The sequence below is a fragment of the Phocoena phocoena genome, chromosome 10, assembly GCF_963924675.1.
Source record: "Phocoena phocoena chromosome 10, mPhoPho1.1, whole genome shotgun sequence".
Lineage (NCBI taxonomy): Eukaryota > Metazoa > Chordata > Mammalia > Artiodactyla > Phocoenidae > Phocoena > Phocoena phocoena.
In genome coordinates, this window is record NC_089228.1 from 4514395 (window position 1) to 4791340 (window position 276946).

Genomic DNA, 276946 nt, shown 5'->3' on the forward strand with positions numbered 1-276946 from the left:
AAAAGTGGTTTAAATATGAAACCTGATTTAAACATGGTGATTCGAAACGTTGATTTCTGACCAATCTGCAAAAACTGAAGATCAAGAAAGGAATCACATGTGGCTAAAACATATTTTTTTTTAAAACCGCATTTTAAAGTAGAAAAAAACCACCATCCCAAAACTCTAGATCTCAGCAAAACTTGTAAAGAGACTTCATCAAATTCAACCTCTTTTGTTTCCTGGCCAGGAGGAGCCCAGTGTCTGAGAATATTCGTTTTGCTAATCGGTAGAACCTGAGGTCAGCCAGACCTCAGGAGAGTCTCACTCTCCCCATCCCCCATCTCCCACGGTGGGGAGGGGCCCTAAGGCTGTCTGAGCCCTCCCAGCTGCAGTGTTAGAGGGTTTCTGGAGGGGCCTAGCCTGGGGTGACAGCTCTAACCCTTGCCCTGTCTCCCCCAAACCATGCCCTGTCCCAGGGAGCCACCCCCAACTCTCCTTCCTCCCCCCCACCCCCACCCTCCAACTGCGTTCAGCTTCTCATTCCAGTTATTCGATGCCTGCTGTATACCAGGATGTCCAGAACAGAACTCGCAGGTCCCCGAAAACCTGTCCCCCATCTTCTCTCCCCCACAAATGTGCCCACCCCCATACCTACCCAGACACCAAAACAAGTGCCCGGGGAACATCCTGGAGCCCCTCCTGCTCCCCATAGGCTTCTCTGCCTCCATCCCCAGGGCACAGTCTCCTCCCCCTTTCCGACCCTCTCCTCCATTACCTTCAGTACAAGGGCCAACACACCTGACCTGGCCTTGGAGGCCCAGTCTGATCAGCCCCTGCCCCCATCACCGCGTTTCCCCCAACTCTGCCCTAGCCAGCGGGAAGTTGGCGCAGCTCCCAAGCACTCCACCAGCACTCTCCCCTCCAGGCCATAGCCTGTGCCATGCTGTTCCCTAGGCCTGGGCGGCCGTGGCCACCCAAGCAGCTTTCATTCATCCTTCAAGGCCTAAACATCACCGAGATTTGGACCCCAGCCAAACTGAGCAACTCTCCCTGTGCTTCCCAGGCAGATGGGACCCCTCACTTCCTCCAGAGGAGTCTTTGCAAGTACTCAGAACACTTCCCCTGCCCCAGCCCTCCTTCGCCTGGGTGAGGCTTATCCCTCCTTCAGAGTCACCTCATCTAGGAAGCCTTCCTTGACCTCCCAGAGGGGGTTAGGCGACTCCTCTGGGCTCCCACAGCCCTCTGGGTCCCCACCACTAAAGCACATGCCCCATTATCAAATGGCATCTATAACGAGGCAAGCTCGCCTACCAGACTGGGAGCACCTGGAAGGAATGAAATGGGTCTGTTTGCCTCAGTGGACCCCATATCCAGAGAATCCTTGAGGTGTTGTTTGTTGATTGAAAATTGGGACGCAGCCCTAAATCCAAAGCCCAGTCAAGCGTGGAACGCTTGCTTCGTTGTTGCTCCGGCCCCTTCAACTAGCCACCCTGCAGCTGCAGCTGGGCTGCCAGCCCTCGGCCACAGCAAATGGGCTCCAGCTGGGGAGGCGCCCCTCTACTCTCTTCCCTGGCCCCCGCTACCACTGGCATCAGCTCTTCTGCCCCTGGGGTGGGTTCAGGGGCCAGACTGAGAGAGGAGGAGCAGGGTCGGGGAAGAAGGGTTCAGGACACCCAGGGAACGGGCTCGCGCGGATGAGGGAGGAGCCGCTCCCTTTGCTTACCTGGCTTTTCAGACCCAGATGACCTGGACGACCCCAGTGTGGAGGTCAAGGAGGTGTCACTGGAGGCGAGGCTCCCAGGAGCCATTTCACAGGCAGATGCAGATGGCCCCCTACCCAGGCGTGAGGCCCCCAGGCCTGCCTGCTCGCCTTACATACCAGCAGGCCCGGCCCCACCACTCCAATTAGCCCCTGATTGGGCTGGAGGCTCTGAGCCGCTGATTGGGCAGGAAAGCTGAGAGGGGGCCCTGCAGCCCTGCCTTGTGTGCCGATGCCTCAGCCGGGCCACCTGCTCCTTTGTGAGCTTGGGTGTATCGCTTGACTTCTCTGGGTCTCAGCCCCCATCGCAAAATGATGGGGGCTGAGATGCTTGATCCCTCCCGCGCCCTCTGCTCAGCAGAACCTGGAATGCTGATGGGGAACTGGGCACACCTGGGCTGTGGAGGTAGCTGCTGAAGCCCTCCAATCCCACTGCCCCAGTGTCCACTCCTGTTCCCAGGCCACTGCTGGCCTTGGTGCCTCAGGAAGTAGCAGTTGGGGGCCGACCAGTGGGTTTACCTGGAACAGACACCCCAGGTCAACCTGTGGCCTCCTTTTGTTTTGTTTTATAAGAAAGAATTTTTAAGGGATGAATGAGCAATTTTTAAATTACTTCCCAAAAGTCTCCATAAATAAGGACAATGTCCTCTGGGAAAATAAACAAAGAATATTGATTTATCAGAAAGCCTGATAAGCACAGGAAAATATCTTCGACTTCTTTGACACTCAGGAAATTTTAAATTGAAACAATGATGAGATACTCTTTTCTCATCACATTGATAAAAATTGAAGACAAAGCGTTGACAAGGATGCAGGGAACCAGGCCCTCATTGCCTCTTCCAGGGGCATAAATTGGGTGCAGCCTACTTGGAAAAGGTATTCCCTTGAGCCCAGCACTCCACTTCTCTCTCCTAGGAGTGCATTAGTCGGAAAAGAAATAATTGCTGCATTATTTGGAAAAGGAAAAAAAAAAAGAAGTTCCAAATGAATCACTCAGGCTCTGGCTGAATTACACCCTTACTGCAGAATACTCTGTGCCATTTAAAATGACGAGATGGATTAAAACAAGGATGAGGTGGTATTTCACACCCAGTAGAATGACAAATATTTAAATGCCCATCAATACTGCGTGTCTAGGATGTGAAGAAAGGCACAGCTGTCGGGAAGGTAAGTTGGTGGCCACATAGAAAGAATTGAGTAACGTCTAATACAACTAAGATGGATTCGTGCCACACCCCATCCATGTCATTCTGGATATAAATCTGAGAGGAACTCTTACACTGATACACTGCAATCTTAGCAAAAATTCAAAACAACCTAAATGTCCGCCAAGGGGAGATTGGACAAATAAACTGTGATCTGTTCACACGGTGGACTAGTACACAGCAGTGAAAATGAAATAAAACAGAAAGTATCTGTGGAATATGTCCCCACTTCTGAGAAGACAGAACTCGTGTGTGTGCGTGTGTGTGCGTGTGTGTGTAAGTGAAGCCACAGAAGAAGGTCTGAAAGGGTTCATTCCAAGGTAATAGCAGTGGTTATCTCTGAGGAGGGTGTAGGATTTGAAGGGGACAGGTTTAGAACAGATTTGCAGTTTTCTCTCTGTAGTCCTATTGTTGGGATTTTTCCAGGGGACTCTCCATCACCAGAGGTCTGGATTGAGGGAGGCAAAGTGTTCTAAAGTGAAACTGGGTATCACTGCCCTGCCTAGCACCCTTCATAGCTCCCCACTGCCATGGGTAGAAGCTTGACCTCTGTCTTATGGAGCCTCCTTCCCCCGGAAACCCACAGTCCAACCACAATGAGGCTCTTGGAACTGGTTAGGTGTTGAGAGCTGGGTTTTGCCCTTTGTGTTTCCTCTGTGCGTGTATCTGTTAGATTGATGTCACAATGGCCCCAGTTTTTCACCCCTGTCCATATCCATGCCCATTTGCTGTATAAGTTTGCAGCTCCTCCTACATGCCTTGAATCTGAGCTCGCCTTATGACTTGCTTTGACCAACCCTGCATGGTGGAAATGATGTCCAGTTCCAGTCCCATGTGAACAAGGCTTCTGGATGCTGAGCATCCCATGGCCCAGTCTCCCCTGTCACCCAGCCCACAGCTGGCCCACTAGCCAGCCCTCCAGCTGACCACAGATGCTTGAATGAGCCCAGCAGAGATCAGCCAAGATTGGTCCAGATCACCTGGCTGATCCACAGAGTCACAAGCAGCAATACATGGTGTGTTGTTTGAAGCATGAGATTTGGGGGTTGTTTGTCACACGGCATAAGCTAGCTGATACACTCTTCCTAGAAGGTCCTCCTTTATCATCTCCACCTACCTTGTCTGGACCATTTCTCACTCATCCTTTTGGCCTCAGTGTAGACATCACTTCCTCGGAAAAGCCTTCCCTGACACCCTAGGATGTTTGGGGCCCCCCCTTGTGTTGCCAGCAGCCCCTCAACTTGCTCTGTGGGAGCCTCTAGCACCCCAAGTTAAAACACTGCCTTACCTGTCTCCTTGAGCTCTGAGAGGGAGTGGGGGTGGGCAGGGCTGTGTCTGTCTTGTTCCTGGTAGTGTTCCCTGGTGCCCAGCACAGCACCTGGCACGCAGTAGGTTCTCAGCACCCATTGCTGTGGAAGCCCCAGTGCCAGAACCCAGCTTGGCTGAGTGGAGGGAGGCCTGAAAACCGTCTGCAAGAACCATCTAGAGCAGGAGATGAAATGAGGCAAAGAGGCGCATGGAAGCTGGTGCCAATGGGGGCAGCAATTTTGATCACATTTCCAAGAACTGAGAAGTAGAGAAAGACTCAGTGATACAAACATTCCCACGAGCTTCATCTGAAACCCTGCTCCAGGGCTGTGCCAGGACAGAGTTTTGCATTTGCAGGGAAGAAGTTCTAAAATGTGCTGCGTGATCTAAAAATTCTTCTAGAGGATTGCCTTTTCACAGGGAAATGGTAATTGTGAGGATCAGGTTTCTGGAGAGAGGACAGGTTCCTTGGTGTACTCATGAGACGCGTTTACTGAGGCCTGTACGAAATATAAGTTTTGCCAAAAACTTTTGTTGCCATCTTGTAACGTTGAATGAGGTCCTCCTATGTGTGAACTTACAGTCCTGCAGGTTTCAGTTCTAAACTCTTTGAAGCAGTACCCGTTTTGTGTTAACTCTAACCCCTGTAGCGTGAGGACATCTGTGACTTTAGGTCAATAAATGCATAGAGGGCAGGGTAGAAAGAGCTGCCATGTTCAATGTCCACATATTTTATATTCACTGTTATATTTATACGTGAAAAAGCTAAAGTTCAGAGAGGACCTGCATCAGGTCTCCCTAAGTCCAGACCCTGGGCTACAACCTGGAAGCTCTCTGCTTTAGTTAAGAAACCATCCCTGACTCCAAAATAACAGTGGCTTCAACATGAAACCAGGAGACTGTTCTCTCATGAAACCCCTCAAGTCTCGGTTGTGCAGGGCTGGTGAGGCAGCATGGGAGACCCAGGCTCCTTCTTTCTTGATGCTCTGCCATTATCTGCCCACAGATTCTACCTCATGATCCAAGAAGCTGTTGCAGTGCTGGTCATCATGACCACATTCTAGCCACCAGGAAGGAAAGAAGAGCGGACATGGTGGACACCTCCATTCTCTGAAATGCACAACCCAGAGGCTGCACATATCACTTCTGATTATAGTCCTTTGGCTAGACCTTAATGTCACCTAAATGCCATCGCAGATGCAGGGGAAGCTGGGAGATGCAGTCTTGTGCTGGGTGGCGAGATGCCTAGCTAGAACTTGGACTGATAATACTAAAAGAAAGAAAGGGAATGAATACTGGGGGCAGTTAGCACTTGCTTCCCCCTTTCCTGAGACACCTCCATTATTTTAACCTCTCTATACATCTATCTCTCACTATAACAGGAGCTGCTCCTTTGAACTTGGTTCATGTCTCTGGGAAGGGAACTCACATTTATTGAATGCCTATTATGCACCTCATCTCTTGTATCAATAATCTCAGTCCTTTTAGACAATTCTACCAACTGGGATGATTGATTCTCCCCTTTAAAGCTGAGGGGCCTGAGCCCTAGTGAGGTTCAAGGATTTGGCCTGAGGTCACACAGCTGGGAAGGGCACCCACTGTCTCCCAGGGGCACTTTGGGGTATGTGGAACACATGTCTCTACTAGAGGGCAAGGGGCAGGCTGTCATCAGGCCCTGCTGCCTTGGGGTGGAGGTTCACGCGCTCTCCTCCCAGAGGCAAAATCAGAGGTGAGAGAGCTCTGTGGCCCTGATGCTGGCCAGGTCACAGCCCAGAGACTTGCTCCCTCCAATCCATCTCTGAGTCCCCCAGCACGTCCTGGCCTAGGGTCAGCTTCCTTAGATTGGGTTGAGTGAAGATACGATTGTACACAACAGGCACTCCATAAACCTGCTGGCTTCCTGGATCCTGGACATGAGCTGGGTAACACCCTCTCCCCAGCCTCAGTCAGCAGCTCTTTGCCTTTATTTATGGCGGGTTCCCCATCAGTGGCTGTCAAATCAATTATAAATTAAGGAAGTAAGGAGGCTTTTCTCTCTATCAGGAAAAGCCAGCGAATGTTCTGGTTTTAGAGTAAATTTCTTCTCTGGATGTGAGGCTGAATCCTCAGAATAAGTTGACTGGGGTGTGGGAGTGAGAGGACAGGGCTGCCTGCAAGGCAGACGAGCTGAAATGCTACTGTCTCTCCCGCTGCCGTGCCTGGCCCGACTCGGCCTCTGAAATGGGGGCCCCGTAGGAATCTTCTGTGCGGGTCCCCGCTGTGGGGGGAGGCTGGACTAGCTGGGCGTCACCGACATAGAGTCCCTCCCCTCTGGCCCGCTGTTGGTTCTGGCCACGCTGTCTCTGGCCCTCCTCCTCTAGAAACAAGCCCCTGAGGTTTTCTTTGGGCTCCTTCCTGTCCCCGCCCTCAGACCATTTGGTTTCTGTGGGGTTAACTCTACCTTTGGCTGCAGAGGCAAGCAGGTAACCCAGGTCTGGCCAGTCAGAGGATGAATCCCCATCCCAGCCTGATCATAGGCTTAGGGGCTAGCAGGTGACCCAGGCCTGGCCGACGAGAGCCCTACCTGGGAACTGTGCTGGAACAGATGAGAAAGGGAAGACCACTTTCTGTAGGCCTTGCAGAGCCTGGAACTGCTGGTGGCCTTTATGCCACCTCTTGAGAACAGTCAGCCTTGCATGAAGCCAACACAGAGGAAAGTGCAGCCAGAGCGGAGACGTACAAGCCAGATTAACATCATCCGAGCACCTGCATCCAGCTGTGCCTGATGCCCTGAGAGTGTCATTTCTGGGAGCCAATAATTTTTCCCTTTAGCTTCAGTGCTATTGAGTGGGATTTCCTGTCACTTGCAGCCAAAGCAATCCTGACCGACATCACCTAGGGAGACAGAGTTAAGAGGGGCAACAATAGAGACCCCAGCCATTACCCGCTCCAGTCCCTCCATGGCACTGGAGATCTTCCTTCTCAGGCTCCTGCCGCCCTTTCCTACCTTGGAGGATGAGGGTAATTTGGGAGCTACATCTCCATCCCATTCCCCTTGGAGATGAGGTCCCTGGTAGGGCCAGCTCTGAGCCAAGGCTCCGGTAATGCCAAAAGTCTCCCACTGTCTGCTGTGTCCAGGAAGCAGGTTGGCTGCATACTGAAAGCTCATCAGATCCCATCAAGGTCAGCTTTAAGATTCCTTTTTGCACATAAGGAGGCTCAGAAAGGTGACAAAACTTGCTTGCAGTTTCACGGGTCACCTGGATCTCTGTGACTCCAAAGTTGGGGACTTTTCTCATTCCTGGGCCTGCTCCCCCCACCTCGTACTCCCAGGGGGCTCTGACGGTTGCCCAAACCAGGCAACCCAGGGTCAAGGGTCAGGTGGACGCCGCCCTGTTCCAATCCGTCCTGCAGATAAAGAGCTTGAGAGTGACACAAACCACCACCATCAACACCAGGTATAGGACCTGAGCTTTTAATACCCCAATTTGCCTTCGTCTCCAGGCAGAGCTGGGGAGAGGTAGAGCTTCCAGCTTTGGTTACGCGGAGGAGCAGGGGCAGTTGCTGAAGCAGCTCAGTTTCGATGCCCCAGCGTCCCAGCCAGTTTCACAGCAAGGACTCTCCACAGTGCAGAATGGACTGGAGCCGCGGAAGGCTCGCCCAGCAAGGGAGCTGAAATCTGAGACCTGTGGACATCCCCAGGGAAGGTGGGCCCAGCCAGATTTCCCATTCTTTGTTTCTAAGCTCTCTGAGACAAGGGTGACATTGGGGACCCAGCTCCCCATTAAATGTGGGCAGGTAAGCATGGCTTCTAGAAGCTCCATACTGGCCCAGAGATGCTGCAGCCTGAGTGCTGGGGAGGAGAACAAGTGGTTTCCGGAAGCTGAGAGAAAGGCCTGTCTCTCCATGGGCCACACTGAAAAGGGGTGGCCCTAGTCCCGGGGCTCCATGCTGGAGGTGAGATCCCCGGGCCTCGGTCCCACACTCTGAACCCCCGCTGTTTTTTCAGTCCTGATGACTGCGTTGTGCATTTCCTTGACTGTCCCTCCCGTGGCCCAACACCCAGCCCTGGTCTGGCCTTGACGTCTGGCTCATTTTTATAAACCTGCTGAGGCTGGTTGCTCAGGGCCTTGCCCAATCTCAAAATGGTCACTATCAAGAGGAGACGATCATAGCATGAATTAATTACATTCCTTGATATTATTTATAATGTTAACTACAGCCCGTACAGCTCCTTACCATTTACAAAGTGCTCACACACACATACACACACGCACACGCACACACACAATCTCAGCTGTGTGGGGGATTTGGAATTTCCACTTTATGGGGCAAGAAAGTGAGGCCCAAGGAGGAAAACAACTGCTCAAGGGCATCAGACAAGGGTGAGCTGCTGCTGCTAACATGGTTTTGAGAGGATAGATATGCTCTCCTTGCCCATTCATCTCTCCATTCATGTCTCCATTCATTCCTTCCTTCAGCCATCTAGCATTTATTAAGCACCTACTATGTGCCCACTCTGTGCTACACACTTATCCCTAAGCTGGGACACTTTTCCAGAGCAAGAGTTCTCATGTGCCTGAGAGATGAGTTTGGGGGGAAAGGGGGATACAGATCCCACCAGCCCCTGGGAAATCAGCAGGACTCCAGACTGGGCCGTCCCTGCCAAGTGAGGAGCCTCATTTTTCTCTCATTAATTCTCTTTTTGTTGGTTTGTTTAAACTCAGGGAGCCTGTGTGACCTGGTTCCGACAGGCACGGCTCCTGATGGGGTGGCTGGGGTGGGGGGCAGGGGCTGGGAGACTCCTACAGTTGGCCACAGAGTCCTTAGGCAGGCGCCACCTGGCTGGTCTCTGTCTTGGAGGCAGTGGTGGAGGCCTCATCGTCACCCAGTGGGTTCCTGCCACAGCACAGGGTGGTGAGCATGCAGTTCCGGAACTGGAAGAAAGGGCATGAGTCAGTGTCAGGGTCCCCCAAAATGTGGGTGGCAACCGGCATGGTCGGTGAGATTTGCCTCCACCCCCGTCCCGCTTCTGGCCTTCCCAGCCTCTACTCCCCTCTCAAATGGCTCCCTGGAGGAACTTACTAAGCCTTCACGACCCCACCCGGAAATGCCAGGACCAAACCTCAGGGGGCTTTGTCACTGGTGATGCTCCATGATGCCCTCTGTGTGCCAAGGGCTATCTGTAAATTATCTCATTTAACCCAAGAGTTTAGGAATTCACCCTTCCTATGGATGAAGAAACTGACGCCCAAAGAAGGGAAGTGACTTGCCCAAGGTCACACACCTAGAAAATAGCAGAGCTGGGATTTGAACTCAGTATGTCTGACTCCATGTTTTCCCCACTGGATCAAGGGATCTGCAGAGGAACCACTGGTCTGTGTTAAAGGACCACTTTATCCTTTCATTCCTTGGAACAAGACTTTTTAGCTCCCTGTCCAGCTGTGTGGAAACTGTCACCTATTCCCAGGCTTGGGACTTTGACCGTTTGACCTTTAAAGCAGGCCTCCGAAACCATCTGGATGGGTGCTTCTCGTTCTTGAGCCAGCATCAGAGCCACCTGGAGGGCTTGCTAGAAATGCAGGTTCCTGGGCCCACCCTGAGCCTCTAATCAGAAGGTCTGGGGATTGGCCCAGGAGTCTGAATTTCTCCCAGATGACTCTGACACCCCGGGGAAGACCAACTCCCTGACCATTTTGCAGGTGGAAAGACTGAGGGCCCAGTCAAGAATGTGGCTCATCCTCCTGTGGCCTTGGGGGACCTGGACCCTCCCGCCTCACCAGCAGGCACCTGCTTGTTCATCATGATGTAGATGACGGGGTTGTAGATGGAGGAACTCTTGGCAAAGAACGACGGGACGGTCATGAAGATGGGGCCAAAGTTGGAGCCCTGGTGGGTGAAAATGTAGAACGCCACGCTGGCATAGGGCACCCAGCAGATCAGGAAAGCAACGACCATGATGATGACCATGCGAGTGACCTCCTTCTCGGCCTTCTGCGTGGTGGCCGACTCCTGCTGTTGGGCAGCTGCCTGCGGGGAAACAGGGCCTGGTGTTCAGACTGAAGCTCCTCTGGGACGGGGGCTGGGCTCAGCCCAGTCAATGTGCGTGTCCCCAGCACCCAGCATAGGACCATACCTCCTTGACTGTGAAGACCAGCTGCCCGTAGCAGAAGAATATGATGACCAGGGGGATGGTGAAGTGGACCACGAACATGTAGATGACGAAGGACTCATTGTTGACCTCTGGCGAGGGCGTGTAGTAGTCAATCCCGCACGAGCACTGCATTCCCTCCGGGATGTACCTGAGGACCGGTGGGGGGATGGGGCGGGAGGGGCAAAGGGAGACCCACATGTGAGGGACTTGGGAACAGGCCCAGCTGACCAGAGTCCCCTGCCACCGCCTACTGTAGGGCTGGTCTCACTCTGGGCCTCACTTTCCCTCTCTGTAAAATGGGGATAATAAACCTCTCCTTGGTTGTGTGACTGAGGATCACATTGACTGAGGTAAGTGATTCAAATGTACCTGTGGAAACAGTGTTGTTTCACTGTTCGTTCAGCGCCGTGTTATCCCGGGACCACAGTCTCTCCAAGTCTCTCATTCCAGAGGCACCCCCCCAACGCCGTGCCCACCACCGCACCGCTCTGCCCACCCCACCCCCCGGCCTGCCACTCTCCAGCAGCCGGAGGCCAGGCCTCGGGCCACACAGGGCACAGGTTGGCGGGGAGAAGGGAAAAGCCCTGTCAAGCTCTGTATTTGAGGCTCCCAGGTCTTTCGAGGCCAAAGAGGGGCACACAGGGTAACTAAGGGATCTTTGCACTTTCTGGAAACAAGAGGCCCCAGTGCATCTGGTTAGGATGTTTGGGTGATTTCAGACGATGGTGACACTGGACCGACCTCGGAAAACCCAGCGTCTGTTAGCTGTGCCTACCAGGATGTAACCGGGCCAGACTGGAGAAGACAGGGAAGGAGACCAGAGTTTTTTGTCCCTTGCTGAATTGCTCAAATTCAGCACGGGGCAAAGAACACTGGCCCCAGGAAGACTGAGAGAGGAGGAAAGTGGAGAGAGATGGGAGTTTCCTGGAAGCAGAGGGACACGAGGCCGCCTACAGAGTCACTAGTCCAATGTCCAGAACCACTGTCCACCGCAACCCCAGCTCATCTCAGCCCATTTGGAGATAACGGCCTAGAATCTGGACAGAACTGCTTCCCAGAGGCTACAACGTCACACCTGCACGAGGAAGGCTCTGCCTCCGCAGGTGCTGAGGCCTAAGGTCAGAGGAACTGCTCAACAGGGCACTGGACCAAAGAGGATTGGAATCTGGCCCTGGCTTAGCTGCGGATTAGGGGCACAGCCAAGGTGAAGGGTTGGGGCGTCTTGGAGTCCCCTCGACATGGGGACCAGCCCCATAGCAGTGTCAGGGGCTGACCCTCTCCTCCCTGCCCTAAACCTCAACCCCATGACAGCTGCCAGCTTGGGACCTGGAACCAGACAGCCCCCCTGGCTGGAGGACCCTACAAAGAGCCCTGGAGACCCTTCCTTCCCTTCCACTCGGTGCTGTTACCTGGACCAGCCGACGAGGGGGGGCGCGGCACAGGCCATTGCCATGATCCAGGTGAGGGCGAGGCCCATGATGGCATGGTTCTCCCCGAAGCGGAAGTTGCTCATGGGCTTACACACCACCACGTACCTCTCGATGGCCAGGACCACCAAGGACCACAGGGCAATTTCACCTGCAAGGTAGCCAGCTGTCAGTCAACATGCCACGTGGCTGGACCTGTCTAAGGAGGGGGAGCTCCCCTGAGGGATGCGGTGAGGGCGGCCAGGAAAGCACCTGGGGGCGGGCCTGGAGCAAGGCCTTAGGGTGCGGAGGGCCTGGACATTGAAGAGCGGGTGCAGGGCAGAGGGGCCAATATGCCGCGCAGAGTAACTCCCAGGAAGGTTAGTTCAGCTCAAGAGCTCTGGGTTCTTGAGGGACATAGAAATCGGGTCATGGGGTCATGGCTGGACTGGGAGCCCTGTAGGGAGCTTTTATAGAAAAATGTGTCCTTCATGGGGCAACAGGCAGAGTTCCTGTCAAAAGATGTTGCAGAGGCAGCAGAAGCCTGGAGTTGGGAAGCCTTCCCTCCCTCCTGGGCAGCGGCCTCTCCCCTCCAGGGAAATGTAATAACATGAGTTATGTGGGACCCTCTCCTAGGAGCCAAGGAACTGCATAATGTTTTGCTCAGAGAAAGGAGGAGGAAATAATGATGTGATTCAGACATCTGCCCTGCACATCACCCCAGAAACTCAGAAGGGAGGGTGGCCATAGGAATTATCAACCAAACTAGGACATTTCTGAGTGAAAGGGAACACTAGTGAGTATTCCAGGACCATAGTTGTAGCAGAGACGTGTCCGCTTGTGTGTGGCACCCTTCTGGCCTGAGACTGTGTGATTGTGGTCACTGAAGGTGACAAACACCCAGTGATGGCCAGAGCCCCAGGAATGGGGCGGAGGCAGCAGCCTGGACACAGGTGGGAGAGAGAAGACAGGAGGCAGAGCGTCCCTGTGGCTGGTGCTAGGCTCTCCCTGTCACCCTGGCTTTGTAATAATGACCTCTCGTGTCTCCTGCTTGCCTGAGAGGCCATGTGTCCCCAAGGAACGTTCCTCGATCTGAGCCAGGAGACCTAGGCCCTGGTCACTGCCCTGCCGTATCCCTAAGTCACTCTTCCCCTCTGCACACTGCAGTTTTCTCATCTGCTAAATGGGATCTATTCTCTGCAGCGAATCAGTTTTTCAGTTAAAGAAAGTATTTTAAACTATGGTTCAGAGCTACACAGATCACCTCACAGGTCTAACGTCTCCCTGTAAATGGACTCATCAACGCAGAAAGCATTCAAGCATGGCAGAGAGGCTGGAGGTGGGCTGGGAGGGAGTCAGCTAGATGTTGGAGAAGGACCGAGCCCATCGCCCAGTACAGGCAGTCCAGTGACTAGAGGACTCAGAGCCCTCCTCCCTCCCCAGGCTGGGAGCCCTGAACACAGGGATCTGTCTTGTCCAGCTCTATCCCCAGTGCCCGGCGTGCGTCTGACCCAGCACAGCTGCTGCGAGGGAAGCAGAATATGTCCTGAAGGGCCTCAGAGACATGGGCTTGAAACACAGCCCCGCCAGACACTTGATGTGACCCCAGCAAGGCCCTTGACTTCTCTCATCTGCTTCCTTGCTGGAAAGCAAGACAATGACCCCACTCCAAGTGAGATCAACAGTGTTCAGTGCCCACCCTCGACAAACGGCAGCCTAGCTCATCATCACTAAAGTGTTTGTTGATTAAGTGAGGGCTTTGGATAATGGCCTCTCAGCCACCATCCCCAAGGCATAGGCTGTCCCCAGACACCGGCCCCCTCACGCCGCAAGCTCCTGGCTCCTGTAGCCCCCGTCACCCGCACCCCAGCTCATACCGCCCAGGGTGGCAAAGAAGCCCTCCAGATTGCATCCCGTGGGCCCGAAGACGAAGTACGCGTGCAGAGAGGTGTAGAGGGTGGTGGTGAAGCCACCAAGGACCATGAAGAGGTCGGCCACGGCCAGGTTGAGCAGGATGTAGTTGAGAGGCGTGCGCAGCTTCTTGTGCTGGACCGTGACGTAGAGCGTGAGGAAGTTGATGGGGAAGCCGAGCACGATCAGCAGGAACATGTAGGCGGCCAGCACGGAGAACTGCCACGGCTCAGCCAGGTAGTACTGCGGGTACTCGAAGGGGCTGCGCACCACGCCTGTCTTGTTAGAGAAAGGCACGTAGAAGTTCAGGCCCTCCGTCCCGTTCATGGCTGCGGCCCTTGTGGCTGCCCTGCGGCAGCTCCAACCGGAGGATGCTGCTGAGGCCTGAGCTCAGCCACGCAGGGCTCCGGCTGGATGACTCCAGGCTCTGAAACCCGCCCCCCCCCCCCAGGCCCTTATAAAGTGACCTCCCCTCCCTAAGCTCCTGGCTGAATCAGCACCTGCGAGATTGGGGGCGTTATTAATCATATTAATCCTCACTGCTGCAACTGGGGGCCTAATTGGCTTCCAAGAGGGGCCAAGGTGACTCCAGGTAGAAGGCTTCTGTCCGGGAAGGGAGGTGCTGGGGACCCTGGGAAAGGGCAGGAGGCCCGCCCCCAACTCTCCTGTCCCCGAGGAATCTCTGTCATCTCAGCTGATGGCCTTGGCCTGACATTGGGACCTCTGACTCCATACCCCCACTTCCCTCTGGCTTAGTGCAAGCAAACTTCGTCTTCCTCCCAAATGGACCATGAGCTCCCAGAGGGCAGAGGTGCCGGTTATTCTCTCATCCCCTCACTCAGCCCCTCACCCATTCCTTCCCCACCTAAGTCACCTCCTGGCTCATCCAGTAACCGCATACTGAGAGTAGCCCATCTGTCAGGTTGTGAGCTTCGCAAGGGCAGGGCACACCCCATGGCAGACAGAAGCCCGGCATCACCCAGGAGCTCAAAAAGCATTTGTTACATTGAATTGGAATTCACTCGCTCACTCGTTCCACAATCATTTATGTGCAGGCCACTGGGGAGCCGAAGCTTGAGGAAGGAGGAGCTTACAGGCTGAGGAAGACTCCCTTGTGGGAAGAACAGCTCCTGGCCCAGGGAGGAAGCCTGCCTACCTGCAGAGATGTCCAAGGAGATAATGTTTTGAGGGAGGGGGGACACTGTGCCAGGTTGCCAAGTGGGGAAGACAGCGTAGACTGAAGACAAAGGCTGGGCAGAGGCCTGAGGCCCACGTGGGATGTGGCCAGCTCTGGTGGGGCTTAGTGCTGGGGGCTTTATCCAGGGGTAGGGGGCAGTGCCTTGGGCAGATCTCGGCAACAGAAAGGTGGCTCAAAAGCCCTCAAAGATGGATTGAAGGGAGCGAGGATGGAGGAGGGTACCAAGCGGGGGTGGGGGGTTGACCGAAGCAGGGAGGGGACAGAGGCCCTCGGGGCTCCGGAAGGAAGGCCCTTGACTGCAGGAGGTGAGCTGTGCCAAACACGTGTCAGGCACCAGATCCCTGCAATGAGCGAGGAAGGCGTGGTCCTGGGCACCCCCGCGTGAAGGGGAGGTGGACCCCGGAAACAGGACTGGGTGGACACTGCAGCACACAGGACGCAGCCCGGGATGTCTGGTCAGGCTGGGTTGGGACCGTGGGCCTTGGATGCCAGGTGATAGGCAATGCCATGAGGGTGGGTCCCAGGACAGCGGGATGAGCTCTGGGGGAAAACGAGGGCCCCCATGTACAGCAGGATGGTGAGGAAATCCCCCAAGAGTGAACTGGGAGCCTGGCCTTCAGGTGCTCATTCACCACGGGCCAGCCACAAATTTTTTTTTGCGGTACGCGGGCCTCTCACTGTTGTGGCCGCTCCCGCTGCGGAGCACAGCCTCCAGACGCGCAGGCTCAGCGACCATGGCTCACAGGCCCAGCTGCTCCACGGCATGTGGGATCTTCCTGGACTGGGGCACGAACCCGTGTCCCCTGCATCGGCAGGCAGACTCTCAACCACTGCACCACCAGGGAAGCCCCCAGCCACAAATTTTTATCCAGCACCTACTGTGATCCACACAAGGTGCTCAGTTCTGGGGGACAGAGTGGACAAGAAGGACCAAGGCCCTGCCTGCAGGAAGTGTCTTTCTGTGAGAGCAAGGAGGGCCCCACAAACAAATAATGAAACCAGTAACAACAGGGTAAGTTCAGATGGCAACTTACTCCCAGAGCACGGTTGTCTAGAGCAGCCCAGGAAGGCCTCTCTGAGAACTCAAGGGTGGAAGGAGTTCTGTGGGGGTAGAGATGCTCAGGGAGAGAGAACAGCAAGTGCAAAGTCCCTGAGTCTGGGAATACAAGGCCGGCCAGGGAAGTGTACCAGTCTTCAAGACTTCCATCACTTAAGTTCCCTCATGCTAGTTTCTCTTCCCACCTGGGTTTCCTACACCTGTCTGCTTAGAAATGTGCCCCCTTCCCTCCAGCCCACCTGGGGCTCCAGACCCCTGAGGCCCTGGGCAGGGTCAGGACTCTCGCACAGAAGCCTGATGAAATGTGTGCTGGTGAATGAGCCAGGGGCAGGCGTGGCGGGTGGGTGGGGCGTGGTCCCTCAAAGTGCAAGGCGCTTGGCCCAGTGATTAGGCCTGTCGTTAATGAGGTCAAGGTGAAGAGTTTCTGACGCGGCCCTTGGTAGCCAGACAGAAGGAGAGACAGTGGACACCCTGGGTCAACACCAGCCCACACAGCCCTGCCCAGGCCGGGGTGATCCCTCGACCCTCGACCTCAGGACCTTGCTTGTTACCTCCTAGTGCTTATGACAATCTGGAAGCTTTTAATTCCTATTCTGTTCATGTGTCTTTTGTCCATCTCCTAGGCTGTAACGTTTGAGTCCCTCGGGGTAGGCTGGGGCCTGTCCTGCTCACCACAGGGCCCCAGAGCCCAGCTCCACACACAGCAGGAGCATGTAAATCATTTTCCCTAAAACTGAACGAGCTGAGATTTCTGTTTGGTTCACTGAAGTATTCCCTGGGGTCTAGCACATAATAGGTGCTCAAGAAATATTTGTGGACTGAGGGGATGGATCTAGGTTACATCAGGAAGTGCTTCCCTTCTCTAAGACTCAGGTTCACCCTCTGTAGGAAAGTCTAATAATCCCACACTCACAGGATGAGGAGATGGGGGGTTAAAGGCCATCCCTGATGTGATGGAGCTCTGTTCTGTAACGCATGATAAAAAACTAAAAAAAAAAAAACAAAAAGAAAACTTTTTGTTCAGAGGAACAGGCTCATGGAGCGAGCAGGAAGGTCATTAAAAGACACCTACTCTGACCCCCTCCTTGCCGCATTTTGCAGGTGGGGAGACCAAGGCCCCTAGTTGGCAGGGAGTCACCCAGGTCATATGACAAACCTGCCTGGCCACATCTCCCTCCTGCCCCAAAGACGGCTCTCAGGAAGAGCTTCCCTTCATAACTCACACCACGCTGCCAATGACAAAAGAGGGCTGCGCTGGGGTGCTGGAAAAGGCCTGACTGAGTTGGTCAAGCCTGGGCAGCAGTGGTGGAGGCGGCACTGGGTTCAAGCCTGTGGCTCTCGGTCGCCAAGAGAGCCCCGGAAGACCCGCTTCCCCTCTCAGTTTGCTGGGGCTAGAAAACTCTGGGGATCCACGCCCACCTGCATGGTAAACCTGACCCGCTTTCCCCACCAGGGAAAGCGCTCACAGACCTTCAGGCCTGACGATACAGGTCTCACGGTCCTCCCTCGCTGGACTGAGGCTCTGCGGCCACAGCGCCAGGTGTAGCCCAGCCCTCCCCACTTCCCTGTGCCTCAGTTTCCTGTAGGTGATCAGTGAGCATTACTGAAAGCGTTATCCTCTTCTGAACCTCGTTCAATCCACAGCCATGGAGAGCCCCCGCCAGCTCTAAATGTCTGGGCACCCACCCATCACACGTTCATTTCCTATTCGGTAGTCATCACTGTTAGCAACGGTCTTATGTGTCTCCTGACCGACGGCCCATCTCTCTCTAGAAGGCAGAGCCAGCTTGGCCTGTTCTTGGCTACACCTGAGCTCGCAGCCCAGAGTAGGTGCTCAGTAAAGATTTGCCCAGTGAAGGAACATCTGCTCCCAGCCCCGTGAGGAGGCCTCAGTCCCCTCTGACCACTGGGGGAAATGATGTTCCTCGGCAGAGCCGGAACGGAGGCCAGGCGGCTAGCCCTCCAGCCTGAGCTCTTTTGTCCCCTGTGTCAGGAGGTTTAGAGAGCGGCTCAGAGCACACGAGGGCCAAGTCCGGGTGTGGGCAACCTTCTGAGCCGTTGCCCCTCTTGGCCAGGCTGAGAACAAGCTGCGAGGAGCCGTGAGGGGTGGCGCCGGGGCCACCGGGGTTGGTCGTCTCTGCTTCCCCGGGCCAGCCCCTCTGGCACGCCAGGGGTAGGGCTCCTGCTTGGCCACGCAGGATTAGGGCTTAGGGGACAGCGCGCAAATAGCTCGTAAGCCTCTGCGTGGAGGTGCTGCTTGGTCAGCAGCACCCCCCACCGCCTCCCCTCACTGGCTTAGCCCCACAGGCTGCGTCACCACAGCTGAGTGACGCCTTAGACTGAGCTGAGAATGTCAAGGGGGGAGAGGGAAGGAGAGGCCGACTCTCCTCTCCTTCCGGCCTCCTCTCCTCCCGCCCCACTTCCTTCCTCCTTCTTCCTTCCCTCCCACTGCAACATTTGGCCTGAGCTGGGTGCTGGGGACACTGAGATGAATCCTAGACAGTCCCCGTCCTCAAGGAGCTCCCAGGCTTAGGAGGCAGCAGACAAAGGGAAAACTAATAACCATGAGAGGTGGGAATATGCTCCAGCCCCAGTGCTGTGGGGGCCCAGAGGAGTGAGATTTGGACCAGGAAGTGGGGAAGCTCCCCAGCCTAGGCAGGGGGACAGCTGGGTCCAGGTCCAAGGAGGGAAGGGCCGGCTGGCGTAGAGGCGCTGGGGCCGCGGGATGGGATGGCAGGGGAGGCAGGAGGGCCTACGAGTCCAGGGGGCCAGCTGGCGGCCAGCAGGGGCCACTAAAGTTACAAGCAGGGGAGGGGCGTGGCCAGGTTCCATTCTAGGAGATGTTCTGGAGTCTGGCTGGAGGAGTATCAGGGTGTACTTGGGCAAGTGCTGGGCCCAGGGTGACAGCCCTGCGCAGTGGTGGCCTCTCTGCTGGGGCTCCTACCTGCCCTGAGGTCAGGGCTGACACAAGTGGAAGGTCATCTGGTATCTGCCACTGGCAGCAACCTTGGAGAAGGGGCACCTGCCCACCTGTTCGACAGCCACGAGGGGCTCCCAGCTTCGGCAGCCTTGCTGGGGGTAGGTGCAGACACCAGTGGGCTGAGGCCGGGCCAGAGCCAGGGCCACCTAAGGTCTGGCCTGGGGCTCTTTCTGGGCCACCCAATCCCTGCTTCCGTACCTCCTCCTTCCAGAACTGGGAACAGTGCTGATGACCTGGAGCCAAGAGGTCAGGATCAAGTCGCAGCCTGAACCACTTCCAAGCTGCACAGCCTCTGGCAGCCGCTCCCCTCCCCGGGCCTCAGTCTCCTCTTAGTGAGACAGGCATCTCGAGACCCCCGTGGTGCCTGCCTCACTGTGGCATGGGAGGGGCTGTCAGGGTCATCTGACACAGACTGAGGCTGGAACCTCAGTGTCAGAGCTGGAGGGGCCTCTTGTACAGATGGGAAAACAGCCTTGGAGAGAGGGCTGGACCTGGCAAAGGCCTTGTCCAGGTCGGAACAGGAGAGCAGCAGGACACAGTGCTCACGCACAAAGGCTGTGCCTGCCTGTGACTCTGTCTCGACTCAGTAAATATTTGATGAATGAAAGAAAAGAGAATGTCACTGAGCCTCAGTCTCAGCATCTGTACAATGGACATCCTTGAAGACGGCAGAGGGTTACAGAAGGTGATGCATGGAAAGTGCTCGGCACCATGTCTGGCGCTCAGTCAGGGCCAGACTTCACGGGAGCCCCGACCCAGGCCTCTGGAGCTCAGCTCCCGTGGCAGCAGAACCTGGTACAGCACACCCTCACCTCTGCGTCGTTCGGCTGAGAGGATGCACGCTGGAGTCTCAGGCTGGGCCCCTCCCCTGCCTCTAGCCTCCATCTTATCTGTCACTGTGATTGGCGCCTGTTAGGTGGCGGGGGGCTGTTTTTCCCTCTCCTTTCTCCCAGCCATATGCAAGTGCTCTCAGTTCAAGTAATGCGCTAATGGAAACCCTAACACATTAATAAATGTTTAGCGAGAGAGAGAGCATGCATGATCGTACGTAATTAGACACTCAACGGAGGAGTTCTGTTGGCACAACTCTCTGGCTCCCTTTCTGTATTTTCCTCCATCATCCCCTAAGAGAGATGCAGAGGGAGGCAGGGAGGAGAGGGTGGGGCAGGGGTCCAGCTCTGGACTCACCACTGGGTGGCCTCTGCAGCTGCTCCCTTCTCCAGGCCTCAGGGTCTTCATCCCTCCAATGGGGACATTTGTCCCGCTCTGCCCACTTCACAGATGCCCTGTAAAGTATCAATATCTAATCACCAGGGTGGTTTTCCACACATTCCCTGGCAGCCCAGTTCCCTTCTTCCTGCCGTCAGGACTTTGTATAAAGCACTGGACTGCTCGCTGCCTCCTGGGCAGGTAGAGCGGAGGGCGAAGGGAGAGGCCTCAGGACAGGACAGGGGCTTCGCAGCCAGGGTCCCCAGCACCTCCACTAGCCCCCATGCCAGCAGAACGGAAATCACCCCCCTCCGTCACTGAGCCAGCCTATGAGAACTGAGCCAGCCTATGAAGCACGGCTGGCACAGAAAAGGTCCCCAATAAATGTCAGCTCCCCTCCCCAGCTTCTCATCGGCCCTCGAGCTGCCGAATCGGACACTTGCTGGTGCTCAGGAGAAGGTACCTTCCTGGAACCTCAAACGAAACCCACCCGCTCCAGGTCAGCTTGGGGGGCTAGGGGATGGTGGGGAGGAGGGGGGCCTGGCCCCAGCTGGGAAGTAGAGGGTCGACTCCAGAGCCCCCGGGAGCAGCAGCCCTCTTTGCCACCTTCTTTAGAGCCAGATATCTTATCTTCTCGTTGATATGGAGCCCCGTTAAAACCAAAATAAATAAATATTTTAAAAAACCCGTTCCCCTACCATTCCCATATTGCCATTTCAATTAGATTAAATTTTAAGAGCACACAAATGTAATGTTCCTCTCAGATCAAATTAGAAACAGGTGCACTTTTGCATAAGGAAACTAAGTTGCAGACAATACGAAGATTTGTGAAAATGCAGGCACGGATGATGAAAATAAGTAGCCCTTTTATTTGTAATTATTGAGGCAATCTGTTCGCAAAGTGTACATGTTAATGGTCTGACAGATCTGTGGACTCCAGCAGGCTGCCGTGAACAACTCAAGAGCCGTTCTGAAAGTAACAGATTTTTTTTTCTTAGAAAATATATGTACATTCTCTTCTCCCTCTCCTGGCAGTATTTACAAGGCATGAAATGCCATAAATAGGAATTCTGTGGTTACACAAGGCCCCTCCCTAGAGTTCAAACTTGATCTGGGCAGAAGACACATTCTGACAGTTTAACTCTTCCTTCGATAGCCCAGCTGCCTGCAAGGCGGCTGGGAGGGGGGCAGGTGGTCCCGAGGCTGCGGGTCAAGGGCTGGGGTCGTCGATGCGCCTCCGGCAGTAGGGGCAGCAGGTGTGCTGAAGCACCAGCAGCTCGTAGTCCTCTGAGTGGAACATCTGAGGAGAGACAGCCGGGACCCCAGGCCGCTCAGCAGCCCCAAGCTTGGTGGGGACCACTGACCTTCCAAGGGCAGGTGGCTTGGCAGTGAGTCGGGACTAGAAACACCACATCCAGGCCACCTTTATCTGAGGACTGGGAGGGAGGGGGAGAAGGCCTGAGGCCCCTTTTTTTCCTAAATGAAGTTCAAAGGTGCATCACATTTGCCCAGCCCTCCTGGTTTGAGGGCAGGTACAGAAAGCACAGGGTCAGGGGCAAGTCCACTCCAGACAGCCCATGGAATGCATGTGAGAGTGGGGAGGGCCTAAGGATGGCCGAGTCTTTCTCCCAACTCGGAGCCCTGGCCTTGGCCTTGGCCGCTGAGGGACACCTGTGCTCCTCCAAGATGCCTGGCCTCCCTACGGGGACATCTGGGAAATGGAAAAGCAGTGGAGACGAGAAACTGGGAACCACACGTGAGCTGCAGGCAGCAGGCAAGGTACCTGGAAGCAGGAGGGGCACATGGTGATGGAGGCGTCGGGCAGGAGGGAGCGGAAGTACTGCCACCGCAGGGGCGGGGGCCAGCGCTTGATGAGCACGTCCCGTCGGCTCATGGAGCGCAGCACCGAGCGGTTCACCACCACGGGCACAAACTCCAAGCCACCTTGCTGTAGGGCAGGCGGGGAGAGGGGCACCAGGGCCCTCACTCAGCCACGGGGACATGTTTACGTGGATTATGATCCCACAGAGGACCCCAGACACTTCCCCCACCAGGTCCCTTAATAGAACCTGGCCAGGCCACCTCTGTGAAGGCACCTCCTCTCCCCCGAGTGGCCCCGACAGGGAGTGTGCGCAGGAAAGGGACCCAAGACCGCCCTCCCAGCAGGCCTCATGGGCCTCAGCAGCCCGTCACTCAGAGGGGCGCCCTCACCTCGAAGCTCAGCTTGGCTGTGAAGGGGTCATCGTCTCCCATGGAGTCCAGGGTCTCGTCCAGCCTCAGAGTCTGGGAAGCTGCAGGAGCTAGTCAAGGACGGGACCTGAGGCCGAGGGACAGGCCCCACCCTCCACCCGATGCGTTGAGACCCACGGGAGCTCCCTCCAGGCCTCGAGTGGCACTCTCCCTACCAGCCGTGGGGAAGTGTGGCAAGGTCTGTGGAGTGGCTTGCCAGATGGAGGGACGGAGGGAATGTGGGCCAGGGTGACGCCGCGGTCACACGAGGCCGGGGCCACACCCAGAGCACAGGTGGGGAAGGAGGAGACAAGGGGCTCTGACGGGCCTCTGCTGCCCCCTCAGACCAGGCACGGCTCACGGAGACTGGCGAGAAGCGCCGTGTGAGCGGAGGCCTGTGGGCCTGCTGGTGTGGGAGCAGCAACGATGGGCCTGGCTGGAAACCACGGCCGGCAAACCCGCCAGCTCCTGGAGAAACACTCAGCAGCTGCCGGGTGGTCTGCAGGCACCTGAGGTGGCCTCGCAGATCCTGTTTCAGGGAGAAGGCGGAGAGCGCCTGCGGATCCCAGGGAGCGCCCCTCTGCCAGGTTGGCTGGGTCCGATGAGGAAGGGCCCCCCAGGGGAAGGGGGGCTGCTGGTGCTGAGTCAGGTGCGGGACGTGGCCCCGCACAGCAGCTACGACCCAGCCTAAGCATCTGATGTGAGTGTGTAGAGGGGGGGCGTGAGTGCAGATACGGTTCCCGTCTCCGTCCTTCAGTAAACAACTGCCTGGGTGTTCCTCAATCCTGCTCCTCCAAACGTGGTCCACAGACCAGCGGCATCGGCCTCGTCTGAAAGCTTGTAGAAACACCGGCTCCCAGCCCGCCGAGACCTGCCCACCCAGCTGCTGTGTGCTCACAAGGCCCACCGTGTGCACGCCGTGGCTCGGCTGGGACCATGACTGCGGTCCTGGCCACAGGGACACCTGTCGTGTGGCCTGTGGCCCGAGCTGTTCCAGGGAGGGCGTGCCCCGGGGTTTATGCTGACACACTGGGAGGAGCGCCGGGGGTCGCAGGGCTGATGGGATGCAGGCTGGGCACTGCTGGTGGGGACAGGGCAGGTGCGGCCTAAGAATGAAGCTACCAGAGGATAGCAGGCCCCAGAGGACAGGAGGCAGGCTCCCGTCAGCGCTGAGCAAGCATCTGGGTGAGGCTGAGCACCCGTCCACGCTAGGTTTCTCTACACCCTTTTGTTGCTTGGCCTGTCCAAGTTGTGTTTCTGTCCCTTGTCCATAAAAGTGACCTGACCAGAAGAGCTGGGCCACCGATCCAGGCGTCATATGCCGCGTTGGCTGCTCATCAGCCCCACAGCCAGAAGCAGGGGAGCGCCTTTCAGGAGCCAGGGGTGGGTGGGAGGCCCTCCTGGGTGGAAGGCCAAGGTGGCATCTACACTTCCACGTGCCACTTCTGGCCTGTGGGCATGTGCTGTCCCCTCCTGCACCGCTGCACCCTGGCCAGCGCTCTGCCCATTTCTGGCCCTGTGCCTGCTCCCACATGGTCCTCTGCATCACACAGGGTGGCCTGCCCTGCCCTAGCCTTACCCCCCAAGGCCCCTGCCTCCTGGCGTGCTCCCAGGCCGACGCTCAGCCGACACACACACAGGGTCTGGCCAGCACCCAGGATACTGTTGCTTGCGATCTCTTGCCATTTATTCTCACGCTTGTGTCTTGGCGCCTCCAGGTCAATTAGGGAGACGGCTTCTTCATCAGTAATCCCCTCCTCCAGGTAGAATTCAACCAGGTGCAGCACCTCTGCAGGCACAGGGAGGGGGAGGGGCTGGGGCTGGAATGCTCTCACCAGGCAGCGCGAGGGGGTGGAAGGGTCCCAGAGCTCCTTCCCCACCCAGCACAGGCCTCTCTGAAAGCTGGCAGGTACAGCATTGCTGCCTGCCACACATCTGGGGTAAGCAAGCATGTGTGCGTGTACGTGTGTGTGCGTGCAGGCATGCGTGAGTACGCTAGGGTGAGCACCGGGGGCCTTTACCCCTGCTCTGTCCCCCTAGGAGCCAGAGGGACTCCTCTCCAACGGAAGAAGAGAAGCGTCTCTGCACAGCTACTGGGAAAGGGCTTTTGACCCTCGTCAACATGGAAGGAGCTGGGGCTTGAGAGCCACATCAGCCTCGCAGACGGAGTGCCTGACTAGCGGCGCCTCTTCCCAGGCATTTTCAGCAGGCAGCGCTGCACACTGGGCTCTGAGGGGTGGGTGCTTCAGGTCGGGGCAGCACTGGGGTCCTGCCTCTGGGAACCCGGAGTGGCTGTGTGTGTCAGGCAGGGTGGGGGTCTCACGGTCCCCGATTTCCAAAGGAGGACACAGGTGCCCCACCCACGTGCCGGCCGCCCCAACCGCACACGGCACTCACCGTAAGAAGAGGCTGAGAAGACGAAGGGCTGGCGGCAATTGATGCAAACGTTGCCCAGGTTGTTTAGCAGCGGGTTGTTGGTGGAGCAGCGGTAGCACAAGGGCACCAGCTCCTACAAAATGCCAGCACCACAAAGGCCCGAGGGCCCAGCAGGGCTGGGGTGGGGTCCAGCCCCGTCTCCTCCCCTGGTTTCAGCTCCCTGGGGCCTGGCAGCTGAGAGGAAAGGCCACCTGGGTAGGTGGGAAGGGGGAACTGGAGAGGGCGCAGCGCACAGGCTTTGAGCTGTGGCAAAGCAGCATAAGGGCCTACAGGGACCACAGCGGCGCTGGACACCCCCTTCCCAGGCAGGGCTCAGCAGCGCGGTTCTCCTGGCAGGAATGACAACCACCGCGGCCCCCGTTTACCAGCCAGTCCCTGTGCTCCATGGACTGCACTAAGCACATTACCCACGCTGGCTCACTTCTCACAGCCTCTCGTGGGAAAGCTATCAGGCGCATCCCCATTTCATAGAGCTGGAAACCGAGGAAATGGGAGAACTGGGATTTGAACCTAGATCTGTCTGATGCCAAGTCTCCGCTCTGTGCTTGAAGGAGGGGACTGTGAAAGAGACAGCGGCTGGTTGGGTTGGAGGAAGGCGGGCTGGGGCACTGACTGAGCTGCAGACACTCGGAGTAGACTTGCTGGCAAGTGACAAGCCGGTTCCAGAAGGGGTGGGCTAGGGGAGGGGCTCCTAGGCTGAGGTGAAGGCAGGGCCGACCTGGGCACTGGGGTGGAGCAGACCTGGAGCCTCGGGAGAGCTAGGAAGCAAGGGAGGGCAGGGCTGTGGCGGAGAAGAGAGGACACAGAGAGGGAAGAGGGGGAGAGTTGGCAAGCCAGGGCTTGGGCGACAGAGGGGAGGGAGGGAGCGCAAAGCCCCAGGAGCACGGCAGCCATCTACAAATGAACCCAGGTCGAACTAGGAGGTGTCAGGAGAAGCCTCCTGCCCGAGGGGGCCGCGCCCTCACCTCGCTGTCCTGGAAGGGCTTGGAGCGGATGGTCAGGCTGCCCAGCTCGATGGACTTCTGGAACCTGGCGGGGGTCTGCAGGCCCTGCAGTTTGTCATAGGCGTGCCGGGCCAGCTTGTAGGCACCCAGTGCTTTGCTCTGTTTGGCTAGAGTGAAGAGCGTGTTCCTGCCGATGACGACGTTAAGGACAGTAGAGGCCACTCCAGGCCCGGGAGTTGGCACTGCCCACCTCTGGAGCGAGCTCCGTGCTGGAACGCAGCTCGTGCTGGTGCCAGGAGAGCACGGGAAGGAGTCTGAGCACTGCCTCGCTCATTCGTGGGATGTAAGTATATTTCTCGGGTATCAAGGCCCAGAGATTTTTCCAGAGATAGAGACAGTGTAGTTTCCATTAATATTTTAATCTTGCTTGGGGTTTCTGGGCCTGCTGACGGCTCATTCTGTACCCTGCCTAAGCCAAAACGGCTCCCTCGGCCTCACCCAGCCTGCCAGCCAGGCCCTAGGATGCCTGGCACCAAGTACCGCCCTGCTCCAGCCCCGCCAACGGAGCCTGGTCCCCGACCGCCTGGAGGCCGGCCCCCGGTGCAGACACTCCTCTGTCTGCACTTCACCAAGGCCATGGCGAGCTCTGAGCGCAGCCTCCCTTGCTCCAAGGCCCTCCTTGGAACTCCTAGGCTTTGTGCTCCATCTCAGGTCACCTCAAAGGCCGGCTGTGCCCAGGCCTGGCCTGCCCTTCCTCCCCTCCCCCCACCTATGAATGCCCTTCCCCACTTCTCCCTAACACGCCTCAGTTAAATGAGGCCCAGGCCCAACCTCCTCCCCACTCTCCTTCCCCACACCCCCAGCGTGGCCCCGCCCACCCCAGCAGTCACGTGGAGGCCAGTTTCCTTGTCTGTGTCTCCACCATGCCTGATCAGAGCCAGGCGCTGTGTCGGGAGCTGTTTCCACATCCCCAGTGGACAGCAAGGGTGAAGCTCAGGGCAAGGGTTCGGTCAAACTCTGCTGACTTGAACAGAATTTGCAGCAAAGGCCGGGTGTAGGTCCCGAGAGCCCCTTGGTCTGTGGCAGCTTCCCCTGAAATGTAAATGACGGGCCTGAAACCCTTTAGAGAAGCTAGTTCTCACCTCTGAACCCTCGACTGGGAGGGTTTTTTACTCAAGGAAAGAAGGCAGGGTTGGGTGGGGCTGGGAAGGGGCTTAGAGATAGTGGTGTTTATAAGAGGACATGGGTTTATTGCGACTTTTATCACTTTGAGGACCTTCAGGATTTGGGGTCATTTCCTGGTCGTTTCTGGCAGTACAGGCCCTCAGGCCCCACCTCAGCTCACGGCCCCTCTGTGGCCCTTACCAGACAGAGAAGGAGAGGCCGGCTCACAGGGAGGCCCTCAGGCCGCTGCCCCTCCAGCCTGGCTCGCACGCAGGGGGCTTTCAGCTCCTCCCTCCCCCCACCTCACTTCCCTCCAAGCCCTTCCAGGCGCTGGGTGCTCCCCTGGAACATGTACTCCACGTCTTCCCTGGTTACCTCAGCCTACAGGATGGCTGTCACCTCCTCTAGGCAGCCTTCGCCAACCTTGGCCCCGGCCTTAGCTGCATTCCACCCTGGGACACAGCACACGCCCCACTGAACCAGGCCCTGACACTTGTCACCTCCCCCATTTGATGGCAGTTTGTCGCCTACTGCCTGGTCCGGCACCGGGGATGCAGCAGGTGCTCTGTCCGCCCGCGCTGAATAAACGCTCCCCCCCCACTCCCCAGGGAAGTGCCCAATATTCCAAGCCCCGAAGGCCTGGCGTTTCCTTCACTTTAGTCACACCCTCATCTGTGGGTTCCGGGAGGGCCTGGACAGTGTGTTGGCCAGAGGCCTGCTGCTGGGCCCAGCCCAGAGAGCCCTGAAAACTAATCCTCCCTTGACGCTCCCTCGGTCTCCCTGGCTGAGCCTCTCGTCCAGCCGAACAGCAGCGGCAGGGCGAGCTCTCTCCCCTCCGCGAGGCAGCTGGAGAGAGGGAAACTTCTGCCAGCAAAGTGCTCTGGCCATTAGACAAGAGGGGCGGGACAGAGGGTGGGGTGAGAGAAAGGATACACTTTAGAGATGCCCAGGGGAGTGTCCTTGGTCAGGCTGTGCAGCAGGAACCTGGAGATGTTGAAGAGCGTTTCGGGAAGGTGGAAACTGAACGGCTCCTCCTGCCGTGAGGAAAGCAAACAGGATCGAATTTCTCAGCCGACCTGCTGCTGGGCCGGGCGAGAGGCAGACACCAGTAACTCCAAGCGACTTCAACAGAACAGCAGACCCACCCAGTGGGCACCTACTGTGTGCCAGGCGCCTGCAGCCACTGCCTCCGGTGGTCCCCAACCCAACCCCGTGAGGGAAGCATTGTCATCCTCACTGTGCTGACGAGAAAACCGAGGCCTCGAGAGATGATCTGCCCAAGTCACCAGCAAGAAAGGAGTGGAGCTGGGATTCGAACCCAGGTCTGATCCCAAAGCCCAACAATGTCTTTCTCCCAAGCTCACTGCCTCTGGGCTCAGTAAAGATTCCACTTCCCTGAGCTCAAGCTGTCTCCAAGTAGCTCTAAAAGAGGAGACCTTTATGCGGTTTAAGACATGACCTCCATATAAGCACGTCTTTAAGCGGAGGCAATTAACCCTTTGTAGGATGAAATCGCAGGCCTCTTCTCTGCTGTACAGCAGCAGCCTGACTGTGCGACGCCCACAGGTGTGCCAGGCGCTGGGGCTCCCAGCTGCATCCCTCCGCCCCCAGAGCCCGGCACAGGCCCTGACAGACAGGCACTCAAGACATGCTGAGTTGAATGAACAGGTCTTCTGCACCCAGAGGCTGCCAGAAGCTCAACACAGTAGAGCAGAGGGAACTTTCTATCAGGAGGAGTCTATAAAAGGTTAAGAAAACCCTGTTTCGAAGGAATATGGCACGCGGCTTTAGATGACAAGATGAAAGCAAGCCAGCTACCCACCCCCACCCCCTACCAGTGAGCACCTAATGGTAATAAAACTGACATTTCCTGAAGGGTCTTGTTAGGCCACAGTCATCACTGAGCCACCAGGACTTAGGCCCTCAGTTTGTGAGGGTCTTAGGTCTCAGTTTGTGAGGACTCACTTTACACTACTTCTTTGGTCCAGAACCCAGCATTCTCTTTAGTTCTCACTTAAATTTCTATAGCTTCTGTTAGTTCCAAGAACCCAAGAAAACCTGAGAGTGCATCCTTTTCTGGGTGACAGCCAGGGAGAAGCCTGCCTCTGGTTATACTGCACTAGATGTGGAAGCTAAGAAATGTCCCAGAAAGAGGAGGGAGTGTGTGTGTGTGTGTGGGGGGGGGGTCCTCGGGATTCGCACCTCTCCTCTGGGAAGGACGCCATTATCTCAGAAAAGGTCTGATGCTTCCCTTTCCAGCCTGCTCTGAATCAGAGCTGCTCTGCCGGGCCCTGATGCCAAACCCTAAAACACCATACCCACCTCCGGGCCTTTGCTCCCGCTGTGACCTCTGCCAGGAATGCCCTTCCTCGTCCTCTTCACTTGCCCCATTCTTACTTATCTCCCACCTCTTGGCTTGGGGGCCACCTCTCCGAGGAAGTCCTCTAAGCGTCTCCTTTGCGGGAACTGCACTGCAGTCGCCTGTTACTAGACTATGAGCTCCTGGGGGGCAGGGACAATGTCTCCTTCAGCACTGTGCCCGAGGTCTTGGCACAGGGCGTGTCACACAGCGGGCATGTGTTCAATGAAGGAAGGGCCCAGTGAAGAAGCCTGAGCTGGGATGAAGAGCCAGGCCCTGCAAGTGGGTGTGAAGCTGCCACAAGCTCACAGCTGCATCAGGTCCTGGGGCAGAGCTCAGCTGTTCCAGAGAGGAGACCGCCAGGCCCCTGCCTCCAGGGGCCAAGGGCGATGAAGAGCAGGGAGAGACGGAGCTGGGTCCCAAAGTGGCTCAGGCAAATTGAGACCGGGCTGGGTGCTGACTTCCACCCTGAGTTTGGGGTCTTTAATTTGGAGGGCTTCTTTCCAGGTAAGCACCTGATAGAGATAAGGGGCCCCAAAAAGACTGTAGGGAAGATGAGGTCCCTCGAGACCACTGGGCCTGGTGCGGGGAAGAGGTGAGATGCAGGGCTAATGGCTCAGGCAGGGAACCTCCCCTCCCCACAAGAGTCATTCTTGCCAGACTTCCCCCAGAGGCAGAGAACGTGCCAGGAGCTCAGCACAAATGAGGGGAAAGAGGCACCAAGGGTGGAAGGCAGGGCCTTTGAGACACCCAAAGGCAACTGCTCAGCCTGCGGGGAGTAGGCCAATGGAAAACTGGTTTGAGGCCTCCGCACAGGGCAGTGGTAAGAGCTGAGACTCGTGCAGGGTCACTCTTCCAAGTGCTTCCCAATATTAACTCACTGAATCCTCACAACAACGCCATCAGGTAGGTACTGTTATTCCTCCTTTTACAGAGAAGGAAGCTGAAGCACAGAGGAAAGTAAACGACTTGCCCAAGGTCACACAGTAGAGCTGGGGCGTGAGGCCAGGGGTCTGCCTTCCCTAAATTAGTGGGGTGGGGGGCTAAAAGCACAGGCTCAAAGTCAGCCTGCCTGGGTTCAAGTCCTGGCTCTGCTACTTACTAGCTGTGGGATCTCTCTGTCCAGTGCCTCAGTTTCTTCATCTGTAAGATGGGGATGACAGCACTTATCTCACTGCATGGTTGAAAGGCTGACACAATAAAGCCCTCAGCACATTGCCTCGTATGTAGCAAGTGCTCAGTAAAGGTCGTCTATTGATATTACCCTCTGGCTTACGAGCACAGGATAAGCTCACGTTGTTGAGTGATCGAAGGTACACAAAATAGGGAGGCTGATAACAATCTGTCACCTGTTCCCTACTGTCAGGAGGCAGATTTAAAATGGCTTAATCAGAAGGATCCAGGAGTAACTAAAAAGAACTATTTGGGTCTCTGGAGATCAAGGCAACACTCTTCTTTATAGAGAAGGAAACTGAGGGTCAGAGAGGAGAAGTAAATTGCTCAGGGTCACATAGCAGGTCAGTGGCAGGGCCAGGGAAGAGACCTCAGGCCTTTGGTTAGAGCTAGACCTTCACCCACCTAGAAGAGAGGGCCCCAGGCAACGCCCCCCACCGATCACTTAGAGAGACAGCACTTTGAGTGGCTGATCCAGAGTCTGCCCGAGTCATCCAAACCTGAAGCAAGCAACCAGAAGGGCCCACTCCAGCTCTGGCTTGCTAATTCTGAAGCCCACATGCTGCACCTCCAACAAGTAACCAATCAAGGAAAATCAAAGTTCCAAACTGTCTCCCAGGAGGAGACAAGGATTTCTCAGCAGGTCATCATGCCCTGGGTTTACCCTCCATCCAGAGGTCTGCTGCTCTGTTAAGACGTACCCAGGGCTCCCAGCTCAGCCGGGACTGGTGCCCCCGCCAGGACTCATCTCCCGGCCACCTTACCGTGTACCGCTGAATGGCGTGGTAGCCGTGGTACAGCTCAGCCAAGTGCTGGAAGTGGTGGAACTTGCCGAGCATCACGTCCTTCTGGGCAGGGTCTGCAGGGCACAGCGGGAGGGGAGCAGGGCAGGAGGGAGAGGGCGTGTCAGACTGTGCAGGTTCTCCCCCGACACCAGACCTGAGCCAGGGAGATGGGAAAGGCGCTCTGCACAGGAGCTGCACTATCCTGAGGCAGCTAACGTCTCGGCAGGGCAGAGCACACGGCAGGACTTCTCTCAGGGTCATTCCCTGGGGGAGGGCCAGCTGTGTGAGAGGGCGATCACTGGCATCCAGACAAGCCAGAGCCACCTGGCAGGGAGGGTGGACAGACGTCAAGTTCATTCACGCTCACCTCATGGCTCTTCCCTCTGTGTCCTTGCGTATCAAATCACAAACCACTGGCCAGAACAAAAAGTGCCACCTTCTGCTAGAGCTTGACAGTTTTCAAACTATAACCATGGTTCTGGGAGGCTCACAGCAGCCTTTTGAAGGAAGCAGAGCGGGATGACCCCCACGCTACAGATGGGGCTGCAGTGCTGAGGAAGGACTGTGACTTGTTACAAGTCGCCTAGCTGCTCCAATGCCAGTGTCCTTCCCACTCCTGCAGGCTGGCCTCGGCCCAGTGGAGAGCATCTCCCTGCCCCATCTGCTTCCAGAACTCCCTCAGTGCATCATGGGAAGTCTTGTGAAAGAAAGCAACATCGAAACTATCTTCCTGCCTGGGATGAGCGAGAATCTGGAGTGTGTTACTGTAAACGGATCTCTTTTTCACCTTTTCATTTAGTTCAACATTTTGAAACCACGGCTCAACCAGGTCCAGTTACGGGTTCCCAGGTAGCAGGGAAAAGATATGTTCTGAATTAGCAACACAGGGCAAAGCCCAGGGCTTTAATTAAAACCTCGCAGCTCTTCCGATGTTTATCTTGGTGCCAGAGTGGGGCCGGGAAAACAAGCGGCCCTGCTGATGTTTACTTACCTTGAGCTATATCGAGGCACTGCATGGACAGCATCCAGTAATAATAGGCAGCGTCATTAAATCTGCTCTCGACCACGGCATTGTGTGTGAGCTGCTCCAGCACCCTGACTGCTTCCCCCTGCCGCCCGGCCTTGTGGAACGCTGCAGGGGCACAAAAGCACACACCATGGGGGGAGTTGGGTGGAATTCTGCAGGGCTTGCAAGGGGCTGCTGCAGAAGTAGGACCCTTGTCGGAGCATCTGCAGCACCGCGCTGCGGGGATGCGCCTCTCAGGCCAGAGGCTATAAATAACCAAGGCTACATCCTGAAAAAAAGTACAGAGAGATATACGCCTTTTTGGCTGGGAAAAGGCAACCCGCTTTGGCAAGGCATGGCAGACAGAGAAAGCTGAGGGGCCAAACTGCAGGGCAAAGTCCGAGGACAGAAGCACTGCTCACCGTCAGTGAGGTTCTGCCCCCTGCCCTGTTCCAGGACAAAGCCTAGTGACTCCCCAGGTGACACTAACAGGACCTGGCACTCTAATGGCCTTGGTGGTTTTACAGAGTGCTTTTGTTGATGATTCCCTCACAACAGAATCTGTGAATCTGTTGGATCGTCACAACAGGCCTAGGAAGACGCTTTTGAATGCACTCGCAAGGTGGAGGTAAAGTGGCACACCCAAGGTCACAGAACTGAGCCCGACTCAAGCGCTTGGTCAGTCTCCAACTGAGTGCTTTTTGATGACAACCTTGGAAAATCTGGCTTGGTTCTAGCAACCAAACATTTGTGAAAACAAGCAAAAATTTCTCACATCCACTTAACAGAAATTTCTTGAGTCCCTACTGTGTGGCCAGACCCTCGGGATGTTGGGGGCAGCTGGGGAAGCACTTCTAGCTGTGACGCTTGCCCACATGTCGGTGGCTCAGATGATCCAAATCCTCTGCGTTAGGGAAGGAAAAGGTCTGGCCTTTGTTCCATTCTCATCTCCAATCTCTTGTCTGAGTACCAAGTTACTATGGCGATGGATTCTTGGAAGGACAGACCAGACAGATGGATAGGTTGATGTGTTTTGCCCAAACATGCACATACTTCAGCAACTGGGTGCTCTGGAAATGCTGAAGCAATGGAGAACGGGCTGTCCTTCAACGGGGCCTTTCAGCTGAGGAGCTTCCACAGGGAGCCACTCCGAAATGTGTCCGGAGGTGGCAACTGTTCCCACAGAGAAGTGCAAATGGGATGCTATGGAACATGACACATCCAACTTCAATTAGAATACTTCCTAGAAAAGCAGTGAACCCTAGTTGGGAGAATCAGCCTCCCCAGTCTGACAGATCCTGGTCCAATTCTGGCTTTGCCACTCTGTGGCTTTGGGACTTTGCAGGGCACAGTTAGCCTCTGCGTCTCTGTAGGCTACTGCCGAGGTGCAAGGGTATGTGGTTAAGCACCCAGTCAGTGTCTGACACACAGAAGGCCACCACATTTAAAAATTATTATTACCATTTAAAGCTCTAGACTTCCTCTCACTCCTGTGCCCAGCCGTTTTACCACTGGGTATGCTGAGGAGCAGAGGACACGCCGTTTCCCTGAGCCAGAAGCAGAACCCAAGTTTCTCTTCCGGGTGAGGAAAGTGGCAGGTGGGACCATTCTGGCCATTCTGCGGCCACTCTCCTTCCGTCCTCCCCCACCCTGCCTCAAATTCCCTCTCTGCCACCTCCTAGCTGTGGGACTTCAGACAAATCCCTTTACCTCTTCCAACCTCAGTTTTCTCACCTACAAAACGGTACCTACATCACAGGGCTGCTGTGAGGAATAAACAGGAAGATACACTGGAGCTCACGGTGCTTTGCTCAGGGAGGAGACAGGACCTGCTGAAGGTCCTGAGGCATGTGAGTGGTGGTCCCGGGTGCATCCCACGCAGAGCCCGTGTTCCTCCCACGGCTCCATGGCCTTTCAGCACCAAGCACATCACACCCGCCGAGGAAGTTGTCTATCTTGGGGCCCACGGCAGGAGGCCTGGGCAGCCTACCTGACGCGTGTGTCTTGGCAGTGCTTTCTCCTGCCCCTTGTGCAAGGTGCCAGTCTATGTGGCCTACCTTTCTGGGCTTCCTCAAAACGATCGTTCTCTGCTAGCCACTGAGCGTAGGGCACGTAGATGTCATCCTTAAACTCGGGATGCTTCTCACCCAAGGCGAAGGCCTAGAGGAAGGAGCAAATGGCTTCTTAATCCAGCAGCCCCCGCGGCCCCCATGAAAACACGGGTGCTTGGCTGAAGCCATCAGGGATGTCATATTTTGCCAGCCTGACAACTCGGAGGAGGAGAGTGCCTCCCCACCTCACCACCCCCAGAAACGCAAAAACAAATCAGCTCTTTGAAAACAAAAGGCAATTAACAGCAATATGCAAGCAACTGGATTCAGTAACAACACAGTCTGTTTCTGAACCACAGAAGTGGCACAGAATCGGAAACATTTTATTTTGAGGCTTTGCGTGGGCTCCTGTCGCGCTGCAAACAGATTTCTTTTAATTGCAGGCGACACCTAAGGAAACATAATTGACATTATCATCATTGCTGCTTATTAGCTGTCAAAGATGACCGTGGTCGTGGTGCTGCATGGGACCCGGTGACTGCTTCATCTAAGCCTCAGAACCACCTGTCAGACCGGGAGAACCGGAAATGAGTCACGGGGGAAAATATGTGTCAACGGGGAGAAAGTCTGCCTCATGCACAGCCAAGATGCTCTAATTTATGCTGCTTGAGAAATCTGATAAATGTATCTTGAGAAGCCATTATTGCCTCTGTCCCTGGCTCCACCTTTTCTCATCAGTGACCCTGTCACCTCACCAAATGGAGCCAATTAGCGGGGAGACAAGAGTCAGACAGCTCTTACCAGCAAAGGCCTTGCAGGGGCTCTGCAGACCAGACCACAGTGGGTGGGTGGGGAGGATGAGGACGGTGCGCACAGCTCTTGTCCCCTCGAGGATGAATTTTAATCCAGGGCACAGGGAGCCAGTCAGCTGGAGGGCGGGACTTAAGCCACAGAGGGGCAGCACACCAGCTGCTCCACCAGCCCCACCACAGCCATCTCTCCCGCTGGCCTGGCTAATTCTCTGACCGACCCTCACGACAGAGGAGTCGGGGGGAGGGGGCCGGGAAGAGGAGGAGAAGCTGGCCCCTGAAATGGCTCCGGCCGTTTCAGGGAAAGTACAGGTGGCATCTTCTGCCAAAATGCCAGCCAGCAGGTTTTAAATGTCACACAGGTGTGCCTCCCTGTCTGCGATGCTTCAGCCCGTGGTGCTGGTCAGAGGCAGCTCGGACCAACAGCAGGCAGTGGGGGCTGTCGCATTAACTCCCACATCCTTGGGGTCCATCACTGGGCTGGCACACAGCCAGCAGGCCATAAAGATTTTCCGAATGAATGAACGAATAAGTGAACAAACAGAAAGCGAGTACGGAGAGGCCCTCCAGGATACCCTGGCTCAGAGAATTCACAGGTGAGTCTCGTGACTGCCAGGCCAATGTTCACGCCCACAAGGAGGACAGCTGCTCTCCACCCAAACCCCCCAAATCCCCATGTCCCGGGGCTCAGGGAGGGCCCCCTACGCCCACCTCATCCCAGCGCTGGGTGTCCACATGCAGGTGAACCAAGGACTTCAGGTCACCAATCTTCAGGTAGGTCTCGGCAGCATAGCCAGGGTTATCCAGCTTCTTGAAGTAGTGGGCGCACATCAGCAGGGGCTCCCGCTCGGCCTTGTCCAGCTTACGGGCAATGTCGATGAGCCTGGAGCGGCGAGAGCACAGGGAGGAGATGGACTCCCAGGAAGGGAGCCCGGTGGAAGGAAGCGAGCGTCTGCGTCTTCCCAGGGCAGGCTCGGTGTTGATTCGTGCTGACGTCCCCAGGCCTCCGTATGGCGCCATGGCCCCTGGTGCTTGATGGGAGGTTATTAATTGAGTGAATACTTAATCCAGAAACGCTGCTTGGTAAAGGACACCATCTCCCCCACCCCCTGCGCCTTTCACAGGAGTTACGAACCTATCCAGCAAGCTTTGGGGAGAGAAATCAACGTTTACTCATCACCTACGGGCATCAAGCTCAGCGCCATGAGCTTTCGCATGTGTGATCTCACTGAATCTTCACCGCCCTAAGGGGGTGGTACTGCTATTCCCATTTAACACATGAGGAGACTAGAGGCTAGGGTGAAAGGTGAAGCAACCTGCCCAAGACTCTGCAGCCAGGAAGTGGCAGAGTGCCCTTTCCAGCACCATTTGAGGAATTCTCACAGGAAAGTAGAAGCAGAGGTGGGAGATGTCTTCTGGGACAGGACCTCTCAAGGAAGAGGCATGTGCGGTTCTGCTCTGAGCTCTGGAAGGAAGGCCTGCAGGGAATCTTGACTGTGCCTCTCCTCCTGGCCAAAGTGCTGAACAGGCTGAGGGGCCATGGGGACACTGGTTCACCACTTTTCCCCAGTGGTGGCCACAGCCCTGCCACTGCTCGTGGGCACATGAGGCTGCGTGGAAAGTGCTCGTTCCCTCTGGTCAGGCCGGGTTTTGAGTAAAACCAGCTCTCCCAAGGGAAAGGGGTTCTACCCAGCTCGCTCTTTGTGAGAAGCAGCTGTAGCAAAGCCCTGTCTCAGAGACAGGTGAGCTCAGGGAGGCCTGTCAATCTGTACTTAGAATAATAATGGCATCTAAAAATAACACTTCTCAGCAAAGAAAGGACACGTGTTTAGGGAAAGGTGGCACAGGCAACCCCTTGGCACCTCCGCCCCCGCCCCGCCCGTTAACCCTAATGTCCCTGGAGGAGAAGCACCTTTTACAGCCAGGCCTAGAAGAAGGACAGAACATGCTTAATGTCTCCTTTCTGCACCAGTTAAGTATCCCCCGGGCAGCCTGATTCATATAAGCTGCAAATGAAAGTGACAGGCAAAGCCAGAGGATTGAGCGGGGGACCTAAAGCTGCCTGGCTCTCTCCTGTACCACACCTTTCATGAACAGAATAACTGGGGGGGCAAAATCTGCACCTCTATCTTCAAGAAACGTTATCCTTGGACAAGAGAAAGATGGGGTAGTAGGTCACCCACCCAGGTCCCTTTGTGAGGGACCACACCAACCACATGACTTAGCCATCAACCAGCCCCTCCCCCTCCCAGGTCCCGGGCCACTGCTACCTGTTTCTAGAACACCCAACAGCTTTCAGGGCTTAGACTGAGCCAAACTCAGGAGCCACTCCCTCACCTCTTCTCCTGTGCCAGCTGTAGCAGCCTATACGTGTGTACATGTGCGAGCACAAAGCCCACTCTCCCTGACGGTGGGAGGAGAAAGCCCTCTGCCTGAAGGTCTGATGCTCTAAGAGTCCTAAGACCAAATCCATGCTCTGTCTGGCAGCTCCACCCCAAGCCCCTGTTGCTTCTGTTCTCTGCCTTGAGTGAAATCACTGACCACCAGGCCCAGAGCTCAGAATCAGCTCTGCCGGCCCTGCCCCGACGCACCCTGCCTTGGGTCCTGTCAGTTCACCTCCTCCACGTCTCTCTCGTTCTCTCAGCTGCCGCACTGGCCACTTACCTGGTCCTCCTCTAGTTTTCCCTCCATCCCCCACCTGCTGCCTGAGTGGGCTTCCGAGAGCACAGCCCCGACCAGGGGTCCTCACCACCTACTGACAAATCTAAACGCCTCAGTTTGGCTGGCCCCGGAGGCCCTCCCGGTGAGGCCAGCCCCGATGCCCCTGCCGCAGCCTGCATCCTCCACCCTCACCTGGACCCTTCATGTGACCAACGCCAACTTGTCCTGCTTGGGCAGTTCTTCCACCTGCACGATCTTCCCTTCCTACCATCTCTACCTCCTGAAATTCGTCAAATGACCTTCGTGCAAAGACTACCTCTCAGGAGAAGACATCCAGGGCTCCTCCCGTGAGAATTCACGTCTCCTTCCCTAACATGCTTAGGACTTTTCTTGTTCTTTCCAGGGCCTACCATCATACTGCTTATGGGCACTGAGATCAGTCTGTAGCTCTGCTCCACAAATTCCCAGCTACCTGGCCTTATACGATCACTTGGTCCCTGAAACTTGGTTTCCTCCTTTGAAGGTGGGCATGGAAACACCAACGCGGAGGGTGTGGGGGAGAACCGAAGGCCGGCTCGTAGGGAGGGCTCAGGGAATGGTAGCCCCGGGGCCTGGGTGGCTCCTCCCTCAGTCCCCACCACCCTTTCCCCAGGGCCTTGCTGAGCTTCCCAAAGGCAGCGACTGCCTCGTTCAGTCTCTGTGTCTCCCAAAAACCAAGTCACCATCACCTTCGGATCAGATACTTAGAGAAACACTAGTTTTTTCCTTGTCAGTCAAAACCAAGAGCTGACATGACATGACATGCTGCCAAATGCCTCTTGGGGCAGGGACTGAAAACCTACGTGTCAACCCAGCCGTGGTCGCCGCTGATCTCTATGGCCTTGCCATGCTCGCCTGCCGAGATGTACATCTCCACGGCAGCTTTGGGCTCGTTGATATTTCGAGCCCAGTCGGCCTGTTTGGTGATTAGCATCTTTGTTTCTTTGGGGTCTCCAGATCCAAGGAAATCCTGAGGAAGCACAACAAACAAAACCATTCCGGATTAGAACTTCCTGCTGCCAGCATTACGTCAGGCTGCTGAAGGCTGCAGCAAGGAAGGGCCCCATTTGGCTGCAGCAGGCAGTCAGGATGCAGGCATGAGCCCGTACCCTCGGGGCGGACTGCAGGGCAGGCCCAAGTGCTGGGGAGGAGGGCTCGCAGGCCGCCCCACAGGTGCTCCTGGGGGTACGAGGTCAGTGTCAAGGACTATGGCCCTCAATGTTTCTTGCCCTTCCCACTAATGGACGTTTGTTCTTCAGCTAAACAACACTTTCCCGAATCTCTGGAGTACTGCACACAACCCCGCAGTGTGGGAGGTTTATGATCAGAGTACTTTGTTTCTCTCTCATATAGAGTTTGATGTATGTGTAACTATTCCTTTATAGTGACTTTACACAATTTCAAACAGTCAGACCAAAAATCTTTATTCAGAGTGTAAGTATGATACCACACGCCTCAGAGTGAGGCTGAGTATGTGGTCCCCTGAACTTAAAGGAGGCAAGATGGTTTACAGAGTTCTACGACGGCCCCTCAGCCATCACCACACTGCAAGTCTCACTGGCATCCGTTTTCTGACTCTGTTCATGTTCTGCTGCCTGAACTCAGGGCGTTGCCCCCTCGGCTTTGCCCCAGCTGTTTGCCTGGGGCCGACAGGGAGCACGAGTGGTTTTGGTTAATTACTTCTCAACAGGATAGTACCAGACCCTGTCCTGAGATCAGGTCTGCAGGGGTGGGGACAGCAGGAGGCCGTGGGGGATCTGAGGCAGGGGGAAGGGGCTGGGAGAGAATCCATGAAGGATTCCTTCCACCGCAACAGGGGCCTCTGAGGGGCCGTGCCCAGCTTCCCCAGGTTGGCCTTAGAATTCGCAAGAAACAGTCTCAGAAAATCACCTCTTTTCAGGATACAGTTACCCAAAATATGTGTTGAGGGTTGCCATAGTTGAGGCAGCTTTAGGTGCTGACAATTTGAAAGGTGGGGCTTTTCAAAAAGGGAAATTGAGAGTGCTTTGAGCCCAGCTCTGCACTCCTCCTAAGAAGCAGTTTGTCTCAGGAATAATGTACCCTGCAGAGGCTGTGCTGTGTCAAGCTCACAAAGCATAAGAAAGCACTCCTTTCTCCACTGTACATTCCTGCCTCTTTTATCAAAGATAAGGTGACCATATGTGCGTGGGTTTATCTCTGGGCTTTCTATCCTGTTCCACTGATCTATATTTCTGTTTTTGTGCCAGTACCATACTGTCTTGATTACTGTAGCTTTGTAGTATAGTCTGAAGTCAGGGAGCCTGATTCCTCCAGCTCCATTTTTCATTCTCAAGATTGCTTTGGCTATTCGGGGTCTTTTGTGTTTCCATACAAATTGTGAACTTTTTTGTTCTAGTTCTGTGAAAAATGCCAGTGGTAGTTTGATAGGGAGTGCATTGAATCTGTAGATTGCTTTGGGTAGTAGAGTCATTTTCACAATGTAGAGCAGAGAAAGGACAGCCTCTTCAATAAGTGGTGCTAGGACAACTGGACAGGTACATGTAAAAGTATGAGATTAGAACACTCCCTAACACCATACACAAAAATAAGCTCAAAATGGATTAAAGACCTAAATGTAAGGCCAGAAACTATCAAACTCTTAGAGGAAAACATAGGCAGAACACTCCATGACATAAATCACTGCAAGATTCTTTTTGACCCACCTTCTAGAGAAATAGAAATAAAAACAAAAATAAACAAATGGGACCTAATGAAACTTCAAAGCTTTTGCACAGCAAAGGAAACCATAAACAAGACCAAAAGACAGTCCTCGGAATGGCAGAAAATATTTGCAAATGAAGCAACTGACAAAGGATTAATCTCCAAATTTTACAAGCAGCTCATGCAGCTCAACAACAAGAAAACAAACAACCCAATCCAAAAATGGGCAGAAGACCTAAATAGACGTTTCTCCAAAGAAGATATACAGATTGCCAACAAACACATGAAAGAATGCTCTACATCATTAATCATTAGAGAAATGCAAATCAAAACTACGATGAGATATCATCTCACACTGGTCAGAATGGCCATCATCAAAAAGCTAGAAACAATAAATGCTAGAGAGGGTGTGGAGAAAAGGGAACACTCTTGCACTGCTGGTGGGAATGTAAATTGATACAGCCACTGTGGAGAACAGTATGGAGGTTCCTTAAAAAACTACAAATAGAACTACCATATGACCCAGCAATCCCACTACTGGGCATATACCCTGAGAAAACCATAATTCAAAAACAGTCATGTACCAAAATGTTCACTGCAGCTCTATTTACAATAGCCAGGAGATGGAAGCAACCTAAGTGTCCATCATCGGATGAATGGATAAAGAAGATGTGGCACATATATACAATGGAATATTACTCAGCCATAAAAAGAAACGAAATTGAGTTATTTGTAGTGAGTTGGATGGACCTAGAGTGTGTCATACAGAGTGAAGTAAGTCAGAAAGAGAAAGACAAATACCGTATGCTAACACATATATATGGAATCTAAGAAAAAAAAAAAGTCATGAAGAACCTAGGGGTAAGACGGAATTAAAGACACAGACCTACTAGAGAATGGACTTGAAGATATGGGGAGGGAGAAGGGTAAGCTGTGACAAAGTGAGAGAGTGGCACGGGCAAATAATACACTACCAAACGTAAAATAGCTAGCTAGTGGGAAGCAGCCGCATAGCACAGGGAGATCAGCTCGGTGCTTTGTGACCACCTAGAGGGGTGGGATAGGGAGGGTGGGAGGGAGGGAGATGCAAGAGGGAAGAGATATGGGAACATTATATGTATAACTGATTCACTTTGTTATAAAGCAGAAACTAACACACCATTGTAAAGCAATTATACTCCAATAAAGATGTTTAAAAAAAAAAAAAAGCACTCCTTTCCCCTGATTAGCACTCACTTGTCAGAAAAGTACAGTCAATGTATGCTAAAAACCCACTTGAACAATTAGCATTCTCTCTTTTCTTCCATTTGCTTTCAGGGTAATTGGGTAGCCCCTAAAATAACATATTAGACTGGCCTAAGACAAGCGATTCTTTTCAGGAGAGGAAGGAGCATCGTGACCCTGATGCTGAGGCAGCTTTTGGTGCTGACAATTTGAAAGGTGGGGCTTTTCAATAAAAGACAGGCCCGCCTCGCTGGCTTGGGGAGCTCTGCAGTGCACACAGGTGAAGGGGCTGGAAGGCAGCCGCTGACTACCTGCAGATGCCTGGTTTGGGCTGTTACAGTCCCAGCCTTTACTCTTGGCAGCTACAACGTGTCCTCTTTATGCCAACACAAAGCCGGAAACTCTTCTTTAACCTGGTTGGCTAAATGAGGTTAGCAGCCGGGGAAAACAGGCATCGTGAGGGAACAGGAATGTCCTTCAAAGGGAGTGCTCAGTGGACTCCGGGTGTCTCACTCACTCTGTAGTGAGAAGGGTCAGAGGCTAAGAGCAAGCCATAAATTTGGGTCGTCAGTGTGGAGACCAGGCAGGGACACAGCTCCTGGGCTTGAAAGAGTCTCCTCCAGCCCCATGCTCCAGCTCCTGGAGCTCGGACCTAATAGAAGTTAAGTCTAAATGGTGCTTCAAGGCTCAGCAAACTGGGTTTCCAAAGGTTCTCTGGTCCCGTGAAGCTAATTTACACATTATCTGGGGCCACGGCAAAGACTCTGTCCTGGAGTGGACAGAAAGAGGCTGTGCTGAGTGATGAATGAGACTAAACTGTGTTCTCATGCTTGGTGATTTTGATAAGGATATACTACATAAGAGTTAAGAGCATTATAATTCCCTTTATCTCCATATAAACATGTCACTTCCCCGGAAAGCATACAATTTATTTGTACGTGGGAACGTAATTTAAAAATTTTCTGAAAACCAGATTGAATCTTGGGAAGCAATTTTCAAGTAAAGACAAACATGCCATGTTAATAAGCACTGTGCCTTCCCCCACCCCCCGACATAATGTGTACATACACATTTTCTCAAATTCAGACTGTCGGGGGTCGGGGGGCGGGGAATGAAATGGAAGCAACCTACTTGGATCCTACTTGGAATTGTGATCAAAACCTGAAACCGGAAACAACCCCCAGCGTATTTACCTTCATGGAGAGGCAGACCAGACGGACTGCGTAAATGGGCTGCCTTTCTGGGTGGAAGAGCGTAGGCGCACAAAGCCCACTGGAAGTGTGAGGAGAGGCTTCAGTGCAGGGCAGGGTGGGGCTGGCGGGGGCCGGTCTGAAGGACGGCCATGCTGTGGTCACGCCTGGCTCCACTCACTCTCCCAGCCTTTCTACAGCTCAGCCTTTGTAAAGGGCTTCCTCGTGGGTTCATTTCTGCAATTCTCAGAACTGAGCTCAGCTGGACTAGGCGACCCTCCAAGAAGGAAATGGAGGTTGGCAAAGTGCAGAGCCTCCCCCAGGTCACCCACAGGGAGGCTGGGACTCACGCCCACTCTCTGGGCACCACGGCAAGGTGCTGTCTCCTACGCCACAGCTGCCATCCAGGACTTTGCAGAGGACCCGGGAAGCGCTGTTGATCCAGAAGAACAACCAAGCCTAGCTGTTCCTAAAGCCTGAATTCTACCCTCAGGGATTCGATCCTTTAGTTCAAGGTTTTATCCTTGGTTTAAATGTTGTCACCCCCAGAAAGAGACACCCTGATTTAGGTGTTCTCAGTGTGAACGCACTGTTAAATTGTGTGTGTGTGTGTGCGTGTGCGTGTGTGTGGTGTGTGGTGTGTGTGGTGGGGTTTGGGGGAGGATAGAAAAGTTGAAGAGGGCAAAAAGGGGGCTACCTGAAGCACCCAGATCTGAGGGTTGGCGTGAAGGAGCCACCAAGGAAGAGACAGACTGGAGCCCAGGTGCTTGGCCAGGTACTGATGACCAGCAACTCCCGGGCCGCATCACAGGGACCCACGGATGGTAGAAGATAAAAGAGCATGTAGCCATCTCCAGGAACAGAAAAGCAGGGGAAAAAATGGGGAGAATTTTCCATCTTGAACTCCTTAGCTAATTACCATTAACAGCCTCTAATTGGTTGTAGCTGATGACTCACTGAACATTCTGAAGCCTCTCTGAGGTTACCTGGAGACAGGATAACAAAGGCACCTCCATGGAAGGAAGATCCTGGCTGTTCCAGGCACCCACCCTCTTTTCACCCGCGCGCTAGGTGAACCTGCATGTGTCCTGGTGGTCTACGGTCCTCAGTGGGACTCAGTCTCACACAAGCCACCAGGAGCTGCTCCAGGAAGACTGCCCTCACCTACCTTTAAAGGCCCAGACCTGTTGGGGACTAACCTTAACAGGGGCCCTCCAAATGCAAGAGGATATCTCCCCCAACCCCAGGCAAGCAATGGGGGCACAGTGTGCTCACAGCAGCGGGCAAGGCCTCTGTCACAGCACCTTTGAGGCCCAGTGCGAAGCCCAGCACCAAGCAGAGCAGGCACTTAGGAAACCGTGGCTGGAGTGAACCATGCTGGCCTATGTGGCAACAACGGCAGAACCAGCTCATGCCTGAGGACACAGGCTCTCAGTGGCTTCTGACAAAGGTTTGAGAGACTTTGTGGGAAACAGAACCCCGAACCCTTAACAAAGGGACTATGCTGGTTAGGACTCACCGTCCATCCAGTTCTGTCACTGACAAAGCTCTGAATCGTTACACTCTGTCCCTTTTGACATCAGCCTGAAAGGTCAGTTGTAGGTCAGCTTTAACCAGTGGCCTCCGATGGTTCCTCATTTATCAATGTGCCTACAGCTGTTCTGAGGCCACAGCTACCGTCTGTCCGCACCACCTCTGGGGTAGACAGCCTGGAAGCCGCAGGGTCGGGACGGCAGTGGGCAGGCCGTGGACGGGTTACCTTGGCGTACTCGAACATGCGGAGGTCTGTGTACATGTCGAGCGCGAGGTTCTCGTGCCCGCTCCTCTTGTACAGTCTGGCGGCCTCGTGGAACTTCCCCTGGTAGGAAAACACATCTGCCAGAAACAGGTCATTGTTGGTCTCTCCCCGCTTCTTCCTCTCCTGGAAAAATTAGAAGCACAGGAAACGGCCTCTGCAGCCATGGCAGGAAGCAGCCTTTACAAAAGTTAGATGTTGCTATTTCAGGTTAAGCCCCTGGGCCTTCCTACTGGAACCTACGCTTGGCTCCTGGGCTGTTGTGTCTCTCACCTAGGTTTCTGGTGGGAATGCTTGACAACAAAAGCAGATTTTTTTTTTTTCCAGATGAGTGAAGATCAAAAGAGATGCAAACTTTTGTTTGTTTAATGGAAATTCCTCACAGCTGCTTCCTTAAATATTCTTCCAAGGAAACAACTGCATAGTGAGGATGGTGTGTACCGCCCACTCGTAGGGGGCCCCCAAGCTCTAAGAGCTCCGAGATCCCCAGGCCTGGTTTGGCCGAGTTGTTACTCATGATAATGGTGGACAAGGACAAAGTTTAGGGTTTCTTTCCAAGAAAAAGACCAACAAAACAGGATAGAGAATCTTACTACGTCCCTGTCTCTAAAGAGAAGGCGAGCAACGCCGTGTGTTGAGAACCCACTAGGCGCCGGCTACTCCTCACCCAAGTGTCACACTGCGGGAAGCCGGGACTCGGGAGAGGGGCAGGTCACGATCACACAGAGCTGGCGTTTGGACTCTGTCTGACTCCAGATGCTCTCTGTTCCACGTAATACACCCTTCGGAAACTCGTGATGGCCCCCAACAATACACCTGTGCGCGCACGCAACACACACACACACACACACACACACACACACACACACACACACACAGGTAGCAGTGCTGAGAATGAGAAGTAACTGGCACTCTCCCCTCCCTCCTGTGTTAGGGAACAGTCAATAGTCTACAGCTCAAGTATTTGTAAACACTCAATAGCACCCAATCTCTCATCCCCAGCAGTCTCTTTTTGCTTGTTTTCCAGCAAGTGTATCACAGTGGAGGAAGATGAAACATTGAATCAAACTCCTAGGCAAGGACTTCCCTGGTGGCACAGTGGTTGGGAGTCCGCCTGCCAATGCAGGGGACACGGGTTCAACCCCTGGTCCGGGAGGATCCCACATGCTGCGGAGCAGCAAGGCCCGGGCGCCACAGCTATGGAGCCTGTGCTCTGCAGCCCACGAGCCACAGCTACTGAGCCCACATGCCACAACTAAAGCCCACGCACGCCTAGAGCCTGCGCTCCACAACAAGAGGAGCCCCCACTCGCTGCAACTAGAGAAAGCCTGCACGCAGCAACGAAGACCCAACACAGCCAAAATTAAAAATTAATTAATTAAAAAAAAAACAACTCCTAGGCAAGCTGGTGAAAGTTATAACAGCTGTAGGCAATATGCTTCCCCCCTGACAGAAATAATTTTTAACCCCCCCCCAAAAAAACCCCCAAACTACACATAGTTTAGGCTAATCTGCCAAATAAACTAACTCCTAATAGTAGGAAATGAATTAAAATCTTGCAGTGAGATAAAGAAATAGGTTTCACAAGGCGTGGAATTTAAGCCAAATCTGTTCCAGGCCCCAGAACCCCACCATGATCAGTACAAAGGATTCCACACACTCAGTGTGTCAGAGCCACATGGACAGATGCCGTTCCTCCTGCTATCAGCACAGTTGCAGCTCACCCATCCAAAAGAAGTGCAGTAAGGAACCCCAGTTCTCTGGAGCAATGCTGAATGCCTAGAAGCAAGCAACTAAGGCCTCAGAGCAAACAAAATGGATCTGCACTCAAAGGCACTTTGCTCTTTTTCAAGAGGCAATTCTTACAAGTTTACTTTGCCCAGCTCACAGCACACCGGAAGAGACAGTACACGGGATCTCAGTAAGACGTGATAAGTGGCCAGAGTTGGTCCTCACAGAGGTCGGTTACTTTTACACAGAGAAAAATTATGTTCCATGGCCTCATGTTAAGACCCCTAGATCCAGACCAGCTGATCTACAAATGTGGCCCCTAGTAGTAAGTGGTACTGGGCATCATGGGTAGGTGGCTCTGAAGAAACCCTTCACCGCGCAGGTGAGGACTGAACAGAAGACAGAGATGCTCCTTGTGACTGTGCTGGGGGAGGGAGACGGTGTGCAGAGCAAGCGCCAGGAGCAACTTCCGAAAGGGCAACACGGCCCAGAGGAAAGACAGCGGGAGCTTGGAAAACAAAACTGGCTTAAATTCCAACCCATCTTTTTGCCCTGGGGACGTGACACAGCCTTTCTGGGCCTTAGTTTCCTTATTTATCAATAGAGGTAAGAATAGCAGCTGCCTCATCAAGTCGCTGTGAGGATTTAAAATCGTGTACACATCAATCACGCGTGCGGCATGGAGCAGGCACTCAACAAACGGCAACTATTACTAGGCCAAGCAGGCTGTGAGCTCCCGCAGGCCTCTTCCACTCAGCTCTCTGCCCACTGGGCTCAGCCACACGGCTTGGCCCACGACAGGTGTTTATTATGCTGAACGGAATCGAAGGGAGGAGACATTTGCTGATCTCCTCACTGCTTCCATATGTGAATTCAAGTGTATCTCACATTCCCAGAGCCTCACAATAAATCTGTTCAGAAGAAGAAATATCTAAACCTTTTTACGGACAGACAGCCTGAAGATGCACAGGAATGAAAAATATTTTCTCCCATCACCCAGCAAATGGTGCAGCTAGAACCAGCCTCTTTAGGCCCCCATCCGCCTCTGGGTGTGGCTGACGAGGTCCAGGCCGGGACTGGTGGGCTGCGGGGAGGGCTCAGAGCTCCGCAGGCGCCAGCTGGGTCACACGCCTCCCTCCCCAGGGCCCATCCCTGCAGGTGGGTGCAGACCATGTGCATCTGGGAAATGCCTCCTACACTGGCACATTGTTGGAGCCCTAGAGGGGGGTAGCAAGCTAAGAGCCACTGCGAGGATGAAATCCGGTTACTGAGAACTGTTTAATCCTCCCAGCAACCCTGTGAGGCAGGTCTCATCCCATTTCACAGACAAGAGACCGAATCTCTGAGAGATTGGGGACCCACCTGCCTCACCCAGCTAACAAGTGACAGACTGTACTCCCGGCTCCCACGTGCTGGCTCCCCCCACGTGGCACTCTGCCCCCCCAGAGCAAGGCTGTGGCCCGGACGCCCAGACACCAGTGGGCTCTGTCCACGTGTCCTCAAGACCCTCGCCTGCTGGAAGAGCCGCCTGCAAACCACAGACAGCGCATCTGCACTTCCCTGAGAATCAAGAACGCTTCATCTTTTACCTCAATGCTGTTGATGAGTTCTAAATACCGGAGGTCTTGTACTCTGGTGAAGGCCTACAGGGGAAGAAATGAAAGAATAAAATCAGCTGCCTTCTGGGCTTCAAAAGTGCGTGATTGGCTGGGGGTGGGAGTCAAGCTTTAGAAAGTGAGCCAGTAAGGAGGGAAAGAAACAAGCACTGATGAATCACCGTGTGTACTGGGAGGGTCCTGCCACCCAGGGAAGCGTGGCTTTAGCCCTGGGATTAGTCCATATGAGGAACAGCAAAGAAGCCCTGGCGGCATCACTCACTTTGGGACGAGGTAAACAAAACTCGGATACTGCAGTTAGTGACGCGGCTGGCTTGGAGGAATCTCTATGCGAAAGGGAAGACCAGGCTGGCCTGAGCCTCTGAGGCAGCAGCACAGGAGTGGGAGTGGGGGGACGTGCTGATGGAGGAGAGGCCGCGCGTCCACCTCAGTGACCAGGATGGAGCACAGGAGACAGCCTTGCTTCCCGGTCAGGGCACAAACACAGGGCCTGTGGTGCCGGCACAGGGGGAGGAGAAGAGGGGAAAGCTGAGAAGGAACAAAGATGGCTTCGGGAAGGAAGGGGGAGGTAGGGAATGAATCACTCCAAGTCTCTGGAAGGCAAACTCTAATGTAAATCCTAAAAGTGGAGCTCTTGCGTTGGACTCGCAGTAAAGCCAGAGATTTTAACCCATGGGCTACTAGAAACTTCTAGGCAGCCTTCTGCAAGCAAACTGATGTTAGCTAAGCCCCTTGTGCTGCTTTCAGATTCTGCAAGGGTTTTAGAGGAACATAACCCACCCTGTCAGGCGGATCTTCATGTGGCTTTGCTGCCAGCATCTCCTCCCATTTAATTCCTCCCAGGCGGGCTTCTCTACAGCGTCCCCTATGAAATGGGCTGACACATGCCTGGAGGAGGCAGCAGGTCCAGGAGCCTTCGAATTTAAAATGCAGAACAACAACCCTGGCCGACTGCTCTCTCTGCTGAGCTGCATGACATCCTCCACCTAAAAAGCCAGGAGATTAGCAGGTCATCCGGCCTCTGGCTGCCTCACAGACGACCAAAATGTGACTTTATCTCGTCATCCTGCAGGGCCAGGCATCCTATCAGGGGCTGGGGACCCAGAGACGAACATGACTTGGCCCTTGTCCCCCCTCTGTGATTCAGGGCCCATATTTTAAAAGGGGAGGCAGGCAGATTAAACAGATCATGAACTCTCCCTGAGCCAAGAGCTATACAATTCCAAACTAGATGCCCTGGAGAACACAGATTCACTGGAAACGGGCAGGGGCAGGAGGCTGGAGGCTGGACTAAGCAAAGCATCACAGGGTAGGAACCTGACAGATGGGACCTGAAGAGGGGTGCCTTGAAAGGGTCAGGCAGGCATCACATAAGCAAAGGGATGAGGGCTCAAGGCACCCATTTTCCACACAGGAGGGCTTACAAGCTATCGTCTAGATCTGGGCTTCCTGAAAGCAACATGAGGGGGAAGCCTGGGGTGTCTGGCAAGGTGGCAGAGGAAAGAAGGAGCATTCTAGGTCTCAGTCCTGGCTCTGAGACCTTCCAGCTGGGGGGCCCTGAACCTAACCCTTGCCCGCCTCCAGGCTGCCAACAACTTCCTTATGTAAAGGGGCAAGCTAGCGAGGTCCTCTCCACGGCCTTCCTAGTTCTGCTCTGCTAGGATTTGAGGACTTGTCACCGTGAGAAACGTGAGTTTCTTCAGCCCTGACACATTCTGCAGAGTGAGGGGTGCCCTGGTCGGAGCGGTCTGAGTCACAAGGCCCGTGGATAACCTCAAGCAGAGGGAAGTGTGGGAACAGGGCCGCATCTGCAGTTCTGCTTGGGGCTGCCTTCCCAGGTGTGAAGCAGCTCTCCTCCGCCATCTAGTGGAGGCACTGGCCTATCGCCGGGAACCACCCTCCACCCCCGTGTGCCTGAGACTTGGGCAAAGCAGAAAAAGAAAGGCTGGGGAATGGGAATTTGGATAAAATGATCAAGTTCTAGTCTATGGTTAAAGTCTGTGGGCTTCACACAATAATCTCTATTCTCAGGGAGCGTTTGGAGGATACAGGGTGGGGAGAAGGGGTTCCAGTTTGGTTTGCGTCAAACGTTTCGAACGTTTGCTGAGCGCCTAATGGTCTATGGCACCGTGCTTGGCGGTGTTGGCTGACGCTAGGATGAGACTGATGCTTAGCTGCTGGGTGTAAGGAACTGACAATCTCTCTGGAAGACTTCTAATTTCATTCCAGGCTAAAACCAAACAAACAAAACACATTCTAGGAATCCTTTGTCATTCTTCATCTCTCCTGGCATTTCTGGGTGGGGCAGGAGAGGGAAGCTCCCTCGATGGACTTGCTTCCTCCCTCCTATGAATTCTTAAGAATTCCTAATAGCCCTCCTCTATTACCACTTTTCTTATGCTAACTAGATCTAAAACTATGATACAGATAATTGTCGTATCACGGTGATTTTGCTTGCTGTAATAATGGTTGGCATTTGTACAACCACTGCCAGTTTTAGAATCCCTCTTACAACGTGGGGGTTACGCCTAATGACACTGTCACGCAAGCCTGTCGGTCCCGTTTTCACCGTCCTGCTGTAGGAGTGGGAGGGCTGAAGCTCCAAGAGAAGCGGCTGGCTGGGGTCATCCAGCCTGTGCAGGCACAGCTGGGCCTCAACCAGGCTGCTGAGTCCCGGCCTGGTCCCCATCCACTCTCTTTTCAGGCCTAGAAGTCCCACCCTAGCACAGGGCAGGCACCACACATTTCTGCAACCACTTGCCCACCAGCCAGGAGTATGGGCTAAATGAGGGCCTGGCTAATTGACTGTGGGGAAGAAAAAGAGGGGAGGGAGGAGTAGGGTAGAGGGGTTTGGAAGCCACTCATTTCCCCACCTCAGGCTCCAGACGAAAACCCATCTCAGAGATGGAGCTGGGCTTTTTCTAATGTGGGGAAAGGGGGCAAATGTTTTCAACCATTTCTGTAGTTTTAATAGACTAGGCCAGGAAACAACACCACAAATCAAGGCCATGAATCATGCATGCCATGAAGGTATGTGTGGAGTGACACTGCCGTCAGAATCAGAGAACTTGACCATTTCTTCCCATGTACTTAGCGGAGTGCCAAGAAAAACAGCATTGTGTAATAAGTGGCCCTAATACCAGTAAGTGCTTATACCAATGATAAAAGCCACCGGTGACTGAGCGCTGACAATGTGCAGGCTTTGCTGTGAGCTGTGCATGGATGGTCGCTCATAAGGCTGACAGCTACAGTCTATCAGATGCCCCTTCTTCTGTGTTAGGCTTTACAGGCATTATCCATTAGATCCTTATAACTCCATGAGGATGGGGCCTGTCATCACCCTAATTTTACGGATGAGCAACCTCAGAAAGGCTGTTACCTGCTGAGGCTCACGGAGGTGGCTGTGCTGGGATCCCAGCCCAGGTCAGTCTAACCCCAGAGCCCATGACAGTAGGCATCTGCCTCCTCAAGGGAGCCTGCAAGGACCAAATTCCAGCTCACGCTGACTGACGCTTACCTTCTTTGCTGTTTCAAACTCCAATCCTTCTAAAGCTTCCATGGCCAGCTCGCGCCAGTCAGTGTCTGTCACGCCCAAGCAAGCAATCTGGTAGGCTTCTCGGAACATCTTCCTATCCAGGTACTGGTACATCGGAGCAGACTGGAGGATTTCATCAAAAGGAAAGAAGACTGCTTTCAGAGCAATGGAACAGTTAGATGCACACAAAGCCCGATTCCACGTGTGTGCACCAACTTAATGACGAATGTCACAGAGCAAGGCCACAATGACCCATCAGCACCCTGCTCAGCCTCACCCCGGCCCACCCGATGCCCTTCCATTCGGCCACCCCTTTCACAGCCATCGTATTGAACCACCGTATTTAGCAGCACAAACTTCCACCCGCCTCCCCTCCACCACCACCGGCTTTCCCCACCTCCAGGGTGGCCGGGTCACAAGATGTCACCCTTGCCTGGAATGCCTTTGCCCCTCCTCGCCCTCTGCAAAGTACCTAATTGGCTTTAAAGGCCCTGTTAAAATGTCACCTCTTCTGTAAAGTCTTCACTGACCCCTCAAGAGGTTTTATTTTTATTTTATTTTATTTTAATATTTGTTCATTTATCTGGTTACGCTGGGTCTTAGCTGCAGGCTCCTTAGTCGTGGCTCGCAGACTCCTTAGTTGCAGCTTGCCAGCTCCTTAGTTGTGGTAGGTGGGCTCCTTGGTTGTGGCATGCGAACTCTTGGTTGCAGCATGCATGTGGGATCTAGTTCCTTGACCAGGGATTGAACCCGGGCCCCCTGCATTGGGAGCATGGAGTCTTAACCAGTGTGCCACCAGGGAAGTCACTCCGGCTGTATTTTGATAAAGGTCTGTCCCCATAAGGCTGTGCACAACCTGAGGGTGGCGGCGGGGTCGTACTTAACTCCCTCAGCAGGCCCTCAGTCCACGTCTGCTGAAGGAATGAACAACGTTACTGAGGAAGGGGCCTGGGATGGCCTCTTACGAAGAGGGCGGAAAAACCTGCTTCTCCCAAGAAAGGCTGCCATCTCCTAGTGCCCTGGCCCTGGGAACCTTCCTACCATCCCTCCAACCAGACAGGGCTGCCTCACCATGACACCTGTGAACAGTTCTTAATAACTTTTTTTAGGTTTACTAAGTGCTTTTGGATCGGTCCCAACAGCCCTGTGTAGTAGGTATTACTGCCCCCTGATTACTGTCCGGAGACTGAGAGGGCAACTGACCTGCTAAGGACACAGAAGTGGCACATGGAAGCCCTGGAGCTGGACTGGGGGCACGCTGTCCAGGTTCCGTGCTCCTCCCTGCCACGTGTGTGTGTGTGTGTGTGTGTGTGTTCTTTCGCACACAAGAACAGGTGTGAGCTGGGTCCGGGTGTCCTCAACAACGAAAGGCCAGTCAGCGTGCTAAAGGGACTGCACCCCTCCTTCTGGCTTCCTGGGCAGTGGAACTGATCCGCCAGTGCCTCTGCGCTAACGGTTCCCAAATGTGGAGCTGGAAGAGCTGCTGTCTCTGTCTGGGGCCTGTATCTTTGAAATTCCCGACCCCATTTTTTAGCTTTAGAGTTGAAGGAAACTTGTTTCTTTTTAAGCTATTCTCCCCTCTGACAGCAAGACTGCTTCTCAATGCTCACCTTTTCTGCCCTGCCCCCCATCTCCCCTCCCTTCAAGGGGGCAGCAGGGCATGAAGCGGGGAGCAGTTGAGCTAGAACCCCGGCCTGGCTCAGCCATATCCTAGCTGTGGGGTTTGGGGTAAACTCATTAGCCTCTGTTACGATGCCCTGCCCAGTCCACTGGCTACCAGCGCCTTGAAAGTGGGAAGGTGCCGGGCGAAAGCGAGCCTGCTCCCTCCCCACTGTGCTTTCTCAGCACAGAAACACACCTGCTGCTCCTCTTTGTCTTTCCAGACCTTTCTGGGCTCAGATCAACTGTCACCACCTCATGGAAGCTTTCTCAAACTCCCCAAGAACAAGGAGCTTTCCTTTCTAAACTCCTTTGGTGAACAACCTCTGCTCCAATTTAGTTGTTCTGTAGGGTTTGCTATTTAAAGATTGATAATTACAATAATAGGAATTGGGCCAGACAAAACCTGAAGGATGGGTGCGTTTAGCTCCACTGCAAGGAAAAGTGAGGCCCAAAGAGTAAAAGGAGCGGCTCAAGGTCACAGCTGGTTGAGACGGCAGAGTCAGAACTCAAACCCACTGCTCCTTCCCCTCGACTGCCCCCAAGGCTGAGCCCCGTAAGGGTGGTTCGGGGACTCAGACAAGCACAGGAGAAGCCAGCCCAGGACAAATGGTTAACACTCGGGCTTGCCTGGGAGGCACCATCTGAGAACGGGAGTTTTAAAAATATACTGAGGGAACAAATGCCCTCTGAGCTCTACTTGATCTCATTGTTGCATTCCAAGCATGAAGTCACCACCGCCCTGAGAAGCCCCACCAGGGTTCGCCGCCCTACTTGGCAGCCCTGACTAACCAATTCTTGCACAAGATGATGTAAATTTCGAAAGGAAACCAGAAATCCCCAGAGTGGGTCTGTTTTCTCCCTCCTCTCTGGGCCAAAGCCACAGGATGGCTGGAGGCAGAGGCGACAGATAAACAGCCTCTGTCTCGAGGCTGCCTTTCCGAACCCTTGGCAGTAGTGACCTGCTGCATCAGCAGGACGGCCTTCGTGCAGCCAAGGGGGCTCTGGCTGCTGAATCTGAAGGACTTGGCTTCAGAGGAAGCTCCGCGCTGCCCTGCTGGCTCCTCTTGGCGGCCAAAGCCAGGGAGCAGCAGCAAACTGCATTTATCTTCGAGGTCACGATGGCAGTCTTGGAGGAAAACTGTCACTCAGCACGGCCTGTCTGGCACGGTGGAGGAGGACTGTGTTTCTGGTGGCTGTGGAGCCAGTGCTCGGGATGGGGAGCCCCGCGAGGAAACAGTCCAGCAGGGGCGGTTCTTGCCCCTCCTCCTGCCCTGCTTCCACCCACCTCTCTCCCTTCTTTCTCTGGCTTTCTTTTTTTCTCTCTCCTTTTCCTCAGATCTTAATTCTACTACCATTTATTGAATAACTGTTCTGTGTCAGGCACTATTAATTCCCGAAGCAATAAGTAACAAGGGTATCATCAGCTTTGACGGAGAAGCGGACCCCAGCCCCAGCCTTTACAAGAAGCCAAGGCAGGGGGCGCGAGTGAAGGTGAGGTGTCTGGAGGGGGCGCAGACGGATGGAGCCCAGCTGAAGGGCAATCTGGAGACACGTCTACAAATCTTTCATATAGACATGACCTCTGACCCAGCAATTTCACTCCTAGGAATTTATACCAAGGAGCTATACTGGGATTGGTGCAAAGACTTAGCTAGAAAGATGCCCACTATCTACAATAGGGAAAAAGCTGTAAACAGCATGACTGACCATCGAACAATAGGCGCTGGTTGAGTAAGTTGTGGACATCATGTGACAGGACAAAAAGCAATCATTAAAAACAATGGAGGCAGCAGGAAGGGGGTGTGGTTATAACAGAAGGGCAACCTAACACCAGGGACCTCGTGGGCTGATGGCGGAGGTACCACTCACATACACAGGTGATAAGTCTGTACTGTGGTTACAAACTGTTACCAGCGGGAACACCTCGGCAAGTTGTACAAAGGATCTCTGTATGATTTCTTACAATTACATGTGAATCTACAATCACCTCAGTATTTTTAAATGCTAGAGAAGCACATTTACTAATGTGGAGCCATGTTTCCAGTAGATTGCTGAGTGAAAAAGCCAGAGTGCTAGTTGATGGCCAATAATTCATACAAAGTGATGGGTCTGCAGTATGTAAATGTCAGGTTAATTAGAAGATTATAATCCACATTCAGTAAAGTAAGTACAGTAAACCTGAAGTTTCATCTATAGGAGCAACACTTACAGACAAAAGTCACAAAACAGTATTTACAGTATGGTTCCACTTTTGTTTAAAAATGTTTATATAAAATCATATACTCATAATTGCGTATCACACATCTATTATATGTACATATAGAAACGGTCTGGGTGCATATATTCTACAATCTTTAACAGTGATTCTTGGGCTTCCCTAGTGGCACAGTGGTTAAGAATCTGCCTGCCAATGCAGGGGACATGGGTTCGAGCCCTGGTCTGGGAAGATCCCACATGCCGCAGAGCAACTAAGCCCGTGTGCCACAACTACTGAGCCTGTGCTCTAGAGCCCACGAGCCACAACTACTGAGCCTGCAAGCTACAACTACTGAGCCCGTGAGCCACAACTACGGAAGTCTGTGCGCCTAGAGCCCGTGCTCCGCAACAAGAGAAGCCACCACACTGGGAAGCCCACGCACCGCAACGAACAGTAATGAAGAGTAGCCCCCGCTCACCACAACTAGAGAAAGGCCATGCACAGCAACAAAGACCCAACATAGCCAAAAATAAATAAATAAAATAAATTTATTTAAAAAAAAAAAAAGAGTGATTCTTGGGAATTTCCTGGTAGTCCAGTGATCAGGACTTACTGCTTTCACTGCCAGGGGCCCGGTTTCAATCCCTGGTCGGGGAACTAAGATCCCACAAGCCTCAACGTACAGAGTGATTCTCTCGCGAGGATGGGAAATTGAGGGCTAGCCTCTCCTTGGCACTTGTCTCTATTTTAAAACAGCTCTACAGAGGGCGCGATTCCCTTGGGGAGAAGACAGGAAGCTGGGGCCGCTGGGGTTAGGCCAGCCCCAACTTGGGTCGTCAATCTCTGCCCTCCTGTCTGTTTCTGCCCTCCCCACTACTCCGTGGCTCTGGACTCCAGCTCCCCCCAACCCCCCACATCTGTTCTGGCCTCCTCCTGGTTTGAGGGACGGGTGCAGACAGTCCCACGCTCCCTTTCTGGCTCAACAGACCTCGGCTCCCACGCCCCGTCCCACCCATATTCTCTCTCACACGCACACACCACCCCCTCACATGCCATGCGGACGCCCTGCTGGACTCCCAGCTGGACTCCCAGCTTTGCCAGCTTGTTCCACTCTGTCCCACGCACGGCTCTCAGTAAAACATGCTGTCTGCTGCCAGACAACCTTGCATACCCCTCCCCGCCCCTCCCAGGAAAGGAGGATCAGAAAGAAATGGAGGCTCAGTGAGGTTGAGCTGTTTGCCCAAAGACACGCAGGTTGCAAAGGGTGGAGATGGGGTTCAGGTTCAAGTCCAGAGTGCCTTCCATGCTGTCACGGCTGCCACTCTAGTCTCTCTCCCCTCTCTCCTCCCCAGTCCCTCCCAGGCACCACGAGGAGCCTGGCTTTCCTGGTCTCATCTGCCCTGCCCCGGCTAAGAGTTGACAGGCTCCCGGGTTACCTGTGGCACCTCCACGGCCGACATAGAAAAGGCGTGGAGGCAGAAGATCCTGGAGCCGTTGTAGCCGACCACGAAGCCCTGCAGCTTCTGCTGGTGCACGGGGAAGGTGCTGGCCTTGATGTTGAGGTAGCCGCCTCCAGAGAAGCACAGCATGTCCTCACACTGGGTATTCCAGGCCACACTGTTGGCGTTCGGCTCCTGAGGAACAGGGATGGTGAGGGTGACAGCCCCGGGCGTGGACACCATTCCTATACTCAGACAAGGACTCCTTTTAAAGCCTGAATCACACTAAGTTGCCAACAGTGGGGTGTAGGGAACTGGGGGAGAAGGGGATCGGACATAATGGACAGGACACAGAGGCAAGCTCCTCTTTGCACTATGTGTGTAGGAATTTTTTAATAAGCAAGCATTATTTTTGAAAAAAATATTATTATCCCCAAGTATTAATAATTACATAGTAAGTGAGAAAATCAGCAAGGTGGGTTCTAGTTCTATTAAAGAATGAATATACAAAGCTAGTCATGGAAGAAGGTTTAAAAGGGTATATTCCAAAGAATTAACAGGGATTGTTTGAGGGTGGGTGGAATTGTGGGTAATTTTTATTTTCTACATTTTCTGTTTGTCTGAAATTTTCTTTTAGTCCATGAACATCTATTGTTTTTTATAATAAGAAAAAGAACAGTGAGTTATTTTTAAAATTAGAAAATAATATATTCTCTCTGCATTGACAATTCACACACGTAAAAACTACAGTCTCCCTGGGAGGCACCCCTCCCCCTCACTTCCCCTCCAGAGTTTTCTGCTCAGCTCTGGGGCCCCAGGGACCAGCAGATGTTCATACCTATCTGCCTGCCTAGAATCTGATACAATGCCTGAATCGTTTATAATGAGCATGGATTACTTTTATAATGAGAAAAAAACAATATAGCTGTTTTTGCTTGCAGGGGGCTGGGGCAGCTGAGAGGAGAAAAAAAGATAGCTGGGAATGTTTGTGTCTCCTGGCAAGATTGGAGAATTACCTTCCCTGGCTGCCTGCAGAACCCTCAGTGGGGACCGGGAAGGACACACACCCTTCCACTCCTTCAAGGCTCAGGCGCAGATTCACAACTGGGGGCCTGCTAACCTACCTCCAGGGGATGGGTGTTCAGTCTGGAGAGAAGAGACGTAACACCGAGGGCCCTATTCTGTGCCAGGCACTGAGCTAGGTTCTACGGTACCTTATTGAGCCCAGCAGCAATTCTGTGAGGGGGCAAGTACTAGTTGCATGTTAGACGTAAGGAGAAATTGAGGCTCAGAGAGCTTCACTACCTTGCTTGAGATCACACAGTAAGTGATGAAGGCGGGACTGGAGGCAGGTCTGTCTGAAGGCACAGCCTGTGCTCTTTCTTTCCTTGAAACCACTCTGCCTCCCGGTGATGGGGGCGAGTTGCTATGGGGGAGTTGCCTTGGGCTAGTGGTAGCCAGGTGTCCCCCTCCAAACGACTGAGGCCGCCCCCCCTGCTGTGCTGATTCTGCTGCCGAGGACAAGGAGGAGCCCTGATAAAGGGTCCTCAATCTGCCATGACACAGGGACACCTGCAGTGGCTGAGGAAGCCAGTCAGGGGAGGCTTTAGCTCTGGAGGGACCCGCCTCAGGCAAATGGCCCTGACCGCTTACAAAGCCCTAAAGAGGCAAAGAGCAGCACCGAGTCCAGCAGAAAGCCAGTGGACGCTGGGCACGGAGCCTGTGGGTGGCTCTTCTCCGGGGACACCCCTCCTCCAGCCACAGGACCAAGCAGTGGGTAAGCAACCACTGTCCCCCGCACACTCCACCTCCTGTTGGCTCTTACAGTATCCTTGGGAAACAGCAGAGGAAGGGCTGCCCCCATCCCTTCCCTTCTTTCAGATGACAAAACCGGTCCTGTTTCCTGACCGTGTCTCAGGGCACTCGCAGACACAGGCAGGCCTCCAGCCGGTGAGCAGCAGACTTTTTCAAAAGAATCATCTTCACATTAGCCCACCTACTGAGAGCCCACCTATGAGCCCCACTTAGACTGATTATTACTCATTTACTGCTCACAGTAACCTCACAAGAAAGGTGTAACTTGCCCACCTTACCTGTGAGGAAACCGAAGTCCACGAGGCTCGCCCAGCTCCCGCCGCTCGCGTGCGAGGTGCAGGCTGGGCCCGGCCTCTTGGACTCTGTGCTGCTGTGTGGTCCCCACACGCTACACCTCACTGCTCTCCCCGAAGGCCCGCCTGGGAGCCAGAGTGAGCCCTTCCTGCAGGGACTGGGAAGCCAGGGGAGGGTCTCTAGGCAAGGACCTCGTCCTGGGCACTCCTGGGGGTCACCTGAAATAGCAACTCCTTGGTGTGGATGTCATACACCAGGCACGTGTCGTTTTCATCCACCACGGCCAACTTGTTGCGGGAGGCGCTCATGTCCAGGCAGCGCACAGCTGTGGCCTGCTTTAGCAGGACGATGGCAAAGAGACTGTCCACAAAGATCTTCAGGATCTGGCAAAATTTCAGAGGAAAACTGTGAGTCCCCAAGGCAACAACACCCTGGAGCACCACCAGGCCGTTGGAACCCGTGTGCTCTACAAGAACAACTCCCACTAACTTCACCAGAGGCTCTGTGTGGAGAAAAGGACCCATCAAAAGAAAGAGAACGGGGCTTTCTCCATAGGAGACCGGGAGTGTGGTCCGTCAGAGGTCGCCAAGGTAATGACAGTCCCCAAGACACAACCGACTCACTTGAGTGTCTGCTTGACTGGGGACTATTAACAACACCACCCAAACCGCAGGGTTAGGAGACAGCATCTAACAAGAGCTGAGTCACAAACTACCACGGGAAGAGGCGCCTGTAAACACTAACAAGACATCTGGTGTAGCCACAGCAAGATGACGATGATGATGCTGGTGGTGGGGATGATGAGAATTTTGATGATGGAGTTGATGATGTACATAGCTATCAGTTATTGACCATTTTTAACAGCCCTGTGAAACATGTGGTATTCTCTTCATTTGTAAAACCTGAGCCTCAGAGAGGTGAAGTGACCTGCCTAGGGTCACACAGCTAGTGAGTAGCTACAGATGAACATGACCCCAGGTCCACCTGCCCACAAAGCCTATGCTCTCCAGTCTCGCACTGGAAGTGATAGCCGACAGAGAGAAGGAAGCTGGCTTTCCTTCCCCGTGGTGTTGCTACACTGTGGCCCCTGCCAATCTCAACTTCCATGACTTCCGTCCCCAGGAAAGGCCTGACAAGGCTCAGCCACAAGCCATCTGCTAGACAGCTTGACTCTCAGGCTAATGCAGTTATATTTTTCCTTTCAAATTTCCATGTAACCCACTTAGAACTTTCTTCTTCTGAGCAAAGAACACACACACACACACACACACACACACACACACACACACACACACACATATCTGCTTAACATTTTGTAACCTAGATTTTCCACATCTATTTGAGCAAAGGGTCCATTTATCTTTTTATCTTAAACATCGAGTAACAGCGTGAGGACTAGTACCCTCTGGGATACAAGCTAGAACACATGCCTTGATCCATTCATTGCTCTAACCGGGACCTGACCTAAGGAACGAGCTCTGCCTTCCTCTCTAGCAAGGCACTGAAACTGAATCTCTAACAAGTCTCCCACTTTCTGGGTGACCTTAAACCCACTAACCCACTCTACGGCAGCCCAGAGGCTGCAGGGCCGACTCTGTCAGAACTCGGCATGCTATGAGTCGGAGCATCTTTGGCCTGAAGCTGTCCTCATAAAATGGAACTCTGGGATGCCCTCCAATGTGCCTGGGGTGGGGGGTGGGGTGAGGCAGGGGAGCCCTGCTCCTGCCCCAGGGAACCCACCTCAGGGTCATAACCAGTCTGGTCACCAGTGTCCGCCTGCAGATAATCAGCCTGATGGGAGACGTGAGGGAGCACTCACCTGTCCGTTCTTCAGGCCGACTAACAGACCCTCCCTTCCTGGGGGGCCGCCGATCACCTTGATGTAGCGAATGAGAGACTCCATCTGCCACTCCCGCTCCTTCACTCCGCTGAAGGACAGGCACTGCAGCCGCTTCTCCTAGAAAGCAAGTGCAGCTCTGCGTGATATTCAACAGAATAAGCATGCCCAGCCCTCCCAAGGAGGTCTGCCTGCACCTAAGGGATGAAAAACACCTACACGCTCAGTACTTACTGAACCCCATCTAGACCCCCTGCCTGGCACCACTACCCCTGCACACAAGTTTTCCCCACGAAGCCCAGCTCAGCCTCAGTTCTTGAGCAGACCTCCAGGCGGCCACAGCCAGAGGCAGCAACCAAAAGCACAGCTTTTTGCCACATCTATCCTATAACCTGTGGTACCCCTAAACTGCCTGAAGTTCTAGATTTTTAGAGAGATTTTAATAGTATTTTACATCCAGTGATTCCTAAAGGATTTCTTCCATTTTATCACTTCCAACAGGCCTAGTTTCTTGAAACCAAATCCACCTCTACTTCCAAGAAAGATGCTGGGCTGGCCTTCTCTTGAAGTCTTTCCAAACCCGCCTGGCATTGACCTAGACATTTCTAGGAAGCTCTAAGTTGAGAAATGTTTTTCTGTGAAAAAAGTTCTCAGAAGTAAAATTTCCTTTACGACTGTGAGTTGATACAATTTTTTTTGTTGTTTAACTGAAAGTTATCACAAATTTTTAGGTGTATATGTTTACCAAAAAATATTGATCTTCCTTTTGTGGGATATCAATGTATGCTTTAGGTCATTAAAATATATATACAACCCCAGTTTAAAAAAGTGCTTTGCAATACAAAAAAGTATTTTCCAGTTTATGGCCCATGACTTTCTGGTAGAGTGTGACTCATCTAGATGCCAATAAAATGAAAGCAATGAATAGCCACTGAGCTTGATGGAAAGGGCCCTGCTTCCCAGTGACCAATTTTAAAGCCGTGAGCTGGGTACCCCACTCTTGGAGGAAGCATGAAGTGGATGCGGCCCCACCCTCCCAGCCGCCGCTGCCCACCTGGCAGAGGATGATGTGGTCGGCACACACCACCAGGAGGTTACATTCGAATTTCCTAACAATCTTCTCCTTCACCCGGTACCGCATGTCCAACGAGTCATCTGAATACAACTCGTAGATGAGGATTTTCTCGGGCAGCTGGATAGCTAATCGATTTTTGTAGATGGCAATTTTCTTGACAAGCTCTTTGCATTTAATCCGAACTGTTAAAGAGGAAAAAACAAACAAACAAAAACCCAGCTCTACCAAGAGGCTGGTAAGTAAGGTAGAAGGCAGAGAAATTAAAAGCCACCATTTAGTTACTGCTATTGGCAATTAAAGGAGACACTCTCATCAAAATATCTTTACAGAGTGTCTAATATGTACAATCAGCTCTGCTAAACTGAGATCCAAAATTGTATACAATGTTTGTGGTCCAAAGCTTACAACTGGCTATGGAAAGTAAAATTCTTTGTGCTACCATCACTTGCTGAATATAAATCTAATTCCTCTGCATGGCACTAATGGCCCCTGATGATCAGGAGCCCGTCTGGGTAACGGCCTACACCTCTGGCCACTTCCCACCCACCACCCTTGACAACAGGGAACCAAAGGTAGTTTCTGGTACACACTAGGGTCTCACACTCTTGCTACAGACCAGGTGGAGAAAATGTCCTCAGGAAGGAAACCGGGGAGCTACCCAAGTAGCTACACCCTCACCATCATAGCTGGAATCTTCAACCAGAGGTGCTGCTCCCAGATGAGGACCAGAGGATGCCACCTGAATCTGCAGGACAACCGTCGATCTGGATCCCTACCCACAGGCCCCCAGCAGTGTGCTGTGGCCAGCACATCTGGATACGAACGCACTTGAAGTCAGTGCATTTAACCAGCATGGCCACTTGGGTGGACAGAGGAGGAGACTGACTACACTAGGCCTGGAACCCTGATCTTCTGACCAAGCCTGTGCAGCCCACTGCGGGCTTATCTCGGGGAGAAGGACCCGCCAGGAGGCGAGTGGACACGGAGCTGACAGAGCAGCACCCCCGAAGGGACTGTGACCAGAGAGGATACAGGTCCACAGAGACCCATGCAGGTCAGCCCCAACCCCCAGCTCTAACTTGTGATACGTTACCCTCCTTAGCCAGGGAGCCCACGTTCCCCTCAGTATTATCTGCGAAATTTTCTGAGTCTGTGCTTTTTTCTTTTTTTTTTTTGTTTTGGAGAGAGGGTTTATTGCTTTCAAAGACATCTACATCCTCTCCACACCCCACCACAAAAAAAAAAGCAAGAGCTGGTGGTCCAGTGTGTTTCCAAAAGACCAAGGAGAAACATTTCCTACCACTTCATTTGCCCTGTCAGGAGCCCTCTCAACCTGCCCCTCTTCCCAGTGTCTGGAGGGCAGAGGGGCCATACCTGCCTTTTACCTTTCTGCTCGGTGATCAGGTGCTGCACGATGACATCAGTCATGCTATCCCTGTAGGCATATCGGTCCTTGTAGAGTCCGTGGACTGTGCTGAAAATAAGCTGGTAGAAGGAAATGGTGCCATCCTGGCAGCCTACCACCTGAAGAGAAAGACAGTGTCAATTCCCAGCTCTCTGTGGAGAAAGCATCGACCCTCCCGCTTGTCAGGAACGAGCGTCAATGATCTGACTGGCTAAACATGGCTGATGTTCAGTGACTACTCTGGCAATGGCCCATCAAATGAACTCCCCCTTCTTACCACATAGTTGGAATCGGGTTTCACTTTACACGTCCACACCCAGGAGTTCTGCTCCCCAACAGTCCCGAGGCGCACTCCATCCTTGGTGAAAAGGGATACTTGCTTGTCTGACCCCCCCAGCAAAATGTACTCCCCTTTAGTAAAGTAGCTGAGGCAGCAGGGGTCAAAGTTCAGTGACCGATCCTTCCCAATCTGAGGAAAGAGAACACACCAAGGGAAATCTACTTCTGAATTCATAATAATCACAACACAATCAAGGGCTTTTCCCTCCAACTTTTAGAGGGAGCTGGGAAGATTGGGGAGAGCTGGCCAGCATTCTCCCGTGTGTGACTGATTCCATCATGAACGCAGGCCAGTCCTCTGGAGCACTCTACCTCTCCCCTCGACACAGCCAAATCCTCCAGTGTCTTCCCCAGTCCCACCCAGCTGCTCCAGGGGTGTGTCTTAGCTCCTCAGCCAATCTGCACCCGAGATGGTCTTTCTCCCATAGGCCTTCCTCCGCACATAGCCTTTACTAGGGTTCAGGATTCCCCTCAGCTTCTTCTCTTTTTCCTTTTCTTTCCTCCCTCCCTCCCTTCTTTCCTTCCTTTTTTTGTATTTCACAAGACTAAGTCCATTCAATTTTCTAGAAACTGTCCTTTATTCTGAAACTACACTCATCCTAACTTCTCTTTATAACAACCTTATTGAGGAATTTCACATACCATACAATTCACCCACTTAAAGTGTACAATTCATCGGCTTTTAATATATTTGGAGTTGTGCAACCATCATCACTAATTCTGGAACATTTCCAATACCCCAGAAAGAAACCCTGTACCTGTTAGCAGTCAATCCCTATTCCCTCCTCTTTCCATCCCCAGGCAACCACTAATCTACTTCGTGTCTATAGATTTGCCTATTTTGGACATTTCATATAAATGGAATCATAAAATATGTGACCTTTCGTGACTGGTTCACCCTTGTTGTAGTATGTATCAGTACCTCTTTCCTTTCCATTGCTGGATAATATTCCATTGTATGGATATTCCCCATTTTATTTATCCATTCATCAGTTGATGGACATTTGGGTTCTCCCTATTTTTGGCTATTATGAATAATGCTGATACGAATATTTGTGTACAAATTTTTGTGTAGACATATGTTTTCATCTTTCTTAGGTACGCATACCTAGGAGTAGAATTGCTGGGTCATACAGTAACTTCATGTTTAACGTTTTAGGAACTACCAGACTTTTTTAAAGTGGCTGGTTGTACCATTTTACATTTATATCAGTAGTAAATAAGGGTTCCAATTTCTCCATCCTACTGGGTGTGAACTGGTGTCTCATTGTGAATTTGACTTGCATTTCCCTGGTAGCTAATGATGTTGAACATCTTTTCATGTGCTTACTGGCCACAAGTATATCTTGCTTGAAGAAACGTCTACTCAGATCCCTTTCCCATTTTTTAATTAGGTTGTCTTACTATTGAGTTGTAGGAGTTTTTTACATATTCTAGATGCAAGTCCCTTATCAGATAAGCAATTTGTAAAAATTCTCTCCCACTCTGTGCACTGTTTTTTCACTTCTGATGGCGCCCCCTCTGCTTTCAGAATGAAGGTCAAGCTCCTGAGCTCTGTTCCCAAGATCCTTCTCTCAGCCAAAATGAATTTCTTCTAGCTTCCTGAGTGGCCCATGCTCTTTCAATCCTCCATGATGACATGACAGGTGCCATTCTCCACACCACCCCAGCCCTGGCCCAGAGTGCCCTTTCCCTCTTCTTCTCTGCCAGGTGTCATCTCCTCCAGGAAGCATCCCCCAGTCTCCCTGCTCACCCAAGGCCTAATTAAGACCCATCTCCCTGTGCTGGCCTCTCCCACAGCATTTCTCTCACTGCTCTGTAATTGCACATTTAACCTGACGTCTCCCCACTAAAGCCCACGCTCCTCACTGTCACCCCGGTCCTCTGCTGCCCCTGAGTGTGCCTTCTGTGACAAAAGACTATTTTTTATTATCATTATTAAACTAATAATCACTTTATTATAGAAATAACTCTAAAATCCTTGTTTCTCAAGTTTTGTTCAACTTACAAATATTTGTTCAACTTACAAATATTTTCCTATTTATAAACCTAGTAAAAACAAGCAACCAGGGCTTCCCTGGTGGCGCAGTGGTTAGGAATCCACCTGCCGATGCTGGGGACACGGATTCGAGCCCTGCTCCGGGAGGATCCCACATGCCGCAGAGCAGCTAAGCCCGTGCGCCACAACTGCTGAGCCTGCGCTCTGGAGCCTGCGAGCCACAACTGCTGTGCCCACGTGCCACAACTACTGAAGCCCGCATGCCTGGAGCCCGTGCTCTGCAACGGGGGAAGCCACCACAATGAGAAGCCCACGCACCACAACGAAGAGTAGCCCCCACTCGCCACAACTAGAGAAAAGCCCATGCCCAGCAACAAAGACCCAAAGCAGCCAAAAATAAAAATAAATAAATAAAATTTAAAAATAAGCAACCAACTGAAAAGGAGTCTTTCATTAAACTTTATGGAATTCAATTTTCAACAGACCATAAAATCCCTTAGTCTCATTTACAACTTAGTTAATTTCCTTAAACTAATTTAAACTGCAATTATTAACTTAATATATTCAATTGTCCTTTTTAAGAATTTCAAATGCCTAATAATCAAAAGTTCCCCTCGTACTTACATATGATAGTAGCTCTAATGAGAAAACTAAAAAATCGCATGAGTCATGGCACTGAAGGCGTGCAGCTTCTGGTGATGCTCACTAGTTGCCACTGGACCAACTCTCCTACAGGTAACAACTGTAAACTCTGGACCAACTATAAACTACAACCACCTGGAGGCAGTGGAGAGCAACCAGAAGCAGAAAGAGACGTAAGACACAAATGCATCTGGAAGAAGGGAATGGCATTAGGTGAGTTTCTCATTTTTTTAATGGCTTTTTGCCTGAGGGCAGGCACTGTCAGTGACCTGATGGATGAGCACAGAACTTGGAGCGACCACAGCCGCTTGCAATTGAGGTAGGAAAACCCAGAAAAGAGACAGATGCAGAGGGGGAGCCCCAATCCCGCACATACACTGCTGAATATCTGGAGCCCCTTGAACTAGACACGCCACATGTGGGGCAGATGCCAAGCAGCCTAGCAAAGGCTGAAGAGGTGAACAGACACTCCAGCTGCTGCCCACACAGGAAAGGTACAATTTAAGTGTTGAGTCCAGCAAAGTTAACTACCTGCTTAAGGAAAAAAAAAACAAACAAACTACACAATAATCTTAAGAGGAACATGACAGATGTTCCCTATGCTGTATCATTCACAATGTTCAGAATATAACCCAAAATTCCAAAAAGCAGATAAGTGTGAACCATATTCAAGAGAAAAGACAACCAATAGAGACTGACCCCAAGATGATTCAGAATTTAGAATTAGCAGATGAGAATTTAAAAATAGCTATTTTAGGGCTTCCATGGTGGTGCAGTGGTTGAGAGTCTGCCTGCCGACTTGAGAGTCCCCTGTCTGCAGGGGACACGGGTTTGTGCCCCAGTCCAGAAAGATCCCACATGCCGTGGAGCGGCTGGGCCTGTGAGCCATGGCCGCTGAGCCTGCACGTCCGGAGCCGGTGCTCTGCAACGGGAGCAGCCACAACAGTGAAAGGCCTGCATACCGCAAAAAAAAAAAAAAAAAAAAAAAAGAATACATAAATAATAAAAAAATAAAAGTAACTATTTTAGGGAATTCCCTGGCGGTCCAGTAGTGAGGGCTCCGAGCTTCCACTGTAGGAGGAGGCACGGGTTCGATCCCTGGTCAGGGAACAAATAGCCCGCATACCATGTGGCACAGCCAAAAAAAAAAAGAAAAAAAAAAGCCATTCTAACTATGGTCAAGAATATAAAGGAAAATATACTTGTAATGAATGAACAAATACAAAAGAAGAGCTAAATAGAAATTCTAGAGCTGAAAAATACAATAACTGAAACAAAAATTCACTGGATGGGCTTAAGAGAAATATTACAGACGACAGAAGAGTCAGTGAAGTTGAAGACTGAGAAACAGAAATCCTCCAATCTCAAGATCAGAGGGGAAAAAAAAGATTTAAAAAATGAACAGGGCCTCTGTGACCTGGAGAACAATATCAAAAGGTCTAACATGTATAACTGGAGTCCCAGAAGGACAGGGGAGAATGGGGAAGAAAAGTTATTTGAAGAAACAATAACCAAAAAATTTTCTATATTTGGTGAAATAATAAAGACATAGATGTATAGAATCAAGAAGCTCAGTGACCTCCCCCACAATCCCAAGCCAGAAAATATAATAAATCTCTTTAACATTCCAATATTGCTTAGGTACTTAATAAAAATTTCTTTTATCTTTCAATTTAAAATTGGAAGAATAAGGGAGTTCGCTTCCACTGCCACAGGCCTGGGTTCAATCCCTGCTCGGGGAACTAAGATCCTGCAAGCTGTGCAGTATGGCCAAAAAAAACCTGGAAGAATAAAACTGATTACCAGATTATGTCTTTTAAATGGTCATCATAAGACAAATCTGATAGAGATTCTAATAGGGATTCTAGTACCAGTCTGCCTGGGTTCCAATCCAGGCTTGACCACTAACTAAACTGTGTGTCTTTGGGTAATTACTGAACCTCTCTGTGCCTCAATTTTCTTAGATGTAAAGCGGTGATAATAGTGTCTACCTCATAGAGTTGTTATAAAGATTAAAAGAATTAACGTTATAAAGAGTTGATACAATGCCTGAAACTCAGTAAATGTTAGCTATTGTCATTCTTAAGCCAGATCCCCTTAAACATTACAAACACTTAAAATGCCAAAAGTACACATTATACCTAAGCCTAACACAAAAGTATAGATTTGATCTACTTCATCACTGTATATTTAATTCTAAATCTTCCCAGATTTAGAAGACACTTAGCCACTGAGGAAACAATTTTACTGTCCCAAACAAGTTATCTCAGCAGAGTGAGGTTGCTTATCATTCAAAAACTCAGGGCCACAACATGAGCTCTGGAGCTGCATACATGCAAGATATCTCCCATGGCCTGGGCCCCACGTTGAGCTCTTCTTTGTGGTCACTATAGCAACGAGACCCCATTCCTTTCCTGTGTAGTGTGGATTTTTGTTCCCATGAACTTCCAATACCCACACCCGATGTCCACTACACAGTAGATATGCAATAAATATTTGTTGAATGATGATGTACACACATTAAGTGGAGGAATAGATAGGGCCAGGGCTAGATGCAAGATGATAAAAATGAGGGTTTGGGGAAATCAGCCATGGGAAACTGAGAAAACACTCCTTATTTTTTCTTTACTTAATTATAAAAGAAATGACCAACAGTAAGATGAGGTAGAAGAAACGGCCCCAAAGGTAGGCTACACATACCTGATACCTTTCCCTTCTAGCATGACATTTTTTGAGGAGTAAGGATGTTGTTCAACAAAGGCTCCATTGAACAGGCTGTAATTCTCACCTGCTTGTATGTGGTTCAAGCCACCCCCACTACCTTCGCTCTAATCCTCAGTGTCTTCTGCCTACTAACAGATTTTCCTACTACCAGGCTCTCTCTACCTTAATCCACCATCCACAGAAACAAGGAAATCTTCTGAAATGGGAATCTGACCACGTCACTCCCTCCCTGGATCTATGGCTCCTGAATACTTACAGTAGATGATGTTCAAACTCCTTATTCTCACTAGTCAGGTCCTTTACAGTCATGTCCCCATCTTCCTTTCTAGCTCCATCTTTGTCCACAAGTCTGGGGATCCAGTCACCCTGAACAAATCACTGTCGCCTGAACTGTCACATATTCTCATTCTTCCCTGCCTTTGCAGATGCTATTCCTCTGCCTGAAACGCCATTCCCACTGTCCTCTGCCTAGCGAGCTCCTGCTTGTCCTGCTCAAAGCTCACCTCTACAAAATCTCCAGTCTCCACCAAGCAGTGCTGCCATCTTTTTTTGTGTCCCTATAGCTGTCTATCTGTACAATTCTCTCTCATGCCATGGATCGCACTGCACGGGGACTGCTGGCTATCCCCACCAGCCTGTGAGCTCTCGCAGAGCAGAGGCAATGACTTACACAGCGCTATGTCAGCAGCTCCTAATAGGTGAAGGGCTGGCCTAGTGGCTGCTCATAACTGTTCACAAGGTGAATAAGTCAAATACAGGAAGGTAGGGTCATGACTAGAACCAAGACCTTACAGACCAAGCTGCGTTTCAATCCCAGGTGCCATCATTTACTAGCAGTGCGAGACCTTGGACATGATATTTATTTCACTGCTCTAAGTATTATCTACTCATTTCTGAAAAGTTGATCAAAGTACCTACTTCAAAAGGTTTTGTAAGAATTAAATGAGATAAAGTATGCATAGCACTGAGCACCGAAGCTGGTATCATAGTAAATGCTCAATAAACAGGACCTAACAAAAATAATGTACAATTATTATTAATACAATCTCCAAACATGAAAATACACTAAAACAGGCATGACCGAAACTGTTTCTCCCATCGGGCTTGTATAGAGTTACATACCTGTTTTCCACTCAGCTGATAGAAGGAAAGTTTCTGTCCCCAATCAGCTACAGCCAGGATGTCATTATGTTCCTCTCTAATCAACAGAAGACAAAAAAGGTTACGTGGGGCCATGGCCTGCTCAGGAGTGTAGCCCTCATCAGCATCTACATCTCAGTGTAGCCTGACAGTTTAACAAACAACAGGAAAGAGAAAGCCCTGGCCAGGCTGCCAGATTGCCAAATGTTGGACAAGAGTACAGAGGCCAAAAGTTGTAATGTGGGCCTACCCATCAATCAGTCCAATGGGAAGGGACCAGGTGAGATTCAGCCCTCCCGGTATCTGTTATTTCACTGAATGCCCCACCACTCAGGTGCTCGTGGTGCCAAGACACTGCCACAATGAAGAGGTGAAACCTCTCATTTCAGTTTCCTAGGAGCAAAGCTAAGAAACAGCAAGGTTGCAGACCCAAGAGTGCTTCTCTCTTACACACTATAAAACATGGGGAGATGGTGAAGAGGTATGTCTTCTGCACTGGGAAGGCATGGATCGTCTGATTTTTTTAATGGACAGAGGGGAACTTGGCTTGCCTCTCCTCAAGAGGGAAATTAACACCTAAAACTAGGTTCTCTTACAGTTGGGGTTTTTGCACAGGTGAAAAGGTTGACTGGATCTAATTCAAAAAAAAAAAGACCAACAACTGTCTTTGAAACTGAGTGCCTATCAGGATCAGTGTCTAGGAACTGGGGCTGTAGGACCAGCACAGGAGAAACCTCCTCAGCTAAGGCTGGGGATCAGGCTACTCAGGAATCGAGTTCAAGAGAGAGACATTCCCAGCCCTTGAGTCCTGGTCTTAACCCACCTAATATTGCCTCCTCTTTCTTTACTAATTCCAGCTTTTTGAGCCCAGGGCCTTGCGGTCGTCTGGCAGCACCATGAGATATGCAGGCAAAGCATGGTGCAGCCCTACCTGCAAAACCCAGCCAAGAGCGGCAAAATAGCACTAATTCGTAACTAAGGGAAAAAAGACAAAGATGGAGAGGGATGGAGCGGACCCACAGGTGAACTCTGTGTGAATGGCACTGAAATCCAAACACATCCAGAGGCCCAGGCTACAGTGAGCCCTCTTGGGGAGAACACATACAGCTCTGGGTCGGGTTCAGCCCCACGAGCTGGATGGGTGGTTTTCAACCTTCTTTTCCCCTTTTTTCCCCTGGCAGTGGGACTCCTTACCAAAACAAACACTTGTGCTAACAATTAAAGGGTCTGCTCTGGCTGAAGCACAGATAGGGACCTGAAACCCACCCTTTCCTCCCTTCCTTGTCCCCCACCTCCCACCTTCTTTTTCCAAGGAACCCCAGGCACCACAGAACACAGTTTGAAAAGTCCTAAGCTCGATCACTTTTGCCCAATCAGAATATCCTGGCTCCCACACTCCAGCCTGCAGTGTTTTCCCTACAGGTAACCTCGACTGAAAAGAAGGAAGGACAGCTGGACAGCGAGGATTTGGTGTGAGGACTGCGGGTAAGATGGGGGCCTCCTCTCTGATACGTGTCCTAGCAAATACAAGGTGAGGTGCGGCGTGGAAACAGGCTAAGAAAGTGTCCAGTAAGAGAAGAAGCGTTCACTGAACTCTTGGGCGGCCATGCCAAGGGCACACGAGGCAGGCACTAAAAATCATGTTTCTCAAAGGACCGCTAATGTTACCGGAAAAAGTGCACTCTATGATGTTAAGTGGAAAAAAAGGAAGTACGATATGATTTGGTTCATTACATGAACACACTAAAAGCCTGAGAGGAAATACACTAAAATGCTAACAGTGGTTTCCTCAGGGGATGGGGTTTTATAGAAAAGTCAAACTTTCTCCCTTAGACTTTTCAGTATTTCCTCAAGTCTCTCAAAGAAGAATTTTATAACTCACAAGTTTTGAGAGAGTGTCCCCCTTGCTGGAGGAGCTTTAACCAGCAACACCCCCGCCCCCGGTCCCTTTTAGAAAGGAGCTTCGGAGCAGCACCTGCCCCAGCAGGTCTACGCTGGGGGCTGGACCCTTCCAAGGAGGGTTCTCGCTCCTCGGGACACACTCACAAGTTGTCGTCCCTGGGACTGTCGTCCTCTTCCTCTGGCTCTTCCTCCTCTGCCTCACTACCCTGACTACTGTACACTGCTGACTTCAGAGTGGAAGGGATTTCCTGAAAATATCTGTTGACAATGACTTCCTCGGCATCCTCGTTCTCTCTGTTCATCCAGAAACACTCCCATCGGCTGCAGACAGTAAGTGGTTGTTCACAATCACGTTGCCTAGAACTACACTAAAGCTGTAATTTCAAAACCTGTCAAGGAGCCCCTGAACCCCACCCGGAAGAGGACAGCAACCAGGTACACTGGGTGTCCTGCTTCTCATGAATTAAAAATGGTACCCTGAAGCCACAAAGTCATCTGTGGCCACAAAAATCAAACAGCAGGAACTCTGGGGTAGGCTAATGGCCTCTGAAGGCATTAGACATACATGGTACAGCCCTGGGCTGGACAAAATTATTCATGAAGAAGCATAATAATCTGATGTAAGAAAAGCAGTGAAATTAAACTACCTTCTAAATCAAGTAGGCACCACCTGTAAAATGACATTGGGCTGGTAAACATTAAGTTCTGTACCTTCAGAGGACTCTGTGGGGGATATTGGTGGTTTAATAATATCACAGAATTATACAAAGAGGATGTAAAGCTATTAGTCCACCATCAAAGTCACATGAGCGCAGTAAGGAAAACGTGTGTAAGGTTAGAGAAGGTAGCTGCCAAATGTTTGTGGAACTATAGGCTTTGGGGACATTTATACTTAATTTTGATTTTTTTTTTGACAAGGGCAGCAAAATAGGCTCATGAAAAAGTAAAAAAGGCTCATGAAAAAGCACATCTTCTGCTCAGACTTGGAGGGAAGAACTGAAAGGCGGAAAAGACCAAAATAAAGCCACAGCAGAGAGGTGAGCTCTCGATTCCTAAGGAAATGGCTCTCCTGTGTCACATGCGTACATACTCTCTCTCCCTCTCTCTCTCACGCACACACACACTGAGCTGGTCTAGATAGCTCATCTGCTCAGCTAAATTTCTGGGATTCATTCCAAAACTCAAGATGGGCTCTTTAAAAATTCCATTCACATGGAATAGGTTCCAAAACAGATCAGTCAAATGGGGTGAGAAGCCTCTGAATCATGGAGCCCTCAGGGGGAAAGAACTCAGCCCGCTGAGGAAGGCCTTCTCCACAGGGTTTCCGTCCTAGGAGGAGGACAGCTGTGCGGTCACCTTGAAGGGCTCCAGCAGATGGACCACAGCGGGGAGAGGGAGCCCCCTGGCCGCTCAATCTTCACCTTCTCCTCCCCGTTTCTGTTCCGTATGCTGATGACCCCGCTGAACATCCCCAGAGCCAGGTACTGACCGTCATTTGTCCAGCTGTTCAAACAACCAACAACGGGCATGGGGAGGGGAAAGGAACACAGAGAAAGTCAAAGTTGCGAGGATGATACCTTGGTTGAAACAACCTGATGAGGCAGCAATGGCTGGGCTCATCCTGACCCTGATGTAAAAGTCAGAGGGCCAAACTGAGAGTCCCATCTCTTCCTGGAGTGGAGGGTGAGATGTGAAGGCGGGAGCACCTTCTTGGTGCCCATAGTCTCTGTCTGCACTGCCACGACGGCCCTCAGCTTTGCCTGCATTGCGGGGTCAGCCTCCATTCCCCGCTCGCCATTTCAACCTCCCCCCACTTCCAGTGCACCTGAAGAACAGAATCTGCGTCTTGGTTGTTGCTAGCCTCTAGAACAGGTGCCTAACAAATGCTGAATGGAAAGAAAGGCTACACTCAGAAGCTGCGCGGCAAGCAGCCACCATTTGAGAGCGTCTACCGTGTGCAGGCACCGCGCTGCTTGCTTTAAACTCATTAGCTCGTGTGCATTTCACAGCAGCCCCATCAAGTCAGCATCTTAATCCCCATTTGTCAAATAAGGAACCTCCTGAGGTCACAGAGCCTGTCAGCCACTGAATGTGGATTCGAATCCAGATCTAATATCAAAGCCCGAGCTTTCTCCAGCGCATGTGCTGCCTGGACCAGGACAGCCTCAGGTCCCCAGAGCCTCCACTGAGCACAGCTTGATGCTGGGGAGGCCTGCTGCTGGACAACTGCACAAAAGCAACCTGCAGTTCTCTTTTGCTTGCCGATCAAAAGCACAGGTTCTTCCCATCAAGGAGACCACGAGAAAAGAAAAGAGGAAACATGGGGCCCAAACCAACTAGGTAGCACAAGACCTTCTCTACTGTGTGAACTAACCAGACTTTGAGAGTCTGTTTGCAGAGCGGGGAACAAAAAACGATCTTCAGAGCTGCCCTTAACTTACCTGCAGCAGGTGATCTTGCTGCTAGATTTGTGCTTAGAGACAGACTTCTGTTCAGGAGACCATAAGCCTTCAACACAAAATAACATAAAAGAAGAGAGGTTGGTTGGAACATTACCCAGCAACAAAAAGGAACAAACTATTGGTACACACTACAATTTAGATGGATCTCCAGGGTTTTATGCCGAGTTTAAAAAGCCACTCTCAAAAGGTCATATGCTATATGATTCCATCTTATATAAAGATGGGGAACAGATGAATGGTTACCAGGTACAAGGGGTTAGTGCTAACAGGAGATGGGGGAGATGAGGGTAAAGGAGTATCTTTGTGGTGATGGTAATCTACACAGGGGATGAAATGACAGAACTATATACACACATTGTGCCAGGCCCCACCTCCTGATTTTGATACCGTACAACAGTTACATAAGATGTATCCATTGGGGAAACAGGAAGAAGGGTACATAAGAACTCTCAACTATCTTTGCAACTTACTGTGAATCTATAATTATTTCAAAAGAAAAAAGAGAGGAAGATATATGGGTGAATTGATAGCCAACTTTTCAGGAGTTTAAGCCAAAGAAATGGCAACTTCACTGTTCATAATCATTACACTGCAAGCAGAGTACAACTTAGCATTCAAAGTAATGAATGACGCCTTCTGAAAATCCAGTCTCTCCTGACCCTATCTGGGCTGTGCCATGTCCCTGGCACACTGGTCACCTTCGGCTTGCTCCCTCCTGCCAGTGACTCAGTGGCCCACAACAGGTATAGGTCTGGGCAACAAAAGCAAATTCTACTCTTTGCCTGAGCCATGAAGCACAGCCAAGGAGGTAATCCTAGGGCAGAAACGCATTTACACAGCAAGGCGCAACATCAAACAATGTGCTTCCCCTCTCCCCTGCCCAGAATGCCTCCTCCAGCATTTCAGCCTATGCACACCTTACCTGTGGTCCACCGAGGCCCCCTCAGAGCCTCCTGCTGGAGGAAACCACACCCTCCAGGCCCCTGGCAGCACTGATCAGAGCAGACTCTAGATGCAATCACACGGCCTAGGTCCAAGCCCTGGGTCCATCCCTTACCCGCTAGGTGACCTCAAGTGAGTCACTGGACCACTCTAAGCTCAAGTTCTGTTCCTCAGTGGAGTGGGGATGAGAATAATACCTGACCTCAGACCTCAGAGGTCGTCACAGAGCTCACACAGGAATTTGTTTCAACTCTCAGCACAGTGCCTAGCATATCACAAACATTCAACAAATATTATTCCTTAATAATATATTTTTACAAATTCTTCCTCCCTACCTGCCCCCAACCACAAGCTCTTTGAGGGCAGGAATTCTATTTTGTCTTTTTCACCCCAAAAGTAAGCACCCAGACCAATGCCTCACATGGAGAAAATGCTAAATTTTTAATGAATGACAGTCCCTTCCCCTTTTATTTATACAACACGCTTTCAATTACATCCTCTCTTTGGAACCTCAGAACTCTATCAGTGGATGGACTGGGGGATGCATTCATCTTAGATCAGGAGGGAAACTGAAAGGGATTAGATCTCTCGCTCCTTGACTTCAACAATGGCTGTTCTGTTGTAACCACTATCTCTTAGCAAGGAAGACGGAACTTATGAGCTGTAAGCAAGAATCGACCTTGAAAGGAGAACATGCAAGCCTCTGTTCGCGTTCCTGCCTCTTCGCTGACGTCTCACTGCTTCTCCTCTGAGCCAGGACCACACCAGTGCCGTGTGTGGGGTGGGTGAACTCCTCGGGGCATTCAGCCCCTCAGGAAGGACAGCCACAGCCACTGAACAACTAATGGGGACACGCCGCACAAGAAGCACAGCGAAGCTTTCCACACATACACGGACGCTGGGGGACCCGGAAGTGGGGACAACTGAACTGTCCCTGCCAGGGTGGGGCGGGGAAGGCTTCCCAGAGGTGGCAACACCAACTTAACGCCTGTGCTCTCCCATCCCTCTCACCATCTCCCTCCCAGGGCCCTTCCTGCTGTCTCCCAGACTTCTTACCAGACTCAGTGCCATCACTCACTCTCCTGGTTTCTACACAATTTAAAGAACAAGTGCCAGCCTCCCTTCAGCCATTGAAGGGAGGTAGAACGGCATTAACTCTCTCAGGACAAAACCACCATATTCTGGATAGATTTCAGCACTGTTTGCCAATTTTCAGTTATTCCCAGACAAGGCACTGGGAATCAGAACCTACCAAAGTCACTGGAGGAACAGGACGCCAGCTGGTGGGTAACAGGGTTGTAGGAGACACACTGGATAGAATCATTGTGCCTGGGAAGTAAACAAATGTAGATGATTATGCAGCAAACCACAAATGCTTCAGTGGCTACAGCTCAAGATTTTAACGATGGGTCCACAGCCTCTCTGACTCCACACCGGGAACTCTGATGCAAGTGACCAATTAAAAGCACAGGGATGAGTTCTCCCCTCCTGGGCTACCCCCAACCCACTATTTTCCTCTCTCAAACATTACCCACCCATCAGACTGGCCTAGCTTAAATGCCACCTCGTCCAAGACTAGCATGCTGCACACCTCTGGTGTGCCATCTAGTAAGAGAATGACGTAAACCACCTTGCCTAGCACCAGGTGCATAAGAAGTGCCATATTAATGGCCCTAACACTTATTGCTTTGTGGAGGCCTGGAAATACATTCATTAATACAGGATGGAGGTACAATGAAAATACTAGACCAATATCTGGAAACATCTGAGATAACAATGAAAGCTGAGTGAGTCACGTACCACACGGGGCATCTCAGCCTGAGTTGTTTTTTGTTTTTTTGTTTTTTTTGCGGTACGCGGGCCTCTCACTGTTGTGGCCTCTCCCATTGCGGAGCACAGGCTCCGGACGCGCAGGCTCAGCGGCCATGGTTCAAGGGCCTAGCCGCTCCACAGCATGTGGGATCTTCCCGGACCGGGGCACGAACCCGTGTCCCCTGCATCGGCAGGCGGACTCTCAACCACTGCGCCACCAGGGAAGCCCTGTTTTTTGTTTTTAATTAATTAATTAATTTTGATTTTTGGCTGTACTGGGTCTTCGTTGCTGCATACGGGCTTCCTCTAGTTGCAGTGAGTGGGGGCTACTCTTTGTTGCGGTGCGCGGGCTTCTCATCGCAGTGGCTTCTCTTGCTGTGGAGCACGGGCTCTAGGCACACAGGCTTCACTAGTTGTGGCACGCGGGCTCAGCAGTTGTGGCTCATGGGCTCTGGAGTGCAGGCTCAGTAGCTGTGGCACACGGGCTTAGTTGCTCTGCGGCACGTGGGATCTTCCCGGACCAGGGCTCAAACCCATGTCCCCTGCATTGGCAGGTGGATTCTTAACCACTGTGCCACCAGGGAAGTCCCTCAACCTGAGTTTTATTCCTCCACTTCTGGGTAATACTTTACTTACAACCTCATTCATTCATTCATTCATTCAAATATTGATCTGTTGATTTGTACATCGGTGTTCACAGCAGCATTATTCTGAATAGCCAAGAGGTGGAAGTAACCCAAATGTCCGTCAATAACAGATGAATGGATAAACAAAATATGCTCTGTACATACACCAGAATATTATTCAGCATTAAAATGTAAGGGAGTTCTGACACAGGAACCTTGAGGACATTACGCTCAGTGAAATAAACCAGTTACAAAAGGACAAACACCATAGGATTCCACTTATATACGGTACCCAGAGTAGTCAAATTCATAGAGACAGAAAGTAGAATGGTGGTGCCTAGGGCTGGGGGACGGGGAATGGAAGTGGCTGCTTAATGGGTGTGGAGCTTCAGTTTTGCAAGATGAAAAATAGTCCTGGAGACTGGCTGCACGACAACATGGATGTACTTAGCACTACCGAATCATACACTTAAAAATGCTTAGGATGATATGTTATGTGTATTTTACCACAATTAAAAAGAAAAACGGGCTTCCCTGGTGACGCAGTGGTTGAGAATCTGCCTGCCAATGCAGGGGACACGGGTTCGAGCCCTGGTCTGGGAAGATCCCACATGCCGCGGAGCAACTAGGCCCGTGAGCCACAATTACTGAGCCTGCGTGTCTGGAGCCTGTACTCCGCAACAAGAGAGGCTGCGATAGTGAGAGGCCGCGATAGTGAGAGGCCCATGCACCGCGATGAAGAGTGGCCCCCACTTGCCGCAACTAGAGAAAGCTCTCGCACAGAAACAAAGACGCAACACAGCCATAAATAAATAAATAATTTAAAAAAAAAAAAAGAAAGAAAAACGATCATTTGTTGAGTACCTACTACAGGCCAGGCATTGCAGTAGGCACCAGTGACACAGCATGAGCAAAACAGACGCAGTGTCTGCCCTCATGGAGCTTACAGGCTGATGGGAGGTATCAATCAGCCACCAGAATAAGTGTAAAACTACAGCTGTTAGGGACTTCCCTGGCTGTCCAGTGGTTAAGACTCCATGCTCCCACTGCTCGGGGCACAGGTTCAGTCCCTGGTTGGGGAACTAAGATCCCACATGCCACACGTTATGGCCAAACGAAAGAAGAAAAACTACAGCTGTGAGAAGCACCATGAAGGAGACCCAATCAAGGCTCCAGGGGCAGGAAAGTCTTCACAGAAGAAGCAACATCTGAGATGTGCAGAGTGAGTAGGGGTTAACCAGGCGGAGGGATGGGGAAGAAGAGGAGGAGAGCCTCTGCACTGAGAGGGGCCTGGAGCACACTGACCCCAAGTCTCAGGGTGTCAACCGTGGCTGGATGTGAGGCTCTTGAAAAAGGACAGGTCGGGGTGGGGTGGAATGTGCGATATCAGATTAACTAAACTGAGCTACACGAAAACACCTAGCCCAGTGCTGGCTAAGCCAGCAGTGCTCAAGAACTGTTCCCTCACTTACTCATTCCCCAACCCTCCCAGCGCACAACCCCACAACTTCACTTGAAGTTCAACTGCAGAGAAAAAAGTCCTCCCTGATAGCTTTGCTAAGGGCCTTTTGCTACAGTAGCTCAGTAAGAGGCAAACTAATAATACCGTAAACCTAAACGGTTACTTACGTGTACTTCAGAATGCCTTCCAATTTTGACGTCCAGATAATAACGCTTTTGTCAGCTGATCCAGAAGCAAAGCGCTTGCCTAAAAGTGTTTTTAAAAAGAATAAATTTTCACATTCATTTAGGCTAGCATTTTGCAGAGTATTTCTTAGAAAACGACTTCCTTAAGGTCCCTAGTATGTGTCAGTTGCTTCTCTACCCCTTCTTCTTATCTGTACTGAGTGGCAGTACTTTGGAGTCAGGAAGTTTGAGCTCATATCCTGCTCTGCCTGGCACTAACAAAGATGTACTGAGGGCCTATCACATGCCAGCATCATGTTCTGTGCTCAGAATCAAGTAGTGATTAAAACATACATGCGGTCCACCTTCATAGAGTTTGTCTGGTGGGAAAAGTAGGCATTAAATTAAATTAATCCAATTCAAATACGACGTAGTGAGAAAAAAAAGCAGGCCCTATAAAAGAGAATACCTGAGGACCCAATTTTGGTGAGGGAGGTTTCTGTGAGAATGGTATCTTTCATTGAGACCTAAAGGTTGAGCAAAGCTTAGCCAGGTGCAACGAGAGGAGAGAGACCCATCCATATGGGTCAAACAGATGTGCAAAGGCCCTGAGGCAGGAAAAACCTGCATGTGTGAGGAGCTGAGAGGCAGCCAGCATGGAACATCAAGGGCAAAGGGTGAGGTGGGTGGGGGAGGGATCTCTAGGGGCTTCGAGGCCACAGTAAGATCCTGCTCTCTATCCCAAAGAAAGACTTTAAGCAAAAGAGTGACAGATGAGATTTTCATTTTCACACTGCTTGGGCCATGTGACACTGCTGCAAATACTAAATAATAGAAGCTGCTCTTATTTATTATTTCTGTCACTGCTCCCTTACACTGGCAGGCAGCAGGTGAGGAAGAGTGTGGACTAAGGGCTCAGAGTCGGAGCTGGAATCCCCAGTGACGTCACCCACCAGCTGCAGGACCAGGAACAAGCTACTGAACATCTCTAGGCCTTCATTTCCTCATGTGAAAAGTGGACGCAACAACAGTATTTACCTCACAGTTGTTGTGAAGATTAAATGAGATTAAAGTGCTTAGGTCTGTGCCTGGCCTAGAATGAATGCTAAACAAAAGTAGCTATTATTATTATTTCCTTACATTGCCTTGTATTGCTTTCCTTGAAGAAAAACTAGCTCTTAATACACCTTTGTATCATAGTTGCTCATTAAATACTTATTCAATTTTAGGGGGAAATCGGAAACAAGCAAAATCATCATTTTTTAAAGAGCAAAACCAAATTCAGTGTATCCTCACTTCTAGATCCAAGGGGAAAAGACTTCCTTATCATTACATGAGTGTCACGAGGGGCAGCATGATACACCAGAAAGAACAAGGGCTCTGCAGTCAGAGGATCCAGGTCAGGCCCAGCTCTGCCACCGTCACCCGTAATCGCTCCAAGCCTGTTTTCTGATCCGTGAGAGGAGCTGCGATCCCTTCCCTGCCTCCTTCAGAGGGCTGCTGGGAGATCAAACGTGAAGATGTGTGTGGCAGGACTATGCAAAACGCGGACAAATGCCCCTGATGGCAGGTCTCACTCTACGATCCTCAAGGGCCTTGATGGTGCTGCAGGCCAAAGACGCCCTAGGCTTATAGACTCTGAGGCCTCACAGGTCTCCCCACGGTACTACTCTGAACTTAAACTCAAACACGCACATAAAAAAATATGACTACCGTGGCATAGGGCTCCTGACTACCAGGCAAGAACTAGCGTTGTCTTTGCCACTACCTCATTGTATGACCTCAGCCAGTCGTGTGACTTCTCTAAATCTTTATGTAGGTGTAACATGAAGAGATTGGGCTAGATCAGACTAACACTGTGTGCCCCAAATTGTGTGTATACATGAAGTAGGTGCATTTTTCTAGAGAGGGGTCTGTAGCTTTCATGAGATTCTCAAAGAGGTCTGTCATCTAAAAGAAATTAAAAACCTGGAGCCTGAATGATGTCCATGGTTCATTTAAGCACTGTACCATCGATTCTGCGACTTCTCGGCAGTGGTCACAGAGGGCCACCTCTAATCCTATATCCACTTGACACGTGAGGAAATCGAGACTCGGACAGGGTCAATAACCACCTCAGACTCACAGAGCTTTTCGGGTTGGAGCTGTCTCATCCCAAAGTCCATGTTCTTCCCATTGATGCTATGCTGTGCGTAGCACGGATTTACTTTTAACTCTCAATGTCAGTTTCACGCAGCCGATGTGACCACCACCTCTCCTCTTTCTCACCCCACCTGGTGCCCTAACGCCAATGACTCTTCAACCCCACTAGAACCTCCCTCACCCCTTGTGGTCCTCTCACCCCTCATTACTCAGCAACAAGGTTGCTCACCCCTCATTACTCAAGGTCAATGTATATAATCATTCCTTTGCATACATCCTCTGCCCTTGCCCTCTCACCGCATCTTCAGAGGTGCTTGTAAACCTACCACTCTGGTTAAATCCAACTCTCCACCTCCTCTGTCCCTGTATCTGTGCAGCTCAAAGTGACGGAGAAAAAGACACAATCGCACCACTGATCTCACTTTCAATTCATGATCACCAGCTTTGGGTGGGCCCTTCATGTAGCTAGGGTCTCACTATACCTCCCGGGGCCATTCACTCAGCCCCTCAACTAGGTGGTGTTGTACTCTTTTTTCTTTTTCCTCAACTCTCGGACACCTCCTTCCCCATCCTCACTCTCAGATGTTGCTGCTTCCTATCTCACTGAAAAAACGGAAGAGAATTCTGTTAGACTCCTACTACGACATGCCCCCGCTGCCAGCACTTGCAGTGACATCCTCCACTTCCCACCATGCTCACCTCTGCCCTGGATCCCCTCTCCTCTTCCCACTCAGCAGCTCTGTTCCAGCAATTCCGCCCCCACCTCTACCGCGTCAACTTTCCTCAAACTCAACACGTGTGAAACTGAACTCCGGATCTCCTGCTGTAAGTTTCTCGGCCTGCAGCCTTCCCCATCTCAGTGGAGGGCAACTCCATCCTTTCAGTCATTCAGGTGAAAAACCATGGAGTCACCCCCGACTCCTTTCTTCACGCCCCACATTCTGTCAGGCAATCCTACTGGCTCCACCTTCCAACTGTATCGACTCTGACCACTGCTCCCCACTTTCTCTGCTCCTACAGGGGTCTGAGCTGCCATCACCAGTGGCTGACGCTTCTTCACTCGTCTTTCTGCCCAACCCTCAGCCCTTGCAGGCTGTTTGGCGTACAGCATCTGGAGGGATCCTTTTAAAATATAAATCCAATTAGATTTCTCCTCTGCTCAGAACTCTTTAGTGGTTCCCTGTTTTCAGTGAGAATCAAAGCCAAAGTTCTACAACAGCCAACAGAATCCAGCCAGCCCACACCTGCTACCTCTCTACCCTCTTCCCCTATTGCTCCCCACCGATTCTCTCTGTCCCAGCCCCAGAAAGGCACACCCCACCTGAGGGCCTCTGCAATGGCTCTTCCCTCTGTGAGGAGCTCTCTTTCCCCAGATGCTCAGTCGTTATTTCCCTGCCTCCCCACCTTCAAGTCTTTGCTTGCCTGTCCCCATCTCAATGAGCCACCATGACTACCCTGTTCAACACTGTACCCAATGCCCTGCCCACACAGCACTCTCAATCCCCCTTATTCTGTTCTACTTTTTATTCTTCCTAACACTACCTTCCGCCGTACTGTTCAATTTACTTATTTGCCTTCCCTCATACTCTCTCTCCTTCCCCCACAACCCCCGCCACATAGATAAAAGCCCCATAAGGGCAGGACTCTTTGTTTTGCTCTCTGAAGTATCTCAAGCAGCTAGAACAACGCCTGACACACAGATGGGCCTCAATAAATACTTGAATGACTGAATTGAATTGAATGACTGAACTGAAGTCTAAGAGACTATCTATCTTCCGAAACTGCAAGCTGTACTTGAGCTCACTCAACACGACGAAGGCGCAGCCAAGGAGAGAAATGAGCGGCTGTGAGGCCATTACAGACACTAAATCCAGAGCAGCCTCTTACCATCCTTCGCATATGCCACACAGTACACAGTATCTTTGTGTCCCTTTAGGGGCTGAAGTAAGGTGCCATCAGACGTGTCGTAAACCTGGCAAAAAAGAGACAAAAGTACAGATTACCCGCGTGGCATCCAGTAGTCAGAATCCCTGCAGGTTGCTGCTCCTATTTTTGTTGTCAAAACAACACATTTGTCAATATTCTAAATTTGCACCAAGTAAAAACTGAACCAAGAAACCAGAAAGAATGTGACTTAAAGTTGGGAAACCCAAGAAGGAGAGGCTCTGATTCTGCCCATTACATGGCCGGAAATGTGCCATTAATGCTCGAGAAACAAAACTTCACTCCGTGAAACTTCTCTACACAGTTCACCCCCCTTGCATGTATTTGGATATATGACCAAACAAGCTAGGCCCTCCCTAATAGAGCCAGCACAAAGAGCCCAGCTAGAGCATGATTAAATGCCAGTGTAGCCCTGCCCTACTACCAACATCACAGAGAGATGTTTCATACTTGCTACCAAGAGTTGGAAGTCACAGACCTGAACTCTGGGTTTGCAAATTGTAGGGAGTGTTTTAAAACCCATCTGTAACGTGCATTTACGATTTTATAGCTGTGTATAAATATGTGGAGATTTAAAAAACACACCATCTGAGAAATAAAAGCAAAACCCTCCAGAAATGGTCAGTGTTGGAGAAGATAACCTATGGGAAAAACCTAAAAGGATTTGGATTGTTTACCCTGGACAGAAGAAGTCTGCAGAACAATTTACCCGCAGCTTTCAGATTATGTAGTTACCATGCACAGAATGGAGATCAGGCCGTCTGCATATCTTGAGACAACAGAGCAAGAGGAAGCGGACTTACGCAGGAGGAAGGGGAGATCATGCAAAGGGTTTTAGGTCAAACATAAAGAGTTCTCTGAAAATTACTTTTATACACTGGGACAGGTTCCAGAGACAGCTTACGTTCTTTGAAAATATGAAAAATAGGACAGCATCCATATGGAATTGTTTAGGAAGGCCAGTGCCTAAAAGCTGGGGTCAGGCTATCTGGCTTCTCACAGAGGGAGCCCCTTCAGGCCTGTTGTTTGAATTTTTCAGGGGGACAAAATATGAACTGACAAAGGCTCACTTTCAAAGGCATTTAAATTATTTTGAACTCTTTCTTTGGTGTCTCAAAGTAAAAAGGGAAAGATTAATGACTCCAAAGGAGGTATTGTTCACAGGTTCCTATCTGATAGACAGTTTACCTACCTGTTTTAAGTAGCCCATTTCCTTCCCTATTAAAAAATAATGACTGGTTTTTCCACCTTGCCTTTTTTATCTTAAAAAAAGGGTCAAATTTCAGAGCACTTATAAGAGGCAGAGGAAAAAAAGCACTTAAAAAGGAAACTCAGACAAAATCCTACCAGTAATCTGTTTCCTGCAGCCAAAATCAGTTGGGTTCCGTCGGGCTTAAATGCAAGGTCATATACACTAAACGGGAGACAAGACAAGACAAAAGGACAATTAGGAACCAAAATGATGAGGTCTGCTAATAGCTGGGAAAGCAAACTTTATTTCCATTACGAAGCACTGATTGTGTCTGAGGGAGAAAAATAATAGCTAAGAATTGCATTTGGTTGCAAATTCCATTCAACTACCACATCTTCAATCACAATTCACTTGGCAGTTAGCTGTTGTGTCCCAATTTCCACCTGTCCAGAAGCCAGACGACAGACGTGATTCAAAGAGTAAACAGTGGAGGGCACTACCTCATCTAATAATACCATGAAGGCTACACAAACTGAGAGAACGTGTGAGGGCTAGCAAATCCACAGGTCTCTGAAAAAGTTGGTCATTTATTAAAATATCATTACTGGACTTCCCTGGTGGTCCAGTGGTTAAGACTCCACGCTTCCAATGCAGGGGGCACGGGTTCGATCCCTGGGTGGGGAAGTTCCACATGCCGTGAGGCACAGGCGGAAAAAAAAAAACATTACTCTTTCCAATTAATCAGATACTTACCAAGTGCCTCTTAGGTGCTAGGAGCTAAGAGATACAAGATGAGTAAATCGCAGACCCTCCCTGCCCTCAAGGAAATTACCATCCTGAGGAAAGGTGATGGATGCTCAGACATCCACAAAGAATCACATCATCAATTGTAAAGCACACGTTTTTTTTCACATTTGAACATTTCTAATTTGGGGATGTGTCTTATAATTGATGATGTGTCAGTTTAACTGGCAGCATTTTTTGCTTTCTTAGTCGTATGTAAAATAATGATATTTTACAATCAGTGACCTCTTAGACTGGATGAAATATAGAATAATACTGTGATAGAGGCTTTAGGAGACACATTAAAGCATATATTGTAGGACTCCAAGGAGTGGACACAGTGTTCTGATTTGGAGAAAACAATATGTGAAAAAGGTAGGGCTTCTGAGACATGCAGGAGGAGACTGGGTAGGTGCAGCATTTCAGGCACAGAAAACAGAACAAGCAAAGACAAGACAGTGGGAATAGCAAATGTCTAAATAACCTAATTTGACTGAAACATTTGGCTATGTGCAAGGCAACAGGGAGCAATAAGGCTGGAAAAAACAGGCTGGAGCCGTATTACAAAGATTCTCAAATGCCCCCAGGCAGAGGGTTTCATTAGTTCAGGTGACCCTAGTAAGAATGTGTCAGACAGCACTGCCAAGATGGCCTACTGTAAAAGCTGAGCATGGGATAAATTAACCTGGCACCTGTGAGTGATCGAAAAATATACACCCTGGAGTATTCCCTGGCGGTCCAGGGGTTAAGACTCCACAATTTCATTGCCGAAGGCGCGGGCTTGATCCCTGGTCAGGGAAATAAGATCCCAAAAGCCACGCGCGGTGCGGCCAAAAAAAAAAACCACACCCTGGTAACTACTTGGAGCATTTACCACAAACACCCAATGCTGAGCTCTTCAAATGCATTATTTTATTCTGTCCTCACAAGCATTCTATGAGGTAAGAATTACTACTCAATTTTGTGGTTGAGGACACCACAGTTCAGAGAGGTCAAGTATCTTGCCCAACATCACACAGCAAGTGAAAGGGCCAGAATTTTAACTCAGGTCTGACTTTACAGTCTGTGCTATATGGCCTTCCACTCTCCTGAATCACTGTCAAGTATAACAAATCTATGCCACCCTCAATACTTTAACAACAGTGACTAATATTTATTAAGCACATTTATTTACGTGTGCAAAGTACAGTTTAAATGCTTTACATGTATTAACTCACTTAATTTTCACAACAACCTTATATCTGTTTTACAGATGAGAAAACTAAGGCACAGAGAAGTTAACTAACTTGCCTGAAAATAAACTGCTACTGAGTAGAGGTGGAGCCAGAATTCAAGCACAAGCAGTCTGACTCTGCAGCCCAAGCTCTAACCACTACGCTTGTGGCCTCCATTATAATTATTATTTGCATATGCCATAGTTGACAAAATAATTAGCAAGAGTCTCCATGTTTCATCAGCAGGAAAAAAAAAAAGTGTTATCATCTACTCAAGGCATCACACATAGAATTCAGAGTTCTTATATAGGCTCCATTGACCTCAGAAGCTTCCTTTAATAAAAATAATTCTTCACATATACTCAAGAGTTAAGAGTTGTTGAAGAGGGTAAATTTACATGATCTCATTTGACCTTATGCTAACATAATGCCTCAGACAGGCCAGGCATTATTGGCCCATTTTTACTGATGAGGAAACTGAAGTACACAGGCGAGTCATCTGTCTGCTGTCATACAGCTGGCTGATGGAGAAGCTGGAACACAGCGATTGCTACCCCTCTCCAGTTGGGCATCCCTCGTGATAGAAGCAAACACAAACCCTGAGTCCTTCAGCTTCCTTGCTGTTATGTGGTAACAGACCTGAGCCTTCCCGTCTCTCAGGCTTTCTTTCTCAGAACCTAGGGGACGACGTACTGGGTGCGTTTCACACTCTGCGGAAAAGCAGGGCGGGAAAGGGGAAAGCCGGGGGAGCTGGGGCCAGAAGGGCTGACCTCCGGCCTGAGCTGTGGTCCTCACCTACACAGCAAGGCTAGGGAGCTGCCCTCCCGCCTCGCAGGGTACACAAGCACCACCTCCTGTGGGGAGCTGGTGAGGCACGAGGTTTGGGAGGGGTCTGCACCTCTCTTCCACAGTCATCTTGGTCGTGTGGCTTCCTTCCTGCCTTGTACATATCTGAGCCCATCAAAGTGGTTCCCGTGTGGCTTCTTCTTCACTAGGATCATTTTGGGCTGAATTATTAGCAAATCATTTCTGAGCATCTCACTTGAGCCAAGTCTTTAGCTACCTTCCTTTCAGATGTGAAAATTCATTTTCTCTGCATTTCTTGAAGTTTGCTTTTCTAAAGTATAACATACACATCTGATTTACCCCAATCCAAATTCTTATTGTACTTAGAATCTGTACAGTTCAACTTAAGAGTTATATAATCTTCTGTATTTACACTGTTTCAGATACTATCTTATTCCCTTAATTACAGTCATATGCAATTTCAGGGTAATGACCCTATTTTAGACATTTGTGGACCCACAGTACATGGCATTGTCCTAGACACAAAATGAGTATAACTGACAAACTGACAAGATTTTTATCTTGAACCCCTTGGGCTTTAATTACATCATAAGACCACAGAAACTTTCCCAAACTATTGGGAAAGACCCTAGACCCTGTCATATAGCCCAACTCCCCTACCAGGGCAGGAACCCCCTATTGATGGATCCAGCCTCTGCTTGAACACTTCCAGGGCTAGGGAGTTTACCCGTCTGCAGACAGTACAGTAGGATGGCTCTCTCTCCCCACCTGCCCCCTTTTAAGAAAAACGGACATTGTCAGATTCCATTGCAGAGAGACAGAGGGTGGGTCCTGCAAACTGTCCTCTACCAACCCTGTGCCCACCCCACTGTCAACTGAAGTCTCAAGGTGCCTCTCCAAATCCTGCACAACCTGATCCAGCCCCCACTTACTTGATTTGAATCTTAAGCAAATTGTTACCTCATTAAGTCTCAGTTTCTTCATCTATAAATGGGGTAACAATTCCAACCTCAAAGGCTGCTGTGGAGATTAAACAAGATAAGGCATGTAAACAGTCTGGCCCACAGCTGCTGTGGATGAGGGGCAGAGCAGATGGCAGCCTGCCTGGAATAAGGCATCATGGTTGAGAAGAATCTAGAGCACTGCTTTGAAGGGAGAAAAGAAGGAGCTCAGAGAAGAATAAGAGAACATTTGGGAAGGGCCTTTGGACAGGAAAATGGAGTTTACAGCTGAACTGAAAAGCATAAATTTAAATCTTAGCAAAAGGGGAAGGGTGGGCCAGGGGAAGGACCACCTAATTAAGTGTATAATCTGACATGGAAGGTAATGGGGAGTCACTCTGGGTTGATGAGAGATGGAGTAACGGATCACACAGCAACAGGACTCAAAAAAGAGAATTCCTGCTGCTACACGAAGGTTAGACGGAAGCAAAAGGGCAGACCAGCAGGCGGAGCTGTTTCAGTGTGGAGGAAGAATCTTTGACATCTGGGATTTTGGAGTTCTACTACTTATTTTTATAGTTTTTTGGTTTGTCTCATTCTGGGCTATCAACTTGCATATGTAGCTGCCATCAGTATTGCTGGTCTCTAGAACCCCTAAAGCCCCTACACTAGAATAGCTGTAATGGGCCAAAACCCAAATAACCAATCTTCATTCATCACTCATTCACTCACCTCTTCATTCATTCATGAATACCTCTGTCCATGAAATAATCACAACAACGACTGTCTAGGCTCTAGAATAAGCCTTGGAAACGAGTAAGACATAGCCATTGCTTTTAAGGGGTTTATAGACTTCTGGGATCAACAGTTTCCCATAAACTCTTGCACTAAGCAGACTCTAAGTACCACAAAAGAAGAATGAACGAAATCCTATGCCAGGGGGTGAAAACTGGGAGCCAATCAGGCTATATTTGGCCAGCAAACGTTTTGTTTGGCCCATATGGTATTTTATTTTGTATATATATATATATTACAGATTAGGTGCCAACATTTAAAAATTAGGACATTTCACATAAAAACCCAGATCCCTGGTTTCTGGTGAAAACAGGAAGCTCTGAGCCACGCTGGGCCAAATTCCTGCAGGGTGGTAACTAGGAGAAGCAGAGCAGCTGTTGTCCTTTTCAGTCAGAGCATGCGCTCTCCAGTTTGCCACAGTCCTTGCCACTTCTCAGTATCTGACAGCAAAATCAAATGCTCAGCTGCTAGCTATCGGTAGCTTGTGCTATGAATACTTTTATAACAGTTAAGAGAAAAGTAAAAAAAAAAAAGTTTTTTTTTTTACTCAAATCTCTATTAAAAGTAGAAGTGAAAGATACAGTTGTAGGGCTATACGTTTCAAGAAAAGTACAGTATAGAAAAGAAGAATACTCCTAGTGAAAACAAACAATTCCTTGTGTTCAAGATGCAAATAAACATCTTGCATTTACGTTGCCTGCCTGATTCCTGCAGGCATTTGAGTCTGCAGCCTCTGTAACACCAGGAATAATTAATGCAGTGGCTAAGAGCATTGGCTCTGGAGTGAGGAAGAAAGCTGGCTCCACCACTTACTCACTGTGTGACCCTGGCAAATTATTTACCCACTCTGTGCTTCAGTCGCCTCATATGTAAAACAGAAATAAGTATAGTACCTATGTCAGGTACTGTTGTGAGGTGACAATGAGATAAAAGATATGAAGTTCTTAGCCAGTGCCTGGTACAAAGTAAGCATTAGCTATTACTGGTGCAGAGTACAAAGAGAGCGACCATCTCCAAAGAGAGGCTTAAGGACGTTTAGGATTTCACTGTGAGGAGATGAAGGCCTCACACAGAGAGGCCAAAGAAAAGACAGAGAGGGAATGGCTCTGTTCCAGTAGCCAAAGCAGACGCTTCACAATGAAGCTGAAAAGATCATGTAGGAAGTTTTGAAAGTCAGGCTGAGGAGAACCGCCCAATAAGTCAGTATGCCCCCAAATGTGTTGTTATATGATGCATTTGGGGGATAAAAATGGAATAGGACATTAAACAACGGTGAATCATAAAGTGAGAAAGTCATTCTCTTTCGATACTCTTTCAAACCTTCTAACAAAACATAGGAGAAAGTCTTGCTTTGATGCTATTCAACTCAAGCACCTCTCCAACCACACTTGCTAAATCTCTAGCTCTAGAGACACTACACCTGAGGCTCAGAGGTTCCCTAGCAACAGTATCTAGCTACAACTTGTGAACGCCGTTTTGTTTCTCCCTGCTTTTAAGTTCTACAGTTATTTTACATTTACAGCAATTGCTACTGGTTTTCATACACGGTGTAATAAAGTTTCCCTGTAGAATGTAAAAGCATGTTTAAAGGAAAATAAGTGGGACAAGTTAGAGAAAAGGTTAAGTAAACAAGAGTATAGGTAATACGCGGAAGTGGCATAAGTTGTGAAGATGGAAAACAATGATGAGCCCAGGATGGATTTTGAGTAAAGGAACGACAAGATTAGACTGTGATTACGTGTAAAGCCGCCTCCACAGGCCACTACCTCACGCGTGGTACATCCCCTTGTTCCCTCTCCAGGCCTCAGTTTCTCCATCCGCAAAGCGGTGGGAAGGCGACCCTGCAGTCGCCCAGAGCCGGGACTCAGGGCCCTCAGCCCAGCCCGCAGGCCCGTTACCCTTGGCAACCACCAGGGTTCACGCCATAGCGCCCGCCATCCCCGCTGGGGCTCAGCCCCCCGCTCCTCCCGGACTGCCCCGCTCCTCACCACTGCTCGGCTTTATCTCTCCACGTCAACACGGCCCTCATAGCGGTTTCCCTCACGCCTCGGGCCCCTCCTCCCTGCCTCAGCAACAGGCCTAACTCTGCGAGCCACTTTGTCTCCCGGCGCTACCCCGGCAACGCACATGCGCAGTGAGCTACGCGCGAGGCGGAGAGCTCCGAGTCCGCATGTCTACAAGGGAGGGCTAGAAAGAAGGAACGGGAGGCTGGCTAGAAGGCCTCCTCATATCTAGGACGCGCGCGATTGGTCGGAATGGGTAGGGGGCGGTGCGTCTTCCTCGACAAAGGACTTGATTGGCTGAGCCGTGGAAATGGCGGCTGTGGTCGAGGGGGGCGGCCGGAAAGCGGCTGAGCAGTCGCACAGACTTTCACTGCCTTCATGTTTTGGTTCCATCCTAGAGCTCCGAGCTGAAGAAGTGTTCGCCTCTTACTCCGATCCACACCCAGAGCGACGCACCCTCTCGGCCTATTATTGCAGCTGGAGCCCGCTTGAGGGACACGTCTGGGATGGAGAGTCCGAGCCTGGGGGACTGCGGAGCTGCCCCCTCGGTCATCGCCAACCAGCGCCTAGTCCCCGACCGGCCGTGTGACCTCCGGCAAGTTATTGTCCCCTTCGGGCCTCAGTTTCACCACCTGTAAAATGGGAGCGGGGGAGTAGAAGGTGGGTGGGCATTTCTTACCTAGGGTGGATGGACACTTGGAGGCCGGCAGGGTTAGTTCCTGCGAACAAGGGCTGGAATACTGAGTACTTTTGTATGTGCGGTGTGGGGCTAAGATGATTTACCTACTTTTTTTTCCCCAAAAAAAATGTGATTCTCAGAACTACCGTGAAAGAGGTATTACCTCCTTTTTACAGATGGAGAAAGAGACTTCGACAGGTTAAGTAACTTGCTCTTGGACCCCATAGGTAGTAAATGGCAGAGCTGGGATTTGAACCCAGTCTGTTGATTTTAAAGTTCGTGCTGTTTTCACCAGGATTCAGTTTCCTTATCGCCAAAATTGTGAACGGTATAATTTCTTAAGATCCACCCAGATCCCCCAAATTATTTAACCCCATATTGCATCAGAAGACTTTGATTCTAATTCTAGTTAGTCACTGGCTCATGCTTTGTTTCCCTATTTGTAGAAAAGAAGTTGGTTAGACATCTCTAGAGACTCATCCAACTTTGAAAATGTAAATATGATTAAGTGATTAGGATACACTCTACTGAAGTTTTTCAACAATAGTAGAGGGGGAGAAGTATTAGACCAAGATTTAGTAGACCTAGGTCCTGGAATCAGTTCTGCAAATAACTTAATCTTCCTGTCACTCAATTTTATCAATAAAATGAGAGTAATCCTTATCCTACCTACCTCAGAAGGTTATTGGATCAAGAATGAAAGAGAGTTTGAAAATTCTTTATCAAGTGTTCTTTACCTTTTAGAGGATTACAACCTCTGATGAAAGTAATAGACACTGTCCCCCCACCGCCCCCAAAATGCACATATATATAAAATTTTTACCTCACTTATTTCGGGGGGAGGACGGTGTCTCACTGACTCATTTAAGCTGTTCTGTTGATCCCCGGGTTAAGAGCTCAGCTATTGGTTCATGATTTTAAACTTATGCCAAGTGTCACCAGAAATCTCTATAACAGAGCTATTCAGTGATTAACAACAAAAAAAATTTTTTCTAGCAAGTAGCTTGAGCTTTTCATTGTGCAGAGATTTCCAACTCTTTTTAACCAAGTTGGAGGACAGGAAGATATTGGAGAGGAGGAAGATACTCATAGCATGACTGAGCCATACTGATTTTAATCTCTCGCATAGTCCAAATAGTCCATGTGGTTCCTTCTCTGTTATTTAATAAGCAGAGTCTAATTAATTTTAAATGAGCTAATCACTTGGAGTTTGTTTTTTTTTCAGGGAGGAAGGTGTTGCTTTGGGATCAGAAAGAGTGGGAGAAGATGAGAAACAAATGGTGATAAAAAGCAGCAGTGAGTGTAATCCCTCGCTACAACAAGAACCCATTGCTTCTGCTCAGTTTGGTGGTAGCGCAATGACAGAGTGCCATAAGTCTGTACCATGTGGATGGGAAAGAGTTGTGAAGCAAAGGTTATCTGGGAAAACAGCAGGAAGATATGACGTATATTTCATCAGGTGAGCATGCAAGATGGTAAAGATAGCACAGCCAAATAATTTTGTCTAGACAGGTGGTAGGAAAGCATAGCAGGAGTTTTGGCTTTTTTCTGTTTTTACCATAAAACCATTACAGATTCTATTCCTTCACTGTCACTGGTTACTTACATCAGGTGATTTGGGGACAAATACTTACATTTTCTCCTACTGTGAATGGCTACTGGTAAGGTTGCACTTAAGCTATATTTGTAAAATTATGTTCTGTTGTCATAGAGGAAACTATTTTAAAGTATCACTTGATCACTTTTTTTAATTTTAAATGACAAATGCCCGTGGCAAAGTTTGGAAATTATTAATAAAAAATCCGAAATGTGGTCCAGGTTTTTTTTAAAGTCACTTTTATTAACTAGCAATAAGTTTTCTTTAATATCATTTTCTAGCCCACAGGGACTGAAGTTCCGATCCAAAAGTTCACTTGCTAATTATCTTCACAAAAGTGGAGAGACTTCTCTTAAGCCAGAAGATTTTGATTTTACTGTACTTCATAAAAGGAGCATCAAGTCAGGATGTAAAGACCAAAGCATGGCAGCTCTGCCATCCCAGCTGCAAAACGAAAGTAGCAATTCAAACCGGAGCCTCAGGACACGAAGCAGGTGGAAAAAAGATGTGGTTTCTTTGCCAGGTGCTAGTTTGGCATTGCAAGACAGCAGAGGACTCTCTAACTTTACTTCCATTCGTTGGCTTTTGAAAGAAGATGGTGGTGTTAATGATGCTGACTCCAGAAAGGTTAGAAAGTCCAAAAGAAAGGTGACTGTTTTGAAAGGGATTCAAATTGAGAAAACTGAAACAGGGTGCCGGAGGAGTCTTCCAGATCCTGTTCAAAGTAGTAGAAAAAGAGCATCTGTGTATAATAAGGCAGCAGATGCTGAAAGTGAACCTCTTGCACAAGAAAGTCAGCTTGAGAGAACTTGCTGCGTCTCTGATGCCAGAGCGAGCGACAAGACCCTCACTGTGACCAGTGAAGAGGAGAGGCTTGGTAAAGAAAAATCATTGTGTTCAGGATCAGATTTTGAACAGACCACTTCTGGCATCATAAACAAATTACGTTCAACCGAAGGAGCAGGACACAACAAGAAGTGTGAGGGTACCTTTTTAGAATCTGAGGAAATAAGAACCGAAGTAGAAGTTGGGGAAAGGAAGGAGCATTTGCATATTGACATTTCAAAAGGCGGCTCTGAAATGGACAACAGCTCACAAACGGAGAAAGACTCTACTTCTGCGAAAATATTCCAAGGTATTCAGTGCACTAAAGTGCTGTTAAACATGTGATGAGGATTTTGCACTTCATGCCTGTACCCAGTTAGCATGTGGGAATAGAATGAAGAAGTAGGGCCAAATATCAGATACATTCTACCAGTTGGTCCTAGTGCCTTGGGTAACTGATATTTAAGCCCTTTTGTACGGCAAAGAATCAGCTGGCTACTGCCCCCAACAGAGGGCAATTGTGCCATTAACCGTTGCCACCATCCTGGTACAACACCTGGGACTCTCCTCCACAGTGCTCTCCCTTCTTCCCTTTTTTCCAGCCAATAATCTTACAACTTTAGGGGAAATAAAAAGGTTTCACTTGTGAAAAGATTTGGGGAAGACTCCTTTTATACATAAACTGGTTGAGAATAGTCAGTATCTTCTCTTTGCACCCCTCCTGTTACTTATTACTGATATGTGACTTCCAATTTAATTTTGTATATATCATAGTCATTTTTATCTTCTATTGTAATGCTTCTCTAAAATGCTTTAGCGCTCTAAGTAATTCAAAACTGTAATCACATAGTTCATCTATTGTTTGTAATATGCTCTTAATACAGAGTTCAGAGCTTAGCACTTTTGCCTTTATAATACCTCAGTGAATAAGAGATAAAAGAAAGGAGACCTTTGACCAACCCTATATTAGTTATTCATTATGCCATTATGGTATAATGAATAACTCCTTTAAAGAAGAATAGTAATTTTACTTAAAGTCCTATGGGGAGCCAGCATGGACAGATTAGTAGAGCAGGTGGTTAGAGTTGGTTCCTGCTCTTGGTCCCACTCATGATTTTATTATGTCTTTGCTGTGCCTGGAATTTCTCTACCTTGAACAGAAGATGACCACGGGGCTTCCCTGGTGGCGCAGTGGTTGCGAGTCCGCCTGCCGATGCGGTGGACGTGGGTTCGTGCCCCAGTCCGGGAAGATCTCACGTGCTGCGGAGCGGCTGGGCCCGTGAGCCATGGCCGCTGGACCTGCACGTCCGGAGGCCGTGCTCTGAAGCGGGAGAGGCTACAACAGTGAGGCCCGCGTACCGCAAAAAAAAAAAAAAAAAAAAAAGAAAAAGAGTCTATGTCAGCTCAGCCCTTCCTCTTCTCGGAGAATAACAACAGAAAGCATAACTAAATGATCTTTAAGATGGCAATAAAAACTTTAAAAAAAAAAAAAAAAAAAGAAGATGACCACGTACACCTAGGAACTGCATAAAAATTCTCCAATGTGTCCTTTAAAGACCTTGAGCTTCCTAAAGCCTTGAGGTTTATGTAGATTTATTGCTAGTAAAATGGGCAAATAAAATATCAGAAACATCCTTTTGTGACTAAAATGGAAGTATCCTAGTCATCCTATGCATAAAGAAGTCTAGTTCTCAACATAAGTACGTTTGCTGTAGGTAATAGGTATCCAATGGAGTAGTAAAGACTTTCCAAGGGCCTTAGTTAGAAATTGCCACGTAAATTGAGCTTAGTCTCCTAGTAATAAAGGGGGCTAGTCAGTAATTATCTATAGGAACCCACAGAAGAAATTATCAGGTAGGTAGTAAGAGCAGTTTCCTTTGTTCTGACTCTTTTTTACTTTCCACTGGGCTTTGCCTATTCAAACTAGAATAGCAAAAAACACTAGACTGATTATCTGGAGACGTGGATACTTGTCCCAATCTATAGTCAATCCCACTATTGTTTTCAGATAGTTGCTTAATTTCTAAGCCTTAGAGTCTTCATCTGGAAAACACAGGTAATAACCCTCACCAGTCCTGTTTTTCTCATCATGAATACTGTAAAATGAGAAGTGAAAAAGATGGCTTCACGCTAGACAAATACAAGGTATTATTAACTGACATTCAAATTTAGAGGGTATGGCTATGGGGAGTATTAAATGCAATAATTTTAGAAACTTGAAAGCCTAATAATCGTGGTCAAAGAGTCTTTGTTAAATTAAACTTCCCAGTAGATAGTGGCTTTAGGTGTTCTAAGGTCCAAATCTTAGGCTTTCCTGCAGGTTCTGTTTTATCTGTATCCTTTTCTTTGTTTGGTTTTTGGTGTTTTTTTTTTTTGCGGTACGCGGGCCTCTCACTGTTGTGGCCTCTCCCGCTGCGGAGCACAGGCTCCGGACGCGGAGGCTCAGCGGCCATGGCTCACGGGCCTAGCCGCTCCTCGGCATGTGGGATCTTCCCGGACCGGGGCACAAAACCGTGTCCCCTGCATCGGCAGGCGGACTTTCAACTACTGCGCCATCAGGGAAGCCCTGTTTTTTGTTTTTTTTAGTAAAAGTATTCACTGCAGAATATTTGGAAAATATGGAAAATTAAAAGAAAAGAAAAACTAGCAACAACCATTATACCATTATGCCATTTTGGTTTATTCTAATCTCTATCACATTTTTTCTTTTTTTGTTAAATTGGGATCATATGTTGAATATTGCTTTTATCACTTAAAAATTAATGACATGGGAAAAATTCATGATGTAGTCTCAAAATTTTAATAGCCACATTGTACAAATGTCATAATTTAAAATATTCTATATTATTTCCAATTTTTCAATGTAGTGAACTCTGAACAAAAATCATAGAGAACTAGTATAACAGTGGTTAAAGGCATGGACTCAGGAACCAGACTGCCTGGATTAGAATTTCAGCTCTTGACACTTACTAGCTGTGGGACCTTGGGCAAGTTACCTAGCATCTCTGTATCTCAATTTCCTTATTTGTAAAGTGGAGACAAAATAGTACCTACCTTGCTCGTAGGTCATTAGTAGGATTAAACTGGTTAATTTTTGTGAAGTGCTTAGAATAGTGCTAAACTGAACGTTTTATAGTAGTGGTGTGTTGTTGTTGTTATTTGCAGCCCTGAATATTTCTTTAGGCTAAACCATAGATTCTGTAAACAATGTTCATTCACTCTTTCCTTTTCAGAAGACGCCATCCCACAGACACAAATAGAAAAAAGGAAAACAAGCCTGTATTTTTCCAGCAAATATAACAAAGAAGGTATCCCTTTTCCAATCAGAAAACCAGACTTTAAACCTATTTCAAGTGTTCCCCTCTAATACAGTGTGTTTGTTTAGTTCTTAGTCCCCCACGACGCAAGGCCTTTAAGAAGTGGACACCTCCTCGGTCACCTTTTAATCTTATCCAAGAAACACTTTTCCATGATCCATGGAAGCTCCTCATTGCAACTATATTCCTCAACCGGACCTCAGGTTTGTGGATTCTTTGAATCTTTGTCTTAGTAGAGACAGTGTGATGAGGAGAATTGATCAGGAAACCTGGTCTCAAGTTTGATTTTGAACTCAGGTAAGGCCTTCTTCTTTCAGTCAGTCCTCAAACTCTTCACCTATAGACTAGATGACATCCAACAGCTTTTTTAGCATTAAAGAGCAGATTTTCATTTATGTTCTACTTCCAAATTACTTTTAGTCATCAATGAAAATCCGTTACTTAACCTTCCTCCTCTCTGTGTCATGTATAAAAGCATTTCTTTTTCATTGGGTGCTTTCTTTAATGTCGCTGGCACCTTATGTTCTGTATGCTTTTACACTAGTTATATGATGATCTGATTATTTAAAAACCAATATCATACAAGGCCAGGTTTTGGCATAATTTGGACAGTTAACCAAATTGGTTGATGGTGTTGGGTTTTGACTCTGAGAGTGGTTGCTGATTTAGGTGATGTCTTCTCATCAGGGGTTTAAAAAGAAAGAAAGAAAAAACGTCTCTATGTGAGATTTCTAGATAAAGAAGTACGTGAGCCTAAAATCAGCCCATCAGGAGGCTGGCAGTCACGTAGTTACTTTTACTTCCCAGGCAAAATGGCAATCCCTGTGCTTTGGCAGTTTCTGGAGAAGTATCCTTCAGCTGAGGTAGCGAGAACTGCAAACTGGAGAGATGTTTCAGAACTTCTTAAACCTCTTGGTCTCTACGATCTTCGAGCAAAAACCATTATCAAGTTCTCAGGTACTTTCCCATATACCCAAAGGGAAAAGCATAAATTGTGCCTATTTAAGAGAGCCACACCTTACACTTTAATGTCCTCAGTTGCGACATTAAGAGAGGTCATTTGGCTCAAGCACTGAAGGCATTTGAACACAGTTCGTTTGCCCCAAAGTGCAGTCTCCCGCTGACCCAGGGTCAGGGTAAATCTTTGCGCAGCACCAGGTCAGGCCGTGTGGGCAGGATTAGAGGAAGAAGTCAGTGAAGCAGAAAGTCCAGTTGACCTCAGGGACATTACCCCTGTCTCGTTAGGTCAGCACAATACAATAACGGTTAGTCAGTGGCAGACAAGCAGGTCAGACGGGGGCGGTGGCTGCAGGAATTCAGAAGAAAGCAGCCACAAGTGAGGCTGTTAGGAGAGACTCTTTCCCGTCCCTTTCTGTTGTTCCTCCTTTCCAGGGAAGGTGTTTTTTTCCTAGAGGCTGACCTGATATGTGGGTGTTGTATTCTCAGATGAATATCTGACAAAGCAGTGGAGGTATCCAATTGAGCTTCATGGGATTGGCAAATATGGCAACGACTCTTACCGAATCTTTTGTGTCAATGAGTGGAAGCAGGTAAGGCCCGTCTCCGGCACATCTTGTCTCTGAGGTAAAGTAAGTCCACCGTTATGGTTAGAACTATTTCTTGGACACACATGCCATTACAGTCACAACCAGCTTTGTTCCAAGCTTGAGGGGCAGTAGTGGCTTGGGGTTATTGACAGCAGGAGAGGGTCCATAGATTTCCCCAAGTCCACAAAGACTCCCTGGTCTCTGACTGACCTCCACTGGTTTGCCACTTCTAGCCCTGTTCCTGTCATTTCCATTCACGTACTGTCTCTAGGCCTAATGTGGTTTTCCTCCTGTCACAGTCTACTCGCCTTCAAAAGCACACCACTGAAGGGAAGCAGGCAGGTGCAGGATTGGAGGGCATGCTTGTCGGGTTTCTTCTAGTGGTCTCAGACTATTTTTGTGGTACATGGGTCCTACTTCGGCTGCCCATTCTTTTGAGTATGCCCAGCCCACGGGCATCTGGGTGGCATCCTGGCAGCTGATAGGCACTGCCACGTAGCCTGTACACTGCCCTCTTAGTCTGTGACTTGCCCTAAAGCATTTAGCTGGGAGGTCTGGCCAAGCCCATCCCTGCTTCACCATTTATTGTGACCTGAGCAGTCCATTTAACTCTCAGGGTCTGTAAGCTCCTGGAAAATGGCATATTAATACTTGACTCATGTTATCACCACCCTCCACACTGAGTCCCAGTGAAGATCAGTACCAAATTGGAAAGTACTTTGTAGACTGTAAAGGATTGCTTTGATGTAAGCTATAATTTTAACCATTCATGAATCTCATTAGGGTAAAGGTTATCATTTTCAGGTATATTATCATAAGGTACTGTTCCCCGACCCTATCTTTAAAAAGCCAATTTAAAAAATGTATTTCTGACTAACTTAGATAAGGCCTGTGTCTACTAATGTGTTGTATTTCTTCCAGGTACACCCTGAAGACCACAAGTTAAATAAATATCATGACTGGCTTTGGGAAAATCACGAAAAATTAAGTCTATCTTAAAACTCTTTGACGTTTTCAAGCTTGTTTTTATGCATTGCTTTGCACTTTGATTCTTAAAAGCTCCACTAAGCACAACCGCCTTTCCAGGTGTATAGATTCTAATCAGCCCAACTAGAAACCTAATGCGTGTCTTCTTAATGTGGGTACCACCGGAAGATCTTTGCTACTGAATGTGCTACGACATGTTCTGAGATTTTTTTAAAAAATAAATTGTTATTTGACAACAATCTTGAAAATGTATATGACTTTTCCAATAATGAAATGTGATTTGAAGTTTAAAAAAACTTTCCTCAGTTATTAATAATATGAAGCAAATTTCTATCAACCTTGCTTGAGGGAGGATTAGACCTCCTGTTGTCCTTCTATAGAAAATGATATGACACAATTGTTACATGAAGAAGCAAAGAGTTTTCAGCCACACATGTCAGAAAAGATATGATAGGGTAAATTAGGCAGTTAATTAAGAAAGTATTTTTATTAAAAAACACTAACCTCCAAAGAAAAATAAGATTATTTTGTCATTCTGTGTCCTTGATGACTGTCTGCTGGCTTTTAGGAGTTGGAGATTTGACCATTTGATAACCTAATGTGCATATCTGCCTGTAATTCTGTTGCAGAGCATTGGCTTCTGGCTCACGCATTTACCTTGATCCCTGTGTGAAAACGCGAGCATTTACCCATCTCCCATCTTCCAGCTGGAGGACAGGACCTTTTAAGTTTTATGCCTTTTTTTTTTTTTTTTTTTTTTTTGCGGTACGCGGGCCTCTCACTGTTGTGGCCTCTCCTGTTGCGGAGCACAGGCTCCGGACGCGCAGGCTCAGCGGCCATGGCTCATGGGCCCAGCCGCTCGACGGCATGTGGGATCTTCCCGGACCGGGGCACGAACACGTGTCTCCTGCATCGGCAGGCAGACTCTCAACCACTGCGCCACCAGGGAAGCCCTTATGCCATTTTAAAAACAGGTATTATAATGGTATCGCTCAAATACTGAAACATTTACTTTAGAAGGAACTCACAAAACAAACAAAAATCTAAGTTATTAAATCTCGATTATCCACTGTCATTTTAAGGCATAATTTGGAAATTAAGTTGATCGAATAAATGAAAAATAAATTGTTAGGGAAACTACCTCTGATGTAGGGTAGAGTGTGAACAGAATCAGGATACAGTGTGCTGCAGAGCTAGTTGGTTGTTTCCACTATAGTGAGTGAGATTCATTTTTTAGAGAAGGATAGATTTTGACCATCCTTCAAAATCCAGGAACAGGAAAACTGGCCACACTTCCAAGGCAAACATCACTTCATAACCTCCCATCACGTTTTTATTTAACAGATATCAGAGTAGCATTCACTAAGTGCAAAGCTCTGTGCCAGGGAGGGGCACAAAGATGAAAAGGCTCTGTAGAGACCCTCATGGGAGAGAGAAGAGACAAGCAATAATGAAAGGTAACAAAAGGGGTAAGGTGTGGGGACAGGGTGCCCAACACTGCAGCAAAGAGTCCAGAGGGGCCCCTGCAATCCTGGCCGTACCTGGGGTCAGAGGGTAGGGCAGGCAGCAAGCTTGGGGCCTCAGGTGTGGTGTGGCAGTGGGACCTGCTGTCCAGTCCCGGCCCAGCATCTCCATCAAGACTGTGGGCCTGGGGGTGAGCAGGGGAGCTGTGCAGCAGCCAGGCCAGGCTTTTCCCCTTTCCTGCAGGTGAGGTTGCCTGGCCTCTGTATCCGTTTCCTCATCTGTTGAGAATGGATCAGTGATGCCTACCTCACACAATTATGATTATTAATGTATGAAATTGCTTAAATGGAGCCTGGCTTACAAAAGTGCTGCATTAATGAGGCCCATAGGGATGGTCTGAGTGACGACCTCAGGTTGTTGAGAGGGTCACAAAAATAATGCATTTCAGTAAGGATGGTACCTTATGCAGAGTGAGAACTCACGTGTTTGGGTCTTTTCTAACTTCTTTGAGACAAAAATCCACATAACATAAAATTGATCTAACCATTTTTTAAAGTGTACAATTCACAGTGTTGTGCAACCGTCATCACTAACTCCAAGATATTTCCATCACCCCAACGAGAAACCCCTTACCTATTAGCAGTCAAACCCAACGATCCCTCCCTCCCCCAGCCTCTAGCAACCACTCGTCTGCTTTCTGTCTATAGATTTGCCAGTTCTGGGCATTTCTTACAAATGGAATCATATAACCTGTGGCCTTTTGTATCTGGCTTCTTTCATTCAGTGTATTTTGAAGGTTCGTACGTGTTGCAGTATTACCGACCCAGGTTCTTAGACTCTTTAATCAACAGAAATTGATAAGAGGCCAGATGAGAAATTCAGGCAAGGCTTTATTGGAACTAGTGCTGCGGCAGGAGGGAGTGAAAACAAATAAGTTCCCTTGCTCGCTTCTTGGGTGGAGGTGGGTGAGCAGGTCCCTTAAATGGAGCAAGGGTAGAGGCTGACCCATGGGTCGGACTGGAGGGGGGCTTAGGTGGTCTGCCCACTCCCCTCGTGGTGCTGTGTGCAGGGGGCCTGCGCAGTACCCTGCTTTTGCTCCCCACGCCTCAGAAGCGGCCGTTGGGTTTTGCTCTTTTTGTATCATGTTGTTCATAATTGGCCACAGCTGCACATATGTGCAGTTATTTTTCATCCCTTATATAGTTTCTTACTCGAGGAGACACCTGTCCAGGTGTAAGCACTGCCGCAAAGGGTCCCAGGTGCCAGCCTGTCTCAGCAGCATGTGTCAATACCTCATTCCTTTTTATGACTAAATAATATAACGTCGTTTGGATAGACCACCTTTTGTCTATCCATTCATCAGTCAATGGACATTTCAAATATTATTAATACTCCAGTTCTCAGGTTCTATAATTCCAAACCATGGCACCCTGTCTTTCAGGGACAAAGCATACCAAAAACACTGCCTCTATTTGGCCACGACTCTCTCGGGTTACCTCTGGAGGAGGGAGCCCCTGTTCTTTGGGTGAGAGAACACGGCCCTAAACATGTAGAGACCTGCTGAAGATCCTACGGCTTACAGGAAAACCTGGGATTTATTACTCCAGATTCAAGGGCCACTGGTCCAACCTAAGAAATCCTGTCTTTTGCGGAGCCGGATGCTCTGCACCATTTCCTCGCGGCTTACTCCAAGTCCCCTCCCAGGACCCTCGAAGGGAGCGAGACTGTCAGCGTCTCTCCCTCGGGCGGATCCTCTCCCCGCGGGCCTCCGGCCACGTGGCGGCATCCAGCCAATCAGCGCGGGGCGTCCGTAGTCTCGGCAACAGTTGCGTCCAAGCTCTGCAAGTCACGGGTCTCTTGCAAACTTGGTGTTACTGTTTTTCTGGTACCCCATACCCCCGCGCAAGCAAGCACACACAGACACACACGCCCACACGCACGTTCACACACTCTTTTCAGCACCCGCTTCCGGCGCCGCGACCACGGACTATTCTGAAGAGTACGAGGCTGTGTTCCGGTCTCTGCTCCGTAAGTTCACCCTAAGCTCCCAGGAATCAACGCCAGCTCCAGGAAGCCCTCAACCCCCGGGTGGACGGGTGCAAGTGGGGTGAGGACTACGACAGGGACGGATATCTCATTGTGTCGTCCTCTCTCTGGGTGCGGGGTTGCCAGGGAATCGGGGGCAGGTCGTGCATGTTTCTCAGATTTCCTTGCCCGGGCTGGAGGAGCAGGCCGAGTTGCTTTGGCTTGGAACCAGCGGCCCAACCCATGGGCCCGGGAAAGGTGTCCAGGCCCTCTGGCTGGCCCTACTTCTTCGCTAAACATTAGTGTGTTCAGTATAGGAGAAGGGCATGGAGAAGACCAGCAGTCTTCAAAATTTTGGTGATAGCCTGCTGTCTTTGACAAGCGCTGCAACTTCAGAGGTGAAAGCCAGATAAATGGATACTTACAGAAGAAGGGTCCAGGGGTGACACCCAGGAGTAAGAGGTCTGCTAAGTGCAGAGGATGGGGAGGAATGGTTCCAAGGTCCTGGAGAGCTCTTTACACTGGAGCTTCAATTAAGGATACAAGGAGTTATCCAAGCCAAAAGGGGGAGGAAAGGTATTCCAGACCAAGGGAACAGCATGCACAGAGGCCCAGAGACATGGGGTCTTCAGAAAACTGCTGGTAGTTTGAGTGTTGCTGGAGATGAGAGGCAAGAGGGGTCAGAAGGGAGAAGATCAGGAGAGATCTTGCGAGCCAGGAGATGGGGAGGCCACTGAGAATGACAGGATTGGATTGGGAGCGTCAGCAAATGCAGAGTCTGACTTGGCAAACTCACAATGTTGAGAGTGGGGCGATCTGGGACTGTCCCAAATTCCCAGGCCAAAGACACTGGGAGGTGAGGGAAAGGTGCCAGGCTAGAGGGGGCTGATTGGATGGGGAACTTGGAAAGAGTTCAGTCTTGGTTGGGTTGGAGATCCTTGTAGGCCGTACAAGTTGAGATGCTTTAGGAGCAACTGTATGTAGAAAGTTGGCGCTAATTCCAAGTCATAAATATGGGTATGGGTGTCCTCTGCATATGGAGGGCCATAGAAATGAGAGTGGAGGAGAGTGTTCGGGGGAAAAAAAAAAAAAAGAGTGCCCAAGTGTAAGCCTGGAGACTATCTACATTTTAGGAGTGGGTAGGAAAAGAGAAGCCAAGAACAAGTGGCCAGAGAGGTAGGATGGAACTTAGGGAAAGATTTGTATCAGAAGCCAAGAGGAAAGGAGAGAATTTCAAGGAAGTATTGAATTGTCTCCAGACACCTGAAGGGCTGTCCCAGAAAAGAGGGAACAAATGTGTTTTCTGGGGCATCGGTGGGAGAGGACTAGGACCAAGGGTCGTAGAAATTCCAGGGAAACAAATTCTGGGTCAATATAAAGAAGTCTTTTCTAGCAGTTAGAATTAGGCACTCACAATGTTAAGTAGAGAACACCCTGTCACTGGAGGTATACAAACAGGCAAAGTCCGCAGGGGCGTTGTAGAAAGAGTTCCCTGACCTGGGCAGGCAATGGGACGGACTAGTTGGCCGCTGAGAGCTTGCCTCATTAATCCCTGGGGAACATTTTCACACAGGCTCTACCCACAACCACATGGTGACCTCTTTTATTCGAAGAGCCCGCCTCACTTTTCTATCAACGGACAGAGGACCCCAAAGACTACTAGAATGCAAGCTTGGTGGGCCTGCAGCCTTCACTATGGAAGGGAAGGAGCGTAGGGGGAGGTTAGGGAGGAAACAGGAACCGAGTCCCAGCAAGGTAGCTTTGCAGGCCATTGTGAAAGAGCGTCGTTTACTCTAAGAGCAGGAGAAGCCATTTCAGTGAAGCCATTGCAGGGTTTCAGAGGCGGAAGTGATGCCTCTGGCTAAAGGCAGATCATGGATTTGGGGTCTAGGGGGCGCACAAGTGGAAGAGGCGAGACCAGTGAGGAGCATGTTTTGAATGCGTTCCCACGGTCTGCAGAGTACAGTTTAAACCCCTGAACCTGGTGCTGGAGATCACTCCAACTGTATTTTCTTCCATTAACCTCCTCCTTCACACACAATGTGCTTCTAATTTGTGAAACAGTTTAGTAACCCTGAAGTCCCTAAACCCCACCCTGATCGATCCCCATGCTGGCCCCTCTATCCCTTGAAACCCAACTCATTCTGAAAGCACACTCAACGTTCCCTACTGCACGATGACCTCCCAGATCCCTCGGTCAGCGTCTCTCCCCTGACTGAAACCACCTTGTAACCCCTCTGGTTACCCCACCTTGTTCTGTGCCAGCACACTGCCTGTTGGGCACCCAGCCAGTACCAAGCACTGGGTAACTTTCAGTAAATGCTGGTTTGATGAATGACTAAATTTTCAGTCGTACCAAACATCTTGTCCTCAAAGAAATGATAAATGGGTTGTTGAGAAGTACTTACTTCTGTCCACATTGATGTATACACACTTTAATTATTTTCTGACTATGAAAGGAATACATGGGCATTGTAAAGAGACTTAACAAATGTACTGACTGTTCACTTTGTGCCAGGCTGGGTACCGGGGACGCACAGGAAGTAAGACACAGTTCTCGCCATTGGGAAACTCACAGGCTGTTGGGAAAGAAAAGTATCTTCATCCAGAAAAATATGGTAAATGCTATGAGGGGGCTGAGCATAGGGGCTATGGGGACCAAGAGGGGGACGAGGGAGGGCCTGGGGTGCTTCAGGCGACCGTAATGCCTGAGCTGAGCCTCAAAGGCTAGGTAGGGAATAATCAAGTGAACAGGGGAGAGACAGAAGCGTGTTTCAAAGACAGGAAAGAGCACAGTTTGGGGGGGGCAGGAGGGGGGAACTACGGAACCACAGTCAGCTTAGTTTGGGTACAAATACAAGGTGAGGCAGAAGGAATGAGAGAAGGAGCTGGAGAAATTAGAGGGGTTGGCAGGAGTGGGTGGGACAGGTGGGGCTAAGTTAAGGAGATTGAACTTTATTCTAGAGGCAGCTGGGAGCAATAGAACGGTTTTAAGCAGGAGAGTTTGGGTTTTAGAAGGAAAATGATGGTGACAATATTTTTAATAATAATGCTGTATCCCTTCTGAATTTCAGAACATTCCCACACCTGTTATTCATTTGATCTTCATAATAGCTTCGGAAGGTTGCTAGAGGAGAGTTTATATCATTTTAGGCATAAAAGAATTGAGACTCAGCAGGATTAGGTGACAGCCTGGGGTAATATCAAGTAATGGCTAAGAGTTGAGCTCTGGGGCCAGACAAACCAAATTCACGTCCCAGCTCTGCTACTAATCAGCTGTGTGACCTTGGGCCTCTCTGGGCCTCGGTGTCCTTACCTGTAAAAATGGGTGTAAATCATGATGCCAACCTGTTACGTCTGTCCACTTGCCATTCACTCACTCACCAGATATCTACCGAGCTCCCACTATATGTTGGCACCGTGGAGGTGCTGGGACTCCAGCAGGGAACAAGAGAGATGAGATCTCGGTTCACAGTGTATTGGAAAAACATAAACCAAATAATTGCACCAGAGGTTTCAAATGCAACTGTCTGCCTGAACCAAGCCCTTACTGAATGAAATGAGCTGCATGTGAGACGATAGGGAATGGCGAGGCCTATGGCAAGCTGCAGAGCGCATGCCCCAGCCTAACGCAGTGCAAACTGGAAAAGTTTAAGCAAACAAGTATGTCAAGCAGAACAGGACCCTAAGCCTCATTCAGTATGAGGGCTGCCAGTTTGCAACCCTTGATTTACATACTTATGATAAGTGGTCTGAAGGAAAAGTACAGAGATAACATGAGGATACAACATAGCCTGAAGCTGGAGAGTGAACATTTGGTCTGACACGTGGAGAATGAGGAGGAGCGAGGAGGCGATGGATGGGGGAGGGAGCATTCCTGGCAGGGGGAGCAGCGTGTGCGGAACCCTTAGGCAGGATGGGGCTTGGATCATTCAGGGAACAGAGAGAATGCCAAGACGTCTGGACAGGGTAAGGAAAGACAGGCAAGTGATGAGGCAGGAAAGGTTGGCGGAGGAGGGTCATGGGACTTTATTTTGAGGACTATGAAAAGTCATGGAAGTATTTCAAAATGGGGGGAGGGTAAGTATATAAAAAAATAATAACAGTGCACTTATTATGAACAAACTGGACTGACCCTAAACATCTCCACCACTCAATAAGGTAGGTACCATCATTATCCCCATTTTACAGATGAAAAAATTGAGACCCTGCAAGGATAAGTGATCATGGCCCCAGTAAGCGGCAGGGCCGGAACTCAGACCGGAGCGTTCTGGCTGCAAAGCCTCTGCGCTTTACGGCACTAGGCTGCCTCAGTTGATCAGACCAGATCAGAATGGCATTTTAAAAAGATCATTCTGATTGCCAAGGAGTACTGGGGGCGGGGGGAGTGGGGTGGAGTAAGATTAGAATCTAAGAAGTTTCATGAGAACGCATATAAATCTCTTAGCATAGTGCCTGCCGTTGGGATTGCCCAGTCACGTTAGATGTAATTATTTTCATCAGCATAGCGAGGCAACAATAACGCCAGGCCTGGAACCCAGGTGCCCTGATGCCCAGCCTGGCGCTGAAGCATGTCTCCTTCCTGACTCCTTTGGTCCTCTTCCTGAAAGGAACTCACCTTCTAACCCTCTTCCAGGGTTGTACCAGTCTGAGTCCTTGGTTGACGATGGAAGTGCCAGCAAGGAGCTCGTGTTCAACCCTGACGCGGTCATCGCCCACTGCTTCAAGCAGTTCAAGCGGGAGGACTTCCACCTGCCTCAGAGCCGCCGGAGGATCATCGTCTTGCCTCGAAAGGAGGCTCTGATGCCCGTCAATCCCACCCCCCACCCCCAGGCTCCCCCTGAGCCCACCCCCAGCTCCAAAGCCCTGGAAGTTGGGGACACCCAAGAACAGCCAGAGGACCCAAGGGCCTGGCTGACCCAGAGGCTGAGGGTTCGGCAGGACCTGGAGTCATTTGGCAGCATAGAGAGGTGGCTGCAGAACAAGTCCAGACTCACGCCTTCGGAAGCCAAGGTCCTACACGAGAGCCACAAGGAGCGCGAGGCCCGGCTGATGGGCCAGCTGGCCACTCCCAGAGACACCGAGGTGAGCAGCCCCAGTTGCCAGATGCGGACACTTCGGGTGTTAGGGGCATGCTGTCATTTCACTCCCTTGAATTAAGCAGGATGGGGATCTTTTACCCCCACCCCCACCCACCATCCCCCTCCCAGTCCCAGGGGAGCAAACAGAAGTCCTAAAAAGGTGTATTTGTTATCGTTTGCTGCATAACAAATACCCCCAAGGTGACTTAGAGCAACAGATGTTCATTATGTCACTGCTTCTGAGAATGAGGAAGCTGGGAGGAGCTTAGCTGGATGGCACTGGCTCAAGCTCTCATCTCAAGATGCTGGCCTGGGCCACAGACACCTGAAGGCTTGACTGGGCAGGATGACCTGCTTCCAAGCTGGCTGCTGGCAGGAGGCCTCAGTTCCTGGCCACATGGGCCTCTCCCAGGGCTGCTCAAGTGTCCTAACCACATGGCAGCCGGCTTCCCCCAGAGCGAACAGTCCAAGAGAGCAAGGAGGAGGCTGCAATGCCTTTTATAACCTCATCTCAGGAGGTCTCAGTTTCAGAAGTTTCACACCATCACTTCCACCACAGTCTGTCTGTCAGGAGCAAGTCACTAAATACTGCCCACATTCGAGGGGAAGGGGGTTGAGCTCCACCTTAAAAGGGAGGACGGTTGAAGAATTTGTGACTATATCTTAAAACCACCCCGGGAGGAATCATCCCTGGCATTCATCTGTGGGGCATTTTGAATACTCACTGTTCATTCATTGGTTCATTCATTTGTTGAGGGACTGTATGTGCCAGCAGGTGCTCACAGGGCTACTGTGAGGATCACAGCTGGGAGGTTGGAAGAAAATTTTTTATAAATTTGTATATGTATTTATATATATTATACATATAAGTCCCTTTTATAAATATGAAAATAGAAGCTCAGTGAGGCCATACATTGTCCAAGCCCGTAGGGATAGTAAATGGCAGTCAGTAACCAAAGCCCTCATCTTCCAACTCTTTGCAATACAGACACTGTATGGGACATCTCCTTACGATACAGACACTTGAAATTTCTCCCAGTTCAGGTAAAGCTGGCATAAGAGGTCAGGTAACTTGGGTTTAAACCCAGCTCTGCTCCTTCCTAGCTGTATGATCTGGGCCTCAGTTTCCTCAGCTGTTCAGTGGGGATAACCATTGTGCCTGCTTCCTAGGGCCACTGTGACATCTAAATGGACTCATTTATATGTGGTGCCTGAGACAGTGCTGAGTGTATCGTGAGCGCTCAGTAAATGTTTGCCATTTTTATTATTATTGCAGACTTACTGATGTCATCTGGGTCGGCCCCCAAACTTCAGAGTCAGTCCTTGGTGTAATCATAGTCAAAAGCCAACTTTCATGGGTCCAGCACACGCTTTCCTGCCGGCAGCACAGCATCTAGGTATAAGCACAGGTCTTGGGTTAGAAACCCAGCTCCACCGCTTACCTGCTGTGTGAGCCCGGGGAGGTCACTTCACCTCTCAGCCTGTTTCTTCACTTGTAAAAAAAGGGAAACTAATACCTAATACCGAATTCACAGCATTGTTTCCTTCATTCAGCAAACCGTCACTGCCTACCTGCAGAGGGCCGGGGGCTTTGTTGAGTACAAGGATAGGAGGTGGGGTATGTAGCTAAATAAGACACGGTCGTGCTCTCAAGGTGTTCCCGTGCTAGCGGCAGAGGTGGACAGAGCAGATTAAGGACTCTACAGTTTGCCACAGGCCATGAATAGACTCTAATACCCTGAGGGGCTATAAGCTAGGGAACAGCAAGGCCCTTTGTAAACTGTCCAAGTGCTGCACCAAAGTAAAGGAACATTATTCCTAAGTACAGTCTCCCTCGGCATCTGTTGGGGGGAACCCCACAGATACCAACATCTGAAGATGCCCAAGTCCCGTATATAAAAGGGCAGAGTATTTGTATATAATCCCCAAGCATCCTCCGTATAAGGAGGATAAATCATATCTAGATTACTTAGAATATCTAATATAACGTAAATGCCATATAAATGCAATGGAAATTTTATGTAAATAGTTAACAGCCATGACAAATTCAAGTTTTACTTTTTGGAACCTTCTGGAATTTTGGGGGGGAATATTTTCTATCTGTGGTTGGTTAAATCCATGGATGTGGAGCCCGTGGACCCGGAGGGCTAACTGCATTCCCGTTCACCTGGAAATGGAGGAGTAGGATTTGGATAGGAAGAGAAAGAAGGAGAGGTGTTCCAGGCAGGAGGCCCAGAAGGGGCAGAGGCTGGGAGGTGAGGGCAGCGGCAGTAGGAAGCTCCGGGCTGGGGCATGAATGTGCACCGAGAGCCCAGTGCAATTATAATACTGACTGGTCTGACAGGAGAGATGTGGATAAGAATAAAGTTTTACTTCTCATATTGTCCAAGCCTCTTGTTTCTTATGGGAAATTGGAGGCCCAGAGAAGCCAGATCCCCCAGGCGTCCCGTGGCAGGACGCACCTGCCGGAATCCAGCGCTCCTTGCCCTCCCCCTTGCTGTCTGTTCAGGGTGGCTCAGACTCTCTCTCTCCCATTTCTAACTCTGGGGATCTAGCTCCATCGGCCTGTCTCCCCCAAACTCTACCCCACTCTCTTGCCTTTTTCAGAAGAAAAGCCCGCGACCCCTCCACCGGCAGGTGCCCCAGCTACAACTGCCCAAACCCTCTGCCCTGTCGGCCTTGTACTCTTACCTGTGCAGCCACAAGATCAAGATCCAGGAGATATTTCACAAGGTGGAGCAGGGCAAGAAACAGAGGATCTCCAGGGAGGAGTTCATCACGGCTCTGAAGGCGGTAAGCGCCTCCCCCGCCCCCGAGGCTGGCCTGACTGGGGGATGGAGGGTGCCCGTGCACCACCCTCCCCCCCGCTGCCCCCTCCCCAGATCCTGCTTCGACTATCAGCCGTATTACTTATAAAGCCGCACTGGTATATGTGGCTTAACCTGAGGCCCCATCAGACCCCTAAGGCCACCCTGCACCGACCTGACCTTGAAAGGCCCTAGCTGAGTGGGAAGTCTGTGGAGTCAGCCCCATAACCCGCCAGCTGCTTGGAGAATCACGCCAGAACTGAGCACAGAGAGAGCTGGGCCTTCAGTCCTGCCTCTAGAACCTTCTAGAACTTCTGGAACCGTCATTGGCATATGACTCACCCGGGGTCTTGTTAAAATGCAGCTTCTCTCTCAGCTTCCATCTTGTTAAAATGCAGCTTCTTGTTAAAATGCAGTGGAAGCGCGGAGTCCTAACCACTGGACCGCCAGGGAAGTCCCCCCAAGATGCTGCATTCTAACAGGCTCCCAGCGATGCCTGTGGTACAGGTCCACGGACCACACTTTCACAGGTTATTCAAAAATTCAAATTAGTTGTAAATAAATAAAAATCCAGTTCCTCAGTCACAGCAGCTATAGTTGGAGTGCTCAATAGTCACATGGGGTGAGTGGTTCCTCCATTGGATCCCTCAGACATAGAACATTCCCCTCATCCCTTCTGTTGGTCTAGCAGAGGTTTGCTAACTATGGCCCAGGAGTCAAATCCAGCCAGTCTCTTGTTTTTGTAAATAAAGTTTTTTTTCCTGTAAATAAAGTTTTATTGGAACACAGCTACACTCATTATTCTACATATCGTCATGGCTGCTTTCATGCTAGGAGGGCCGAGTTGAGTAGTGATGACAGAGATCACGTGGCTCCCAGAGCCTAAAAATATTTACTATCTGGCCCTTTCCAGAAAAAGTTTGCTGACTCCTGGTCTGGGTGAATTAAGCTTTTATATATTTTGAATACAAGATAGCTTTTAAAAAAACTTTAGGAAGGGGAATGCTACATCTTTTATGGTCTTAAATCATCACCAGTTTTCCCACTATCATTTTATGACGTGTAATTATCGAAACAACATTTGAAAGCATTTAAAACAACAACAAATAAAGGGTTGTTAATCAATGTAACCCAAAGGATAAAACATTAAATCCTTTAGCACCAGGTGAGTTCTGATCTTCTTTAAGTAAAGCTCAGTGAATAATATCTACAGTCTAAAGAAGCTGACGAAGTTGTATTTCCTTTAAAACTTTTCTTCTTGAATATTCGATATTGCTGGCAAGCATTTTACTTCTCCGAAGTTGCTCACCATCCTTAAAGGAGTAATGTGTATCAGATTTCCGATTCTTTTTTACTTCAGTTCAGGGAGGCTTATGTGTCCCTCATGGACAGGGATGACAGACGTAAAATCCTTCTTCCAGCCCAGCACAGGAAGGCTGTCATTGAGATTGGAATGGAGTGGGGAGGGAGGCCAGAGGAAGAAGTAACAGACTCTGCAAAGATGACGATATGTCTGGACTGGGTTTTGAAGGAGGGATAGGAGTTTTTCAGGCAGGAAGTGGGAAATGTCTGAGTAAAGGCAGAGGGTGAGAACGTGTAGGGTGTGTTCAGGGCCCCGGGGAAGGGCTCTGAGCTCCTGGGCAGAGACCTTGGGTGTGAGCTGGGAGTGGCTGAGGATGAAACTAGACGGGGAGGTGAGGCCAGGCTGGCTGTCCTGGCAGGAAGTTTGGAGCTTGCCCGCCCGCCTTGGGGCTTCTCTTCTCTCCTCAGGTTGGAGTCCCTCTGAAAAGCCAGGAGGTGGAGGACATCGTGATCTGTCTCAGCTCTCTGGGAAAGCACAACAGCATCACTGTGGATAACCTGGCCAGCACCTGCAAGCAGTGGTCTTCGGCTCAGCAGAAAAGCACCCTGGCGACTGCAACAGAGTGTACATATCCACCTCCACCCCCGTGTCTCCACTTCCGCATCCTGGGAGCCAGTGTGATGGAGGCAGCCTTGGCTCACTTGAGTGTGTTCTCCACCTCTGGCTTACTATAGGTGGGCCAAGCCTCCCTCTGGTATTTCCAGGCCCAGAGATCAACCGCGGGGTAGATATTCTCTTGAGTGCCCAGCTACCGGGTCCATTCGAAGATGAATGAGGTCCAACCCTATCCTTAAAGGAGGATTCTCAAAGGGTGGTTTTAGCCCATCAAAGCCCACCTGATAGGCTGAGACTGACCCAAACGGCAAGTCTTTCCATTTGTATGTGGGTCCAAGCCTTCCCACTATTAATCTACATATTATTGGTAAAAAGTTAACTAGAATTCAGAAACTAGAATTAGTACATGTTTAGAGTTTACTGGAAAACCTACTTTGGTATTCTACTATCAGGGATATTAGCAGGGCTGCTGTGAACAGTTGTATAGGTTGTGCACAGCTCAAGTTCCATTTGCCAAGCTGTGTGCTTGTGAAGCCACATCTATCCAGAGGAAGCACAGAGGCAAGTTAGAAATGAACCAGCCGTAGCTCTGCCTATGAATTTACAACACAGGGTACATCATGTTTTTTGTTTGTTTGTTTTTTTATTGTTAGTGCCACTATTGTAAAAAAAATTTTTTTGAACTATAGATAAAATTAAAGCCCTCCCTTGACTACTACCCACCATTCCAGAGTCCTCCTCAAATATAAACACCCCTCTCTTCTTCTAAATGAAACAAATCTTGCTTTGTCCCCACCCTCAGGTTGGCAGGAATTTAATTTCAGACACTTTTGTGAGGGTGGATGTGGGGGGACCTCCTTGCCCTCCCTGAGGTCATGTAAAAGCCCTGGGAGGGCAGCAGAGGGGTTTCCTTACGGAGGTGAAGATTTGGGCGAGGTCTCTGGAGTTCAAGGCTACACGGAGCTGGGTGCTTAGCGTCCTCACGGGTAGGTTCTTTTAGAGACGCCTCGCTTAGCACATCCCCTCCTCAGTCCCACAGGGTAGCGAGATTTCCGACCTCAGGTCTCAACAAGCCTCCAGGCCGAGACACCGTCACCCCAGGCACAGTCTCCGTCCCTCTCAGAACCCCAGGGAACCTGAGTGCCCCCACTGTAATGAGATCCTGTACCCTTTGTGTCTGGTGCATCCTTGAGGTCTCCTCGAGCTGGGTGGGCTTTCCCACCCACACTCTTTTTGCCTTGTCATTATGCATTACCAAAGCTTATCGTTATCCGCGTAGTTGGGTGCAAGTTATTTGGTGAATGATCAGAGTGCCCCAGACACAAACGTGCTGGTACACGTTTGCAGCAAAGGTATTTGGGACCTATTATTCCCTAAGAGCCAAGAGCAGGTATCTGCTTGGCCGGTGCTATCTCAGTGTCCTCACTGAGTTCCTTTTCCCTGGAGAGCAGCAGTGGGCAAGGTAAGCGGACTTGGGTATCTCTTGCTTTGCTTAAAGGGGCAGTAGCATCAAGAGTCTGGACGCCTGGCTTACAAGGGAGAAGGCGGTGGCTTTGGGGCACCCCCTGTGGGCTGCAAAGCTTTACCCTCATTTACCCACAGCATTAGGTCATTTTCTCCTTCCAGTCCTGGGAGGTCAGGGCTACTATTCATGCTTTGCAAGGAGGACGCTGAAGCTTGGAGAGGCTGAACACCTGTCCACAGTCTCAAAACTAAAAGGTGGCAGGGCCAGGATTTCATTTCTTCCCAGGACAGTGGAGGCCTAGAAACAGGATGCTAGAGGATAAGAATGGCAACAGGAGGGCTTGTGGTCACGGTGCAGGTGATGGAGGAGGTGGCCACACTGGAGACTGAAGAAGGGACACCTTCAAGGTGCACCTCAGATGGCACTGACCGGACACGTGGGCACATGCTTGGTGACACTGGTTAACTGCTTGATGGATTCCATGGCTGGGCACCCTCTCAGTTCCTCCTTCCTCTGTCTCTTCCCTCTGCTCCTAGACTATAGATCTGCCAAGGACAGTGGTTCCCCACAGAGTCCATCCAAGAAGCAGCAGGTGAATTTAGCCCCAGAGCCTCTCAAGATGGACCTGCTGACCATGCCCGTGGTCGACACCGAGATGGAGGCACGGCCCATGACCCTGGAGGAGATGGACGATGTGGGCAAGGGGTACCGCGAGAAGCAGCAGCAGAGCAAGGTGCCCCCGCCAACAGGGGAGGGATGGGGCTTGGAGACTGGGCAGGCCTGGGTTCAAATCCACTGCCCCTGCATCACCTTCTGGCCTGGGGAGCTCTTAGTAGGGGGCTTCCTTACCTCCCTGTTGCCTCTTCTGTATGTAAGAATGGCACTTACCTCACAAGGTTTCTGTGAAGATAAAACGAGATGATGCATCTGAAAGTATCCCCTTCCTCCAACTCTTTAATTATGACTTCGCATCCTGAGCCCCGGGCTGCATCTTTATCACAGCTGGAATCCAGGAACCTGGCCTGGGGCCTGGCGCTGAGTAGACACTCCAGAAACAATGTGACAAGTGAAGGAAGGGAATAACTGATTACATGAGTTAATTCATCCAATAAATATTTATCGAGAGCCTGTGATGTGTCAGGCACCGTTCTAGGTGCTGCCTAGAACAAAACAGCCCCAGGCCCCAGGAAGCTGAGAGTCTAGTCAGGGAGGCAGACAGTACTAATATAATACTATCAATAAATATTTTCTACTATATACTTTTTTTGTTTCTTTTTGGTTGCTTGGGGTCTTCCTTGCTGCGCATGGGTTTTCTCTAGTTGCAGCGAGTGGGGGCTACTCTTCATTGCAGTGTGTGGGCTTCTCATTGCGGCGGCTTCTCTTGTTGCGGAGCACGGGCTGTAGGTGCACGGGCTTCAGTAGTTGTGGTGCATGCGGCATGTGGGATCTTTCCGGACCAGGGCTCGAACCCACATCCCCTGAATTGGCAGATGGATTCTTAACCACTGAGCCACCAGGGAAGTCCCTCTACTATATACTTTTTATAGTATAAGTATGTATGTATATATATACATATATAAAATAAAATGTCAGGTATTGGTAAGTGTTATATTGACTAAGATCTGATTAAGTTGCATGATGAGAAAACCCAGAATGTTAGAGCAAGGATCAGCAAACTTTCCCTGTAAAGGCCCAGATAATAAACGTTTTAGGCTTTGCAGACCATGTGGTCTCTGTCACAACAACTCGGCTCTGCCATTGTAGCATGGAAGCAGCCACAGACAACAGCTAAACAGATGAGTATGGCTGTGTGCCAATAAAACTTTATTTATAAAAGCAAGTGATAGGCCAGATTTGACCTATAAGCTATACTTTGCTGATTCTGATTTTATTGTATTTATTTATTTTTTAACAAAAACAAGGAAAATTTTGTTAATAGTTGACTACATCAGAGCAGTGATTCAAGTAGACATCAGAAACTACTTTGGTCTAATTAGAATAAGAGATTTCTATTTTAAAATGCATTCTCAGGGGATTTCCCTGGTGGTCCAGTAGTGAATCCACCTTCCAATGCAGGGGATGTGGGTTTGATCCCTGGTCAGAGAACTAAGATCCCACATGCCACGGGGCAACTAAGCCCGCACGCCATAACTACTGAGCTCACGCACCTCAGCTAGAGAGCCTGCGTGCTGCAAACTACAGAGCCCACGTGCCCTGGAGCCCATGTGCCACAACTAGGTAGAGAAAACCCACATGCCGCAACTAGAGAGAAGCCCGCGCACTGCAACGAAAGATCCCGCATGCCCCAGTGAAGATTCCACGTGCTGCAACTAAGACCTGATGCAGCCAAAAAAATAAGAAAAAAAAAAAAAAACCTTAAAAAAATTAAATAAATAAAAAATTCATTCTCGGACTTCCCTGGTGGCCCAGTGGTTAAGACTCCACGCTCCCAATGCAGGGGGCACAGGTTCGATCCCTGGTTGGGGAACTAAGATCCCACATGCCTCGTGGCACGGCCAAAAAATATGTATTCTCATACTCAAAATAGCTATTTAATCATTTCTTCATAATACATACTAAGGTAAGCAATGACCTCCATTAACAGCTGATTCTGATTTTAGAAGCTTTAAAAAGATAGACTTTTTCTTTCCTTACAAAGAAATAAGGCCAAAAGTGGCTGTACGCTCCCCAGGCCTCTTCTATACCTTCAATACCTTGCTCTGTCATCCTTAACACGTGGCTTCCACTTCAAAGTCACAGGTGGCTGCACCTAATTTAAATTCTCACACAGCCAGACAGTTGAATGTAATGTTTCAACAGGACACCTCTAGGGCCTAGTGTATGTATGATACAGTTGTGTGTGCGCTTCCGTGTAAGGGGCTGTGCACACAGAACCACACACGCTGACCATTCAGATGCTCTTCCGGGGATCACGTTGACCACGTGTGATTTTTCCTCCCAAGCCAGACTTCAGAACCTGCCTTCTTTGCTGTTGCCCCTCACGGGGGCCCGGGGGGAGAGGTATATGAGGCTCTACGTCTGCCTTGGGCCAGGAGGTGAGGAGGGGTGAGTGCCAGCCTCTGCTCTCTCCACAGCTCACCATCCCCTCCATCCAGTACACGGAGCACAGCGGGAACAAGCACTTTGATGAGCACTGCCTCCTGTCCACCATCCACGGGGAGATGGAGGCGGCGATCAACAGGTCGCGCACCAGCACCTTTCTGGTCTACCTGCAGTGCTGGAAGCTCTGCAAATCCTACAGCCTCCCACTGACCGAGGACGTCCTCATGAGAGGTAAGGGCCTCGGGGCTGGTCCTCCGGAAGGTGCCAAGGGGGCCCACAGCCAGGGCGAGGATGGCGTCCACCTGAGGTCTGTCCTTCTCCAGCTGACACACATCAAAGCACGCCGCTGCGGCCTGTGGTGGGGACATTGCGGGGCCGGGCGGTGGGGGTGGGGGATGTTGGTGGTGGAGGGAGGAACAGCCCCGCCCGGTTCGCTCTTAGATGGGATTTTACAGCCCTGCAGGGCTGCAGGCTTCACAGGCCTGGAGGCCTGGGTTCCCCAGTCTAGAGCAGGAAGCGCCAGGCCAGGAGTTCCAGGTGAGGGAGCCAGAGGTTGGGCACAAAGAAAGGATCCCGATTTCAGAGAGGGAGTCTGGCTGGAAGTGGTAACTGCTATGATGCATTGGGTGCTCCAAACCACTTGTCTAGGCCAGGCCTGTTTCTTGGTGCTCCTATCACACGGAGGGAAGAAGGCACCGGGAGACAGGTTCTCCTGAGGCCCTTTGCTCTCTGCTCAGACCACAGGCCTCCACCCTGAGATTTCCTACTGGTTCTGCCCTCTGCGTGGGGGAAGGATTGTGTTTTCACACATGCAAGCAGAGCTGAACCCTCCACATCTCTGGGTGTGTGCTTCTGAGACATGGGACAGGGGAGTGTCCCCATAACCCCCTGCTGACCATGTAGCAAAGCCGGCATCCCACATTTATGAGTTTATTTATTTAATGGGCAGGTCACTGTCTGTGCTTTAAAAACATGGAGTGAGCTGTACTTGAGGGCAGAGGTTTTCCCAGAGGAACTCTGCAGGAAGGAGCTGTGGCCACACTGGGCATGTAGCTTTCTCAAAAAAGGGGGCCCCCAGAGAGTAGTGTGACTTACCTGAGAACAAGAGTTGACAGTCACAATTGATTGTTTCCATCTTTTCCCCCAGATGGAGGGAAACACGTGCTAAATGTACAGGGTCTTGGGTCTTGTATTAGTTTGCCAGAACTGCCATAACAGAATACCACAGACAGGGGGCTTAAACAGCAGAAATGTATTTTCTCACAGTTCTGGAGGCTAGAAGTCCAAGATCAAGGTGCCAGCAGGGCTGGTTTCCTCTGAGGTCTCTCTCCTTAGCCTGCAGGTGGCCACCCTCTGGCTGTCTCTTCACATGGTGTTTTCCGTGTACACATGCACCCCTGCTGTCTCTCTGTGTGTCCAGATTTCCTCTTCTAAGGATACCAGTCAGATTGGATTCAGACCCATCGTAACAGCCTCATTTTAGCTTAATCACCTCTTGAAAGGCCCTATTTCCAAATACAAATTCTGAGATTCTGGGAGTTAGGGCTTCAGTATATGAATTTGGGAGGACACAAGTCAGCCCATAACAGGTCTATACAAGGGGAAGTGGCCAAGGGCCTTCAGGAACACAGGCCAACCAGCCTAAACGGTCATTGTCTGCTGCCCACGCTGCCCACCCCTTGCTTGGGCGGCCACTTGCTGCCCGCCTGGGTGGGGAGGGCAGAGACAGTAGGAGACCCCACTGCTCTGGACACCAACTTTTCACCACATCATCGTTCCTTCCTCCTCCCTTGTGGAGCCTTGTCTGCCTGGATCATTTACATCCCCTGGTCTTGGCTAGCGGTGGAGCTGCAGCTGTGTCTTCTAAAATACCAGCATGCTTGCCAGGTACCCGAAGGCTCCTGTGGGCTAGGTCTTTTCCCCGGACGTGCCCCTTGGTCTGTCCCCACCAGAGGATCGAGCCTCTACTGATTCTCTCCACCACTGGCTTTTGCTGGCTCCTGGGTCCGCATACAGGTGAGCTTCACCTGTCTGCAGGATCCCACCACCCATGGGCACACGGGCATCTGTGGGTGGCCTTCCTTTTGCTTCTGATTGGTCTAGATGGAAAAGACACTGGTCCATCTCTGACCACTGTCCTGGCCACTATCTGTTGGCTGTCCTTATGACAGAGGCGTGATCTGCTGTGGCCCAAGAAGCACAAACACGGGGATTTCCAGGTCTGTGTTCAAGGCTAGAGCTTGTGTTCAAGGTCTCAAGCTTATGGGCCGGAACTCCAGAACATCGAGGCATTTCCCGTCCCCACTGAATATAGCTTTATTATTTTTCTCCCCCTGATTTTATAGATAATCCATGCTCACTTATATTTTTTGAAAACATAAAAATAAAAATCCCCCCAGCCTGAGTTGACCAGCAATAATATTTTAGTGACTGTCCTTTCACAAGGGCAGTCTTTCTTTACTATTTACACAAAATTATTTATGTAAGTCATTTTTAAAGTCATATGTGTGTGTGTGTATATATATATATATATATATTTTTTTTTTTTTGCGGTACGCGGGCCTCTCACTGTTGTGGCCTCTCCCGTTGCGGAGCGCAGGCTCCGGACGCGCAGGCTCAGCGGCCATGGCTCACGGGCCCAGCCGCTCCACGGCATGTGGGATCTTCCCGGACTGGGGCACGAACCACTGCGACACCAGGGAAGCCCCTATATATATATTTTTTTTTTTTTAAATGTAATTTTCAAAAATCATTTAAACCTTTAAAAAATGTTGACATGGCACGTCTCCTCCTTCCCTCCCCTCCCTTCTCAGCTCCGCAATCCCTGCCCTCCCCGCCCCAATAACCAGCATTAATAACCTGGAGAATAACCCTCCATCACTGTGTCCAGAACATGAGATGTTTGTGTGTCACCATCTTAGGACAAGCCCTGCTCAGCAGCTGCAGGAGGGCGGAGCCCCAGCCCAGTGCTTCTTACGTTCTTTACGAGGAGAAAACTGCCAGCGACAGGGTCTAAGTTAATCTAGTGAAGTCTTGGGTGAGCCCTCCCGTCCTCCTCCTGGACTTCTGACCAGGGCGCCCCTGCAGAGTGGGGTGTAGGGCAGCGCTCCGTCCTAACTACCCCCAGGCCTCGGGGCCACTGCTGCCCTAGCTGTGAACAGGCACCCTCACCTGTGGTCCTGTGAGCGGTACCGCGCCAGCCGTGCTTCCCGACAGCGTGCTGCGGTGACGCACACACCACCGTAGGGGAGGCTGGGACAGGGCCTGGGGGACGCTCTGCACTACTGTTTGCAACGTGCTGTGAATCTACAGTGATTTAGCAATAAAAATTTTTTAATGTATATAAGAAAAATCTTTTCAAACAAAAATGTGAATTTGTTAAAACAAACAGACAAACCCCCCGCTCTGCCCCAAAGCCTCGGTATGGGGAGGGGTCTTGGGCTGACAGGCCGTATTTCTCTTGCTGCTCACAGCCCTGATGTACCCGGGGGACAAGATCATTTTCCAGAAGGACGAGGTGCGTCCAATCCGGCAACCGGGAGGCTACTACTCGGACCTGAAGATCTTCAGTCCGAACCAGGCCCCGCTCCGATCCCAGGGCGTTTCCAAACCTGTGGCTCAGAAGGCTGAGAAGCTGAGTGTCGGCCCCTCCTCCCCTGCCTGCGCTCCTGTCCCACTGCTGCCCCTTTGCTGGGGGGCTGGGGGTCACGTTGTGCCAGTGTCTGTGTCCTAACCTGGCATGTCCAACCCAACTGATCACCATGGACTGGCCATGTGTCCCCGGGCACGTGTCTCTGCAGCCGCCTTGCCTCGTTCCCACGCAGCCACCCTCCTGACCACATCCTACGTGACCTCAAGCTCTCTGGAAAAGGTTAAAAAGAGGGACTTCTTAGAGAAACGGGGCTGGGTGTCAGGGCCCCTGCAAAGGACAGTGATGGCAGCCCCTTCTCTGTCCTGCCTTCTCTGGCAAAAGGTGGGCTTGCAGCCCCCCAGGAGGAGAACAGAACTCTGCACTGGGGCCTCCCCCTGACCCTCAGATCCCAAGTCCTCTCTAAGAAAATGTCCTCCTTTGTCAGGAGGTGACCCGAGGGCAGGCTATGAACCAGCATCAGTGGTGACTGCAGAGTGGAGAACGGCAGCATCCCTGCAGAGTGCGGGAGGAGGGGGCGGGCAGCTGACCAGATACCATGAAGGGGGGAGGGGTCCAAGATGGAACCACACCGTAGGTCACTGCCAGCTGCCTGCTAGGGTAGTCTGGCCAGAACAGCGAGGGTGGGATGCAGCAGAGCCAAGTGGAAATCCAACAGGCCAGCGGTTAAATGGACAAGTTACCTTACTCACTGAGCCTCAGTATGTTCCTCTGTAAAATGGGCACAACAGCTATTCCACACACAGTGAGGACCAATGAGAAATGCAAGTAAGCGTCTTAGCAGTTAGCACTCGAGCACCGATTGTTGTTGTTGTTTTAGCCTGCCCCGTCATGGCGTTCTCCAGTGCAGGAGTGGGCTAGGTCTGCAGGTGGGGCTGTCCACAGCCCTGGTTGGGAAGAGCTGAGCATGAGCCGGGCAGCTGGTGGCCTAGAGAGTCCTTTCTGATCCCCTAGTGACTGCCTTCCAGCCCCTGAGTGGCTGCCACCAGTTCCTGAGCCATGAACCTAGGGAACCTGAGAAGGTGACTTTTGTCCTGCTTAGGTGGGCCACAGTTATAAAGGATAGATGTCCCCCGGGGCAGGGGTGGACTGGTTTCATTGGCTTCTTTGAATACATTGTGAAAGATTCTGGAGCCAGACGCAGGCTTGCTGGGAAAGCGTGCTGTGGTGATTAGTGATGTCTGCCAGGCCTGAGGTTTGGGGCGTTAGCTTTCACCACCCTTGTCCTCAAGGCTGGATTCAGCTCTGGAAGGCAAGTGGGAGTCAGGGGCCCCAAAAGGACTCAGATTACTGAGCATGTCTCATAACCATCTGGGAGGTCTCTGTGCTGGGAAATGAGAAACCCGAGGCTCCACAAGGGGAGTGACTTGCCCCAAGTCACCCAGCCAGCCAGGCCTTGAGCCCAGGGCTATCATCCTGTCTGCCTGACCAATAGGGGCCCAGAGGTCTAGACACCCCAGCGCACTGTGTGTTCCACTGGAGCATGGGGGACAGAGTCAGGGCCCCACCCAGGTAGAAGAAGTTCTCCTTTCAGAGCTCTGGTCTGGACTCAGAAGTGGACCCCCTGTCACACTGACCTACTCCCCAAAGCCCCACTGACCTGGATTTCCTGTCTCCTGAAAAGATACCTCTCTCTCTCTTCTCCACTAGGAACATGCTGAAGAAAGTCAGCTTTAAGAAGTTTGAGGAATTCACCAGGTCTGTAGTGATCATCTAACTCTGGGAGGGGGGCGGGTAGGAGGAAGGTGCCCAGGACTCGCATGTTGCAGGGTACATGGTAGCACTGCATCTGGGACTCAGTGCCCAGGAGCTGAGGGGCATAAAATGACACTTAGGAGTGCTAGGCAGACACTGCTCTCCAGATGTTAACTCACGTAAATCCTCTCAACAACCCTATAAAGTTACTCTTAGCATTCCCATTTTGCAGAAGAGGAAACTGAGGTCCAGGAAGTTTGACTATCTTGCTCAAAGTCACATCTCTATTAAGTGGTGGAGCAGGGATTCGGACCCAGCTGTGCTGGCTCCAGAGGCTGCATTCCGAACAGCACATTAAAACGCCTCTGCAGAGCAGACAGTGTGCACTTAAGGGTTTGGGTTCAGAGGCAGCAGACTGGCACTCAAGCCTGTGCCCTGCCACTTGCTGGCTTGTGTGGTCTTGGAGAAATAACTCAGCCTCCTTAGGCCTCCGGGTCCTCGCTGGTGAGGCAGATGGGACAATAGAGCCCACCGCACAGCACTGTCGGGAGGGCTGAGTACTAGAGGGCTTAGCACGGTGCTGCACCTCCACTCTGCTCACAGCGGGCGGGCTCCGCTGGGAAGCAGCCCCAGCCGCCACCTGTCTCCATGACAACCGTCCCGTTGTCTTCTCCTTCTCCAGGAAGCTGAAGGCGAAGAGGCCCGGTGGTCCGCAGCTAACCCATCCCAATTTCTTCTGGCCGGGTCACCTCCTGGACAAGCTGAAGCTCTACCTGCCCACTGTGACCGTGGACCGGAGCCTGGCGCTCTTCAGTTGTGTCCAACACCGGTCCCAGGCCTACTCAGCCACCAACCATCCCGAACACTGGTGGCCCATTAAGGACATGAACTACATGACCTATGCCTATTACGATGCCCCCAAGATCTACCACATCAACTAGACTGGCCCAAGTGTCACCAAACCTAGCCATCCTGGGGCCGGGGGCCGGTATAGCTAGCAGCCCAGAGCCGTAGACACAGGGACGGTATCAAAAAGCCAAACAAGAGAAGTCGTTTCAGTGGGAAGGCCCGGGCCAGCTCTCTCCAGACTCAAAGCGTGCAGTGTCTCAGAGGGTGGATGTGTCCAGGGAAAGATGTGGGTTTTGAGCATTTCCCTCTCCTGACCTCTGTCCTTTTGAAATAAACCACGTTGGAGTTTTTCTCATGTCACCTGTGATCCAGCTGATGTGATTTCCTGCTCAGGAGCTGTGGCCAGAGGGATGTTGGCAAGCTGGGGTCCTGAGCCTGGGAAAAAAACACACATTGCCTGGGGTTTTGACGGGGATGCCTGCATGGCACCTCCAGCCTCTCATCCTGGATCTCAGGGCCCACCAGGAAGCAGCAGGCAATGTGGGTACCCCTGTGCCCTTCTCTTGAAATAAGTGTCCCTCATCCCCCAAAGAATGAGCCATTTGGGTCACTACTTCTAAAACTCTTGGGCCTTTCACAAGTGCAAGCACACTGGTTCGTGAGCCCTTCCCCTGATTCGCCCACCTGACCCCCACATCAAGACATTTTCCTTCACAACACACACCCTGTGGACTGCTGTTAGCACAGTGCCTCCATGCTCAGCATCCCAGTTGACTTCCACGGCCCACAGGGCAAGCAGGATTCGTGAGGTGTGGCACGGTCTCGTGAGGTGTGGTGCAGTCTCAACCCTACGGTGTGCCAGCTGTGTGATGTTGGACAAGACATTCCCTTCGCATTTCACGTTTCATGTCTCTGGCTCTCCTCAAACTCCCCTTCACAGTCAAAATCTCACGAAGGAGTTGTCAACACTTGCTCCCTTCCCTTCTCACCCATTACGAAGTCAACAACACCATCCACTTCAGCTTCTGTCTCCATCTGGCCCTGAAACTACTCTACCACAGATCACTGATGGATGACATGACATCCCTATCGTGTTCGGGCTCTGGAATCAAGGGCCGTTTTTTTGTTTTATTGTTTCCCCTCTCTTGAAATTTGATTTTCACAATAACCTTCAAAACAAAAGCTAGGGCTTCCCTGGTGGCGCAGTGGTTGAGAGTCCGCCTGCCGATGCAGGGGACAGGGGTTTGTGCCCCGGTCCGGGAGGATCCCACATGCCGCGGAGCGGCTGGGCCCGTGAGCCATGGCCGCTGAGCCTGCGCGTCCGGAGCCTGTGCTCCGCAGCGGGAGAGGCCACAACGGTGAGACGCCCGCGTACCGCAAAAAAAAAAAAAAAAAAAACTAAAATAAAACAAAGAACAATTTAAAATGAGGCAGTCTAGCCCAATGGTTAGAAGTGTGGTTTTTTTTTTTTGTTTGTTTGTTTGTTTTTTTTTTTTTTTTGGCGTCAAATCTCCATACTTCACTCTCTACATATGTAAAATGGGAAAACTAATAGAACTACCTCATGGAACTGTGCGAGGTCCACTGAACGAGAGCTGTTACAGTCTCATTGCTATTTATAAATTCACGTGAGAGAATTATTAAAATGTCGCTGTTTTGTTCCCTCCTGGCCACTAAGAGGCGCACTTCGGAAGAAGAAACGCGGGAGGCAGTATTCTAAAAGCTGGATTATCCTCCGGAGGAGCGGCTTCAATTCCTGGCGGAAGTGGATGCCTCCTCACCAGGTCTTAAGAGCTCAAAAACAATTCCAAGTTTTTACGTAGTCCAAACGGCAGGCATGAAAAGTTTTAGCGCTACTCCTAGATATTAACATCTAGGAAAACACAAGTATCCTCGAATTTTTTCACTATTATTTCTCTGGCTTGTCTATAGTATCTTTGAAGGACCAGAAGCCGAAAGTGCTCTCCTTTTCCCTGCCAGGACCCAAAGGTGAAGTCCCATCAGCCTCGCGCGTTACCTCCCCCTCTTTTCCTCGGCGGTGCCTACGGAGGTGGCCGCCATCTCCTACTCGGTGAGTGTTAATCGTTGGCCATCCTCGTCTCTGCGGTCTCCATCTGGCCCCATCGATCCCTGCCGAGGAGGCCCGTCCTTCCGAGCCCTCGTGTGGGTGGGCATGGCTCTTGTCGGTTGGCTGGACCACGTACAGGCACAGAGCGAAGCGGCCTGGAGGGTGATGGAGCTTCGCTTCCCAGGGCCGCTTGCTCTCCTACGGAGGCCGCCTGGGGTCAGAGCTGCGGACAGCTTGTTGGAGTCCTGGGGGCGCAGGGCGCCGGTTGGGGCTAGACTAAGGGGGCTCCTGGGGGCCGTGGCAAGACTGAGGGGGTTCCGGCCTTACGGCCCTGGGACACCTCGCTCAGCGATGTCTGCCCACGTGTATTCTTCTATGTCCGCTGCTCCACGCTCCCTCCTTTTCAGTTTTTGCTTCTGGGGTTGCCTCTGCGGCGGAACTGCCAAAAAAACCCAAAAATCGAGCTGCGAGTCGAATAATTCATTTGACCGAAATTCTGGTAGCGGGTCAGGATCTCTGGGAACGTGAAGCCATATCCTGGTCTTCGAGGAAATCATTGGGGGTCGGGGGAAGTTCATTTATTGGACAGATTTACTGAGTAACTGCTGTGTGCTCAACAAAGAAATTGGTGGCCGTGAAGAGAACAAAAAGTGCTGCGGTAGAAAAGATAAGGTAGCCGAAAAGGGCGTCTTGAGGAACGTAACTTTTTAAAGCTGGTATTCGGATGATGGTCAGGTGGAACAGAACGTTCCAGGGCTTGGAAGGCATCTTAGAAGCACATGACGGTTTTGTGTATCTTTTGAGGGTGTCATAGAGCAGCAGCACCCTAGGGGAATTGCAGGTTTCTCTTTACCGCACATCTCTTGTGGTCCGCGCACTGCAGGTGTTCAGTGTGCAATATCTCCATTTAAAAGGTGAGAAAACTGAGATTCAGGTTCACGAAGATTGCCCAAAGCCTGCAATTGGGCCATCTCAGGGCCGGGACACTTTGTAGAATGAGATTTGCTGCCCTTTTGCAAAATTTCCCTTTGTGGTTAATTTGTTTTCGGTTAGCTGTCGGCATTCTTTCTTGGCTTTGACTGGGCAAGGTGACCCCTGACCTCCCAGGACCGCGTCTGGAGAATGGCTAGTATTCTGCCAGCTTCGGAGTCGGGAGGGAAAGCAAGCCTGGCAGAGGTACCCATTCCATTCCCAGTTTGCTCCGTAGCTGGTGATTGGAAGATACTCTGCAACAGGCCCCAGGCAGGGTGGGAAAGCCTCCTTCCAAGACTCATCTTTGACATGGTCTCTTGCCTGTTTCTTGAAGGCATCATGGCTGCCCTCAGACCCCTCGTGAAGCCCAAGATCGTCAAAAAGAGGACCAAGAAGTTCATCCGGCACCAGTCAGACCGATATGTCAAAATTAAGGTATGTGGCCCAGGACGGAAGTGTGTGTTGGGGTGAAGAAAGGGGTTCCTAAACAGGCTGTTGGGTTTCTCACATCCCCAACTCAGATGACCTCTGGTAGGTGAACTGGTCTGTGGGTGGTGGTAGAATTCTCTAGAATCCCAGGTGTCTCTGCCTTATTGGCGCTCAGTCTCTTGATGTGTAAATTGAAATTTAAATGGCAAGGGACACTTGCCTGTTTTGAGGTGTCTAGAGGCTTATATTTGTTATATTTCAGGTGGCCTTATGACAATATGAGAGATAGATTACGCTTATTTCATAGACGAGAAAACTTAGGTGTTGATTGCGATGTTAAAAGCCATGCTTTTCACCTTACTTTATACATGGTCTCCTCGCATCCCATGGGTATGTAGTCTGCTTTTCCTTTGCTTGGAAGGAGTGTGAGTTTGGATCTGTATTCCTGCTGGTCAGATGCAGGAGCTCCTATTTTTTTCCACCAGAAAAAATGTAGTGAAATCCTGTTCCCTGGAGACAACTACTGTTCGGCACGTTTCCTTTTCATCTGGTCCCTTTCTTCTCCGAAAGGAAGAGTTGGCGTCTTCACAGACACTAACCGTGTGTTTTCTTTCAGCGGAACTGGCGGAAACCCAGAGGCATTGACAACAGGGTGCGCAGGAGATTCAAGGGCCAGATCTTGATGCCCAACATCGGTTACGGGAGCAACAAGAAAACAAAGCACATGCTGCCCAGCGGCTTCCGGAAGTTCCTGGTCCACAACGTCAAGGAGCTTGAAGTGCTGCTGATGTGCAACAAGTGAGCTGGGTCCCACCTCTGGGTTCAGGTGTCAGAAGCCTGCGTGTGTGAGCAGTTTGGGCAGGGACTCCGGACCTTCTGGAACGTGTCTGGAGGAGTGCTATGTCCTCAGGAGCTTGGGTGATGCTTGTTGGGGACTGCAGAGTGCTTCCTTTGCTGGAGAGATGTGGGTTGGGAGCTGTCCTGAAAAGTGTAGAGACCAGGACCGGAAGAGTAAAAGTGGGTTTGCTTCAGCTTGACAGTGCGGCTCCTGCCGTAGCCTCTGGCAGTCATTTTCAGAACATTACTTATGCCGGGGATGGGGGTGGGGGGTGAAATGTAGCCTCAGATCTAAGGGACACTTTACACTGTGGCCACAGGTATCTCCAGAAGGCTATAGGAGTAGAGAGGAATTGCTGCCTCATTTTGGGCTGTGATCTGAAGTGGAGAAATGGGGGGGAAGGCTGCAGGCAGAGAGGACAGCTTACACAGAGTTGTAGGGGTGCAAGAGGGTATGGGGGTTCACAGCATTATTTTAGCATTTTGAGAAATTTAGACAGTTGGCGAGCTCTGTGTGTAAGAGACTTTTGGTCTGCTTAGGGCCAGACTAGGGCAGTGGGATGAGAAAAGATTTCTCATGGGTAGTGATTTAGACGCAATTTTAATCTGGATTGGGGGGAATGGTAATTTTTGGTTAAGCAGAGGACAGTTTGTTTTCTTCCCTTCCTGTTGAACAGGAGCTAAAAAACCTGCATTTTCTTGGTGAGTTAGAAAGGACATGGGGAGAGTAACCAGTAAGATCTGTGTGTACGCATGTTTACAAAGACCTTTTACCTGTAGTAATTGTAGACACGAGTAATAAATGACCATTATTCTCACTTTCAGAAATCTAGCCAGGCATTGAAATGCTGCAAATACTCTTTAGAAAGGATGAGCATAGGAATTAATGTTGGAGGCCCAAACTGCAGTAAGCAGGTCGATAGAGAATTGTGACAGAAAGATGCAGTTTAATATCTTTTGTGTAGCAGAGATGATTGCTGTGCAGATGTAGTTGGTTGCCATAAGATAAGTCTTTTTAATAGCAGCTTGGCAGTTTGTATCAAGAGGCACAGAAATACTCTGGATCTAATTTAATTCACAAGTTCCATTTCTGGGCATTTATCTTGAAATAATTGAAAAGTAGGGAAACTGTAAGCTGATCGTTGCAGCAGTAACTGCACTATGTGTAACTGGTGAATGGTGGGGTTACAAGCGCCGGCTGGAATGTCGTGTGTACTTTAAAAACGGTTGTCGTGTATGGAAAACGCCCAAGCAGAGGGGAAAGTATTTGAAGTCTGTGCAGTGTGATTGTGATTATTAAATACACATGGATGAGGACTTGGGGAGTTTTTGAAAAATGAAAAAAGTATGATGCAACTTAAGTCTCCTTGGAAATAAAGATTGGGGAAATGTTTTAAGATATTGGACTTGAGTGGACTTCTTTACATAAAACAGAAGAAGTTCTCTGTCTGGATTGGTTTGTCTCTTGCTTTGAAGCTGTTTTCCTGCAGAGTTCTTAAAAAGAACTGCCCACCGCCTTGTTTAATCACTCCCTAGTCTTACTCCTCTCTCTGCTGAAATTCCTCCTGGGGTAGAGTGTCTTCTTAATTCAGTGTTGATGGCTTCATAAATCACTTCCTTACTGAAATGTGCTGATGAGGCCAATCTGTTGTCAAACTGGGGTGTGGTGTGGCTGTGAAGGAATGAATAGAACGGTACCTGGCACCAGCTCAGGAAATGTTAGGTGTTGTCATTCACTGGGTGAGTTTAGGCATTGTTACTTTTCAAGTTGATTTTGTCTGCAGCAAACAGGTAAAATGTTTACGGTCTGGGCTGGGGAGCCCTTGGCTTAATCAGGCTGCTGGGTTTTGCTGTTGGTTGCTTTGCAGAAGCAAAGCTTTTCACGGGCAAGTCCAAGCTCCCTGAGACCGCCTTGAGCTGGGCAGGCTGGTTCAAAGGACTGAGGGAGAACCTTTGAACCTGGAGTCTGGGGCTGAGCAATCCTGGCCTGTGTGTGACTTGGGAATTCACCTCCACTTTGTGGGCCTTGGTTTCCTCGTCTGTAAAATGGAGGTGCTACCTGGATTACAAGGCCGCTGGGAGGGTTAAACGAGAGGGATCATTACCAGGGAACACTTCAGAGCCGTGTTGCTAGTGCCGTGAAATTAGGGGAGTTAGCAGCTCCCCCCACTTCAGTGCTGTAGCTCTGGAAGCAGAGTGACCAGGGCTATTGCCTTCCTGGTGGAACACGTAAGTGTGTTTTCCAGGATGGCCTCCTTACGTGCCGATTCTCTTCCAGGTCTTACTGTGCTGAGATCGCGCACAACGTCTCCTCCAAGAACCGCAAAGCCATTGTGGAGAGAGCAGCCCGGCTGGCCATCAGAGTCACCAATCCCAACGCCAGGCTGCGCAGTGAAGAAAATGAATAAACAGCTCGTGTGCACGTTTTGTTTAATAAAACCGTAAAACGGCCATCTGGCATTTCCCCTTTGGTTTTACTCTTCAGTTTGTTTGACAGCTTGTCACAGAGATTGCTCTTTTGCCGGTTTGTGCTCTGTGGAACCTTCTGTTTGGAAGGCGTTTGTAAAGGATACGTGATCCTTCCTTCATGGGGCCCAGGCCTCAGGTGCCCAGAGCAGCCTTGGTCAGCTCCAGGTGGGCTCGGGAAGATGTGGCCCTCAGACCACGGTAGGTTCTGAGACCCCTGGTGAAGGACCTTGCATCTTAGAGCAAGTAGTCATTTTTAGCCTCGCTTTATAAAGTGAGGAATTACCCTGTGTGGTTCTTGTGAAGATTGAGGACAATCAAGTTTCCTTTTCAACTACAGTCCTAGACCTTAGTCAACAGTACCTAGAATTCAGCTGTTTTTTGAGGCTAAGAGGCCATTTTCCCAAGACATGGTATTATTAAGTGGCAGCACAGGTCACAAGGAACAGGGCATGTGGCACTCTATAGCACAAGGTTGGATTTAAGGCCCTTAGTTCAGTAGATAAATGCCTTACACATTGGCTCCTGTTCAAAACTCAGTCTGAGACGTTTTGAGTAAATTGTTGGTCATTGTGTGACTTCTTTGAAATGACGTGGGGAGCATTCTGATAGTCTTGACTACTGAGTAGAGGAACTGTGCAGAGAAAACAGTGACAGTTGAGGATCTGTCCTTTATTAACCTGGGATAGCAGAAAATTCTTTGGCCTGTCGCTTAATGTTTCTGTGTCCTTGATACTAAAAACTAGAAAGTACACGTTCACAAGCCACCTGGTTACACCTCGATGGGGGGACATGAAAGGTGGTTTGTACTTTTTCATTTGTGCTTTCCTGTCTCTCAGTTTGCTACCTAAGAGTTTTGGGATTAGAAAAAAAATTACATCTAATTCCCTACCCCACTCACCTACCTCTGCAAAAATAATACACATTCCTGATTTATCACTGCCAATGAGAAATAAAGCATTTTGGATTCTAAAGTGTGAATAGCTCAGAGAGGTACCTGAGTTTTTAAGATGCCCAGCCAAAGCACTAATTTTTGGCACGTCAGATCAGGTGAAAACGTGGGCGTAGTGTGAATGACACATCTGGGACAGCGGGGAGGAAGGCATCCAGCTGCCTCCTAAGCTTTTTGCAGCTGTGAGCACAAGTATTTCTAAATACTAAGTACTCGCTGAGGCTGGGACCCCCAGTTTGAAGGAGCCAGGCTGACCTGTGTGAAGTCACATCCATCTTCCGTGGAAGCTTTGGAAGAACTACCACACCCGCTTTGAATAACTGTCCTGAGTTAAAAGGGCCCAACTGTTGGCAGCCTTGCAGCTCTGACTGAGGTCCCTGGAGAAGGTGCCCGACCAGGAGAGGGAGGGCCCCAGTGAGATGGATAAGGGGCAAAAGTTAGAGGCCTGTGGTGCTGGGAGGGTGAGGCTCTGGCTTCAGTGGGCCTCCTTGTGAGTTGGGGTCCCCAGGGGCTGGGGGGGGCACTAGCTGAGCTCCATGGAGTCTGTGCTGGGGGCTGAAGCAGAATCCTTCTGGATGCTTTCAAAGAGGGCAGCCAGCTCGGGGTTGGATCGAATTTGGGACGAGAAGTCAGCCATGATGGGGCTCTTCCCCACTTCTGGGATGGTCAGCAGGGCGGCCACTGCCCTCATCGCGGAGCGCTTCAGTTCATCTTGCTTCTCAAATTCCTGCTTCACAGAACCAGCTTTGACCTAAGGTGGGAAGCAATGAACAACGAGCCATCCTTTATTGAACACGGCCTTGCATTTCCCTGGTCACCTGTCATCCTCCCCAGCTCACGCGCCATCTCCTATCTTTATTTACTGCGCTTAAAGCAGGCTCTTGGCACCACCGGACTTCATGAATGGGTTGCTGTGACAGCCTTCCAGCTGGCCTCTTACCCCCGGTCACGTCCTTGCCTCTGCCGCCCACTGTGCAGACAGGCTGGGGAGTAGACTTCCAAAGCTGCCTCGCCTGCTTTCCAGTGCTTTATCCCCTCCTTCTCCCGCTTATTCACAGAATCTCAGGAATTTCCCCACTGCTTCTGCAATAAAGTCCAGATCCCTTCTGCTCTGCTCTCAGGACACTCAGCCCAGACAACACTCAGGCCCTTCCCCGAAGAGGCTCAGGTAGAGGTGAAAAGCTTGGCACTGGGGCTGGACAGTCCTGGGTTCCAACGGCTCTGCCCCCTAAGAGCTGTGACCCTTCTTTAAGCTCCAATCTAAAATACTCTGCTTTCTTTGTGGTTAATTACTACTCTTCCAAACCCAAATTAGTTTTGCATTCAGCAGGCATTTACTAGGTGTGACAGGCTCTGTTCTCCACGTGACAGCTTTCCGTGAGCCTTCTGCCCCAGATCCTCACCGGACCTTGAGGCACTCCAGGCTAACTGCCCTATACCAATCAATGAATCAGTCAGTGACTTCTATCTTTCTAAGGGTCTGACTCAGTTTCCCAATTAGGATGTGAGAGGAGGGAGTCCACCATGTTCAATGTTGCATCCCTAGTACCTTGCACAAGGCCCAACACTCAGGAAGTGTTTAATGAGTGAAAGAAAGAGCTAGGTTTGAATCCCAGCTCTGCAATTTACTAACTGTGTAGCCTCAGTCAATAACTTAACCTCTCTGAACCTTTGTTTCCCTGTGTGTATAATGCTAAGAATAAGTACTCTGTAGGGCAATGATAATGATCAAATAAACCACTTCATACACCACCTGTACTGCAGGAGATTCTCAGTAAACAGTAACAATGAACGATCTGCAGAGAACCCAGCAGGTGCGCCCAGGGCTGGGCAGGGGGCTTACCTTAGCGGTACAGGTGGCCCTGAGGGGCTCAATGAGCCGGTCCACCCTCTGCAGGACAGGCACAGGACACAGGGTAGCTAGTCGGGCGAGCATGATGAAGGTCAGCATCTGCCCAGGAGGAAGGAGACAGTTCTTGGTGAAATGGCCCAGGACAGAAAGGAGCAGGCCCTGGGGAAAAGCAGAGGTCTGGAGCTCAAGCCCAAGCTCTAGCAGCCAGCCTGCCTGCCTGCCACACTGACCTGTGTGTACTGGCACTCACCAGATATTGGTTGACGAAATTAAGGAATGTTTTGTGCATTTTCCCGGGAAAGACTGAGATTTACAACAGTGGTTCTCTCTAGGTGGAGTGGAACTTTTTGGCGATTACTACTCACTTTCCTATTCACTTTTAGATTGTCTAAACCCTTTAAGACAAGCATAATTCCTTTTGATTATTTTACACTGGTTTTTTGTTACAAAAATGATTCATGTTCATTGTATGTATTTTAAAAAGCTACAAGGATAGAAAGTAAAACCTGTCTCCCTCACAGGTAATAAAAAAATGGCCCAAACTTCTACAACTCACTTATCACCTAATAGTGAGTCTTGGCCACCTTCCATGCCAGCACAGAGATCCCTCTCCGTCCTTGTAATGCTGCCAGGATCCCATCCATGGCTGGAGGGACCCGGTTTACTGAGCCAGCTCCCCATGAGTGGACGTTTTGGTAGCTGCCAGCCTTTCCCAACTCCCAGAAAGCTGTGGAGAACCATCTCTCACATAAAACTCTGAATGTATTTGTAATTTTGAGTCAGTTCCATGAAGTCAGTTCATGGAGTGTCTAAGAATTCTAAATTTTAAAATGTTTCTAAGGTATGGGGATATATGTATTTGTATAGCTGATTCACTTTGTTATAAAGCAGAAACTAACACACCATTGTAAAGAAATTATACTCCAATAAAGATGTTAAAAAAAATTCCCCCCAAAATTAAAATGTTTCTAAATTCTACATTTTTCTAGTTCTGGTCAAACCATCCTCCCAAGAGCTTGCCCAGTGTAGACTCCCACCAAAGGTGTGAGACGTGAGTTCTTTTTCTTATTGTTAAAGAACAAAGCAGCTGTTTTCATGGGGGCGCCTGGGGCAGGGGTGGGGGACAAACAGGAAGTGGGCCCTGTGGCGCCTGGCTGTCCTCCCGCTGCGGCATGGGCCTGGGTCCGGCAGGGGGCTCGTCCTACCCGGATGTCATAGTGGTCCTTCAGGCCATCCTCCACGTGGTTCAGGAACTCGCAGATGTCCAGCTGGCCCAGGCAGCTCTCGAGCAGCGAGTACATGCACTCGAAGGCTGCCTTCCGCACATCCAGCCCATCGTCCACCGTGTGCTTAAAGGGCCCCATCTCCACCTGCAGGAGGGAGGGATGACAGCGGGCTGGGGGCTGTGACCCCAGGGCATAAGGACACCTTCCCAGGTTCCTGCTGCACCCCTCCCCCTCTGCTGTTCAGTACTGCGTCCCATCCCCAAATCATGCCTTAGGCCCTTAAGTCTCCATGCCTTTGCTCAGCCCACGATGACTTTTGATAATAATAGTAACAGTAATTATAATTACAATGATTAGAATCTACTGAGCAGTTATGATGTGCCAGGCCCTGTGCTGAGTGCTTGACAGATGACATGTGACTCATTCAACAGTCCCAGGAAGACAGTGTTACTATTAACTCCATTTAATATATGAGGAAACTAAGGCTCAGAAAGGTTAACTAACTTGCCCAAGGACACTAGCCCAAGCTAGTAAATAGCTCAACCAGAATTAAAACCCCAGGTCTCTCTGAAGTTATAACCAGAAGGCTCTGCTCTTAATGGTAACTCCTTCTTACCCCTCAAAGCCCAGCTCAAATGTCCCCTCCTTTTGGAAAACTTTCCTAACCCCTCTAAACAGAGTCACATCCTCCTCAGCAATGCCAGGTGGTTCAGCCCTTCTCATTATATCGTGCGATGACTTGGCTGTTCAATCACTTTTAATCTCTGCCTCTTAAATCCTAACTTCACCAAGTGCTCTAAGTAACTTAAATAATCAGCAGAGAGGGTATCCCTCCCTCTCCTTCAGGAGGCCATGAGCTCCCTGGTGCCTCATGTCTGGTCCTGGCGCCTGGACGCAGGGCTGGTGCTCCACGAACACCTGCTCAATGTCGAGTGATAACAAGAGTTGCTGGGGCTTCCCTGGTGGCGCAGTGGTTGAGAGTCCTCCTGCCGATGCAGGGGACGCAGGTTCGTGCCCCTGGTCCGGGAAGATCCCACATGCCGCGGAGCGGCTGGGCCCGTGAGCCATGGCCGCTGAGCCTGCGCGTCCGGAGCCTGTGCTCCGCAACGGGAGAGGCCACAGCAGTGAGAGGCCCGCGTACCGCAAAAAAAAAAAAACAAAAAACAACCAAGAGTTGCTGACGTTTACTGAGCACCGACTGCGTGCCAGGAGCAGTTCTGAGCACTTGTAGGATTTAACTCATTAAAAATCTTCTCAACAACCCTATAATGTGGACACGGTTATTTCCCTCCCTTTGCCCGTGAGGAGAAACTGAGGTTTAGAGAGGATCGCGTTGCCCCGGCCAGGGTCACACAGCTGGGAAGTGGAGGGGCAAACCTGACCCTGTGGGCCGGACCTGCTCTGATGAGCTTGACCCTAACCCTCGCCCCAGCCGCAGGAGTCAGACCCAAGGGCTCCCGGCTCTGTCCTCCCACGGCTTCACCTCTCGGATGAGGTCCCGGCGGATCTTCGTCTCCTGGTAGAGGAGGGGCAGGATGTCGTCCAGCAGGTCACGGACCAGTGAGGGCTTGTTGTGCACGGCGGAGTTGAAGAAAGCCAGGGTGGCCCGGCGCACATTCAGGTCTGGGTCCTGCAGGCTCTCCATGAACTCTCCTGGCGGAAAGACCAGAGGTGGTGTGGGGGGCAGCACAGCCAAACACAAACCACCCCCACCCCACCGTGCTTATCTGGTTTAACGGGAGCCGTGCAGACCTGGCTGGACGGGGACAAATGTGTTCTGAGCATCTACTCTGCGCAACAAACCTTCAAAGTCCAGATAAGAATGCGGACTTGAGTCTGGCCTAGGTTCAGATCCAGGCTTGACCACGTCCTGTGGCACCTTGGACAGCCTCAATGTCCTCAACTGTAAAATGGGTGTAACAGTAGTACCTACACTGTAGGACTGGTTTTAGGATTAAAAATGTGGTGATGTCTACAAAGCACACAGCAGAGCACCAGGTGAGGACTCTATAAATGTTAACTTGATTTTATTTCAGATGAGAATGCTGAAGATAAGAGAGGTGAAGAGACTTACACAAAATCACACAGCATTTCTTTTCGTACAGGTTAGACTGTTTAATAACTATGTTAATGTTTTATATATTCAATAAATAAATAAAATCAAGAATGGGAGGGATCCCTAAAAAAAAAACCAACTGTATTTCAAATGATTAATATAACCACCCAGGTTATGAAGGAGAAAACAACTCACCTAAGTAACTTCCAAAGCACTGGGACAAGATGCCCTCAGGCTAAAGACAAAATTATAAACGAATACTGATTTTTCACAGATAAGGGTTAGCAATTCTCATGACTACCTTCTGTGTATTCCAGGATTAAGTGAATAAGTATCTCAGGAGCTGGGTTTCTCCTGTAACAGAAGGGTATATAGAAAGGGAAAAGGCTAGCATGAACCCTGTGGTGTTGGACTGGAATATATATGTGTGTCTGACTATGTACAAAAAGTCATACATACTTAGATTTCCTGATTCTGTCTGCTGAGAGGGCCTCGAAGTAATGGCACCCCAGTAGCAATGAGCACACCTAGTGCTCAGATCTTGGATTCTGAATACTATTCTCCACTAAAAGGAATCAGGCTCCTTGGAGAAATGGTTGATTCCAGGGCTGGGGCAGGAAAGGTTCAAGATGGGTTGGGAGCACTTTATCGTGCCAAAAGGTAAGGAGATGCTCAAAGAATGATGGAAACATATCAACAGAACATAAGCAGCAGCTTGAAGGGCTCCCACTGGCTAAATGTGAGACAATCTTGGGAATCAAAATAAAGACAGTAATAGATTATAACCCATTGAGTGAAATACAAATCCCTGAGTCTATAATGATATGAACAAATCAATGAATAAATAAATGGGGGAAAAGGAAAAGTTACTTCTGAGAACAAAATGCAAACTAATAAATATGGGAGGAAGGCTGGAATTAGAAAGTTGTCATTTAGCAACTGTCAGTAATCATTTATTCAGGCAAGAAACCACAATGGATGCAAAACTTAGTGGGCAAAAATTTGATGAGGAAGAAAATATTTCAATAGGCTTAAAAATACTTATTCATGGGGCTTCCCTGGTGGCACAGTGGTTGAGAGTCCGCCTGCCGATGCAGGGGACACGGGTTCGTGCCCCGGTCCGCGAGGACCCCACATGCCGCAGAGCGGCTGGGCCCGTGAGCCATGGCCGCTGAGCCTGCATGTCCGGAGCCTGTGCTCCGCAATGGGAGCAGCGGTGAGAGGCCCACGTACCGCAAAAAAAAAAAAAAAAAAAAAAACTACAATGAGGTATCACGCCACACCCGTCAGAATGGCCATCATCAAAAAATCTACAAACAATAAATGCTGGAACGGGTGTGGAGAAAAGGGAACCCTCCCACACTGTTGGTGGGAATGTAAATTGGTGCAGCCACTATGGAAAACAGTATGGAGGTTCCTTAAAAAGCTAAAAACAGAACTACCATATGACCCAGCAATCCTGCTACTGGGCATATACCCAGAGAAAACCATAATTTGTAAATATACATGCACCCCAATGTTCACTGCAGCACTATTTACAACAGCCAGGACATGGAAGCAACCTAAATGTGCACAGACATAGGAGTGCATAAAGAAGATGTGGTACATATATACAATGGAATATTACTCAGCCATAAAAAAGAACAAAATAATGCCATTTGCAGCAATATGGATGGACCTAGAGATTGTCATACTGAGTAAAGTAAATCAGACACAGAAAGACAAATATTATATGATATCGCTCATACATGGAATCTAATTTTAAAAAACAATACAAGGGCTTCCCTGGTGGCACGGTGGTTAAGAATCCGCCTGCCAATGCAGGGGACATGGGTTCCAGCCCTGGTCCAGGAAGATCCCACGTGCCACGGAGCAACAAAGCCCATGCGCCCCAACTACCGAGCCTGTCCTCTAGATCCCGCAAGCCACAACTACTGAGTCCACGTGCCACAACACTGAAGCCCACACACCTAGAGCCCATGCTCTGCAACAAGAGAAGCCATCACAACTAGAAGCCCGTGCACCACAAAGAAGAGTAGCCCCCGCTCGCCGCAACTAGGGAAAGCCTGCGCGCAACAACGAAGACCCGATGCAGCCAAAAATAAATAAATAAATTTATAAAAAACAAAACAATACAAATGAACTTATCTACAAAACAAGAACAGACTTACAAATGTCAAAAGCAAACGTATGGTTACCAAGGGGCTGGTGGGGAGGGATAAATTGGGAGATTGGGATGGACGTATACCCACTCCTATATGTAAAATAGATAACTAATAAGAACCTGCTGTAGAGCACAGGGAACTCTACTCAATACTCTGTAATGGCCTATATGGAAAAGAATCTTTAAAAAAAGAGTGGGCAGAGATATAGGTATAACTGATTCACTTTGCTGTGCACCTGAAACTAACACAGCATTGTAAATCGATTATACTCCAATAAAAATTAAAAAAAAAAGAAAAATCAGCTCAAGCCCAAGAACAGGGTGGAGGTGACCAAAGGGGGCAGAGGGGCGGGGGCACTCACCAACGAAGGTCTTCAAGATGGGGTCGATGGGGTGCGGCTGGTCCGAGATGAGGAACTTGAGGGCTGTGATGACGGTGCAGCGGGTGTGTGGCTGACCTGCAGGACGGGAGGGGGCACTTGGGGCTGGCGCGGCGGGTCCCGGACACCCGCAGGCCGGAGGGCGCTGAGGCTCCCCTCGCCTCCGTGGGAGACAGAACCACGTCTCCTCCCCACACGAAACGCCCCGCACATCTCTGGGGAAGCTGATGCTACCACTTTCCTTGGCAGCCCAGAATCGCCCCTGAATTCTTCCTACTTCAGCTGAGAGCGTAAAACTGCCAGCTCTCAGGCAGCCACACCAAGGACAGGAACGGACGGGAACCCAGGACAGGGCTCAAGCCGAAGAAAGACCTCTCTGCCCAGGCCTTGGGGCTGCATCCTAGTTTTCAGACACATTATCTCAATTAATCCTCAGGATTAATTAATCCTAGTCACCGGTTGATAATAATAAAAAATCACATAGGGCTTCCCTGGTGGCACAGTGGTGGAGAGTCCACCTGCCGATGCAGGGGACACGGGTTCGTGCCCCGGTCCAGGAGGATCCCACATGCTGCGGAGCAGCTGGGCCCGTGAGCCATGGCCGCTGAGCCTGCGCGTCCGGAGCCTGTGCTCCGCAGCGGAAGAGGCCACAGCAGTGAGAGGCCCGCGTACCACAAAAAAAAAAAAAAAAAATCATATAATATTAGTAACAATAATTAATAAAAATTCTTCTTAATCTCCATTTTACACGAGGAGAGACTGGAATGGTTAAATTCACATCTAACGTCACCCAGCAGGTCCAGAATTCACCAGCTGCTTCTGAGCCCTCTCTGTAGGCTTCTCCAAGGAGGGAGCAGTTATGCTTCAAGCAGGCTGAACTCACTTAATTTTGCTTTTCTGCTTGCTTTCTGAGTAGAGAAGCGGCAGAAAGGGAAGGGAGTACACTTCCCATTAGGGTGAAGGAGATTAGTTGGCAGCTTCCACCCCTCCGGCACACAGCACTGAATGGGTTAAGGCTGTTTCCATCCAAGACTGCAGTTCAAGACTCAGCAGAAAGTTTACAATCTGATGCTAGGGTATGAGTGAGTGAGTTACTGACTTCAGACTTGTAGTTTTTTCCTTTTCTCTTTCCATCCTGACTGGCTCCTAAGAAGATTCAGGGTGGGTGATAAAGGTAATACACATAGAAGAGGATTAACTGAATTAAGAAGAACGAGGCCAAGGACAAAGTGAAATGGAAACCAGAGTGAGGGGCATGCAGCGAGAGGCAACTAGAAAGTCCTATGAACTTGCTAGAAGCAGGCCGCTGATTCGGCTCTAAGCATCCCAGCAGCCAGCAGTAAATAGGAAATGTGACTGGTTAGCTGGTTCAACAGCGGGCACGAGGTCTAAACAAATCTGAACTTAGAAAAGGCAGGGCTGCCCCTCATCCCAAGACTCTTGCCTCCCAAGGTTCCTCGTGAAGAGCCCTGTGCGGTGTTAACAGGTGAGGTCCTCAACGTGGTTGTCCTGCCCACACAGCGGTGAGGGCCCAGAGCTGCTGCTTGTATACCAGCAACCCAGGAAGGGCTTAACTGGAATCACTGACACAGCAGCGACAGTGGATACTAGCAATACTAATTAGGTACCACCCACTATACCAAGCACTTTGGCTGCATTATGTCAACTAACACAGCACTGACCCTACGGGGACCAGGGGACTAGCTCAAGGCCTGGAGGCCTTTCGCCCTCAGGGGCTTTCACCTGCCTAAGAGCCCACAGTCCACCTGCCCGCTTTCTTCCCCCCTGAGCTGCAGAACACCCCGACGCGCCCTAACCCCAGAACATAAGACCTGCCTTCCTCACCCCTTCCCTGGCCCTCTCCACACCCCGGGGCCTGGCATCCAATCCTAGCCCACGTTTACATTTGCTCCTGCCTCATGCTAGCCCGACACAGCTGCATTCTGCAGGCTGCCATTTCTGGCCCCTCAGAGAACTGCCTTTACTAACCCTCACCTGGAGCACAAGGCTGCTGTCCACAACAAGTGGCACCGCGAAAAGTTTATTTGTTGGAAGGACACATCAAGGATTCTGTCCCCTGCATCCCAGACGGTCCCACAGGAAGAGGCCTTTAAATCTCAGGAAACACTGTTTTTAATGGCTCCTCTGCCTTGAACCTTGTCAACACTGTGACTCTCAGACCTGACTACCTGAACAAGTTCACCCTATGTGGACCTCTGCCCACCTCCGATCTGGGCTGCCTTTGCCCACCCCTGTGCCCCTACCTGCAGCAAGTTGCTTCCGGAACCGCGGCAGGAGGAAAGGAGGGTTCACGAGGACCAGCTTCCCGAGGCACTCGGCCACCACCCCCCGGGTGCCCTCCTCGGCGCCCTCGCAGCGCTGGAACAGCAGGGCCCAGATGTCCTCGGTGTAGGGCTTCAGGCTGTCGGGCTGGGCGGCCCCCAGGGCCTCCCGGAGCGAGTGTAGCAGCAGGTACCGCCGCCGGGGCTCGGCCTCCATCTGCCCCAGCAGGAAGGGCAGGAAGTCAGGCAGGTTCCCCGCACCCACGCGGCCCAGCGCGTAGGAGGCAGCTGCCCTCACGTCCTCGCTGGGCGAGCCCAAGGCTTCCAGGAGCACCGCCTTCAGCTCCCGCTGGGGGCCCGGCCCGGCCACCTGGCCCACCTCGGCCAGCGACAGGAACGCCAGGACCTTGACCCCTGGGCTCGAGCTGGGCGACCTGGCATCGGAGACCAGGCGGTTGACTGTGCCCGCCACCTCCTGGGGACAGGCCACCGCGAGGGCCGCCACGCACCGAGCCAGCGAGTGGAACACCTGCTTGTGCAGGCCGGGCCCGCCGTCCGCCACCTGCTCGTAAACGGGCGCCGTGAGCAGGCCAACGAGTTCGGCGTAGTCCACACACGGCGGCCGGGTCCCCACCAGGGCCTGTAGGAAGCCTTCGGCGGCCGCTAGCACACCGGCCGGCAGGAGGGGCGAGCGCAGCAAACGCAGCAGCTCTGCCAGCACAGGGCCGCTGACCTCGGCCAACGAGTCTGGCTGGGCGCGGGTCACGGTGGCGAGGAAGTCCACAGCCAGCTGGGCCACGTGCATGTCGTTCTCACTGACAAGGGAGGGCAGCTCGGCCAGCACGGCTCGCACGGCGGATGGCGGGAGGCCGAGGCCCTGACTCTGGGCTAGGGCGGCCAGGGCGGCCAGTGTGGCCAGCCGCAGCGCCCGCTGGTTCTTCCGCAGGAACGAGGCCAGAATGGGCAGCGCCTCGGCTAGTATGGGCTGCAGGTCGATCCGCAGTGGGGACACAGCCACCAGTGTCAGCGCCTTGACGGCAGAAAGCCGGGTGATCTCATTCCGCAGGCGGTCCAGGAGAAGCAAGAGTGACGGCTCCAGGTTATCCCCGAGCCGGTCACCCAGGTGGCCCACGAGGTGGCCCATGCAGGAGATGGCCCGCTCCTTCACCTCCTGGTCCAGGTCGGTGGCACGAAGCCGTGCCAGGGTGGCCGCGGACATCTCTCCAATGTAGGGCTCGGGGTCCAGCATCCGAGGCCCGTCCAGCGGCCACAGGGCCCTCACCAGCTCCTGGAGCACCAGCAGGGCCTCGGCTGCAATCTTGTAGAAAGGGTCAGCCACGCAGGCCATCACAGGTGGCAGGAGAGCGGGCAGCTGGGGGTGGAAGGCCTCAGCCGGCTCTGTGCCCAGCAGCCCCTGCAGGAAAGCCAGGGCATCCATCCGGATGGTGGAGGAGCTGGAGCGGTCCGCCAGCGAGAAGACGATGCCTGGGGGTGGGGAGGTGGGGGGGGGGGTGGGAGGCAAGGTTACCAGGCCACAGACCCTGACCCAACTCAGCCCTCCCTGGATGCAGGGGTGGAGTACCCTCAGGCGTCTGAGCTGGACCCAGGCACCTGGGATCTCATGCAGCGGATTCTATGAGGTCAGGGCTTGGCCAGGGCCAGGGCTGAGTACACAGGCCAGGAAACCTATTTAAAAACAGAACATGGGGCCTGCACCCCGGCCCTGTTTTCACTGCTGGCAGTGGGGAGCCACTGTAGGTTGCTGAACAGGGGCACTCTCAGGGATTGGGGGCTGGGGTCTGGGTTCAGGAAGAAGCCCAGAACAGCAGACACTGGGTTCCAGTCCATCCTACCTGCTACCAGCACGGGCATGTGCTCTGCCAGGCTGCCCGGGAGGACGCCTGCCAGCTCGGTGAGGAGGCTGAAGCAACCCTGGCGGGCCCTGACACTCCGATCTTTAAGCTGCTTCTGCAGGGCCTTAATCACAAGAGGCACCTGTGGATGGAGGGCGGAGGTCAGTGACCACCCAGGAACCTCCACACCCCACCCACTACTGGGGGACTCGGCCCGGGCACCTGCCCATGGAGGACCCCCAGCGTGGAGAGGATCATTCCACCCCAAGCTTCCCATCACTTGCTCTGTACCAGGCACCTGATTCCACACTCACCTTCTGAGGTGGGTACTAGTCCTGTGCCCAGCTGACAGATGGGAAACAGGCACAGAGTTGAAGTAACTTGCTCAAGGTCACCGGGCAGTGTGGTTCTCACTCCTACACCTGGTGAGGGTGAAGCACTGGGGCCCCCTTCCCTCCTCCAGCGAGATTCCCTCCCCAGGGAGCTCATCCACTTCCGAGTTGAGGATTCCCCTGAAGCAATGACTCCTAGATCTACATCTCTGACACGAGACTTGTGTGCCGACTGCCCGCCAGACACCTCTACTCCGGCATCCAACGAGGGCTTCGAACATAAATGTCCAGAACAGAACTCTAGACATGCCCCCGCTCCACCCTCCACCATGGCAGGGACTGCACTATTTTTAGCCAGAGCCCCGAACTCACATGACACCTCCCTGCCTCTTGCCTTTCACATCCATCTGCAAACCCCAAAACTATCTCTCAAGTCCGCCCACCTGTCCCCCTGTCCCCTGCCCAAGGCACCAAGCCCTTTCACCTGCACAGCTGCAGCGGCCTCCAGCCCGTTACAATCCATTCCCCACACAGCAGCCAGCGTGAGCCTTTTCAAATGTGAGTGGGATCCCATAATTCCCCTCCCGTGGCATCTACCCTCTTAGAATAAAACTGAACCCCCTTGCTGTGGCCCGGAACCCTCCTCGTGCTGTTGGCTATCTGCCCGAGACTGTGTGGTCCAGGGGCAGGGACTTCATCTGTCTTGCCCCCTGTTGTGCCCCGCCACTTCATACACAGGGCCGGGGAACACAGCAGGTGTTCGGTACGCACAATCCAGTGGGTGGAGAGATGGGGGGCGGTGGGAGGGTGGGGGTATGGAAGAGCGAAGGGTGGTGAGCAGGAGGGAGGGGCAGGGGGAGGGCGGGCAGGCACACCTGTCCTCGCAGCATCTGGAGGCTGCTGCCCGACTGGGTGGGCTCCTCCACAGCCTCCAGCCATCCCTTCGGGGGCCGCGTCTGCCGCAGCAGCACGATGTAAGCCCCGAACACGTCGGCCTTGACGTTCTCCTCGCGTTCCCTGAAGCGGCGGATGAGCACGGGCGCCAGGGTGCAGTGGAAGTTGGTCAGCAGGTCGGGCCGAGAGCTGATCAGGGCCGCCAGGCACTTGGCCGCTGCCCGGCGCACCTTCCAGCTCATGTCATCATCGTCGCTGTACTCGTCCTCGCTCTCTGGGGCGGGAACCAGACACCCATGGAGCCCTGCGCACCACCCAGGGCGGTCTCCCAGAGTGGAAGGGTCAGAAGTGAGGGGGCAGTGAGGAGGGCTCCGCCGGGGCCTCACCTTTCCATGGTCACTACCCGTTAATGAACACCTGCCCTGTGCTAGGGGTGGCGTCAAGCAGGGAACCAGCTGGAGGTAGGCCAGGGTCCTCCCGCTGCCTCCAGACTCTTGGTTGTATTGACTACACCAGGGAAAAACTGACTCCCAAGCTTCCAGTGAGGATTTAGGGAATCCATTTGGGGCACAAGACCCAACCTTTGGTTTCAGGACTGGCTGCGTGATGTTTCATTTACTGGGATTTCAGAAGGGAAAGGTGATAGCTCCCCTGCCCCAGACAGAGTCCTGATTCCAGCTTCCAAGCAGGACTAACAATTAAGGAAAAGCTGTGTTTGTGTGGCTCTCCACTCTCCAAGCTCCCCCAAGAGATCAGAGCTCAAGTCTTCACCATGCCTCAGGAATGAAGGTGTCTTGAGCCCCCTTTTATAGATGATACATATAAGGCTCAGAGAGGACGAAGACTCTCCTGAGGACACACAGCTAGAAACAGCAGAGATGAATGAGGCCCACAAAGCCAACTCATACATCTGGGAGACACACATGAGGCTCAGAGGGGGATGGTCCTCCCTAGGGACACCCCCAGGCACAGGCTCAAAGGCCAGCATATTCCTACCCACGCTGCCCTGCAGAGAACTCAGACTCTCAGAGCACTGCATCTGGACAAGCCACAGTGGGCCAGATGGATGGTCCCCCAGATGTGTCTTGTCAGCTTAGCAGATGTGTCCCCTCTGATGGACCCTTGTTATCTCCACCCTATGTCACCCATGAAGAAACATCCAGAGCTCCCTGTTACTAACAAGAAAATGCCCAATCTCCTTGGCCGGGCATTTGAGCCCAAAATGCCTGTCCAATCTCATCTCCTACCACTGCATCTCGCTCTGAGTACCCATCAGGACCTAAGGCCTTCACCTCCATCAATGCCTCCAGGGCCCAGGGCCTTCCCTCTGAGTGACAGACAGACCCACAGGCACAGAAGCAAAGAAGCCATTGAGTCCATCCCCCATCCAGGTATCTCTCCCTGTCAGTGCCAATCATTCCACCACTAGAGCTTCACTCTGCTGGGTTAAAGCAATGGCTCTTGGAAGCCGTAACTAAACGGGTACAGAGATGGCAGCACGAGGTGGGGGAGTCTGGCAAACATGGCTCCAAGTCCCAGCTACGACACTTCCTAGCTGTGTTATCTCAGGCAAATCTCTTCTCATTAAGTCTCAATCTCCTTGTCTGAAATATGGGGATGATAATAAATATCTGGTTTCCCAGGGTCATTATAAGGAACATGAAGTAAGAGAGTACTCAGGGGACCTCCCTGCTAGTCCAGTGGTTAAGAATCCACATTCCAAAGCGGGGGACGTGGATTCGATCCCTGGTCGGGGAACTAAGATCCCACATGCCGTGGGGCAACTAAGCCCGCGCGCCACAACTAGAGAGAAGCCCGAGCGCCACAATGAAAGATTCCACGTGTCGCAACTAAGACCTGACACAGCCCCAAAAAAACAAATAAATATTTAAAAAGAAAATAGCACAGAGGACATCAGGAGATGTTCAATAAACAACAGCAATTACTACTATCTTGTGATCTGTGCAATCAGAGAGTGTGGGTACCACAGAGGATCCAGATTTCCAAGGGCAGGGCTGGAGCCTGAGGAAGAGCTGGGATCAGGATGGGGGCACCAGATGTGGCCCCTGTCTTTGGCTGGGGGATTCCCGGGAAGGCTGCACCCATTTCCACCCACCAGCCCAAGGACAAGTTGGCCACTCACCCTGCTCACTGAACTCACTGTCCTCTGTCTCCATCTGCTCCTCTTCCTCGTCACTGTCATAGTTATAGTTGGGGTCGTGCTTTATGTACTGGAGGCAGAGGCTGGTCACGCTGGGCACGTGGGGGCCCATCTCCTTGGGGCACCTGTGGGGTGGGATGCGGGAGGCTCTGCTGGACCCAGGCAAGACAGGGTTGGGGATGGGGCCCAGTGGTGAGTCCTGAGACCTGACTGCTTTGAGGCCAGCATCCTGCCCCCACACCATCCCCACCAACTTCTCAAAGAAACCCCAGGGCCCCCGTTTTCCAGCACCCCTGTTGCACCTACTTCCTCAGGAAGGCCTCGAATGCCTGGAGGCAGGACTCCCGAAGCTCATCATCATCCAAGTTGCAGAACTCCTCCACCAGGGGCACCAGTCGGTCCAGATGGGTCCCTGCAGGGCCAAGTGGGTCACTGAGGCAAGGCAAGGTGAGGCCAGACCATCTCCAGGGCTCCCCCAGCCCACAGCATTCAGCCTGTACCTGCACCTGCAGTCCTGGCCACTGCAATGTTAATCAGAGGCTTCAAAGTCAAGCAGATGTGGGTTCTAGCCCTGACTCAGCACCCTATAAGCTATGGGACCTTGGGCACATCGCAACATTCTTTAACCTCAGACCACTCATCCTCACAGTAGGGATAACAATGCCTACCAGCCAGAGAGTTTGTCAAGGTTAACGGTAAGATTCAGATAAAGATCTCCACCCAGGTCCTGGCACGAAGCAGGCACTCAGTAAGTAGCATCTGTTGTTGAAACTATCACTCATGTTCTTGCCTTATTTCCTGCGCTAGGTTGTAGACCTGGGCAAGGAAAGTGGGGAGGCAGGCACTGCCCTTACAAACCAGGCAAGAGGGCCCCCCCCACCACTGCCCCCGGGGCTTTATACGGATTCTGCCCTAGCTCCTCTCCAGCCGTACCCTTCCCCACCCTGAACCCTGTCCGGTCCTGTGCAGTTCTCTTGGCCAGGTCCATGCTCCCGAGGGTGGCTGCTGTTTGGGGGGATGTGGACAGAGTACAGACTGCAGGCTGGGGCCTCCATGTGTGCTTTTAAGGTCCCCTGCAGTGAGCGAGCCAGAGGGGAGGGAGGGCAGACCGTGGCCACTCTACTTACACTGCCCTGTTCTAGCCCGAACTAACTCCAAGGTGTTTGAGAATAAATTCAAAACTGATTGGAGGATTCCATTTCTACAAAACTCATCTCTGGTGACAGAAAGCAGGTCAGTGGTTGCCTAGGGTGGGGCAGAGGGTGGATGGACTACAAAGAGGCACAAGGAAACTTTTGGGGGTGATGGAAATGTTGTGCATCTTGATTGCGGTGGTAGTTTCACAAGTGCGTGAAAAGGTCAAAACACACTGAATTGTACACTTTAAGTAGTGCGGTTTATTGTACATACATCATCCCTTTGGAGGCATGACTTATAATTACCCTCGCGAGCCTCTGGGTAGGGCTCAGAAGCAGGTTGAGCTCAGGGCCCACCTGGCTGCCTCTCGAGCCCTCTTCCTCTTCAGGCGCTTCAGCACCGCCACCGACCCTCTCCACCTCAACCACGCCCCCTAACCAGAAGCTGCTCACCCGGGCCCCACCCCCTCAGCCCAGGTCCCGCCCCTCTCCCGGGATCCCCGTAGTCGGCCCCGCCCCCTCACGTGGGGCCCCGCCCCCTTACCGAGCCGGTGGCCTGCCTGGCGGCCAACGCTGCCCAGGCACTGGATCAGGGTGCGGATCGCCGCGGGGCTCGCGGGCGCGCGTGGGCCGGGCAGCCGGTCCAGCAGGTGGTCCGCAAGCTCGACGAAGAGGTCGGTGCTGCAGGCGGCCGCCAGATGGCCGAGCGCCCCAACGGCCCGCTTGCGCACGGCCAGGCGCGGACTGCTCAGCTGCGGAAGCAGACACTGCAGGAGGCTGGCGTGGAAGGCGCCCAGCGGGGCGCCCAGCCTGGGGAGCCGGAAGGAAGGGGTGTCGTGCGAGGCCCCCCCCCGGCGGGCAGCCTGGGCAAGGCACTGCCCCTCTCCCCATGGGTGCCTGGCCGCCTCCCCCATTATGACAACCCAAGGACCCTCACCCTCCCCATCACTGAGGCCAGAGTGATCTAAAGTGGGCCTCAGGCTTCCCTGGTGGCGCAGTGGTTTAGAGTCCACCTGCCAATGCAGGGGACACGGGTTCGTGCCCCGGTCCGGGAAGATCCCACATGCCGCGGAGCGGCTGGGCCCGTGAGCCATGGCCGCTGAGCCTGCGCATCCGGAGCCTGTGCTCCGCAGCGGGAGAGGCCACAACAGTGAGAGGCCCGCGTACCGCAAATAAGTAAATAAATAAATAAGTGTGCCTCTGCCTAACTCCTTCAGTGGCTCCCCAATGCCCTTTAGATAAGCTGAGCTCCGGGCTCAAGGCAAGAGGGAACACCAGAGAATGGTTTCTGCACAGATAGAACGCAGTCCCCTGCAGCAGCTTCTTTCCCACCTTCAAACCAGGCCTGTGCTTTTCCTGTCCCATGTGTCCTGAAACCTTTTCTTCTCTCCCTCTACACCAACACATTGACCTCACCCTCCCATATCTCTCTGTCCAGCCCAGACCTCTCTCCTGGGTTTCATTTATTTATGTGTTCACCTACTGTGTGACAGGGCCTGGGCTGGAAACTCGGGAGAGCAAGACGGACTCTGGCCCTCAGTCCTGCCCTATGGAGTTTTCGGTTGAGTGGGTACCTCCCAGGCACCTCAAATTCAACATGTTCCAAACGGAAACCATCACGCCCACCCCGACACTGCTCCTGGAGTGCACCTACACGGCAGTGGCCCTGTGTCTGTGCCCACAGTTAGGAAAGCCAGACCCCTGGGTGTCAGCCTTGAGTCTTTGCCTCTCATCCACTCCAAGCACTGTGGAGTCCACCTCCTAAATACAACCTGAATTCACCTGCCTGCAGAAGCCTTCTAAGCAGTTTCCCTGCCCATTCAAGCCCCTCCCATCTTCCGTGCACTCTGCACATAGAAAGATCAGTCTAAAACACACAAATACACCCAGGGCATTCCTCATGCCTGCCGAGAACCCCTCCGTGAGCCCCTCACACTTTCAGTAGAATCTTCAGTCAACTGCCCCACCCTCCCAGCCCTTATCTCTCCACACCAGCCCCTCCTCATGACACCCCATGACTGCCTTGCACAACCCCCAGGACCTCATGTCTCTCTGGTCTTTGCCCTCTGGGCCGAAGGCAGGTCCCCCATACGCGGTCCCCCTTATGCTCATCCACGCCTGGCCAAGTCCTGCCCACCCTTGAAGGCTCAGCTGGCTGGACCCTCTCTAGGAAGATTCCCCACCCCCCAGCTGGGTTAAGGGCTCCTCCTCTGAGCTCCTGCAGGCCCTGCTCTTAGCCGTATTGTTGTTCTTACTCCATTCACAGGTTTATGTGCCTGTGAGCTTTTCCTTAGGGGCCGCCAAGACCCAGCCAACTCCATATTCCCAGAACTAGTCCAGCACCTGACATTTTTCCAGTAGGTGCTCAAATCTTGAGAGGCTGAATGAATGAATACTTTAAAAATGTGTAGTGCAATTTAAAACCAAGGCCCAGCTATAGTAATCCAAGAGAAGAAAAAAAAGAGAAAGAAGGGCCGACGGAGAGGATGAACACACGTGGGCTCCAGCTACGGAGAGACCTGAATTCAACACCTAGGTTCTGCCATTTATTGACTGTGCCTACAGACAGGCCACATCACCTCTCAGAGCCCAGAAAATGGTGACAAACGAGTTCTCCTGGGACACTGCTGGTACGATTAAAGAGCCCTGGCACAGGGACTGGCGTACAGTAAGTGCTGGCTCTGTGAATTTGAGACCCTCCCTGTCCCCCTGTCCTCCTTGCCCAGGGTGGCCTCCCGCACCTGCTCAGCATGTCAGAGAGGATGTCCAGGGCTTCCAGCTGCACAGCCACGTCCTCCTGCTGGGCGATGGCACTGGTGAGCTGGCCTGTGATCTTCCGGCACACACTGGCGGCCAGGCCAGAGCCTGCACAGAGCACAAGGTGGGTGCGGTGAGGCCCAGGGCTGGCCTCCACCTGTGGTCGGCCTTTGCTCTGGTTGTGTTCCTGAGCCCACATCCCTCAAATCCTGCTGACCAGGGAAGCCAAGGGTGGCGTGGTCCAAGGTTTGACGCAGAGTCAGACCAAACTAAAGGAGACAGCTGGGGAGCTAAAGAACCGAGGGCGGACCTGCTGGCTGGCTCACCCCACACCTGACCCCTTTGCCCTTTGCCTTCCAATGGGGAGGTGGGAAAAGTTAAGCACTTCTTTCCTAGACTCCTTTGCTGCTTGGAGAGGCCAGGTGACCATGTTCTGGCCATTGAGATACAGGTCAAAGTCTTCTAGGGAAACACGTGCTTTTCTTATAAAGGGCAAGAGACATGCGTAGAGACTTCAGCCCTGTCCTAAATGAGCTTCTGAATGGCTGTAAAAATGGAGTGGCTGATCCCTTCAGAGTTATGTGAGAAAAGTAATCCCCTACTTCTTCAAGCTGCCATTAGTTAGACTTCGCTACTTGCAGCTAAAAGCATCCCTGAAACAGAGCCATGAAGTTTAACAGATCTGGGTCTGAATTCCCTGCCACTTATTAGCTGGCTGACCTTGGGTAAGTCCTTTCACCTCACTGAGCCTCAGCTTCTTCAATCATAAACTAGGACAAATAGCAATAGCACCGAGTCCCTAAGACCTGAGTACCTGTGGCTGCAGGGGGGAGCTCCGACAGGACGGTCTTGAGGCCGATGCCAGCGATGTCTCGGAGCTGCTCCTTGTCTGACCGCATGTTGGCACAGAGGGCATCCACGATGGTCTCCACCTGGTACTCCTTCACTTTGCCCACCAGAGGACCCAGGCTGAGTATGGAGGGAGGGAGGGAGGAGGTCCAAAAGCCCAGGCTCAGCTTGAGTCGGGCTGCCCCTTATATCCCCTGTCTGTGGGGCCACATGTGCTGAGGAAAAGGCCCCAGATCAACAGGGGACTTCCTATTTTGCCAGAAAGAAAGGTACCGTCTGGGTATGCCAACATCATTCCTGGCACCTCCCAAACCTGCATCTCCTCTTGGGTTTTACATCTCAGTATATGGCCAAACCATCGAACCCGGCAACCTCAGCTGGAAACCAAGGAATGCCCAAGAGTAGGGTTCTCAAACTTGCCCGTGTATCAGAATCCCCTACAGGACTTGTTAAAACAGATTGTGGGACTTCCCTGGTGGCACAATGGTTAAGAATCCACCTGCCAATGCAGGGGACACGGGTTTGAGCCCTGGTCCGGGAAGATCCCACATGCCGCAGAGCAACTAAGCCCATGCGCCACAACTACTGAGCCCGCGCTCCACAACGAGAAGCTACTGCAATGAGAAGCTCATGCGCTGCAAACGAAGAGTAGCCCCTGCTCGCCACAGCTAGGAAAAAAAGTCCACATGAAGCAACGAAGACCCAACGTAACCAAAAAAAAAAAAACACATACAACACAGATTGTTGGGCCCCACCCCAGCTTTTCAGACTTAAGGGGTCTAGGTGGGGCTTGAGAATTTACATTTCTAGCAAGTTCGCAGTAGATGCTGACGGTCCAGGGACCACACTTTGAGAACCTGCCTTAGAGGCTTGCTTCTCCAAGTGTGGTCACAGATCAGCACTACCTGGAGACGCAGAGATGCAGCAGCTCAGGTCCTACCCGACAGCTACCGGACCCCCAGGCGATTCGAACGCACGTGAACGTTTAAAAACTGCACCACACTGCTTCTCAGCCTTCAATGGGCATTGCCATCACCTGGGGCCTTTTAAGAAATGGTTACCCAGGTGCCAGCCCCAGAGTGTCTCAGTTAGTTGGCTTCAGGTGTGGCCTGGAGCTGGGGATTTTTTTTTTTAATTCCCCAGGTGATTCTAACATGCAGTCAAGGCTGAGAACCTCTGACCTAAGAGTGGTTCTCAGATGACAGTGTGCATTAGAATGCAGATTCCCGGGCGCTACATCCTCACCTGCCCACCCCAGCCCACTCCTGAATTAGAATCCCTGGGTGGGGAGCACACAGTTTAAACAAGGGTCCCAGGTGGCCGCAATGCACACCACTTTGCAAACTCTTGACCTCTTCCTCTAGGTAATCACAGGTCTTTCCACTCTACCTTCTATAGCACTGGTTCTCAGTAGGGGTGATTCTGCCCTGAGGGGCGTTTTGGATATTTACTGGGGGCGGGGGGGCTTCTATTAGTTATGTTCATCACAACTAATGAGACGGCACTTCTGCCTTTTATTGAGGGGATGGGGGAGGGGGGGTTTGGGTTGGGGAGGTCGGGGATGATAGAAAGACAATATTGCAAAACCATGTTCCATGTCCTGCTGGAGTTTCTAACATCCCACTGGGCATTCACACAGGTAGAAAGCCTTTCTATAATCTGAGTCCAAAACCTAATTTCATTTTACATATAAACACAAAGTACTTTTCTGCACTATTTTAATATATTAAAATATTAATATTTTAATATACTCTAAAATTTCCCAAAATGTAGTTATCAGGTAACTCGAAGGAAGACTGTACTTTATTGTCCTGGGAAACTTTACCGGGACACGGTCACCATTTCAGAAAATCTCGTAAGATCAATGCTGCCTGTGCTGAGTCCCCAACGTCCACACCTGTCTCCACCTGCTTCCTGCCTTGGCGAGCCTACCTCAGGTGCAGGCTTCTCACGATTTCATGACACGTCTACCGTCAACGTGCCTGAGCACTTACACAGTGAAACACATACTATTTTACCATCAACAACGTTCCTCCTATTTGTCCTTTATGCTCCGGTTTAAGGCATTATATAAACTGTTTTGTAATCATGTGTAAAGGCAGATTCTATTATGCATGAATTTCATTTCGTGATAAGAAAAGAGTATTTCAGACCATGTGTTATAAAAAGGGGTTTTGCTTCTGCTAGTAGGAAACCAGTCCACCTGATCTCAATTCCACCGTTAGAGGGATGCTCCCGGACCACAAAGCTGAGCACGTCTTGTTCCTGCATGAAACTCTTTACTGAATTCCTGTGCTCTTGGGATCAAGCTGAAATTCACTACCCACCCAGAACACCTGGATCCAGCCCACAGAGTACTGTTGGAGAGGCAGTGCCCCAATTCTGTTGACCCCCGCCATTCCTCAGTCCCCGGCTTACCCCGTCACACACACACATGCCCTGCACATACCCCACCTTGCTTTTTCAGCTCTGGGGGTAACTGGCAAAGGTCTCAGAACGACACCTCATGACGCCTATGGCAAACGCGCCCACCCCCGCCGCGTTCTTTCACCCCCACCACTCCTGTGCATGCCAGCCTGACCTTTCAGCTGCCAACACCTGCATCTGTGCCTGAGGGCTTTCCCTGGCTGGAGATGCCAAGGAATGCATAACGCTCCACCTACCCCAGGAGCAGCCCTCAACCAAGGAAAGCTGGCAGGTGGGAACACTCCAAGGTGCATGTCCTACACTGTGTGCCAGGGATCCCCAGCAGGGGTAAGCTCCACTCACCCACAGGAGAAACTTGCTTGATGCTTTATTGCTTTTCTTCCTTCCCTGCCTCACTTCTCTACCCCCCCTACCTAGTTTCCTGGGATCTCTTTCCTAGTAAACTTATACCTGAATCCTTGCCACAGGGTGTACTTCTGGGGGAACCTACACCAAGTCACTGTCCAGCTCCACTGGGGCTCCAACAGACGCTCAGCAATTCTTCTCTCAGAGGCTGTACCCCAAAGGGTCAGGGACCCTCCCATCACCACCAGGGTCGACACTCACCACTTGACCGCCAGGTTCTGCACCTCCCCGTTCTTGTCCTCCAGAAGCCTGAGAAGCATCTTTACCACCTTGCGTTCGCTGTCCTCATCCAGCTGGATGGAGTCCTTCTGCAGCTCTGACATCAGGTCACTGGTAGCCATGAACCTGGGCAGGGAGGACGGAGGAGGATTGCCGAGCAGCTCCTGGGCCCCGGTGATTTGGGCAGTACCTCAGAGTTCCCCAGAAGCAGACCTTGATACAAAGGGTCAGGGGAAGTCAAGGGCAATAGATTATCTGGGCTGTGGGCACAGCTGGGCTACCACAAGGCAACGCGTGTGTGAGACACCGACTGGCCCAAGGTGGCAGACTCAGACACACAGCATCCCAGCTAAAGGCTTAGGACCTCCAAAGCACATAGCTCCTGCTTCTGCCATTTATGCAAATGTGAACTTGGGCAAGTTACTTCACCTCTCTGAGCCTTATTTAACCTGTCTGAAAAGTGGGGATGAGAACGGTACCTGCCTGTGGGGCTGTATGGAAGATAAAAGAAGACAATGTATGCGGTGTACTTAGCACACAGTGGGCACTCAGTTAAGTGTCCCGCCATGATTATAATGTCACGTCATTTGCGTCTCACTCGGGCTAGAAGGTCAAACACAAACCTTGCAACCGAGACAGGTGTCAGCAGGAAGCCTCTCTACCTGACAGGTGGAGGGGGACTAGCCCCGCCCAGCCCACCCGACCTCAAAGAATCACTCAGCCCTGCCCTCACACCAGCGGGTCTCAAACCGTAGCCAGCATCAGAATCACCTGCAGGGCTTGCCAAACGCTGCTGGGCCCCAGGGTTTCTGAATCAGAAAGTCTGAGCTGGGGCCCCAAATTATGCATTTCTAACAAGTTCCCAGATAAGGCTGAGGGGCGGGGACCACACTCTGAGAACTAACGCCCCAGGCCAGGTTGACAGGCAACAGGCATATGGCAATGGCTGAGCAGTCCCCAGCCACAGCTTGCAGACCCAGGGTGGGCATCAGCGTCAAGGACCACCCACTCACAGCTGGGCAGATCCGTGTGGCCGGATGCCCTGTCCCCGGCATTTGAAATTGCAGTGGAGTCTGAGCTGGAAGGTCACGGAGAGCTGGGGCTGCCGTAGCAACGTGGAGCACCATTCCTGCCAAGATCAGGAGGGGAGAGCAGTCTTAAACTGGCAGCCCTCGGCTGTGTCCACCTAGCAAATGTTCTTCGAAAATTTGAATTATTTATTGACATTTAAAAATTAGAAGTCTGGAGTCGCGAGACTCCAGATTCTCTTGAAAACAGAATATTTGAATACAGCTGGGCCAACAGTCTCTGGTGACTATAACTGGCTCGAGGCAGTGGCGGCTGCCCTCTGTAGGTAGATGCACACTCCCCAGGTCAGCAGGTTCTCCCCAGGCCCACTGCAGCCGTTTACTGGCTCCTGCAGGCACTTGACAGCAGAGAGGAGAGATGCTGTGAAGTCCGCATCAGAGAGTGGCGGCCCCAAAGAAAGCGTCCAGCTTTTGCTCCCCAACCAGGCCTCTTCACACCAGCCTTGCTTTCTAGCTTGAGCAAGTCAACCAAGAACCCGCTCCCTCTGCCCCACCAAGCCTGCTATGGCAAAATCAGTCACAGTGGGATTCCAGCCTCATCTCTGCAGGCTCAGACCTGCTGCTGGATGTCACAGTGGCCCCTAGGGCCCCTTAGGCAGGAGGGCACTTGTCGGTGTCATAGCTGTTTATTTTTAACAGCTGGGATAAGCCTCAAGCCTGAGAGAAGAAAGGAGGCTGGGCTGGAGGCAAGGAGCGGGTGGCAGGGCTGACCATGCCCACCTGTGGGCCTGGCCACCTCAGGACTAGCAGCCAAGGTAAGATGAAGGATGAGGTTTGGATCTGAGCCAGGACAAGGCCAGGGGTAGCCACATGCACTCCTAAGTCTGTCCAGCTGAAGGGATGTTCAGAGAAGGCAGGCAGGGCCTTGAAGCTGAGTTTCTGCTGCAGTCCATGGAGACCCAGCTCAGCCTGGCAACCCAAGGGATGGACTCCTTTGCTCAAGATGGGCCTCCTGTCTCTCTCTTTCTTCTCCACCTATTGAACTCCCATTCACCTGTCAAGGGCCCAGCTCAAATGTCCTAGTCTCAGGGAAGACTCCTCTCATCACCCTGCCCTATCCTCCACCCACAATCTCTAAGCACACTTGGTCCCCCTGGATAGGACCCTCTCAGATACTCTGCACCCCTCCATTACAGCATCTCTCACACTGCACTGCAAGCTTGGTCACCAGTGTCCCCCTGTTGAACTGTGAACTCACAGAGGCCTGTCAGTTCATCTCTGGGACTCCAGACCCAGCAAACAACAGGTCCAAAGAGGCCCTGAGGGGGCAGGGTAAGGGCAGAAGGGGAAGGAGGGTTAGGACCAGCCCCTAACAGGGCTCAGAGCCAACCAGCTGTGTGGAAATCCAAACTCAGAAACTAATCCTTCTGAAATACTCCCCAGCACTTCTGACACCCCAGAGTTCCTGCAAACACAGCTCTCACATATGCGTGTATATGTGTGTGGCGGTCGTAAAGGGGGCATATACAGGAAAGGGTATCATTTGGTAGATAAGAGTGTGGGCACCGAAGTTTGGCTTTAAGTAAATATACTGGCCATACACTTATCACCTGGGTGACCTTGAACAACTGACTCCTCTCTCAGCCTCAATTTTTCCATTTATAAAATGGGAATTTTCTTTGCCCCACTTCGTAACACCTTTGGAAGGTTTTAATAGGACAAGCAGCTTTTGGCATGAGGCAGATGAGGCAGCTAGGCTCAGAGAGGTTGCATGAACCACCCAGTATCACACAGCAAGTTGGGAAAAGAAGCACACCGGTCAGGTCTCCTGGCTCCTCAACCAATACTACTATGTTTTCAATAAATGATGTAGGAATTCATGCAAGACCCCTCAATTTACCCATTTCACTGTTGAAGTCTGAGTGGGAGTAGAGCAGCCGCCTGCCCACAGAGTGGGGGCCCAGGACAACAGGGATCGAAGGCTTCCTCCACCTGCCTGGGACCCCCACTTGCAGTCACCGTCCGGCCTCCAGGAGTTAGAGGACACAGTCTCAGTTTCATTCCAGAGAAACCCTAGAGGCGACTCAACTGAAATACTCGGCCACATGGGTGCCTGGACAGCTGGTCAGGCCCCCTGGTATTTGGACTTTAAAAATAGATATCATCCTCATATGCTTGGGGTGGTTTTAAGTGTTCTCAGGGCCGCTGGCAGAGCAGACTGGAAGCGCTTCTCAGGCTCCAGTTGGCAGGGCCAATTCCCTCTCCTGGAGCCTGGACCTGAGGGCCTAGACAGTGGTGCAAATCCCCTCGGCGACTGGCCGGCTGTGTGACCTTGGGCAAGTCACTTCACCTCTCCAAGCCTCTGGAGAACAGGAAGAACAATCACTACCACCCAGGCAGACAGGAAGACTGAATGAGATTACACTGGACAGCAGGGAGCCTGGGACACAGAAAACATTCACTGAGCACCGCCTGTGTACCCAGAACATGCTCTGGACACAAAAGGAGACTGCACAGTCCAGAGGTCCAGGAGCTCTGGGTCTCCCAGGCTTAAAAAGTTATGCAGCAGAAATATGGGCCGGGGGAGGTGCCTAACCCTGCCTGGGTATCAGGAGGCATCCCAAAGAGGTGACACCTGAGTAGCAGCTAGCCTGGTGAAGGGGGGAAATGACGGGGCAGACAAAAAACTTCCAGGTAAAGGCCAGACAGGGGAGGGGACTGGCAGATTTCTGATGTGCCCAAAATCACAACAGTGTCAATCTATTAAGCGCTTACCTGGTGCCAGACACTAATCTAAGCATCCCGCATGTATTAACTCATTTCATCTTCACACCAACCCTCTAGGTGGGTTCTGTTATTATCCTCATTTCACAGAAACAGAAGCTGAGGCTCAGAGGGGTTACGCAGCTTATCCACAGTCACACAACCAGTAAGTGGCCGGAGGCAGGATCTGAACCCAGGACTCTGGCTCAGAGGCTCTACTAAAGCAAGGCCTCTTGAGCGGTGCTGAGGAATAAACTGCCGAAGGCAGGGGTCAGACCAGGAGGGCAGGGCCTGGGTATCCTTAGCTGTCAGGGGGCCTTGCTGAGATCTCATCCTCTGTGTTAGACTGTCCTGGCTGTGCACCTCGATTCTCCACTTCCTAGCTTTGTGACTGCACCTGGGCCCTTCTCGCCTCTGAGCCTCACTCTCCTTACCTGTAAAATGGCGGGGGGGCGGCGAGTAAAGCGACAGAATGTTCAACGGGCTATATCCTCTCTGAGGACTCCTTACAGCACAGAACTGGCTGTGTGATTATGGACCAGTCCTTTTCCCTCTCTGGGCCTCAGTCTCCCCTGAGGAAGAGGGGACTGGGCCAGAAAGGGAGTGGCCCACAAAACCTATAAGCCCCCACCAGAACCATCACCTACCTCTGTCTGCTAAGCCACTCAGCCCAGCCCCCTCCCTCAGGTGGTGTCAGAGCAAACCAGGGAGGCGGGGAAAGGGTGCCCCTATGAAGTGCGGGGAGGAGGCGCGGGGTGATGTTGAGAAGAGAGCAGAGCTGAGGGTACGAGTGAAAAAGTCAGCCCTGGGGTTTGTAGTCCTGGGAGGGGCGCGAGTTTCAATGCGGAGAAGAAGAGGCAGGCGCTGGGATCCCCAAGGAGAGGCCGAGGGCTTCAGTGGGGGTTGAAGAGGAGAGCCAGGGCCCATCAAATGCGGGGAGAGATGCGGGCTGGGCATAAGTGGAGAGAGGAGAGGCAGAGGAAGCGTGTAGAGGGGCAAGCTGCGGTTCAGACGCGGGACGGCAGGCAGGGGCTGAAGTTTGCACGGTGGGAGACGCAGCTGGGCTGGAGTCCCGGAGCGGACAGGGCAAGCAATCCGCGTTGAACTCAGCCCGAGCTTCCGCCGGGCGCAGAGGCGGGGAGGGGGCGTCTCGGGGGCAGGAGTGGAGCCCGCTGCGAGGAGCAGAGATGGGGGCTGCAGGGTCCCGGGGGAGGGCCGGCGCTCCGGGAGGGCAAGGCCGGGGGTTCAGGGCGGGGCGGAGGGGCGGAGAGGCGGGGGCCGGGCAGCGGGCGCACCTGAAGTCCTTGTCGCTGGACGTCATCTTCTCCAGGAGGCTGGAGATGTGGAAGGCGGCGGTGCTCATGGTGTCTGCGCCGCGGGGCCGCCGACGGGAAGGAATATGGCGGCGCGGCGCGGCCCCCTCCCCCGCCGCACGCGGGCTGCGCTCAGCTAACAGAAATAGCCGCCCCCGCCCCGCCCCGCCCCGCGGCGCAGCGCTCGCCTCTGCCTTGGCCGCCGCTGCAGGAGGCGGGAGGCGGGAGGCGGGAGGGGCCGGCCAGTAGCTCTGTGGTCTCGGCCCGGCGCCAGCCCTGCAGACGGCCCATCACCGGCTTGCACACTCCCACAGACGTGAAGCTCACCACCTATCACCGGACAGCCTCTCTCTATGATTCCTGTGGGCCTCAACCCTGCTCGCGAGACACAGGCATGGTAACAGAGAGTCTCAGGTTCGAACCCCACCTCCGTCAGTTCTGCTGCTGTGAGGCCTTAGCCAAGTTACTTGACCTCTCTAAGCCTCAGCTTTCTCATCTGTAGGCATTCAAGGAACAGGAGCTGCTATTGTAGGTCAAGCCAACCAAAGCACTTCCACCCCCACCCTGCTCCGCATGCGGTCCACCCCAAAGCCAGACAGGATATGGAGTGGACCCTATCGCCCCAGGCCTCCTGCCTGCCACCTCCAACCCTCAGGACATCACGGCCAGTTTCCTCATTTTATAGCTACACAGCTGAGGCCCAGAGAGGCAAAGGGACTTGCTGCAGGTCACATGGCCAGTGAATCTGGGATGGAATCAGGACTGACCCCAGACTGGGCAACAGTTCTTACCCAGAATGAAGCTGTGCACAGTTTCTCCCCAGGTAGGTACAAGCTCAGGGTGGGAGAATCTGTAGGAGGACGAGGAGAGTGGCAGAACTGCTCCAAACAGCCAGGAGGCTGCTGGCTCTTGGGAAAGTGAGTCGCATGTGCAAGACAACCCTGGGTTCAAATCTCTGCCAGGCTGCTTCCTGGCTGTGTGGACTTGGGGTAATGACACAAGCTCTCTGAGCTATGTTCTTCTCACCCATAAGATAGGGATAAAATTAATCTTTATTTTATAACACACTTCTTGGGTACCAGTTATCATGGGTTCCTGGGCTCTAGAGTAGCACTGTCCAACAGAACTTTCTGCAGTGTTGGAGATTTTATACATCTGCCCTGTCCATTATGGTGGCCATCAGTCACATGTGGCTATGGAGCACTTGAAATGTGGCTTAAATTAAATGTGACTTAGTATGATTGAGGAATGGAATACATATTTCTATTTACTTTTAATTAACTTTAAAGAGCCACCTACAGCTAGTGGCTACCATAGTGGACAGTGCATATCTGGACAGTAGGGACACAGCAGGGGACGAGACACACACAGCCTCTGCCCCTTGGGGACCATACATTCTAATGGAGGATGTGAGCATTAAGGAAGTAAGCGATTAGATAAGGAAAATAAGAGCTATACAGAAAACAAAAGAGGGTGAGGGCATAGAGAGTGCCTGGGTGTGGAGGGGCAACTTTAGCCATGTTACTCAGGGAGGGCCTTTTTTGAGGAAGAGACATTTGGGCTAAGACCTGAACAGAGGAAAGGAGGCAGCTGGGCAAAGTTTTGCAGGAAGAGCTCCTCAGACAGAGAGAACAGCAAGTACAAAGGTCCTGAGGTGGGAACAAGTATAGGAGGAAGTGAGGTCAGAGAGGTGGGCAGGAACCAGATCATTTGCAGCCTTTCAGGCCAAGCTGAGGAGTTAGTTAGGATTTTATGTCATATCTCTAGGGAGCCACTGGAGGGCATTAAGCAAGGAGGTGACATGATTGGTGTTTTGGAAAGACCCCTGTGACTGCTCAGCAGTCAAGTGTGATGGGGGCTGCATGAGGGGAGTAGTGGTGAAGGTGGGAAGAAGTGGACAGATTTGGGTATGTTATAGAAATAGAATAAATAATGACACAGCCACTCTAGAAAACAGTTTGGCAGTTTCTTATAAAGTATGCTTATCATATGACCCAGCAATTACACTCAGGTATTTATCCAAGAAAAATGAAAGCATATATTCACACTAATACTTGTACATAAATGTTCATAGCAGCTTTATTTATAATCACCAAAAACAGGTGGGATAAGGATTTGTAAAGACTTTTTTCCTGGAGAGTAGGCCTTTGTTATGGAGAACACTCTGGGTGTATTTCGCAGAGGTTACTCTTTGCCTCCCCTTCTCAGAACTCAGAGGGGAGCTCTCTTCATTATGAGAACTTAGTGAGGTGCCTGGAGGTAAAACCCACAAAAGTGTGGGGGGCTCCCTTAAGGCTGTGGCCCCAGGAGTTTCTCACTCTCCCGCTAGTTCCCAGTCAGCCTCCCTCAGTTTGTCAAAATTGCCGTAAAAGTGTTCCTACCAGCTTATGGCTCCAGTGGCTTTTGCTATAGGGAAGCAGATCTCAGCTGTAACTTTCGAGATTCTCCTGCCTCTTTAAATTTTGGGGTGGTGTTTGCCCTTCGACCTCACTTCTCAGTTGGGTCTAAGAAAAGTTGTTGATTTTCAGTTTGTTCAGCCTTTTCTTGTTGCAAGGATGGGAATGATGGCTTCCAAGCTCTTTGTGTGTTGGTGTTAAAACTGGAAGTCCTGTCAATCGTGAAGTCTTCTTTATATGTGGTATATTTATATATGGTATATTTTGCAAACGTTTTATTCCAGTTTGTCAGTTGTCTTTGACTTTATGATGATTTTTGCCATGCAATTAAAAAATATGTTATTCTTCTGTATGGTAGGAGATATGGATCTAATTTTACTTTTTCCAAATGGTTACCCAGTTGCCTCAGCATCATTTATTAAAATGTCCACAAATATAAAGGTTTATAGCACAAAGTAATTTCCTTGTGGTGGTGAATCAGCTCTGTATCTTGATGATGGTGGTGGTTATATGAATCTATACATGAGCTAAAATGCATAGAAACTGTGCATACAAATGAATGCATATAAAAAATGGTGAAAATGGAGTAAGGCTGATAGTCTAGTTAATGGTACTGTATCAGTGTCAATTTCCTGGCTTTGATATTGTAGTACAGTTATATAAGATGTCACCATTGGGAGAACCTGGGTGAAGGGTACATGGGACTCTATGTATTATTTCTGCCACTTTATTTGAGTTGATAATTTGTATCAAAATTAGAAGTTTAAAATAATTTACCTTTGCTACAGCGAGCTGAGATGGCTAGATTAAATATTTTAAGTCCAATTTGTTGAAGTGGCAACTCTGCTCCATTTATATTCGTCGTGATTACTGATATGGTTGGTCGACTTTTATCCTCACTTATATTCTTTTTTTTTAAAGGTTTAAAAATTTTTTTTAAATTGAAATCTACCATACATACATCAAAGTGCAAAAATCCTAAGAGTACAACTTGATTATTTATTTTATTTATTTATTTTTTGGCGGTACGCGGGCCTCTCACCGTTGTGGCCTCTCCCGTTGCGGAAAACAGGCTCCGGACGCGCAGGCTCCGCGGCCATGGCTCACGGGCCTAGCCGCTCTGTGGCATGTGGGATCTTCCCGGACCGGGGCACGAACCCGCGTCCCCTGCGTCAGCAGGCGGACTCAACCACTGCGCCACCAGGGAAGCCCAACAAATTAATTTTTAAAAATTAGATTTAAATTTTTATTAAAAACAATTTAAACTTGTAATTTAAATCATTTATAACTTAATTTAATTTGTAAGTTAATCAATACCTCTACCTTCCTCCTGAATAATATGAGGATCTTAAAATGCTTTAACTCTAATAATTCCAGTCTGATATATATTATTGTTTAATATGAATTTGGATTCTACCTTTTGTTTATACATCTCAAGTTGTTTATTATTATTTTAGAGAGCACTTACTTAGATTTACCTATGTTTACCAATTTCTTTGCTAACAATTCCTTCTCTTTTTTTGCGGTACGCGGGCCTCTCACTGCCATGGCCTCTCCTGTTGCGGAGTACAGGCTTCGGGCGCGCAGGCTCAGCGGCCATGGCTCACAGGCCCAGCCGCTCCGCAGCATGTGGGATCCTCCCGGACCGGGGCATGAACCCGCGTCCCCTGCACCGGTAGGCGGACTCTCAACCACTGCGCCACCAGGGAAGCCCAGCAATTCCTTCTTTGATTCTTTACTTCCATATTCAATTTCTTTTTTCCTCATCTAGGGAATGAGGAAAGTTCTTTGAGCAAGAATCTGGGAATGATAAACTTTGTCAGTTTTTTGCCTGACAATTGTCTTTATTAAGCCTTTGCTCTTAAATATTTAGGTGGATTTAGGATTTTAAGTTGATGTTTTCTTTCAGCACTTTGAAGACATTGTTCTTTGTTTTCTGACTTATCCTGTTGCTGTTTAGATTCCTCCTCTCACTATAACTAAACTGCCCAAGATCATCTTATAGTCAAATATTGCTACTGTGACTCCTGTCACACACCGACGTTCCATCTAGTTGGATTGAGGAGAAGAGAAAAGGGGCAATTTGCCAGATGTGTTTTAAGGAAAGTTCTCAGAAGCTGATACTTCACTTACAACCCATTGGCCACCCATAGGTATTAGGGCACTGGGAAATGTAGTCTTTATTCTGGTGGCCATGTGCCCGCTATACCCCTAGCATGGGGGGCAGGACTGGTTCATTCCTGGACCCTCCCCCCAGGAGGTGCCCCACAGGGGTCTGAAGATGGAATTTATTGGCAAATGCTTCTCCCCACTCGTACATGGCCAGGGCTTGAGGTGTTGCCTGAGGAGAAGGCCCAGGCAGCAGAACCACTCCCGTCCCCCCCAGAAACAGCCCCTGCCCCAGGAGTCATCTCACTCGGCCGTGTGAGAGGCTGGGCTGCTCCCTCTGGGTCCCACTTCTTCTGTCTGGACCTCAGCAGGGGCTTCTGCCCATCTCCTGGTATTCCAAGTTGTGAGATGCCAGTCCACCTCAGAGGGGCACTAAAGGAATCCTTTGGCCTCCTCCTGGAGAACTAAAAAAGGAACACTTGCTTAGTACTCTCAGGTGCTGTCTCTGTGGGGCAGGTGATTTCTCCATTTGACCTATGAAGAAGCTGAGACTCAGAGAGGTTAAGTGATTTGGCTGAGGTCACACAGCTAGAGCCAGCACTCAAATTGGGGTCTCCCAGCTATTTAAAATACTGAACCACTTGAGGGCTATTCATAATACTAAACCACTTCTTTCTGGGATGGAGAAAGATTTTTGTGGCTTGAAGCAAACAAGTTTGAACTCTTGTTCTATCACATCTTTTAGGAGTGAACGAGGCAGGCAGGTTGCTGGGAGAGGGTGACAGCCCCCCAGCCTGTGGGGGGAGCCAAGGATCCAAGCAGTGAGTATTCCTGTCAGCACTTACCAAAGAGCCAGGCCATGCGCTAAGCACAGGGGGGTATAGAGGAAAGCTGATCAGGGATGTGGTTAAGAACAACTACTTAGTGAGAAGACAGAGCTGAATTTGAGTCACCTCTAGCTGTGGGGCCTCGGGCAAGTGACTCAGTCCCTCTGAGCCTCAGTTTCCACGTCTATAAAATGGAAATAATAGCAGCCACCCAATAAGGCAAAGCTCTTGGCAGAATTCCTGGCACATGGCAAACCTGCAGCGAATGGTAGCTATTGGTTGTTTTTATTATCGTTACACCTTGTAGGGGAGACATATGCTGATGTATGATGGTCGAGGGAAGGATTGTGGGGACACAGAGGAGAGGGATGGGACGTGTGAGCCAGGCCTTGAGGAGCAGTACATCCTCCAGGCAGAGAACCGGGCCAGCGTTCCAGACACGAATGCCTATATACTCACAACCTCAGGCTCCATCATCAGGTGCCCTGGGTCTGCCCCTCACACCTACAGGACAGATGCGTCCTGTGACATCTGCCCAGGCTTGAGTCCGCTCAGACATCGCTCACAGGTGAGTCACTGCCCGAGCTCTTAGGAGAATTCCCAGGCTGAAGGCTCTGGGTCCTTCCAGCACAGGTGAGCCCGTTTCAAACATTTGGGTCTTGCATCTCAAGATGCTCGCAAGAGCCTTTTAAAAAATCTCCCTCCCTCCCTACTTCCTTCCTCCCTTCTTCTTTTCTACCTCCCTCTCTTCCTTCCAGTCTTTCTATTCATCATAAAGGTTAACAACTCACACATTTATTTACAGAGATTCGTGACACCTCCTCAAGAGCAGAACTATACTTGCAAACCAGACAGCACTAGAATGGGATGACCAAGGCTGATACAATCCAAAGTGGGAGATTCCCCAACAGCAGTTGCAGCCAGGAGTCTCCTGGTGTCTGGTCGCTAAATACTGGCTTCAAGCAAAGCAATGGAAACCACAGTCCAGACACTATGGTAGGACAAGACCGCCCCTCTCCAGATGTGGAATGTAAGTCCAGTAACACAGCATGCTCCAAGACCTTTTTTTTTTTTTTTTTTTTTAACATCTTTATTGGGGTATAATTGCTTTACAATGGTGTGTTAGTTTCTGCTTTATAACAAAGTGAATCAGCTATACATATACATATGCTCCCATGTGTCTTCCCTTTTGTGTCTCCCTCCTTCCCACTCTCCCCATCCCACCCCTCCAGGCTGTCCCAAAGCCCCGAGCTAAAATCCCTGTGCCTTGCGGCTGCTTCCCCCTAGCTATCTACCTTACTACGTTTGTTAGTGTGTATATGTCCATGACTCTCTCTCGCCCTGTCAAAACTCACCCTTCCCCCTCCCCATATCCTCAAGTCCGTTCTCCAGTAGGTCTGCGCCTCTATTCCTGTCTTATCCCTAGGTTCTTCATGACATTTTTTTCCCTTAAATTCCATATATATGTGTTAGCATACGGTATTTGTCTTTCTCTTTCTGACTTACTTCACTCTGTATGACAGACTCTAGGTCTATCCATCTCATTACAAATAACTCAATTTCATTTCTTTTTAAGGCTGAGTAATATTCCATTGTGTATATGTGCCACATCTTCTTTATCCATTCGTCCGATGATGGGCACTTAGGTTCTTTCCATCTCCGGGCTATTGTAAATAGAGCTGCAATGAACATTTTGGTACATGACTCTTTTTGAATTTTGGTTTTCTCAGGGTATATGCCCAGTAGTGGGATTGCTGGGTCATATGGTAATTCTATTTGTAGTTTTTTAAGGAACCTCCATACTGTTCTCCATAGTGGCTGAACCAATTCACATTCCCACCAGCAGTGCAAGAGTATCCCCTTTTCTCCACACCCTCTCCAGCATTTATTGTTTCTAGATTTTTTGATGATGGCCATTTCCAAGACCTTTTTTAAATGGAAATATCCTAACGTACACAGAAGTAGGAAGAACAATATAATGAATTCCAACGTACGAATCACCCAGCTTCCGCTACTGTCAATGTTGGTCAGTCGTGCTTCCTCTCTCCCCCTCCCCCATTTTTCCCGAGGCTGGAGTGCTTAAAGCAAATACCAAACGCAATGTCCTGTCACTAGTAATCGCTTCAGCCTGCCATGCCAACAGATGGTATTTTTACATAACTGCTGTGCCAACGTCACACCTAACAAAAATAACAAAAACCCATAAATAATCTAATATTTAGTCTATATTCAGGTTTCCCAGATCGTGTCAAAGATGTCTGTTGGCAATTACTTTGTTAGAAGCGTGTTCACGAAATGCACTTGGCTCTGAATTCCACAACTGTGGCACTTCACATGTTTTGCTTCCTGGATGGGCTATAAGGGGCATGGAGACAGGAACGCATCCTACCCCTTCTTAAAACCTCCCGCTGTGTGCTGGACTCAAGCTAGCTCACAGTAGGCCCTCAAGATGAGGCCAGGTTCCCTGTTAACCTCTGTACCGGGTCCAGCAGCCCTGGGTGGGGTGGGCCCTACCTGTGTACCATGGAGTATTACTCAGCAATGAGAAGGAACAGGCTGCTGATACAACAACCTGGATGAATCTACAGAGAATTAACACTGAGTGAAAAAAGCCAATCGCAAAAGGTTACAAACGGTATGGTTCCTTTTCTATAACTTTCTTGAAATAAAATTATAGAAATAGAGAAGAGATTAGTGGTTGCCAGGGATCAGGGAGGGGAGGAGTGAGAAGGAAAGTGGGTGTGGCTATAAAAGGGCAGCATGAGGGGTCCTTGTGGTGATGGAAATGTTCCGTATTTTGATGGTATCAGCGTCAATATCGTGGTTGGGAAATTGTACTATAGTTTTTCAAGATGTTCCCATTGGGTGAAGCTTGGGAAAGAGTACATGGGGGTCTCTGTGTTCTTTCTTAAAACTGCATGTGGTGATCTCAAATAATTATCTCAAAAAGTTTAATTTTAAGAAAATGTGGCCAAGCAGAGGTAGTTTCCCCTAGAAACCAAAGGGAATATTTTCTGGACCTATTTGTCCCCCTCAAGGAGATTTCCAGGGATAGTTTGCGTTGCTGCCCTCCAGTGGTTGTCAAACTGGGTTCCCTGGAGCCTTTGGGTTCTCAGTGGGCAGTCCAGTGGCTGCCTGCAAGGTGATGCTGAGCAGGTGCTTCCATCAATAGCCCCAAGATCCCCACTTGAACTAGAAAGAAGTCCATTCTGATCTGCTAGAACGTCTTAAATTTTATTTGTTAAAAGGATCTTCCTGCTTAAAAAAAGAAAAAGGAAGTTTGAAAGCCACTTAAATTGAGTCTGAACCCTCATTTTGCATTTGTCAGAATGAGCTAGGGTTGACCTTTTCCCCGCCACCCCCCCTTTTTAAAAAAAATTTAACTTTAGTCCTTGTTCTTTAGAAGAGGCATTGAGACACTGGCATCTGAGAGTCAGAGGACTTTCAGGATGACCAGGTCCAACTTCTGCCTTCAGCTGCAGAGGTTTTCCTTAGAACCAACAGTTGAAACCACTGAGATCCAGAGGCCCAGGGTGAGTCAGGCTTAAGCTAGATTTAGGAATATTTTAAACTCCATCTCAAATTGCATCAGATACAGCCATTGTTTCCCAAAGAATATGGAGTGGCAAAGAGTCCAATCTAGGCCAGAGGCTACCTCTTCAAACATGGATTTAAATGACACATACAGGGGCTTCTAAATGAGGTTAGGTTGGAGTTTCTCCATGGAGGAGTGAAAAAAGTCCTGCCTTTGAAGTCAAGGAAACCGGGATTCAAGTCCTGACTTAGCCACATCCCAGTTACATCACCTTGAGCAATCATTCACCCCTCTGATTCTCACTTTTCTCATCCATGAAATGGGTGATAGTCCCTGATTTAGAGCATTCATTTGATAAATGTTTTAATGTGGTTAAGACAGGCCCTGCCCTCAGAGGCATCCATTTGCTGAGTAAGTAAAAACTCATGTCAAGAACCAGGCTCCAGGGTGCTCATAGTAGGGGCACATTCTTTGCCCTCTACACCCACAGGGTATCATTCTCAGATCCAAGAAGTCTCTGGGGAGTTCCCATCAGCCTGAGGGATCCCAGGGCCTCATCACAAGAGTGTCAAGGCCTGGGGAGGGCCGACTGTGTCCAGGCACTGCCCTGAGTACTTCATACAAATAATCTCACCATGGATTGGGACTGCTGTCTCCCCATTTTTATGGATGTGGAGACTGAGGCCAAGCTGTGTAACGGTTGCCTCCAGAATTCACATGCCTGCTGAGTCAGGGGGGCCCCCCTGGCTGTCAGTTCTAGAATGCAGGGAAGCCAGATGCCACACTCAGCTGCTGAGGGGGCTCCCTGGGGCTGTCAGCTGTGGCCACAGGATGGTGGGGTTTTGCCCCATGAATCAACCCCCCCCCCCACATACACACACACATGCAGGGCAGTGAGGTCACCTCAGGATGGAGCTGAGCTGGACCTGCCTTGCGCCTCTGGCAGCTCTGTCGGGGCCCTGGAGATCCGCCCATGGCAGAGAGGTAGGAAATGCCCTGAGATTGTGCCTCCACCCTGTGCCAGATGCTGCAGGAGGTGAACTCCTATTTGCTCAGAGAGGGGAAGTACCCTAACCTGGGACCAGAAGGAGGCAAACACAAGGTCATGACTGGCTCTTATGAGCACTATGTGCCCGTCACTGAAACCTTTAAGTGGTAGGAAGTATTATTATTTAGACCCGTGGTTCTTAAACATGAACAAGCATAGCATCACCACGGGGTGGGGGTGGGGGGGCTGTTAAAATACAAATTGCGGTCCCACCTCCAGAGTTTCTGATTCATTAGGACTAGGGTGGGACTCGAGAATTTGCATTTCTAGTTTCCAGGTGATGCTGATACTGCTGGTCCAGGACCCACACTTTGAGAATAGCTAATTAGTTCAACTTCCTTTCCCTCGTTTAATGGTTGTTCTCAAGTTTCTTCTTCCAGGGATGGAGGTCTCATTGCCTATTCTGTCAACCTATTTCATTTCTAGGTAGTTTTTACTGTGAAGATATGACTTGTGTGTGTGTGCTTATGTTGCGATGAAAACTAACCCTCTTGGCTCTCCTCTGTGGCTCGTTCTCTATGCCTCTGGCCTGCATGATATCATCAAAAAGGAGCAATTGGATGGGAGAGGAGACTTGCAATTAGACCAAAGGTCTCCCTCACCTGCACAGTCCATAGCCACCAAGCCCTGTCCATTCTACCCTCTAAATCGACAGTGTCCAATAGAAATATATTGTGAGCTCTGTGTACAAAATTAAAAAAATTTTTCCAGTAGCATCATTAAAAATAGCAAAAAGAAGCAGGTGAAACTAATTTTAATAATATAGTTTAACCCAACTATATTCAAATATTATCTTTTTAACAGGTGATCAGTACAAAAGTCATTAAGGAGCTATTGTGTATTCTTTTTTCTCGTGCCAAGACTTGGAAATCCAGTGTGTATTTTACACTTAAAGTACACCTCAATTCTGACCAGCACATTTCAAGGGCTCCATAACCACACGTGGCTGGTGGCTACTGTTTTGGACAGTGCAGTGACCTTGTTCCTAGTACTCAGCTGCCCTGCCACGGCTCATGCTTACCAGGTTCCTGCCCCTCATGTCTTGCCTGCCAGTCCACAGTACGGCAGCCAAATCATTGCCTGAAACGTAAGATTTGATCGTGTCCCTATCACCCTCACGATAAGGTCTGGCCTCCTTGGTCTGGCTTCTGAGGCCTCTCTTGCTTTCCCTTCTCCCCTGCTCCAGCCCCCAAGCCCCCCACTCTCCTGCTGTACTGAATTATTCACAGATCCTCAACACATTAGTGCCTGTTACCTCTAAACCTTTCCACACTTGGTTCCCTCTGCCTCAAATACTCTTGGAACGCATCTTGGGCTACCCTTTCAGGTCACTCATTCAACAAAATTTATTGAGCACCTACTATGTGTTGGACACTGTCCCACATCCTGGAACAAACCAATACATAAGAAGGAAATATGCAGAACAAGAAAATATACGGTGTGTCAGACAGTGGGCAGTAAAGCAGGATGCGAGGGAAAGGTGGTGCAGGCGGTTACTACTGTATACAGGGTGTCAGGGAAGGCTTCTTGGAGAAGGTGACATTTGAGTAGAGAGACCTGAAAAAGTGAGGGAAGGAGCCACGTGGCTGTCTAGGGAAAAGCATTCTAGGCAGAGGGAACAGCCAGTGCAAAGGCCCTGAGGAGGAAGCCTGACTGGAGTGTTTGGGGCACATTCCTGGGTGGCTGGGGCGGAGTGAGAGAGGAAGTCATAGAAATCAAGATCAGAGAGAGCAAGGAGTGAGTGGCACATCATACAGGGCTGTGTAAATACGGGAGGGAGTAAGGTGTGAACCCTGGGAGGGTGCTGAGCAGAGGAGGGACATGAGCTGACTTGAGTTTTAACCAGATCCCTCTGGTTGCCATGATGAGAACAGACAGGAGCATAGAGACTAGTGATGTGGTGGCCAGACCAGGGTGGTTGCCAAGCCGATGGAACGAAGAGGCTGGATTCAGAATATGTTGAAGGTGGGGACAACAGGGTTTTCCAGATAGGTCAGAACCAGAGTATGAGAGAGCAAAGGGTCAAGGATGACTCCAAGGGTGACTCCTGAGCTTAGATGACTCCTCTTCCATGAAGCCCTCCTGGGAACCCATCACTCCCTGGGCCTTGCCCGCATGGGGGCTGTCGTGGCCTGTCTCCCTCAGGGTGCTCCCCATGGCAGTGTAGGACTTGTTTACTGTCCTGCTTCCAGAGTGTTTGAGAGGTGAGTGAGAGGACCGGCCTCAGCTTTGAGAGGTCAGTCCCCACCCCCTACCCTGTTGGGATCCACAAGGCAGTGGATGTTCTAGCCTTTGCCCAGTTTCCTCACCAGGAGAGGGCACTGCCAGTCCCACCCACAGGAGTCCCCCCACCCAGCCCTGAGCCCCAGGGCCTCCTCTTATGCTGCCAGCCCCACGTCACTCCTCTGGGGGAGCATCCGGTTGGCCCACATGGCTGGGCCCTGAGTCGGCCTCACCCAGGCGGGTGGGGAGCATCTGGGACACGCCACCTCCTCCCCGCCCAGAGCCTGGCACCGTCAGGGTGGTACGACTGCCCCCACGTAACCACCCCTTAAGTCAGAGGGCATGGCCCCGGCCCGGGGCGGGTTGGGGTTTGCAGCCGCCCATCTGCCCTCCTGGCACATCCGGGGGGCAGTCAAGTCAGACAGGAAGGCCTGGCGCCTACAGCACCGCAGGATGGAGGGCCCCCTGGCTGAGCGTGGGCGCGTGGGCGGGTGAGCGTGGGGCCCAGGGCGACGTCACGTCCCGCCCCTGCCTGTCATGGGGGCGGCCCCGCCTCTCTGCCCTCTTCCCGGCCCCGCCCCGCCCGCCCCCTGAGTCTGAGCGCCGCTAGCCTCCAGCCCACACCGGCCTCGGGAACACAGGTAAGGGGCACGCGGAGCGTGAGAGGCGGGTTGGGGGTGGTTTTTAAGAGAACTGGGGAGGAACAGGCTCTTCAACAGGCCTGACATTTTGTGGTTACCTGTGGGCCTGGGTTTGAGTCCCAGTTCAGTGGCTTCCCAGCTGGGTGAGCGCCTGTGTCTCCATCTCTGGAAAATCAGGGGAGGGTGAAGTTCTCCAGGGGTGCTGTGAGCCTCCAGCCAGCCCGTGCCCCGCCCCCGCAGGTGACCCGTCCCGTTCGTGAGGTGAAGGGTCCCCCTAGCTTCGGAAGGCTTCTCCCCCTCTGCCCTCGTGGGACTTACAGCTCTGGAGGGTGTTTCCTCACAGACGCCCGGCCTCTGCGCTTTGACCGGCGAGTGAAGGCAGCCGCCCTCCTGTTGCCCCCAGAAGCTGCCCTGGCCTCGGGCTCAAAGGCATCTCTGGGGGAAAAGTGCTGAACAGAGAGCTGAAGGCGCTGGGAGACCCGCTTAAGTCAGAGGCTCACGGGGTGGAGGGTGCGGCCTAGAGGAAGCCCCCAGCCACCCCGGTCCCCCAGGCCGTCATCCCGAGTCTGGAGGACCCACCTGTGCTCAGAGCATCCCGGCTTCTCTCCTCAGAGGTAGCCTTTGGGCCGGAAGCCAACCCATTTTCCTTTTATGGGGGACAAGAAAGATTATGGGGTTGTGCTTATCATTTTGACCTGGTTTGTTTAGAAACTGAGAGAAAAGTGAAGTCAGGAGTGTGTGTGTGTCCTGTTCGGAGTCCAAGCCAAGCGGATCTGTAATAACGAACCTCTCTCCTGTCTCTGGATCTCCCAGAACTTGGTGCAGCCCTCTAAAAGGCTAGGGTCCCTGTTCCTTGAACTCCTCACCAGGCCACCTTCTTAGGGAGACATCTCTCACACGCTGGCCACATGTCAGGACCAGGGACCACTCATTTCACTTTCATAACAGCTGTATGTGGGAAGTTGTCTTTTTTTTTTAAAGAAAATAACCTTATGGAGATATCATTCACATGCCATAAAGTTCACCCTTTTAAAAGTGTACAAGCGTGTGGTTTTCAGTTTATTCACCAAGTTGTGAACCATCACCCCTGTCCAATTTAGAACATTTTTATCCTCCCCAAGTAAGCCCCATACCCTTTAGCAGTCACTCACCATATCCCCTTCTCCCTGGCAACCGCTAATCCACTTTCTGTCTCTATGGATCTGATTATTCTGGACAATTCATGTAAATGCAGTCATACAAAAGGGGATCTCTTCTGACTGGCTTCTTTCACTTAGCATAATGTTTTCAAGGTCTATGCATGTTTTAGCGTGTGTCAGCACTTCATTCCTCGTTTTGGGTGAATAATATTGTACTGTATGATTATATCACATCTTGTTTATCCATCCATCAGTTGATGGACATTTGGGTGGTTTCCACTTTTTGGCTATTATGAATGACGCTGCTGTGAACATTCATGTACAAGTCTTTGTGTGGACACAGGTTGTCAGTTCTCTTGGATATAATACTAAGGACTTGCTAGGTCTTACGGTGAAACTATGTTTAACATTGTAAGGAGCTCAAACTGTTTTCCAAAGCGGCTGCACCATATTACATTCCCACTGACAATACGTTAAGTCTCCAAATTTTCCACGTCCTCTTCAGAACTTGTTATTGTCTGTATTTCTTATTTTAGCCATCCTAGCACATGTGAAGTATCTCATTATGGTTTTGATTTGCATTTCCGTAATGACTAATGATGCCGAGCAACTTTCCATGTGCTATTGACCATTTGTACATCTTTAGAGAAATGTCTGTTGAAATCCTTTGGCCATTTTAAAATTAGGATGTCATATTATTGTTGAGTTGTAGGCGTGCCCATTCCAGGGGAGGATTCTGAGGCTCCCAGAATGGGTGAGACTTGCAGTGATCTCACAGTCAGTGGTGGGTAGAGCTAGGAACTGAGTCCAGGTCTGTCTGATATTCAAGAGCCAGAAAGCTCTTTCTCTTTCACTGGGTGCCTCCTTTCTGGTTTTTGCTATTGTCAATTGTCTGTCTGTGTGTGTGTGTGTGTGTGTGTGTGTGAGAGAGAGAGAGAGAGAGGGAGGGAATGTGAAAGACCAAGAGAAAAAGATGAAAAGAGAGTGAGAAGAGACAGAGACAGAGAGAAACTGGCCTGAGAGGCTGAGAAAGAAGAGCCTGGCCTGGCACTGGCTGTTTAACGAGACACCCACCTTGGAGAGTCAGAGCCAGGGAAAATTCTTTTCAGAGTTTTTGGTTTCTTCCCATTCCTCTTCAAACATTTTGGGGGCCTCAAAAAGTTTATTGAGGAGCACACTCCCTCCTGGTTTTTCTTCGTCTCTAAATCCGAAACATCTGATTAGACCCCCAAACCTAAACAGGGAATAGCATCCCCCTAGTGTCTAGCTGGGTCTAAGAATCCGGAGCAGTGTTTGTCACACTTTTTTTGTGTGTTTGTCACACTTTTTTTTTTTTTTGCGGTACGTGGGCCTCCCACTGCTGTGGCCTCTCCCATTGCGGAGCACAGGCTCCGGACGCGCAGGCTCAGCGGCCATGGCTTACGGGCCCAGCCGCTCTGGCGGGCCCAGCCGCTCCGCGGCATGTGGGATCCTCCCGGACCGGGGCATGAACCCGCGTCCCCTGCATCGGCAGGCGGACTCCCAACCACTGCGCCACCAGGGAAGCCCCGTCACACTTTTTGATGTCACTCTCTGCTCAAGAAAAATGTTTAGGGCTTCCCTGGTGGCGCAGTGGTTGAGAATCTGCCTGCCAATGTAGGGGACATGGGTTCGAGCCCTGGTCTGGGAGGATCCCACATGCCGCGGAGCAGCTAGGCCCGTGAGCCACGACTACTGAGCCTGCGCGTCTGGAGCCTGTGCTCCGCAACGAGAGGCCGCGACAGTGAGAGGCCCGCGCACCGCGATGAAGAGTGGCCCCCGCTCGCTGCAACTAGAGAAAGCCCACGCACAGAAACGAAGACCCAACACAGCCAAAAATAAATTAATTAATTAAAAAAAAAAAAAGAAAAATGTTTAGGTGCCCACAACATATGTGTGTGTGTGTGTGTGTGTGTGTGTGTGTGTATATATATATATATATATATATATATATGGATTTAGAAATTATATACAAGTACTGTGACAATTAACTAATGTCTCAAGGCCCAGTATATATTCGGAGTGAATTTCATCACCAACAGTAGTGGACAGAAGTCCACCTTTCAAGGAGTTTTCTTACTGTGATTTCAGTCAGCAATAATGTGTATGTGAGATGCCATTCTTTATTGTTTTCAACGTTAGGGTGGCTGTTGCAGGGCTTGAACTAGGAACAGTGGTGGGTTTGTCCTACACTTTTCCTGTCGCTGGCTTGCACTTTCTCGATTAGCGTTATCTCCACCCATGGTTTCTTGGCAGGGACTTTTAGAAGTCACTTGTCCACACTACAGGGATTGATTCAGTTACAGCTGTGTTGTTTGATCCTCAGCTCCACCGAACCCGCCACCAGGACACTGCAGTATACAGCCATAGGCTGAATGTAAAGGAACAGAAGACATGGGCATAGCAAACCTGTCTGCATTGTGGGCTGCCTTTGGCCTCTGGAGACCCCACTTAATGGACATGGCACTGGGTGTCTGACATATGGCCAAGGGTGCACATCAGGGTTGAGCTACAGACTCTTTTTTTTTTTTTTTTTTTTTTTTGGCGGTACGCGGGCCTCTCACTGTTGTGGCCTCTCCCGTTGCGGAGCGCAGGCTCAGCCATGGCTCACGGGCCCAGCCGCTCCGCGGCATGTGGGATCTTCCTGGACCGGGGCACGAACCTGTGTCCCCTGCATCGGCAGGCAGACTCTCAACCACTGCGCCACCAGGGAAGCCCTGAGCTATATACTCTTAACTACTTTTAGCTAAAACTTAAGTAGAAATAATGACCTAATATTTTCCTCCTGTGCTTTGGAGATTATTATTTGAGAGACTAGTAGGTTCTGAACTAAAGACATCTAAGCCCACCTCTGCCACACCTTCGCTTGCCACCTCTCATGGCAGGGTGCTCGTGACCACTCAAAGCAGCTCTCATTTTTAGAAAATTCCTTTACATATTGAGCTGGCATCTGCCCTGGTGACTCCCCAAGGTCCCAACCCCTCCCTCTGGGCTCACAGCCCCACCTGGTCGTCCTGTCCTGGAGGAGCCTTGCAGAGACCTGGGGACAGTGACCAGGTCTGTTCATGCAGTGCTTATCCCTAGGCTGAGCACCCTGCTCCTCCGGCCACTGCCCTTGGATGTGGTCTCCGTACCACTCACATCCTCTGGATTATCTTGGTTTGTCCAGACTCTGTTCTGTTCAGGACCTAGGATTGAGCCTAGGATAGGAGCTGGTGAGGTATAGGTCACCTTCCTCACTGTACACTCTGTGCTTCTGTTAATATGACCTAAGGCTGTGTTAGCATTGCTTTGTTGCTCTGTCACCTTGGTGACTCGTATTTCACTTTGACAGACATTGGTTGTGCACCTCTTGTGTGCTAGAGTCCAGTCAGATGCTTGTGCTAAAATGTACTTATCTTTCAGAGAGTGTTTTTAAAATCCTAGGTCTTTCTGTATGAACAGCCTCCAAGCTGGGCCCACCCATCCTCCTTCTGCACAGACTGGATTTTTGTCCCTTTTACCTTCTTCTTTCGGTGCCATCCCCACTTCTCAGGCCCTCGCTGCATCCTTGGATGTGCTGTGGCCACAGGGTTCACCCAGATTCGTGACAGGTCCGTCCAGCTTGTGGGCAGCTGGCTGAGCAGTTTGGGTTGTTATCCCACCATTAAATTGCCTGGATGGACTTGAGACAAACGGCTGAGGAGGTGGGAACGGTGGCGTCTTCATTCTTTTCCTCTGTGAGGGTCCCCTTGTGCTTGGACTTCAGCCTCAGATCCGAGTTCATATCATTTGCTTCGTGGCCTGTGGGGAAGCCCCTTTCCCTCTCTGGGCCTCAGCTTCGATCTCCTGGCTGTAACTATGTGGAATTCAAGCTCGGGGAAAGAGAGAGAGGGCCAAGCCTGGGGAGTGGGGTGAGGTGGGAGGTGAGGCTGAGGCAGGAGGTGTAGCGGGCTGAAGAAGAAGGGGGACGGGAGCAAGCGGAGGATCTTATAAAGGGAAGGGGGAGATGCTGAGACACTGCTGGCGTAACATTATTTCTCTAAGCTCTTAAATCCAGCACTTTACGGCTTCTTTTTCTGAAGCACTTTCTCTAAGCCAGGGGCTAGAATATAGTAGCAAGAAAAACGTGATTCCTAATCCCAGGGAGCCCAGAATCTAAGTCCATTTTATCTGAATCCTCACAGCGACGCTGCAAGATAGTGACACAATCCCTATTTTACAGACAGGGAAACTGAGGCTCAGAGTGTAAAGTTATTTGCCCAAAGTCACCGAGCTGGGGAGTAAAGTGATGAGGCACGATTTGGAGTGGGCTCTGTCAGACCCCACTGCTAGAGTGACTTAATCAAGATACCTCTCAGTACAGAGTATTGGCTAATAGCATGTCATTTTACTATGTACTGTCCTGTCCACAGCCCCAGGTGAGCTCCAAAACCCTTGGTGAGTGACACTATTCTTTGTCTCAAAAATGCGAAAAAGGACCTAGAAGAGAGAAGCGATGTGCCCAGGGCTTGGTGGCAGGGCCCGGCCAGGCCCTTGGTCTCACAGCAGCTAACTCTCTTTCCTCCCAGCCCCTGCCCTGAGGGTGCCCAGAGGACTTCCCACCTATACCTTGGGATCTGGAGCTCTGAAAAGACGGTTTCTGTTCCATGCCTCTGGCTTCCCAGGGTCTGTTTCTGATTCATTCCCCTCCCCAACTGTCCTGCTTGACGGGTGGAGGAACTCTGGACCTGGGAAGCTGGCAGTGTCCAGAGAGGGCAGCGAGAGTGCCCAGGCCTGGATTCTAGGACAAAAAGACGGGCCCCAGGCACAGCAGGGATTGAAGCAGATGGCATTTCCCAAAGCTGTACCAAAAGACATTGAATCACATTCTGGGGAAAAGGACTATGCTCTTGTGTAGTTTGGGGAAGGATTGGATTAACTAGAGTGAAAGAGCTTTCTATCCTGCAGGACTTCTCAGAGCCTTTAATGTACAACTTGTACTTCATGCAGCTCTGGGGTGGGGTGGGGGGCTATGGAAAGCAGTGTTGCCCAAACTTCTTTGAACATAAAATCCACTTTTTTCTTGGAGCATTTCAAGGGCCCCACAAGATACTGTATGTATCTTACTGTTAGAACATGCTCTTCTGGGCCCTCCCCTGGGTCACATCAACCCTGAGCGCCTTTGCCGATTGAGTGGATGAACCCTGACTGCTTTAACAGGACCAGAGCTTTAGTATCCTAGAACGTCCAAACTGGAAGAACCTTGCAGAGTTCAGCCCAGCTTCTCCATTTGTGGGAACTGAAGGCCAGGGCAGTGCAGCAACGTGTTTGGAGGAGGGAGGCCAGAGACAGACAAGCCTGTTGGGAGACTGTTGTAACACTCAGGGGAGAGTTTGTGGCGGCCTCAGTGGACCACACTCTGCCTAGCATGTGGTGCCTTTGTTAACAGTACGGATTTCCCTGAGCCACACCCTAACCCTAACCTTGTTCTGAACACCAGATGCTCTGAGTGAGAGAGTCCTGGGCATCTGCCCTGTCAACAGTGCTCCCAAGGACATCTGACCATTACCCAAATTTGAGAGACACTGAGCCTGGGAAAGGAAGGGGAAACTCTCACTTATTAAGTTGCCAGTATTCTAGGCTTGTTGTGGACATGATAGCCTTTTATCCCCGCAACACTCTGGAGGATAGATACTAACACACCATTTTATAGAAGCTGAGTGGAGTCTGGCAGCAAAGCAACAGGGACAGGAACACAGTTATGACCAAGTCCCAAACCCTCAATCCCCTTGTAGGATCTCTTGGGAGGGAGGCAGTGGGAGTAGAGAACCCAGCTCCTCTTGAAGGAAAGATGGGACAGGCTTGGGCTTTGGCTGGCTGTGGAGGGAGGAGCCGTGTCATCCTTCCTGCCTTTGGAGCTTAGGGGCCCAGGAGGGTGGTGGAGTCAGAGAAGTTAGGAAGGAAGATGGTCAGCATCTGAGGGCTCCGGGCTGAGGCACACACTGCGGTGGAGAGACTCTGATAAGCAGAGTGATAGCCCCCAAAGGTGCCTATGTCCTGATCTCTGGAAACTGCGACTCTGTTGGGTTATACAGCAGAGGGGAATGAAGATTGCACATGGAATTAAGGTTGCTCATCTGCTGGCCGTCACATACGGGATGATCCTGGGTGACCTGGGTGGGGCCAGTGTCATCACAAGGGTCCTTAAATGTGGAAGAGGGTGGCAGAAGAGGTCAGAGCAGTGTAGTGTGAGGACTTGACCTGACATTGCTGGCTTTGAAAATGGAAGAAGGGGCCACAAGCCAAGAATGTGGGTGGCCTCTAGAAGCTGGACAATGCAAGGAAATGAAGAAGGAGGGGGAGAGAAAGGGGAAGGAGAAAAAGCAGCAGCAAGGAAACGGATTTCCCCTAGAGCAGGAAGGAAGGCATCCCTGCTGACACCTTGATTTTAGCCCAGTGAACCAGTGTTGGACTTCTAACCTACAGAACTGTGAGATGCTATACAGGTGTTGCTTTAAGCCTCTAAGTTTGTGGGAATTTGTTACAGAAGAAATAGAAAACCAGTGAGGAGCTGAACCAGCTCCAAGATGGTCTCTGTCCTCATCAAGTGTGCAGGCCTCTAGGGCAAGATCTTCAGGACAACTGGCTTGGGCAGTTACAGTGCTGGGGAAACCCGGGAGCTCCCCAGCCCAGCCTGGAGTTGAGACAGAACACGTCGAATGGGGCGGGGGGCCTCAGGGGCCCTGCCCGTCCCGCCCTGGGGGCTGGAGTGAAATCTGTGGACCCTGGCCTGCCCAGCGAGCTCCGCTTCGCTCTGCCTGCACTCTCAGAGCCCCTCCCCCCGCATTCATCTCATCTCAAATGGTTTGGTTGCAAGTAACAGAAACCACCACAGGCTACCATAACAGGACTTTCTTGGGAGGATACGGAGGGCCCTGTCTCAGGGGAGACCAGTGCCCACAGATTGAGGGCTTTGTGTCACTCACGTCACAAGACCGATTCCCGGGAGGGAGAAGCTGATGGTCTAGCCTGGGTGGAGGGCAGTCACCCCTCCAGAGTTCCCATACGGTTGTCCTGGAGCAGTGTCTGCCTGACAAGGATGTGCTTGGAATTAGGGCACATGCTTGTTTGGGGTGGCTGGGAAGCTGGAGATTATCCAGGGCTCTGACTTTCTCCTTTGCTGCAATCACCAGAAGGGGCTTTGATGCCAGGTGGGCAAAATCAGTAAGTTTCCACCCCTCTGTCGGCTCTGTCCCCCTCTTAGCTGCTGTTTCTGTTCCCAGGGCCTCCCATCCCATTTCCTGCCCTGGGCATGTTTAACTGAGCTGGTCCAACATTAATGGCCCTCAGGGGTGAAGTTTCAGTCCACCTGTGGGGAAAGTTGGCCATTAGCCAAGCGTTCAAGGCCCTGGATGATTCCCCAGCCTCACGGGGTTCCTACCCCTTCACCAGCCAACTGCCACCTACCCCCTCCACTAAACCTTCATCCCACTTTGGCCACATGTTAAAATCCAACTCAATCTTAGTAAGCCCCCTCCTCCAAGGTGGGACACCCGAGAAAGAGAGGCAGCCCCTGAATCAGGAGACAGGGCTCTGGAGCCAGCCTTGCCCCTGAATCTCTGTGCGATCCTGTGCAAGTTCCTCTCCATTGCTCAGTTTCCCCTTCTGTAAACTAGGACACGGATCTCCATCCTGCTTCCTGCCTGGTTAGCGTGAGGATCCAGTGAGCTGAACGGGGAAACCTCTGTGAGGCTGTGATGGCCTGGTGTCCCCTACTATCCCTCCCACCTCAGACCCAGGCCCTTGTAATAGCAGGAGCTTAGGAAATCTGGGCTGAACTGAAGTGGAAATCCAGTTTAGCAAAGCCTGTGGGTGCAGCGGCCCTGGCACCACCAGTGACTCAGCAGGGCTGGGCTTTTTGGAGAAAAGCACTAAGCATTGCATTTCCTTGTAGGAACAGCCTCAGATGGTGGGGGGGTGGGGGACACCTGAAAGAGGGAGGCCTACGGGCCTCTAACCAGGGCCAGGGAACGGGGGTTCTCTGTTAGGGCAGGGAATGGATTCGAGTCCATCTGTAAGCTGGGAGACCTTGGACAAGTCATTTGTCTCTTTGAACCTCAGTTTCTTTTTGTGTAAAATAAGACTTGCAAGGGTGAAATAAGATCACGGGGATTGCGCCATGTGCTCTTTCCTCTCTCTGCTTTCTTCTGTCTTCACTTCTCCTGTCTCAATTCCGTGTTCCATCTTGGCTCAAAGGCGGTCACACGCTGTGAACTTGAACTTTCAGAAGCCTCTCACGGCAATCCCTCTGCCTGATGTCCCACCACTAGTGTGCTGTCCTTTTGTCTTAAGCATTGCCCTACACACTGATCTTAGAGTTTTAAATTTTTACATTTCTGTTTATCCTTTCTTACAGCAGAAATATGGGTGGAGGAGGATGAGGCAAGGACATTAAAAGGAGAAACAGGGCTACCTCAGGTCCTGCCTCCATGATAGTTCTATTTCCCCTCCTGATGGATCAGTGTGCTGAAAAACTGCCCGAGGAGGTTCCCTGGGCTCTGGGGACACTTGCTCAGGGCTCCAGAACTAAATAGAAGCCAAGTCAGCATCATTTGCATAACACTCGATGACTGTTAGTGGCTTCTTTCCTGGTGCTAATGACAGAGGCCTGGGAAGAGGTGCCAGCATCAACAAGGGCTGAGCGACTACCCTTGCTCAACCACTTACTAGCTCTCTGGCCCTGGACAAGTTACCTTGCCTCTCTGTGCCTCAATGTTCTTACCTATAAAATGAGCACAACCACAGTGAGCCCTGATAGAGTTGTGGTGAGGCATATGTGAGGCACGTGTCTCATGTGCTCAGACCCTTGCCTGGTAGATAGGAAGCACTTATTTGTTATTGTCTTCATCATCATCAGTATCATCTTTTTTGCTTTCTGCTGGGCCCTGTGCAGGGCACAGGTGACACAGAGATGAATCAGCCATGGTCCCTACCCTGCCTGGTTAGTGATCTAGTGGAAGAGACTCACCCTGGGTGTGTCAGACCCTCTGCCGGGCCCTGACTGGAGATCTGAAGGTGAACAAGGAACAGTGTGCAGTTGTGCAACAAGCCTCCTCCCTCAAGAAGGAAGAGTCTGAAACAAGGCACAGCTGATGAAGGCTCAGGAGAGCAATGTGCCCTCTGGGCCTCCCCCAAATCCCATCCTTCTTTGGAGTTTCTTCGTGCCACCTGTCTCCCATGTGGGCCAAGGCCCCTCACCTCTGTGCCTTTGCACATGGCTCCTCTGGCCCTTCCAAACTCACCCGCAGCGTTCCCTCCTTCTGGAACTTTCCCTGACTGACCCTGGTTTGATTTGGCCCCTTGGCTCCCATGGGACTACCCCCTAGGTCTACTGTGAAATTCCTTGAGGACAGGGCTGCAAATTGTTCACCACAGTATCCCCAGTGCTAGCACACAGTAGGTGCTCAATTAATGTATGAAGGTAGGGGAGGGAAGGTGTATCTGTCAGGATTGTTTTGAGCTACAAATGCCGAGAATCCTGACTATAGAGGTTTAAACAAAATGGGGTTTATTTTTCTTAAATAACAAGAAAGCAGGCAGCTGCTGTCAAGGGCTCATCTGCTCAGTGACCCTACATTTGCTTTGGCTTTTCTTCATGGTCACAAGATGGCCACTGTAGCTCCTGCCATCACACTCATGTTCAAGAAAGAAAGGAGAGGCAAGACACAGCACCAACACTGATGGCCTCTTTGCTCAGGAGAAGCAAAACTCCTTCCCAGAACCCCATCAGGCTTCTCACTTCTTTTTGGCCAAAACTGAATCACATGGCCACTCCTAGCTGGGAAAACAAGTATCTACTTGATATGGAAGAACAAAATTCAGTTTTGCTTGCAAGAAAGAAGTCCAGGGGTGATGGAGGGGGGAGAAGGAATAAGGGAGTGGGGGTAAGGAGGGTGGGTACTGGTTAGACAACCAGCAGAGGGCTTCATGAAAGAGGTGGTATTTGCGCAGTGCCTGGAAAGTCAGATACAATTTTTTTTTTTTTTTTTTTTTTTGTGGTACGCGGGCCTCTCACTGTTGTGGCCTCTCCCGTTGCGGAGCACAGGCTCCGGACACGCAGGCTCAGCAGCCATGGCTCACGGGCCCAGCTGCTCCGCAACATGTGGGATCTTCCCGGACCGGGGCATGAACCCCTGTCCCCTGCATCAGCAGGCGGACTCTCAACCACTGCGCCACCAGGGAAGCCCCAGATACAATTTTGGTAACTAGGAAGAATGGCATGAGTGGAAGTCTGGAGGCTTGAAAATGCTGAGTGTCACCAGGGGCTGCCACGTGACCAAGACAGCTAGAGCAGGAAAGAGGTAGGATGAGCTTGGCGAACTGTCGGTGTATTTGCTGTCAGCCAGCAGCTCTCTTGCCCCCATACAGCTCTAAGTCTCTTCCTCCACTCCACCTGAAATTCCACCATGAGAGATGATCTCAGCCAGTGAGACATACTGGACACCTGCTATGAACAAAGAGTCCTTTTCAAAATATAAATATGCCCTGAAGGCTTGTGGTTATCAGTCATTCATACCTGGATATCGATTCCTTTTATTGGCTAGTGACCTCCTAATGCTTAGCTGAATTCTGCCCCGAGAAATAGGAATTTTTATTCTAGAAAGGGGTAATGGAGCCTGGGCCCTAGGAGATGGGAGATGGGTGGGGCTGGGTCTGGACCCCGAATGTCCGGGGGTCATAGGAGGTCTGTAGAAGAGGGAACTCACACTCACCAAGCCCTCCTATGGGCAGGCACTGGCCATCTTTCTTCTCTAAGGTGCTGCCATCGCCAGTTCACAATTGAGGTAACTAGAGCTTGGAGAAGGAGCCTGTCCTGCCAAGGTCATCTCGTGCACAGGTGACTGAAGTGGGGTTGGACCCTGGTCAGTCTCACCCCAAAGCACATGCTGTCTTGTTGCCGCGCCCCGTCATAATAATGATCATCATCTCAGCTGGCATTTGTTCAGCCCTTGCTCTATACCAGGCATTGTTCTGAGTGCTTTATGGATTTTAAGTCATGCCATTTTCACAACAATACTATGAGGTAAACACTATCATTGTCCCCATTTTACAGACGGGAAACCTGAGGCACATAAGAGGTTAAGTGACTGGCCCAGAATCCCACAGCTAGAAGTGTCAGATCAGATTCACAGCCAGGCAATCCAGCTCTGAGGCACGGGGAAGGATGCTGCCTTGTCAAGGTCTTGTGGTGGATTAAGAGTAGATTCTCTACTAAAAACAAACAAAACCCCCGCAAAGTCTTAGATACAGAGAAGAGATGGGTGGTTGCCAGAGATGGGGGGTTGGGGGTGGGTGAAACAGGTGAAGGGGGTCAAAAGGTACAAACTTCTAGTTACACAATAAAAAAGTCCTGGGCATGTAATGTATGGCATGGTGACCATAGTTCATAATACTGTACTGCATATTTCAAAGTTGCTAAGAGAACAGACCTTAAAAGTTGTCATCACAAGAAAAAAAATTGTGTTAACGATGTATGGTGACAGATGCTAACGAGACTACTGTGGTGATCATTTTGCAACATATACAAATATCGAATCATCATGTTGTACCCTTGAAACTAATATAATGTTATATGAGCATTATACCTCAATAAAAATGTTTAATTAAATTAAACTTTTAAAAAAAGAGTAGGTTCTCTGGACCAGTGGTTCCCAAGTAGGGGTGATTTTTGCCCCCAGGAGACATTTGGAAATGTCTGGTGACATTTTTGATTGTCACAACAACTGGGTGGGGTGTTACCTGCATCCAGTGGGGAGGCCGCTAAACACCTTACAATGCACACACCGGCAAAGGATCATTGGTCCCAAACGTGGGGAGCGTTGAGGTTGGGAACCAAGGTCTAAACTTGTTAGAGAGGAGTGAATCTACCTCCTCTTGAAGTTAAGGCCTTAGTCTCAGAGCTGGGAGGAGAAGAAATGGCAGGGGGGTGCTTCAGAACAATGCCTGCAACAGCGTGGCTGAGATGCTGTAACAGAGACCGAATCCCTGGGATTACATAAGCGAGAAGCTCATTTCCTGTGCACATAAATGACCAGAGACAGGTCCATGTGCACAGACGGCTTTGTGCGTGAGGCCTTTCAGGGCCCAGGTTCCTTTGCCTTGTTGCTCAGGGATTCCCTGGGGTGTTGGCTCAGTTTGCGTGATTGAAGTTATTCTCCACCCCATGTCTGCATTCCAGCATACAAAAAGCAGGAGAGAGAAGGTAGAAGGCACAGAAGTTTATAAGCCCAGAGCTGGGAATCGGTTGTTAAACACAACCATTATTAAATTAAATTCTATAAATGTATAAATAACTAATTTATGTTTAAAAAAGTTTAATAAGTACTCAAAATGTATCACTTCCTAATAATTTTGCCACATTCTGCCCATTACCTAGGCCCTTGAGATTTTGACATCTGTTTTATCTGTATTGTGGAATCACTGCGTAATGCTGTGTTCCACTGCCCATGCCTTCCCAACATTTTTTTTTTGGCGGTACGCGGGCCTCTCACCGTTGTGGCCTCTCCCGTCGCGGAGCACAGTGAAGTCAAGTGAAACAATCTTTGGGGAAGTTTTGTTGTCTAGAAACTACAATTCAGGTGTGAAGTAATTAATTCCAATTCCTAACAGACTGGTTCGTGATCAGGCTCAGATGGAATTACAGACACATAAGCCCTTTGTAAAACTGTTAAGTACTCTACTGATACAAGGTGGTATATTACATTTTTAAGTAATGAAAAATTATTGGTTATTTTATTGTAACAAAAGAAATACTGACATAGAAAACAAACTTACAGTTACCAAAGGGGAAATGGGGGGAGAGAGAAATTAGGAGTATGGGATTAACAGATGCACACCACCATATATAAAATAGATAAATAACAAGGATTTACTGTATAGCACAGAGAACTATACTCAATATCTTGTAATAAACTATAGTGGAAAAAGAAAAAACAAGGAAAAGAAAAAAGCAATACTGCTAAAAATTTAGAAAAGGCAAAGTAAAAATACCCATAATGCTACCACTCAGAGATCTAACTACTATTTATATTTTGTTATAGCTCCAACAATTATTAACTCGTGGTCGTGTTTGTTATATTTGGACCCCCACCTACGCCCTCCAACTCCCTTATTCAAATAATCAGATTATTTTGAAGCATGTCCTAGACATCATATAATTTCATCATAAACATTGCAGTATTTATCTCTAAATGTAAGAATACTTTAAATAAATATAACTTCAATATAAATATCACACCTAAAAAAATAAATTCTCTAATGGAGGATGTTGATAACAGGGGAGGCTATGCACGTTTAGGAGCAGGGGATATATGGGCAACCTTTGTACCTTCCACTCAATTTTTTTTTTTTTTTTTTTTTTTTACCTTCCACTCAATCTTGCTGTGAACCTAGAACTGCTGTAAAAACTAAAGTCTCTTTTTTAAAAAATAAGCTCTTAATAGTATCAAAAGGTGATCATTATTCAAATTTCCCTAATTGTGTATTTCTTTTTTCATAAATTGTTCTTGTACCTTTGAATATTGGATGTTTATATTTTTCTTATTTATTTGCCAAGCTCTTTATATATTAAACATATTAACTAAGGTAATATTAATTACTATTGTTATTCCAACAGGGGAGGCCATGGAGACTTCAGGATCACTTCAGGACCACAGTCGAGTCCACGGAGAATCAGAAGATCTAGACCGTATGTTTGCTCTCTCTGACGCTCTGGGCAAAGCCGTATGGGAGGTGAAGTCCAGCAGTAGGTGGAACAGAAGACCCTGCTCAGCTCATGCGGCACAATGAATGGCCCAAGTTACGGTCAAAACCTCTAGAGAAGTAGTGACTTTACACACATGCACATGTGTGTGCTTGGTCCAGTCTGTCCCCCAGTACTCTCTAGCTGTGTGGACCCTCAGTTGCTCCCCAAATCTCAGAGGCTCTGGGGGCTTGGACTTGCACTAGGGAGTGTCCTCAGAAGGTGGGAAGCGTCCTGCATGGCCCCAGAATGGGGAATGTGAAGGTTTAGGGCTTGATCGTATCCCACCTGCCCTGTAATTTACAGAGAATTTTAAATTGGCAACTGCTCTACACAGTGTAGTGGTCTCTTGGGAAGGATGGAGGGCTTAGAAGCCCCTCTCTGGGCTCCACATTCAGAGAAAAGTCTGCCTTTGGCCTTCCTAGAGCCTCTAGGGCCTCTGAGATCCCTGGTCTCCTGTACCTCCCATTGGCCCTAGGGGTTTGGGAAGAGTGTCCCAGTGAATCCAGTCACTCCTGGCTCCCCACATCCAAGTAGATCCCTGGGGAGGCCTGGGTGGTCTCTGGGGTGGGAAGGGCAGGAAACACTCATCCTTGGCTATGTGTGCCTCCCAGATGGAGAGACGGATTTCCACAAGCAAGACGAGGAGGCTGAGCTCTATTCTCAAGACCAAGATGAGAGAGGCAAGTCTTCCTCCTCTTCATCCTCCTCCTCAGGTAAAGCAATGATTTCATTAAATAAATCTATATTAAAATATTAAAGACAAGCATTTACATGGAAAAACCGATCTCCTGGACTTCCCTGGGGGCGCAGTGGTTAAGAATCTGCCTGCCAAAGCAGGGGACACGGGTTCAAGCCCTGGTCTGGGAAGATCCCACATGCCGTGGAGCAACTAAGCCCGCGAGCTACAACTACTGAGCCCGTGTGCCACGACTACTGAAGCCCACACGCCTAGAGATTGTGCTCCGCAACAAGAGAAGCCACCACAATGAGAAGCCTGCACACCGCAACGAAGAGTAGACCCTGCTCACCGCAGCTAGAGAAAGCCCGCGCACAGCAACAAAAAGCCAACGCAGCCAAAAAAATTAAAAAAAAGAAAAAAATTAACAAAAAGAGAAAAGAAGAAAAACCAGTCTCCTGAACCTCCCACCTCGGTACTGCAGCTCTCTTTTTCCATGTTCCCTTCCAGAGCTTGCCTCTCTGTACATGTAACTTGTACACAGTTATAACTACCATAGAGGGACTTCCCTGGTGGTCCAGTGGTTTAGAATCCATGCTTCCACTGCAGGGGCCACGTGTTTGATGCCTGGTCAGGGAACTAAGATCCCATATGCCACGTAGTGTGGCCAAAAAAAAAGAACCCAAAAAATTACCGTATAGACAATTTTGTCTTTGGTTTACAATTTTTTTTGCTATCTTATCCTAAGCATTTTGCCATGTTATTCCATAATATCTTAGCAGCTATTTTTCATGTTTCCCAAGTAGCCCCTCAAGTGACTGCATCTCATGTAAAGGAACGTGTAAGTTTCGTAGGAGCACTTTGGAATCAGGGGCAGTGCATGTGTCCATTCAAGCAGCCTGCAGGTTCATACCCGTTCTTTGCTACTAACTAGCTAAGCGTCCTTGGGTAAATTGCTGAGCCCTGTACGCCCTGGAGTCCTCATGCATAAGATGGGGTTGGTAACAAAAGTTATCTCATAGGATACCTGTGAGGATTACATGCTACAGGTGCAAAGGCTTAGCACCTATCAGGTAGTAATAGCTCTAAAAGTAACTGCTATTGTTAAGATTTCCCCCTCCCACCCCAGTTTGTCATGCTCAAGAGCATCCTTGCACAAAAGCCTTTACTTTTTGAATTTTTCATACAAATCAAGTCCTACGTATCTACTCCCACAAGCACTTTAATGGGTTTAGAGGGATGAGCATCTCTAATTGGACTTTGATTACAAATTGCCGCATTATTCTCTGAAAAGAAGCAGGATGTCTCTCTACTTTTATTCTTTTAACTCAAAAGGTGAGGCTGAATTTATAGCAGCAGCAACATCACAGCTAGCATTTATTGAGCACTTACTTTGTGCCAGGTAGCGTTCCAAGCACTTTATGTGGAATAACTCAGTTAATTCTCATAGCAACCCATGAGGAAGGCATTGCTATTCCCATTTTACAGGTGAGGAAACCGAGGCCAGTGAGGTTTAGTTCTAGAAGAGCTTCCAGAGGCAGGAGGGCTACAACACGGGATTCTGTCCCTTTGTTTGTCCTCCCTAGGTGGGAAGGGATGTTCTGTCTTCTGATTCTGACCCTCAGGAGTTGCTGCTCCCCCACAAATGTTCTCCCCCAAGTGTGGCCATAAGTTCCTTCCTTCTGGTCTCCAGAGTACATACACATGGGACTGGACGTAGTTAACAAAACTGAACACTTAAAAGAAAGCAGCAGGAAAATAAACATGGAGTCCTAGAAGCATTGAGACAGACTGACATTCAGGATCCTGGTCTCTGGTCCTACCCTGGTTGGCCTGCTGCTGGAACTCAGACCCTGCCCATTCTTCAGGCTCAGACGGTGACCATTAGTCCTTGGGCCCCAAGCCTGAGTGCCTCCCAGCAGCCCCCCACCTTCCTCCACGTTAGGGCTCTAACTCAGAGTCTGGCATGCAGCACCACTCTCCCTACATAGCTTTTTGTTCTTTTTTTTTTTTGCGGTATGCGGGCCTCTCACTGTTATGGCCCCTCCCGTTGCAGAGCACAGGCTCTGGAGGCGCAGGCTCAGCCGCCATGGCTCACGGGCCCAGCCGCTCCACGGCACATGGGATCTTCCCGGACCGGGGCACGAACCCATGTCCCCTGCATCGGCAGGCGGACTCCCAACCACTGCGCCACCAGGGAAGCCCCCTTGTTCTTTTTTTTTGTTTTTGTTTTTGTTTTTTGCGGTACGCGGGCCTCTCACTGTTGTGGCCTCTCCCATTGTGGAGCACAGGCTCCGGACGCGCAGGCTCATCAGTCGTGGCTCACGGCCCCATCCGCTCCGCAGCATGTGTGATCTTCCCGGACTGGGGCACGAACCCGTGTCCCCTGCATCGGCAGGCAGACTCTCAACCACTGAGCCACCAGGGAAGCCCAGCTTTTTGTTCTTAATGTATCCTGTTTGGGATTTTTAAAATATTTATTTATTTGGTTATGCTGGATCTTAGTTGTGGCTCGCGGGCTCCTTAGTTGAGGCTTGCCGGCTCCTTAGTTGTGGCATGTGAACTCTTAATCACGGCATGCACGTGGGATCTAGTTCCCTGACCAGGGATCGAACCCGGGCACCCCTCACTGGGAGCACGGAGTCCCAACAACTGCGCCACTAGGGAAGTCCCTATCCTGTTATTTTTAAATTCAAACGTTTTTTCATTATGAAAGATTACACATGGGCACATTGTAGAAAATATGGAACATACAAAGAAGTAGAAAGAAGGAAAAAAAATCATCCTTTGCTCTGTTAGATAGCCACTAAATACATATTAGTGTATCTCCTTACATTTATTCAATAAATATTTATTGAGCATCGACTATGTGCCAGGCTCAGTGATGGATACTCGGGACACCAGAAACAAACGTGATTCTTTCTGCCAGAGTTAATTTCTTAAACAATTGAATTAGAACACAGAAAAATTATCCTCATTCTTGACAGCATACAATTCTACAATACCTTTTATTAAAAATTATATATTATGCATAGGGAACTATATTCAGTATCCTGTAATAAACCATAATGGAAAAGGAAAAAAATCAATCCTTGAACAAGTTTTAAAAATTATATCTTATGGGGCTTCCCTGGTGGCACAGTGGTTGAGAGTCCGCCTGCCGATGCAGGGGACGCGGGTTCGTGCCCCAGTCTGGGAAGATCCCACATGCCGCAGAGCAGCTGGGCCCGTGAGCCATGGCCGCTGAGCCTGTGCGTCCGGAGCCTGTGCTCCACAACGGGAGAGGCCACAACAGTGAGAGGTCCGTGTACAGAAAAAAAAAAAAAAAAAAAATTATGAATATATCATGGAGAAAGCTAAAATAATATTCATGTGAATGTTAATAGAGATTGTCCCTGTTGGATAGAATTTGGAGTAATTTTTGCTTTCTTATTTTCTGTATTGTTTGATATTTTGCAAAATATGATGAAAAGACCTTTTGGGGGCATTGATATTTGTAAAATACAGAAAAGAAGAAAATAGAAGCCACTCAAAATCCCATCTCTTGAGATAAATACTGCTGTTGTTATCTTGATGTACTTCCTGATACCTCTTTTTCTGTGCCTAGTTGAGATCACATATGCACTGATTGTTTTTTTTTCCCGCACTGATTTTTAAGCACAGTTAACTTGGTTTCCTATAATTAAAAAATTTATCCATGATAGACCAGGAGGTCCCCAAGCCCGCTGAGGAACATCGGGACTGCTGGGGCCCTCTTGGTCATCCTGATGAAAAGGGAGTCCTCTGGACCTGAAGCCAGAAACTCCTAGGCCTGAATCTCCAGAATGCTGACCAATCCAAGAGTGCCAACAACGTGGTCATTCTTCAAGGCTTTAATCAAACTCCTGCTGCAGGCGGGGCAGCCTTAGGACAGTGATACCCAGGCCTCGTCCTTCAGGAGCTCAAGGTGGTTGGAGGGATGAGCACCACCAGGGACCCTCATGCCCACTGTGTCAAGCACAGACATTTGATGCTATAGAAACCCCAGAGGAGGGTGGGCAAGGTGCGTGTGAGCTGGGGCAGCTGGAAAAGCCCTTCTCCAGGAGGTGTGACATCAGCTTAAGCTTCAGGTTAAGGGAGCAAGTGGGAAGGGCATTCCAGGTGGGAGACAGAGCACGAGCAAACCCAGAGTCAGCGTAACGGTGGTGGCATCACAGGTGATGCAGCCCCCACACTGGGCAGGAGGGAAAGCACCTCAGTAACACGATACTTCACAGGGCCTTGTCTCATCTTCGTGAAAGCCGTATTGAACATAGTAAGTAATAAATGTTAGCCTGTCTGAGGTCACACAGAAAGTTCATGGCAGTTCCTGTCCCCTAACCCTCAAAGCAGAATTCTTCCCCCAGACCACACTCCTCACATAAACTAAATTTTGAGAACCGACACCAGAATGAGGTATTCCAGGCTCGATCCAGGCTGAGATTCTCCCACAGCTTGTGTTTGTTCCCTGCAAAGAGCAGCAATGAGGACTAGCGCCCCTGAGTAACTGGAAAACGTTGGCAGAGACGGGGGCTGGTCTCCCCTGCAGGGGCACCTCACCCAGTAGGCAGTAGGCCTCACCATTTCTCCTTTGCCCACTTGGCTGATGGTTGAATTTCTCAGTGGGCCTGAGCATGTCCGTGTGAAGATTTTTTTTTAAAATAAATAAATACATCTATTTATTTATTTATTTATTTTTGGCTGCGTTGGGTCTTCGTTGCTGCACTCGGGCTTTCCCTAGTTGTGGCGAGCGAGGGCTACTCTTCATTGCGGTGCACGGGCTCTAGGTGTGAGGGCTTCAGTAGTTGTGGCACACGCGCTCAATAGTTGTGGCTCACAGGCTCTAGAGCACAGACTCAGTAGTTGTGGCGCATGGGCTTAGTTGCTGTGTGGCATGTGAGATCTTCCTGGACCGGGGCTTGAACCCGTGTCCCCTGCATTGGCAGGCAGATTCTTAACCACTGCACCACCAGGGAAGTCCCCCGTGTGAAAATTTGTTCCTTGCAGTGTTATTTATAGTAGGGCAACAATAGAAACAACCTAACGTCCAACAACAGCAACATAGAGCAGTGATGCTACACCCTGTCCTGGTCAGAGCTCTGGTCTTCATACATCTCTAAAGTGAAAAAGAGAAATTCAAATCATAGAATTCGTTTGATCTCATATACACTTTGTAAAAATTCACACATACATGATTGTAAACAAGACTGGAAGGAAGAATATCAAAATGTTAATAGTGGTTATCTCTGGATGGTTAAATTATGGGTGATTTTCATTTTCTTGTTTTTTTTTTGAATTGACTTATACCATAGATATTTTACAATAATCTTTTTTATCTTTATAACCAGAAGAATATAATTTTGTTTTTTTAAAAAAAAACTTTAATAAATGTTAGCCTAAATTGATTGTGGGAAGAAAAGAACTTGGGGGAAAGAGCCTGGATTAATGCCTAGTACAGATCCTGGCACACATAAGGTGTTTAATAAATGCTCTCATGACTCTGGAGCTGAGCTCTGGGTTCTATTTTTGGAGATAAAAATGATTAGAAATGCAGGCCTTGGTGACAGACCTGGGTTTGAACCCTGGAATTTCTGCTTCCTGACTGTGTGACTTTCAGCAAATAACTTAACTTTTGTGAGCCTCAGTTTCCTTATCTGTAAAATGGGGAGGGAGAGGCATTAATACCTTCTTCACAGCATTTCCAAGAGGATCAAATGAAATATTAACTATAAATTACTTAGTTCAGTGTTGGTACATAGTAAGTGCTCAAAAAATGGCAACTCTTATTACTGACTTTGAACAAGACCCAGGTCCTCTCAGGCCCCCAATTCTTCTTTAGTCAGCGGAACACAGTCACCTCGGGGCGTGTGAGGGGCGTCAGACAGAGCAGCAGGAAAGCTCTTGTACAGCTGTCTTGCCTCTTGAAGAGCGCCCACCTCACCCCCAGCGCAAAGACTATGTTACTTTTTAAGGCTTCCGACACCAGGAGAGAGAAGCCACTCTGGGATGCTGTAACTGGGGGGAGCTGACTAACAGGCTTTGTCTACACCCAGGTGCTGAGCATGGGGAGCCTGACGTTTTGAAGGATGAGCTTCAACTCTATGAAGGTGATTGTCTGTCCAGTGGCTTTGGGGGAAACAGAATTAAACAAAGGACATGAAGGCTTAGGGCTTTGTTGGGAGGAAACAAGGTGATGAGGGTGTTTCATGAGCTCAAAGTCCTGGGCAGATATAGGAGATGTGGCAAGGTGAGTGGTTATAACATGGGCAGATGGAGGTGGGGGCAGGCATTTTCTGCCACAGTCAGACTGTCCTGGAATCTCTTCTGATCTATAACCCTGACTTGCAGGTTGACTGTGACCAGTCACCCAACCTTTCTGGGCCTCTGCTTTCCAACCAGCAAGATGGAACTTAATCAGTACCCTCTCTCTTGGAATACTGGGTTGTTTAAGCATGCAAGGGAAAATTAAGGACCCGATTTCTACAAAACTCAAATTACGGAGTAATTGTCTCTAAGCATCATGATTTTTACAGCGAGCAGATATAAATACTATGGTACTTTGATTGGTAGCACTTTGATGAGATGGAGGAGTTTGTAGGAATGAACCAGTTTGCCAAAAAGCCTCATAAATGAACACTGCCAGATAAGAAAGCCTGTTTAACTTTGTTTAATCCAACATTTACATAATCCGCTTAGTCTCCTAATGCCAGATAATAACCCAAGAAATACAACGGGAAACACAAATACATTCAAAGAAATGGAAATGAAATACCTTAATATTCTGCATCAAGGTATTACCAGTGGCTGCCACTGGGTGGCAGCATTGTGAGTAATCTCCATACTATTTTCTTTCATCTGAATTTTCTGATTTTCGTTTTCTTTTTTTTTAAACAAAAACAGGTACTATCTAATTTTTTAAAATGTTGTTAATTAAGTAGTGTAAGAAAGTTTTCACTGAGTGTAAAATGAGAGAGAAACTGTTACATATACATACATTTTTAATGTTTTTTTCTCATCAAAAAGTAAGTCATGTTCACTGTAGAAAACGTAGATATTGTCACGTATTTGTGAATTAATTCCCCCAAGTAATGAATTCCCCGCCCCCCCTCCCCCCTCCCGAGACACCAGAGGTACTTGGTAATTACACGGCCGGAGTCTCATTTCATGCCGTTCTTGGTTTGCCTTCTGTACCCTTGGTGCTGGCCTCTCTGGTCACTTGCAGACACTGGCTCCTGTTTGCACATTAGCCTAAAGACAGTTCAGCATACTGAGTGTTTATTGCCATGAGCTGAGTGCCCCCTTCAGGTGTTTGTGTCCTGGGGCTGATCTGGAGGGCGGAAGTGTACAGAGTGGGGATTCCTGCCTCCCCTTGAGGGGAAGAAGGTGACAGGCTAGGAGAGAAGTCACTGGGAATAGAGTAGACGCCAAGAACCAGAGGGTGGGGACTTCCCTGGTGGTTCAGTGGGGAACACTCCGCGTTCCCAATGCAGGGGGCCCGGGGTTCGATCCCTGGTTGGGGAACTAGATCCCTTATGTATGCCACAGCTAAGAGTCTGCATGCCACAACTAAAGTTCCTGCGTGCCACAACTAAGACCCAGCGCAGCCTAAGTAAATAAATATTTTAAAAAAAAGAACCAGAGTGTGAATGAGGTGGGAGGGCCACCCAGGCCAGATTAAAGGGAAGGCTGCACCTCAGGGCAGGTATAGGGCTCGATTCACCCTAGGCAGCCCAGACAGGAGCTCCACACTGGGGTCAGGGGCCAGGGCCCCCATGGTACAACCCAGCTTGGCTTCCACAAGCTCAGGGCCTGGTGGGGCTGGAGCCACGTGGCGAAGTGTCCTCACCTGCATCTGGATAGGAATAAACAGGCACAGATTGCGAACTGGTGGCCTGTGTGTACAGATGTATATTATCTGGCCCACAGAGTATCTTTATTATTATTACTATTCTTAATATATTTCATCACGTCTACAACTAACAGTTTTTCACATCTGGAGATCTGTGAAATCAGGGTGCCTCTTAAAATCACTGGCAACTTGCAGTTATAATTGGCAGTAGTTTTCCTTCCATAAAATGATGTCATTCTCACAAACCATGATATCTTTGCTTCGATGGAATATGAATTGCCAGCTTTTTTTTATAGTCAAGAAGTTTATATAAAAACCTGGATTTCTGGCTTCTCGTGGGAAATTAGAAGACCTGTAACATGGGGCAGGCATTGCTGCGGCAGCTTTCGGGGACTGTGGGGTGGTGCCTGCCCCTTTAGATGAAAGAGGAACCCTCCAGTTTGCTCCAGTGCCCCCTGCAGATCAATGGGAAGTCTCTCTGCAGTGTAACTTCTCCCCACCCAGAGGATATGAATATGCAGTCACTGATTTCCCTTCTGTGCAGGTGCCCCCGGGGAGGTGGTGCCATCTGAGGAATCAGGTGAGTGTCTTTTAGGGGAGAGGGGTCGTTGGTACTGGTGTTGAACGAGGTCTGGGCACCGTCTTTCCCCCAAAAGAGGCAGGTGCTATCAGGTGCACGGCTGTGAGAGATGGGACTCCAAGTCTGCTTGGGGCCTGGGGCTCTGACCTGGGCTCAGCAAGCAGGCGGGGCTGGCTGTAGCATGAGACAGGGGGCCAGTGGGGTTAGAAAGGGGGTCCAGGCAAGAACAAAGGGGTTATTAATAACAATCTATAGATAGAAAGATCCCCTGGGGGCTGGAGAATTCAACAGGGGCGTTTTCAGAAGTCACCTGTGGCACTCGTTAAGGCCCCAAGCTGGCCTGGGCACTAATGTTGAGTTTCTAATTTCCAGGACTCCGAAGGAGAGGCTCTAATCCAGAGAGTGGTAAATATGCAAACTCCAAGAGGGGAGTGGGAGGCGGCCTGGATTCCAGGGGCTGGGACAGAACCACAGGCAGCCTGGCGGGGGAGGGAGATCAGTCCCAGCAGCAATGCCGTCACCAGCCAGAGTGTCACTGTGATCCAGGAAAGGGGCCTCCGGGCTCAGGGGACATGGAACAGAACAGACACATGCCTGTGGAGGAGGAGGGCATCAGTGGAGGTCCAAGGACAGCCACCCCACCTTCAAGCTTTGCCCTGACCGGTCCTGCAGTGAGTGCCCTCTGATCCAGGAAATAGAACCTGGGAGAGCCATTCTCAGTGAGGCAGGGGAGCGAGAATCCCACCAGCTATACCGTGTCAGAGTTAAACCCTCGTCTCTCTCTTGTTCCCAAGGAGAAGTGGAGCCCTCTCAGTTAAGAAGACTAAATATAAAGAAGGATGGTAAGGAACTTGGGGTTCCAGGGCTGCTGCTTTTGTCTGGTCCAGATTTCTCTGGGTAGAAAGTCAGCTGGTGGCCTGGAACGACAGTAATCATGGCCCGTCTCTGCTGTGGGCCCTGCGGTTTGCAAAATCCTCAGCTTAGAGTCACCTTGAGAAGGTGGTACGATGTTTCCTGTTTTGCAGATATAGAAACTGAGGCTCAAGGACGGGGAGTGGTCTTACAGCTAGTGAGTGACACGACTTGGGCTTGGATCCTGGTCCTGTGCTCTTTCTGCTGTACGCCGAGTCACTAGCATGATAAACGCCCTCCAGACCTTATGGCCATAATGGGGAGCTGGGAACAGGCTGGGCCGAGGAAGCTGTGAGGTTAGATTAGACGGGACTCTAGGGAAGGAGTGATGAGAACCGGAGGGGCTGCCTCGACTCCAGGCCTGGAATCGTGGGGGCTTCAGGGAGGAGGGTAAGGGTGGGAAAGGAGGCCATGTTTTTTGGGGGGGTTTGGGGGGTTTTTTTGGCCACATTGCGAGGCATGTGGAATCTTTTTAGTCCACTGACCAGGGATTGAACTCGGGTCCCAGCAGTGAAAGCCTGGAATCCTAACCACTATGCCACCAGGGAACTCCCGAGACCATAGTTTTTGTTTTGTTTTTTATATATAAATTTATTTATTTATTTTTGGCTGTGTTGGGTATACGTGTGCAGGCTTTCTCTAATTGTGGCGAGAGGGGGCTCCTCTTCGTTGCGGTGCGTGGGCTTCTCATTGCAGTGGCTTCTCTTGTTCCAGGGCACGGGCTCTAGAGTGCAGGCTCAGTAGTTGCGGTGCGCGGGCTTAGCTGCCCTGCGGCATGTGGGATCTTAGTTCCCCGACCAGGGATCGAACCCACGTCCCTTGCATTGGCAGGCGGATTCTTTACCACGGGACCACCAGGGAAGCCCTCTAGAAATATTTTGAGTTGTTCAAAAGCCCGCCTTTAGGGAGTGGGAGACCTGTGTCCGAGCCCCTGGCTCTGCTCCATCAAGCTACATGAACCGGGACGTGCTGTCGAGCTGTCCCGGGCTATGAAGTGAGCCTCATCCCACTAAAACCGAGATTCCCAAAGCGCAGGCCATGTCCAGGTTGCTTCAGGACATGGCATTATACCCCCAAGTGAGAAGGTGACTGCCCTTTCCCCTCTCTTTCTCTGCTTGGAGCCCCTGGGCCTTTAGTGCCACCCTGACCCTTGCTCACTGCCCTCCGGACACAGAGATCAGGACTGTGCGCAGAGCCGTCTGCAGGCAGTGGCGGGCAGACCTTCACCGTCTTGCTTTATGGGCCTTGTGTTTGTTCTTAAGACATGGGATCCTAGTTTTCCACTTAGTGTTGTGACATGAAGTTTCCTTTTCAAGTAAATCTATTTAAGGAAAAATAAGAATCTGCTTAAAGAAAAACTTTAAGTAAATAGTACAGGTGGTCCTTGGGTAGCAAGAAATCGTGAAGGTCATAAGCAGTGCTACGTAGAAAGGGCAAAACCCACAAAGGTGGTGTGTGGATGGCTGAAATCAGAAAAAACAGACAAGGGTGATCCCCTAGGTCCCTCTTGGCTCCAATACACCTTGGAGTCCTTATCCAGGCCTGATCTCTTCAGCCCCCAAAACTTCTAGTTCCCTAAAACTTGAAGTTCTCTTCCCAGAAATTCACTTACCCTGCGCTCACCTGGTTGAAGCCTTCACTGTACTGGGTCTGTGCCTTGGTCCCACCTTCTTACCTGTCTCATGGCACGTGAATATGCGCACGCGCGCACGCACACACAAAATCTTCCCTTTCATCCAACTCCTACTGCCTTGGCTATCTTTAAGGCTTACCTCAAACTCTCTTTCTTCCATTAATCCCTGCCCCAGATATGGTGAGTCCTGAATGCTTATGACATCTTACAACTGCATCCAATTCCACAGTGTGGGTACCTTATAATGTATTTACCATTCCCCACTTGATAGATGTTTAGGTTATTTCTAATTTTTTGCTCTTTCAAACTAAGCTGCCCTACCCGTCCAGCCCTCTGTTTGGTCTTACATTTCTCTGCAGTCTCTCTCTTTTTAAAAACACTTGTATTTTCTAAGTATTTACTCATAAGAAAATGGGGGAAAGATCAGGGAGAAATTCTCTGCTAGGAATTCATTTTGCATTCCTGAAGATTTGGGTGAGGAAAGAGTTTTCACCCCCACTCTGTCACATCTCTGAACAGACCTAAGCCTGATGCTTTCTTAGACGTTAAGTCTAGTTCTGCGTGACATCTTTTTTTTCCCCTAAAGGACAAATTGATTTCAGAGCCAAGAATGTTCTAGAAATAATCTTTTGATTTTCCCCCCCGAAAAAAAATAACAAAAACAAAACCAGAAATACCCTCCTCACTTCTGTTCACTTGACTTCCACATGCCGCCTGACAGCAGTGATATGTAGTCTCACTCTGCTTACCATTTACAAAGGACTTTCCCCTCCAAGACCCCCATCCATCCCTCCGTCAGTGGTGTAGAGGTTGCTCTCCTTGATTTATCAATGAGAACGCTGAGGCTCAAGGGAGTCAGGACACTTGTCCAAAGTTCACAGCACATCAGTGGCCAAACTGGACTAAAGTAGGACACATTCCCAGCAGACTTGGCCACTCAGAGAGCCTGCCTCGTTCCAGGGAACCGTCTCTGAATTGTCCTCTCTTTCTTCTTTTAAAAACCTTTTTGGCATCTTCCCTATCACAGCCCTCTGCCTGGGTCAAGGCCCCTGTGTTCTCTCCCCTGATGACTCCCGCAGCGCCTGGCAAAGGGCAGGGGGGCCTCCTTCACAAACCATCCCTGAATTCCTGCCCAGGGCATGGGCACTGCCTCCCAGCTACTTTCTCTACCTCCATTAACTACTAGGAAGAGCCTGCAATGCTGCTTCTGGGCACCAGGCCCACGGAAATGCACGCACAAGGGCACAGACACATTCATGTGCGGTGATGTTTGGTGCAGAAAATCAGTCCCTTCTAGCTTCCTCAGTGGGAGACTAGTTACATAAATTAGGGTAAGTTTATGCCATGGAACACTATGCAGCCACCAGAAAGAACAGGGCAGGGGCTTCCCTGGTGGCGCAGTGGTTAAGAATCCACCTGCCAATGCAGGGGACACAGGTTCGAGCCCGGCCTGGGAAGATCCCACATGGCGCAGAGCAAGTAAGCCCGTGCGCCACAACTACTGAGCCTGCGCTCTAGAGCCCACGAGCCACAACTACTGAGCCCGCACACCTAGAGCCCGTGCTCCACAACAAGAGAAGCCACCGCAATGAGAAGCCCGCACACCATAACGAAGAGTAGCCCCCGCTCGCCACAACTAGAGAAAGCCCACATGCAGCAACGAAGACCCAACGCAGCCAAAAATAAATACATAAATAAATTTATATATATATATAAAAGAACAGGGCAGATCTGTATATGCTCGGAGATAGAAAGGATGGCCCCAATCTATCAAAGAGAGGAAAACAAACCATAGAGCAGCAGGTACACAAACCGATCCTGCTTTTGTTTTTTTTGAATGTGCATGTATATACTTGGAAAAGTTTTGTCAATCACTGCTTGCTTTTAAGGAGTTGGATTAGGAAGGGAGAATGGAGCAATGGGAAACTTTTAAACTAGGCACGTGCATTTTTTACAATTGTATTTAGCATCATTCGACAAATAAGGCGTCGGACACCTCTGCATGCCTGGCGCCGCTTTAGATCATGGGCAAAATCCCCAACCACCATCCTACAGAGTGGGTCAGAGGATAAACACAGCAGTGAAAATCCAGCAAGTTGAGTGGTGATAAGTGTTAGAAAAATAATAAAGTGAGGTGAGGGCTGAAACGGGTGGGGCTTGGGGTGCTGTTTTAGTTGGGCTGGTCAGGAGCAGCTTCTCTGAATAAAGCTCCCTTTGAGCAGAGACAGGAATATTTTAGTTAATTAAAAAGAGAGAAAGAAGCAAACAGTAATCTTCACCTCTGCCTTTACAGATGAGTTTTTCCATTTCGTCCTCCTCTGCTTTGCCATTGGGGCCTTGCTGGTGTGTTATCACTATTATAAAGGTGAGTGTGTGTGGGGGGTGAGAACAGGGGGCAGAGGTCCAGACTTGCAGGATGACCATTCTCTCCCCCGCTGCCCCTGCAGACTGGTTCATGTCCCTTGGGGTCGGGCTGCTCACCTTCGCCTCCTTGGAGACCGTTGGCATCTACTTTGGCCTGGGTAAGACCCTCGCACCCTGTCTCTGGGAGGGCAGCGGCTGGGCTGGCCGCAGGGGCTCGCCAAGGGCTGGAAAGCCACGACCTAAACTTTTTATAAAGATTTCTTTATGCTCGTGTTTGCTTCCTGACCGCTTTCAAGGTCAATGTGAGGTCGTTGGCAAAATCCCATGGAAAAAATGGGCAGCTCCATAAAAATACAACAAAGACGGTTTAAAGTGGCAAACAAACAGAATTAGCCAGATACTGAAAACAAGGCAGTTAATGGAGTGAGGTACTGAATTCTCTGAGCTTCCTGGCATTGTTATTGCTGCTCATGGTTGTTTTTAATAATAAGTACTCAATACCATTATCTAAGCTTAACCTGCAGCCTGAAATTCCACCATCAGAGCTTTGTTTTTACGGGTTAGACCTTTGTTCAAGGGCAGGCAGGGGGAGGTCTGACCCCGATTCCTTCGAGGGGACACAGAGCTCCATCACCTTTTTCTCCTCCGTTCTTGACAGTGTACCGGATCCACAGCGTCCTGCATGGCTTCATTCCCCTCTTTCAGAAGTTTAGGCTGATAGGTAACTTTTACATTCTTCTATGTTCACTTTCTCTCCCTGCCAGGGTCTTCTGTTGCAAATGAGGCTTAGCATACTGGAAAGAGCACAGGGCCTGGGGTCATGGGCTTGGGTTCAAGTCCTGCCTCCTTCAATTTAGCATTTCTGGGGCTCTAGAGCCTCTTTTAGCCTCAGTTTCCTCAACTGGAAAATGGGTGTAATAATACCTACAGCACAAAGGTGTTGTGAAAATCAAGTGAGGAATGGATGTAAAAGTCCTTAAGTCTGAACCATTGTAGGAAAGTGGAGGGGACCTGCGTATTCCTCGTTCTCTCATAGAACTTTGCATCTCTCCAAACAGTATCTTTTTTGTGATTTTATTTGCCCAGCTGGGGGTGAGAGGGGGTTTCAGTTATCTTACACTTGGCTGATGAGGAAACTCATTAGTCAGTTACATTCATCAGAGAGGTAGAGTGACTTGCCCAGAATCACACAGCTAGGGTGGCTGGGCAGGCTAAAGGAGATCCCCATCCCCTTTCTTGACCAGCAGCTCTGTGTCTACCATTAAATCACAAAACTGAGAGACCAGGGGCTGTGTGCCTCCGTGTCATGAACTTTTGTCTCCTTTAATCCATCTCATGCATAAAGGGGAAATTTGTTGCAATGGCTGTGGGTCATGACTGCCTTATCCCAGCTATGAGGGGCATTTGGGCATCTGGGGTAATGGTGGGGAGGAGGCCTGACTGCTTTCAGAATCTCATGCCATCCTGTGGGCTTTGCCTTCCAGGCTTCAGGAAGACCGACTGAGGCCAGTGCCAGGTGGGCAGCCAGGCCAGGCCCCGGTGTGACCACCACTGCATCCTTTCAGCCCACGAGGACAGAGCAGCGTCCTGGGAGACACGCTGGTGGGCCAAGCTAGAGCAATAAAGAGAGCGCTTTGCCTTCCATGTGGTCTGAACATTGGCACCAGCTGGGCCAAGGTGTCCCTCAGGCAGTGTTGGCATGCAACCCAGCTGCCAGGATGGCAGGAGAGGGTGGGTGCGGGCCTGTGCCCTTCCCGGGGCCTGGATCAGCGGGAGGATCCTGGGACATCACTCCTCTCAGGAGGCAGTGGGAGACCCCTGGGCTCTGCAAGGTGTAATTAGTCGGGGCTTGTGAATTCTTTCAAGTCCCCAGGCCATCCCGGGACAGACAGATGGTCCACTGCCCTGAGGCAGGGAAGTACCACGTCAGGCCCCTGGGGTGAACCCAATACAGGTGAGATTTGGGGGAACTAAATCCACAGCATCCAGGTCTTCCTATTACCTAGTGCCAGACCTGCTGTCCTTGGACTCCATTAAGATTCAAATAAACATTCTCTTCCTTGGACTAAAAAGAGTCAGCTAAATATTCCTTTCAGTTTCTTGAGTGTGAGAATACATTTGAGGTCTTCTTTGACCCCATCTAGTCAGAGGGGGCACCTTGTCCTACTGGACAAATTGTAAAAGGGAATAAATGCAAAAAGCCCCTCGTTTTAGGTCCAAGACTTCAATTGCAGAGGTTTGGAATAGGAGGCAGGGTTTTGCAAACGTTCTTGTGAAAAAGATCTGGAGCTGTTAGGTATTCTCAGCTCAACGAATACCAAAGAAGTGAGATAAGAGCACAGAAAAATCCATTGCAAACTCGGGTTGTGTTAGTGGAGGTATAGAGTCTAGACTGAAGGAGGTGATAGTAGGTTCTCTCTTGTACACAGCCAGACCACGCCAGTAGAATATGTTCTAGATTCATATATCAAGAGTGACAGTGACAAACTAGAGAATACACGGAAGAAGAAACTAGAGTGGGGATGTAAAGAATAATTGAAGAAGTGACAACTCTTTGACTTGCCGAAGAAAAAAATGGGGACCTTTACTGAGCTCGTGGACTCTGAAAGACACTTTCTCAAGTGTCTGTGATTGTCCAGGTCCGTTATGTGGTTTAATTCTCACAACAGCCTTGAGATGTGTACATCATCCTATCATCCTCCTTTTGCAGATGGAGAAACAGAGACTCGAGGAGTTGTAGTAACTTGTCAAGTTCCCACAGCAAGTCAGTGACAGAGCTGTGAGTGGAACCCAAGCCTGTGTTCTGACAGAGCTTGGCTAGCGCAGTCTCCCACCCCAGGCAGAGCATCCCTGAGGCAGCTGCAGTTTATTCCCAGTATTTCCCAGATTTGGGAGTTCTCAGACTTACAGAATTGTTTTTTAATTTTTAAAAAATTTATTTTATTTATTTATTTTTGGCTGGCATTGGGTCTTCGTTGCTGTGCACGGGCTTTCTCTAGTTGCGGTGAGCGGGCTTCTCATTGCGGTGGCTTCTCTTGTTATGGAGCACGGGCTTTAGGCATGCGGGCTTCAGTAGTTGTGGCACACGGGCTCAGTAGTTATGGCTTGCGGGCCTAGTTGCTCCGCAGCATGTGGAATCTTCCCAGACCAGGGCTCGAACCAGTGTCCCCTGCATTGGCAGGCGGATTCTTAACCACTGCGCCACCAGGGGAGTCCCCCAGAATATTTTTATAAAGTGAGAAAAGGAGGGCTGCCAACTCCTTATCTTGCCAATTAAGGAAATAAAAATAGCAAACAACATCAACTGTCAGCATCATTTTATAACAGAAAGGATCGTCCCGCATCAGAAAAGCAGGGAAATTGTCATCAGAAACAAAATGGGGCTTAAAATGAAAATTGAAGCTTTATGGAAATCTCACTCTGTGTCCTTTGCCCTCAAGTCACTGTGGTCTGGTGAAAATTTTATCATTTGGAAACCGTGAGACTAAAGAACTCCTCAGGACTTTTACATTCTCTCATTTGGGGGGTTTTCCAACTCAGCTCCCACACCTCAAGGGATGAAAGGCTTGCTACCTCCCAAAGCACCTTGTACTGCAAGAATTTTTCTGCTCTGTGCTAAGACGCCTCTGTCAATGAAGCTTAAGGCCTTCTTTCAACAGAACAAATGACCCACGAGTAGGGAATGTTCCTGATAGTCATGGCTATGTTATCTCAACATTCGGCTCTCAGCTCAGCCCTGACAGCAGCACCTGGGGCCCAGCCCTCCAACTTTGTCCCTCGTTTTCAAGATTGTTTTGGCTGTTCTGGGTCCCTTGCATTTCCACACAAGTTTTGGGATCAGCTTGTCCACTTCTGCAGGGAAGCCGCTGGGAGCTCTGCTGGGATTGCACTGCACCTGAGTATCAGTGTGAAGAGAACTGTGCTTCTTCTTAGTGATGTATTACCTCCTTTTACATTTTGTTAGAAAAAAAATTGCCCCAAATCCCAGAACCAAAATCCACCACAGATGATATTTTGGTGTGTTTCCTGTGAGTCTTTTTAGTGCATGAGGGCATTTATTTTTATTTTGGGCCCTTTTCTCTTTCATATATAATAAGCATTTTTCCGTTCCTACATACTCTCCCTAAGCATCATTTCCAGCCACTGGGTATTTCACGCTTTACGGAATAATCCGTCTATACTTAGAAGATAATATCTGCAGCTAACATTTGTTCAGTACTTGTTCTGTGCTGGATGTGGAGCCAAGCACTCTGCACACACCGTGTCGTTTCATCCTCATCACAACCCTGAGAGGTAGCACCTGTCCACGATCCCCATTGTACAGACAGGAAAACTAAGACACGGAAAGTTAGTTTCTGAGGTTTGGATTTCAAGCACTTGTGTATAACTTACTTTCCTCAAAAGGGAGCCTGGAGTGCACAGATAAGATATTTATCAAATGAACAAACAGCATGCAAGGTTTCACAATAGAAACATGAACTTGCTGACTTGAGGGCAGTGTGGTTAGCTTTCCCTGTCCCAGCCTCAGTTTCCTCATCTGTACAATGGGGATCCCAGCAGCGCCCACCTCACAGTGTGTGGTGAGGGTTATGTGAGATGATTGCATCTCTGGCACAGAGTAGAGGTACTTGATTTGAGCAGAGGCACATATCAAGGCCCTCAGGGGCAGGCAGGCAAACTCAGCCCGGTGTAGAACAGTGTGGAGCGGGGAAGAGAGGGGGCCGAGGGAGCCGATACCTGACCTAAGGGTGACTGCCTGTGAAGACGTGAGTTCGAACTGCTGCTGGTATCCTTGGGCTTTCTGGGCCCAGGTGTCAAAGGAAGGGCTCAGGTGGGTCAGGTTTAGGGGCCCCTCATGCGTTGGGAGAGAAAGACCCCCACCTCCAGATCTCAGTGGAGGGTCTGCCTGTCCTAGTGTGCTGCCTCCCTGGGGCCCCAGCCCCCAGCACTGCCCTTGGAACCCCTCACTGCTTCTCTGCCGAGCTACAGCTCAAGGCCAGTACCAGTGGGGTCTGGTTACACCCCAGGTGTCAGGCAGATTCCTGGAGCCCCAGTCCAACAAGTGGTCTAAAAATAAAGCATTGAATCCTGAGTCCAGGAAGGCAGGGTTGCAAAGTGGGGCGGTGGAGCAGGGCTTGGATGGGCTGGGCTTCTATCTCTGGTTGCCCTGGACACTGGGCACTGGGTTTCCGCTGTGACCACAGCAGAGGAGGACACGGGTATGAGGGTATTTCGAGGCCATCCAAGCCAGCTTGCACTGGGAGGAAAAGAGGGAAGCCCAGCAGTGCTGTGGCAGTTGTCTCCTTCTCCTGACATGGCCCCAGGAATCCTCCGTCTACTCCAGAGGACCCAGGCAGGACCAGAGATGGAGCCAGGGGATGCTGCTGACTGAGCCTGGGAAGCTGGGGAAGGTACTTGACGTGGAGGCTAGGCGTTGTGAGGAAGATGTAGGGAAGGGCTTTGCGGGCAGAGGGCCCAAGGTGGGCAAAGGCATGGAGGAGTGAAAGGACAGCATGTCTGGGGGGCAACAGGTATCAGTCCAGCATGGCTGGGTAGGAGTGAGGATTAGTGGGCAAGATACCACACAGGGCAAATGGCCTGCTTCCCCCTGGAGAACCTTGAGAGCTGGGGTAAGGAGCTGGGCTTTAGCCTGAGGACAGTGGGGAGCGATGGAAGGTGTTTGAGCAGAGGAGTGGCATGGTGAGATTGCATTTTAGAAAGATCACTCTGGTGGCCCTGTGGGGGCCATGCGAATGAGCATGACCTCCAACTACGGGGAAGATAATGGACCAAGGGCTGCTGTGCTCTCTGTGTGCCCCGAGGCCATGCTTCCCGTGGGATGCTCTTCGCCGTTGACTCAGGAGACATACTAAGCAGGCCCTTTCCTGGGAGACACAGGACTCCCCTGACAGTTGACTTCAGCTTGAGGACTCCCTGACGCCAGCCAAACTCTCCTTAGCATATCCAGCAGACAAAACCCTTCCACCTGACCCTCCTTCCCTGTCTTCTTCCCCTGGGGCTAGATTTGCGTCATCCCAGCCTTCCCCTCCCTCCCTTTTTCTCTCCCATAGGTGTTTTCCCTAAGGACATCCTTCCATATTTCACCTCATCCTGTGCTAGCTTCTCAGAGGGCCCAGACTAATGGAATGAGACTAGAGGGGCGATAGGAGCAGAGCAGAAGGGTAAATTTGGAGACATGAAGGTCTAATCCACTGTATGGCTGGAAGTGTGCTCCCACCGCAGCCCCCCGGCCTTTCCCCATGGCTGGCGTTCTCAACATGCAGCACGGTAGTCCTCTATGTCCATATTGGTCTTCTCAACTAGGCTCTGAGTTTGTTCGATAAATAAATGAATGAATGATTAAGCAAGTGAATGAATGAATGAAGTGAAGGGAAAAAAGGAGTCTAGGATGATCCGGAGCTCCAGTTGGGGTCACTTGGTTGTAGCCAGTATTTGGTATTTGCCCGGTGTTTTTTCTGCCACTGCAATTTTCCTTTGAAGACTAAACCTCTTTTGTGCATCAGAGGAGACTATCAAGAGTGAAAAGACAACCCCCGTAGGACAGAAAGTTATTGCAAGTCATCTGATAAGGGTTTAACATCCAGACTATATATATATATATATATATATATATATATATATATATATATATATATAAAACTCCTACAACTCAACAACAAAATAAACCACCCAATTCAAAAATGAGAGAAAAAAAAGCAACGGAATTGAATGGACATTTCTCCAAAGAAGATGTTTTTAAAATAGCCAGTAAGCACAAGAAGGCAGGTTTTCAGCGGATTGGATGAGGCCTACTCACATTAGGGAGGGCAATCTGCTTTGCTCAGTATCATTTGTCATTAGGGAAACGAAAATCAAAACAAACAATGAGATACCACTTCACACCCATTATAATGGCTATTACGTTAAAAAAAAAAAAAAAGGGAAAATAACAAGTCTTGGTGAGGCTGTGGAGAAATTGAAACACTTGTGCCCTGCTGGTGGGAATATTAAAAAAAATGGTGCAACCACTGTGGAAAACAGTTTATCAGTTTCTCGAAAAGTTAAACATAGAACCCAGCAATCCCACTCCTAGATATATACTCAAAAGAATTGAAAACAGGGACTCAAACAGGTATTTACACACCCATGTTCACAGCACATTATTCACAGCGGCTAAAATGGGGAAGCAACTCAGGTGTCCATCAACGGATGAGTGAATGGATAAACAAAATGTGCTCTACACACACAATGGAATATTGTTCAGCCATAAAAAGGAATGAAATTCTGACACCTGCTACAACATGGATGGGCCTTAAGGACACTATGTCAAGTGAAATAAACCAGTCATAAAAGGACAAATATTGTATGAGATATGAGATCCACTTATATGAGATACTGGAATAGGCAAATTCACAGAGACAAAAAGTATCACGGAAGTTACCAGAGATGGGGAGGGTGAGAGAGGCGGTTTTTGCATGATGGGTACAGAGTTTGTTTAGAGTGATGAGAAAGTTCTGGAAATGGATAGTGGTGATGATTATAAGACACTGTGAATTTAGAAATGCCACTGAATTATATACGTAAAAATGGTTAAATGGTAAATTTTATGTTATGTGTTTTTACCACCAAAAAACCCCCCGCAGAAACCTGCATCTAATGGATTCTGGGAGGGTCAACCGCACACTTGCTCTGGCGGTGGGTACTGAGGGGCTTTAGCCAGTCGTCACATCCTAGTCACTGATTCAGGGCTGGGCATGTGGCAGGGGCATTGGTTGTCCCCCAGCATCTTTTCTTACTTTTTCCCTTTCTGGGTCTCTCTGACACAGCCACAGAGGTTGTAAACCAACTAATCCAGGCTCAGCACTCAACAGAACCCGGTCACAAGGTGACGAGTCTCCCCACATGGACCCCAACCATCTCTCCCCTCCTTTTGCACATGTGCTGCTTCCGCCATTGGGGGGTGGGGCGGGGCGGGGGGGGCGTCTGTTTCCTCAACCCCTGACTCTCAGATGGAATTGTGACTTACCTTGACCAATGGAATGGAGCAGAAGTGACATGCGACTAACCCAGGCCAAACCTTTAAGAGGCCTGGCAGCTTCTGCTTTTCCTAGTGGAATTCAGGCTCCGTGTAAGAAATCTGACTGTCCTAAGCCCTCCTGCAGTGAGAAAGCCCAAGCTGGCCATTGGGAGAGGCCAGGCAGAGAGAGGCAGAGAGAGACTGGCAAAGTGCAGGAACTACAGATTTCTGCTACAAACACAAACAACCCAAAAGAAAATGGATACAAAATTTAATGACACTCCAAATAAGAGGAAATCCAACTGGGCAGTAAACATAGGGAAATGTGCTTGATCTGATTAATTACCAGGAAATACAAATTAAAATGACAATGAGATACCACTACACGTTCACCAGATTGGAAAAATTCGTGTCTGCCAATATCAACTGTAGCCCCATGGAGCACTGGGAACGAACATCCGATGCCAGGTGGGAACATTTATTTGTTCAATCACTTCAGAAAATCGTTTGGCATTATCTAGTAAAGTCAGAGATACACATTCTGTTGCTGGGCAATTTCACTCTGAGACAGCAGCACTGTTCAAAATACTCCCAAACTAGAAACAGCCCAACGTCCATCAACAGGAGAATAAACTGTAGCACAGTCACGTACTGGAAAGTTACCCAGCAATGAGAATGAATGCACTCCACCTGTACACAGCAACACAGATGGAACTTATAATATTGAGTAAAACCATGCGGTTTTATTTATATAAAGTCCGCAGACAAACCCAGAGCTATATTGTTTAGGGCACATGTACAGGTAATCAAACCATGAAGGAAAGTGAAAAAGGGATTCCCGAAGCATTGGGAGAGGTTTATCTGTAGAGAGAGGAGTGTGGTGGGGGAAGGGTGTTTGAATGTGTCCCAGGTGCTGGCAATGCTGTTTCTTTACCTAGGTGGTGGCTACCCGGGGTTTACTTAATAACTATTTTTCAAGATGTGAGTATGTCTTGGATACTTTTCTGCATATTATATTGCACAATAAAAATGACTGAAATCAAGTATTAAAAACAAAAAATCTTTGTTCTTCGCTCAACTGAAAGTGCTATTACAGGGCATGGACGCAAGAGGGGGCTCTAACTGGTGAGCCGCGGGAAAGCGAGGTTTCCTGGCAACGGAGAAAGACATTGAGCAGGTCGATTCTTGAGAGTGGGTCAGCAAGTGTGTTCTGGCTCCTGTACCTGCCAGGTGGGCCCGAGGTCCGCTTCTGGCACATGAAGCGTCTCTGTTGGTTCTGAGAGCGTCCTTGACCTTTCCTGATGAGAAGTGCTCTTCTTCCAAGGCAAGGGAGGGTCGGCAGAGCCCGGGAGGCTGCGCCCTCGCATCGCGGAGCTCTTTGCCTGCTAGAGTCAGGTAGTGGTATCCGAGGGCCTGGACTGAGGGACCTTCCCCAGAAAACTCCAAACACGGTCGTAGTGTTTCTAAGAAAAGAAAAGAAAAGGGAAGGGGAGGGAAGGGGAGGGAAGGGGAGGGGAGGGGAGGGGAGGGGAGGGGAGGGAAGGGGAGGGGAGGGGAGGGGAGGGGAGGGAAGGGGAGGGGAGGGGAGGGGAGGGGAGGGGAGGGGAGGGGAGGGAAGGGGAGGGGAGGGGAGGGGAGGGGACGGAAGGGGAGGGGAGGGGAGGGGAGGGGAGGGGAGGGGACGGAAGGGGAGGGGAGGGGAGGGGAGGGGAGGGGAGGGAAGAAAAGAAAAGAAAGAAAAGAAAAGAAAAAAGAACAAAATACCAAACTGAAAAAAGTAAGAAGGAGCTTTGCCCACAGCCTTCGAAGGTACCACATCACAAAAAAAGACGGCTTTTCAAGATTTGGGTTGTGATTGGAGGTTTTCTGGATTGTTTACAAAACAGAAAGTTGTTGGTGGTTGTTGTTGTTTTCAGAACGTTTTAAAATAAATTAGTAGATAGGTACATTTGAAGCTAAGTGGGGGTGGGTGATAGTAACACCTACACACAGAATGCATTGTTAATAAGAGCTTTCCCATACTTTGTCTCACTTGATTTCACAGTCACTCTGGTATCACTCCATTTTGTAGATGAAGAAACTGGAGCCCAAAGAAGTTAAATGGTGAGAAGTCCAGAACTTTCCTCCCAACCCAGTTTACAAAAGAATAAATATTTACTAGTTTATTTTTCAAGGGGAGAGGCTGTTAATTGTCTCTAATAATGTAATTAAAATTAAAACAGCAGGAAGGTAACTTATTTTCTCCATTAAATTAGCAAAACTATTTTAAATCATAATCCCTCACCCTGGGGAGGCTGTTTGGAAACTGGCAGTCTTTCTAATACTTAGTTGCAGTGGAAACCAGTGGCCACTCTTTGGAAGAGCAGCCTGGCAACACCTAGCAGGAGCCATAAAAATGTTTCTGCCCTTTGATCCAGCAGCCCCCCTTCTGAGAACCTATCTGAATAACATAATTTGAAATTTGGGAAAAGTGTATGTGCAAATATTGGTGGCAGCATTATTTATGATGGCAAAAAATTGAAAACACAGGGGAAGAGTTAGGTGGCCAAGAGAACAATCATAATTAACTCTAGTGCCTACATTTTTTAAATGACTTTTTTTTTTTTTGTGGTACCCGGGCCTCTCACTGTTGTGGCCTCTCCCGTTGCGGAGCACAGGCTCCGGGCACGCGGGCTCAGTGGCCATGGCTCACGGCTCCAGCCGCTCCGCGGCATGTGGGATCTTCCCGGACCGGGGCATGACCCCGTGTCCCCTGCATCGGCAGGCGGACTCCCAACCACTGCGCCACCAGGAAAACCCAGCATATATTCATTGAATGCTATTTTGTGCCAGGTATTTTAGGGACTCAAAGATGAACAAGACACAGCAATCCTATGAGATAGAGACTATTACTATTCCCATTGTATAGATGAGGAAACTGAGACCCACGAGGTGACTCGCCTATGAAGACACAGAGGGTAGTCGTACCTTGGGGCTGCTTCATCATTTGCACAAAAGAGTCACTGTCGGCTCTAGGCAGACTCATGCTTCATTGTTCCTCATGGAAGGGAATATTTTAATTTGGGGTGGCAACTCTTTTTCTTTTTCTTTTTTTTTTCTTTCCATCATGCCCTGGAAAAATCAAATGAGGAAACATCCTGGCATACAGCTTAGGAAATATAGCTCATCCAAAAGCTGCCAGGAATAAAAGCTAACAAAACTTTCTCAACTGAGTTTGATTTTCTACTCTTAAGAAATTAGGTAGAATTTGCCCCCTCTGATTCCAAAATTAGACTTGTTAGGAAAACTAACAAAAACATGATGGATGTGTTTGGACATGTAGCAATTCAGTGAGATCTTGTTTTTCACTTTCCTAAATGAACTCTATTTACAGCTGTTGATTGGGTAGCTTAGTGGTTAAGTGCAAATGCTTTGGTTTGACAAAGCAGGAAGTTTTATAATAAGTAAACTATTTTTTTTTTAACTCTTTAAGCTTCAGTTTCCTCATCTGTCGAATGGGTCTAAGAATACTTTCTTCAGAGATCTCTATGTAAGAGCCAAAGGATTCAGGGGTAGTGGTCACCATCTGTCCCCCCTTTTAATTCATGACTCTGACCCAGGCAAAAACCAGGTGGTTCCTGGAGGCTGACACTGAACTACTGCAAACCCAAGCACATAGTAGCCCCAACTGCAGTTGCTGTGTTGGATGTGGTAGCCTTGCTAAACGTTAACATAGCTCCAAGTTCATGGTATCCAACCATTGATCTGGCTTATACATTCTTTTACATCCCTAACAGGAAAAAGGACCAGAAACTGTTCACTTTTATGTGGGGCAGACAACAGTACACACTTACTGTCCAGCTCAGCCTATGTTAACTCTCCTGCCCTCTGTCCTACTACAGTCAGAAGGGAGTGGACTACCTGGACATTCTGCAAAACAGCACATTGTTCCATTCTGTTGGTGAAATAGTGTGACGAGGACTCGAAGAACAAGACATGGTTCCAGAGGGTAGTAGATAAACCGTACAAGAATTCAAGCACTCTAGAAGATGGTTAGTTAACACTTCTAAGTTTCAGGGGCTCATCACATCAATAGTTTGGGGGGTTCCGTGGTCTGGAGCATGCTGGGATAACCTCTCCAAAGTAAAGGACATCTGATTGCATCTTGTACCTCCCACCGTCCAGAAGGAAGCCCAGCGTGCTGGTAGACCTCTGCAGGCTGGGGTTGGCGTACCTGATACTTGGGAATTTTATTTTTTTAATTTTATTTATTTTTGTCTGCATTGGGTCTTCGTTGCAGTGCGCGGGCTTCTCATTGCCATGGCTTCTCTTGTTGCAGACCACAGGCTCTAGGCGCGTGGGCTCAGTAGTTGTGGCACACAGGCCTAGTAGTTCCACAGCATGTGGGATCTTCCCAGACCAGGGATCGAACCCTCATCCCCTGCATCGGCAGGTGGATTCTTAACCACTGCACCACCAGGGAAGTCCTGATACTTGGAAATTTTGATCCAACCTATTTTCTGAGTGATGTGGAAGGCTGCCATCTCTGAGCAGGTCCCGGGCAGAAAAGAGCTCTGCAGAAGAGCCAGGCTGTCCTGCAAGCAGTTCTGCCTCTTGGGCCATAGAACCTGGGAGAACCTATAGTGTTAGAGGGAAAAGGTGCCACATTTTTATGGCAAGCCCTGATGGGAATATCACAACCCAGATCCCTAGAGTTCTGGAGAAAGGCTGTTCACTCTACAGCACAGAATTATCACCATTTGAGAAAGTCCTCCTGGGGTGGGCCCTGGCAGAGACGGTTCACCTGACCATGGAACATGAAGTGACCCTGCAGCCCAAACAGCCTCTCACAAGCTGGGATCTGTCAGACCTACCATGTCATGAGGTCAGGTGGGCGTGACAACAATCCAAAGTCAGATGGCACATCTCGGATGGGGCACAAGTAGGGCAGAGGGTACAAGTAAGCTGCCCAGGCAGATGGCCGAGACCCCCATGTCATCCACCAGCACTGCACCAACACATCCCCTTCATCTCACATCTGTGGCTGCATGGGACCCCCTGGCCACCTGATAAGGAGGGAAAGGGCCAAGCTTGATCCACAGATGGATCTGTTTGGTATGTGGGTAGAAGCTGAAAATAGAGGATGGCCACACTGCAGCCTCATTCCGAAGTGACCCTGAAAGACAATAAATAAGGTGGAATCTTCCCAGTGGGCAGGGCTTTGGGCAGTGTATGTGGGCATCCACTCTGTGGACAAGAGAAGCGGTCTGAGGTAAGAATAAATACAGACCTCATGGGCAGTGGGGAAAGAAGGAAGGATAAATATTAGAAGACTGGGGACAAAGAGGCCTGGGAAAGAGGGATGTGTGTGAACCCACAGGGATGGACACAAAGTGTGAAGGTCTTTGCACCACATGTTGGTGTCCATGGAAAGCATTCATCATTGAAGAGGTACTGATCAACCAAGCAGAAAGAGTGATTCAGCTAGGTCAGCAGTCAGCTTCTGTCACTGGTCACCCCAGTTTTGCCACAATAGCCGCATGAATGGAGGTTATGTGGCAGGGGTAGAAGCTCTGCATTCACTAAGAAGGATCTGGCTACTGCCACTTCTGAACGTCCACTTTTCCAGCAACAAGGATTAACATGGAGCTGCCAACATGGCACCACCCTTCAAGGAACCCACCAGTCACTTGGTAGCACGTTGATTACATTGGACGTCTTCTACCAAGAAGCACTTTGTCTTGGGTGGGACTGACACATATTTTGGGTATGAAGTTACCTTTCCTGGTTACACGTTCTCGGCCAATCTAAAGAGTTGCAGAGTGTTTGATCCACCGCCATTTGGTCTCAGAAAACATCACCTTGGACCGAGGGACTCACTTTACAGCAAAGAAGGTGCAGCAGTAGACGTATGACCATGGGACCCACTGGACTTATCACACACCACATTGCCCAGGAACTGCTGATTTGGGGGAGGCTTTGGACTTATGAGGAATTTGAGGCTAAAACGTACATCCAAGCCAGTCAAACTGGGCCCCCAAAAGATAACAGGTTTTGGGTCTCTCCCCAACCCAGAAGTATTATCTCATTTCTACCCCCACAGACCTGTAAGAAGGAGGTATTTTAGTTCTTAATACTCTCTGACTTGAATCCTTTCTCTCTTCCACACATGCAATAAATTCTTCCTGAAAGCTAATGTACTACCAGGCTCCCTTGAGGACCACTGGCCAAATGCTGCTTCCCACAGACTCCCTGGCCTGCCTGGAGGCTTTCTTTGTCAATACCTGGCAAGACTTCCAGCCCTGTTGGGCCAAAGGCTCTGTCATTCCTTCCCCTTGCACACATCTGAGCAGACCAAGATGCTAGCTTTCTAGAGTCACAGGCAAGACATCCTGGTAGGAGGTAGGCTCACATTCAATTTCTCTTCTTCTCCCAGGAGGATTTTAGCTCTTTCCAATCCAGCCGTCTCTAGAAAACTCTATTCTGTGCCCCAAAGGCATGATCAGCAGAATGCTGAGGAATGATAGGTTGCTCTCAGTAACAACCACTTTCCTCTTGTCTCCTAACTGGATCTGGCTTTCCCGAGAGGTGGTGATGATGTTATTTTGGAGGCGCCGGCTACACTCAGGCCACCTTAGAGTGTGCTGTGTGGCCCCCGGCCCCTGGCTGAACTGACTTGTCTTCTGTGAAGACCATGTTCTCACAGGCAATAGGGGTGAGGGAAGCAGTCAGGAACCTGAAAACCTGCCCTTCCCCTTCATAATCCCCTCCGCACCCCCCCCCACCCTGTTCTGTGGATGCTGTTGTGAAGTTTGTATATTAAAGAATTGTTGGGCTTCCCTGGTGGCACAGTGGTTAAGAATCCACCTGCCAATGTAGGGGACACAGGTTCGAGCCCTGGCCTGGGAAGATCCCACAAACCGCGGAGCAACTAAGCCCATGTGCCACAACTACTGAGCCTGCACTCTAGAGCCCGTGAGTCACAAATACTGAAGCCCGTGGGCCTAGAGCCCGTGCTCCCCAACAAGAGAAGCCACCACAATGAGAAGGCCGCGCACCACAATGCAGAGTGGCCCCCACTCACTGCAGCTAAAGAAAGCCCGTGCACAGAAACAAAGACCCAACGCAGCCAAAAACAAATTTATTTTAAAAAAAGAATTATATTAAAAATGTTTGATAGGGCTTCCCTGGTGGCGCAGTGGTTGAGAGTCCGCCTGCCGATGCAGGGGACACGGGTTCGTGCCCCAGTCCAGGAAGATCGCACGTGCTGCGAAGCAGCTGGGCCCATGAGCCATGGCCGCTGAGCCTGCGCATCCGGAACCTGTGCTCCACAATGGGAGAGGCCACAACGGTGAGAGGCCCGCGTACTGCAAAAAAAAAAAGTTTGATAGGTCTAAAAAGGAAACACTTTAGCTAGAAAAAAGAGATGCAACTGAGGCACCAACTTGTGAAAAGATACTCTGTGTGGATGGAGCATCCTCTTCCACAATTCACCTTAAACCAAAACCGTGACTGGGTGCTGCCTACAGTACATAGAAGAAGCAGACCTAGGGATCAGCAGGTAGAAGTAAGAGTTACTCCTTTCCTCGTACTCCGAATGAGCCACTGGGAGAATGTGGGCTTCCCATCCTCACAGCTCTAGGCCTTGAGGTCTGGGTTCCCAGCAGGGGGATGCTTCCACCAGGATACACAAGAATCCCACTAAACTTTCAGCCATAGCGGCTACCTGATTGCTTCAGGCTCCTTGTGCCAAGAGACCAGCAAGCAAGAAGAGGAGTCACCCTCCTGGCGGGTGAATTGACTGTGACATCAGCAGGAGACAGGGCTGCTGTTACACACCAGGACAGAGACAAATACATTCGACACTCCAGGTGACCCTCTTGAGTGTTTCTTGGTTCTTCTTTGACCGATTTTGATGGTAAATAGACAGATGCAGCAGCCATAACTAAGACGAGCACGGTGACCAGGGTCTCAGACATCTCAGGGATGAAGGTCTGGGCTGTCTGGCCAGGTACGCCACCTTGACCAGCAGAGGAGCCAGCTGATGGTTAGGGGGTCTAGAACAGGTAGTAAGGAGGGAGATAATGACTATACCAGCTGGAGTGTGAGAGCTGTAGCTAATTCCGCTAACTATAAGTTTCCCAGAAAAACAGATGGATCAGAATCCTGGAGATGTTCTCAGATGGTGTTAACTTATGAAGCAGGAGATCCAGATGGTATGGAACTGTAGTGAATGCTGTGGTGTGCACCCTGATCTCCCGCAGGACTGAGGCACCAGCCATCAGGAGTCTTGCCTTTTAATGGATGGGACCATCGTGTTTTTTTTTAATTAAAAAAATATTTATTTATTTGTTTGTTTGTTTTGGCTGCTCTGGGTCTTAGTTGCGGCACATGGGATCTTCACTGCAGCATGCGGGCTCTTAGTTGCGGCGTGTGGGATCTAGTTCCCCAACCAGAGATCGAACCTGGGCCCTCTGCATTGGGAGTTCGGAGTCTTATGAATGGGGCTGCCTTGTCTACATTTAGGACCCCTGCTTGGGGGCAGCCCCAGCCAATGAGTAGCCTAATCAGGGGTACAAGGGCCTGACCCCCCACTATCAACTCAGAACAGTTCTGAAGGTCTAGCCCACTCCCTTGCTGGTGGTGTTCCTGAGAGCGCCCTCCAGTAAAGCTCCTGTGTGCAAACCTCCTCCTCAGACTCTGCGTCCCAGGGAACCTGGCCCAACACACTGTGCACGTCCTCAACCACACTAGTTAGTATCAAACTGTCGCCAAGATGGTTGAACCAACTTACATTCCTACCAACAACGCCTGAGAGTTCCACTTGCTCAACATCCTTGCCAGATCCTGGTATTGTTAGGCTTTTTATTTATAGCCAGTCTGGTGGGTGTGAAATGGAATTTCATTGTGGTTTGAATTTACATTTCCCTGATGACTAAGGAGGTTGAGCACCTTTTCATGGGTTTACCGGCAATTTGGATTTTCACTTTTTGGGAACAGCCCCAGCTCCTTTGCCAGTTCTGGTTTCACAGACCCCCTCATTTAGTGCTACCTACTAAGGGAGGGAGTGCAGGACTAAGCCCAAGGCGGACTTAAATGGCTTTCCTGAAGGCCACAATCTCAATGGATCCTTCATCCTCCTTTGACTTGCCATCTGAGCGGTGTGAGATTCGGTGGACCATTCCCTCCTCCCATCACCTTCTGCTCTTGGCTTCCCTGACAGTGAACAAACCTAGCGTTCTCTGCCTCTCTGGCTGCCCGCTCTCTATCCCCTCTGCAGGCTCGATCTCCTGCAAAGGCTTAACTATGAATTGTTGGGTCCCTCAGGGAGTAGTCCTTGGCCCTATTTTCATCTTACTCTGACCTTCTCTCTCTTTTCCAAATCCCCTCTCCACCCTTCTCCACTCTGCTCTCTGTTTTTGGTTTTTTTTTTGGCCGCACCATGAGGCATGTGGGATCTTAGTTCCCCAACCAGGGATCAAACCTGCACCCCCTGCATCGTAAGTGCGGCATCTTAACCTCGGGACTGCTGGGAAGTCCCCTCCACTTGGGTCTCTGCCTCAGGAAGCCGATTATATGGATACCTTGAGTGGGCTTGCTTGTTCTTTAATTTTGGATTGGGTTTTAGCTATTGCTGCATAGCAAATTATGTCACAATTTAGAGGCTTAAAAAAGCCACCACTTTATCATCTCTCAGGATTCTGTGGGTTGACTGGGATCATCTGGGGTCAGTTCTGCTCCACCTGACGTCACATAGGGGTAGTCCACTGGGGACTCAACTGGAACACCCAAGATGGTGCTCTCACGTCTAGCGGCTTGGTGGGGATGGCTAGAAGTCTGGCCTCAGCAGGACTGGGAAGCCGGAAGCTCTGTCTCTTTCCAAGGCATTTCAGAGCCTCCCCATCTCCCTAAGGCCTTTCCCTCCCACAGTCCTTCTGGTACAAGGGAGCCAGACTTCTTATATAGCAGCTCAGGGCTCCTCAAACTGCAAAAGCTGAAACTGCCAGGTCCCCTTAATTCATGGGTCCCTAGCTGGCACTGCATCACTCTGCTGCCTCTGTTGGTTAAATAGGTCACTGGACCAGGCCAGATATAGCATGGGAAGGGACCGCACAAAGGCATGAACACCGGGTTGCATGATTCCTTTGGGACCGTCTTTGGAGACTAGCCACCACAGTCTCCTATCTCGTCCTCAAGCTCCCTCTCTCGTGCAGAATGAATGTTTTCCCCCACTTTCCGTAACCCCCAAACTCTCATCCTATTTCAGCCTCAAGGGCAGGCCAGAAGTCTGGTTTCTCATCCAATTGTTGATGAGGCACTTGGGCAAGGGTCCTCTTGATCTGAAGACCTGTGGACCAGAGACAAGTTATCTGCCCTCACGCACCCAACATATTAAAATGAGACAGGGGGTGCAGCATCACAGTGTACACTCGCATCCAGAAGGGAAGACAGGGCAGTCATAGGTCCATCACAATTCGGAAATTCTTCTGGGTACCATTCTCCATGCTCCAGGGCTAGGGAATGTATGTTGATCGGGGCCCAGGTCTGCTCCCTGGGAATGGCTCTATTTGGCTCTTGGCCTCTGAGTCATCCTTGTTTTACTTAAGAAATGGTTCATGTTTGCCTGATTCCTGTCTTTAGGCAGTTGAAAGTCATAGAGGCTACATTTTGTTTTATAATGTTTCTGTTCCTTTCTTAAAAATTTATTTTTTTTACCTTTTGACACCCTTCACCCATAAAAGTACATATAATGTGTGTATATATGTATATGTACCTTATATGTTTATTTTTTAAATAAATTTATTTATTTATTTTTGGCTGCGTTGGGTTTTTTTGTTGCTGAGTGGGGGCTGCTCTTCGTTGCAGTGCGAGGGCTTCTCATTGTGCTGGCTTGTCTTAGCTGTGGAGCACAGGCTCTAGGTGCGCAGGCTTCAGTAGTAGTTGTGGCTCGCGGGCTCTAGAGCACAGTCTCAGTAGCTGTGGCGCACAGGCTTAGTCGCTCCGCCGCATATGCGATCTTCCCTGACCAGGGCTCGAACCCGTGTCCCCTGCAATGGCAGGCGGATTCTTAACCACTGCGCCACCAGGGAAGTCCCTGTATTTTTACTTTACATATACACACACATACAATTGGCCCTCCATGTGCACATGTTCTGCATCTGCAGATTCAACCATCCACAAGCCGAAAATCTTTGGAAAAAAAATTCCAGAATTTCCAAAAAGCAAAACTTGAATTTGCTGCACTCCAACCATTTTTTTTTTCCTGCAAAAAGCTTTATTGTTTCCATTTGCTCTGCGGTGCGGGAGAGGGCTCCAGGCTGGTTAAAAAGCTGCCTAGTGGCGGCAGGCAGAAGCCCTGGCACCAGGGGTTTGTCAGAGGGGTCGTCAAAGTCCGCTGGGCTCCAGAGGCTTCTAGCCGTAGTGGAGGGTGATCCTTTCAAAGAGATACTCGTCCAGCCCAACCTGGGAGCCGGCCAGCCTGCGGAGGTTAGTCAGGTGGTCGCCCTTCTTCCTGATGAGTTTCACCTCCTCATCCAGGAAGTGGCTCTCCAGGAACTCACAGAGATGGGGGGTCAGAACTCAGAGAATGCAGATCCAAGAGGGCTCGGTTCAGCTTCTTCTCCAGGACTGTGGCGACTTCCACAGCGTTCAGGTTTTACCCCACTCGTCTTGGGATGGCTTCTGTGTGTCCCGGAAGCGTGTGCGGCAGCCACGCCGGTTTTGCATCTGCAAGAGACCCTCTGCAGCCTCGCGTTTCTCCTGCACCAACTTGCCCAAGAGGTGGTCCACGCCCTCCAGAGCCACGTGGTCTCGGTGGAACTAGAAGCCCAGAGAGAGCTGGGTGTGGGAGGCGCGCAGGCGCGTGTTGACCGGGTGGTTGATTGTGGCCTCCACCGCACGGAAATAATCCTGAGGAATGTGAGAGCTCCGCTGATCCTCAATACGGAGAGAAACTCCGAATATGGTGTTGGTTTGTCCCTGAAGCCGAGGCTGGCTGAGAGGTTGGTGCCTAAGGTTGTGGCTGGGAAAAAAGTTGGAGGGTGGTTGGAGGCTGGAAGAAGGGGCGTCCCTGGTGGTGTTCTGTCCAAACACTGTAGAAGCTAGAGACAGATTCTCGGGACAGCCGGTGCACTGCCCCTCCAACAAGCATTTACACAGCATTTACGTTGTATTTACAACTACTTATATAGCATTTACATTTTATTAGGTATCATAAGTAATCCAGAGAGGATTTAAAGTATACGGGAAGATGTGCCTAGGCTATATACAAATAGTAGGCCATCGCGTATATAAGGGACTTGAGTATCTGTGGATTTTGGTATCCACAGGGGTCCTAGAATGAATCCCCCATGGATACTTAGGTACAACTATATACGTATAATGTCTCTGTTCCCCTCAGTCCAAATTAGTAAAATGAAAGCTTTTGTGCATTTCCTGTGTATCAAATGACCTACTCCATTAGACAAAAGCCACACTTAACATTTCTTTCTGAGACAGACCCTTTGGGCCACATGCAAGCGCTGAGGGATACGCCTTCAGAGGTTCTTAGAAGCCTGTTGTCTAGCTGAGAGGCTCTACCTATGCCGTACCCTGAAATGCATCTGAGTTCTCAAGAAAGTCTGTTGTATCTGCATCCTTCATCTGATCTTGACCCGGAGGCCACATTTCATGGGAAGCACCCTGTATTTGATCTTTGCCACCAGGTTCCTTCCCTCCCCCAGGTTCTTATTTCCTTTGAGACTCTTTACTGGGCTATAGATGTTGGGAATGAGAAACGGTCTCATTTTCCAACCTAACAAGCTTGAGGCAAGGAGCGTTTCCTATAGATTCCTCTGTGATACGGAACAGCTCTTTCTTTAGCTCATCCTCCATCCGTCCCTCAGCTAAAACGAACCAGTTGATTCTTTCAACATTCTGCCTTGAAATCTCCTCAGCCAAAACAAGGCTATGAACTGTACTTTCTGTTTTCCACGTTATTACAGGGAACAGTTTTACTACATTTTTCTGTCAGTACGTAAGTCGCGTCCCCTTTGGTCAGGCTCCCGTAACAATTTCTCACATTCTTCCACATTCCAGTAACAATCTCTTCAAGGCCCCCTAGCCTCTGCCCATTGCCCTGTTCCTAAGCCAGTGTCCCATGTTTTCAGTGCTGTTTATTGGAGCCCCCCCTTGGATAGCAATTCCTGTATGGGCTGTCTATGGCTGAATAGCAATCACTCCGAAGTCTAAAACAGCAACAGTTCATGATCTCCCAGTTCTGTGGACGGACCGGCTCAGCTCCACATCATGTTGGCTGGGGCGGTGATCCTCCGGACCCTCCTGCAGGACGGCTCACTCACATGGCTGCACCTTGGTGGGGACAGCTCGGAAGCTGGGCTCAGCTGGGGCCCTAGGACACTGGGCCTCTCTTCTGTCACTCCTTGGCTTTTTTTTTTTTTTTCTGCGGTACGCGGGCCTCTCACTGCTGTGGCTCCTCCCGTTGCGGAGCACAGGCTCCGGACGTGCAGGCTCAGCGGCCATGGCTCACGGGCCCAGCCGCTCCGCGGCATGTGGGACCTTCCCCGACCGGGGCACAAACCCGTGTCCCCTGCATCGACAGGCGGACTTTCAACCACTGCGCAACCAGGGAAGCCCCCTCCTTGGCTTTTCGTGTGATCTCTCCTGGTGGTCTCTTCAACAGGGCAGACAACCCGGACAAGTTTCATAAACTGTCCTGGCTGTGCCCACTCATCTGCCCCTGTTCCTGCCAGAAGGCTGCGATTCTGCATCCTTCTGACAGAGCAGCTGTCTTGTATGAGCCACCGTTTATTGACCACTTGGGATTCGTCTGTTCTCTCCTGGGCTGAGCCCTGTGCTCGGGACTTGCCATGTATTTTTTCTCTTAACGCTCAAGGCCGTCCCTGTTAGAGATTGCTTCCTCATTTCATGAAGCTGAGAAATGTTGAGTGACTTGCCCAAGGTCATGGGACTAGACGGGGGCAGAGCTGGACTGGAATCCAGGTCCACCTGTCTCCACAGTCTGTGCCCTCTTCAGTCCACTGTGCAGACATCCAGGGTCAGTCAGTGAACCCCAGAACAAGGCCACCATTGGCTGAGGAGCTTCTGGACTTTTTAGGTATGACGTACGTACACATGGTGAAGTTCACGAAGCACATGGATCTTCCATGCATAACCCAGTGATCCTTACAGATGTGCAGCCCCAATCCACAAATACCCAGATCAAGATGTATAACACCTGCAGCTCCCTAACCAGCTCCCTCGTGCCTCTTCCCAGTCTATGCTCCTCTGACTTCTATCGTCATCCATTAGTTCTGCATATTCTTGAACTTCATAGGAATGAAATCATAGCGGATGGGCTCTTTTGTCTGGCTTCTTAATGCTCAACATCATATCAGTGAGATTCATTTTTGTCTGGCAGGTAGCAGTAAGTAGTCCCTTTGTCGTGCTCTGTGGTATCCATCGTATGAATACAGCACAGTTTATTTATCTGTTCTCCTCGGCATGGATATTCGGGTTGCATCCAGTTTGGGGCTATTATGAACAAAGCTGCTAGGAACATTCTTGTACGTGTCCTTGGATGGACTTAAGTACTCGTTTGTCTTGGGAATGTATGCAGGAGTAGAACTGCTATATGATATGGTAGGTGTAAGTTAGCCTTACTAGAAACTTCCAGTTTTCAACAGTGTCTGCTCCATTTTGCTTTCCCACCAGCTATGGATGAGAACTCCTGTTAGCAGATTGAGAGAGAATTCACATACCCTAAAATCCTCTCTTTTAAAGTGTATAATTCGGTAGTTTTAGGATACTCACAGTTGTACAACCATCACACTGATTCCAGAACATTTCATCACCCCCAAAAAAGCCCCATGTTCATTAGCAATCTCTCCCATTCCTCCCTTCTCCCCTCCCCACCCCAGCCCCTGGCAACCACTAATCTACTCTTTTGTCTCTATTTGCCTATTCTGGACATTTATGTAAATGGAACCTTACAGTCTGTGGCCTTCTGTGTCAGGCTTCTCTCACTTAGCACAATGTTTTCAAGGTTCATCCATGTTGTGGCATGTATCAATACTTTTTATTGCCAAATAATATTCTATTATACAGTGATACCACATTTTATCCATTCATCAGTTGATGGATATTTGACTTGTTTCTACCTTTTGGCTATTATAAACAATGCTGCTATGAACATTCTCTTGGGTAGGCACCAAGGAGTGGGATTGCTGGGTCTACCTGGGTTTTATAAGATTCAGGGGAAAGACTCCATGGTGAAGGAATTTCCAGCGTGAAAATAGTCCACCTGTACAGGTGGGCCTCATCTTCTACTCTGCAGCAGACCATTCTCAGAATCTCTTCATGATCAATGGCAAAGTTAAAATCTAGGTATCTTGGAGGTAGTGTGTAGAACATCCTCCCGGGGTTATAAAAGAAGACAGACCTGAAGTCACAGTTCACCATTTCCTAGTTGTGTGAACTTGGGTGAGATACTTCTCTCACCCTCAGTGTTCTTATCTGCATAATGGACACAAATAACTCCTAGTTCACAGGTAGCTCGGCTTCTGGCACTTGGGTGCTAACCAGCATGAGAGGCATGGACCCAGTAAGGGCGAGTCCCTTCCCCCTTTTCCTTCCTTCAGTCAGTTCTTCATGTTCCTGAAAAATGTGCTACTCAGAGCAAAAAAATAACTTTAGGCACGAACAGTGGCTCTAGACCCTGTGCATTCAAAGCACACGGGGAGTCTTTTTTAACGTATCAGTGGCCAGACCTACCCGCAGAGGTTCTGATTTAATTCATCTGGGTTAGTGAGCAGGCATTTGTTTTTTTCAGATCTCCCCAGGTGATTCTAAGGTGCATCCAGGGCTGAGAACTACTATACGAAAGGAATTACCTGTGTTTGAGAGGCTGGGAATAGGGATATGGTGACCAGCCATCCCAGTTTGCCAAGAACTGCCCCAGTTTTAACGCTGAAAATCCTGCATCCCAAGAAACTCCCTCAGTCCTGGGTAAGCTACCGCTAAAGAAATGATGCACAAATGCTGATTTGTGGTACTTATGTTTAGGATTTTCTTTCAACTCTCAGGTTTGATGCCAAAGTACTTTTGAACTTAGGGAATAAAGAGCAGAAAGCTGCCAACTGTACCCCAGCACAGAATTTGAAATGCACAGGAGACAGAGGACTTGGGGGGGAAGGGGTTAGTTAGGGCAGCACCTCTCAGACCTTGGTGTGCGTGAGACTCCTTGCAGTGTCCTGTAAAATGCAGCTTCTGACCGGCAGATCTGGGGTGGGCCCGATACTATCTGTTTCTAACAAGCTCCCAGGTGATTCCGATGTGGCTGGTCCAGGGACCATGCGTGGAGGAGCGAGAGTCTAGAGAGATGTAACTTCTCTCTTACAACGAACATAATCTTGAGGGAATTCCTTCTTCTTTCAGACCTTTGGATCTATCAGCTATAAAATGGGGATAGTAATACCCACATCACAGGAAACCCCCAGGAGGTTTCACAATAATTTAGAAGTGTGTTGTTGGGAAGAGTCAGCATGCCTGGCGTGCAGTGGGGGCTGACTGGATACAAGTCCTCTTTGCATCCTCATCTCCACCCAGCTTTAGCCTCTCGTGCTTGCAGGGCTCTGATTAGTTTCTTAACAGTTAGCAGAGTCCTTCATGGAAAGTGGGCACCTCAAGAACGGTTGCTGACGTGTTCAGAGAGATGCTGAGTAGAGGCAGATGACTGCAAGCCAGCGCCAGCGTGTGCGGCCAGCTAAACCTTTAATCTAACCATTTGTATGCCCTGTGGAGGAAAACCTCATTTCATTTAGAGATGATGTTGGAGTCAACGGTTTTTATATCAAGGCAAAAAAAAAAAATTAAGAGAAAAAAATGCTACAGGGAGAAATTGTTTTCTTTTTTCCTTTTTTTTAATTGAGCTGGTACTGTGGGCAATACCATTCCCCCATTTTTAAAAAAATTAATTAATTTATTTTTGGCTGCGTGGGGTCTTTGTTGCTGCGCGTGGGATTTCTCCAGTTGCGGTGAGCGGGGCTACTCTTCGTTACGGTGCACGGGCTCTAGGCGCGCGGGCTTCAGTAGTTGTGGCTCACAGGCTCAGTAGTTGTGGCTCATGGGCTCTAGAGCACAGTAGCTGTGGCGCACGGGCTTCGTTGCTTCGCGGCATGTGGGATCTTCCTGGACCAGGGCTCAAACCCGTGTCCCCTGCATTGGCAGGCGGATTCTTAACCACTGCACCACCTGGGAAGTCCCCAAATTTCTTTTCTTAATTACTGTTGTCAGAAAGCTGATGTTGGAGGAACTGTTAGAGAAGGAAAGGACGAGACTCATAAATAGCCCTAGAAACACAGGCTGTGGCATCAGAAGTTCCTGGGTTTGAATCCTGGCTCTATAAGACACTGTGATGCAGGACCTTGGGTAAATTGCTATCCCTCCCTGACCTTCAGTTACGTCATCTGTGAAATGGAGATGAGGATCCCTGCCTAGTTAGCTGGTGCCGCTTCCCTCCAAACACAGGTGTCTGTTACTCATCGCGCCTCTCACTGTCAGCTGCTGGGTGTCAGGGTTCCTCTGGGGAGCCAGCACCATTGAAGCAGAAGGCCCATGGGAGCGAGGCTGCAGGCTGGCAGCCTGGGGCCAAAGGGCTCTGCAGGTTCTTCTTTGTGTTGTTCAATTTGAGGCAACATTAAACCTTAAGGGACTTTTAATAAAATCCTGGAGTTATAGCTCTTTCAGAAAATGCATTGGATCTTAAAACACTGCAGCCCCTTCCAGCCACAATTTTGCACTCTGCCGATTGCCACAAGCCTTACCCCTTGGAGTACTGACAGCTGCTGACCTCCCCATGCCTGCTGGGTCCCTGAGGACCTTTGCTTTTGCACCTCCTTGCCTTCCCTCTACAATCTGAGGTGCTGGATGGTGTCAAGCTCTTCTGGAGTCCTTAGGGTGTGCCAGACACTGCCTCGAGCACTTTTAACACGTTTATCCTCCTGCCCCGCCTATGAGGTAGATGTTATTTTTAGCCTCCATTCCATGAGTGAGGAAACAGGCACAGAGATGCTAGATGAATTACCCAAGGTCACACAGCTGGGAAGTGGCAATGCTAGGGGCGCCTGGCTCCTGAGTGTGTGGGCTGTTAGCCACTACACACACTACCTCTACCAGAGATGCTGAGGGCTTGCTTCTATCTGTTTTTCTCAAACTATTGTTTGTTTTTCTGATAATGTAACAGATACGTGCTCATAAAAAAATAAACAGGAACATTTAAAGAAACAAGTAAAAAATGTCTCAAACTTTCACTCCCTGTCCCTCCCCAGAAGTAGCATTTTGGTGTCATGTTAGCAGATGGTCACAAATACGTGTTATACAAAATGGGATAATATCATCTGCATGTAATAAAAAGCTACAATGATGAGAGAATTATGTAGAGCTCACAGCACTGGGAGCCATTCAGCTGGGTTCAGGTCTCCCAGCCTGTCCTCTGACTGTGTGACCCTGGGCAGCTCAGCGAAATTTCCGTTTTCCCTTCTGCAAAACGGAACCTCACAGAACAGGCCTAAAAATTCAGTGAGATAATAGGGGAGAAATGCTTAGCATGGTTCTTGGCAGCCAGTGAGTGCTCCCTAAAAATTCAGTTGTGATTAGGATTATTCGTGGCTGATGGATGCTCCTTAGGTCGTGAGCCACAGGCCACAGACGAGCCACACTCCGGCCACGGAGAGAAGCAAAGGGTGAAGGCTGCACACAGTCTGAGGGTTGAGGGGAGGCAACCAGCATGAAAGCAAGGCCTGTGGTCATGACCTGGAGGCCCGGAGCAGTGTAGAAAGTGAGGTGCGTGGGGGCCGGGATATGGATTGTGTACTGGGGTGAGGGGTGAAGGCTGGAGAGGCCGCTGGACTGGCCCTGTGATGGGGAGGACCCTCTTCTGTGGACTGAGTGCACTGGGTCCCCGGGTCTGGATAATAACCGAAGCGCGGAAAGTCGCCCCGCAGTCTCCTCCCTCCAAGTAAATAGGTGTTGCTATTCTAAGCAGGCCTGTGATAAAAATATACATGCTATGCTTTGGAAGGGTTTTTTTTGTTTGTTTTTTTGTTTTTTTAAGCCGTGAAAATAACAGGGCAGTAGGCTGACTATTTTAGGTTGGGGCCTTTGGCTGGCTTTCAAAGTCACAGCCCAAATGAGATCTATTTACGAAACAGGTCGCACTGCACACTTCGCACGCGTTGATCGGCCGGTAGAACAAGCGCGGCTGGAGGCATCTAAGAGACTCTGGGGCCCACACCCGAGCAGCAGAGTTGGAGGAAATCGCTGGCACTGTTTATGCCAGACTGTAACAGCGAGCCCAGCGACTCTCTTTTGGCCTCTGAGCCCTTCCCAACATGCCTCGCCCCACCCCTCCCCCACATGCCTTCCCCCCTCCCCTCCCCCTCCCCTCCCCCCAACCCGCAAGTTCTCAGGGGGCGGAGCCAGCAGTCTGCCTCTCTCTCCACTTGGAGTATGGGGAATGCTCCCCACTTTCTCTGTAAATCAGCGGGGTAGGCGGCAGCGTCGGAGCCAGGGAGGAGCCTGCTATCCTGTTGGGGCCTGCCATCTGGAACTGGGCTGAAATTTTCCACTCTCAGTGGACCAAAGGGTGCCTCTGGACACTCTGTAGGGGATGGCCTGAGATGGAGTAGAAATAACCTGAGCACACTTACATCTGAATCTTGGCCGGGGCCCTTGCAGCTGTGTGACCCTGGAAAGGTAACTTTACCTCTGTGATCCCTTGTTTTCTTATTAGTGAGATGGAGATAGTAAAGCAAATCTTACAGGACTATAGGGAAGATTAAAAAAGATAATGTATTTAAAGGTATCTAGCATATATAGAGTGGCCACCAAATCTGGAAACACATAGGAATTTTCAGAATAAGTGGTTTATTGATTATACATAATAAAATTCTCTATATTTACAGACTTTAGGGTCACCCCATGGTGATAATAATTGCTAACACTTACATGGTACTTACCATGTGCCAGACACTGTTCTAGATGCTTTACATATATCAACTCATAAATTCTTCAAAACAACCCTATGAAGTAGGCATTACATCATCCCCATTTTATAGATGAGGAAACCGAGGCTCAAAGTTAAACCACTTACTCAGGGTCATACAGCTAAAAAATGGCAGAACCAAGAATCAGACCCAGGCAGTTAACCATTACACTTTAGTTAACCATTGCTAGAGTTGCTTTTTCAAGTACCACTGATGTCTTGACACTCAGCTAATGCTAATAGGTAAAAATAATGACAAGGACAATTATGATAATCATAGAGTCCCAACACTGCAAAGAATCTTAAGAGGTCACCCAGAGACTGTGATCTTAACCTTCTGCTTTTCTCAGTCAAGAATACACTGAATATGTTTGGGAGGTAATTAGCAAATGCTTTTTTTTTTTTTTTTTTTTTTGCGGTACGCAAGCCTCTCACTGTTGTGGCCTCTCCCGCTGCAGAGCACAGGCTCCGGACGCGCAGGCTTATGGGCCTAGCCGCTCCGCGGCAGGTGGGATCCTCCCGGACCGGGGCACGAACCCGTGTCCCCTGCATCGGCAGGCGGACTCTCAACCACTGCGCCACCAGGGAAGCCCCAGCAAATGTTTTTTGACTTTGCCCAAGCTGATAGGTGAGAAGTGGTCTCTCAGTGTAGTTTCTCTTATTTGGTCTTTTCTTACTGATATTTGGAGCTCTCTTTATTAAAGAAACCAATCCTTTGTCTGTGAATTGAGTTGCAAATATTGTTTCCCAGCCATTTGATCTTTGATTTTGCTGAAGGTATTTATTACTGTGCTGAAAGTTGACTTTTACGTGGTTCAGTGTCAACTTTTCCTTTTACAGCTTCTGGCATTTGTCTAATGCCTAGAAATGCCTTCCCTGCCCTGAAAAAGCATTTTATTTCACATGTTTTCCTCTAGAATGCCTCTAGTTTCATTTGTTACATTTAAATCTTTCAGTCATTTGGGGTTTATTTCAGTGTAATTTAAGGTAAATTACAAGGTAGAGGTCAAAATCCGCCCCCCTCTTTTTTCCAGATGGTAGTAGGAAAACATCACTTTTCTTCTATATGTCTGGCACTTCCACATTTATCATGGGATAATTTCTGTCCAGTTCTCCTTGGGTCCAATTTTAATAGGAAAATTTGTCTTTAATTTGGCGTAGTTTCTAGGGCTGCCATAACAAAGTAGCACAAACTGGGAGGTTTAAAACAACAGAAATTTATTCTCTCACAGTTCTAGAGGCCAGAAGTGTGAAATCAAGGTGTCAGCAGGGCCGTGCTCCCTCTGAGACTCTGGGTAGCATCCTTCCTTGCCCTTCTCTTAGCTTCTGGTGGTGGTCGGCAGTCGTTGGCTTGTAGCTGCATCACCCCAGTCTCTGCTCTTGTTGTCACATGGCCTTCTCTCTGTATGTCTCTGTCTTCTCTTCTTCTCAGGATACCAGTCATATTGGGGTAGTGCCCACCCTACTCCAGTATAACCTCGTCTCAGCTTGATTATGTCTACAAAGACTCTATTGCCAAATAAAGCCACGTTCGCAGGTTCTGGAAGGTCAGGGCCTCAACATCTCTTTTGGAGGGATACAGTTCAATCCATAACATTTGATTCCTCAAGAGTATCTAACTCCCAGATGGGGCAGCTTAAAATTTAAAGAACAAATTATAAAGAGAAACATCAAAATACAGATGAAACACTTCCGTGGCTTACAAACCTCCAAAAATACCACAGCAATAACAACAAAAATCACTAAAAATAAATGAAACATCTTCAAATAAAAAGACTTATTTTTTATTTATTTATTTTGGCCTCACCATACCGCTTGCAGCATCTTAGTTCCCTGACCAGGGATTGAACCCAGGCCCCGGCAGTGAAAGCACTGAGTCCTAACCACTGGACCGCCAGGGAATTCCCATCAGCTTCAAAATAAAAAGCAAAGAAAAGACTAGGAACAAATGTTTGCAGTCAGTATATACGAACTTAATTTCTTTATTGTAAAAAATAATTCACACATATTGATAAGAAAAAAAGTGCCAGTACCCCAATAGTCAAAGGTCACGAACAAGCAAGTCAGAAAACAGGGAATGTAGATGTGGGGAAATATTCACCTGCCAATTAATGGAAGATATACAACTTAACACAATGATACAATACTTTTCTTTTTCTAATACCTAAAAAGGGGGAAAAAAATCTTAGTCTGGCAAAGAAATGGTGAAACTGGCAATCTCACATGCCACCAGTGGCAGGACCCTTTTGGAAAAGAAGTTGGCAATACAGATCAAGGGTCATATAAATGTTTCTTCCAGTTGGCCCAGTATAATTCTACTTCTAGGACTCTATTCTAGAGAAATCATCTGAAGTATGGAAAAAGCTATTTGAAAAGGTAGAGGGAATTTCCTGGCAGTCCAGTGGTTTGGACCCAGTGCTTTCACAAGCTGCTTGGCTTGGCCCCCCCCCAAAAAAAAAAAGTAGAGAAAAGGGATATTTATTGGATCCCTGCTAAATGTCAAGCTCTTTGCAAGCTTATCTCATTAAATTCTCTCCATAACCTCCCGAGGTCAGCATTCTTAGCGCCGTTTACTGGCAAGGAAACCAAGGTTCTGTGAGGTTAGGCCTTGTCTAAGGTCACACCGGCTGTAAGTGACAGGGTGGGGCTTCCATGTGAGGTGATCCAGTTCTAAAGGCCCTGGGCTCGCGGCTCCCATGGCTGCTTGGGAAGCAGAGCGCCCTAGTTGCTGCTTAAAGCCAGCTCCCACCCATCTGCTAAATGTGGGAGGTGGGAGAGGGGCTTGCACTGCAGGGTCTCTAAGATTTCTAAGTGCTAAGCTTTTGTGAATCTATTTATTGCTGTAAGTAAACCTCAGGAAGGATAAATACAGAAATGAGTAAGAATTGTACAAAAAATATTAGACACCCTTCGTCTCCCTCTTCAGCTTCGGGACTTTCATCCAAGATTAATCTTTGTTTTGGATTTTCATCGTGGGTATGTTGGTGTTTTCTTTTTTTTTTTTCCGGTACGCGGGCCTCTCACTGTTGTGGCCTCTCCCGTCACGGAGCACAGGCTCCGGACGCGCAGGCTCCGGACGCGCAGGCTCAGCGGCCATGGCTCACGGGCCCAGCCGCCCCGCGGCATGTGGGATCTTCCCGGACCGGGGCACGAACCCGTGTCCCCTGCATTGGCAGGCGAACTCTCAACCACTGCGCCACCAGGGAAGCCCTGGTGTTTTCTTAATTAAGATTAGCTACTTGCTATGTTTGAGTACCTATTTATTCATTGAACAAATATAGTGTAATGATTAAAAATGCAGGTTCTATATATGCGAGTTCCTTATAGTAGTATTGTGAATTTTCTCTTTGTTTGAAATTATATCAAAATAAATAGTTATCTTCTTAAAAATAGAGGAGGGTAGGGTTGGACTGCTTGGATTCTGCCCAGAGCTCACCCGCTGTTAGCAGCATGTCCCTGCCTAAGTTCCCTTGCGTGTGAAACAAGATGATCCTGGCACACATCTCAGATTCAGTCATAGGATTTGCTGCCATATGCCTTACGGCATTATGCCTGAGACATAGTTAGCTCTCAATCACTGTCAGCTATTCCTGTTGCTGTTAATTTCCTTTCTATGTTGACCGACTTGCTTTGGAGTTGTTTGCCTTCCGAAATGGTTTCTGAAGAAAAGCATTGACTTTCCTGATAGAGCAAATGTGGACTGGACACCAACATTACGAGGAGTGGTCCGAGGAGAAAGATAAAACCGAAGTTGCCCAGAACCATAATGAGGAAATGAGCTATGAGAAAACAATATTTAGAATTTGAAGTGTGCAAACCATATTTGAGGCTGAGAAAAGGGCTGCACACACAGGCCTGATTTCTACGAATCTGGTGTCAGAAGCTTCTAGTTAAGGTTGACCTCTGGTACCATCTCTAAGTCTTTCCCTTTCGGAGAGGTAGGTGAAGGGGTACAGGTGGAAGCTGAATACCAGAGGATCCCAATAAAAAAGGCCCCTCAGTTCCCACCTACTCAAAGTTAGGAGGCCAATGCCTACTTAAAAAAAAGGACACAGACAGTGCTAATAATGTAATAATAACAATAATTCCCAAGTTCTCACAACATGCTGGACCTAGTCTGGTGAAGATGGCCAGTTAGGCTCTCCAGTATCAAACCGTAAATCCGCAAGAGCCTCGGAGGTTGGCCAGGTGAAGCAGGCTGTCTGAGAGCACAGAGCTGCTGAGGGCCAAAAGATGCTGGGTGGCTTCTCCCTCGGTGGTCCTTCAGTTCACAGACCCTCTCCCTCTGGAAGTGTGTGCATAGCCTCCAGTGATTTCCATGTTCTAGGAGATTTCTCTTCAGAAAAAGAAAGAGAAATGACCTTAACCGACTGTCAATATTGCCAGAGAAGAAATCAACAGGTAATCACGTGAGCATCTATTAGGACTCTATTACAAGTAATGGGAAAACTAACTCAGTGGTTTTAGGTTCAGAAAAAGGGAATATCATGCTGCATGGAACTGAAAAGCTCAGGTCTGGTTGGTTTCAGTGCTCAGCAGAGGTCAGCAGGCTCCTGCAGGACTCCAGGCTCAGCTCTGTAAAGGTGTAAAGGTAGCCGAGACATCCCCAGCCTTCCCTTGCCTCAGGGTTCAAATCCAGGGGAAAAACTCAGAAGATGTATATGGGAGCTTCCTCAAAAATCCTGAGCTTCACTTTGATAGGATCCAGCTGGGTCGTATGTCCATCCCTGAACCAATCACAGTGGCCAGGCTGAGTCAAGTGCTCTGGGAAAGGTCAAGCCCCGTACACACCATCATGTTTGAGTTGCTCGCATGTGGCTGTATTTCATTTGTTCCTCCCCCTCCCCCAACTGCACAGTAAGCCCCTTGAGGGCATGGACCACTCTGGGCATCTCTACATCTCCAGTGGCTAGCTCAGCATGTGGCCCCCAGCATGCTCAGTAAACGTTCATTGAAATAAACGGCGCTGTAGGTAATGGAGAGTGAACTGGAGAACTGAGATGATTGTCCACATGATTTATGCAAAACAAAGCAACACAAGCACATCTGTGGTCCTGATCATCTGGCTTTCATTCTCCCTGTAGAATCAGCCAAGCCAAGCCAGTGAAGAAATTGTACCCATTTTAGACTCTGGATAATGGTGACAGTGAAACAACCTGAAATTAAAGTTTTAGTCATCCAGTACGTCTTGTTCCTTTAGATTTGCCTCAAAGCGGGAGCCACAGTTTCTCTTCTGTCTTAGTGAATAGTGAAATTGCTGAATATTAAGCACCAACTGTGTGCTCAGTGCTACACGCTGGGGGATCAGGGTAGTAGAATATTACAAAAATAAATAATTAGATCCTTGTTCTGGAGATTGAGAGAGACCCGAGACACTTGCATTTTTTGAAGCTCCCGTTATTTATAGTTTTAAATGTAGAAATGCCAAAGCAGATATTAAAAAATGGCAATGATGTGTTTTAAACGCTCATATTTAACAAACTGCTTTGTTGAATGTAATGAATACGATGCTTTTAAATCAAAATCCCGTCACAAGCATAATGCAAACTAATGATGCTCTTCACAAGATAACCACAAGTTATTTTAAAACTTAAATCATAGTTGTAGCTGATTGTACTTTTCAAAGAAGGCTGCAACAATATCTCCCATCGCATGTGAGTTTCTGTAACCTTGTCAGTCCCCCTTCAAGAGATGGAGTCTGTGTTCCCTGCTGTTGAATCTGGGAAGGCTTGTGAATACTTCAGCCAGTGCAGTACGCCATACGTGATCCTGGGTGACCAGGTCATAAAAGATGGTGCAGCTTCTGCATCGATTGCTGGTGCTCTGAGCTGCCAGGTAGGAATTCCGACTACCCTCAGGCTGCCATGCTGGAAAGGCCAGGAGGTGCTCAGGCAGACTGTCCTGGCCAACATCCACCGCCCCCCTCCCTCCCCGACACACACACACACACACACACACACACACACACATCCACACACACACACACACGCCTTCCAGACATCCCCATGGACGTACCAGACATAGGAGTAAGGAAACCATCTTGGAAGTGGACCCTCCAGCCCCAGCTGGTCCAGCCCTCAGCCATCCAGATCACCTCTAGCCACTGGAGTCCTTCCTCCTGAGGTCCCAGAAATTGTGAGACAAGCCATCCCTGCTAGGCCCTGTCTGCATTCCTACGCCACAGAATCTGTGAGCATAACAAAGCAGACCACGTTTACACCCCTAAGTTCACAGTGGCTTGTTACACAGTGGGGCGACTGGAATGATAAGGCTCCAGGTTAAACCTGCAGGATGCACTGGCGATTTTTAAGACCCCTCCAGGGCCATATAACCCTGCTGGCCTCTCTCCAGGGTCACCTACATAATTTCTGGGGCCCAGTGCAAAGTGAAAGTGTGGGGCTCTCGTTCATGAAGCAGGAAAAGTTGCCATTAAAGGTACTAAAATGTAGAACTTTTTCCTTTCTCTAGACCTGTCTTGGCGTTCTGTATCTGCTATTAAACACCGGGCTCCCTGAGGTGTGGGGATGCTCACAGCGTGAGTGCAGACCCCAAGAGGGGCCCACGTGGGCCTCCTGGCTGCAGGAGTCCATTCCGGGGCTGGAGGACAAGGATGGCAAAGGTCGCTGGGTGGGGTTGGAGACCTGGAGGCTGGTCAGGAGGGAAGTGCCAGAAAGGAAGGGAAGCAGGCGTCCAAGAACCCCTGGGAGGCAGGAGACATGACTATGTGCGAGCGGCGGCTCCATAGCCCTGGGTGCAGGCTCCATTGTCCCATCAGATTCACTTACCAAAACACAAATTCAGAGATGAAATTATCAAGAATTTCAAGATTAAAAAAAGAAACGAATTTCACGATAGAGACCACAGAGCATTAAACCCCAAGTGCTGGGCCTTCTGAGTTCAAGGGGCCTTGTGTGACTTCCCCAATCTCATGCCCATGCCACCCACCCTGCCCCTCATGAACACAAGATAAGATGCTTTAATAAGGATGTCAGTCTCGCCCAAGCCCTGTGAGGTGGGCCTTTATTATCCCTGTGCACAGATAAGAAAACCTCTCAGAAAGGTGTATCGGCTTGTTTGCCTGGCCCAGAGGCACCCAGCTAAAAGGATAAGGAGATGGAAATTCAGTGTCTGGTTCCAAACCTCAGGCCTTTTCTGCCAGTTGAAGCAGTGAGAGCCTGAGAAAAGGCAGCCCGATGAAGTGTGGGGCTGAAGCAGGAAATGCACAAAAATGCAGAGAAAGGACAGAACACTGAAGGTTGCAGGTGCCAGAGGCGGCTCTGTGGAGACGGGGCCCTGGAGCTGGGATGGAGAGTGGGGAAGAGCGTTTCCAGCAGAGGGAATAGCACGAGCTGCTTTGCCACGTGCTCTGGTTTCCACAGGCCTGAGAGGAGAATGGTGGCCGGTCCTGTGACAGGAGACGTCAGGCAGAGGCAGAATTTCAACAGGAAGGGGATGACGCCCTTTACCAAACGTCATAAAGGGCACTGAGGCCTGGGCTTGGGAAAGCCTTCTGGAGGGCGCGCTCAGTGACGAGGAGACTGTGGGGCTTTGTGGAGGGACGGGTGAGAAAATTGAGCCTGAGTCTAGACCATTTTTGGATAAATTTGACCCTAAAAGGGAAGAAAGAATTACGGTGGTAACTGGAAGGGGGAAAGGGACATTTGAAAGTACGGGTGTTTTCCTTTTCCAAGACCTGGCAGACTTGTCCGTTGAGGGCAGAAAGCAGGAAGTCAGGAAGAGGTGTGGGAGAGGGGATGAGGGGCAGTGCTCCCTGATCACCCACTGTGTGCCAGGGTACCTACTGCGTGCCACATTCCCATTTACTTTCTTCCCAATAACCCTTAAAGGCAAGTGTTTTTACTCCTACATCACCTGAGGGAGGTGGTGGGAGAGGCCCTTGGAGGCTGTGCGACGGCCATGCTCAAAAGGCAGGTGGACCCCCCAGCAGACACTGTAGGTGTGGTTGTGTAGTCAGGGCCCCTTTTATCTCCAGGCCCTGTAGCTGAGGAGCTAGAGTAGAAAAGTATGTGGTCCTGGGAAGTGTGGAGAAGCTGGTCAGGCATCCAGGGGCCCAGGCATCCCAGAGGGCACTGCCTCAGGCCTAGCCCTGGAGTCCTGGGTGATTGGTGTCCTGGTGAGGGTCACGCTAAGTTTGTGGGTGACGGGCCTGTTTTGTTTTTTTTTTTTGCGGTACGCAGGCCTCATCGCTGTGGCCTCTCCCGCTGCGGAGCACAGGCTCCGGACGCGCAGGCTCAGCGGCCATGGCTCACGGGCCCAGCCGCTCCACGGCATGTGGGATCCTCCCAGACCGGGGCACGAACCCGTGTCCCCTGCATCGGTAGGCGGACTCCCAACCACTGCGCCACCAGGGAAGCCCCCAGGCTTGTTTATTTTTAATTAAATTTTTGAGTGGGTAACGTGCTCACATGGTTCAACGATTTGCAACTATAAAATGTTTAAGAAAAAAGATAAGAAAACTAAACAAGTAAAAATAAGATATACAAAAGAGGGGCTTCCCTGGTGGCGCAGTGGTTAAGAATCCACCTGCCAATGCAGGGGACACGGGTTCGAGCCCTGATCAGGGAAGATCCCACATGCCGCGGAGCAACTAAGCCCATGCTCCACAACTACTGAGCCTGTGCTCTAGAGCCCACGAGCCACAACTTCTGAGCCCGCGTGCCACAACTACTGAAGCCCGTGCGCCTAGATCCCATGATCTGCAACAAGAGAAGCCACCACAATGAGAAGCCCACGCACCGCAATGAAGAGTAGCCCCCGCTCGCTGCAGCTAGAGAAAGCCCGCGCACAGCAACGAAGACCCAACACAGCCCAAAATGAATAAAATAAAATAAATTTTAAAAAAAGATATACAAAAGAAACCAAAGATTAAATTAAAAAGAAAAAACAAAAAAGTAACAAAGAAAGAAAAAGAAAGAAATAAAAATTATAAAAAGTTAGGCAGTGAAAACAATTTTTTCCACTCTGGTACTTCATCTACTGGGATCCCACCCTCCCCCTAGCCTGTGATCACCAGTGGTAGTATTTTGTGTGTCCTTCCCAGTTAATTTAAGCCTTTACCAGCAAATGTTTTCCTTTTCACAAAAAGTGGCATACAGTTCATGCTGTTTTATTTTATTTTATTTATTTTTTTTGTGTGTGGTATGCGGGCCTCTCACTGTTGCGGCCTCTCCCGTTGCGGAGCACAGGCTCCGGACGCGCAGGCTCAGCGGCCATGGCTCACGGGCGCAGCCGCTCCGCGGCATGTGGGATCTTCCTGGACCGGGGCATGAACCCTTGTCCCCTGCATTGGCAGGCAGACTCTCAACCACTGCGTCACCAGGGAAGCCCTGTTCATGCTGTTTTGTCCCTTGGTTCTTTTTCTTTCATTCAACAGAATTTCTTGGACATCTTTCCATATACACATCATTTCACACATTTACAAGTCCCTCTGTAGGATAAATTCCCGGAAGGAGAATTTCTGGGGGAAAAGGTTTACGCATTTGTGATTCTGATATTGCCAGATTGACTTACGTAGAGATTGTTGCAGTTTATAAGCCCCAAGTAATCTCCGAGGGCGTCCAGGCCTTAATTGTTGCTGGTTTCCAAGATGACTGCACTAGGCTTTCCTGCACGTGACTCCACAGCGTGTATTGTGGTTGACCCCCCCGAGGAGGCAGCTCCTTACCTCCCCATTACAGACTGCCCTGTTATGGCCTGAGGGAGGTTGACTGTGGCCAGACATCCTTTGCCCTCCAGGTCTCCCCTTCACCATTCTCTCTGGGCACCCGAGGGCTGCTTGCGGTTTCCCAAACGTAAGTCACACCTCTACACTTTGGCCCACATCGTTCCCACCTCCTGCCCTGTCCACCCTCCATTCTCAGTCTGGAAAACTCTGACTCTTCCTTTAAGACTCAGCTTCAAGGTTGCCTCTGCAGAGGCCTCCCTGACCCTCCCAGGCAGAACCGGTCATTGCCCCCTTCCCCTGGGTGCCCTCCCACAGAACGCAGGCAGCTCCTCGCCGTTCGAGCACATTTGGACCAGCCGGTGGGGTAACTGTCTGTTTACATGGCTCTGTCTCTCCAGCACCCAGCCCAGGCTGGGCCCACACGTCCAACTCATCTGTGACTAAAATTAAACTCGCTGGAGAGGTAGGATGGCATGGAAAGGGCACAGGCGTGGGAGTCAGGCTGCTGTGACTCCATCCTCTGTCCAGTCCCCACTGCGCCAGCCCCAGCTCCCCCTCCTTGGCTGTGTTCTGACCACACTGGCCTACACTCCTTTCCCACTCATGGCCCTTCACGTGCTATTCCAGCTGCTTAGAATGCCCTTCTCCCGACTCTTTCTCACCTCCAGTGCCCAGCTTAACTATCACCTCCTCCTGAGAAAGGCCTTCCTTGGCCCCTGAGTCTAAAGGCACACTGCCCCCCATTCCTTTGTTCTCTGGTCATTCCCTTCACGGATTTACTACAATCCCGAGTCTCACTTTGATGTGTTGGTGTACCTGTTCGTTGCTTGTCTGCCCCGCTGTGACCCTAAAGTCCTTGAGGGCAGAGACTGTGGCTTATTCGCTGCCATGGGCCCAGAGCTAACATGGGGCCTGGCACATACTAGACACAACAGAAATCTTCAGCGACTGGATGAGGAATGAACAGAGGAACGGGTCCTGACCCCCACTCCACCACTTCCCAGCTTTGTCTGTAGATTAAGTACCCTCTCTGAGGGGCTCCTCATTTGAAGATCAGGCCTTTTAAGTTGTGATGTGTATTGAAGATTGTGAAAAATGCCTGATCACATGAAGAGGCTCCACAAATGGTAGCTGTTATTTGTGAAGTTTTTCTTTCTTCTGAAAAATGCACCCTTTTTGGCCAGGTTTGGAGACCTTATTGCCCATCTTTTCTGTACTGAGGTGTAACAAATGTATAGAAAACTACATACAGCCATTTCTACATACATATGTATATCTACACACTCATGCAACCACCTCCCAAATTAAGAAGTAGAACATTCCAACACCCAGGAAAGTTTCCAGGTTAGCCTACCCTCATCCCCTTCCCCCACCAATGGACCCCTCCCATTCTTTCCCTCTTCTCTTTGACCTGAGCTCATGGCATGTCCATTCTTCAAGCCGTTTCTGACTCATTCCTTTCCCCACTTCCGTTCGTCTTCTGAGACCTTTCCTAGGAATTCTAGCTCTCCTGACTTCTCCTACCACCAAACCGGAGGTCTGCAAAGTAGGGGACATGCAACCTAGTGGAGTGCAAGATGGCCCAGCAGTTCCACTCCTATGTATATGCCTGAAAAAAACTGAAAACAGGTACTCAAACAAGTACATGTACATGCATGCTCACAGCAGCACTATGCACAAGAGCTGAAAGATAGAAACAGCCCAAATGTCCATTGACGGATAATGGATAAACAAACTGTGGTATATACTTACATACTCAGCCATAAAAAGGAATGAAGTACTGCTATGTGCAGCCACGGGGATTAACTTTGAAAACATTATGCTAAGTGAAAGAAACCAGAGCAAAAGGTCACATATTATATGATTCCATTTATATGAAATATCCAGAACAGAGAAATCCATAGTGATAGAACACATAGTGGTGGTGGTCAGGGGCTTGGTGGGGATGGGAGGGGGAGAAACTGCTTAAAGGGTAAGGGGCTTTACTTTGGAGTGATGGAAATATATTGGAAGTAGAGGTGGTGGTTGGATAACATTGTGAATGTACTAAATGCTACTGAGTTGTTTACTTTAAAATGGCTGATTCCGGGACTTCCCTGGTGGTCCAGCGGTTAAGCCTCCGCCTTCCAGTGCTGGGGACGCAGGTTCCATCCCTGCTTGGGGAACTAAGCTCCCACATGCTGCAGGGCAACTAAGCCTGTGTGCCACAACTACTGAGCCCACATGCCACAACTACTGAGCCTGAGCGCCACAACGAAAGATTCCACATGTTGCAATGAAGATCTTGCATGCTGCAACTAAGACACGATGCAGCCAAATAAAATAAAATTTTTAAAAATGGCTAATTTCATGTTATGTGTACTTCACCTCAATAAATTATTTTTGAAAAAATGAAGTAGCCACTCTTACTGGTGAGCTGGGAAGTTTGAATGAGGCACAGACTCCAACTTTCTAAGCTGTGAAGTACTGGGCAAATACCAGCTGGGGGTGGCTGAAGAAAGGAATGGCCTAGGGGTCGGCAAGTGTGGTTTGCTGCTCTGCCCTAAGCAGTAATGATAGGATGATAAGAGTTAACTATGATAATTACAGCTAACACTTCTATAATGTTTAATGTGAACCAGGCACTGTTCCAAGTGCTTTACATCTTAAACTCACTAAATCCTTACAACCCTTAATAGGTGAGTGCTATCGCTTTTTCATTACAGATGAGGAACTGAGGTTTAAATGACTTATCCAAGTCACAGATGAGGAAGGGGCAGAGTCCAAATTTGAACCTTGGCAGTCAGCCTCAACCCCCAGGCTCTGTGCTAAGTGCTTTTCATGTTTTATCTCACTTAATCCTGTGAGACAGGCTGGGAAATGTGATCTGGGACCTGGGACCCTTTGCTGCAGTGCTTACACCTGGACAAAATACAAAGAAACTATAAGGGACTAAAAATAACTGCGTGCATGCAGTTGGGGCAAATTATAGAGAACAAGATACAAACGACCAAAAACCCAACTGCCGCTTCTGAGGTGTCGGGAGCAAAAGCAGGGTACTTCGCATGCCCCCTGCACACAGCACCACGAGTGGGGTGGGCAGACCACCTAAGCACCCCATCCAGCCTGACCCTGGACCCACCCCTACCCTCATCCCTTATAAGGAAACACCTCACCACCCACCTGGGGAGTGAGCTTGTTTTCACTCCCCCTTGCTGCAGCAGGGGACCCAATAAAGCCTTGCTTGAATTTCTTGTCTGGCCTCTGATCAATTTCTATTGATTAAGGAGGCCAAGAACCCTGGCAGGTAACATCATTATTCCTAATTAAAAAAAAAAAAATCCCTTCATGGTCCCTACATGTTCAATGCCTTCCAGTCTTTCCCCTGCATTTATGTATATTTATGTGTATTTACATATTTATATATTATTTTATTATTATGTATTTATATATTTATGTATTTATATACAGGTCCACATACTCCTGTCATTATCTCCTCTTCATCTTCATTTCCCTCTATTTATTTTTTTTAATATTTATTTATTTGGCTGTGTCAGGTCTTAGTTGCCACACGTGGGAATTTTCCTTGCGGCACGTGGGATCTTTCGTTGCGGCGCAGGCTTCTCTCTAGTTGTGGCATGCAGGCTTAGTTACCCCGTCGCATGTGGGATCTAGCTCCCCGACCAGGGATGGAACCCGCGTCCCCTGCACTGGAAGGTGAATTCTTAACCACTGGACCACCAGGGAAGTCCCTTCATTTCCCTTTATACTGTACATATTACTACCTGAATTTATTATTTATGCTTTCTTTGGGTTTCCCATCTCTGCAAAACAGAGCTTTTGATTACTGTTGACTTCCCAATACCCAGAGCAATGTGTGGTACACAATAGGCTTGCAATAAAAATTTAAATGAATGACTTGTACATGGTATTGGGTAGCTTTGTGTGCCTGTGTTTCAATGAATAAAATCATTCTGTATCTGTTCTACTTTTTAAAATTTAATGTCCTGGATTAAAAAAAAATCAGTACATAGATCTAGCTCATTCTTTTTAACAGATGGATATCCTGTACTGTGTAGCTAGCACACTTTATTTAACCTGTTTCCTATTTAATTAATCCACATTTTTTCCAGTGTTATCTCTAACACAAACAACATGGTAATAAACATCTTAGCAGGTGTCTTTTTGTGCGTATGTGTACCTATTTCTCTAGCATGGGTGCCTAGAAGTGGACTTGCTGGGAGGAATACTATATACACTAAAATTTCCATAGATAACGCCAAATTGCCCTCCCGATATCCATTCCTGCCAGCGTTGGACGAAGGTACACAGCAGGTTTTCCACACATCTTGCACCAGACTGGATATTATCAGTCTTTTAAACTTTTTGCCAGTCTGACGGGGGAAAAGGAACCCTCAATTTACAGGTGAGGAAACTGAGACTCAGAAAAGTTTAGGGACTTTCCCGCATGATGGGTTGCGATTTGCCACTTGTGTACGATTCCAGGGAGGACGGGCCAAAGGTGGACACGGTCCTCTATGCTATGCGTCCTCTGGCACGTCTGGTTATCTCTGGGCCTCGCGATGCCGGCAAGCTGGCCTTCCTCCCCCCGCCAATTCTCAGGCTCCTTCGGGTCAGCCGAACCCTGGCCCTTCCCGATTGCCAGCCCGGGGCCAGGGAGGACCCGCCCTACTGCCTTCACGGCTCCGAAATGGCGACCAGCTAGATGGCAAGGCCACGCCCCCTGGGAGGCGGGGCCCGAGTTCAGGCCAGAGCGATGGATACCCGAGCCAAATTTGAAGTCCGCCGCCAGGCGAGCTCGCGCAGAAGCAGAGAGCTGGTGGCGTCGCAGGTCGGGAGGAGGCGCACCGAGTGGAGGGCTCGCTTGCCGGGGCCGCCCGAAAGCGTCTTCAGTGCGGGCACTGGGGCCGCCATCTTAGATGGCGGGAGTAAGACGAGAAAGAGCGTGAGAAGCGAAGGCTTCCCTACCGCTCTTCTTGGGCCCCGAAGAGGGCCAGCTGGCCGGGCTTTGGGGTGTGTGCCCTGAGGTGCGGAGTGCGAGAGCGACGATGCGAGGGCTGCCCGGGGCCCCGTCCCCTGGGCTGGGGACGCGCCGAATGTGACCGCCTCCCGCTCCCTCGCCCGCCGCGGGGAGGAGGAGCGGACCAGACGCCACTGCCGGACGACTGGACACAGAGGCGGCCGGGCTCCCTCAGGTAGGTTGCAGGGCCGGGCCCGGGATGCCGGGGGAGCCGGGCGGCGGCGGGGCTGAGGGGGCCGGGTTCCCCGGAGGCCCGGCCAAGGCGGCGCTGACGGAGCGGCCCCGCGGCTGCCGGGCGGAGGGCCCGGGCCAGGCCGCTGTCACCCCGGGTGGCGCTGGGCGGGCGGGGGCCCTGGGGCCCGGTGTCATGGCCGGCGAGCCGAGTTCCCACATCCCCACTCAGGTTTCCTAGTGTTTTGGGGAAACGTGCCGGCACTACCCCTGTACCCGGTGTACATTCCTTATATTTTGGCCACGAGAAAAACCGCCCAGAGCTGTCTCGGATCTGTGTTGTCACTCAGATGGGCTAATGTTTTTTTGGCCGCGGAGTTGGGGACCCGGGCTTGCATCTTCTCTCAAGTGACACCCTTTTCCGGAAGATGAGAGCAGTCAGGGACGGGAGGAGGAAATAGGTCGATGCCCCACCACAAAGGCATAGGGGCCTCCCCTTGGGTCTCAGGACTCTGCGGGTACCTAATGAGACGTTTGCGGTGCTTATACTGACGATTGGCCCCGGGATGCCTTTGGAATGAAGATACAGGGCTCTTGTGTGTGAAGTGAGAGCTTCCAGGACGCCTCAGTTCTGCAGCTGCAGAGGCTCTGCAGAGCTAGTCGATGCCCAGAGAGAGGAGTTTGGACATCAGGAGAGGCGAGGCGGCTCTGTTCATTCATTGTTCTCTTTCAAGGGCTCTGGGTGTGCCCCCCTGGTATTCATTCTCTGGCGGGAAGAATGATAGGGTCTCCTGTGTCTCCTCGAGATGTGGCCGGGTTCTAGAGGATCACCCAGTCTAAGTAGGGAATGGATTCAGCGCACGTTCATCATTTCTGCCTGATTCGTCCTCTCCGGGCTGGAGGGAATCTGCCCTCTGTTAGCTCCCGAGGCATGAACACTGTGCGCTGTGATTAGGATGGATTTACCAAGTGTCTTGGGAATTTGGAACAACTAGTTTTGCCTGGGGGAGTTGAGGAAGCTTGTAGACTGGAGGGGACTTTTGTGCTGAGGTTTGGGCTGATGAGTAAGTGCTCATCAGGTGAGGAGGAGGGGGGGAGCATGCTAAGTTGGAACAGCTGGTACAGAGGCACGGAGACGTGCAGGAGTTTGGGGAGCAGCAAGCAGTCTGGGGTGCAGGAAGGAAGTGGTGGGAGATTAGGGTCTGAAACAAAAGTTGGCTAGCTTGGGAAGGATCTTTGTTGAAGATAGTGAACTAGTTGATTTAATTGGGATTATTTTAAACGAGTGTTGCTAATTCTCTTTTCTTGCTGATAACTTTATTTCCTCCTTCTGTTGATGTTAAAGCTGATAGTAATTGCACAGATTGACTTTGTTAAACCCAGTTAAGAACATTTTGATACGGGCTTTATGTCAAATGTTTTGTACTTGCATTGTGGTGAACGAACGGAACTCATATTCCTAGGGATTCTTGCAAACGTTTCTTCTAAAGTTACACTTGCTAACAAAAATGTTGATTTTATAAATGTAGTACACTCTACTAATACTACATTTTCAGTGGCTGTTGACAATGTAAACCATGCTCCCCACTCATTTAGAAATTGGCAGATTATATGAAACATCTGAAAAATTGTAGAATGCAAGTGAGTATATTTTTAGTTAAGTAAATGTTTTATATAGTAAACTGTTCCTTTGGATTGATTCCGTGGATTCCAATTCTGTTATAAAGTCTTCAGCTCTATGAACATAATTTTCCCCAAAGATCTGTATTGTGATTAATGTTTATGCTAAAGTGATTATTATGGTATTAACGGACTTAATCTAGCAGTTCCTAAATCTTTCTTGGGTTGTGATGATTATATACCACTGGAGAACCTTTTGGCTTGTTTTCACCCATATCACTTCAAGGGATAAGCTGTTGAAAATGCAACAGAGACAGTTTGACCCAGTTGAACACTGGATACTTGGGAAAATTAACCTGTTACTCTTTCTGTTGTAAAAGTTTATCTTTTAGGTATGCGGTGTTTGTGATCGTAAGTTGTAGTGGAACTGCTTAGTCTTGTTAAACTCTTGTCAAAGAGTTTAAAAGATGTGCATGCCTTCAAAATAGACGGCTTGAGTGAAATACATTAGAACATATTTTATGGGATTTGGTTTAGCAGAAGAAAACAGTGAGAAGCAGGTTAAGCTGGTCACTTATGATGAAAAGTATCTAAAAGATGAAATGGAGAAAGGTTAAACATTAAGTATTGTATTATAACTGCTTTGAGACTGGTTGCTTTTAGTTTAAAACATGCCGTCTGTGAAATCCAAAGATGAAACAACTTCTTGGAAGTTGAATTTGACTTTTCCAGAAGCACCAGATTATTTATTAAATGGAAAATATAATTAATAACTTGAAATTACTATTTCAAATAGCCTGTTAGTAGTAGGTGCATGATTCTATCACATTTTAATTCCAGGTAAAACTTGGTTAATAACCTATTGCTTAAAGTAGAAAAATGTTACATGGGAGAGTGCTTTTGTTTGCATGTTAACATAGTAGGCCATATATAATAATCCTGGTCTTGGGAGGAGCTTGTTAGCCAAACAGCATGCCTTAATGTTGACTTGCAGAAGAGAATTTTAAATATTGCCTTTGAAAGGCAGTGGACTAATGTCACAGCGGGATGGGGCTTAATGAAACCACAAAATCGAGCTTTGACTTATTAAAAGGTCTTCTGTTTTTTAAATTGTGCGTGTCATGGTTGTCAGTTCTCCATAACAAATGTCTGTAGTTGGAAAATTGCTCACCTCGGCTAAATTAATTGGGAAATCCAAAGAACATTTGGGTTCATTTAGGATAAGGTTGTTTAGGATTTAGGTTGGGGTGTGTGTGTGAGAGTGTGTTTATGTTTATGTATGTGTATGGATGTATAAGAATGCTTATTTGCTAAACTGACCAGGTTGAAAATGTGATACTAGATACTTGTGTTATAATTCACTTAGTATTTCTGGTATAGGGCTTAACTACCTTGCCTGTAATCCTCAGGATAGTAATGTCTGGGTATTGCCTTAAAGTTGTGAGTAAAAATTCCTTAATTACATATCAAAATTTTCATCTTTAATTTTACGGTGCTTGAGTCATTCTGTTCCTCCTTTTCTCCCAGAATACTTGTGTAGCTCGCAGTGATTTTAATAGTTAACTTCAGATCTGTTAGCTTTTCTTCTAAAACTACTCCTAGAATGTCAGTTTAACCAAGGAAAATGTCAAATGGGTGTTGTTCCTTTGTTACTGGTTTTGGCCCAGGCTATCTCAAGTCTCTTTGGCAAATCACTCAAGAAGTGTGTTAATTGCTTCACATTCCAATCAGTGTACACAGTTTTTCTTGAGGAACACTTGACACAGAGTTTTATTTTTAGATCAGATTCTAAGGGATTTTACTGGGTGGGGATTAACAACCCTAAAACTAGTTTGGAATCAAAACCTTTGTGATTTAGAGACTGTTTACATTTTTGGTTAATGAATGGGAAGCTGCAGGCAATGACAGTGTTTTAGGGAACCAAATATGTCTAATTGCTTCTGAGGACCCTTGTAGACTATACCGATGACATCTTTCTACCTGTTGGGTTCCACTTACTATGATCCAGTAGCAAGATAAGTACATCTTTACTGTTGTAGTCAAGATGTTGTCTCCTATTTATTTTCTTCCAGCCTGCTAGGGAAGGCAAAAGTAGTCTGATTTCTTTGAAGCTCCTTCTTTCTAGGCATCATATTTGGACAAAGTATTTACCTTTCTCCACCCATAAACATTTCTGATGGAAGAATCAAGGTAGTTAATGTTTTAACTTTGTTAATAGGTCTTTAAAGTTATGACATTCATAATCTGGGTTTTATGGAGGCATACTTTTCAATCTCGGATAGCTTTTAACATCTGTCCTTTACCTAGGTTTGGGGTAGATGAAATACTGAGTCTTCCTTAGAACATGATTCTTGTTCTGTGTGGCAAATCTCATTAGGAAGCTCAGAGTTTTGGGGAGAGGCATTTCCCTGGATCCAGATAGATCATTCAGAAAGGAACTCCCATTTGCATTTAAGGAAGTTTGTTTACAGTAGAAAAAACTAGAAAAAGTTCAAATGTACAACAATGAGAAAATGATTAAGTAAACTGTGGTACAGCCACTTATGGGGCCTTATGCTTTTCACTAACTGTGGCGTATATGAAGCATTTATGACGCGGGAAATGCTATATCCAAATGATTACAGTTGTGTTAAAAAATGAAACAGTACAGTGGAATATTAGTAATAAAAAGGAATGATGTACTGGTACATTCTCCAACATGTATAAACCTTGCAAACATTATATTAAATGAAAGAAGCTATTTAGAAAAGGCCACATATTGTATGATTCCTTTTATATGAAGTGTCCAGAATAGGCAAATCTGCAGAGAAAGTAGATTAGTGGTTGCCAGTGGCTGGAGGGAGTGGGCAGTGGGGAGTGACTGTGACAGGGGTTTCTTTTTTGAAGTATTGAAAATTTTCTAAAATTGATTGTGGAGGTGAATGCACAACTCTGTGAGTATAATAAAAGCCATTGAATTGTACACTTTAAATGGGTGAGGTGTATGGTATGTAAATTATATCTCAAGCTTTTTAAAAAAACTCAAAACCTACCCATAGGAAGAAAACACACGTAGATGTTAACAGTGGTTGTTAAACAGTAGAAATACGGATAATGTTCCTCTTTATACTCTTCATATTCTCTGAATATATTGGCTTATAATAGAAAAATACATATAATAAAGTTAAATTCTATTCGTGGTGTGGGCCTTTATGTCCCTCCAAACCATTCAGTCACTCTCAGATTACACTGACAAGTATATTTTTGAGCTTCTTTCACCTGTTTTCTACTTCCTCCAGATTAGTTCAGGCTTTTATGCTGTATTTGCCTTGACTGTTGTTAGAACTTCTGAATTGAACTTCTTTTTCTTATTTTTTCCCATGCCAGTACACTTTTCGCATTATTGCCAGATTCACTTTTTAAATGTGTAGAATCTTAAAAATTGAGTTTCATTGATTTTTTGTATAGATAGTACAGTCACATGCTACAAAATTCAAAGAATACAGAAAGTTATGCTGTGCAGAGTAATTCTGCTTTCCCCTTTGTTTCCCAGATACCCAGCTTTTTTTCATGGAGGGAAATATGTTATGGGGTTCTTATGTTTCCTGTTTTGTGATGATACAAGAATATTCAAGCGTAGACGTGCTGGCCTTACTTCCTTTGGCAAATTGTCCAAGAGTCTCCATTGCTTTTCAGACTAAGCATACAGTTCTTGCTTCTATGTCTTGCTAATGTGGATTCCTCTTACTATCTTCAGTGGAATTCAGAAGCCATTTTTTTTTTTAGCACCTAAGTAGGTGCGGAAGGCTAGTGTGGTGGAGGGTGAATTAGGCAAGTTCCTGCCTTCAGCGACCTTATCTAATGAGGAGAGATTCACAGGATTTCCTCACTTTTATCTGTTCTCTTTTAAGAGTCATTTTGAACACCATCTTCTAAATATCATTTCCCGATCTTTTTCTCTTCTTCTCACTCATTGTTTCCTTCTTTGAACCCCACCTTAAAACCCTTGCATTTATTTTTCTTATGGTCTTTATCATATAGTCATTTGTGAGCTTATCATCCCATTAGGTTATCAACTCAGATTAATGCTTTCTAGTCAATGTGCAAGTCCTTCTTTATTGATATTTGTGAAAAAATTTGAGCGGCTGAGGGACCAGGCCTGTGTGCTTTGGTGAAAGTATTGAATCTAAATTACCACATTTAATATTAGGTTTTATAATAAGACCTTTTATTTAAACTTAACAGGGTTTCTGTATGTACTTTTCGGTACTATGCACTGTAGACTTTATATGTATTTATTGTGACATATTGATATTTTATTAAAGTGTTTGTTTACCTCTCATCTTTTCTCGGAGGACTGTATCTTAATCATCTTTGAATACCCAGAGTTTAGCACAGTGGCTGGCCCCCCTGATTTCAGTTCAATTTGTTGAATGTAAGGTGCTAAATGATGTTTATTGAATTGAATTTTTTGTATAGATGTCTTACATCTCTGGCTAAACTTAAGCTCCTTAGAGCTGAGCCATGTCTTATTTATAAATCTCTAGTTCTTAAAACTTTCTCTTGATTATGTAATAAACATTAATTGCATGAGTAGAGATTCACAGGTTAATCACCTGTGGATTTAGTTCCTTCCTACTGCCCACCACACAAATGCTTACAATTAAAAGGGTATACTACTTATTAAAGTCATACTCAGAACTTTGTAACTTAGACATCTGTCGGAGGAATTACCGTGTCTGTTTTGCTTTATCAGTAGAGTGCTCTGGGTTCTCACTGCCAGCTCCTTGAGGACATTTGCCTGCTTTGGCAGCTCACTCATTGGTTCAAGCCACTCTTGCCATACTGGCTATTTTCTTCTGCATTCATAGGCTTTATATGTGGAGGAAAGTTTCAGCCAGAGAGAATGAGGGGATAAATGATACTCTTCTGCCTTCCTTGATCTTAGTCTGGACTGGAATTAGAGAAGTGTGAATGTGAGAATAGATAATGTCCTTCACGACTAGTATTTATCTAGCTGTCTGACAATGCAAAATGGACCCTTTCGGCTTTTTTTGGGGGTGGTGGCGGCGGTGGTGGTAACTTATACAAAATATGAAATATACTATTTTAACCATATTTAAGTGTATTACTCAGTGGCATTAAGTGCATTCATAGTGTTGTGCAACCATGACCACTAATCTTTTTCCAGAACTTTTTCATCATCCCAAACAGAAGAACCCTGTAACAATTATAGAATAACTCCTCATTCCTCCCTACCTCCACCCTCTGGTAAACTCTGTTCTACTTACTCTCTGTGAATTTGCCTAGTCCAAGTATCTCATATAAGGGGAATCACACAATATTTATAATTTTGTATCTGGTTTATTTCACTTACTGTGTTTTCAGGGTACGTCCATATTATATTGTATGTGAGAATTTTATTCCTTTTTGTGGTTGAATAATATTCCATTATGTGTGTGTGTGTGTGTGTATGTGTATGCTCCCATGTGTGCACACATAAAGTATTTTATTTATCCATTCAATAGTTGATGGGCTCTTGGGTTCCACCTTTTGGCTTTTGTGAATGTTGATGCTATGAACACTGGTTTACAAGTATCTATTTGAGTCTCTGCTTTTATTTCTTTTTAGTATATACCCAGGAGTGGAATTGCTGATCATATGGTAATTCTGTTTAACCTTTTGAGGAACTGCCAAATTATTTTCCACAGCAACTGAACCATTATATATTCCCACCAGCAATGCGTGAGAGTTGCAACTTCTCTGCATCCTTGCTAACACTTGTTATTTTCTGTTTTTTGATAGTAACTGTCTTAATGGATATGAAGTGGCTCTAGGCTTTTTTCTCACTGCTGATTAGATCGAATGGTCAAACCAGAAGGTTAGGAAGTTGGCTGTATTTGCATCGCATGGACTTTTTCCTTCCTTATAAATGTATTTGTATACAATGTTCTTGAAAGAGATAAATTAATTACACAATTAGTGACTCATTTTTTGAAAAAAAAGTTTTTTGGTAAGCTGGTACATACAGTTGTTGTAGTTACCTTCTTTGTACCCTCATTCCCCCCCCACTTTTTTTTTCTTTAATTTTCTTGGCGGCCGCGTGGCATGTGGGATCTTAGCTCCCCAACCAGGGATCAGACCCGAGCTCCTTGCATTGGAAGCGAGGAGTCTTACACTGGACCGCCAGGGAAGTCCCTACCCTCATCCCCTTTTAATCTAAAATGTATTCAGTTAACCTGTAAAAGGTGATTTCAGTTAATCCTGGGTGGTAAGATATAGTAAGTGAAAAAAGTAGGGTACTAAAATATGTACAATAAGACTCCATTTTTATAAAGAAAAACATTTACATGCGTCTATTAAAATGCTACCCCTTCAAGTTCAAATACTACAATGAAATCATTCTTTAGTGTCTACCTCTTCCTCCACTTGAGCTATAAGTGACCTTTCCATGCTCCAAATTCTTATCGTTTTCTTAAGAAGTTACGCCTCTCCGCCCCATCACCACACACAAAAAAGCTGTCACACACAAAAAAGCTGTCACATCTTGTTGTAGGCCTCTTTGTCATCCTGAAAGCTCATAGTCTTTGGGAAAGCACATAGTCTTTGGGAAAGCACATAGTCTTTGGGAAATGATGATTTTTTTTCTTCTACTTTAAAAACTCTTGGAAGGCAAGGTCTGTCTTTCTGAACTTTATATTCTTCGAAGCAATTAGCAGTTGAAATAGGTTCTTAGAAATTGTTAAATGATAGTGCTCCTTATACTTTTCCACTCAGTTCTCTGCCAGGTTGCAGTATACAGAGAGGCATTCTGGTTCTTTAGATTGTATATATCAGTACTTTTATGTGGTAGATAGTGATTCAATATCCATGGAAAAGAATTAGGGTAAATATTGTAATTATAGCTTTTCTCCATTAATATTTTATTCTGATATTTAAGCATCTAATTTTGTGCGAGGTACTATACTGGATGATGGAGTATAACAAGATATAGGAAATGCGTATAGTTCTTTTCCTTAAGGCATTCAGACTTTGGTGTATAATTACATAGGTTACATTTTCGTATTTTGTTTTTTTGCTCCTGTGGCAAAGTAGCTGGGTATAATTTAGGGCTTTAATGATTCAATGGTCTAATTTACAGAGAAAACTTCTGTACATTTCCTTGTTTTAAGAAAATTATTCTTGAAAAGTTGATTTAAAATATTTTCTGGGAAACAAGTGATACTATCAGTTTTACAGGTTTACCTTATTGTAATTGTTACTAGTTCTTAAAACAAGCAAGGTGATTGATTACCTTTGGGGGTATCATTGAAGAGTAGGGAATCTTTCTGTGTATGAAAGCCATTGACTCCAGAATGAATTGTAGGAGAAATGGCCGAATCAGATGGTTACTTCTTGAAATAGCTTTGGCAAGATTGTAAACCTGGAGGAGTACCTCCTATCTCGAGGATAAATCTCAGTGTCTGTCCAATTGAGAGATGCTAGTGTGCAGAATAGTGGATTCACTTATTTTATATTTCATGTCTTTATTTTTGAGGAAAGCTAATGCTGTTTTTTAAGTCACTTGTTAATTATGCAGGACTTGCCACTGAAATTGATGCCTTTTATGTGGAACAGAAATTATTGGTACAAGGTTAAGTCAGTGTTTTCAGGCATTAACTTATTAGCAGGATGAGATGTCTGCGTGTTTTTTTTTTTTTTTTGCGGTACGCAGGCCTCTCACTGCTGTGGCCTCTCCCGTTGCGGAGCACAGGCTCCGGACGCGCAGGCTCAGCGGCCATGGCTCATGGGCCCAGCCACTGCGCGGCATGTGGGATCCTTCCGGAACGGGGCATAAACCCGTGTCCCCTGCATCGGCAGGCGGACTCTAAACCACTGCGCCACCAGGGAAGCCCCTCTGCGTGGTTTTTATTTCCTCTCCATCCCCTTCCACTGACTAGGCGTTTTTTACTTCATTATTACCCAGCCATCAAAGTGATCATTCCTAAACCATATTTTATTTGTGCATTGATGTATTTTCATGCTTGTGTTAATGGTTTTACTTTGTAAATGGCTCTTTTCATTTAAAAATGAGCAGTTGCTGCCTAAATGAAGAAGCAATGACTGATTTGGAGATGAAAAGTAAAACTTGGGTTAAAAAAGAGTTCAGACAAAGTGACTTAAAATGAAAATAATGAAAAAGTAAGAGTTAAAAATAAAATTGGCTCCAGATGTCTTTCATTGTGGAACTGATTGCTTTAACATAATTGTTTGGACTAGCTGATTAACTTGTTTTGAAATTAATTATCCTTTTAAAAAGTTAGACTCTTTTCTAAACTCCGGTGGTCCTGCTTGCTATTAGAAGGGTAGAGTATCACATTTTTTCATGTTCGTGTATGCTGGCCAGTCATCTGATGAAGTTACCAGTTTGTGCTCAGAAATTGAGAAAGAGGGGTGAGAAAACTCAAAATATTGACACACACACCACCTTGCAGTGCATCAGAGTGCCCTTTTGAACTGGTTGGGAAACTGTAGTTAAGCCATTTCCAAACTAGACATATTATTGTTTCCTAGCTTGGACAAGACGACATTTTATTTAAGTGTTTGAGCGTTTCTGTTCAGCAGAAACTTTTTATGTGTGAGGTTGGGTTTTTTCCAGTGTTGTGTGACCAACTGAATTAAAACAAAACAAAACAAAACACTTAATCCTTGAAGGAAGCTTGGAGTAATCTTGAAAAATTGATCACCCGGTCTCTCAGATGGACCAAGGCTGGATTGAACAAAGGCATGAGCTTAAAGGAGAAATGAAGAGTGAAGTCGCATTATAAATACATTAAAATACGAGTAGGAAATTCCCTGGCGATCCAGTGGTTCGGACTCTTGCTGTCTCACTGCCCAGTGTTCAGTCCCTGGTCAAGGAGCTAAGGTCCCGGAAGCCACCTGGTGCGGCAAAAACAAACAAAACAACCAAACAAAAAACGAGTATTCATCTGTGTTTTTGCCCTGCCAAAAAAAGTGTTTTAATAATGCAGGCAATTTTAGCCACCATTCCTCATACTGAGTCTATGTTCTTGTGAGATTTTGATTGCAGTTGAAGAAAGTGAATCTATTCTTTTGTCATTCTCAATTCTCCCAAGCCTTATAGTTTGACCATCTCACAATTGAGTGTGATTGTTGTGTCTAAAGATACATTTTTTAAAAAAGGTCTGTAAAGATAATAGCTTACCTTTGTTGACTTAACTACTATATGCCAGGTTCTTTTGAGAGTTTTACCTTAATTCATTTTTTTTCTTTTTTTTTTTAATAAATGTATTTATTTATTTTTGGCTGTGTTGGGTCTTTTGTTTCTGTGCGAGGGCTTTCTCCAGTTGTGGCGAGCGGAGGCCACTCTTCATCACGGTGCGCGGGCCTCTCACCGTCACGGCCTCTCCTGTTATGGAGCACAGGCTCCAGACGTGCAGGCTCAGTAGTTGTGGCTCACGGGCTTAGTTGCTCCGCGGAATGTGGGATCTTCCCAGACCAGGGCTCGAACCCTTGTCCCCTGCATTGGCAGGCAGATTCTTAACCACTGCGCCACCAGGGAAGCCCTACCTTAATTCATTTAATCTTCCCATCAGCCTGAAGATGTAGGTACATTGTGATCCTTATTTTAAAGAGGAAGAAACACAGAGACGGAGTAAATACCCTAAATATAGGCCATCTACTTAAGGAGAGATTAGAGAGAGAGATTTTCTGGGTTAGTTTTGACTTCATCCTACATCCTATCAGCACCTTAGAATTTAAATTCTAGATGTGGTGCAAACTTACTGTTTTTGTTAGGTTTCTGGGAATGCCGTCTGCCTTATAATTTTCTTTATGACTTAGAGTAGTTCCATTTCCTTCTTATAGGCCTTAGATGATTAACCCCACTTCATCCCTGTATTACTTCTTCATCTAAATTATAAATTTATTGAGGGCCGGGATCAAGTCTTAAGCAAATTTGCCTCTCCCAAGTACTTACTTTTCATAGAGCCTTCAGAGGTATCCCTTCTGAAGAGTTGTCTTTCCTAAACTCTTTTTGACTTGAGTAGAAATAATTACTTCCATTACTTTTTTTCTGTAAGATGATAAGGAATCAGTTTGTTATGACTTTGTATGTGAAAACTTTTCTTCAAATCTTACATATTTAATTTAGGGATTTAGTTTAAAATAGCACTTTACGAAGTATTATTCTTGGGGCTTCCCTGGTGGCGCAGTGGTTAAGAATCTGCCTGCCAATGCAGAGGACACCGGTTCAAGCCCTGGTCCGGGAAGATCCCACATGCCATGGAGCAACTAAGCCCGTGTGTCACAACTACTGAGTCCGTGTGCCACAACTACTGAAGCCTGTGCGCCTAGAGCCGGTGCTCCGCAACAAGAGAAGCCACCGCAGTAAGAAGCCCATGCACTGCAACAAAGAGTAGCCCCTGCTCAGTGCAACTGAAGAAAGCCCACATGCAGCAATGAAGACCTAATGCAGCCAAAAATAAATTAAAAAAAAAAAAAGTATTCTTCTTTCCAAAATGTGTTTCTCTCCACCACTAATCAATGTTTCATAAAGTTCTAGGGACTTTTAATCACTTGTATAAAACAATTGTGGGCTCATACTGAAGCCTTTAATCTAAAGTTTGGAGTGATTGGGGATACCCGTCTAATGTTTTATCTTAAACATTTACCATTTAATGGGGAGACTTCCCTCTCTGGAAAGTTTTCTGTGCAAATTTTGCCAGTTCTTATGAGAATGTTTAAGATGCTTAGAATTTTATATGATAGGTAATAACTCTGAAGAGTGAGCTTAGTGGAAAGATTTCTGAAATGATTTGTTGGCTTTTGTAATTTTTAAAGATTCATTAGACGATTAAGTAATCAAAACTGAGTAGACACAAGTCTTTGGAATAGTGTTAGTGTTCTGATCAGAATGGCTGTTGGAGTTATTAAAAATCAATGAACTAAGTTTATTTCATTGCTACCATTTCTCCTACTCTATACTCTTAGCCTATTTTCTAATTTTCTGATTTACCAGGAAGATACAGAGTTAGAATATTTTAATTAACTGATTAAAATATAAATTGACAAATACTTCAGATAAAGTTGTGTACTATATATAGTTAATAGAGCTACTTCTAACTGTACTTTACTTAAAGAACAGTGAAAGAGGGTATTTTACATGTCTTTTAAGCATTGTCACTGTAAGTTGTACATAGCATTTGATTTATCTCTTTGATAGTAAATCTTGTCTAATTTCTCCTATCATGGGGAAAAAAAACAGGCTTTTTGAGGAAATGATAAATTCAAGCAGAGAGAGAGGTGTTTTCCAAAAAGTTACATTGGTTAATTGTAGGTAATTTAGGAGCGTGCCGATGTTACTCACAGGTTCCGAGTTACAGACTAATGGGTAAAGTATCTGGAATTATTACTCCGTGCAGTCTCTGCAGAGGATCTCTGGGAATATGGAGACAATTTGCAAAGATCAGATGAACAAGATGGCATATGGCCAGTGTTATTCCCCCAAGTAATGTGAGAGCTTAACAATTGATCTGTATTTTGCAACCTGGGACTTAATTTTGGAAGACAGTACCAGTAGCGGTTAGGAGCTTTAGGCTTTTAACTCAGAAAAACCCAGGCTGGAGGTGTAAGGGCTATCTAGAAGAGTTCCTGATTGTCGTATATCATGATAATAGGGAACATTTACTGTCTCAGGCCAACACTGTGTGTTTCACGTGTTATTTAACTCTCACATATTATAAAACATGCTGAGTAGAGGAGAATGAAATACAAGTAAATCTTAAGTTTAGGTGTCGTAAATCAAAGGCTATTTAAAACTGTAGACACCGTAGTGGATTCAGGTCAGTTATACCAGTCGTAGTCTTTTAAAGGTCTTGCTACCAGTTCCTCCTCCTCCTTTCTCTGCTTTCAAACCAAGGAGAAACTCACAGCAGCTAGATAATATTACAACAGAATTTTAACTCTAGGGCAGTGCCCAGGTTATTTTGATGTATAGGAATTCTTTTGTATTGACTAATCTTCAGAAATAGTGAGTCATGGTTTGTAGTTCAGCAGTCTTCTAATTACATGGAGATTTTATTTTATCTAAGCTGTATTTATTACCAACTCTGGGGAGAAAAATTTTGGATTGAAGATAAAGAAGAATGACTTAAAGGCAATTTACAAGACCAGTGCTCTAACCCCCGAGCTACAGAGGTGTAAAAAGCAATTTAGACTTCATTATTTTTGTCTTAAATAAGAGTTAGCTTTCTGAATAAAAGGTTATATATTATATTTCATACATTATGATATATTATTATTATATATTTCATACATTCTCTATTCTGTATCATTTAGTGGATAAGAAGAAAGGTCATGTGAGAAAAAGCATTAGTAATACAACCGCTCTAAGGTAAATCATTTATTATTTAGAAATGACATAAAAATCTCTTAAATATGAAGTAAATTTAAATTGCTTATGATATACAAAACGTATTTTCCTTTCTTCCACATACAGGTCTGATGGATCACTTATAAACAATAAACAGTAATTATTTCAAAGTAGTATAATAGTAACAATGTTAAATGATTATTTTTTGTTTTAAATCAGTGTGTTAAAATAGAGCTGCAATTTAAGAGTCTGAGGACCTGAATTGTTCGTTTTGCTTCCCTTACTGTCACTAGATCTTTTGAACTTCACATTTTCTTTATTTACAAAGAGGAATAATACCTGCTTTTAGTCTGTTTAATTCTAACAGCACTATGAGATAGTGGAGAGGAATAAACTGTAAAGTTCTGTAAAATTTTAAGTTGTCCTGTTTGAAGTAAACTATCTGCAATCAGTCTCAACCACAGAATGCATTGCTGCATTCTCAGAAACTAGAGTTTAGGTAGATAAAGAATTTCTTTAAAATCTCATTCAACGCCAAAGTGCTAGCTGCCATAGGTGTTTTTTGCTCTACCACTTTAATATTTTTGAGTGAAATAAAAGATAGTAGTATTTGAATAAAAACTCAAAAGTGAGGGCTTTTTTTAGATTAATTTTAAATGCTGATTTGCTGAGGCATTTTGAAGAAAATTCACAATGTCTCTGTGTGAAAATACTTAGATTTTGTGTGTGTGTGTGTGTGTGTGTGTGTTTCCCTAGTCAGGAGGGGCTAGTAAAATTTATTTGGCTGTTTGGCTTGGCTGAGGTAGGGAGAGGGTGAAACAAAGTCAACCTTAGCCTGGAGTTTGCCCAACTGCCTCTTGACTCTTTTAGGCAGAAGTTTCAGGACTTTTTGATTCTTGCACACAGAACTCCTGAAGAGCTTCCTGAATTAATCAGGGTGGTTATAATTGGTTTTTCTTACCATGGTCCAAAGGTGTCTAACCCTTCTGGAGAGTAACTGTGACAAGACAATGGATGAGGAATGTTGAGTGAGTGCTCTGCTGAGGTATCTCCAGAAGTTGATAGAGTAACATTTCCAGTCAAACATGTATGCCTCAGATTAGGCTTTAAGGTGGTAGATGGACCTTAAGCATAGGACTCACATCGCTTAAAAAAATTATACCCTAAGTACTGGTATTTTCATAATTGTGGTCTTATCAGATTTGACTTGTCCTGAGGCTCTTTAATAGTACTTCATACGTGTGCTGCTCCCTAATAATCTTGCACCTGAAACAGTCTTGCTTTCAAAATGTTTTTTATAGCGTCTGGTAAAGTAAAAGAGCAAAAAACAAGACTCTCCCAGCATAATGAATCTCTTAATAATTACTATTTTATTAATCTGGTGCTATTTATTCATTTTTAGAAATGCCTCTGAATGCAGCAGTTCACTGAAATTATTGCTAGAGCTGGGTCACAGGGTGAGAAGGCTGAAATGAATGTGTTGCCTTTAAAATGCCTTTATCACAACCTGGTATTCTGGATTTTGAGTTTAGAATAAAAAAACTATTCAAGTGTCCTTTGTAGTATCACTTGTTAGGAATTGTACTAGGAAATAACTGGATTTCTCTGAAATTCTTGTCAGTTTTCACAAACATAGTGTGGCCCTTATATTTACTACTCTCTTACTTTGTTTGCATATCCAAGAGTGTCCCTTCCTGCTATAACCAGTTTCTCAGTCACATGGTGTTTTGTGTAGATTGGGGCATGAGAATTGTGGAAAGAGTGCTCAGAACTCTGCAGACTTTGGAAATACAGTAAAGCTTTTTGCCTTAGCTGAGAGAATGTTTGTGACTTCTCTGTTAATGCCTGGGAGTTGAGTGGTAGGTACTGTGCTCTTACTGCCCATTTGATTTGTTGCCTGATGACAAAAGTGCAATATTATGGGGAGGATTTGTACCTTGCTTTACCAGTGTTTAGACTTTCAAAAAGATAAACTTATTTCTTGAAAGTGTAAGATGAAAATTCTGTTTGTTCTCTTTCTTCAGCGCTTCCTGCTTGGCTGTCCTGGTGCATATTGTTCATGGAAACCCCCAGGAATGTGTTCTTGATTTTAAAAAATATGAATTTGCTGTAAAAGCTGAGTTTTTAAAAACATTCCTATAGTTGAATTATTTAAAAAAGAGTTTGAGAACTTTATCATTTTAATCATCTAATTAGGTGTGGCATGTAAAACTTGTTGACATTCAACAGTCACTTGTTTTTATTCATTGAGAAATCGGCTTCATCATTTGCTAAGATGGAGACTTATTTTTAGGGCTACAACATTATGGCCTATGGTATTTGGCCCATAGCAAATACAGAAAAAGTGGTGACTACTGTCTGATTCTAGAATCATTTGCAAACCTGATGTGAAAATGTAGCAGTTTTCCCAGATTTTAGCTTTTGTACTTTCTGAAATTGAGTTTGTTTTCCTCTTTAATTTTGCTGATCGGTTTCATGGTTGACAACTTATGTATATGAAGAATATTTTAGATTAACATCCAAGAATCTAAACTATAATTTGGTTATGCTTAAGAAAGCATTCTTGTTTAGAGACATCTACTCCAAATATTTGTTAATTATTGTTATTTCCTTTAAGCTGAGCAATCCCCTCCTTCCATCTGAAATCCTCTTTCTACACATTCTTTTGCATTCTACATGATCTTAGGCATGTTTAAAAACACACTTCTACATTTCTTTAGAAGGGGCACTGTGGTTTAAAACGACGTTTTATTTTCAGTAGTGTATATTTAGGACAAATGGATGTGTGTGTAGGTGGAACACATTTACAGTTTAGTGTGACAGAGCAGGTGAACAAGAATGGTGCTTGGTTTTATTTTTAAAATAAAACAACTATGAAGAAAAATGCCAAACAATACTAAGTAAATCAAACTTTGGAAATAACTCAAGCATAGAATTACATAATGGCTTCAGCTGGCTCTAATCAGCTGGTTTTTGTCTGGGATTTCTCTGATGGAGCTGCTGTAATGAATTTAGCTGACTGCCAGCCAGCAGTTACACTGTGCCGACTCTACAGTTGCAGAATTCCACTTTTGTCAGTGTTCTAGTCCTAGGGTGTAGCCCCACAGCATAGTGTGGTTAATAAATGCACTGATGATTTCTGTTAGAACTCAGAACCCATTGGACCCAGGTGCCAGCATTTGTTACTCATTCAGGATGTGTCTTTAACGGCCAGTTGTATGCTAGACACTGTTAGAGGTGATGGGGTTTTTAGGATGAACTGAACTTAGCTTCTTGGAGCATACTATCTAGTAGGGTAGGCAGACAATCATTGGCTAGGCAGATATCTAATATAATTTCAAAGTATTAATTAGATGGTAATAAAGTATTATGAAAACAACAAAGCTGGGTAAAGAGAGAAGAATGATGGGGAGGGGCAGGATACACGTAAAACAGGATGGTCAAGGTGGTCCCCTTTGAGGAGTGACATTTGTGTGGAAACATGATTGACGAGAAGTGACTAGCAACGAGAAGGCCAGTATGACAGAAATAAAGTGAACAAGAGAGAGAAGGGTAGGAGATAAGGTGGAGAAGGAAGATAGAGGCCAGGTCGTCACGTAAGGCCTTGTAGGTCATAGTTAAAGAATTTGGGTTGTATTTTGAGTGTGATAGGGAACCAGTCACACTTAAAATAAGGATTTTAGTGGAGCAATAGTGTGACCAGATTTGTGTTTTAAGGTTTCTCAGTAGAGAATAGATTTAGAGGCTTTCGGAGTGGACATTGTGACTCCTGGTGTAATCTAGGCAAGAGAAAATGGTGCTTTAGGTCAGATTGGTTGGGTTGGGTTAAAGTAGTTGGATTTTGGAGGGTCTGACAGTACATGATGGATGATTAAATGTGGTGGGTGAGGAAAATACTAAAGGAATCAAGGATCATATCTAGGTTACTTTGTTGTGTGGATAAGCACTATTATTACCGAAAATAATAATATAGCTATCGTGTGGTAATAGCTGTCATGGATTAAGTGACCACTGTGTACCAGACAGTGAATTTTTCATAGTTTGTAGTGTTACATTTACTACTCATAGCCACCTCTTAAAATATAGTTGTGCTTACTTTACAGATGAAGAAATTAAGGTTTGGATGTTTTTTGCCAAAGTTCACACAGCCAAAAAGGTTACTCATCAACAGGTCTCTTTGACTTCAAAGTGCAAGCTCAGTTTATTTAGTCATTCAACAAGTACTCTTCTAGGAGTTAAGTATACAGAGGTTATCAAAGCTGAGTCACTGTTCTCATGCAGTTTACGAATTTATAATTTGGGTGTTAAAAAATTTTACCGTAAGAGCCTGTACAGTTTTGTAGACCAAGTGTGTAGGAGGACCTTGCTTACAGGAATGTTGGATTTTTGGTAGCCTTAATCTTCTGGAATGTAGCTTTGACCATGCACATAAGCCTGTCCTGAAGCCTTTTCATTACTCAGTAGGCTAGGCCCTTTCTAGCCTAGTAGGCTAGGTTCTTTCTCTTCTGTTGTGCTCCTTAATACCTAGGCTTGATTATCTCTCTTTCTCATATTGGGTTGTCAATAGCAACTGCTGAGGAGTAGGGGAGTCCATAGAGGTGTAAATACTATCAAGTCAGAAGTGGCACAACCAGAGTGTAAGAAATACCTGAAGAGTAGAAAGGAGACACAGAACTCTGTTTTCTGTTCCATTCATTATCATTATTGTTTTGAAACTTTTCCATCAAACTACCACTAAAATTAGATTAAATGCCTACTCTTTAAACCTGAAAGTTCTTTGAAGTCATGTTTTATCTTAAATCTTTGGTTTTTGAATTTTACTTCAAAACAGGTGTATTATAAAAATATTTTAAAATATTAGTTACGTTATTAACCTCCCTCACTCAAGTCTGAGTAAAATTGTTTTCTTAGGAAAATCTACTATATTTATATTCTGTAGATAGCCAGAGGTTACTCATAGTAACTTATAAATCATTAAGAGAAAGTTGAAGTATAGTCTGTTTGGAAAGCTAGGGAAGGATATTCTATATCAGAAAAGTTTAACATATGTTAGATTTTCATGGCACTAGAATCATAATAATGTGTTAGAGCTAGAAGGATCATTATAGGTCATCTCTTCCAACTCCATATTTTGCAGAGGAGGCAGGTAACTTGAGGTTATGTGGATTAAATGAAATAGCATATGAACACCTGTCTGCTCAGGGTGTTGCGTAGCTCATAGTAGATGCCTAAAAGATGCTGGGTGTTGTTTTCCTTTATCTGTCAAGTCTGTTCCTTTTTTTTTTTTGCGGTACGCGGGCCTCTCACTGTTGTGGCCTCTCCCGTTGCGGAGCGCAGGCTCAGTGACCATGGCTTATGGGCCCAGCCGCTCCGTGGCATGTGGGATCCTCCCGGACCTGGGCAAGAACCCGTGTCCCCTGCATCGGCAGGCGGACTCTCAACCACTGCGCCACCAGGGAAGCCCAGTCTGTTCCTTTTATATTTTCTCATATTTCACTTTCTGGAAATTTTATTTTCCTGGTCCTGGAGATAGATGTGTTCCAGAGAAGTCACTGAACAAGAAAACGTCTGGTATCTTGTCCCCTGCATGCTCAAGTATCTTCCCTTGAGATTTGCTAAACAGAGCTACAAGGGCTTAAGAAGACCCATGTTGCTTGCCTGATTGGTCACGTGTGTGTGTTTTATAAACAGCGGCAATATCTGAGAAGCTTGAATTTAATTGTATCACCTGAGTTTTGATTGTACCTTTAAGAGTATGTACAGTAGGTCAATTTAAGGATTTCTCTAAGCTCCTTCCTTTAATCCCTTGATCTTGCTGATTGTCACCTGTAAACCAGTGAACACCTGTTAACCAGTGAAGTGAACACCTGTTGTTTGTTTCTGTTTCCCCCTTTTATTGTAACTGTATCCCATATTTTTCTCTGAGGAACTGTCAGCCCTTATCCTTATTACCTAGCCATTCATTTGAGCCATTTTAATGAGATTGACCCCATCTTTAGCTCTAGTGGAGAGACTGATTAGCTTCAGTCAGTCATTAAAGGCCAACCATTTGGACATAATGATTTGGTCAGAGTCACTCACTGGAGGCCAGTGAGATGTGAAGTCATGTTTGGGGCTCTACTCTGAAGAGCTTCCCTGGGAAATGCTGTTTACCTGAAGGCATTACCAGAAAGTTCCAAAAAGCAAAACTTTAATTTGTCACCTATCGGCAACTATTTACGTAGCATTTACATTGTATTAGGTATTGTAAAGAATCTAGAGGTGATTTAAAGTGTATGGAAGGATGTGTATAGATTATATGCAAATACTATGCCGTTTTATATAAGGTGCTTGAGCATCCTTGGACTTTGTTATCTGCAGGGGGTCCTGAAACCAATCCCTTGCAGATACCTAGGGAAGATTATACCACATTTTAGTTATTCATTCATCAGTTGGTGGGCATTTGGGCTGTTTCTACCTTTTGGCTATTAGGAGTAATGCTGCTATGAACATTCTGATGTCCTAAGGTTCTAATAACCTGCAAGTCTACCCTGAAGTCCTATAATTCCAGTCTGCAGGAGAGAGAGAAGCCTGATGATTTTTGTTGCTCTGGGCAGACTTTTGAAAGGTTAAAGAATAATTTATTAGGTTTTATTTGGAAATATTGAAATAGAAATAACCAGAGTTTTTTTTTTGGCTGCACAGTGCGGCTTGCGGGATCTTAGTTCCCCTGCCAGGGACTGAACCTGTGCCCCCTGCAGTGGAAGCACAGTGTCTTAACCACTGGACTCCCAGGGAATTCCAGGGAGGATTTTTTTTTTTATATAACATTTGGAGTTCACAGGGGTCCTGAGACTGCAAACTAGAAGTAGGTCTGATTTAGTCCTTCATACCTTATTTTTAAGATGAAGCCACAAGGTCCATGGAGATGCATGGGCTTTCCCAGTGCCTCCAAATTTAGTATCGATGACTTTAATGGTGTTTTGACTAGTAATGATCAACATGCTATCTTTTTTTTTTTAATGACATGTAGGTTTAGGCAACTATAAACATTCTTTTTAAAAAATTTATTGTGGTAAAATATACATAACAGAAATTTACCACCATGTACCATACACATAATATAAATTACCGCATAGTTCAGTGGCATTAAGTACATATACAATATGTTGCACCCATCACCACCATCCATCTCCAGAACTTTTTCATCATCCCATACTGAAACTCTGTACCCTTAAACTCCCCACCCCACTCTCCCCTCCTGTTCCTGCCAACTACCATCCTACTTTCTTTCTTTGTTTTTAATCCTACTTTCTTTCTTTATGAATTTGACTACTCTAGGTACGTCATGTAAGTGGAATCATAAAATATTTGTCCGTTTATCACTGGCTTGGTTCACTTAGCATAATGTCCTCAAGGTTCATCCAAGTTGTAGCATATATCAGAATATCCTTGCCTTTTTTTTTTTTAATCTGGCTAGTCTTTTTTTTTTTTAATTAATTTTTGGTTACGTTGGGTCTTCGTTGCTGCACGCGGGCTTTCTCTAGTTGCGGTGAACGGGGGCTGCTCTTCGTTGCTGCACGTGGGCTTCTCATTGTGGTGGCTTCTCTTGTTGTGGAGCACCGGCTCTAGGCGTGTGGGCTTCAGTAATTGTGGCACATGGGCTTAGTTGCTCTGCAGCATGTGGGATCTTCCCGGACCAGGACTCGAAGCCGTGTCCCCTGCACTGGCAGATGGATTCATAACCACTGTGCCACCAGGGACGTCCAGAATCTCCTTGCTTTTTAAGGCTGAATGATACTTCCTTGTATGTATATAGCATATTTTGTTATCAATTCATTGGTCAGTGGACACTTGGCTTGCGTCCACATTTTGGCTGTTATGAATAATACTGTGAACGTGGGTGTGCAAATATTTTGAGTTCCTGCTTTCAATTCTTCTGGGTCTACATCCAGATGTGAACTTGCTGGATCATATATTCAATAGTAATTCTAATTTTAATATTTGAGGAACTGCCATACTGTTTCCTGTAGCAGCTACACCATTTTACATTCCCATCAGCAATGCACAAGAGTTCCAGTTTTTCTATATCCTTGCCAATGCCTCCCTCCTTCTCTTTTTCTTTCTTTCTTTTTGATAATAGCCATGTGAAGTGCTATCTCATTGTGTTTTTGATTTTCATTTCCTTAATGATTAGTGATGTTGCACCTTTTCATGTTCTTCTTGGCTGTTTCTTGTATCTTTTTTGGAAAAATGTGCTGATCCTTTGCCTGTTTTTAAATTGTGGGGTTTTTTTTTATTATTGAGTTCTAAGAATTCTTTATTCTGTAGTCTATAGAATATTTGTATTCTAAATGCAGGTCGCTTACCAGATACATGATTTGCAAATATTTTTTCCTCGTTCTTTGGGTTGTCTTTTTACTTTCTTTATAGTGTTCTTTGAAGCAGAAAAGTTTTTAAGTTTGTTGAAGTCCAATTTACCTTTTTTTAAAAAAATATTTTGTTTACTTATTTATTTGGCTGTGCTGGATTTTAGTTGCAGCATGCATGTGTGATCTAGTTCCTTGACCAGGGATCAAACCTGGGTCCCCTGCACCGGGAGCACGGAGTCTTATCCACTGGACCACCAGGGAAGTCCCTATCTGTTTTTCTTTTGTTGCTTGTGCTTTTAGTGTTATATCTTAAAAACCACTGCCAAATTCAAGGTCATCAAGATTTACTCCTTTGTTTTCTTTTAAGTGTTGTATAGTTTTATGGTTTTAGCTCTTACATTATTTAGGTCTTCATCCATTGGGTTAATTTTTGTATATGCTCTTAAGTAGGGGTACAGCTTCATTCTTTTGCATGTGGATATCTGAATTGTTTGGCACCCTTCTCAGTTCAGTTCTGCTGATCTATATGTCTATCCTTATGCCCGTTCCACACTGTTTTGATTACTGTAGCTTTGTGTAATAAGTTTTGAAATTGGGAAGTATGAGTCCTCGAATTTTGTTCTTTTTAAGATTATTTTGGCTGTTTTGGCTCCCTTGAGTTTCCATATGCATTTTAGGGTCAATTTCCATATGCATTTTAGCTTGTCAGTTTCTACAAAGAAGCTGGTAAAGAAGCCTATTCTGTTAGGGCTTGTATTGAATCTGTAGGTCAGTTTGGAGAATATTGCTGTCTTAACAGCAAACTTGCTTTTACTGCTTTGGACCTCCATGGACCAACATTCTTATACCTTCTGATTTTATATATTCTCTCAATTCCAGATCAAGTTCCCAGCTTGGATCCTTGCTCCATTCAGTTGTAGTGGGTTCTAAAGGGGCAGGATCATGAATATAAAAATGTAAACATCACTGCTCAGGGCTTATTCCTATGGATGAAGGAAGGATGTTCTCAAAAGAGGAGTGTGGGATTGGGAGACAGCATAGAGTTGTCCACCACACTTTTCATTGATGGAGGCAATGTATGTAGGCAGGTTGGAAAGGCTGTGGAATACTAAGAAAGTATAGCAACATAGAAGCCTTGAGGTACATCCATGGTTGGAGCAGGAGGAAGACTAGAAGCCAATAAACAAGGTAGAGGAGATACAGTTGGAGACAGAAGAAACCCCTGGAAGTGCAGTATAATCAAAGTTTCTTTAGGAGGAAGGGAGAAGGAGCATTAGGCTGAGAAACACTCTAGATTTGATTACTAGCGTTTTATTGATCAGACTTGCTTAAAAGCCTGATAGATAAGTAACGGCAGAGTACAAGGTCATTAATTTAAAGAATGTATAGTCTCTGCTAGACTAGTTTTTCACAACTTCAGTCATTCAAGTATCATCTTCCTAACTTTTACTAGAACAGAGAACCACCTATAGTAGTGCTTATTTAATATTTTCTCTTAAATAGCTCACTGTTTTTTTTTGGCCATGCTGAGGTTTGCAGGATCTTAGTTCCCCTACCAGGGATCCAACTTGTGCCCACTGCGGAGTCCTAACCACTGGACTGACTGCCAGGGGATTCTCTGGAACTTTAAAAAAAGTGAAGTAGTTTGAGGCTGTTGAGTTATAGAGATAAAGGCTAGGTGATAGCCTCATCCTAAATTGCAGGAGCAAAGCAGGTGCAAGCTTCTTTGCTGGAAATGTAGTGATGTATCAAGGGTGGATGGTTGTGACTCACTCTCTTGTGTTGACTTCTTTTGCACAAAAATGGAGGGAACTATATTATAAGCACGTCCAAAATACACAGTCAAAATGAATCCACAGGGAGGGTGGGAGGGAGGGAGACGCAAGGGGAAAGAGAGATGGGAACATATGTATATGTATAACTGATTCACTTTGTTATAAAGCAGAAACTAGCACACCGTTGTAAAGCAATTATACTCCAATAAAGATGTAAAAAAAAAAAAAGAATCCAGAAGAAGCTGCCAGGAGAATAGGAATCACATATAGTACTACATTCCTTTGCTGCTATTTTAATAAAATAAAAACAGGGGCTTCCCTGGTGGCGCAGTGGTTGAGAGTCCGCCTGCCGATGCAGGGGACACGGGTTCGTGCCCCGGTCTGGGAAGATCCCACATGCTGTGGAGCAGCTGGGACCGTCAGCCATGGCCCCTGAGCCTGCACGTCCGGAGCCTGTACTCCGCAACGGGAGAGGCCACAACGGTGAGAGGCCCACAACGGTGAGAGGCCCGCGTACCGCAAAAAAAAAAAAATAAATAAATAAAAACAGTATTAATTTGTAGTTAAATATTAGGGTCTGTAGTGGCTTTGAGTTTGAAAACTATATTTTTTAATTAAAAAGGGAGATTAAGAAGTGTTATAGAGGTATTAAAGATACCAAACTGATAATGCTTCCTTATCATAATCTTTTTCTGATTGATTTAATGTTATTTTATGTCATGTCCACAAATCCTCTAAAATAATTTTTGTAAACCATGAATAACGTATGGCCCATGCTTTGGGAAACCGTATACTGCTAGACTGACTATTCTGTTCATGTTGATCAACCACCCAGAATGTCTCAAGACCCAGCACAGGTCTCACTAACTCCTCTACAAGGGAGAATGTGTTTAAAGGGGCATAGGATCATGTCATAAAGTGTACCGATGTTTTCTTAGGTCAGTCTCCCAAGGCAGTATAAATAAAAGCAAAAATAAACGGGACGTAAACAAACTTACAAGCTTTTGTACAGCAAAGGAAACCACAAATAACATGAAAAGATAACTTACAGAATGGGAGAAAATATTTGCAAATGACGCGACTGACAAGGGCTTAATTTCCAAAATGTACAAACATCTCATACAACTCAACAGCAAACAAACAACCCAATTGAAAAATGGGCAAAAGACCTAAATAGACATTTCTCCAAAGAAAACATATAGATGGCCTGCCTGCAGGCACATGAAAAGATGCTCAACATCGCTAATTATTAGAGAAATGCAAATCAAAACTACAGTGAGGTACCACCTCACACCAGTCAGAATGGCCGTCGTTAAAAAGTCTGCAAATAACAAATGCTGGAGAGGGTGTGGAGAAAAGGGAACCCTCCTACACTGTTGGTGGGAATGTAAGTTGATGCAGCCACTATGGAAAATAGTATGGAGGTGCCTTAAAAAACTAAAAATAGAGTTGCCATGTGATCCAGCAATCCCACTCCTGGGCAGATATCTGGATAAAACTATAATTCAAAAAAATACATGCACCCCTATGTTCATAGCAGCACTATTCACAATAGCCAAGACATGGAAACAACCCAAGTGTCCATCGACAGATGAGTGGGTAAAGAAAATACACACACACACACACACACACACACACAGTGGAGCAATAAAAAGGAACGAAATAATGCCATTTGCAGCAACATGGATGGACTTAGAGATTATCATACTAAGTGAAGTAAGAAAGAGATAAATACCATATAATATCACTTATATGTGGAATCTAAAATATGACACAAATGAACTTATATACGAAACAGAAACAGACTCACAGACAGAGAACAGACCTGTGGTTGCCAAGGGGGTGGGGGAGGGATGGAGTGGGAGTTTGGGGTTAGCAGATGCAAACTATTATATATAGAATGGATAAACAACAAGGTCCTATTATATAGCATAGGGAACTGTATTCAATCAATATCCTGTGATAAACCATAATGGAAAAGAATACAAAAAAGAATGTATATATATGTATAATTGAATCACTTTGTTGTATAGCAGAAATTAACACAACACTGTAAGTCAGCTGTACTTCAATTAAAAAAAGGAGAGTACAGGATCATGTAAAACTTTAAAAATGTGAGCTGTTTCCTTCCATCCCTTCTTTCCCCCCACTTCTCTACCCCACCCTTTCCTCTCTCCCCTCTCTCTGTCTGTGAAGAAAAGAAAAAGGCATCGTCTTGGTGAGTGTTGTTGGTGATAGTTTGAGGTTGCTAGAAAGGGTCACAAAATTATGGATTCTTGTTCTTGATGCACAGATATCATCCAGAGATTTCCCTCCACTGACCTCTTGGGGATTTTGTTAGTTTCTTTCTTGTGTTGGATCCCCTTTTTCCTATATGCCATCTCGTTCTTGATTTACTCTTATTCATGTAAAAAATCCCTCGAGACAGGGATAGTGAAGGGTAAAATATTTTTGGTAATGAATGGCAGAAAATATCTTTCTACTACAATAGTTTTGCTGATTATTCTAAATTGGAAATACTTTTCCTTCAGAATTTAGATGACTTTGCTTCATTGTGTCTTCTAGCTTGCAGGGTTGAGAAATTTGAAGCCATTCTGATTCCCGATCCCTTGTATTTTTTTTTTTTTTCTGTAGAAGTTAGTAGAATTTTCTGTTACCCCATTATTGTAAAATTTAATGTGATAGGCATTTGATGGACTACGTTCTGATAATTCCAGTTAATATGATAGCTGAAGTCATTCAGGTGTGTGTGTGTGTTGCCTGTGTGTTTTGGTCTCTATCATACATGTTAGAAGCTTTCCTAAAATGTCGTGTAATCCTTGGCAGTCTATTTTTAAAAGGACAGTATTAAACAGCTGATTGGAATGCTTGGGTTAGGCTTGCTGTCTTTGAGCTTCATTATAAGGTAGGGGAACTAATGTCAGTTTTTTTGCGCCTGGTTGCCCAGCTATGGAAGAGGCTGTTTGGTCTTCGTATTTAAGCATTCATAGTTTTCAGAATAGCATCCATGCTCTCAACTGTACCTGAAATCCCCCAGTCTAGAGACCCTCCCTTTTACCTTTTCCAGGAATAAAGACCGGGGCCACCTTTTTTTTTTTTTTGTGGTACGCGGGCCTCTCACTGTTGTGGCCTCTCCCGTTGCGGGGCACAGGCTCCGGATGTGCAGGCTCAGTGGCCATGGCTCACGGGCCCAGCCGCTCCGCGGCATGTGGGATCCTCCCGGACCTGGGCAAGAACCTGTGTCCTCTGCATCGGCAGGCAGACTCTCAACCACTGCGCCACTAGGGAAGCCCCTAGGCGGCCACCTTTTTAGAAGGGTTTCAGAGAGCTCTTTGGGAATTAGGCTGTTGAGTTCTACTTTTCTTCGATAGAGTATAAAAAAAACACAAAATAATCTCACTTAACACCTAACCTGCTGTTGGAAAGCTGACCTAATGTGAAATTCTTAAAGTTACACCCACTGGTGTTGCCTTTATCAGTCAGTATCTTTACCCTCTCTAAACTTTTAGAAACCTTTGTCAGTTCTAAGAAAATGAAACAACACAACCTTCCTTTTCCTGGTTAAACTTACCTTACTCCCCCGCCTCAAAAAAAAAAAAGATCAGAGAAAATAAATAGCAGCCAGTTGCTTCAGCACATAAGCTTATCTTAAAAACAAAAATTCACCCCAGACCAATTTTAAAATATTGAAAACATGACAGTAGCAGCACTCATCCGTAATTCTTATCTTTTGACCCAGTAATCTCACACCTAGTTGCTAAGCAAAATACCTGTATATCTGAGGTGTTCATTTAAGGTTCTCTGTTAGGATAAATAAGGCACAGCATTGTTTTTAAGATGTGTTCTGATTTCAGAGATTTTTAAATCTGAAAAAATATGTGACTTAAAAATAGGTTAAGGATGCATATATACAATGGAATAAAAGGAACAAAATTGAGTTATTTGTAGTGAGGTGGATGGACCTAGAATCTGTCATACAGAGTGAAGTCAGAAAGAGAAAAGCAAATACTATATGCTAACGTACATATATGGAATCTAAAAAAATGGTACTGATGAACCTAGTGGCAGGGCAGGAATAAAGACACAGACGTAGAGAATGGACTTGAGGACACGGGGACGGGGAAGGGTAAGCTGGGACGAAGTGAGAGAGTAGCATCAACATATATACACTACCAAATGTAAAATGTATGGCTACTGGGAAGCTGCTGCGTAGCACAGGGAGATCAGCTTGATGCTTTGTGACGACCTAGAGGGGTGCGTAGGGAGGGTGGGAGAGAGGCTCAAGAGGGAGGGGATATGGGGATATATGTTTACATATAACTGATTGACTTTGTTGTACAGCAGAAACTAACACAACATTGTAAAGCAATTATACTCTAATATAAAGATATTAAAAAGTAGGTTAAGGATGAATTACATCCAACACAATGGGGTATATGATTAGACAAATAACTGAAATATTTAAAATTGGAAGGAGAATAATGTATAACATAGGATGTGGATTTAGACTGCAGTTGTGCACATGTACACATATGGACAAGGATTAAGGCCACAATTAGCCCTAAAGACACCATTGCTAAATAGCAAAAGGTCCATGGCTCAGCTAGCAGGACTGTCCCCTTCATGTGATTTAGGAGAATCCCTTTCTTTTAGGCTGATGCTGTGTACGAGGCTCATTGAGGCATAGGCTCATTTTCTACCCTCTCATTTCCTATGCTGAGTGTCCTTGTCTGAGGCAGAAGCTATAACAATATCAGTGTCAGGCACAGTGCTAAATACTTTACAAACATTGTTGAACAATTTTCATGACAACTCAGTGAGTATTATTATCCCTTTTTACAGTTAATCCTTCAGCGCAGACATCTTTTGAACTCCATAATTGTGTGTTTACTGCCTACGTAGTTTATTTGCAATATAGCAGCTGGACTAGGCCTTTTAAGACCTTAGGCAGATTGTGTGTCTCCTCTGCTCAGAACTTTTCAGTGGCTTCCCATTTCACTCAGTAAAAGGCAGAGTCCTTACAGCGGTGACCTGCAAAACAGTATGTTAACCACATTGTTCCTCCTCCCCCAGCTGTCCTCTCACTTCACTGAACTCCATGATCTCTTTGCTATTCCTTGTACACAGGACACTCCTGCTTTAGGGTTTTCACTGGCTGATCCTTCTGCCTTGACTGTCCCCCCCAGCTACTTGCAAGTCAAACTCACTGACTTGTGATCTCAGCTCTTACCTCCTCAATGAGGCCTACTCTGACCTCATTATGTAAATTGCAACTTGTCTCCTTTCCCCCAGCACTTATCATCCACTGTCATGTTATATAATTCACTTCATTGTGTGTCCTCCACTGGAAGTTATGCTTCTCCTGAGATCAGGGGTCTTTGTCTCTAATTCACTGAATTAACCCAAGCATCTAGAGTAAAGCAGTGACTGGTACATAATAGTTGCTCAGTAATGTTTATTGCATGAGAGATTGAGTGAGAAAATTGGTGTGGGGGAAGTTAAGCAATTTGGCAAAAGGCCACACAGCTAATAGAAGGTGGAAGTATATTTTGAGCAGATATCCATGTATTGTGCTTCTAATATTAGAAGATGATATCAAAAAAATGTTTTGTTAGGATGAATAAGGCTATGGATAACTTTTCTCCTCTGTTCCCCTGCCCAAATTTAATTATATCATCTTAAATAAAAGTGTAATAAAAACAAATGACCAGAGTGGAAGGAAAGAGCCAGTAGCAGGAAGCTAGAGCAGGCAGCCACAAGGTTGAAATCTGGCACCTCATCTGAGCAACAGCCTGTCTCACAACTGCACTGATCTTATCTGCCTTAAGAATAAAGAATGATGGTGTGATAAAGCTCTGGTAAAACTTGTGAGTACTTTTGACCTTAGATATTCTGTCAGTAATCTTGGCTCTCTAGCTTACTGTGTAATCTTGGATAATTTTATTTAACGTTTGTGGTCTTCAGTTTCCTCATCTCCAAAATCAGGATAATAGTATCTTTCATAGAGTTCTTGGGAGGCTTAAATGAGATACTATGTTTAAAGAACTGATACTAACATAATGATATGTGAAAAATTCAATATTATTATATATACTGTAGTATCTACTCAGTAGTATTGTACATACTGAAATGTCAAGAACTCAGTAGCTGTTAGTTAATATTACTATCATTTTTACTATTTAGTTGGTACAGAATTTTAAGAAATTAATTATTTGGTGACTATATCTTGTTTCCTAGTGAGTTTTGGCAGATGTCAAAACAGAGCAAACCACTATTGTTATTGTTCAGATAGCTAGTTTTTGTTAGTATTTGTGTTTTTCATGAATGCTTGCTTCTGTTTATAATTTTATATTACATATTAAAATAGCCATTTTCCTTAATAATTTACATAAATTTAATGTATTATGGATTCTGCAACTACCATCACATTGGTTTTGAAGTCTTGGTTGAATAGCTACTGTGAGTCACATGTCCTGCTAAGTTCTGGGGAAACAAAGGAGAACAAAGAAGCATGCATGTACTCTATCCTCAAGGAGCTTATAGTCAGGTAGGGAGGCAGACATGTAAATAAATAATTACAGTTCAGGGTGGGAAGGGCTATTAATATACATGTGAATAACATAAAAAACAGGAGGGAGTGGTAAATTCTTTATGAATAAGGGAGCAAAGAAGGGAGGCTTTATGGGGAGAATTTTACCTGAAGAACATCACAGAGGACTCAAAGCCTCAATAGAGGTGTATAGAATTCTACTCAGGGGCTCCCCTCAAAAGAAGACTTCCAGAAACCTACTTTGTACCTTTGAAGGTTCTCATGCTATACAGAGACTGGATCTCTGAAGATCAAGAAGAGAAGGTTAAAAAGAAAGTTACAAGACTGTGAGTGAGTATAATCTTTGTTGTGTGCACTTTGGAGAAGGGTTTAAATTGGGAGTGGAATCTACATTAAGTTCAGTGAAATAGATGTAACATCACACTCTTATTTGGTATTTTCTTTTAAAAGCGGAAAAGAACAGGAAACAAGACCTTACAGCAATAAAGATCATTATAAGAAGTGATAAATGAAAAGGTAAAGAGGAATGGCTATTTTGAGAGAGAACAAAATGCTGAAACTTCTACATAGGGTAAAATAATTTAGTAAATGAGATGTCATAGTGTGAGAACCATGGGTATATAAGTTCTGTGCCTTAAAAATGTCATATTTAAAAGTTAGTGAACCATGTAACCTAATAAGCATTAGAGAATGGTCTCAGGTTACTGTCAGTGAATCCATTAAAGTAGATATCTTCACAGTAAATTTGAATGATAAATAAAGTCACAGAATAACTAATGGTACCTGAGGAAAGAATGAAAACTTAGTATACTGAGGTTTTTTGAGTCTACTTGGCAGTGCAATATGTGAAAAGTGGAAGAATCACATGAAGTAGCAGAAATGACTATTTTTTTATATTAATCTTGTATTTTTATTTATTTTTTTTGAATTTTATTTTTTTATACAGCAGGTTCTCATTAGTTATCCATTTTATACATATTAGTGTATACATGTCAATCCTGATCTCTTAGTTCAAACCCCCCCACCCCGCCACTTTCCCCCCTTGGTGCCTATACGTTTGTTCTCTACATCTGTGTCTCAGTTTCTGCCCTGCAGACTGGTTCATCAGTACCATTTTTCTAGGTTCCACATGCATGCGTTAATACACGGTATTTGTTTTTCTCTTTCTGAGTTACTTCACTCTGTATGACAGTCTCTAGATTCATCCACGTGTCTACAAATGACCCAATTTCATTCCTTTTTATGGCCGAGTAATAGTTCATTGTATATATGTACCACATCTTCTTTATCTATTCATCTGTCGATGGGCATATAGGTTGTTTCTGTGACCTGGCTTTTGTAAATAGTGCTGTAATGAACATTGGGGTGCATGTGTCTTTTTGAATTATGCTTTTTCTGGGTATATGCCTAGTAGTGGGATTGCTGGGTCATATGGTAATTCTATTTTTAGTTTTTTAAGGAACCTTCATACTGTTCTCCATAGTGACTGTATCAATTTACATTCCCACCAACAGTGCAAGGGGGTTC

The 276946-nt window shown here is 48.7% G+C and overlaps 7 protein-coding genes, 1 non-coding gene and 1 pseudogene across 17 annotated transcripts; 5 read left to right on the forward strand and 4 right to left on the reverse strand.

Moving 5' to 3' along the window:
- Positions 1 to 8975: 8975 nt before the first annotated feature.
- Positions 8976 to 14031, reverse strand: RHO (rhodopsin). Of its 2 annotated transcripts, none has more exons than XM_065884739.1 (5): positions 13671 to 14031; positions 11797 to 11965; positions 10370 to 10535; positions 10024 to 10263; positions 8976 to 9170 (listed from the first exon to the last, which is right to left on the reverse strand). In XM_065884739.1, the coding sequence occupies exons 1-5, from the start codon at positions 14029 to 14031 to the stop codon at positions 9060 to 9062; spliced, it is 1047 nt and encodes a 348-aa protein (XP_065740811.1). In that variant the 3' UTR covers positions 8976 to 9059. The 2 variants fall into 2 exon arrangements, with proteins under 2 accessions (XP_065740811.1, XP_065740812.1); XM_065884740.1 differs by having other exon boundaries at positions 9060 to 9170; positions 10051 to 10263.
- A 6963-nt stretch (positions 14032 to 20994) lies between these two features.
- IFT122 (intraflagellar transport 122) lies at positions 20995 to 91428 on the reverse strand. 6 transcript variants are annotated; one of them, XM_065885181.1, is made up of 30 exons: positions 91322 to 91362; positions 84949 to 85015; positions 83545 to 83629; positions 79519 to 79597; positions 76704 to 76780; positions 74489 to 74555; positions 73404 to 73550; positions 72192 to 72368; positions 70128 to 70203; positions 63579 to 63770; positions 63282 to 63420; positions 61876 to 62078; positions 60804 to 60941; positions 59203 to 59367; positions 56873 to 57070; positions 51560 to 51700; positions 48016 to 48069; positions 44660 to 44821; positions 38608 to 38774; positions 35816 to 35987; positions 34302 to 34404; positions 32230 to 32370; positions 31218 to 31312; positions 27855 to 27955; positions 25779 to 25944; positions 24775 to 24886; positions 24041 to 24166; positions 22360 to 22439; positions 21932 to 22096; positions 21359 to 21448 (listed from the first exon to the last, which is right to left on the reverse strand). In XM_065885181.1, the coding sequence occupies exons 1-30, from the start codon at positions 91360 to 91362 to the stop codon at positions 21359 to 21361; spliced, it is 3726 nt and encodes a 1241-aa protein (XP_065741253.1). The 6 variants fall into 6 exon arrangements, with proteins under 6 accessions (XP_065741255.1, XP_065741253.1, XP_065741254.1 ...); XM_065885183.1 differs by lacking the exon at positions 72192 to 72368 and having other exon boundaries at positions 20995 to 21448; positions 91322 to 91428; XM_065885182.1 differs by lacking the exon at positions 48016 to 48069.
- A 219-nt stretch (positions 91429 to 91647) lies between these two features.
- On the forward strand, positions 91648 to 100529 carry MBD4 (methyl-CpG binding domain 4, DNA glycosylase). Of its 2 annotated transcripts, none has more exons than XM_065885623.1 (8): positions 91648 to 91931; positions 93241 to 93474; positions 93894 to 94747; positions 97671 to 97745; positions 97823 to 97957; positions 98562 to 98711; positions 99201 to 99304; positions 100223 to 100529. In XM_065885623.1, the coding sequence occupies exons 1-8, from the start codon at positions 91843 to 91845 to the stop codon at positions 100298 to 100300; spliced, it is 1719 nt and encodes a 572-aa protein (XP_065741695.1). In that variant the 5' UTR covers positions 91648 to 91842; the 3' UTR covers positions 100301 to 100529. The 2 variants fall into 2 exon arrangements, with proteins under 2 accessions (XP_065741695.1, XP_065741694.1); XM_065885622.1 differs by having other exon boundaries at positions 91840 to 91935; positions 93245 to 93474; positions 100223 to 100300.
- A 1209-nt stretch (positions 100530 to 101738) lies between these two features.
- EFCAB12 (EF-hand calcium binding domain 12) lies at positions 101739 to 124396 on the forward strand. Its single transcript, XM_065885097.1, has 10 exons — positions 101739 to 101745; positions 103712 to 103780; positions 108414 to 108862; positions 111466 to 111651; positions 113436 to 113592; positions 115585 to 115781; positions 118144 to 118342; positions 121585 to 121751; positions 123385 to 123458; positions 124138 to 124396. Exons 1-10 carry the CDS (start codon positions 101739 to 101741, stop codon positions 124394 to 124396), a joined length of 1764 nt encoding a protein of 587 aa, XP_065741169.1.
- A 1901-nt stretch (positions 124397 to 126297) lies between these two features.
- RPL32 (ribosomal protein L32) lies at positions 126298 to 131058 on the forward strand. The gene is made up of 4 exons (XM_065885548.1): positions 126298 to 126375; positions 127679 to 127779; positions 128390 to 128571; positions 130889 to 131058. Exons 2-4 carry the CDS (start codon positions 127684 to 127686, stop codon positions 131016 to 131018), a joined length of 408 nt encoding a protein of 135 aa, XP_065741620.1. The 5' UTR covers positions 126298 to 126375; positions 127679 to 127683; the 3' UTR covers positions 131019 to 131058.
- LOC136130098 (small nucleolar RNA SNORA7) lies at positions 127470 to 127609 on the forward strand. The gene has a single exon (XR_010656298.1). It is a non-coding gene; the product is annotated as a small nucleolar RNA SNORA7 (small nucleolar RNA).
- A 1493-nt stretch (positions 131059 to 132551) lies between the features above and the next one.
- CAND2 (cullin associated and neddylation dissociated 2 (putative)) lies at positions 132552 to 160175 on the reverse strand. 3 transcript variants are annotated; one of them, XM_065884925.1, is made up of 15 exons: positions 160108 to 160175; positions 155004 to 155147; positions 151936 to 152090; positions 151106 to 151229; positions 148909 to 149174; positions 147535 to 147640; positions 147211 to 147353; positions 145049 to 145341; positions 143842 to 143983; positions 141971 to 143473; positions 139689 to 139784; positions 136590 to 136759; positions 135086 to 135250; positions 133872 to 133979; positions 132552 to 132779 (listed from the first exon to the last, which is right to left on the reverse strand). In XM_065884925.1, exons 1-15 carry the CDS (start codon positions 160173 to 160175, stop codon positions 132552 to 132554), a joined length of 3711 nt encoding a protein of 1236 aa, XP_065740997.1. The 3 variants fall into 3 exon arrangements, with proteins under 3 accessions (XP_065740997.1, XP_065740999.1, XP_065741000.1); XM_065884927.1 differs by having other exon boundaries at positions 145049 to 145337; positions 147207 to 147353; XM_065884928.1 differs by lacking the exons at positions 151106 to 151229; positions 151936 to 152090 and having other exon boundaries at positions 136590 to 136689; positions 139691 to 139784.
- Positions 160176 to 187684: 27509 nt separating this feature from the next.
- TMEM40 (transmembrane protein 40) lies at positions 187685 to 203362 on the forward strand. Its single transcript, XM_065885098.1, has 12 exons — positions 187685 to 187769; positions 188438 to 188539; positions 189576 to 189605; positions 192606 to 192611; positions 194574 to 194627; positions 196914 to 196949; positions 197322 to 197354; positions 197744 to 197791; positions 201788 to 201859; positions 201942 to 202016; positions 202517 to 202579; positions 203343 to 203362. The coding sequence occupies exons 1-12, from the start codon at positions 187706 to 187708 to the stop codon at positions 203360 to 203362; spliced, it is 603 nt and encodes a 200-aa protein (XP_065741170.1). The 5' UTR covers positions 187685 to 187705.
- A 17904-nt stretch (positions 203363 to 221266) lies between these two features.
- Positions 221267 to 244494, reverse strand: LOC136129021 (ferritin light chain pseudogene; annotated as a pseudogene).
- Positions 244495 to 276946: the final 32452 nt, after the last annotated feature.

Coding starts and splice junctions, on each gene's coding strand:
- RPL32 (XM_065885548.1), top strand. CDS start 127,684: ATGGCTGCCCTCAGACCCCTCGTGAAGCCCAAGATCGTCAAAAAGAGG. Junction 127,780..128,389: donor ACCGATATGTCAAAATTAAG/GTATGTGGCCCA, acceptor GTTTTCTTTCAG/CGGAACTGGCGGAAACCCAG. Junction 128,572..130,888: donor GTGCTGCTGATGTGCAACAA/GTGAGCTGGGTC, acceptor ATTCTCTTCCAG/GTCTTACTGTGCTGAGATCG.
- EFCAB12 (XM_065885097.1), top strand. Junction 103,781..108,413: donor TGTGTTCCGGTCTCTGCTCC/GTAAGTTCACCC, acceptor ACCCTCTTCCAG/GGTTGTACCAGTCTGAGTCC. Junction 115,782..118,143: donor AGAAGCAGCAGCAGAGCAAG/GTGCCCCCGCCA, acceptor CTCTCTCCACAG/CTCACCATCCCCTCCATCCA.
- RHO (XM_065884739.1), bottom strand. CDS start 14,031: ATGAACGGGACGGAGGGCCTGAACTTCTACGTGCCTTTCTCTAACAAG. Junction 11,966..13,670: donor CTTCTTTGCCACCCTGGGCG/GTATGAGCTGGG, acceptor GCTACCTTGCAG/GTGAAATTGCCCTGTGGTCC. Junction 9,171..10,023: donor ACATCATGATGAACAAGCAG/GTGCCTGCTGGT, acceptor CCTTTCTTCCAG/TTCCGGAACTGCATGCTCAC.
- IFT122 (XM_065885181.1), bottom strand. CDS start 91,362: ATGAGGGCCGTGTTGACGTGGAGAGATAAAGCCGAGCAGTG. Junction 63,421..63,578: donor AACCCGATTCCAACTATGTG/GTAAGAAGGGGG, acceptor CTTTCTCTTCAG/GTGGTAGGCTGCCAGGATGG. Junction 24,887..25,778: donor AGCCCTTCCAGGACAGCGAG/GTGAGGGCGCGG, acceptor GGCATTTTGTAG/GAGCTGGTGCCCTTGTGCTA.
- CAND2 (XM_065884925.1), bottom strand. CDS start 160,175: ATGAGCACCGCCGCCTTCCACATCTCCAGCCTCCTGGAGAAGATGACG. Junction 149,175..151,105: donor CTCTCTGACATGCTGAGCAG/GTGCGGGAGGCC, acceptor CCGGCTCCCCAG/GCTGGGCGCCCCGCTGGGCG. Junction 147,641..148,908: donor CCAGGCAGGCCACCGGCTCG/GTAAGGGGGCGG, acceptor TTGGCCCTGCAG/GGACCCATCTGGACCGACTG.
- MBD4 (XM_065885623.1), top strand. CDS start 91,843: ATGGAGAGTCCGAGCCTGGGGGACTGCGGAGCTGCCCCCTCGGTCATC. Junction 91,932..93,240: donor GACCGGCCGTGTGACCTCCG/GCAAGTTATTGT, acceptor TTTTTTTTTCAG/GGAGGAAGGTGTTGCTTTGG. Junction 99,305..100,222: donor GTGTCAATGAGTGGAAGCAG/GTAAGGCCCGTC, acceptor TATTTCTTCCAG/GTACACCCTGAAGACCACAA.
- TMEM40 (XM_065885098.1), top strand. CDS start 187,706: ATGGAGACTTCAGGATCACTTCAGGACCACAGTCGAGTCCACGGAGAA. Junction 196,950..197,321: donor GGTGCCATCTGAGGAATCAG/GTGAGTGTCTTT, acceptor TCTAATTTCCAG/GACTCCGAAGGAGAGGCTCT. Junction 201,860..201,941: donor GTGTTATCACTATTATAAAG/GTGAGTGTGTGT, acceptor CTGCCCCTGCAG/ACTGGTTCATGTCCCTTGGG.